We start from the raw sequence: 205551 nt of genomic DNA, 5'->3' as shown, positions 1-205551 counted from the left end.
CCTGCGTTGACAGTAGACCTGGTTTCAGCTGGCGAGCTTTTAGCGCACCTTCGGCGAAGCCTTTTGGCACGAAACTGTCACTGCGCCAAGCTGGATCTGTCGACACCTCCCCCTGCTGCGCCACCACACCCATCTCAGCGCACCTCGGTCTGCCAAACTACCAACCTGAGCGCGCCTCGGGTTGCGCTGCTCGAAACTAGCTCTGCGTGGGGTTCGCCACCCTGCGCCACCTGCGCTGCGCCGGGAAACTAGAGCCCATTCACACACTGGTGGCCGAGGCTACCTTACATGGTTCCACCTGCTACTCAGTAACCATTCACATGCTGTCACACAGCCATCAGGAGCAATTTGGGGTTCAGTATCTGGTCAAGGGATGCTTTGACATGTGGACTAGAGGAGCCAGGGAACGCACTGCAGATCTTCTGATTGGTGGACGACAAGTTCTACCTCTGAGCCACTGCTGCCCGACACCTGCAAGATCGTCAGACACCAGCCATCCGGACAGCTGATCCAACAGTTGGTTTGCACAAACCGTCAAAAACTGTTTCAGGTAAGCTCATCTAAGTGGCTGGTCTCAGACGATCTAGCAGGTAAAGAGGCTGGATATGGATGTCGTGGCTCACCTGCTAGACCAGTTTAATGAACTGCTACATTCATGGAAATGACACTGGAGACGTTGTATGGTAGGAAAATAAACATTCAGGTCACGGGCAACTGCTCTGGTGGACATTCCTGCAGTCAGCACGCTCCCTCAAAACTTGCATCTGTGGCAGTATGTTGTGTGATAAAACTAAACATTTTAAAGCAACGTTTTATTGTGACCAGCTGAAGGCACACCTGTGTAGTAATGATGCTGTTTAATCAGCATCTTGAGTACGCCACACCTGTCAGGTGGATGGATTATCTTGGAACAGGAGAAGTGCTCACTAACACACATTTTAACACATTTGTGAGCAAAGAGAGAACTAGGCCTTTTGTTTGTGGGGAAAAAGTAAATCTTTTCTTTCAATGAAAAATGGGAGCGAAAACAAATGTTGCATTTCTATTTTTCTTCAGCATATTTATATATTATATATTATATATTTTCTCTACTTGTTCATGGTCACACTGGAGATAGCTTAGCATACTCTTATCTAGCCCTTACTGTTTGTTATTATTTATTATTTATATCACTATGGTATAGTGCAGCTACGCTATTATTTATGTATTATTTATACCACTATACACAGGTACATTAATTCAATAATAATAATATATTTATTTATATAACAATTATCAGAATAAAGTTACAAAGTCCTTCACATAGCAAGCAGTGGACACATGAAACAGAAACAAAACACGGTAGTAACAGAAAAAATTTACTAAACGAACCACAATTAAAAACAGATTAAATGATGGCAGACCCCATAAACAGAATAAGAACTAATATTAGATGAAATCAGGGAAGGCGGTGAGATTAAGGTATGCTTTAGGCTTAGATTTAAAAGAAGCCATGGACTCAGCCTACCGTATTTCTCCTCGGGTGGGGTGTAACACAGCCTCGGGGCTTTTATTTCAAAAGCTCTGTCCCCTTAGTGTTCAGCCGAGAGTCTGGAAGAGATAAAAGGCCCCTGCCAGAGGATCTCAAGGTGCAAGCAGGGTCATACAGGGATAAAAGATCTGAGATATACAGAGGAGTCCGGCCATTTAGTACCTTGTAAGTAATTAAAAGAAACCTTAAATGTGTATTATGCAGGAATTGTTGGTTACTGTTTGTGAGCAGTCCTCCTTATCTTCCTCCCTACTCTGCTTATACATTCACTGCAAGTTGCAGAGCATTACATTTGTTATAATGGAAAAGCCAGTAGCAAGCTAACTGAGCTAACCTCCAGCGCCCACCTGTCTAACAGAACACAGGCCAACTCTGTGTCACTCTTCATCCTCTCCTTCAGTGCTCACCAGAGAAAATGAAAGGCAACACCAGATTCACTCTCGTTATTTTTTCATTTTTTTGTAGCTTCCTCTTTGATGATAGCAGCCTTTTTATGAAGTCCTGATTTCAGCTGTGTTACTGGCTGGAAGCTACACACCCCTGCCTAAAACTTGCAGCCCACAAATGTCCCAAACAGCAAAATAAGACAAAAATACAGGCAGGGGCAGAGTGTCTTTAGATAATTACACTGCCACATATTTCTAGTGAGTCCTAACTGATTATTTAGAGGGATTACTATGATATGAGTATATACATAGTCTTTTCAGAGTGTCCTGCATAGTACACCTTTAAAATGTATTCTAAAACATACAGGAAGTCAGTGTAAAGAGGCTAAACCAAGGAGATGTGTTCAAATCTGTTTACTCTGGTTAAAAGCCTGGCAGCTGGGTTCTATATTCTCTGTAGCCCCTCTGTTTTCCCATCGAGGCATGTAAAAAGGCTAAGTATTGTACTGTCATGCTCAAAGCTTAACTGACAGCCAAACAAGACGCAAAGATTTCTAGCAACAGGGTGAATGTATTTGGTTAGAGGTAACCAGTGGATGGCAGTATTTGAATGTTTGAAAAATTGTTGTTTGTCTGTTTTAGTTTACTTTAATTGAAAAACCAAATTCTTAGACATCCAGTTTCCTACTAGGCACTGTCCGGTTCTGTTTTCCAGCTGTTGCTGCTTGTTCTCGCGAGATTTCAGGCACGGTATGAGATCGCTGCTTGTTCTCGCGAGATATATTTCGGCCATGCTTTGGAAAGCAGAGCTAAATGGTAAACAAACATGGCAGCACACCGGTAAGGTAAGACAACACGTTTACATGTCGTTTTCTATATGTTCTCTGACATTTACCCTAACGATATGAGGCGGTCTTTGTGGAAAAAAGCTCGTTTAGTGGACTAACTTTGCACTTGAAGTATGCCCTTCCACTTACGTTTTAACATGTCGATGCTACTATGCGCCCCAGCTGTATCTAGGCTAACAGCTAACATGCTAACTATTATTTCTATGTCACTAGTCACTTGAAACAAATTTAGGACGATAGGAGACAGGTTGAAATAAACCGAAATTTCCCTTTAAAGAACTCAGCATACTAAGGTCAGTGAGCTTAACAGGGACATACAACTGTGAGTCATCAGCAAATTAGTTACAGGAAACACCATGTCTATGGATAATATTACATGATGGGACCATACAAAAGGAGAATGAAACTGACCCCAAAATTGATCCTTGAGGTATCCCATGACAGTACAACTTACAGTATGTTTGTTCAGCATGAACGTTCAGCTCAAACATTTGAGCCATAGAAAAAAAATGAATGATTTGTGCTTGACTTGCTACTGTGTGTGTGTCCTGCGAGTAGGCTACTTGCTTCTCGATTCTCTGCTTGTCCCCTACTGGTTCGTCTGCTTGGACTGTTTACTTACCAAGTTCTGGATCTTGTGCTTCTGTGACTACATCTCCTCCCTGCTCCTTTAAGGTACTGTTGTCTGTTGTTGAACTGAACAGTGTTTGTGGTTTTGTAATGTCACCACTCACCGGTTCAGGCCTGCCAAACCAGCCGGGCTGCCAAGGACTTTGTGGAGGACTTTGCTGGAGTGTTGAAATATATGATTGTGCTGATAACCTCCCCTGTCCTGTACCTGCTGTGTTGTGATGTTAAAGAGCATTCCCAACTGTTCCAGGTATCCTGTGTGCTGCATTTGGGTCCAAACACAACACGTTACACGGGCAATGAATTCAGCAGGCAGAATTTGTAAAAATTAAACTCGAATATATTAGTATTAAAAGTATTGACTATTGCTATTTACTAACAACAAACCCAGGGTGGGAGAACCCTTCTGTGCAGAGTTTGGATGCTCTCCCCGTGTCAGTGTGGGTTTTCTCTGGGTGCTCCAGCTTCCTCCCACAGTCCAAAGACATGCAGGTTAATTGGTGACTCTAAATTGCTGGCTCTAGCCCCCCTGCGTCCCTCAAGAGGATAAGGGGTTACAAAAATGGATGGATGGATGGACCTGTGAACAAATTCGCCTTTGTCTTTAACAAATTCAGGGAAGAGGCATTTTTAACTTTTTTGTATTATATATTTTTTTAAAGGGTCAGCGTGTAATATTTGGCATGGTTTATTGTCAAATCTGAATCTGAATCTGAATATTCTTCCCATTAATATGTTTATATAAGTGTATAATCGCTATAAAATAAAATTCGTTTGGTTTTCGTAGCCTTATAATTATGCTTTTATATATATATATAGCAAGGGCCTTGCTTTAGAGAGGTCGCCATCTTGTGCCCCCATGTATGTAAGGCAGCCTGAGTGGACAATCCAGCCAGCCAGAGAACGCGTTTCGCGTGTATAAATAAACCAACGAAGACAGTGGAAGGAAGGAAGAAGGAGGAGGAAACAGCAGAGAGTGTTAGTAGTTCGTCGATTGAGAGTAGTGAAAAGTTTTTTTTTATTATAAAGTTTGGGAATGGACCACACTTACCACGCAACAGGAGAGAATGAACCCGAACCTCATCTGCGAGGAAAAGAAGACGCAGCTTCACTTCTTGTGATGCACTCTCTGCGGCGCTTTTCCTCCTGATGATATATCTCCCCAACGATGGNCCCAACGGGAGGGGTGAGCGAGTGAGCCCTGCAATCTAGAATTTGACCACTGATGTCACTGTTTTCAACCCATTTTACACACTGGCCCTTTAACTTTGTATCACATGTACATTATCAATTTGATCATTTTGTTTTACAAAGTAGTTTAACCAGTGGTTCCCAACTGGTTGTGGTTCAAAGGTGGGTGATGGGTCTATTCTGAGTGGACCTCAAGTGACTCACAAATGTGTCAAGTAGGCAAAAAAGACACTGAATTTTAATTACAGTGAATTTCTGATGTATAGCTTTTATTTTGAAGTGCCATTTCCTGCTGTAGAGTGAATGATTAACGGACAGCTACTTGACAGAGACAGCAAATTGTCTTGAGAACATGGCCAAATGCAAGTATGATGCTAAATATATGAAACTGTGTGGACCTTGAACTAATGACTGAGGATAAATCTGGCCCCTGTGGCTGAACCAGTTGGGAACCACTGATTTAAACTACTTGCTCTAAGTAGCTTCAGTTATCCAAACTAGATTTCTCCCCATGACAGGTTTTCTGTTGCTCAACTTTTTCCAGTGTGAAGTAATTGGTAGCTTGCAGAGCTTTGCTTTCAGAGTCGCATCCCTGGCACTGTAAACTGACTAGCTCTATTATTAGCTATGAGTATTCAAACTGCTATTGTCTAATCTATACAGTGTGCTTCTAAGAGCACATGTAATTTCAAAGACTATATTTAGGCTGTTGCATAGACTGTGTAACTTCAGTATCTTGAACAGACAGAGAGGATCCAGACACCAGAATAAACTCCTGTAAAATCGAGTTAACAAATGAGGAAGAGGCCCCCAGGCAAACAATGGGAATCAGTAATCGGTCTTTAACACAGGTGCACACACTCACAGCTGATTGATGTTCCTGTTTGGATACTGATTGGTCGACTGAATGTGCTCTCGCCCACTCACTGAACACAGTCGATCCAAAAACCTGCAGACACAAAACTGCACATGTTGCATCTTGATGCAAAAGCAGCTAATAATGTACGAGACATTTCTGGGTGGCGTCTCAGGTGGTCCATCACATTGTCTCGAATCTGCAAATCTAACGGACGTGAGAAGACATGAAAAGCCAGAAGATTTATCCTCTGACGACCCTGAACGCCTGAACCAAATTTCATGACGATCCATCCAACAGTTGCAAACACATCTCACTCTGAACCAAAGTGTTCGGAACCACGCAGCTAAAAATAAAACAGGAAATATAAAGTCCTGTTTCCATGAATTCAGCCACAGCTGCTCAGCGCTGCAGTAACTCTGAGCTGCAGGTGGAATCACTCTTTCGTATCTGTGAAACTGCGGGGCAGAAGCACCAATAACACACCACACAGTGATGTATGACGCTATTACACTGCAGACAGAAGATCAGTCAGCATCCTGCTTCAGTCTGTGCTGCACCAAGCTCTTTTTAAACAAATACAGCTCACAATTATTTCCACCATTAACACTTTTCTTTAATGGAATCGTTCATACATGTCTAATAATCCTCCGGTTATGTCGTTGGTGTTGAAAGATGAGCTCAAGATACAAGTTTAATTTCCACTGAGGGAAGGAACTGAGAGGAAGTGATTGAAAGGCAGGAAAATTATAAAGATTGAATTGATAAACTGACTCACACAGGACTTTTGTGAGACTGGTGGAAGTGGTCTTATGTAGCGGTTAAAAAGGAATCCACTGGGTGAAGAGCAGTGGTGGAATATAACTTACACATGTACTCAACTACTCTACAGTTTTAGGTATTTGTAATTTACACGTCCATTTCTTTTCCATTTTATGCTGCTTTACATTTTACTTCACTTCATAAGTGCATTTATTTTAAGGCGTTAGTTATTAGTTAAGTTGCAGATTAATATTATTAGTACAAAACATATAATCATCAATAAATTATGATATGTTTTAACTGATTAAAACACCCAGCAGTGTATAAAGTAATTAGAATCAGCTCCACATTTACCAGCTGCAACATTAAAGTGATGAACACATGAATGTATCAGCAATTATAATCTAGTAATATATATGATTCTGAAATGAGCCATTCTGCATAATGAATTAATTAAATTTAAATTTAATAATAATTATATATTATTATAATTAGTATTTTCACAAAGTAGTATTGCTACTGCCTGTCAAAAAGACATTTTGGGAAATTTTCAAGTGGCCACTCTCCTTTGCCTCTGTGTGTTTGTGTGTGTATTCATGTGTGTGCGTCTGAGCTCCTGCTGCCACTGAAGCCACGAACAGATGGAGAGGTGACTTTTTTGCCCTGAACCGTGTCTCTCAGGACACTCTCCCTCCAGGCTCTGGAACGCCTCCAGCAACTAAATAAATGCTTCAGACAGTTGAGGTTATGGATCAGGGGCCCCATTCACAGCTCATCATTTAGCTAAAAGTAGCTCCTAACAGGTCACGTCCGCAGAAACTCTTCGTGGCAGTGTCAGTCCCAGGTAACGCCCAGGGATCTGCCAACCTGGGTCTTATTGTCATTGTTCTAACTAAGGGTCACGCTAACTTTACACTCACCATCTTAAAAAAATTCATCATTAAACCAGTGATTCATTAACTTTCAAAGTATTAAATAATCACAAACTAAAGTCAACACTGTACCCTGCTGCCCTCTGGGAGTCATGAGCCATCAAGCTACCTAAATTCATGTTTACTGGCGTCCCTGTATTTCCTGTTTTATTTTGGTGACCATTGGCTCGTCTTGTTTCAGATCCAACTTCCTGTCAAGTTTCCCTCCTTTGTGATCACTTGCCCCGCCCTAATGTGTTTCACCTGTGTCTCAATGTGTTTCACCTGTCTCTTTGTCTCCCTTGTCTTAGTTTCTTTGAGTCCCTGTCTTCCCCTTGTTTGTTACCAGATCGTCTTCACCATTGAGTAAGAGTTCCTGCATTTCTCTAGTGTTCCTCATGAGTGTGTTTTTGACCCTTTTAGCCTATTGAATTGGACACTTTTTCCTGTGTGACTGACCTGAGCCTGATTAAAGACCCTGAACTTCTATCTGAGTGTGCGAGTCTCCTTTACGAGTCCTTCACCAGTTTGTGCTTGACACTGAGCACAGGTACGGAGCACTGAGGTGCAGAAGGGCTCGCTGATCCCTGAAGCAATAGTTGCCTTTAAAAGTAGGCCTGGCTGAACAGGCCTGAATGTGCACTGTTGTCTGTCATTGTATGCTGGTATTGTGTGCTGTTGTATGTATTGCTGTGTGATGTGTACAATACTCTGGTGAGGAATTTCCCCTTGGAGACAATAAAGTTGAATGTGGAAGCCCGTTTCCACCAGTGTGATGGAAAAACATAAGACCCTGTAGATTATTACAATAAGAGACTTTATTAAAAATAATGACCTAGTTATGTTTCTCATTCTGAAATATTAGTCATTATTTTGAGATAAGCAAGTCATTGTTTTCAAAAAGTTTCTTATTTTTTTGATATGCTAACACATTATTTTGAAATACTAAGTCATTTTAAGATAAAAAAAAAAGTCAGTTTCTTATTATTTTCAGCTACTAACACATTATTTGCAGGTATTAGCTCATTATTTTGAAATAGTAAGTCATTTTAAGGTAAAATAAGCCACAAAGTTGCTAATTATCTTTTAGATACTAACATATTATTTCCTGAAACTAACTCATTATTTTGAGATGACAAGTCTTTATTTCAGTTTTTTTTTTTTTTTTTTGAGATACTAACACATTATTTTGAAATACTAAGCTATTGTGGGATAAATAAGTCAGAAAGCTTCTCATTATATTCAGCTATTAACTCATTATTTTGAGATACTAAGTAATTATTTTGAGATAAGTACGTGTTTATTTTCATAGTTTTTCATTGTTTTGAAATACTGACACAGATACCTGATAGTAACTCATTATTTTGAGATGATAAGTCATTATTTTGAACTACTACTACTACTCATTATATTTAGAAAGTTTCTCATTACAATGACGTAAAGGATCTTTTTTTCCATCACACTGGTGGGAATGGGCTTCCATAGTCTAAAGCCTGTAGTCTGAAAGTCTCAAGTGAATAAATGAAGAAATAAAACTTTATGACCATCGCTGTATTATCTGGCATATTTGATGCTTTAGATGTAACATGAAAAAATTCCTCTTTATATTTTGTCTCCTACAGTTTATTTTAAGTCCGGTGACGCCCCTCAGCTTCTGTCTCCTGCTCGTCCTCACAGACGTCCCTTTACGTGAAATGTTTGGCTCCTCTCCAGCCTTTCGTGCCTCGGACACACTCTGCAGGATGCATATTGACAATAGATACACAGGTGTGTTGTGACAACAGTGTGTTCAGGAGGGGAGGTGAAGGACTGCAGCGAATCAGGTAGGTGAGTCCTGACATGGCACATTCCTCTGATCTGATCCACAGCAGGGGGGTGGAGGGTCTAAATGTTACATGAAGGTAATGATCAGGGATGGAGGAAGTATTCAGATCCTTTATCCTTTAAGCACCAACACCACATTGTAAAAATACTCCATGACAAGTACATTCCTGCTTTGAAAATGTTACTTAGGTAAAATAATATAGTATACCCAGGAAATTGTACTGAAAGTATTAAAAGTACTCAATTAAAAAAAATGTCTCCTGTGACTGTCATACTATTATATATTATTTCATATGATTATTATTATTATTATTATGATAATGATTATATTGTCTAATCATTAGTCAAGATCTCACTCCAATTAGTAAAACAAAAGCAGTAAACCTTCACGACTGAGATGCTGGAACCATGAAATATTTTTGCATGAAAAATGCCTTAAACAATCATCAAAATAACTGCAAATTAATTTTTGTTGCATCAAATAACCGACCAATCATTTCAGCTGTGCCTTTATGTTTTGTATCTTTTGAAACAAACCCTTTCAAGAACAAAGTAAAACAAAAACAATAGATATGAACAGAATTCAGGCTTAAATTAAATTCCTTCCAAAATACATAAAAACCTTGAGTCCTATAGAAACATAATTTCTGACAGAATGGCTGAGCAGTGAAGTGTGTCGATATTTTGTACACTAACCACAGAAACAGTATATGATGAAGATGAGTGTACAGATCTGGGGCACAGCACTGACACACAGTCAGGATGAGCAGCTGTGGTCGGCGGTGACTGACAGTGACTTTGGGAACAGTTAAGAGAATCAGCAGCTCTCCTTCTGCAGTCAGCGTGTGCTGAAAGTGAGGCAGTGTACTGTGCTGTTAAATGGCAGTTTTAACCACCTCTCTGCCTCTCTGTCATTAGCATAGCGTAGGAGGCAGAGCTGATTGAGTGGCCAGTTGGCAGTCGGAGAGAAATTTCTTTTCTGATTCTTTGTTCATGTTCTGCATTTGGACAAGAAAAAAAAAAATCACCACACATGAGCACAGTCTCGTCAAGGTACATCTTCATTTCTCAGGGAAAACGGTGTGATCTCTGCTTTTCGTAACTATTAAAGGCTTTAATCATCAGAGATTTTCACCAAAACGGCAGCTAAAAAAACAGCTTCCACTGAAAATGTTCAACACACCCATCAGTCTCCATCACACCTGTGAAAGGGTTAAATACAACCTACATGATCCATAAAAAATTCAATACACTGCTATTCAAAGAAGACTCTTTGTTATTATGCCTCCACATTAGTGCTAGCAATGGCCGCAGGCATTATGTTGTCGGGTTGTCCATCAATACATATGTATATCTGTCAGTCATACGTCAGTCCTCATCTTGTGAACGCAATATCCAAAGAACACCTCAAGAATATTTCATGAAATTTGCCACAAATGTCTACTTTGACTCAACAATTAACTAATTACATTTTGGCAGTCATAGGTCAAAGGTCAAGGTCACTGTGACCTCGTCTCTCTCATTCTTGTGAATGCAATATCACAAGAACATGTCAAGGTTCAGTGTTTCTCTATTAGTACCAAGGGTAAATTTGTTGTGCAGATGGGAAACTAAGCTTTCCAAAACAAGGCATCAGCAATACAGATTTAAAGAATATTAAAATAAATATATTAAAACAAGTATCACTCCATACCAAAACAGTATAAAAATATGATAAATTGCTTCTATATAAACACATACACTCACCCCTTTACTCCAAAAGGACATCAAGACAACCCACTGCTGGTTGCCCTGAGCGATTTTTTTTAAAAATTTGGCACAAACGTGACCTTGCAGCCTTCTCATTTTTGCGAATGTGATATTCCAAAAACATCTTGAGGGAATTTCTTCAAATTTGGCATAAACGTTCATTTATGTCTCAGGTTTTTTTTTGTTTTTTTTTAAATGTGTAACTGATGTTGTTTCTAACTGTTTGTCTGTTTTTAAATTTGTTTCTGTTTTTTTTTTTTTTTTGTATTTTGTATCTGTTCTTATATTTTGGTATTTATCATTCTATTTATGTGGTATTGTAATTTTCACAGTGTTCTTGTAAAGCACTTTGGTGACTTCTGTCTTTTTAAATGTGCTATAGAAATAGAAAATAAATGTGACCTATTTAAACTTAACAATTAACTGATTAGACTTTGGTGGTCAAACATCAAGGTCACTGGGACGTTACATCCATCTTATTCTTCTGAAAAGGAAACTGAGAATTCCAAAACAAGACAGAACATTAAAACAAAATACATTAAAACAAATATCAGTCCATATCAAAACAGTATCAAAGTATAAGAACACCTACGAACGTCACCCTTTCACTCCAAAAGGATGTTGAAATAACCCACTGCTGGTTACCCCATGGACATGTGCCCTTTGGGATTTTTTTTTTTTTTTTTTTTCAAATTTGGCACAAACATTCACTTGGACTCAACAATGAACTGATTAAACCTTTAAGGATAAGGGTCAAAGATTACGGTCAATGTGACCTTGCATCCTTCTCATTCTTGTGAAAACAACATCTCACAAACACCTTCAGGGAATTTCGTCAAATGTGGCACAAATGTTCACTTAAACTTAATAATTAACAGATTAAAATTTGGTGCTCAAACATTAAAGTCACTGTGGCGTTGCATCTGTCTTATTCTCCTGAAAGATATATCTCAATAATGCCTTCAGATAGTTTTGTAAAATTTGGCACAAATGTCCACTTGGACTCAAGGATGAACTGATTAGAATTTTGTGGTTAAAGGTCAAGGTCACATTGACCTCACAAAACATGTTTTCAGCCATAACTCAAGACTTCATATGCTAATTATGACAAAATTTCACATAAATGTCTAATAGGATAAAATGTTGAAGTGATGACATTTTATTTCCACAAGGTCAAAGTTCAACTTCACTGTGACATCATAATGTTCTGTAAAAACATTTTCCTGGCCATCATCAGCAGCATAACTCAGGAACAGAAGGGGAGACATGTGGTCAGGTACTGAATTGGTGACACTAATCGTTGGTGTCCACCTTGAAACTGTTGCTTGTACAGATTTTCTGTGCTGCTGCGGGGAAGACGTGAAGCATCCATGTATTCACAGACATGGATGTAAACTATAGGTGCAACTTAACTGGTGCACGGAGGCATACAACCATGAGGCAGTAATTCTAGTTTCACTCAGCTGAGATTCAATTTGACATTTTTTATTGTATAGTTGGATTCAGGTGTTTGAGTCTTAACTGGCTGTAACATTTTCCATTCATGTCAAGTGTTAGATACAAAATGGTGACCAAAATTATGTCTGTGACACCACTAACAGTTCTAACTGGCAGTGTGAAGGTAAAAGCATCCACAGGCAACACAACCCTATTTCTATGAATCTCTTTTTTACAAATCTGCATTTGTTTTACATATCATTACATATTCAAAATACATATTCAAACATGCACACAGGAACATATTTCCATTGAGGGTTGCTATACAGAATACATATGTGCACATTACTATGTATGTGTACACACTTACGAGAGCTACTGCTCATACCTACTTACATCGGGGTTTAATCAGCTCTTAGTCCAAAGAATACGTGCTCCCTCGCTACAGACACAATTTCTGTCTGAACTGCTTGTGCCAAAATGTATAATATTTCATTTTCTGTGGTGTCTGACATCCAGTTGACTCCTCGCCTGAGCCCCTCACGTCCCCCGGGTAAATCATTGGCTGGCATAACACTATAAAATATTTTATGGAGCTAAAACGCAGCTCCAAAACTACTGTCTCACTGATTTTCTGGTCTTTCTCAGCCTGTCTGCGCTATTAGATTAGCTCCCACTACCACAAATCTCTCTCCAAGTTTAGCATTGACCTGACGTGATGACATTGTCACGTCAGATCGGAGGGACTATTTACATACACTCATTTTAAACATCTTTTTTCATGTTTTCTGACAGGCACCTCATCATATGCTGTTCAAAATGTATAACAAATGTTCAGATAGCCCATCAGTAATGGTAAAACACATAACTAGAGTTCTCCAGGGATGATGTTTTCCTGTAGGCTGATTCAGAGGTCAGCGTCACCCTGGTTCCCTCGACACAAAGCCTCTGGGATGTTTCCATTGAGATTATTGCAGAAAATAAGCTCTGTAGCAAACAAAAGTTTATGATGCCTAACAGGTTTTGTTGAGCAAGATAATCTTCACAAATAAACACCACATTGATGATTTCTTGAAGCCTAAATGAGATCACCAGAAGTAAAAAGCCAATGAGGGTCCAAAGGACACAGGAATGTCATATGCTGTAGAGCCTTTTGAGGCAAATTGTGATTTGTGATATTGGGCTTTATAAATAAAATTGAAAATGAAATGAATGCTAGGCTATGGGGGAACTGACCACGATCACATGATTAAAGTTCCCTACATCAACAAGGGTGTAAAGCAGTGTTTGTTGTGATGACATTCTGTAGTCACTGCCTTTTGACAGACACATAATATATGTCTTATTATATTATATGTCTTAGAGCAAAACCTGAAATTCTCTTAAGATTGTGGCAATCACAGACCTTATTTCAGGCACCAAACCAAAAACCCATTCACTATGAGATGAAAGAACAATGAGTGCAAAAATGCTAACTCATTTCCAGGGTTTAGGACTTGTTCCTGAGGCACTCTGTTTGCAGACTTTGTTGTTACATCCTTTGTCAACAGGGTGTGCTGCAGCACTCTCAGCACCCAACTTCCCGTGCCCATGTATTCAAAATTGTGACTTTGTCAAAAGTATTAGATGCTGAGTCACATCCATGAGAAACTATCTTATTGTTTTGATTTGTAAGAAGTGTGTGGAATTTGATCGATGTCAGTATTTTCCACAGTCCAACTTTCCATCTGTTAATTTATTTTTCTGGCATGATTAGGCATCCATACGCTGGTCCAGAGGACACCCTGAAGTATCACATTAAGTAGAATTTACCGTGTTTCTGTATCCCAGTATGACATTCAAAGTTGGGCAGCACGGTGGGGTGGTGGTTAGCACTGTCGGGAGGGGTTCCTGGTTCGATCCCAGAAGGGAGCCCTTCTGTGCAGAGTTTGCATGTTCTCCCCGTGTCAGCCTGGGTTTTCTCCGGGTACTCCAGCTTCCTCCCACAGTCCAAAGACATGCAGGTTAATCCTCCCTCTCAGTAACTTATCTTAAAAAATGGCTTTTTTATTAATAGAATATTAAAAATGAAAAATATTATTTGCATTTTAAAATATTACATTATTTCCAAAATATTTTGCCTTTAATCTTAAAATATTTCTACTCAGTTTTAAAATATAGCAACTGAATAAAGTAACTAAACTAACTAAACAGTAGCCTACAACTTTTCTTTTTGTCAAAATATTACAACACCAGCTTCACAATATTACAACTTTTTAATATGTAGACTTAATCTAGAAATGTTATCACTTTTTTCTCATAATGCTGGAAATAATTCAACTTTAGTCATGACATATCACTACTTGATTTTTAAGTATGACTTTCCCCTGGTGGCACGGTGGGGTGGTGGTTAGCACTGTCGCCTCACAGCAAGAGGGTTCCCGGTTCGATCCCGGATGTGGGAGGCCTTCTGTGCTCTCCCCGTGTCAGCGTGGGTTCTCTCCAGGCACTCCAGCTTCCTCCCACAGTCCAAAAACTGGGGATTAGGTTAATTGATAACTCTAAATTGTCCATAGGTGCATGGTTATCTGTCGTGAATGGTTGTCTGTCTCTATGTGTCAGCCCTGCAATAGTCTGGCGACCTGTCCAGGGTGTACCCTGCCTCTCGCCCAATGTCAGCTGGGATAGGCTCCAGCCCCCCTGCGACCCTCAAGAGGATGAAGTGGTTAGAAGATGGATGGATGGACTTTTCCCCCAATACATGCTGAGTTCATTCACAAAATCTGCATAACCCCGACCCTTTCTCCCCCTTTTTCTTAGTTGCAATCCTTACCTTAGATACAACTTTTTTTATTGTTAAAATATTACCTTATTCTCGAAATTTTCTTCAAGTCTTGACATATTACAAATTTGTTCCCCAAATATTAGAATTTCACTATTGCAAAATAAAATACTGTCAAATGACATGGACAAGAGATTGTCTTCTTTGTCAAAATATTAAACTTTTTCGACTTTATCCTAAAATATTGTTTTGACATTTTTGCTCTTTAAATACAATGACTTCATTCTTTAAATATTAAACTAATCTTTAAATATTATCTTAGACTCTTTATTTATTTATTTATTTTGACTGTATTCTCCAGAGTATTGCCCCCTATCCGTGGCACCTCTCCCTCTTATATCCTAAAAAAAAAAAAGAGTTAAAATGAGAACATAAAATATGATTTGATTCTCTGCAGTGGGCGGAAATGAGCCTCCATACATCGGTCCAGATGTGGATCTCCTCTCCTCCTCAGATAATTCCTCCTTTATGAAGTTTCCAGGGCTGTATCCTGGATGTTCACCCCGGGGCTGATGTTCTCGATAGCCAGGGCTCTGTTTCTGCCTGATTACCTAATTAATTCATAGATCCACCTTAAAAACAGGGTAATCCCGGGCTGGTCCCTCCCTCTCTCGCGGTCTGCAGCACCAGTTCACTTCCCTCTCTTCAGTTTCCCCAGCTAGCCAGGAAAAGACGCTGACCCGGACTTTGGGTCTTTTCTCTGGTCCCCGTTTGAATGTGTCGGACCCCTCCAGTCCCACCCACCGCTCTGCAACACAAACACACCACCAGTCCGCACTTATTGGATGTGCTCTTTGTTACCAGAGCCTTTACCCTCCTCTGCTTTTATTCCAGGAGAAAGAAAGGGGAGTTTATTTCTTCCTTTTACCGGATTGATCTCTGACTGAATCTGGATTGTTTTCCTTCCTCTGGGGTGGCTGCCGCTGCAGGACCACAGCTGATGCTCCCACCGATGTAATTACTGTCAAAGAAACTGGTTTAAACGTCGGAACAAAGGGACGCTGAAGATCTTTTCCCCCCACCCGGTCTGTCAATCATTTTTCACCACTGCAGTTGTCAAGTTGGATCCCTGCTGGGAAATGGACAAACCCCTCTAAACTGAAGACGCTGCTCTGCCTCACCAACACAACCACAGGACGTGATTTGGACGAGGATCCCCGAGTGGAGGAGGTAACGTCTATTTTCTGTGTGCTTTCTGCAACTTTATCCGCCACAAGTCCGATTTCTTTTCCAATCACTTGTGGCTGAAAGACGAGAAACACAGCGTCGTTTGTCCGCTAAAGTGATTTTTAAACGTGTTTTTAATGAGTCTGTCGTGTCCCCAGTTGTCCGCACTGCTTAGCATCCGGGTAACGTTCAACAACCGCTGTTTCTTTACCTTGACACCCACTTATTAGCAAAACTACACGCGAATTTAGGGTTTTCCACAGGTGTGAACGCACCACAGTCCACTTCAGGGACATTTTAACCTCCATTTTTACCAAATTAACCGCAGGATTCATATCAACAGTGTCTCATAAACCCCCCGGGCACGTTTTCTAACCCGTTCCTTCTGCCCAAACGTCCCGACAGTTAGCTAGGTTACAGCCCCGATACGTGCCTCTCGCTCGTCTGCAGTCATCGCTGTCAAGTCTCCATTCAAAAATGTGGACGTTAAAACGGCAACTTAACATCGTTTTTCGACACATCAAAACACCACTTAAAACACAAACGGTGCCATTGCACGATTGTTTAGAAATTAATACACATATAATACATCGAACAGCAGTCATATTTGATAAAATATCAACTTTTAGGCATGTTACGCAGTGCTCGCGAGCCTCTGTCGCCCAGCGCTGTGTGTTTTCCAGCCAGGAGACCGTTGTGTGCTTATCAGTTGGTAAAGTTATCATTTTAGTGAAATAACATGTTTGTACGTGCGCTGGGGGTATGCCGAATTGAAAGCCGTTTCCAGTTATCCCTACTGGGGAGGTTAAAATCTATAAAACCCTCACGTCCACTCTTTAACGAGGACATGTTGGTTAAATAGGCAGATTCTGAATGGCGCTGTTGTTACGGGTCTCCCCGGGCGACAGAACGGCACGTATCGACTGTTGCAGTGGTTGCGAGGCAGGAATCAGACCGCCTGCGGATGTCTCCGAGTGTCTGGAAACAGTTTGCTCATAGTCCCTGCCTACAATGTTTTGTTTTCCGAGTGATATTTCCCCTTGGTTACCAAAAGAACCCCTTTGTCATCAGTAAATTACACGGTCTCTGGTAACTTCATTAAAAAAGGAGGCTCTGTGTTTTTTCTCAGCGAACACTGGTTGCTGCGGTTGTTGCTCCTGTTGTGATGTTAAAATGTGTGTGTTTCTGGTGTGACTCCGGTGTCCTCACACTGTCGTCATGAATGCGGCGCCTTCAGGATGAGCTTGTTCAGCTTGTTGGAGTGGTTTGCCCACATTTAGCGCACACATTGTAAATAGTACTTCTGCTTTTCGGACTGTCGTATTGAACGAGGGGTGGAGGGAGAACAAAATCGTTACCGAGCTCGTTTTATTTTAATTAACCGGTGTTCTAGCTCGCGAAGAACCGTCCTTACGTCATCTGCAAAGATGGGCGGATGAGCACCAGTAGCTGCTCTGCTCCTTTTTCCTCCTCTCCTCATTTCATCCATCTCCTTCTCCTTCACCCCCCCGTCCTCCTCCTCCTCCTCCTCCTCCTCCATCTCCTCCCCTCTCTATCTGGGTGTGTCCTGCCTTATTGCGTTAGGAAGGAGGGGGGATCCCGCATCTTGGCTCATGGTGACTCCTCCTCAGCTTGTGACCTCCAAACGAGGGCATTGCTCCTTCTGTTTTCCTCTGCTGCTAATTCACCAAACAGAGAAGCTCTTTGCAAAGAAAATTAGTCGCAGGGGAAACTTTGATGTCTGGGTTTTTGAAATAAGTTGAATTTGAGGAGATTTTGAGGGGAGCGATGGCAAAGTGACGCTGCTGTTTACTGGATGCCAAAGGCAAAATGGCTTGTTTTGATCAAATGTTCTCGTCTTCACTGATGGATTCATGGTATTTCACCAGGTGTGAGCCTAGGTCTGTCATTTACCAGCGAAGCAAGATAATTAGTGCTGCACTGGTGTGATGTACTGGATCAGTGTGGGTGCTGAGACCTGACACATCCACATAACAACGTAATATAACTATGACAGAGTCTGTGTGCACCAGAGAGTCGTTTTGACAGGTGTATTGGATCATAAAACTCACTCAGGCTAATTAACAAGCTTTTTAGTCCTCGGATTTTAATAAAGTCAGCATAAGAGATTAACAACTATACATCAAAATGTGCATCTGCTCTGATGACGACTGCTCAGGGTTTCCCCCATGAAGTGGTTCAGCTGAGGTGGTCTGCACACAGATCCCGATGCATCTCGTCTCGTGATGTTATTAGTTAATAGAGGGCGGCCTTAACAGCAGTTACAGTGCGTATAATGGCATTCACTGTGAGAAACTGCACCTCTGCTCCTTAGCAGTTAGCAGAGGTGGTCTTTGCTTCAGGCAAGGCGGCCTACATCCGCCATAACCAGAGGTGAAACGATTAGTCAATAAATTGATTGACAGAAAGACAGGAGATAAAAACATGAGGTTTTTCAATGTGAGGATTTGCTGCTTTTCTCTGGTTTTATATTTCTGTTAACCTCTCTTGGTTTTGGTCCGTTGGTCGGACATTTCACACCTAAATGTATAATTTGTATAAAGAAGAAATTAATCTATTAATTGAGGAAAAAACAAATTATTTGCTCATAAGATAATTGCTTATTGCGGTCACAGTCATAAAGTTGGAATTATGTTTCTGCTGAGATACTAAGCTGAAGCACACACATCTGAAATCTCAGCGATGTGAAATGCAGACCTACGTGTCAAGCAAGCAGATTGGTTGATCTTGTCTTTTTTTCTGTCAGTGTTTGGCCGTAGTTTCATTTCAGCACCGTACTGCCGAAAATGATCTTCTAGAGGAGCATAGGAAACTAAATTCTTCTTCAAGGCACTGACCATTGTTGCTTATCTCGTCATTGTCCCGTCTAATAAATCCAAATTCTTTCACTGTCGATTCACAGATATGGTGGTTCATTTCCTGATTTCTATGCTGCGTTCTTAACATTGTGGTTTGCTAAACGTGACATTGCTTCCCACTGGACACAAACCCTCAACTCATATAGGTATAAAAGAAACAATACACCTGAACAAATCCAAACGACACCCATGTATGTTTGCTTGAATGGGTGTGGTGTCCTTTTCATTCTTTCAGCTGTAATTAGTCGGCTTTCAATTTGAAAAATCTAGAGTAAGTGTGAAGTTTCATAGGTATTAAAGCTACAGGTAATTCCAATGGAGCTCTGAGGAACAGTGCTGGGCTTTGAAGCCATTTTTACAAAGTGGCCAAACGTGGAATTACAACCTCTGAGTCTGTCTCGTGATGCCATGGGTCCCCAAAAAGTATTTTTCCCATAGAACTACATTGTATATCAGTGGATATGTTTTCTTTAACATCACAACCCTCGCAAAATCACTTGTTTCACTGTTTTTGATCCACTCGGTCTTATTTCTAAAGCCTAGAGGAGCCACATGATTAAATAATTTTATTCCCGGGGTGCTCAGTGGTTCACTGGCTGGAGCGGGCATCCCATGTACAAAGGTATGTCCTTGCTGCAGTTGCCGTGGGTCCAATTCCAGCCTGTGGCCGTTTGTCGCGTGTTCTCTCTGTCTCCTCCTTTCGTGCTTGAACTGTCCCATCTAGGAAAGGCAACAAGCCATAAAAATAACATGTAAAATAATAAAAATAATTTTTATTCCCATTCATGTAAGGGGAGAGCTAACATGGAAGTTAACATGGAACTGCTTGGCTGCTGTACGTCTCTAGTGAGCTTGCTCCGTGGGCCCCATGATGCAGAAGATCTGGGTAATTTCATGACATGGAAATCAGCTTTTTTGGCTTCATGCATTACCGAACAACTTTAATAGGAATGAACTGTCTCTAACGCTTTATACATCCACAATTCTAACCCCTCACTGTTTATATCATGAGACATTTATTAGCAACAAGTTTTTATTAGTTTGTACTGTTATTTGAACCCGACATTATTTGACAAGTGGCTTTTATATCATCATTTATAATACAAAAATCAGCCCTGTGATAGACTGGCAACCTGTCCAAGAGTACCCACTGTGTCCTGGAAATGGGTGCAGCCTGTGACACCCTGCACAGGATGATGGATAGGTATAGATAATAGATGGATGGGGCCACATTTCCTATCACGCTGCTGAAATTATCCTAATAAATAAATCTTAAAAATAATGCAGCTTCCGCTTGGATGACTTTTATCTCTCCAAGCTCCCAGCAGAGGACAGCCAGGTTTATCTGCAGACAGATGAGTGCTCTGTTTGTGTCTGGAGCTGCTGCTGAGGTCCTGACGGCCACAGGAAGAGACGGCTGCTGACTCAGTGTGTCCGTCCTCTTAACATCCTGCAGGAGGCTCAGGGTCCCCTCAGCAAAAGCAGGAAGAGGACATTTAATGTTTCACTTTGATTTATTTACAGTCAGTCAGATTCTGTACCGACGAAGGCTCTGTGTAATCCCAGGTGTCAGTCTCACCTCTGTTACCTGTTGCCAAGTCTCCAGGTGGTTTTACTTGTGGGACTGCAGAGTGTTGAGACAGGTAAACGGCTTGGTCTGTATTGTTGTTGTATAAGAATTGGAAGATTAAAGTTATAGTGCCATCACAGCTGACCAGGCAAAGTGACATCTTCTGATTTTTTATTTTACCTCAGTCTCCAGCATGAGGACTGTGTCTGTCTGTGACACCTGCTCTGCTGTCTGTTCAGAATAGATGAAAAAAAGTATATATGCATTTGCTTATTTTTCCGCTCTCCTGAACTCTCACTGAACTGTGACTCCCATACTGGAGTATGAACTGAACCGTGACCTCTGTGGACCGTCACACCCCTAAGTGCAGATATGATGTATTGCTGCAGTGAATTGACTGAGGCTGTTGTCTTTCAAGAATCTTGTCGTCATGTTTCGTCTTTGCTGATGGATTTCTCCCTGTGTGATCATCTAATGTTGGTTTCAAAATGGCTGCTCTATAAAAAGCCCACACTCTGCAATTCTAAATCTGCTGCTCTGGAGTCATTAAAGTATACGTACAGGTTACTTATTGTGCTGTTGGATCAGATATACCTAAACATTAACACAGCTTTCTTTATGCATACGTGGTTTTTGGTGGGAGTGGGCTCAAAGTGTCGAAACCTCAGACCGACCTGCTACACTGACGGTGAGGCTGTAAACAAGAGTGTTTCTGTGACTTCAGCGTTTCAGACCTTCAGACCCCAGATGGGGTCTAAACCACTGGGGACGTGACTTACAGATGGAAGTGATCTGAGGCAGAACAGTTTCCTTTTTCAGTGCTCAACCCTGAAACATTGGAGCTTGAGTCTGATGTTAGTTTCTGATTTGTTCAACTGTTAAATCATACTGTTCACACTTGGAAACACACACACAACATATCATAGTAACATATCTTGTTCTGTGGTATCGTTGTGCTATATGCACAAAAAAAGTCAGATCTTTTTTTATCGCACTCAGATTTTTATTTTCAGCCTGACATTTTGTCAGTTTTTATATTTGACCTGACAGAAAATCGTTACCTTTTTATTAAAAGTATTTTTACATTTAAATGACAAACTTAAACTTGATAATTGCACTGACTGTAGCCCCTTTACACTGCCTATCGAAGGTGGAAATTTCGCGCCATTTTGCCGCCTCACCGTTCTGTATAAAAGGTACGATTGCAGAATGGGGGAACAGAGTTGTCTCACCTCTGATGCAGGTACAGAGGTAATAACAGCACCGAATCAATCTCTGTGTACATGGGACAGCCAGCAGGATGGGATCATGGGCGGCATGGGTGTGACATGTGACAATGTGCTATACATGCAACCCACCATGAGAGAGTTAAAAGTAGCTGCTAGCAGCTAACTTCAAGAAAAGGAACTGTTTGCAAATTGGGGAAACCATAAAGTCCTCTATACCCTCCGAGCATAGAACGAGATCAGCCACCATGTAACAGAGACAGTAAAAGGTCGTAATTACCGTGTTGTGCCATTTTTATTGTTTATAAACTAGCGCTGCCTATGTGTATGTTATATGTCATACTAGAGGCCGAAGCTGTTGTGTTACACGTCACACCCATCACGTGTCTTTGAGTTCACGATGCCAGCATGCTGTTTAAAATCACGCACAGGAGTGGCATGATGCCACCGTTGTTTTGTTCTGTGTAAAAATGCAAAGGCAGCATGAGGAAGGGACTTGGTAGCGGCCCCATAGCGTGATTGCCGTGTAAAAAGAGATTCTCATTGAGTCGTGTGTTTTGAGAAGTAAATGATGAATGACCAGAATCAGGTTTATTGCCGAAGTAGGTTTGCACATTCAAGGAATTTGCCTTCAGTTTTGGTGCATAACAATAACCTTAGTACAGAAAGAAGAAAAACAAAAAGAAAACAAAAAATAAGTACTAAAAAAGTGAAGAACCGTAAATGGAGAACTGAAAATTTTACGTTAAAAAAAAATTGGAAAAAAATTCAAAGTCAAATATATTTGTAATACAGATAACTACCTTTTAATATTTAGATAAATGTGTGCTGTATTACGGTTTGGCAATTTGATAAATTCACATATATCAATATAACATGCATCGCATACGTGTATCTGTAATTTTACAAAATAATATCAATGCACGTTGAAACACACTCTGGATTGAAACTGGGATGGACACTTTTTCTCCTGGACCAAACAATTAATCGATTTAAACAAGAAAATAACTGGCTGATTATTTATAATCATTAGCACCAGCCCTAATGTTCAGATATATGGTGATATGGCACATTTTCTGAAAACTCGACTGAGAAACCATTTAAAGACAAAATAAGCAGAGAGGAATGGCCACTGCTGGTTATTCCAGTGAGTTTAATACCTGTGAAATCAAAGCACTTCGTCACATTGATGCAAACATTAAATAAATCCAATATCATCACTGATACGGCGGTGTAGGGATATTGGATCATATTAATATTTTATAGATAGAGATATGGCCAAATCTTTGATGGCTGACCAATTGACATAGTCTTGCATTATATATCATGCCGTATCCTAATCTGTTGATGATACTTTGGGAACATATTGTGAGTCCAACACTAACCATTGAGTCCTATAGTCTAGAGCAGTGGTTCCCAGCAGTGGGTCGCAATCCAAAAGTGTGTCCCGGGTCCGATCTGAATGGGCTGCAAGTGTTTCGCAAACATGTCAAGTTTGTAAAAAACACACTTTATTTTGAAGTACAGTGAATTTCCAGCACAGAGCTTTTATTTTGAAGTGCAGTTTCCTGCTGTACAGTGAGTGACTAATGGACAGTATGATGCTGAATGTATTAAACTGTGTGGACTTTGAGCTATTGATTAAGGAGAGATCTGAATCAGTGGGGACCACTGGTTTAGAGACTTTCCCCTGATCAGAATGGAGTTTATGTGTGTAAATGATAACCTCCATCATTGTGTCAGCATCATACAGTCCTACACCTACAGAGACTTGAGCTTGCGTCGCAGCCAGATTACGGTATCGTTCACAGCTGAACGGACCGACCAGGCACACTGGACTTTACACTTGCTCAGACTGGGGTTTTTAAAATTCAGTGAAATGTGGAAACCCCTCTGCAGACGGAATCCCTGCCTGTGAACCAGATCCAGCAGCGCACACTTTGTCTCTTATGTAAGTCCACATCAATTATTAAAGGCTCAGTCCTATATTTAAGATATGGAAGCTCTCTGCTCAGTGGAGCCTCAGTGTTTGTGTATAATAGAGCTGTTGACCTTTATCATTATTTTATAACCCTGCTGGCAGAGAAGGGTTCACCCCAATTCAGTAAGAACTACTGAAACATGACCCAGTGTAATGTTTTATTTATTCATCCATTTGTAAACGGTAACCTTAATTGGTTAATTTTTGAAAGAGCCATTGAGTGTAAAAACCTCTTTTTTAAGTGTCCTGTCAGCAATGAAGAGTTACAGATGGACAACAAGACAGATAACACAAAATTTACAAGTCAGAATTAAAGGGTAGGTTCATTAATGTCCAACCTGTTTCCCATGTTGTTGTGTCAACGTGACTTATGGGAACAACATTTGTCCAATACTGAGTGAGACCACTGCAGCCGGCAGCAGTAGAATAGACTGCAGTGTAACCACTCTTGGCTTATGTTACAGTCAGTTTATGTCCACTAAAAGATGCTTGTTTTTGTCACTGACATGCTCAGATTATTATTATCAGTGTCTGACAGTTTATGGTAAGCAACCCTTCAGAGACAGACCTTTTTGTTGATGAGTAAGATCCTTTTTGTTTTACCAGAAATGGCCACGAAATCACCATCGCCTATTCCACCAGAGTCCATTTAAATAAACAGTAATTTAAGCATGTATAGAGCCAGCATATTCTCACATCTAATTGGCTAAATTCTGGGTTTATTTCAACCAAACCAGAGTTGGTGATTGATTAGAACGGTGGAAAGATGAAGCAAGGCGGTTGTTGTGAGTTTTATTCTGTTTCTGTCGACTTTGAATTAAGTGTGTTTTATGATAATTAAATTGCTGTTTTTTCAAATGGAGTCTGGTGGGATTGGTGATAGCGACTTTGGGGCTGCTTCTGGTTAAATAAAAGGGATCCTACTTTTACTTTTAAGTATATTTAGAACCACCTGCAGCGGTCGGAGGAATTCCAAAGATTGTTGTTTCCATTAGTCACTTAGACACGAAAACATGGGAAGTAGGGTCCAGGTTGAAAACACTGAACTTACCTTTAACTTGAGACGTTGTTTGAATACAAACTTTTGTTGGGGACAGTAAGTTTAAATGGCATTTTTAATAAGTGCTCAAACTGTCTGCAGAGGTCTACAACGTAACCATTTTTACAAGTTGAGCTGAAGTTTGGACACAATTTCATGCTTACTACAGCTTCATATCTAGTTTTTCTTAAATGTAAGTATTACTTTTAAAGATTGAATCTTAATGTGAGAATTTGATTTTAATATTTAATTTAAAATACCCTGATTTCAATGATACTGATAATTTTATCGCACCGTCTCACATGCACCAGCAGAATGTGCAAGGCATGCACATTTAAGACCTGTTCAGTGTTGCACAACATTTGTTAAAGTGCAAGTAACCATAGCAACAGTACTGATGCTTCAGGCTCCCTGACTGGTGAAACTAACCTAAGCTTGGATTAAACTGACTACAAACACACTACAAAACATGGATGAGCATTTAAACATGCAGTGTGTGATGGTTCTTCCTCTGGTCAGCGGACATGATAGAAGTGACGATAATGGATCCCTCCTCATAAATGTCTCACATGGAGACCCCTCGTTGCCGTGGGTTCACTCTGCACCTGCTTTTTTGGAAATATCCACACAGATGACGTGGAGGCGTCAGCAGGATTGATTATTGTAACTGGACCATCTGAGAGTGTCTTCCTGACACACACTTACATAACGCCTGTGTATGTGTGTGTGTGTGTGTGTGGTTGGCAGGTGTTAAGTGGGTGGGAACGTAGGAGTTTGTGTGTGTGTGTGTGACAGACAGGAAGGTTGGAGCAGCAGGATGAACGTTCAACAACAACATTTTCCTCAACGCTGTTTAAAAAAACATGAAGTGATTCAAAAGGTGCTTTTCATTATGCTAACTTATGCTTCCTCTCATCCTCTGTCCTCACGTGTCCTGGAAATCATTATCGTGGAGAATCTTTCAGTCCCTTAAATGCACATCAAGGAGACAAAGAGTGAGGAGGGCTCTGGAGGAGCTTAGAGCAAGGAAACACAGATGTGTCCTGCACTGAGGTCTTTTATCAAGTGGTGTGAAGTACTGTATAAGTAACTGACATCGCTGAGGACTGACCCTTTGGAGGATTTCTCACTTGGCAGCTTTGGCTTCTCCGTCCTCGCATTGCTTCCTCACATCTCTCCCTCCCATCCTTGTTAGGAGGAGCTAAAATGGGAGGAGACGCGAGTGAGGGGAGCGAGCAGCCATATTAGCATAATGAAAGGCACCCAAAGAGTGATGTCTCTCTAACTACACCTGTGGCCATTTTACTAAATCCGTTTATCAGATCTAATTAGCGCCAGCTTGCATCAAGTAACTAAAATAGAAATAACTTAAACTCAAAGAATCAGTTAAGATCTGTAAACACCTTTGCTAGCTGAGAGAGCAGACACATTTGTTTTTTATCTGTGGCGTAATTAATGGCAACAACCTATGGCTCCAACCAGGAATTGAGTTGAGCAGCAGAAGAACATTGAGAACATTGAATTAACATGTGTCAAATCCTCCTGAAAATCATGTGATAGCCATAGAGAGGTGTTTCTTTTCGAGTACAGAGTACAGAGCACAGAGCACAGAGCACGTCAACTGGACTATTTGAATAGCTATGGAATTAATATCTACAGCTGATATATTGATGATGGGGAAAGTGACAATCAGCACTGGCTAAAAATGAGAAGCTGTATTGTACGTAGCTCTCTGCTAATAAAAACAGTGAGGCTTTGGTAAGAGATTAGCGCCAGCGCCTGACAAATTCAGATATTTTGGGAGCTAGAATCTGAATCCAAAATGAAACTATCCCAACCAAACCTCTTGTGAGATGTATTTCCAGTAGCTGCCACCAATACTACGACCTGTCACTCACATAAACAGGGTGTCTACAGGTCCTTAAAAAGTCTTAAAATATCTTAAATTCAATGTAACAACAATAAAAGTCATTAAATAGTCTTACATTTGAATTTGTAAGGTCTTAACTACTACAAACATTTTTAATTAATTTCATTTATCATTTTTTAAATTTCTTTTTGTGAAAATAAAAGAAGCCTTTTTTATATAAAAGTCCACATTTCTTATATTGCACATCTTTAAAAAACTATAATACTGTCATTTTACTTCATGCTTGCTTTTACCTGTTGGCAAAATGTAGATGTCTGCAATGCTTACCTGCCATGCTTAAATAAGATAAACATGATTTGTCTAAAAATCTGTCCTAAAATTGGTTAAAAGGTGTCTTGAACGGGTCTTAAAAGCATTAAAATTAACTGTCAGATACCTGTAGACAGCCTGATAAATAGATGAGAGAGTGGAGCTCAGATGTTTTATTTGATTTTCACATTAAGTGCAACAAAGTCGGAACAACCATAAATACACTGAAGTTACAGTAAAACAAGAATCAAACACATTCATGATGTTAACCATCCTTTAAACCAGGAAGCCAGGGTGCGGTTAATAAACAAACATGAATAGTATATATCAGTATATGTAACTGATGAATTGCATGTTTTCAACCCTTCAACATTTTGCTGTCCACTCATCTTTGCCAAGAGGCACATCCAGTTGAAGCAGCCTTGTGCTGGTCAGGTGTACGCAAAGGTGTGTCTAGGATCTGAGGAAATTTGGGGCTCAGCCCAGACCTCTGCTGGGGGTCCAGGGGATCCACCCCAGTCACTTTTTTCTGATAAACAAGCTCTATTTTGATGCTTTTTTGTGCACTTTGGCATCTTATTTACATTCAAATTACAAAGGTTTCTCACTGTGAATCAGTGTGTTAGGAAAATGGACTGTGGGGACACCCAGCATCCTATAGCGGGCCAGATTTGGCCCACAGGCGATAAATCGAGTATCAGTGCTTTAGACCCACATGGTTTTTTTTTAACATCTATGTAGGTCGACAGAAGCAGCCTGTGCTGTTTTGTATACTACAGTCAAAGAAGTGGAAACTACATGCATCTGACATTAACTGGTCTTTGTGTGAGGTGTGAATGTGAACATGAAGCCTGAACAGATATTATTCTTAAATTAAAAGCCAAAAATGATAATAATGTGATGTTGCTGTGTGATCACAGATGTAATGAGGGCGCTGCTGCTCCCTGGCTTCATGTGTTTCTCCATCTGCAATATGTACATACTGAGATCATAAGAATAAAGTAAACTAAATCATGAAAACAACAAGATGTAAAGAAAAAACTGGAATAAAAGAAGGAATGTACTGATGATCTGAAGGAGGATTAATGGGCTTTGTCGGCTCATTTTATTCCCTCCCGGTGCTCTAACTTTAACTTTTCTCACCTCCTGAAGGTGAAGGTGCTGCTGTGACACATTCAAGTTTGTGTGTGTGTGTGTGTGTGTGTGTGTGTGTCTGTGTGTGTGTCTTAATCCTGATGAAGCCGTTGGTGCAGAGAGGTGTTGAAGCTTGTTGTGAATGTGATGAGCTGCAGTGAGCTAAGCTGTGTGTGTGTGTGTGTGTGTGTGTGACGTTGTGTACGAACAGACATTGATGTGTGTGTGTGTGTGTGTGTGTGTGTGTGTGTGAGAATGTTACACGTGAGTCTATTTGCAGCTCTGTGGGTTGTAACAGTGTTGATTTGCTTCAACAGTTGCTATGAGGATCAATAATTATCAGTTTGCTGAGTTTTATTAGCTGCTGATGGGACCCAGTAATTCTTAAGGGTGTGTGTGTTCTAAAAATGTGTTCTTATTTGATAGGACATCAAATTCTATGGGTATTTTAATATATGATATAGTACATTTTCTGGATATTCAATTCATCATCCAGTCTAATGTTTCAGACAGCTAGCTGCTAAAGCTGGGTTTATACTTCTGTGTTCAGGGCTTTCATGATGTAGCTTTGGAGCCATCGCATGTAGCATTAAGTACATGCTGGATCTACACAGATGCCACATGGCGACGTAAAGAACTGTAAATTAAGAAGATAAACTTTATTATTCCCTGAAGGGACATTTAGTGTTTTCACACTGTTGTCATATACACACAGGCTGTAAATACACACACACATGCACAGACAGGACCTATACATGCATTAAATGGAGAGACGTCAGAGGGAGGGGGCTGCCCATAGATAGGCACCCTGGGCAGTTGGGGGTGTGGTCCAGGAGGCAAAGTGGCACCGCTCCGGCTACCAGTCCGCAGTCCATATTTGGTCCAGAAAGGGACTTGAACCGATGACCCCCCGGCTTCCAACCCAAGTCCCTATGGAGTGAGCTACTGGCTGCTTGTGTGTTCCAGAGATAGATCAGAGCGAAAACAACGTGAAGCAGGTTGAAAAAGTCTCGATCACAGTCAGTGACACAACGTTAATACAGCGACTACATGGAAAAGGTTCATTTTTGGAAATAAAACAAGGCGAACCCAAGGACGATGTGACCTGCTTCGTGTTGTGGTGGTGAAATCTGTCACTAAACTTGAAATTACATCGGCCGAATGCTGTGTTCACATGGAATCAGGGACATGTTAGAGGACGGTAAAATTAGGTGAGGCCGGCAGAGAATACCTGCAACAGTAACGATAGATGGCATTGCTGCTCATTATTAAAATGTTTTAACTTTTTGCTGTCCTCCATGATGGAACTTACAACCAGGTGTTGTGAAGCTCCCTCACACAAGGAGAAAACATGGGTGATCTGGATGCCACTAGAATAAACATGCAAAATAATTTTATTTTATTCCATTCTTTGTGAGCAAAGCAGCCTAAAACTCCTCGGGCAGGGCGATGTGTCCTGAAAATTATATCACAATATTTTTAGGCTATATCCCAATACAGGATATGTATCGCAATATTTTTAACTCATCAATGCTCAGACTGGGGGACAAAATAGAGCATAATATTCCTGACCAAATACCCTTTCTGATGGGACAAAGTTGTGAGGATGCGTATTATTTTTCTTTCCCCAGAAAATATTAACGCTGAGATTTTTGATCAATAATAATCAGTAACGTGGATATAGCTAATAAGTGGATAAGATAAGATAAGATAAAGTTTATTAATCCCACACTTGGGAAATATGTGAATATATATATATGTATATGTGTGTGTGTGTGTGTGTGTACATACCTTTCTAGGATACAAAATAGATAAAAAAAATATATAAAAAAGTAAGGCACTAAAGTGGGTTAACTGTACACACAAGACTATTTACAATATATACACNACAAAATAGATAAAAAAAAATATATAAAAAAGTAAGGCACTAAAGTGGGTTAACTGTACACAAAAAAAATATATAAAAAAGTAAGGCACTAAAGTGGGTTAACTGTACACACAAGACTATTTACAATATATACACAATATATTTGTAGATTAATTAATTTAACTGATAAATTTACATTACTTTACTGTAATTCAACCTTTAAAATGAGGGGCAAAAACACCATTTATGCCACATCACGATACAACGATATCCAAAATCTAAGTCGATTATATATAGTCTCATATCTCTGTAACAATATTATACCTTCATATTGCCCAGCCCCAGGGACTCCCTTGCACCACGTAAAAATCCATCTTAACACTGCATCACCTGACGATGTCAATATCCTGTTTTTAATTGAGCGATAGTAACTCGTAACTCTCTGTGGCTTCTGACTTCCTCAGCACCTGCAAACGACTTGGGCCACTCACCGCTGATTTTCACCCACTGTAATCTCACCACATCGCCACAAAGTGCAGGCTGTAGGTTAAACTGGAGGTAAAGGTCATGCGACACAACTAATATTCAGGTCCAGGTGGTACACTAAAACCTAGAATCTGATCTTTATGTTGATGGATCTGTTGGTTTAACTCAGTAATTCAGAGAGCGTAGACATCAGCAAAATCAGCTGCTGCATTGTTCTCCATCCTCTGTGTGGTTTCTGTTGTTGCAATGGTCACGTGATAAAAATTAAACCTTTGTCACCTCAGACGGTGGCGGCAAACAGGTGCACATTCACAGAAGCGGCAGCAGCAAGAAGCAAGAGGGCGTGTGCTACCTCGCTGACATGACTGCTGTCATGTTTGCGTCAGAAGAAATGCAGGCAGGGACACCAACCGCTTGCTCTCTGAAAGTTCCTTAATGTTCTACTTTATATATTATCTATTAAACAGACTGCAGTAAACTGACTCAGCTCCAGGACTGAGCAGCTGTGTAATTCAGACCGGTGTTTGTGCAGATTCTCCAGTTCACCGCGTGTGTCTGTGCGCGTGTGTATTTAAAGCTGGCAGCTTACTTGGCATCCCTCTGTAGCATGTTAACAACTGATAAAGATGAGAGAATAAAGAGAGCGATGCTGCAGGAGAGAGAAAGAGAGCGTATCAGAGAGCAGAGAGGTTTTTACCCACAGGCCTGCAGAACTGAAACACGCTTCATTATTTCATCAACGTCTAAACTTACACTTTAATAAACCCAACATCCTAAATATGTTCTTTCAGATCTAAATCCACTTATGTGTTTGTGTGGTTGTATTTAATGTTCTTCAATGATGTGGGTGACTGAAGACTGAGCAGATTGTCCTCAGTTTTTTATTGGGAGCTGATGGCGCAAAACTGTATATGAAGGTTTGCTCACACTAAACCTGTTAAACCTTATTTCATGTATCCACACCAGCGACAGACGTGGCATTATCTCAGGAACACCTCGAAGGAATGTCCTCAAATTTTGTACAAACTTTGACTCATATTCATATCCATGCCTAACAGGATAAAATGATGGAGTGCTGACATTTTATATGCGAAAGGTCAAAGGTCAACTTCACTGTGACATCATAATGTTCTGCAGTAACACTTCTCTGGCCATTACTCAGCGTCATATCTCGGGAACAGAAGGAGAGACATTTGGTCTGACACTGAATTGGTGACTCTAGTCTTGGGTGTTCACCTTGACACTGTGGTGACTGTACAGATCTTGACGGGATGAAGATGTGTGTGAAGCAACCATGTCTTAGAATTTGTAGCTTCATTGCAGCAACATTCATATTTGAGGGATTGTCTACTGTCATGGCTACGTATGAGGCCTAAGGGCTTTTGGACACATTCAGGACACACCAGTAAGCTGTGTTTGGGTTCAACAGGAGGACTAGGTTCCACTCATACTCAGAAGTCCTTCAGACAATAGGCTGGAGGTGTGCGTGTGTTTGTGTATGTGTGAGCGCGTGTGTGTGTGAGGGAGTGAGAGTGTATCCTCTCAGAGATATTCAGAAAAAGGCGTCGGTCAGAGGAGGAAGTGAGCAGATGGAGGGCGGATGGAGAGCCAACAGGAAGTGGAGGCTCGATGGTTTCCTCATGTTGTGTTGGCAACAGTCAGGATTTCACTTCCCTGTACTAAAAACAGCCAACAGGTGCTGTGTGTGTGTGCATGTGTGTGCGTGTGTGTGTGTGTGTGTGTGAGAGTACGTTTCAGCCCAGTTCTGGTCTCCTTTTCACCTCTTCAAAACCTTTTAGAACGTGTTTAAAGTAGAAGTTTGGTAGTTTGTGGTTGAGCTGAGCACTATGGTCAAAATCATTATCACAAATTAATAAAAAACTATTTTCCCTACATATAACAGAGTTTTCCACAATGTGTGACGCAATCGTTTAACCCATCATCCACAAGATGAGGTGAGTCAGGGTCTGTCTGATTCAGCTGAGCTGGTGATTTATTGATCGATGACATCACGCGTCCACCTCCCAGTCATTAATCAGAGCAGCATGTTGCAGTGTCAGGAGAAGGTAGGCGGTGAAGAGACTAACTGACGCGTTTTGGGAAACTGATACAAGAGTCAGTGTTTCAACAACACTGATACATAACAACAGATCTGACCTGAATTCTGAGCCAAATTCAGGGCAGGGTGTTATAAAATCTACTGGTGGCACCACAAACCTCACTTCTGACTATCATGTGTACTGATGATACTGAAGTTGCAGTGCGTGCGAGTGTGTGCGAATGTTACATGCACAAATCTGGGATCCACCATTATTTTGTGGGGATGCACTGATTTTGAGATTTTGGGCAGATATCAATTCCAAACAAATATTTAAGTTTTTTGTTATATATGTCCGAGCCAGTCAGGAAGATTTAGAAGCAACAGCAAACTCCACAGTGATGAAACAGATCTACCTGGTTGTAAAGACAGTGATGGACAGAAAGAACAGGCTGCATTACAGATGAGACAGACACTGCAGTAGTGTTAGTGTCAGATGAGGGAGAGACCACCATGCACCTCACGGCTTCACTGTCAGGGGAGGGAGAGCCAGGGATCGCGACCCCTGACAGCTTCAGCGTCAGGTGCATCTCACAGCTTCATCGTCGTGTCAGGTGAGGAAGAGCCTGTTATGCCTTCGACAGCTTGACAGCGGTCAGAGCGTTTGTGGGGCTAAAGAGCTTCAGCAGTCACTCAGTGCAAGAATCTGTGTCCAGTGTTCTGAAGTGGCCTGTTAGATTTTGTTGTGCGTTTGAAATTAAGTGTCCTCACTATGAAAGATGTTAAAATGCGGCTCCTCCGTGCTGCAGGAAAGGGCCTCACTCAGGCCATGTTTACATGAAAACAATCCACTGAAAACAGAATCGTTTCTCATTTTCGTTTTGAAAAAATTTCTGCGTTTAGACAATAATGTTTTGATAACAATCGCCGTGCACACGGATCTGCAAAAATGACCAAAAATGCTGCAGTATACATGCCAGGCCAGTAGTTGGCGGTGTGATGCTTAGGCTTCCTTCTACAGAGCGGCGATGTATAAACAAACAAAATGGCAACCGCATGAACGTTTGTCTGGACGGACAACGAGGTGGAGTTGCTACAGTAAATCTACACTATGATGGGGAAGCGTTGATAAATTCAACAGGGTGAGCAGCACAAGCAGAGCTCGGGAGTCCGCCATTGTTGTGATGGTCGACTTTCTCGTGCATGCCTAGTGACTGGAAGCGTTATGCACATGTGCGAAAAGTCTCCGTTTTCAAAGGAACTGCATATTGCTAGTTTACATGACAACGGAGACGGTGCTGTTTCCAAAAAATTGCACTCTGGAACCCGTTTTCAAAACGTTGCATTTTCAGGCACCCAAAACGCCGCTGTCCTGTAAACGATCGGCCAAAAAGCAACTAAAGTTCACCGTTTTCAGTTGAAATCGTTGTCGTATAAACAGGACCTCAATCTCTATTGATTGAGACTTCACTAAAACAACATTTACTTTTGATTTTTTTGTATAATTATTAATATGAAATTGGATAAAACACCCCTGACTGTGTTGTGCTCATTGACAATTGTCATATAAACGGGACCTCGGGGTCAGTTGCAGCGAAGGGGCCGCTAAAATGGTTTGACTCAGTTATTGGGTGTCATGATATACCGAGAGAGCGCACAGCTCTACAATGAAATGAGATTGTACTCTTCTTAAATTGTCAAATTGGCGTTAAAATTGCAGTGATTTGACAAAAATTGCAAGGTTTGGGGTTGGCTGAAATTGCATCAACTGTTGCTGTTGCAACATCACAAAATCTTGGAGGGACTGTCATGTGTCTGTTTTTGTAATCCATTGTTGACCATGTATCTAGATATCAAAAGCCCCTTTTACACTGCCTGTTCAAGGCGGGACTGCTACGCAATTATTTTTCGTTCTGTAAAGCCTAAAAGGTACGGACACAAAATGGCGAGACAGAATTGTCCCGTTGCCAGGCAGGTAGTGGAGGTAGTAACAGAGCTGAATCGTCATCTGTAAAAAAAAAAAAAAAAAAAAGACAGCGGCAGTGACAGGACTACACACACACACACACACACACACACACTAGACTAAACATCATGTCGGCAAAAAAGCAAAGACGGTGTAGTGGTGAATCTTCTTTACAGCAGTATTGTAGAATATCTGTTAAAAATAGGCTAAAGAAACAGGAAATTACACACCCTTAATATGAAGCCATTTTCAACACCGGTTTTTCTTTCTTTCTTTTTTTTTTTTTTTTTTACAATTTAATGAATTATTCAGGGAGCCTCACAAGTGCATTTCAAATATTTAGAATCTTTTAAAAAAAACATACCATATATGGTATTTCTATGATTATTGTTTGGGCAGTGCAGCCATGGTTTCCTGCATGTTTTTAAAAGGTTGCCAAAGCTGGTCAAGACATGAGATGAGTCAGTTTTGTGGGGAAACCCTGCTGACAGTCAGTCGTGGTTCCTGTTCAGACTGCAGACGCTGCAGAGCCCCTGCTGCGGTTTGTTTTCTGCCCTCCTGTCAGTGTGATGTCGAGCTGACCGGGAGCTCTGCCAACAGGGAACTCTGCAGCACACACATCACCTCTGTCCACCAGGTCTGAGTCCTGCTCAAACCTCAGTCCTGGTCCTGGTTACTGGTCTGTGAGTGTGTGTGAGGAGTGGGCTCGGTGGAATGCAGTGTTTGTGTTGGAGAGCTGGGCGTGGTTCTCTTGTTGGCCATGGTGACTGCACACAATCAGCACGCAGCCATTCATCACAGCCTGTGCACACAGACACACACAGCTCAGATCTGAACACACACTCTGCTGTCACAGCCAAGACGCTCCAAACTGGGACAAGATGAAATCTGTTAAAACATAAAACACATCAAGAAGGAACAGGGACCTGCTCGCTCCTCTGCTGTTTGGGAAAGGGGAAAAAAAACTTTTTGTACAAAAGCTGAGTTTATTCTCAGCTGTACTACTTCAGCTTCCTGAATCCTAAATATCCTTCTAACTCTGTGACATCTGACATCAGATCATCTGGAGGTTTGTTCCGTCTGACCTGTGATTGTGTTTTTCACAGTTCGGCTCCCTCAGCGAGCCTTTAGCCTCAGCGCTGCGAGATCATGTGCTCAATGAAACTGAAGTGGCTTTTCATTTCAAAGTTCACTAGGAGAAAAAAAACGAGGGAGAAGCATGTGAGAGCTATGTGTGTGGTTGTACACTCAGCACAGTTTCACATACAGCACGTTGTCATGTGACCCTGAATGTTCCATACCATTGTGTTCTGCTTTCAACAGCATGAGAAAGTGTCCAAACAAAAAAACACCCCATTTTCTTAAGAGAATGGCATCTGTAGCTCAGGTGGTAGAGCAGGTCATCAATATACTGCAGGGCTGGTGGTTTGATCCTCAGCTCCTGTGTCTCAACCAAAAAGTTGCACTGAGCACACCACAAACAGCCAGTGGACAACCAGCACACACCGTCAGCGCCTGAGTGACAGGAAGTAACTCTCCATACCAGCATGTAGCAGTAGTCTGTATTCATCATTCAAAGTTTGTTTCGTTTGTTTCCTCACCTCTGTCTCTCTTTTTGTGCACTACATTGACCTGCCAATCAGATTTCATTCATCGATGGGCTCCACTGACCCCGATACCAATTCAACATGCTGAATTGATCAAAAAAAAAAAAAAAAGTGCCAATGTTACCGGACCACCAAAACCAGAGCAACAGATGCTCATCAATGGCCCGACATTGACCAGTGGCTGACCGTCGGCTTCGTGTGTCAGAGCCCTAAGTTTCCTTGAACAAGACACTGAGCCTCTAGTTGCACCTGATGTGTGTTGAAAGTGAACAAAATGGTCGCTATGGATGAGTCTTTGGCTTTAAAAAGTTATCTCTGTGGTAGTAAAAGCTGAATTTGAAGTACTGAAAGAAGCTGAAGTGGCAGGTGAGGTCAAAGCGCTGAAAAGAGTTTAGTTGCAAGTGGTGCTGAAACTACAAATCACTCAGATCTATTAGCACGGAGTGCACTGATATGATACCAGTGCTTTTACCCAACATATCAAACTTTTAAACCTCTTTGTGTCAAAGTGATTAAGATAAGTGAAAGCTAATGTGAATATCAGATCACTTCTTAACTTTAAGTGGAGATGTTTACGCACTGACATTGTTTATGGGCTTGTGCAAATTTTGTCTTTATTGTTTAGAGGGATTATGAAAGTGTGACAATGTAATATACTGTAAGACACATAGTTGTGCTGTAGGATTGCAGTAACGTCACTGATCTCCTGTGATAATCTGTGATCAGAGCAGATGCTGCATTCGATGTCCTCTGTGTGTCCCTGCAGAAAAAGCTTCTCTGAGCATAATTATATGTTTCTACACCTCACAAAACAAAACACGCTGTGCACAACTCTTTTTTCCTCAGACATAATCCAACCTGCTAAACAACAACATATCTCCTCTGGTGCTGTTTTCAACCTCAGTTTCTTAAAGTTGTTAATGCGATGTAACGTCAATCCTCATCTCCTGAGCCGTTCTCCGTCATCGAGCTAAGCTTTATTGCTTAATCATGCAATAAAATGTGTTCTGTCCATGCAAAGTTTCAAAATGACCTCCTGAAAAAAAGTGTAGAAAATTCCTAAATCAACTGTAAAGCCTCTCACCAGTGGACAAAACCCCACTAACGCCTTGTTTCCACTTACATATGTGTACGAAGACGAGTCAATGGGAAATCCATTCATTCCTATGGGAATCTTCATAATATCCGATATTCCTGTTAAACTTCTCCCATCGGTAATATTTCAGTCCGGAATTTTCCTTGAGTACGTTCAAAAAAATGTAATATATCGCAGTGCTTTTGGGAGAGACCGTATGATGATGTGCTAGCTGAACTAATAGGCTGCTAACTAGCTAACAGGCTATGCTTCAATTTTATTGATCATCAAGTTAGTGTGTTTGATTAAAAATAACTTGTTTATCTTGTTTTAACACATTGTGAATCTGAGTAATGTTACTCTGCTAAAATACGGTTATACATTATATACAGTCAGATTGTCATTATGACTCGTTCATACGTCTTTAATTCAAGATTTCACAAAACATGCTACGTACCTGGCAGGTCAACAACTTAATTTATTTGTTGCTATGCAATATTGGTCCTGTTTTTGTCCCGGTTATGTTCCAAGCGCATATTACAAACTACTGGATAGTGAAAAACAGACAAAACAAGCCTCTCCCCCATGGCTACAGGTAGTTTCTATCAGGTTTCTGTCCATCCGTAAAGAATTGCACTTCCTTGTGTTGGACACTAGAGGCATCATCCGTATATTTATGGATCTACAGACACCAGTCACATACGTAAGTGAAAACGAGCCATAACACCCACTAACATCTGGCTTTTGTATTTTACGGGAAAGGCGACAATCGGCATTCACTCCCGGGACAAATGACTCTGCAGTAGTCATGGGAAATTTGCATCATGTCTGATTGACTTCTGATTGCAGGGATGTAAACACTTCCATCCACCTCCGTCGAAACAGCATTCAAACATTGTTCAAAATTTAGCCTGCACCAAGTTTGAATGAGAGACTAAATAAGTAAGAGTTATAAAAAAGTGTGTAATTTCTACTGTTTACTAACCTGTTTTCTGACCGTGACTAACGTGACACACCACAAACAAAACAATTATGCATACTACTTAAAAAAACCTGCATGCACACAAATTTAGGTGGAGAAAGTATATGTGTGCTTGTCCTATTTATGTACGACCCACCTTATGTAATTGATTTTTAGCTATTAATCAGGCATTTGAATGGCCACCGCTGTTGGATACCTGCAGGACTCTGGTTGAGACACTCCAGCACGTCCTGTCTCTATGTCGTATGTTCAGTAGATCGTCACACTGTCCACTGAGACAGAAAAATGTTTCCTGTGTCCCATCTTCACATCACATTCCTGCTCTGAATACGACCCTGTCACGCTCCGCTGCTCCCTGATTGGACTGTAAGATAAACCTCTTCCCATCCGTCGGCATGAATGGCAGCTTGTGTTTCCTACTCCGCTCTCTGACAGCCCGAACAGTTATTTTTCATAAAAACCCAGGAATGTTTGGTGTCACATTGTCCAACTTGGTTTTCAGCCCAACAAACAGCAGACTGTGAGGCTTTTTTTCCACTCTGCTCGCAGTCACAAGATGCTCCACCAACAGTCATTTGAGGCTGAGTAATGCTGTCTCACTGCTGAGGGCTGGAAGAGGCTGATGGGTGGCGGGGTATTTCACTGCACCGAAAAGCGTGTTGGTTTTATAAAGCAACATATACTCTAGTCCAATTTTGTTGTATCAAGCATACAATGACAATAAAGGTTTCTACTCATTCTATTCTATTCTAGTCCTTTTCTGCTGCAGAAACCTGCAACCTTTCTAAAAACATGTGAGCCTTTGGTGTAAGGTTCTACTGTATATTACACATGAACATCATTAAAGAGGAGAGTGGAACAGTGGGGGATAACAGCAGAACCAGAGACAGTAGATGCATGCTGTCAAAGCATTTAAAGGGATGACTAGAGGGAGAGGTATGAGGCAAAGATACCGCAGGAGGTGAAAGGGACAGGTACATGATGGGGTTATGACAACAACAGGAAGTTATGTATTGTGTAGTTTGACCTGCTTATCAACACGGGCAACAACTGCAGCAGCAGTGACACATAGAGGAATTGAAAGTACTTTAAAAACACTTGGCGCCTGATTAACGCTATTTACGTCAAAAAATGTCAAAGCTCAGTGAAGTCTGACACACACAGACATGATATACATATTTATAGATTCAGCGTGACTGACACTTTCCGAGGAAGTCAATTTCACTGATGTCAATAGGGAATAAAAGTCCATAAATTTGCTTAGGAATCATTAAAAAAACATTAGTTGTAACTCCAGAACTTGCTAAAGAAACATCTCATTTTTCAGTTTCCCTCAGCATCAAAGTAACCCAGTGATAGTTGCGAATTCAGCATTTTCAGTGGTGCCAATTTGCCAAAATGTAAACACAGGCTGATGTGTGTTTGGTGCCTGCAGTGATTGAAACAAGGAGTTCCAATGATGAAGTTCCTCCTGACAGCTCCAGAGGTGTGTTTGCTGTCTCAGTCTCCTAGCTTGACTCCTGGTCTGTACGGACAGTCGACTAAAAGATGTTTCAGTCTGCAGCTTAAGGCTGTTGTAAAATCAATCAGTTAGACAGGTGGAGTCTCCAGAGACCGAGCTGGACAGTCCGTCACTGTACAGATAAATAATGGTGCTCATAATGAGCCCTGCACTCTGATGTAGACCCGACCTCTTCAGCTGATGGTCACATTGATTTTTTTTTGACTGGCTCTTTCACTTATTTCTTTGATTGTCAGGAAAAAAATAATGCTTTTAATATATTTTTACAGCCTGTGCTGCATTTGTGCAACTTTCCCTCTGACTCTGTGTTTGTGTTGTGTCCGGAGGACCGCAGGGCCGACTTCACAAAAAAATTGACTTATCTTAGATTCACATCAGATGTGAGATCAGATGTTGGCAGGGTGTAAGCTCTACTGATGTGTATCTGACCTTCAAGTACCATCAGATATTTGCAGGTCAAAAATAGTTGTACGGTTAGCTCCATGAGGAGGTACAGGAAGGACACTACACTGTTTTATTGATTGATTCATTGATTTTATTTCCCTGTCCACTGCAGCACTGTGTCCACAGTGAAACTGAAGGCCTTGATCCATCATTGTAGTTAATAATACAGCAGGAGTGAGGTTTGAACAGCTACTTGTGGAGATGACGCTGATTACACTAGTTACACATTTGAGGATCAGTCAGCAGACACAAAGGTTAAAGATAATTGAAAGTTGTAGTGCGAACATTTTAACTGGTATGACATCATTTCACCTCCGTTGTTCTGTAGAAGATGTAGACTGTCTCCTCTGGTACACATGGACTCAGTATCTTTAAATATTAATATAGATGTCTGATGTAGCATGTAAATCCTTAAAATCTGAAAAATGACTCGCTCCAAAACTAGTCAGTATCTTAACACATTTCCAGCTGACTGTGACTGACTGGGCCGTTTGTCGTGAATTTTCCCAAACTGTGCAAACCCTGAAGGTTTTCTTTTTTCCTGACATTGCAATCATTCATTCACACGCTCATTAGATGAATTAGAAAATGAGATAAGTAGCCTTTGCTGTGAGATGAAGCGCCTCGTCCTGTTTTAATTTCTATTAATGTTTCTGGGGAAGTTCTTTATTTCCAGCGAGGCAGCAGCGTTCCCTTCCTTTATTACGATGTGGGAAACCCTGTACGTGCAGCTGCTTTTATAAGGTCGGTGGTGTTGAGTGCAGCGTGACAGAAATCACAATGACACAGTTCAGACTCTGAAAAGTGAAAACTGGTGACCAGTGGTCACAGACACTCGCCACCAACAACAATGCCTCGTATTCACTGCATGATTCGGCTCAGCTCGACTCTGCTTGACTCAATTTTGGAACTAGGTACTTTTCTCTTTTTTTTTTTTCCACTGCCAAGAGGAACACATCGTTTAAGGAGGGATTTTTTTGTTGATTGCCAAAGCAATGCTGTGTGAAACTGCAGTGACGTCATCTTAAAGTCAACACAAACACTTGTTGCGCGTTGCTTTATCATCCTCATCAGCAAACAAACAGCTGATGATAACGTAGTTTTGCAGGCTGCCACGTCTTTAAACTCTGGGTTGAGTAAATAAGAAAAATGCAGTTGTATTGACTGTAGTTTGACTATTTAAAAATGCCAGGTTTGTGCAGGATGTCCCGTGTCATGCAAGTGACTAGGAACCTCAACTGAGGTGAAACGAAAAAAAGTACCAGGTACTATCCACAACCTTTGCCAAAGGAAAACCAAAAAGAACGGTTCCAAGTGAGTCGGGCCAGACAGTACCGTATCCTGCAGGGGAAATGAAGCTCAAATGACAGACAGCAGTGAAGACATCATGTTGTTTGGTAACAGCAGGCTGCTGATGAATGTTTTGTGTCAATAAAGTTTAGCGAAGAGGAGAGGTCGTCGTGTCTGTTGGCATTTGGAGTGATCTTTTCCATAGGTGAACTCTGAAGTGAGACAGTGCTCGAGAACAGACAAGAACACAGCCTGTTGTTTCCATGAAAATGTCTTTATGCCAACAGTGTATGTTATGTTAACAGCTTGGGCTTTAAGAACATTACAAAGTAGGTTTACAGAAGTGTGTGAGTGCTGCGTGCGCGACATGGAGAGTGTCTCCAACACGTTAGATAACAGCGGGTGTCTGCAGCTCGTTGATAAGCAGGGCACACCGAGTGGGACACGGCAGCATTTTCCTCATGAGGTAAATGTAGAAGAAGAATCAGAAGCTAAAAATATGACAGCGCAGGGCTGCAAACATCCTGACAAGACGACACAAAGAGAGACCATGTCCTCAACACGTCTTGGGTATCAGAGAAGTCAGGATCGTGAGAAGGGCAAAACAACATGTGTCAACTTCTTGTTTCACTTTGTCTCTAAAGTTCAGATATCAGTGTTTCCACGTGTCAGGTGACCTCTGGCTGTAAAAGCCACACACTGAGACACAGTTTGTGACATTAAAGTACAACACGTATCAGGTGTCACTAGGAGAGGCTTCATTTTCTTATCTGACTGGTCAGTTTGGAACAAATCCAGATTCACTCTACAGCTGCACTTCTACAGGTAACCTCTGAACACCTGCTGTCTCAATATCTCTATTAGCATTTTGTTTTTGTCATTTTCCTAAATGGGTCATTATCAAAGATGGAGTCTGGTTCAGTCTAATGAGGGGTACGATCGATATCCTGATAATCAGACTGGATGTCCTTTTAATTCTCCTTCAGTTTTCATTATTCAGGATGACATCATGTTTATGTCTCTGTTTGGGAGGTGGGAAAATTTCCAAACCTTTAATGAAAGCTGCAGAAGAAAGCCAGTAAGACGACCTTGAGTTGAGATTCATTTTAGTTAAAATGCATAATAATGTAATGGTGTCAGCTGCCCTTAAAGATCTAATATATAACTTTTACACATTAAAATGTCAACAACTAGACCAATGTTATATATTTTGTTGAGATATGTTCTTACTTTATCACAAATGTTTCCACAAATGTTCAAACCCAGAGAAATCTGTAATCTTTTTCAAGGACATGGTTCATATTATTTGGTCTCCATAGCCTGTCAGAGGCGTTAAATCCTCTTTGCGCATTCGTCAGGGTTGTAGTTGTCTGCAAGAAGCTGTCATAAATTGACTTTAAAAGATCCAGAGTGTAGGATTTTGTGGCATCTAGCAGGAAGGTTACAAAACTGAAACTTCTCCTGTGTGCCAAGTGCGTAGGAGAACCACTGAGGCCAACGCAAGAATGCCAATGGCCCCATCTATAGATTTGTCAGTTCTGGACTACTGTAGAAACAACGTGGCAGACTCTGCTTCAAACATATATGAATGGCTCATTCTAAGGTACGCCTAATGAAAACACAACCGTTTTTAATGTCAGGCAATTACACACTAATAAAAACATAGTTATGAATAATAAATCCTTTCTCATAATGGTGCAACAAAATCCTAAACACTGGACCTTTAAGACACATATTTGCAAAACACTTTTTTTAGATTTTGGTCATTTTCACCTATATATTTAACCAGATGAAGGATTTTACTTGTAGGATGTCGGGATCTTAAATTATCAGAGAAACAAGCTGAGCAAACATCAGTGGCAGCTTGGCTCCAGCCACTGCCGTGCCAAATGGCATTGGAGAAACACCGATTTTTATCGTGAAACTGCCTTTTTATTTGTATTTCCCGGTGTTAATCACCTGGTCCGTTTGTTTTGGAGAGGAAGAAACCTCTGTGGATGATTTGGCTCCTGGTAAAAACCTCCTGAACGTCTGGACCTTAAGTTATCAGAGAAGAAAGGTGAGCACACATTAGTAGGAGCTGGGCTATAGTAGCTCTTCCCTGAACCAAACAACATTGGGGAAACACTGATTTTTGTTGTGAAACAGCTTTATTCATTGTTTTTACCAGTTTTAATCACCTAGTTTGTTTTTTGGAGAGGAGGAGACCTTTGTGGATAATTAGGCTATTAAATGGTGAACGCTGAAGGAATCCTAACCGCAGTAAACTGACCGCAATGAAGGCACTTTACGTTTAACAATTAAGTTTTAGTGCTGTTTAAGAGGCTCTGTCCCGTGAGCTCTAAAGATTAAGTATTGGGCGACTATGTAAATAAAACTGTTTCAGTTCAACTAGTTTAAAATGGCGAAAATTTAAATACAGTGAATAGAAGCAGCTTGAATCTAAACAAGGCCATGCAGCACCTGAAGTAATGAATAAATGAATATGTAAGTTAACTCCTGTCTGATTTCATGGAGCTGCTTTACATGTGAATGCGCAGCTCTGGTCTGAACAACAGTGCATGTCAAACTGTAGTGATTCACAAACAGCTATAGGAAGCAGCTTATCTCAATCTCTGAAGAGCAACCCTGTATTAGGCTGACCACATCCCCCAAAACATATTCAAAGACCAGGAGCCTTCAGACCCATTGTGTTCTGGGAGCAGTCAGCAGTTTCCGTCTCTAAATTAGCTGAGTGCTTCAGCAGTCACTGTGGGAAATGTCGAGCTGTTAGGGCGGCAGTCAGATTCTTTTCCTTCCTCCTTTAGCCTTGTTTCATGTTCCACAACCTGCCTTTGCTTTCACGTTCAGTCCCTCCCTTTATAATTTATTACACAGCCTACTGTTTGTACACACAGAAAACAGTCCTGAAACCTGAGTCATCAGAGTCTTCTCTCTGCTAGCAGTCATCATCACCACCGACTACAGCAAACGGATGAATGGTTAGACATGTAACCGCGGCAGTGTCCTACATTCAGTTCCAAAAAGAAATTTACGGTTGATGTGGGTCATAAATAGGGCCGTCACTTTTTATTTACTGTGCCATGTGGGGGAAAATCTTCAGATTGTTAGGTTCTGTTTTAAATCAAAATCCTTAGTGTGTAATTGTGACAGGTAATGGCTGGAACTCTAGCTGGGGGTCATCCTAAGACTACATCCACACTCATATATTTTCATTTTAAAACACACAACATTTTGCTATGGTTATGCATTTCGTCCACACTATTCCAAAGATTCAAAACCCCTAAGTGGAGACTCTTGAAAATACTGCTTTTAGTTTGAAAACTCTTGGGTCATGTCTTCGTGTGGATGAGCCGAAACTTTTGACAACGATGGTACAGACAAACACGTTAGCTTCCTGATTGGGTCTTTTCTGTCATAAAATGTGAAGCCAGAACATTATAGCTAGGTCTACAAATCTTCTGTGATTTAATCCTTCTTACGTTGGTGCTCCTCTCCCATTGCTATGGTTTCCGTGATGGATAATACTCCTGGTACCAATCTAGTATGTCACCATATATGCTTTAACCAGCTCCTAATCTATGTTGTCCACCACCTCAACTGCCTTAGGGTGGGGACACATGCCGCTTCTGTAACCACCTGGAAAATGCGAGGTAGGGCACTGGGTTCAAGAGCGCAGAGGCAGGTTGCATCTGAGGTTGCTAAGCGACCATAACCACCACTGTATCATAGCCTACTTCGAAATCCGGAGTGTGGAGCTGATCTTCTGTCAGGCGTTGTTTTGTTGTGTGTATGAGGCCTAAGATATTGTCCATGTGACAGAGTAGCCCTGCACTAAAATGATAAAGTTACCACAGGCTGATATTTGTGGAAGTAGGGAAAGATATCTACCAGTTGTGATTGGTTGTTCCTTGTCGCGTGTCATGTTGAACTCTGTTTATCTCAAGACACAGATGTTGCGCTCTGAAAAAATAGAGGTTCCTGGTTTGAGTTTGCATGTTCTCCCTGTGTCAGTGTGGGTTTTCTCCCCGGGTACTCCAGCTTCCTCCCACAGTCCAAAGACATGCAGGTTAATTGGTGACTCTAAATTGTCCGTAGGTGTGAATGTGAGTGTGAATGGTTGTCTGTCTCTATGTGTCAGCCCTGTAATAGTCTGGTGACCTGTCCAGGGTGTACCCTGCCTCTCACCCAATGTCAGCTGGGATAGGCTCCAGCAAAGTTTTAACATGACAGTGTATTAGTGTGGATGTAAATTGCCTGTCAGTCTGTTCTTTGATTTTGTTGATCTGGCCTGCCTACATTAACGTTAGCTTGTCACTCAGTGAGACAGTGGAAGCACTGCTAATGAACAGAGAAGGGTTAGACTGGATTACTCCTGCTGAAATACCATTGGTCAGGTTGTTAACATGTACTGTGAGAGCTAGCACGTCCATCAGACTAACAACAGCAGCAGTTCATAAAGTTATATCAGACACTTTGTCATTAAGTGCTTGTCACTTACAGTCACTGCAGCCAAACATCCGTCCTCTGCTGCTTCTATTATTTCAGTAACAGCTCAGCCCTCATTTGGTTGTTTCATTTCCTCTTTAAGCTCTTTGCTAACAGCATATGGAAAACAAAAAGATGAGCCAATGGAAAACCGGACTTTGATGATCAGTGTCAGAGCGGCAGCAGCAGTGTTTGATTGAAGCCTCGGAGGGTTTTTGGTTGGGGTCGCTCCACCTGTCAGTGCGCAGCCCAGAGGAGGTCAGCTGGCTCCGACCCCAGCTGCAGGTACTTTCACCTGGGCTTTATCAAAGCCGGGGACGCCCCGCCCTCGCAGCCCTGCGGAGCTCGTTAGCTGTAATTGGGAGGATCCTCGCTGCACAGATGCTGACGCACTTCAAAGGAGTTCCCCTTCAAAGAGCACGCGGGTCAGAGTGGGAATAGGAGGAGGAACATGAATATATGCATAAACTCATCTAAACAGTTTGACTCCAAGGGTTCCTGTATAGAACAAAGGGAAGGACGGATGAACGTGGAGAGAAATGGCCCATCACTTCTACCTTTTTGTCAACCCTGATAGTTTGCATCATTTCAGTTGAGCTGATTAAATTCACATCACACACTTCATATCTAAACTAGGAGGACATGTGATTATTGCAGCCGTAAATGGACATGTGATTCCAAGCATCGATCTGCTGCTGTAACAGCCTCCACTCTTCTGGGAACAGCCTCCGCTAGATTTTGGCCTCATTCAGCCACAAGAGCATTAGTGAGGTCCAACACTGATGTCTGGTGATAAGGTCTGACTCACAAACAGGAAAAGGCCAAACACAAACTGTAGCTGGAAGGTGGAAGCACATTTCATTTCCCGCTGCAGTATTAAAGTCACATTGAAACAACAGTAGGAGCAACTTTATCTTTAATGTGACGTTTATCTGAGTCAAACAGAACCTGTGGGTGGTGTGTAGCTGCGAGAGGGATTTGATTGGGCCACTTAAAACAGGGCGTTAATGTTGTCGAGAGATTAGGAGCTGCAGACAGCTCTTGGCCTCCATGTACACCTCCATCGCCATGTTTTTACATCTGTGGGAGGACGGGGGGGTCGAGGGAGAAATTGATAAATTAGACTTCAACCACACCGTTATAGAAAAGTTTTTGCCGATTTGACATCCGAACACCTCCAGCTATGATATCACTCTGTCAGTTTCTATGGCAACATGATGGGTAGTTAGGGCCCAAATTACATTTATTGAATGCCTGCTTTGAAAATGACATGGGAAAAGTATTTAACAAGGCTGCCCACATACTTTTGGCCACACAGTGCACCAGTGATATTTAGACCCTGCATGTCTCTCAGCCTGTATGGCTTCCAGCAGTGTTTATTGCTGAACATGAACACAAACATTCACACGGACATGCAGATTTAATACACGCTGTCTGTCAGAGATCACGTGGAGGATTTCATCTTCCAAATCCAGCTGAACTAAACATTTTACCAGCTTTCACAGGAAAATACCCTCATTAAAAAAAAGAGTCAGGGGGTCAGGGTTGCAGTGAATGGGTCTACTGTTCCCAGGTATCAGAAAGTTGATGTGTTTGTTGCTGCAAAGTTGAGCAGCGTTTACAGTAAACAGGGTCCTCTGGTGGTGAGGTTGGACTTGAAAACACCTGAGACCTGCTGACTCATCAGTCACAGGCCTTAAAAACAACCTGTCAAACTACAGACTGCTCGAGATGGCATTTTAACAATCAAGTTTTTATTCACATTCTTACTTGAAAATGTCCATTTCTTCTTCCTTCATTCTTTAGTCTGTCATGGTGTTCATGTTGGCAGTGATGTATCTGTCCATTTAAAGTCATTTTCAGTCCACACAGGAGCTGTGGTGGTGGCTGCTTGGAGTGGTTTACTTTTGTTGTCAGTCAAAGATATATGTTGATTTAATAGTTTAAGATGTCTGCAACAAGCTGCAAAAATCTCATCCATGTTTTGAAGATATTTTTGAGGTCATTTTTCTGTCTCTCTGCCTTCAAAGCTCTGATTGGCCTGTTAATTTCTTCAGCTGTCAATAAGCACAACACATTCAGGGGTGATTTATCTAATTTGATATTAATAACAAATACTAAAAGTGAAAAGCAAATGATGTTGGCATTTTTTAATTGACTGCTTCCATTTACATGATGGGTATCAAATGAATTAGAAAAATAGGTAATAAATGCAGTATTATAGTGGAATGAGTATCACTTTAAGGGTTCTGGTGTCAGGAGTTTTTAAATAATACGAAGCCTTAATCATGAGGTCCACTTACTTGTCTTTTTCTACAGCTTTCAGCCACATCTCATGGCTTTCATTAGTGGATAGAGTTTGCTAAGTTGTCATGGATGATGATGATTCACTTGGTGTCCCTTGACCTAATTATGGAGCTTTGGTCATGTGATAACAGGTTGCTGTATATACAAGCAGCTAAACAATCAGTAGTTCTAATCTATCTGTTGATGAAGGTCAGGAAAAAACAAGCAAGTGGACCTTTTGTTTGTGGTTTGGAGTTTAGTTTCACTCCTGTGTTGCTATTTGTACTCACAGACATCTGTTTACTCATTGCTTTCAGCCATGTCACAGCTTTGATAAGCTCTTGCTGCTGCTGCTTCACATTTAAAGCTTTCCACAGTTGAACTGTTGGGATGCTTTTATTGTGAAGGAATTACAGAAAATTCAGTGTGTTAGCCACCAAGTTAGCCATGCTATTATTTAACAGTAACAGGTATAATAAGCCAGATATGGACATATTCTGTGGACTTTCGATCAGTGGATGAGTTATAAATATTGCAACAGAGGACAGAACAAACAGTATCAGCCACGGTGAGATTAAAAAAATGGCTTCAGGCAACAAGCTTCATCATGTCATCGAGACATGCAACTTAGCTGGACTGCAGCGTGACTGCCTCCCCTACTATAGAAAAACCCTAATGGACGATGTTGTTTCATGAAAAGCACAAACATTAAAGGGACAGTGCTCTAAATGTTTGAGCCCTGCTGTTTTCCTTCATCTGCTGCAACAATGGAGGCTTTTATCTGACTGCTCCTCATGCACATTCACACCTGGGGACTGACCAGCACCACCAGTGTCTGATGTGTCTTCCCCTACACACACACACACACACACACACACACACACACACACACAAACACACAAAGAGGCTGCTGCGGGTCTATTTGAGTGTATTTGGGGTACGATCAGTGTGGATCGGGACTCTGCAGTGAAGAACAGGCTGAGCTTCAGGCTGTAAACAGGATTATTAAATCTCTGGACACTCTCCAGATGTTGCTGCTTTGTTTGGTTCAGATCTGTCTTCCCCCTGGTGCCGTTCCTTGGTTTAAGAAGGACACGAAGGACACACACGTCCTCTGTGCTGCCGTCTCCTTTGTCCTTCTGAGTTTATCAGCAGTGTCTCTCCCTCCACCTCTAAAGCCTCTTTCCCAACGGACAAAAAAACCACTAACACCCAGAAACATCTGGCTTTTGTATTTTGTGGGAAAGGTTATAATCGGCATTCATTCCCAGGACTAATCACTCCGCAGTAGTCACGGGTATTTATCTGCTCCAGCTTCGATCAGCTCTGATCGGCAGTGATAGAAATACAACACACGGATGGATAAGCCAATTTTTGCGACTTTTCTGGCATGATGCAATGATGCACCGCTACAAAATACTGTCCATCTCCATCCGAGAAGCGCTTAATCTTTGTTCCAAATGATTTGGCACTGAGTTTGAAACAGAACTATACACATGTGCTAACTTAAGAAGAAAAGGGTGTAATAGAAGACAGAGAAACAAACACACACTTCTCGTTTAGAAGCTGCAACCAGTGAAATTCTAGCATGTGTACTTTAAAAAATACTCACAATGACTTTAAAGATTAAGTGATGATCAAAATAGTTGCTAAAATGTTTAAACCTGGCTTCGTATATTAAAATTGTGCTCGATTTAACATATTAATGCCTTCAAAACTAGGAGCAATCCCTTTTCTCATGATTTAGGGGGAGCACAGACCACTGCTTCTCCCTCAAGTCTACTGCTACTAGCCCTATTATTAATTATAAATGTGATAAGAGGCAGCAAATTCCTACAGAAGGTTCAGGAGGAATTCAGGATTCAACAAGCTTCAGTTAATGGCCAATGACTGAGTTGATCCTTTTAAAACGGGACTCCCTTAAAAAACTGCTAATTCACCTGGATGGGCGGGGCTTTGCAGAACGCAGCAGTGCACACTCAAGCGAGCTTTGTGTAAGTCTCAGCCCGTAATCTGAGTGCATGTTCATTTGAAAATCTGCAGGGAACTCTCATTGTAGTTCAATCAGTAGCCCAATATCACATATCACAATTTGCCTCACAGGGCTTTGCAGCATACGTCATCCCTCTGTCCTTATGACCCTCGCATAAGGACCCTCTGCTCGTAGTTGTGGCAGTTGTACATGAGCAAGTGTGAAGTTAAGTTACAATGTGGCACAAGGTCTCCTGTCGGTCTAATTTTGGGACTGAGGCAAAGATTTGGTAAATAAACAACTCGTGTGACGCAGGACGTAAGCCACTGCCAAGTTTTTAGGGAATCCCCTTTGAAAAGGCTGACAGGAGGAAGTGAATTGTAGAGTTTTGAGTCAGCTATTGAAAGCGTCTCCATAGCGCTCAGTCAAAACAGGGTGGGCCCAGTAGTGCCAGCCAATGGCATGGATACAGACAGGACTGGATATAATCCCTGCTACAGGAATTTGGCCAATGAGCTTGCTGTAGTTTGAAGCTCTGCTGCAGAGCGGGAAGGATGAAAGACAGAGGGCATCATTAATTTCTACTGAAACAGTCAAGTAATCAGATGCACACACACATACTCACACAGGTGGGGCCTCAGTTTGTCTTTGTCCGCTCATCCAGCCAGTCCATCAGGAATCCCAGGACTGAGCTTTCGACATGAAACAAAAGACTCTGTGAACCGTGTGCGTGTGTTTTCACACATCTATGAATATCATTGCACACTGAGTTCATTTCTAGAGTGTTTTAGATGTCTGTCACTCCCCTGTCAACTCTGTATCTACAGTTTTATCGGTCAACACCGACTCCGCCTGTTTTATTAAGAGAGCTGATAACGTGCTAGTGGCAGTCCTGCTATTAGTGTGCAAAGCTGACGCCTTTCCTGTAGCTCAAATCGCTGCGTTAATGTTCCTCCGAACTTGATGTTTGTTCTTGTTATATTAAACTGTTCCTCTGATTGGACAGCAAATGGCTGCGGTGATCAAGAGCTTGAAGAGTTTGAACTGTCAGAGTTCATACTATGAGCTAATCATGTCTGAATGAAATGTCAGACCTTGTATTTATACATGTAAATACACACGAACAAATCTCTGCTCATATTTGTACATCTGAAAACACGGAGACGAGTCTTTGTATGTATTTACAACCTTCAGTGTGTGTTTGCAGACGTCAGGTGAAGTGTGGTTTTATTTTCATACAGCTGCATGTGAGCTCACCTCCACAACCCTAACACAATACAGTCGGTATTAAGCATCCCAGTGAGAGTGTTTGATGAAACGCTGATCTTTAAGACACCAGTTGAACGTTGAACAAACACTGACTGCAGCCCAACAGCGTTCAGCCAGTCTGACTCTTCCAGCTTTTAACCAATCAGGATGGAAAGAGGAGCTGCTGTCATTGATTTATCACCAAGATGACCTCATGCCTCCTCCGTGTGTGCTGAAGCAAAGTTAAACTCACTCCCACCCATTTCTCCAGTCCATTTTTCATTCATGTAACATGTCCAAGATCAGTCCCATTAAATCTAACACAGACTGTTAACCTACATGTCATAACACTCAGAATTGATTGCTGCAGTGTACCTTTCTCTGACCTACCCATGACAGTGACAAAAGGTCTTGATTTGATTTAAAACTTCCTCACAAGACCTGAGGAGTTCGGTCGTATTTCACCTGTTCTGACATTTTCACATTGACTCTTACTAGGGATGGGCATCTTAAGTAACTTCCATGTTCGAGTACTCACATTAGCTTATTATAGAGTATTCAAGTTTGAAATTTGAAAATAATTTATTGAACCATCAGGCCTCAATTTGTCTGTTAAACCAACTCAAAGTTAACAAAAAACAAAATAAAAATATCAGCCATCTTTCTGTTGCTGCCATTACATTAGTTAGACATAGCACTGAAGGACCATCTGTAAGTCGTTCTCCCCAGAGTCAGTTCACCGTCTGGCTGGTAGCACGAGCTAACACAGCAGCAAGCTAACTTTCAACACCAAGGAGTTTAACGGTCCCAACGACATCGACACCGAAACAGCTCGACTCTGTCGTTTTGCATATGTGTGTGCAGGTGGACTCCCACCAACTGTTCCCTGGCGTTGAGGTCACACTCCCGCAGCAGTCTAATGACAGTGGGGCAAGGAGGCACTGAATGAAGCAATACACTGCACGCAGCCCTACAACAGAAAGAGGTTTTACCCATTTTGAATAGTAAAAAAAAGAAAATGGTACTCCAGTACTCTACCCATCCCTAGCTCTTACTATATTTACTTAATAAACACTCTTTAGATGGTTGAGATTTTGCTCACCAAGCTCCGCTTAACTGCAAATCTAGGATATTGAGAAGTCCAAGACTAAAACCCATTGTTTTTCCTCTATGCTGTCATCTTCTGGTTTCACTGGCTCAGTAAAGTGATTTATGTATCTGCATCATTTCCTCCTAAATTCAGACCAACATATTTGGTATCTTTGTGATCTCCATTTTAGTTTTAACTGAAGCTCTGTGGGTTGGCACGTATCATGAGTTTCCACTGACTGCCCAGTGAGGTTTGAGGGGTTAAGAGAATAGGTTAAAGTTAATAAAGACACAAACAGGAAACTGGCAGCAGGTCCACACCTGTACTGTTTCCTGTGATGAGTCATTCAACAAGTAGTGTGTGTTAGTGTGTGTGTGCAGAATTGTGAGATGATTCTCGGTAATTGTCCATACAATGAACATCATTGACAGAGACTGAGCTGAGACAAACAGCATTGTGTGTGTTAGTGTGAGTGTGGAAATGCTCTTGACAGGGCAGGAATTTCCTCAGTGATGGCCATCGTTGCTCCTCTTTTTAGCCTTGATGCTTTTCTGAAAATCGTGTGCTCATCAGCCACTGTGGTCTTGGTGCCCCGTTTTTTTTTTTTTTGTCGTCTTTCCCCGCTCTGCTGCTCTGCCCTCTCCTTTCAAAGCTGCCCCGGCAAAGGAATGTTAGTACTTGACTGGACAATAGTTGCGGGCTTTCGTAAATAGTCACTCTGAGTGCCGGAGTGAACTTGAATTCACAGCTCTGTTTAAATATACTGTATGGTTATTCAGAGCACCACACTCTTAGAGCAGCAGAGCCTACTCTACAGAATGCTCTATTTCTTCGCACAGCGCTCTTATTTATGTGTGGATTGTCAGATTGGATTTTAACCCAATGTGATAAAGCGATTGCGATAAAGTTTCTGACAGGCCGAATAGTACTGCCCATGTGCAACTCTCAACAGAGATGAGAAGGAGACGAGATGGCTCATTCGTTCGCTAATTCCATCATAAGCTCTGCAAAAAAATTGTCTTTAATATGATGATGATGTCTTTCCATAGGGAACATTATCTACAGACAGTGTATGTATCTGTCCCACACATACTATATGCTTACAGATGTGATGTAAATACAGTTTATATATGATACACACTACTTAAAAAAAATTAAGGGAACAATTAACGGTCACGGCTTAACGCCAATTCAGTTAAACTTCAGGGATAAATCTGTTCATTTAGGAAGCACAAGTGATTGTGGATCAGTTTCAGCTGCTTTGGTGCAAATCAAAGTGACAACAGGTGCAATGGAGAGGCAAAAGCAAGACAATCCCCCACAAAGGGAATGGTTTTACATCTGGTTTCCACAGGCAGTTGCTCTCTCCTTATCCTTCCTGTGTCCTTGTCACTACTGGTAGCATGAGGTGGTACCTGCAGCCCAATCAGGTTGCACAGGTAGTCCAGCTCCTCTAGCATGGCACATCCATACGTGCGGTCGCAAGATGGTTTTCTGTGTCTCCCAGCACAGTCTCAAGAGCATGGAGGAGATACCAAGAGACTGGCCATTACACGAGGAGAGCTGGACGGGGCCGTAATTTGTTCATCAAGATCTGATGTGGGATTTAAGTGTCCTCTAATTTTTTTGAGCAGTGTATATCAAGTCATACATCATGTCAGACAGAAGATGTTTAAACTTGTGTTTATTTGTCGAGAATTGTTACACTGTTTTACAAAAAGGCTTCAATGCTTTTAAAAATGGATTCTTGTACTTAAATTAAATCAAAGTTGTGTTTATTAAGTTATGCCATTGACGCATGTGGTCTTGTGCCCTCAAAAAAATGTCCTGCTGCAGGCCAAGTTGCCTTGCCCCTAATATTACGAAATTCCAAGCTTGGTCCCGGAGATGAGTTGTGGATTGACGTGGATTTGAGTTTCATGTGTTTGCATGCATGTGTGTGTGAATGTGTTTATGTGATTGTGCGTGTGATGCTTCAGTCCACTGTGAGTCCAGACCTCTGCCTCTCCATCTCTCTGCAGTGTGGGGATTTCCTTTTTCCACCCTGGTCACATGACTGCAGATATGGGTGTGGTCTCCTGCATTCCTGGCCTCTCTCGCTCTCTTGTTACTCTGTCTGGCATGCTGCGACACTCTCTCACTCTCTCTCTCACACACACACACACACACACACACACACACACACACACACCGTCGTCTAGACCAAACACACACACACTGGCTCAGTGTCGGCTGTTTGACGTGCCCTGCATATAGAAATGTCTCTGTGAAGCCACTGTGACATGATTCAATGGGATTGTGTGAGTGTGTGTGTGTGTGTGTGTGATCTGTTGCTTGGTGCAACAAGAAAAAAAGTTCCTCTCTGTATGGAGGGTGTGGCCAGCAGCGAGTTTGCATAGTGGGATTGTGTGTGCGTGTGTGTGTGTGTGTGTGTGTGTGTGAGGAGGAGGGAGGTGCAGGCTGCTGCTTTAGTATGCAGAGCAGGTGTGTCTGCAGAGGCAGAGAGCAGAGAGGAGGAAGAGGAGGGAGGATAACAGCAGCTGAACAGAGGGGACGGTCTGATGGAAGATAATGAAGAATCAAACCTTTTTCATGAACTGAAGCTGCTCCATGTTTTCACAGTCAATAATTTTTGTATATTTATGCTGTTTGAACAGAAACATGTCAGTGGCTGCAGCTGGGCTGTGATTTTTGTGTTTAGAAAAGTGTTGGTGATCAAATATTCTGAAGTTGGTGCATAGGACTAGAGAAGTACTGTTGAATGTGAACCGTCCTGAAGCTGCAGCTCATTCAGAGTGAATGAAGTGGTGACGGCTTCAGTGTCCTGCCAGTTTGAGGGAGGAGGTGGGACTGACCTCTCATTCAGGGAATGTTGTTTGTTCATATTCATGTTTTGTAACAGCATGACGAAACAATACGAGCAGCTGTCGGAGGAGGGGCGCTGAGTGTGAAGACAGTGACAGAAATCAGTGACAGTGAAGTGTTTGATAAGTGCCTGTATAATTTACAACTTTGTAGAACGCTGCTGTTAGCCACACAGTTTATATTTACAACTATACCCACACAGTTTCCTGCCCCCACCTCCAGTTTATGGCCGCACCACATGGGTAGATTCCCCCAGACAACCTGAGGCCTGACTGTAGCTTAACTCAAACTAGCTAAACACTGTTACGCATATTCCTTTCAAAAAAATATACACTATATTGAGTTATTGATCACTATTTTGGTCTACAAGTTCAAGTTCAGGCATGAATACTAGAATTCTGGATTTGGATGTCAGTATGAATTCAGCGTATAGTGTGCATGGTTCCTAAAGATCCTTAAAAAGTCCTAAAAAGCATTCAATTAATCTAAAACTAAGGCTATATAGTCTCAAATCAGTCTTTAAAAAAAAAATCTATTTTTTCTACATTGCACTGTAAAGTGATGTCGCTATGAACGCTTGGCTGCCACAAGCCAGTTATCTCTGTGGTAACTTTTCTGACACCTCCTGTTTAAAACCCAAAAGGTCAGAGGGATCGTGAGGCCCTGCTTTCACGGTCTGTATATACTGAAAATCCAAATCATGCAAGCTTCTGCCCTTCTACTCCATGGGGCAAACAACACTTATTATTTGTGTCAGACTGGGATGCTTAGTGTAGATGATGCACTGTCTGCTAGCTAGCTGTCATTGTACCCTGGAAGACATGGCTGCATAGATGCTCCCTCTAGACAAGTGCAAATTCAGTGAAAACTAGCTGTTTATCCAAGAAATGCATACAAGGCAATGTGTACATGGCATGGCGTTTTTTTTATACAAAAAGCTTTTCAAATTTAGTATGTTGGTCGTTAAGGCAGTGGAATCCCACATGCAGAGTGAAAAACCGAAAATAGCCAAGAAACTCGCCAACAGTCGCCTGATGTTTCCCAGTTCTGTTCTACCCTCGTCTTCACCACGAGACAAAAAGTTATGTTTTACTGTCACCATAAACATTTGGGTAACATTTTCCTTTCACCTAAATTTCAGTGTTTTGTTGTGTCATTCTGAGTGACATTAAAAAAGCCTTTAAAAGTCTGAAATCTAACTTGTCTTTTGCTGTAGGAACCCTTAAGTTATAACTCTGTTATAGCTCTGTAAAAAAAAAAAATCCATATAACAAAAATGATGGATCTCTGCAGCCACAGATAACATTCAACATTTTCAGTCTGACATCCCTCGAGGTAAAGTTACAGGCAGAATGGTGACCAGGCATGAGAGTGATATTTGCAAGTATTTCTACAAAATTAGCAAACTGAATGTGCAGTGCAAGCTATGTAATGTTAAACTTGTGTAGCATAGCTAAACTCTACAGTCTGGGCAGTGCAGAATGATAAGCTAACTACTGCCCGCAATTTCGCTTGGGTGTTTGTTTCAGACCCTATTCTTATGTTAGAAATTTTTGTGAGTAATCAAATATGGAAATTACTTCAAATGCCCATCTCTAACAAGTTCACTGAAAAAACGATAAAATCTGCAAACAGTAAGCTTCCGAAGTGCTCACACCTCCATAAAATAATGACTCCATGTCAAAAGAGTTTATAACAATGACTGAAAAGCTGTAGGCTGAAGTCAGCGGTTAACTCGACCATCGTCCATCACAGCTTTTTCCCGAGCCTTTCACTACATCCTACAGCCTTTATCAGCCAATGGAACTGGGCTCAGTTTTTATCAAGCCTGATGGGAACCCCTGTCTCTGCAGAAGGATGTTCCCTGGTGTCGGAACTGAATGTCCTCCTTAATCTTTCTCCGGTGGTTCACTGACTCCTGATCCATGCATGACCTTTGACGTCTCAGCAGTCGATGTTCTGACTGGTGTCAGTCTTGTGTTCACAGCTGATGTTTCGGGTGTTCATTCAGTCTCTCATTAAGCGTCCTTGCTTTTTAACTGGTGTAATGTTACCGACAGCTGTCACATGTAATGTCATCAGAGCTGAAACGATGAGCTGATTGACTGATTAGAAGTAATCTGCAACTAATTTAATAATCTATCTATGTTATGTCACTGTGAACTGAATTTCTTTGGGTCAGACAGACTTCTGGACTGTTGGTTGGACAAAATAAGATGTCACATTTGTCTCTGGGAAACTGATGGACATTACGTGCTTTTTTTGGATGTTTTACAGATCAAACGATAACACTCCTACTGCAGCATATTCTTAAAGGTTCAATGTGTAGGATTTAGGAGGATATATTGGCAGTAATGGAATATAATATAAGAAGTAAGTATGTTTTTATTAGTGTAGAATCACCTGAAAACAAGAATAGTTGTGTTTTCCTTACCTTAGCCTAACCCTTACCTTGTTACCTTAGAATGAGCCGTTTGTATCTACGTAGGGAGCGGGTCCTCATTTAGGGAGTCCGCCATGTTGCACCACCATGTTTCTACAGTAGCCCAGAACAGACAAACCAAACACTAAATCTAGAAAGGGCCATTCACGTTTTTGCGTCGGCCATCAAAGTTAGCAGCCCCTCTGCGTTGTTTCAGAGAGGAAGAGACCTCTGTGGATCATTCAGCTCCCTGTTAAAACCTCCAAAACAAGAACACTGAAGGAATTATAACTGGGAGAAGTTTCAGCTGGTTGCAATCTGTAATCCTCACTGCTAGACGCCATTAAATCTGACTTAATCTTACACACAGGACCTTTAACTCTTACTGTCTTCTGCATAAAACTAACACATCACATTTCAAATATTTCAGAATGTAGTATATTAAAGTTAGTATCATCACGAACAGCTGACTGACACTGTCCTCATGACACTTTAAATGAGAGTTTTGGCCCCTTTAACAAAAGCAAAAAGCCTTTCAAAATATTTAAATGAAATGTCTTCCATGTAAACAACTCTGCTCAGTGTGCTGTGTTAATATACATCTGATTCCCTGATAATAACAACATATTGGATGTGATGTTAGTCAGTGTGAGTCATTCTGCTTCTTGGTTTTGTTTAGTTTAACCAAATGTAATCCTGACAAGTGCGCCGCGCGCTCTGCCAAAACACACATCATGTCCTCACTGAGGCGGATTATTTTTGAAAACTGTTTACATGTGAAACAATGTGCGCACATTTCTATGTTTTCAGGTGTTTTTATCAAAAGGTCTCTATCCAAACGGAAACAATAAAACAATAGAAATAAATCTCTTCTTCCTCCTTCGACCTTTTCCACCAGCCTCTGCTTCTCATTTATAGCAGAGTATGGAAGGAAAATCCAATGACAATAAACATCCACAAGTCATAAACATGGGAATCTTTCCATCTCTGCATGAGATGAGCGCGGCATGGGACAGGATGCCTGTGGCTTTTGTTGTATAACAACACATACAAATGATTTCGAATCATTTCAGCATAAATTAAAAATCCTCTGAAGAAAGAAAAAGTGCACAGACAGACCCAGACACTCACAGTCCAAGGTTACACTCTGTCCCCTCTGCCAGTTCACCCCCACACACATAAATCAGTTTGTTCCGCTTGGCCTTTTTAGTAATAAAACACACACACACACACACACACACACACACACACGCTCACAGGCTTATTGTATCTCTCACTCACATATAAGCTGAGTGGCTGGCATCATGGTGGCTGCAGCATAATTTCATCTGGAGTCAATAACAAACAGATAAGATGGACAAAGAACAGACACACTGTCTCTCACGCGCACACACACACACACACATACACACACACAGTGGCTGCCCTTATGGCTGCATAGATGCTCCCTCTATATATAGAGACCGCTGAAGTCCTGACATCACTTCCTGTCTAGCTTCTGTAACTCAATACAGTCTTTTATTGAGACTTTCTTTCTGTGGTCTTTGCGGAAAAGTGAAACTTGTGCTCATCATGTGGCATCAACTTACTCTGCAGTGTTGTTCCTCTTCACTAGTCAGAAATGTCTCAGCTATGACAGACTTTCATATGTGTAAATTGGTTGCTTCAGTAGGAAACATGTGTAGCACACTCCAATCAAACGCAATCAGCCGAGTAAACAGGAACTCACTGTGTCATGAGCTGTAACATAACGTCCGAAGATGACAGCTATGGGTGAAACAAAATGTTAAACTCACCCTACAGGTCTGTCGGAATGTATGCATGAGTTTGTTTTATTCCCCTGCGTAGATGCACAGATATAAATGTATTTCAGCTGCACATTTTTAACAGTATGATAGTATAGCAACAGTATGATACACTACTCTGCGGCGCTCAGTTTGAAACGCTGTAGGGCGGGCAGGAGGAATGGTGGATGTGGCTTCTGGTACGAATGTTGAGCCAAACCATGATGTTTTTTCTAAACCTAACAATGTGTGTTTGTTGCACAAGGAAATAAACATGAATACGAGATGTTTTACCAGCCTTAGAAGTTTATTTTGAAGAGACAAAGTGCGTGTAACAGGTGCAAACATGGCATCCCAGAACATTAAGGCAAACAGGATACCTAGTGCGTCATATGTAGACTTCAAAAGTCCGCGATATGTGATGATATGAGAATATGTTGGTGTCAGTATAAGCAGTGCTCATGTAGGTAGTTTAGAGTCAGATGGAATTATTAAAAAACTGCACCCGACTGAAGTAATTTCATCATATAGTCCATTTTCCCCATAATAATGTAATATTTACACGTCTATGTGATTACCAGACAGAATTTCCGGTCAGGTTTATTGACCTTGATGAACACTGCTACTCTTTCAATCTAAACCAGCCATGTACATAAAGCTAGTTCTGTTCTCTGCAGTCAGCATTTTCACCGGTCAGTCGGTAGCTGTAAAAATTTGGTAATCAATAATCTCTCAGTGAGAACTACTTTGTGTAGTGCAACCTGTTAAATTTAGTGACGTGTAAACAGCTTAGTATACTCAGTGAGGGATGGCTGCGGTCCAATCAGACCTGCATTCACTGGTTTTTATGGAGAGACGACTTGTTTGAAGTTGTAATTAGTGTGGTGAACGTCCAATCATCACCATCAATCACCTCCACCTGCACCTGCCCTGTCACCTGTCTCTGCTTCACCTCATCTTTCTTTCTGGTTAGCACTGTCGCCTCACAGCAATCCACTGGCATGTCTTGCTTCCTTCGATTTATAATGAAAGAGTGTTGATATAATTCTGATTTTATTCATTATGATCTGTTCTAATTATAACAACAAATTTTGACCTATACTACTTCAAAAGTTTTGGACCCAAATGCCAAATAATTAAATTAATGAAACTTCTATTTAGTCAGTGTCTCCACAGTGTTGCATGCCAGGGGAGAATACTGTTGGAACCTTGATTTTGAGTTTGTTTTCCAGTCCAAAAATGCTGAAGTGACCCTTGATCATTATTGACCCACAACGGTGAAACTGGGCTTTAAATATTTATCTTGTCTGGGTTTTTTTTATTGGGCGCTCTGCAGTCTGATTGAACAGGTTTAAACTGTAGTTTGTCAGTCCATAGTATGTACAGCTGATTTTTTTTGTCCATAGGTATGTACAGTTCCAGTAATGCTAACCCTAGACTAACCGCTATTTCTGTTGTAGAGTTAACTACTAACTACTAGCTTGTAATAGACATTATTGTGCACTTGACACTGAAACTAGTACTTACTCTTTTTTAAATCTGTACACATCGTGATGCTGAGCTTCTAGTTTATTTTACCAGTGTTTGATGATTTCTTTTACTATTACTGAACTGTTGCTCAGTGTGATCTTTGTCTCTTTCTGCTCTTTTAATTGTCAGTTGAACCTTTGCACAGCGTTTTGGTCTCCATGTACAAAACAATCCTTCATGCAAAATAATCTATCTAATCATCTATTTGTAAAAAGGATTTTGTATAACCTAAAAACATCAAAGACCATTCAAACATATAGAGCAGATCCACCGAACTGACTTCAGAGGACTACAAAGGCCCCCTGCTGCCTCGCCTGACTTTGCCATGTCTCGGTCAAAAAGTTGTGTATGACCACACCGCAAAGACTACAGCCGACGGCCAACCAGTACGTATGTTCTGCTCCTGCGTGAGAGGAAGTAACTCTCCACATCAGCAGACGGCAGAAGTCTGGAATCGTCATTCAAAAAGGGAAACCAGATGACCGTCCTGACGCTAGTTAGCCAGTTGGCATATTAGCAACATGAACCAATGTTGAAAGAACAAAGTATATTTAGTGTGCGCCAGTGAACAATAACACAAACCGTCACTAAACGTTTCTGCTAAAGAGCTCAGTGGCTTAAAAAGAATAATCTTAGCTTATGTAACTATTTGTTTTGATCTCACTCCCTCTTGACTTTAGCTTTTTGTTTACTTACCTCACTTTTGTTTCTCTTCTCATGCACTGAGCTGAACTGCCAATTGGAGTGACTTTATTTACAGAGCGGCTCTGCCGTTGCCCAGGCCAATTCAACATGCTGAAACAGCCAAAAAAACAAGTTAATGGGAATCGACGAAGGGCAACGGTGCAGGAAAACACTGCACTGACGGCCCAACATTGACCAATGGCTTGGTGTTTCAGGGCCTTTGGACATCTGGGTGGACCCAATCAAGCTTTAGTGGCAGGAGATTCTAATTTTTTTAACAGTAGTATATTTGATAAAATATACAACAAAATGTAGTTTGATTCCCATCTCATCTACCTGATGTAACTGCAGTCACATGATCAGCACCTGGCCAATAACATGAATGCTAATCATAGTTTCAACATGTACTCACTCTGCCTTTATTTTAAGATAAGAGTTTACTGTAATTCAAGATAGCTTCATCCAGGATTAACAATAGAGCATAAACAGGAATGTTTCAGCCTGACAGCAGCGTGTTGGCCTCAATTGAAAAACAGAGCCCTTATCTGTGTGACTGTATTGCCCCTCGATAATATCACCATCATCTGTGGTGTTTACAGGATTAGAAACGCTTTTTACTCTGACAGGTAGAGAGCTGAAGGATTCAAAATGAAAAACAATTAAAACAGGAAGCAGCGTCTTCAGTCTGAGATGAAGATAAGTTGTGTCTCTGCCCGTATTGTGTCATGCCTGTACAAATCATTTCCCTTCTCTCCCTCATGAACACACATTATATCTTATATCTAATGCTACGTGTCAGGCAGAGTGCTAATTGACAGTGTGGCAGAGCTGGTGGAGCCTGTGTGTGTGTGTGTGTGTGTGTGTGTGTGTGTGTGTGTGTGTGTGTGTTATCAGTGTGTGTACGTATTAGTCTGCGTTAATCAAACACTTGCTCGTTAAAGCCTAACAGCCCTTTACACATTGGGCCACATGACAGACAAGGGAAAGGTGAGTGTGTGTGTGTGTGTGTGTGTGTGTGTGTGTGTGTGTGTGTGTGTGTGTGTGTGTGTGTGTGTGTATTATCTGTGTGTGTGTCAGTAGGTGTGTCATTAAGGTCTAAAGATAGGAATGCTCACCTTTGGACACAGGTGGGTGTGGTGGTGTAGTCAACAAACTATAAAGGCGTGTGTGTGTCTTACACTTGTGTAACTTCACCTAAAATCTGCTAATTGCGTCAGTCTTTCTTTCATAATTTTTTCCAACTGCTTCTGCTGCTGCTCGCCTCACAGCTCGTGGTCAGGATCAAAATTTCATGCTGTGATTACTGTGGCCAAAAATGTCATGATAAACTATATTATCGCAATGAAATACTACTAAAATATAGTGACAACCTTTGCTTCTCAGAGGACAAGAAGTGGTTCTGAACACTGTCAATCTTTATTGGCATGCAACAGAGTCAAAAACTCAGTGTGAAAATACAGCTGGGGTCATGAAGTGTAATAGCCAATGACAATAAGTCACCATGTTCTGACCAAACACATCATAGACAGTAACAAAAAAGTGACATTTGCGTAATGGAACATAAAAAAGCAAACTACGAACTACTCTGTCCAACATGATGGAAAATGTGGGCGTCGCTACAATATAGTGAGTTGTGTTTTGAAACTTTGTTGGCTGTCGTCACATGTCACGTGATTTGTCACAGTGGAAAGTGTTGCATTTTTTCCATTATAGTCACTCTGGCAATAAAATGACAGTGAAGAGACACTGAGATATGAACTAACATCAAATACACTGTAAAGCTACTAAAGCAGACTGGTTATTCAAAAGTGACCTATCATGGTCTTCCTTTTTTTTTTTGTCGCATATATTGTCATAGTTTCGGATATTCACATTTAACGTGGCCAAAGTTTCATATAATGAGATAGCCTTCAGACCGTTCTGAATGCTCTGTTTTCCACCCTTTTTCTACTTTTGAGACAAGCTGACATCAGATCGTGACGATTTCTATATGCGTCATCTACTCCAGGCACGCTACTGCAAGTGTTAACATTACATAGCATACACTGCTACATGTAGCTACATGCTTTCAAACAGAGCTGCATAATATTAAAAACAAATCATAATACAAATGTTTTGACAGATATTGTAATTGTAACATGTGTCACATTTCTATGGAAATTGTAGTTTTTGTATTTATTTTTCACAAAACAAAATCAAACAAAATAAAATAATGATGACCTTGTGATTTTCGCTGGGGTTACTACCAAACAAGCATGCTCCCTTATGTCTGGATGTGATTTGTAAGCATGATCAGGCTATCTCTGCAGCTCCACCTTTCATTTATAATGGTATACTCTGACACGTTTTATTGATAGAAGAAATTGCAGCTCCAGTGATTTGGATATTGCATTTGCCATATTGCAATTTTGATAATATTTTATTTAATTGTGCAGCCCAAGTTTCAGACCATATTCCTCCTGGAGCGTGTCCAGTTGTGTTTAGAGTGTTTTATTGGTGATCTTTTACAGTGGAAGGTGCTGCTTTTTTCCATGAGTCATCCTGGCAATAAAATGACAGTAAGGAGACACTTAGATATGGAAGACATGGAAACGCTGACCAGTCGGAGCAGACTGGGCTTTGTCAGGAGGGGCACTAAGAGAGCCTTATCAGACAGAGGGTAAATACAGATAGTAAGAGGAAAATAAAGTGTTTTTGAACATTCAAGCTGTAAACATGTTCTTGTAGAAACCCAAAATACAAATGTGAACCTGAGAATTTGCGTAATAGGTCCTCTTTGAGACAGTAATGACTTAAAATGCAGTTTTAAATCTGATTCTCTTAAATTCTAAGTGACTCTGTCTATTCTGATTTCTTTTGAGTGTTAATTGCTGTTAAAGAACCAGAAAATCCCGCACACATGATCTCATCAGATAAAGTTAATGAATTGCATTTCAGTGTGCAGGATTTGTTGCTTCTGTCACGGTCAGTTTACAATCTGATCCACTCATCTATAAGACTGTTTGTCTATAAGAACATTGTAGTAAGTGTTTCCTGCCTGGTATTAATAAGTTAAAAGGCCCGACATTAAAACATACCAGCAATGGACCGCAGCACAGTAACACTCTGCTCTTACAAGCCACCAGCACCACTCACTCGTCTCCACACCATCTCTGCATTACTACTAACAAGTACCACAGCCTGAGACTAATGCTGACCCCTGAGGAGTGATGTAATGTCATGTCATGTCACTGTCAGTCACGTAAAATGCATGTCCTCTCTATTAAAGTTACACCTCAGCACCCATAAACTAGCCGCGCTTCAGTAGGTCGACTAGCTCCTTCAGCTTATTACTGCACTATAACTGCACTGCAACTCTATTCCTGGTCCTTTTTATTTGTATTTTAATTTGTTTAATTGTTTAAAAAATACTATTGTATTCTGTCTTAATTGATTATTGATTGTCTTTATACTACAACAGCCAAAATGCCGAACTCAAGGCTTCAAAACAGCAGTCCACATACCAGTGGGTGATGTTATGGAGGCTATGTCCGTTATTTATACAGTCCATGGTCTCACTTCATAGCTCACCCCTCAGGAGTCTGGTTCCCTGGTCCTGCAGTGACCGCTGTGTCTTTGTTTGAATGGTGAAAAGGCGCTCTGCTGTGGCTGATTGGAAAACAACGGCTAATGAAGGCAGGAGCGCTGTGTTGTGTTCAAGGTACCCTCCGGCGATAATGATGGTAACAGAAATTGTTGGTGGTACTGTTTCCATCAGTAACAGTAAAACTGGTATACCGCCACATTTCTAATTCATAGTGCCCTCCCTGCCTTTTACAAGCACTTTCTTCCACTGCTGACGAACAGACAAATATATACAGCAACCGACATTTTTTTTTTCAAATGACAATAAGCCAGTTCAGTCAGACAACTCCGGTTTAAATGTTTATTTCAACAGCAGAACATAGTTAGAGTTTGGCGTCTAGACTCCGGCCTCATCACTTCCCGCAGAGATATTAGGAAGTGATGATTAAATCTTTTCCCCCCTTAACCGGAGCCTGCAAGTGGATGCTGGAGTGGAGGTGGGGCTGAAAGAGCGAGCAGCAGTACTGATGCAGGGCAGCAGCCGCATAGACAATGCAAAGGGAGAGCTGGGAAGATTTTGCAGCTTAAGCTCCAAATTCGGAGGGTGTGTTTTGTAGATGACACATGGGGAGTGATGCATGACGTGTATGTATGAATCAGTGCAGCTCGAGTTGACTGCCTGAACTAGCTCGCAGGCATTGCTCCATTTGTGGAAGAAGTATTCAGATCTTTTACTTATGTAAAAGTAGCGATACTGAAGCAAAAAAATATTGCTACAAAGTCCTGCATTCAAAATCTTACTGAAGTACATATGCTAAAGTATTAGCATCAAAAAAATACTCAAATGACCAAAAGTAAAAGTACTGATTTTGCAGAATGACTCATTTCAATTCAATCATATATATTCTACTGGATAATAATTATCAATGCATTAATTTGTTCATCACTTTAATGTTGCAGCTGGCAAAGGTTTGTAAAAGCTGGTGTGTTACTTACTGTAACTATAATATACCAAAGCCTTCAAAAAAAAAGAAAGTACAATATTTGCCTCCAAAATGCAGTGCAGCAGAAGTATGAAGTAGCATGAAATGAAAATACTCAAGTACAAGTACAGTGACCATGAGTAAAAATATATAGATGTATCACACCACTGACAATAAGCCAGTGTTTTCTTTACAAACACTCGCTGGGTCACTTCTTTATGCAGTCAACAATGTGATAGTTTTGTTTATATGGTGACATTTGGAACAGTGGGTTTTTCTCAGTTTATGACTCCGTGTTTCATAAAGTGAGAAAAAGAAAAAATAAAGAGCGAGAGAGTTTTCATCCAAAAAAGGGGAGACAAATCACAGTTCGAAAACCAGCCAGAAAACTGTTTTATTTTTCTTTTAATTCATACGACAAGAGATGAAACGGCTGTTTAGCTTCATGTATAATTATTATCATTAACACAATACTTTTATTATTTTTATTAATGATAAGCAAACTGATTATGCTGCTTTAATGTGAATCGTATCATTCATGTAGAATTATGTACCTGTTTGGTCTGTTTTAATGAAATACTCGTACACTCCCTCTTCTTAGTGCCTGTATAATTAGGCAATCTCATTATCTATAATTAACACGTTCCATCACAATGACATCACCAGCTATTTGTGTAATAATGTACAACAAACATTAATGTGCTGAGGTCTGTGGGCAGCTTATTTCATTTTATTTCTCTGTTGTCTCATTGTAATAATGACTCAGCTTCTGGTAGATGAACAGACGGATCATTAATGAACACAGGGAGAGGGCACACAGACACACACACACACACACACACACACACACACACACACACACACACTGATAGAGTACTTCTTTTAAACCTGATATGGGGAACATTAAAAAATAGACAGTTTGAAATAGAAAGTAACAGAGGAGGTTAGAGGTTAACAGGCTGAGAGACAAATTAGACATTTGGTTCCTTGTTGTGTTTTAATAGCTCTGACAGGAAACAACAGTAAATAAAGAACAACACGATAACTGTTGTCGTCTTGTGGCCTCTTAAAGCTGCCTAAATCAAAACTGACACTATTAATCCTCTATCAGTCTAATATACCAGATTTTCACTGGAAACACAAACATGGATGTGCTAAATGCGACGTTCAGCCCCTGAGTTAATGTCTTGTTTATTGTGTCTGTTTAATGAAGAGTTAATGAGTCCTGACTCCAGTTCCTGATTTAGTTCCGGGGTTTAGTTCCTGAGGGACCGATAGAGAACCCTCGCGCAGACACCACAGCGGCTCTGAGGTTCAAACGGATACAGTGGAACAAACCAACAGAACCCTGTAGCGTTCACAGTGACAGTCCCGGATGTTTTGACGCCCTTGGCGAAGTCTTACTCCGTGCCCCCGCTGAATTAATTAGGCTGCTCAGATATGCAGTAAATGTGCATTTACATCTTCTTTGACATGTTTTGCGAAAATTAGTTTTATACTATTAAAAACAGTTTGAAGTCGTTAATGCATATCTTCTTTGTATGAATGAATAATGAATGGAGTATCAGTGTTACAAGGTAATGTGACGTTCTACAAATTGAAGTTAAGCTGTGCTTAACTGTTTCAGCGGCCCAGTGAAGCTGTAAAGCATCAACCAATTATATGTTTTTGTTTCTAGCTGTGGTACTGTGTTATTTAGCTAGGTTAGCTAAAGTTATTATAGCTTTCTGTGTATTGTGGTGCACACAGGGATGCAATGGGGCGGCAAAATGTAATGTTAAAGTGGGGCTCAAACAGTGATGGCAAAACAACTACATCTATGAGTGCTTAAGCAACACTTGAGCGCTGACTCGGCAAAAATTAAGCTGACCACTAGGCTTGGGCGATGTCTATTTTTTCATACCTTCATACCTGCCTGAAATATCACGATATATGATGGTACGTGTGTGCGGCTCAACCCTTCATTCAATCCCCACAGAAACAAAATAAAAATCACTGTAACTGTCTTGGTTAGACTTGTTAGTTGTTTAGTTACTTAGTCCACTGTTGCAACTCTGGTTTGGTTGAAAAAACTTTTAATTCACCCAGTTAGATGTGGAAATATGCTGTTTTCTCTTGCAGTCTCTCATTGCTGTTGCAGGCCTGCTGTTTACAGTCCTGTAACATTATCCCCACCCCTCCTCATTACAGCCTATCCAGTATGAGTTTAATAGAAAGATGAGTATCTGTATTTTTGACGTTATTGAGAATCACATCCTCAGGATTACTGTAATTCTATGATACTGCCCAAGCCTCCTGGCCATGCTGTTGCTTTGTCACCAGAAGTGTGAATAGGTGACTGACAGTTGGAGCTCTTCAAGGCTTTGATGGACATTAAAGTGTCCTGGTTGAAACATTAGTACAAAAGATAGTGATGCATATGTTGTGAGTGTCGTAGTATTTAAAGCTGTGGGAAAATAATCAGCTAAAACTGAAAATTATGAGCTTCATAGACACGAGTAGTTACGGCAGAGCTGTTGTATTGGACTGCCTTAGGTTGCACAGGTGCATCTCATGAAGGGGCCACTGAGTTTAAGCTCAGAATTCCATCATCCTACTTCACATCATTAAACTTTTCATCTCAGTGATATTGCAGCGATGTCGCTCCCTCTGTGGACGTCCAGGTGCCAAATATTACACAAACAGCTTTTGGCTTCCGGAAATATCCTGTCACGTCTGAATAACAAAAAGCCATTACTTTAACCGCTTATAGAGAATTCAGCCATGTTACGTATTTAGTGTTTCCACTTTATGTGCCCTGGATGGCTCTGTGCCCCCCCACCACCACCACCAATATGAGAACCACTGACCCAGTGCAATTGCCTTTGTCACCAGTACCACAAACCACCACTCAGAAGAACCCAGCACCGACTACAGTGTTTTCTAATAGGCTGTGATGCTGTGCGTGTGTGTGTGTGTGTGTGTGTGTGTTTGTAAATGTGTGTGTGTGTCCATGACGGAACACTAAACAGTGAAAAATGGAGGACAGTCTTTGATGTGCACTTACATAATCTGTGGTGATGGGTTGGAATGCCACACTTTGGCCACACACACACACATTCACACACACACACACACACAAGCTCACGCTCACACGCTCACACACTGACCCAGTGGAATTCTCCCTTTCATTGGTAAATTGTCCTCTCCTTGATGCTGATTGGCTCTCAGAGCTGCAGTGTGCTACTCATTTATTTTTTACAGCACCTTAGCTCTCGATAACGGTGTCTTCTTGTCTTTTTCTGACTTCTTATCATCATAATTGACTTTCTTCTTTCCAGTAATCAATTCAAAGCCCAGCTCCTGCCTTCAGTCTTTATTTGAAGTGTATTTTGTTCACTGTACAGCAAAAACAAATACTGGATCGATAGTTTTACCCAGTTGTATCAGAGATGATAAACTGTCTGAGGTGTATTTTAGAGTACATGAGATTCTGCATGTTTATGTTTCAATGATTTCTCATGTCCATGTCACAATCAAAGAAATCCTCTCTACGTCAGAGTCATAACCTCGGAGCAGACGGCTCAGGGAGAGCAGATATTTACCAACCAATCATGGGTCTCCGAGGAGCCGCGCAAACCGATAATCAGTTTATATCCTAACGACCTCGGTGGTTCAGCGGACTCCTTTAATAATCCGAGATGAGAAACTCTCCTCTAATTGGTCCAATTAGTCTCTGTGCTATTAATTAGTAAAAATCAAACAGAGTCTTGAACTGATCTGCCCGCTGATGATGATGCTCCGACTGTTTCCTGTCTGGATCCTGTTTATAAAAAAACCTGCCTTCCTGTTTCTGTTTCCCCTGCAGCAACAAGAACATGTTTACTCCCCTGTTTCCATGGTAAGAGGGAAGAGCATGCAGGTCCGGGTCAGGAGTTAACCTCAGCATTCATCTCCTCCGCCTGCCTCCTGTGAGAACTACACTACCCACGATTCCTGTGAACTGACGACCCAGCGCGACGTGTTGGTCAGTTTGAGAAAAGATACTCAAAGGAACAAAAACTACAACAACACAACGACAACACTGCTGTGAAGAGGACCAACATGGCCAACAACACGGCGGACCACCCTCCGGGGAATTCGGTTGCAGAGGGCAACCATGACGGGGACTTTGGGATAACCATGACGGATCTGAGGAGTGTGATGGAGCTGCGGAGCTCGGAGGCCGTCAACAAGATACAAGACACCTACGGAGACGTCCAGGGCATCTGCCGCCGCCTGAAAACATCTCCTATAGAAGGTGAGTCACGTCCAACGCACCACACAAGGCAAAAACATGTTCATGTCCTGATTTAAAAAGATTTGTTTTTCTCCAAAAACACCAGAAGGTCAAACATTTGGATATTTAGGAACATTAGGCCTTTAATCCACGATCAAAGCTCTGTCAAACTCTACCTGAGTTGAAGAGCAGTATGTTGCTCTTGTGAATGTGTGTCAGGGAGCAGTGAGGAAAGGCACAGACAGTTCAAGGTTATCACCTCACACAGAGCCAATAATAGCCTTATAACTCATCATATTGTTCTTGTGTCTGTAGCAAATGGTCCGTGGTCTGGTACAGGTCCACGTCCCAGCGTTTGGCAATCGCTGTCTTATTTCATACTTCATTTAATCAAGAAATTAATCAATATTAAAGTCAATGGTTTGAATCGTCTGTTTGGGTGGCGCCAAGTTGAATCCCACCCAGTCAGATCAGGGTAGGTCGGTCAAGGTTGATTTACCAACCAGGCGATGACGGCAGCCGCCCCGCTGGGACCTCAAAAGCCAGAAGTTCATTCTGTGTCAGCCGGTTCATTAAATGTAAATTTGTTTGACGATTGGCACTCAACTCGTCGACTGTCAACAAACGCAGTTTCTGCACTGTTAGTTTGTGACCCTGTCTTACCTCTGAGAACAATCCAGTTTAGCTGCTTAACAAGGGCCCGACAACAATTTCTTTGCCCTGGGGGCCCCTAATACTGTAGATACATACTTAAGCTACAAAGCAAGTCTTTTCTAACTGCAGTGTCATGTAAAAGGAGAGCAGAGCAGCTTGATTAGCGTCTTGTTGATTTACTTTGTCTCTATACACTCTGAAAATCTTGTACTCAAAGACATACTGAAGCATGAGTCGCAATATCACAGTGTAGAGAAACTGTTGCATGTATGGAACCTGGGCGGTATGTTAATCTGGGACAGGAGTAGGCAACCTATGTCTCAGGAGCCATATGCCATATAGGGCTCTTTTTTTCATTTTCATTTACCATTATTGTAGGCCTAAAGCAATTCTTAGTTTCTCCAGTTGTAAAAATGTCTATCCTACGACTGAATTTAAAAAAAGGTTTAACATTTCGTCAACTAAAATGTGCATCATACATCTACGGCCTGGCACCTTTTCCTCTAACCTTTTCAGGTAATTCCTCTAGCCTTTTCCAAACCTCAGAAGTGGTGGCCAGTCTTTAGCGTCCCTAGCAAGACTAGCAATGGATTCCAAATCCATAAAAGTAAAAGTCTCAGAGGAAAACACAGAATTTAATAGTGCCTAGACAGATATGTTTGCTTTCACCACCAACGCTGTAATGTTAAACTACCAAATAGTCATAAATACCCCACTGCAGAGGAGCCATCTTGTGGTAAAACATATTTTTGAATGCTCTTTTAGACCTATTTTAAATGTTGACAGGCTAATTTAGACTTAATACACAGTGTTACCGTGGGGCTCGAATATGTTTTGAGGCTTCAGGCTGATTTTTCAAATGATTTCTGGTCAAAAATGTCTCTCTTGATAGTTAATGTCACTGACCCCTGATCTGGAAGAAGAAAAGCAGATCTGTCTAATGTGTCGTCCAGTCGATATAGAACAAGAGTTCCATTTTGTTTTCTACTGTCCTCTTTGTCATGAACTGAGAGACTGAGGTGGCTGTTCACATATGGCACGTATAGATTGGCCATTATCTGGAGAAGGCTTGGGAGAAGAGGATGAACGCACTTTTTCGAGATGATCTGTAGGTAGTTCCTTCTATGATAAGTGATTCGGGATGTTGTTTTCGTTTTTAGTTTTTGCATGTCATGTTGTTTTTTCTCCATGTTTTGAACATGCTTTGCAGATGCAAGACGTGAATACGTATGTCAGATAATATGTCTTGTAATCTCATATGGTGTGGGCCAAGTATTGGCAGACCCAGAAATACAAAATGGAATGAATAATGAATATTAAAGTATTTGCGTCAAGATGTACTTAAAGTACAGAAATTAAAAGTACTCATCATGCAGAATGGCTCACTTCCGGGTAGCTCATGAGTTTCCCTCGGGGATCACTAAAATCTTATCTTAGCTTATCTTAGCTTTTCGTATCTTATCTTCTCGTATCTTATCTTCTCGTGTCTTATCTTCTCGTATCTTATCTTTTCGTATCTTATCTTTTCGTATCTTATCTTTACGTATCTTTTCGTATCTTATCTTCTCGTGTCTTATCTTCTCGTATCCTATCTTTTCGTATCTTATCTTTTCGTATCTTATCTTTACGTATCTTTCCGTATCTTATCTTTTCGTATCTTATCTTTACGTATCTTTTCGTATCTCATCTTTTCGTATCTTATCTTCTCGCATCTTATCTTCTTGTATCTCATCTTTACGTATCTTTTCGTATCTCATCTTTTCGTATCTTATCTTCTCGCATCTTATCTTCTTGTATCTCATCTTTACGTATCTTTTCGTATCTTATCTTCTCGTATCTTTTCGTATCTTATCTCATATTTTCGTATCTTACCATATCTTTTCGTATCTTATCTTAAGCCTCCAAACAGTACTTGCGTGCAGCACATGAGTCAATGCATGTAATTACATTCCACCACTGAAAATGCATCAGTAATGATGCTGATTATTTTAGCGCCACTCACACATATCAGGAGGTGACAGTGTGTGCACCATTAAACACTAACACTAATACAAACACACTTCAGATGAACACACTGCTTGTTTTGTGGTGATAGATGATCAGTTTGGATTTCAGTCAGAGCTTCATGTGAGGCCAGAAAATGGCCGACTACTGCTGTTTGTTATTCGCTCCCCCACTCTCATCTTTTGATCCCTCAGTGTGTGTGTGTGTGCGTGTGTGTGTTGCAGCCATCGGTCCATTCCAGGATTGAAATTAGTTCCAGCCCGTTCCCCTAATGGCTCCATAGATCATTGCTCTGTTCCATTTAGTAATCAGAGGACAGCTGTAGTCGCGTCCTCCACGCAAGAAATTACTCACTTTAATGAAGAAACTGTAATTATATTTTCACTGCAGAGAGGGGGGAGGGCAGGGGAGAAAACCAGGGGGACACCTAAATGTAGGGTTGAGGGTAAACACACACATTGATCGACTGTTACAGTTAACTAAAGTGATCCTTGATAAGTTTCAATCCAGGTATTTTCTTCTCACTCCATCAAGTGATTCAGTATTTCACTTTGTTGTTGGACTTGTTAGGGATGGATAAAAGCTCTAAAAACATTGGATCCTGCATTTCCCACAATGCAGCTGGACATTGCCTTTCATTACACCCTTCTACCTCTTTCACACTCCACACCTCCAGTTTGTAAAGCAGGCTTTCTGTTTAAAATATGTAGCCTCAAAGCACAAGCTGATGATGACACCACTGTGACATCATCTGGGTTATTTTTCACCCCAGAGCCACAGAAGACATCATATTTTTTTTTTTCAAGGGCTAACCATACATTGACTTTGGTGTGTAAAATATCAGGGGAGTGGCCCTTTAAATCTGTATTTATGATAGTGTGTCACGCTGTACTGAAATTAATTTATAGTTTAGTGTTGGATTTATGCTAATGATGTTAATGGCACCACTGCTACACCGGCTGGATGTGTCGCAGATTATCACACTGCGTCCTCTTTAATGAAGAGCTCCTAAGTAATTGTTTGATTCACTTTGTGACACAGAGCATGGAGATGAAGGTTTGCAGGAGGAGTGGGTTGTATCAGTTACAGTGTATGGACATTTACACTGAGATATTATATACCATTGTATTACAGCCAGATTTGTAGGCTGGAGGCCAATATTATCAGACAGTTTTATCTTTTCACACTCATCAGTTCCGGCATATATGTTGGCTGATATTGTGGCTCTGATCTGATGGAACTATCCCAATGATTTTTTAGAGGTTTCAACTATATTATTTGCTGTTTAGTATACAGTATGTGAGATTTTTTTTATTGTACATCTGAAACCTTAATATGAAACTAATAGTACATTGATTGCATTCTGTTTCTGGTGAAATATCACAGCATGCAAACACTGGACACTGTGCCAGAATAAATATTTTACAATGCAACATGGTAGTGACAACACATTTCAGCAAACCAAGGCAGCTCTGTAATGTCAGTAAGTAATAATTACTTTAGTGGTAAAGACTTTGGTCATTAGTCTGCAGCCTGATGTGCAGTTTAGCAAACAGAATTATAAGTATTGTGACAGAGATACCATTACTGATGTATGACACATTACCTTTTTATTGAGCTTTGTTATGAGTACAACATGGTTTGGGTTTTTGGTAGCCATGATAGTGGCGTGGCTACCAGAGATGTTGGTGGTCAGTCAATCTACCACTCTGAAATCTCTAAAAAAATGTTTGGATGATGTGCCATGAGTGTGCTAGCATGCTGATGTTAGAATTTAGCTAATTTAAGCATTATCTGGCCAGGAAGATGTCTGTGATGTAACGTTACACAGTGAGTTTGCATTTTCTAACAGCTGAAGTACCATTACTCCTACAGACGTGATTAAAAACAAAAATGTAAGAAGTTCGTCAGCTGAAGTTGGCTTGGGTAACCATGGTTATGCATCTCCAACCTCCCAAAAAGTGACATAGTAATTACAGCTCAGTGCATCTGAAACGATGATTCAATTGTTTATGTGCACAAAAGTATGATAAACGATAATAAGCACATTGGGTGTGTAGTGCGTAGTATACGACAGTCTCCATCAGTGGATGAAGTATCTCAGTTGTCATGGAGATGGCTCTCAGAAGTTGTTATGATTGCACACATAGCACTATTAAGACTTCTTGTTGGTGTTCAATTAAAAGCTACAGCTACTGAGCATCACAACCAATCCATCTCCATGACAACTGACGAAGACTGTGATTCAGCATAAAGCTCTGGAAAAAATGTCAAACATGTATCAACCACTGGGGGCAGCAAACGCACCATGAGCAGCTACTGTCAGAAACGCAGCAGAGGAAGAAGAGCTGGTGTATCTGTTTACAGTGCAGCCAAACAAACTGTGACGAGAGGACTTATAGCCTCTTGTTGTTTTAATTTAAAAAAAGAAAGTCATTAATTGGCCTTTAGTCTATAATTGGCCTGATTTCATGTGGTGCACAGCACGGTAAAATGAGCTGTTTATCCTGATGATGTGTTGGAGGTGTGCTCGTCATCAAACAGCTACTCTCAGCAGATCATTAAAATGATCTACTGACACAAATTGCAGAACATGACTGTTGTCTTGTTTTGTCTGTGCTTTTTTGGTGATCAGTGGCAGTCAGCAAAAATCTCAGTGATGAGTACTTTGTATTTCCTTTGGCTGCTTCACAGTAAAAGCCACCTCATGGTTTCACAGTTCAACACTTTTAGTGTGAAGCAACATCAGCAAGTTATTAGCAGTGCTTCAAAGTCTGTGGTGTGGGATTTAGAGGGATACATCGGGAGATATGGAATACAATATAATACGTTTTCTTATAATCACCTAAAAAATAAGTATAGTTGTGTTTTTGTTACCTTAGAATGAGCTGTTTATATCTACATAGCAAGCAGGTCTTCGTCTGTGGAGTCCGCCATGTTTCTACAGTTGCCCAGAACAGATAATTCAAACACTGACTCAAGATGGGACAACTCAAGTTTTCAGAGCCGCTCTGAGACAAGCACTGTTGTAAAAACACTTCCTTTTTTTTTTTAACATGAAATTGCTTTATTCAGTGTTTTAACCGATGTAAATGACTGCATCCATTTGCTTTGGAGAGGAGGAGACCTCTGCTGTGTCCTGAATATAACCTCCTGAACATTTGGATCCTAAAAAAAGGTGAGCACACATAGCAGGCGCTGGGCAAGCAGCTCCTCTGCGACGTGCCAAACAGCTCTGGGGAAACACTGATTTGTAACATGTTTTTACCTGTGTTAATCACCTGGTCCATTTGATTTGGAGAGGAGGAGAGCTCTGCGGATAATTTGACTCAGAGTAAAGACCTCTGGAACAATGAACACTAAAGGAAGTTTCAGCTAGTTAAAATTTTGATGCTGCTAAATCCTCCTAAATCTTCCTTTAGCATTGCTTTGTTTCCTGTGGATCTGTGTTACATCTAAAGGTAATTTGAATCTGGTGCAGAAAAGGCGGACCCCGCCACTAACAAAGAAAACTTGTACATGGAGAGGTAATTCAAAAATGTAAATACAATAAATGGCTATTGAGCATTTTAAGTATCAAAAATGGGGAACTGAAATGCCAAATAAAAATCATCAGGATTATCAGCGTTATTGTTTGCATGATAAAGAGCCAGTGTGTAGTCAGCACTGTGTGTATGTGACAGAAGTGAAATCGGCATGAAACCTGAGTGTCACACAGCTTTTATGTGTTTCTCACCTGATTCCTCACATTGATCTGTTTTCTTGTGGTCATGTAATCACAGTCAGTGTCCGTCCTGAAGTGACGCCGGGATGAATCATGTTTCTCACATCCTCAGATAACTTCGTCTGATAGCCAGTCGACTGTTAGTAAACCTGATTAGCTCAGTAACAGAAGCATTATGTTAGCTGTTAGCGACTTCACACAGTTATATTTAACTGTGTTTCCGTATCGGCTCACGGTTCTCACTGTGATAATGAGAAGTTTCTTCTTCAGCTGCTTTTACTTTCAGTCTTTAAAATCAGCTGCTGATTGGAAGCTGAGCTGACTGTGATTGTTCAACCTGACCGCACACACACACACACACACACACAAACACTCACACACACACCCTAAAACACAAACACGAGGCTCAGCTGCAGCCGTGTATCCTGCTGGTTAATGTGTATTGATGAATCAGTCTGCTGCCTCTTTGGAGGTCATTGATCGTCCTTCTCATCATTTTACAAAATCTGTGTATTTCATGTTGAGAGGACACGCAGCCTCTGAGCAGGAGACACGCAGCCAGATGTAAACTTTATTTAAACAGGGCTCAGGTTACAAAGAGCATCAAAAGACACATACGGACCTAAAAATAAGAGACTATTTTAGGAAAATGCTAATGAGCAGCAGCGTGTTCTGTCACTGCTCAGGTGAGAAGACAGGAGATGATTTCTTTTTGTCACTTTTATCACTTTTATTTCTTCATGTAAAGGAGTTTGTGTCTTTAGATCCAGGACTGAGAGCTGAAACTGGCAGATAAAAATGGATTTTAAACAGTCACTGACATCAGCTGATGATCAGATGTTCAGTTTTATGCTGATTTAAAGCTCAGACAGTGTGGACGTTGCAGAGATTAAACGTGTTACTCTCATGTGGGCCACAGATATTTTTACGTTAGATTGGAGCTACAGAGTTCATCTGACCAGATGAAACTCATTGTACAAATACTAGTTCTTGTATTACAGGAGGTCTTTCTTACTGTAAGTCACCAGGTGGTGCGTGAAATCGTTGTAGAGTCGTTAAGCAAATTTGAAAAAGCAGAAACATGGACCATTAGAGTTAGTATGCAATAATCCTTGTGAAGGTGTAGAAAAAACAGACAGGGACATGGTGTGGTTGAGTGATAGCTTCTCAAGCTTAGTCATTGTCATGATTTATTTGTGTGCTATCTAATTATATAGGCTACCTTTAGATGACTAACATTTGTACGTCATGGATGTAAATCACTGAGGCAGAGTGGGAGGCATTGTAGCATACAGTCAAGTTCTAGTTTGCCAAATATTTACCTAACTGACAGGCCATATCATTAAATCCAGCCAGAATAATAATCGGAGCTATTAAGAAGTGGTTATACCTGCAGCCTGGTCAGTGAAAGCACGTTGAACCTTCCTTGTTTGGTCATGTATCATGATGGAGCTTGGACCCAACAGGGTCTTGGGACAAAGCCATGATCTGTTTGGAGACCAATAATGAAAAATGAAGATGCACATTCAGATAAAAAACGTCACTCCACATCTCGCTTCTCTTTTGATTTGGTGGAGGGATTTTTCAGTTAAAGGTGAGTCAACAAAGATATGATGGGTTATAGTGTGATTTGCAGTGCCCGCCAATCTGACTCCAATAGAACTGACACCAAAGTCGGGCTCCTCGAACGCTGTCACTGACATCATGCTGTGTCCTTCTTTTATACTGTTTTGTCAGCTACGACATTGAAAACATTCCAACAGGAAATATAGCTGGACGAACTTAGAATATTTATGTACTCAAGTTTGAAACAGTCTCTGCTGATATTGCTCAGCAGGGTTGGGCACAGGACGTGGTACTTTCAAGGGTACCGACCGAATTACATCAGTACTACAGAGAATCGCTTATTGTTAAATCCATCAATGCCAAATTTTGGTACGTGAGAGTGCACCCTGAAGCCTGGGAGTCAGTCACAGAGCTCAGAGGCCGGCAACGGAGCTCTGTGCAACCAGCAGCTTCAAAGAAAGGAGGTGTAAATGCCCCAAAACCGGTGTTTTATCGAAATGTGTTCCCCTTGTCGAATAGTGTTTCCCTCCTAATGCCTAGTGGCCCCCTTAGTGGTCAGGGTTAAGGGCCAAGGGGAAGCACATGTTAATGGGGAAACAGACTTCGACAAAACACCAGTAACCCTAACCACAGAGCTCTGTTGCTGCTCTGTTGCCACTCTGTCACCTTCCCAAATCTATCGCTGCAGTGCCGATGTGCTGCGACTGTTTCAGCATCTGGTCTGTTTTCTTTTCTGTATTATTTTAGTATTAGACAGAATATTAACTCTATGTGTGATTAGAAAAGAGCAGAGGAGCAGATTGCATTTATTATGCTTGTTAAATTTCATTTTTGATATTGCAGATAAAGTAAAGGTATTGCGGGTACTGATATTGGTTCAAATGTGAATGGTACCCAACCCTTTTGTGCTGATATCCTTTATTCTTGGACACAACTGTGGAAAAATCATGTAAGCTTCACGCCTGTTGATCGTTTCCATGGCAGCTGCTGACTGACATTTGAGAGTCAGCGTTGCTAAGAGACGCACAGTCAACATCTGTGGTGACCACTGTAAATCCTCCCAACATTGGTACATGACATTCAAGACCTCAGCAAACCCATATAGTCCTGGATATGTACCGTTAGCAACTTCTGATCCATTTACAGTAAGCACTGGTTACCTTTTGTTCACTTGATATCAACATTCGCTGAGTCATCAGCAGCTCCTGCACCCTCCTGCTGTGTTCATACTTCATTATAATCAGAAGAGGGTCATTTTAGGCTTTTTTTTAGATTATTCATGGATTAATTAACCTGTTGTTTCATCACAAACTGTAACTACACAGAGACGAAGAAGTCTTTTCATCAACAACTGACCATATGAGGACTTTGTTACATAGCAAGATTGTACTCATCTCAACCAATGCTGGATCTGTGGGATCAATACCAACATTGGTATTTGGGAGCTTGAATAAATCTAACAATGATAAACAATATCCAGTTTTTCAAGTGTTAAAGATCCCTTAAAGCATAGTGAGCAAGATATGTAGTGAGCATGAGTGAGCATCAAACAGGGTTAAATCTGAGCTATGAACCAGTTCGCACACACACAGGCACACACACATACACACACACACACACACATACCCACACACAAACACACACGCATAATAGCAGTGTAAGTAGGTTCAGAGGTTTCTCGGCCTGCTGGCGTGTCGGATCTTTTCGAGCTCCGTGGTGTGAGAAGTCAGCAACCAATCTGAGATTCAGCTTGAGCTGCGTGAGCTGAGTATCATTCACTGTAACTAACACACATACATACACACACACACACACACACACACACACACACACACACACACACACAGCCTCAGGTCATCCATGTCTCTCTGCCAGTTGAAGTAGAAAGCTCCTCTAAGCGATCAGCAAGAGGGAGGAAGATGCCAAGACATGCAACGCTTTTCATGTCTGTCTTTTCTTTTTTTTCCCCCTCCGTCACATCTCTTAAAGTAAACTAATATAAACTGTTATCTGTAGTCGATCTCACTCTGTGAAACTCTCCAGACTTTACAAAAACCTGAAAATAGCTGAGAGATAAAAATCTGTCCTTTCATTAGCTATACCCGCTTATCCTTGAGAATCGAGGGATCGGGGGAGTGATGGGGGAGCGATCCCGGCTGACATTGGGGCGAGAAGCGAGCACACCAGTCAATCACACGACTCGAGAAATACCAATCTAAAATATATGCAAATTAGTTGTGTAAATGGTTTCTGTTTTGTTTGCCTGAGGATTTATGGAGATCAGATGTTGCATCATTCTGCAGCAGAGGAAGTGCGTGTTTGTATTAAAGGCAGGTTTATCTCCTGTAGACACTCTGTGGATACTGAAGACAGAATAACCATCATCACTCTCCACCCGCTGTGTTTGCTCGTAAATTAAAGTCTTCCGTCAAATCTGATGTTCTTTTATCAATCGAGACGCTTATGTCTCATTGAAAAAGAAAAATATCAAACTGCATTTATTAATATTAAAGGAATACTTTAACTGCAAAATGGTCATTTGTATATCAGTTACTCACCCTGGGTTACTGTGAATATGTGACGATAACTTTGTTTTTCTCACACGCCTCCATGGTGAACAGAGAACCCAAAAAAGGCAAACATTCTGTAAGAATTGAAGTCATTTAAACTATATCGAAACATCTGTTCACAAACTCTCACAGTAAAATCCGAGTCTTAGGGTGCTTTCAGACCTAGAGTTGTTTTGCTTTGGTCTAAATCAGAGACTCATGTTGTTCCAAAGTTGTACAATTGCCTAGAGTTGGTTCGTGTTCTCACGGCAGCATTTACAAACAGACAAGATAAAATCCCTTGCATGAGAAAGCTGCTCTTGATTGGTCAGAATTTCCATGTGGGAAAAATCCAGGAAGTAAACCAAACGTTGAAGAAGAGTACACTTGCAAGATAAATGTGACACTTTCTAATGTCACAATGGAGGGACAACTACGCAGGTTGATTTTAGCGCTGCTCATCGTGGACTATATTGCTGTCATTGTTCATTTTAGTCAAACCATACAGTTTGAAAACGAGGCGCGGCTCCAACTAGAAAACAATGTTTTGATGCATTGGATGTGCTGAATGAGGAGGAGGTGCACATTAATAATCCTCCAGGACTGTAACATGCTCATGTTTAACCCAAACAATGTGTCATGTGACTGCAGTTGGTTCAGATCCAGGTCGGAACACGTTCTCACCACAAACGAACCACACCAGAGTTTGTTTGTAACCGGACCGAGACCACCTCTTCAAGAAGGTTTCGGTCCGGTTGTTTTGGTGCGCAGCCGAGTGCGAATGCTGTGTTCACACCTGCCCAAATGAACCGCATTTAGGGGGCAAATGAACTTGAGTTCAACAGGGCAGATGTGAAAGCACCCTGAAATAGTAATGTTCTAGCTAAAATCCCCGTGTTTGGGTAGTACCATTTTGGATAATTGAGACTTGGATTATACTGCACAAGATGTGTGAGAGCTTGTAAACAGACGTTCTTGTATGGTTTTGCTGTTGTTAAACGTGGTCCCCATTAACTTAATTTAATGATGAATGATTCTCCCTTCACCGTGGAGACATGCCAGAAAAACAAAATTTTCCTCACAAAATCAATGTAACACACGCTAAGTAACTGATACACAAATTATCATTTTGGAGTTAAAAGTATTCCTTTAAAAAATTAGGTTTATCACAAGTATTGCCAACAGCAGCAGGTGAAGTCGGGCCGATCTTCAACATTGGCTGATCATGTCAGTTTGCTTTCAATAACAGACGATGTTAACTTGACATTTGAAGAGATTCCAGTCAGTGTGTACATTTTAGAAACAGATTTGTGCAGTGACGGCGATGTATACACATACAAAACATGTTTCCATCATAGTGTCTGTGACTGTATGTATTGTCTGGGTACGTCCATTCCATTACTGCACAGATGATCCTGTGAGACACAGTCTGACTGCAGATGAGGCTACAGACACTGAGGACTGGCTGTAATAATCCTGCCGCCGACACAGAATTCATTTTGATAATCCACAGGAAATGGGGTTTGGTGATTTCCTTAAAAATGCCCCGAGATCTCTGATGGACTTCAGGACTCGTCCTGAGGACAACTGCTGTAATTCAAATAAACTCATATTATACGTTTATAATCTGGAACATGTGTGTATCCATCTATTTCCTTTTGGCTGTTAGTGTGTGTTAGCTCCAGTTTGTGCCTCTCATGTATTAATGTTATATTTGAGTCACAGACGGACGCTAAGCTCAGACCATAACAGCACTTATCGCTGTTCTGAAGGTATTTCCAGAATCCTTAAAATCTCTTCTAACCATCTGGATGAAGAAATATTTTGTCTGCTGCACATTAAACAAGATTTTTAACCAGTTTCCCAAGATACACCTCTTATTCTTAATCCAAACAAAGACTGTACATCCTCGCTCAATTTGTACAATATGAACCCAAATTAAAATGTTACTATCAGTAGCCTATATATTGATGTTTCTTTGAAATATGTGATACTTTGAGACTAAATAATGAGTCATATTTGGCTTGTGATTTACAGGAAGGACCAGCATATATGTCTTTTTAACTGCATGGAGAGAAAATACAGTCACAACTTGGGAAACTGGTTTAAAAAAGACAAACTTTTTTTATGGTGCAGAGAACAGAACATTTTTAAATCCAGATGGTTAAAAGAGTCTTTATGGATTCTGGAAATATCTTTGGTACAGCTCTTAGTTTTGTGAAATGACCATCTGGGCTTTATAAAGAATGCCATGAATAGCTCTGTAGCACAAAGATATCTCTGTGTGTGAATGTGTGTGTGTGTGTGTGTGTGTGTGTGTATGTGAGTATGTGTGCCTGTGTGCGTACATACATGTGCGTGACCTGTGTGTCGCCACATACCATTGCATGCTATTGCGCCGCATATCTTCATGCATTTTTAAGCAGAGAGAAAAGAGCTTTTGATTCCAGAAGGTCCAAAGGACACATCAGAGGAAATCATGTGACATTAACATACAGAACATTTCTATAGAAAGAGTTGTCTAATGGCTGCTTGCCATTAGACAACATTTAACACTTAGCTCACTGAAAAATATGGTTTTGTAGAAATTATTTATATTTCTCAAAGTAAGGTAGTGAAAAAGTATGGTATTGGTTTAATACCAATAGTGAACTGAAACAGACACAGGATATGCTTGCATTTTTATTTGATGAAAACGGTCTGTCCTGTCTGTCATTTCAGTTTCAACTCAGATTTTAACCTTTGTCACCGGCTGTCTGTATATGAGCTGATCTTTGAACCTCTATTCATGAGTTAGTTTCAATCAAATTGTTGTTTAAACCAAACATGAAACAAACATGGTTATTTTCTGACTGATTTAAAGTCAGTTCAAACCATGCCAATGAGCAGTAAGGTCTCAACTTTTAAATCCAGCAGAGACTTTAAGCAGCCAAATTTTAGGATCACTGCAGCCGATTAAATTTAATTTGATAAGTCTGATTTTGAACCTCACAAATCCAAATTGTACATCAAGTTTTAAAATAAATTCAATAAATAAATACATTTTTCCGATGAGGGCGGCACGGTGGTGTGGTGGTTAGCACTGTCGCCTCACAGCAAGAGGGTTTCCGGTTCGATCCCGGGTGTGGGAGCCCTTCTGTGTGGAGTTTGCATGTTCTCCCCGTGTCAGCGTGGGTTCTCTCCGGGCACTCCGGGTTCCTCCCACAGTCCAAAGACATGCAGATTGGGAATGGTTGTTTGTCTCTATATGTCAGCCCTGTGATAGTCTGGCGACCTGTCCAGGGAGTACCCTGCCTCTCGCCCGATGTCAGCTGGGATAGGCTCCAGCCCCCCCGCGACCCTCAAGAGGATGAAGCGGTTAGAAGATGAATGAATGAATGAATGAATGAATTTTTCCGATGACTTTAAAATGATCCCGGAACACTTTTTTTTTTTTTTATGAAGGTGAACCATTAGGCCTCACAGCAAGTGCAGGTTTTTTCCAACTGTAAGGCTACATCTTCACCTTAAAGGGATAGTTCAGATCTTTTGAAGTAGGGTTGTATGAGGCACTTATCCATAGTCAGTGTATCACATACAGTAGGTGGCGGTTGACGTGCCCCCAGTTTGGAGAAACAGGCAGGAGTGGCGCCACAAAAGCGGGGCAATGTGCTGCTTTGGACAGAGGCAGGAACAAAACATATTTTAGCTGCTTAAAAAAAGTTCCACCTAAAAAAATCAAAATCAGTTTAAGTGTACGTTATATTGAGAATATTTTCACTGCTTTACCTTGTCGCAGACAGCCCATTGCTTTTGTCAAAGCCACCAGACTCCATTGAGAAAATTGGTGATTTAAGCTCGCTGAACATGGGAGCTGCTGCCTTCATCAGTTAATTAGTTTGTGTTATTGTTTGACTTTAGTGAATACAAACTAACCTTTCTATTCACCAAAGTCACAAAATAACACAAACTAACTAACTGATTGAGGCAGCAGTAGACCAGCAGCTCCTGTGTTCAGTTCAAGTCAAATTTATATTTTTGTCAGTGGAGTCTGGCTCTCAAGAGAGAAATATAACTGCTTCAGTTCTCAGTCAGAAATCGCTCTGTGAAGGCAAGGTAAAGCATTTAAAATACTGTAAATATAGTATACAATTACACGGATGTTGATTTTTTTTTTTTTAGGTGGCTAAAATACATTTTGCTGCTGCCCTCCTGTCCACAGCAGTACATTGCTTATCTTTAGTGTTGGTACTCCAGTCTGCTTCTCCAAACTGGGGGTGTGCCAACTGAAATCTACAGTATGTAAGACACTGACCATAGATAAGTACCTCATACAACCCCACTTCAAAAGATCAGAATTATTGCTTAATACACGTGACCCTGGGCAAACTTGAAACTCTTCGCGTCCACTCGCATGTTTTCATCGATTTTAGAAGCAGTTGTGTTGCCTCTGAAATCTGCTTTGTGTCCTGTCTAAACACATCTCATTACTAGATACTCTTGTTTTTGGTACTTGATATTCATCAGATTCAGCTGAAGATGAAGTGTGACATTAGCATCACTTGTTCCTGTATGTGTCGCTGACTGTTGGTCCACCTGTCGGACAGCAGAGAAAGAATAAAGCACTGCAGGATGATGCTAGAAACGATGGAGGCAAAGACAGAATTGGCGGATGAACCGCAGAGATGATAGAGGAAATAGGAAGCAGTCCTGACAACATGGAGGAGGCAGAAGGAGAAAATTGTCCTCTGTCTTTGTAGTGGACATCAAACATTCAAAACAATGAGACTGGACATTAATCCCTGCTGCTGTAGATTCATCTGTCAGAGGGAGAATGAATGGAAGTGAAAACTGCGTGTGGTAAAAGATGAAGCTGCATGTTGGCTGATAAAGCTGTGAATTGGAAGAGACCTCGATTTGGACCAATGAAGTCCATTTCTGTTACAAGCTGAAATGCATAAACATCTGTGACAGCTGAGTGTGCAGCCGACTGCTCTGCTGTTGCTGGAACGTTATTTCAGAGCTTTAATCTGCATCTCCACAGGGACGTTCACCAAAACAACGAGCCGACGGCAGATGAAACCCGCCGCCACAATCACAACATTAAACCAGAAAAAACAGCCTTGAATCGTTCAAACAGCAGGTTGAGGTGCGCTGTGGTCCTGTTTTTCTTTATTTTAGTGCGACAGGCGCTTTCAGCATCAATCACTGGCTTCAAAATGATCAAACCAAACTTTGAACAAAACCACAGTGTGATGAAAGATCGCTGATGATGACTTTGACAAGCGGTGTATTTTTAAAATCTGTGTTTGTGCATCGGCTCTAAACCACAGAGAAGCTCCTCAGACATGTTCGAAGCCGTACTGTTGCTCAGATAGACCGCTCCTTTTGGTCTGTAGTAGAGTACTGTGTTAACACTGTAGCGCTTTATTTTGAAAGGCTTTTTATTAAAGCTTATTATCTCATCTAATGTCATCTCACCACTGATCGCTTCACCTCTTTTAATTTAGCCCATCTTGCCTCCTCCAACCTCATCTCATCTAATCTCCTTTTATCACACCTCATTTCATAACACCACACCTCATATCATATCATATATCACCTCGCCTCCTCATATGTAAAATCGCTTCAAGTGATCTCACCTCGTTTCTTCTTGTTGCTTCACAACTCACACTAACTCTCCGCACTTCGTCTCATCTCACCTCACTTTTTCTTCCTCATCGTCTTCTCTCATTTCATCCCGGGTGATCTCATCTCGTCCCACAACAACTCATTTTTAACTCGACACACCTAATTTACAGTTTTTTCTCGATGGCTTTGACACCATTCCTGGAGCAACTCACGATTTTCTCAAATCTTCACACACAATTTTAAAAACTCACACCTAATGGTACAAACATTTCACTTCTGGGTCCAATTTCAAACACACACACACACACAAGCCATCAAAATCACAGACCACATGACTGTTTGTAACACACTTGAGGGATCAATTCCAAACACACTGCAACCAAATGTTTAGTAGTGGAAGGATGCTCAGAGAAATAATTGTAAAATAAGAGCAATGTCTGTCCAGATAATCCCCCAGGAACAGCCTGGCAAGCCACTCAGTCGTTGAATGGGTGTTGAACATTTTTTCAGACCACCGATACATTACATTTCCACCTTATTATGTAGCAGATACATGGAAACTTTCAGCAATGCTGTAGTTAATGTGTAGTTAGGTTCAGACAAAAAAAAACACTTGGTTATGGGTAGGAAAGAGCTTAAAGTGCTCTGTTGGGGCACAGTCTCTGCTGGAAAAGCCGCAATGTCTTTGTAAAAAACAATAGTGGCATGAGTGGCGCTATCCTGCCGACGGTCACTACAAAACACCCATGATTGGAGCCTAAAAAGACGTTGGAAACACAGCAATGACTCACTGAAACACAACTTGTTGTTTTTTGCTCTTGAACAGTTGCCTGCAGTGGTCTATGGCTCGGCAGCCTTCTCGCCAACATGACACACCATCCATGGTCCTCTCTGCTCCCGTAATAACTACTACGGCCAATAGAAGGCACAGCTTACAACAAACATAAGTCTAGGACATAATAAACTGTTTAAACAATCGACCTATCTGGATGTTTTTTTTCCGTGAGAGTTGTCTGACTATCCGGGTTAGAATTTTTCTCAAACAGATGCCATTACTGACACACACCATATTCACCATAAACCAAAGTGGTACAAAGTTAATCTGAGATTACCTGTCTTTGTTGTTGTCGTCTTCCTCTTCTTCTCCTATGTTTTGCAAACCCGGCATTGTAAGGATCCATTGTTACAAAGCACATGGTCTTGCCTAGAGGCATTGTGATTGATGTGTTAACAATCCAGAGGCTTAGTGTTTGAACCTGGAGAAAGGTGTAGTGTTTGAGTTTAGGTTGTGATGACTTAATTATGTTGAGAGCATGTGTTTGCTGAATGAACACACCATGCAGTGAATGAATGATATGGCTACTTCTGTGTAAGGCTTTGCAGACAGTTTTGAATATTGAGACAGGTGAACAGCGTTTATAGTTTGGGGAAATGGGTCTGTCCTTTGGTAAATGGCGTTATGGTTTGGGATGTTTAATAATCGGCCCATTTACGGTGTGTAAGCGCTTGATTAAAACTGTAAGGTTAAATGACATAAGTGAGACATAAGAAAAACGGGTATCTCTCTGTTCGATGCAATTGTGTACTCTAAAATTACATAAAACCTCAAACCAGCGTAAACTAGTATCTGGTACCTGATGACTGCATCCAAAGAAAAGAGGGACAGATCATGAGGAAGAGGAGGAGGAGGAGGGGAACTTTTCATGCAGTCGCTCTGGAGCGAATCATCAAAGAAGGGATGAGAGGCCATTACTTAAACACATGAAGGCAGGAACATGTTCATGCTGACTTACAGAGTCCTCCTTCATGAGGAATCCTGGCAGTGCGATCTGTTGACATTCAGATCACGTTCCACTGCACATCTCCCGATTTCCAACAAGAATCCACAGCAGCCATGTTGCTGCCCACACAGCCATGCAGAGCAAGTCACAGATTTTCAGGTTTTACTAAAAAACACCCAGATTTCTTTAAAAAAAAAAAAAAAAAGAGAGAGCACATCAGTTCAACTCGTTCTCATGCAGCAGCCTCGTCCCTGTGCACCCAGAAGTTGCTGCAAATAAACACTGTTTACTGAATTTAAAGTTAACGAGGTCCTGTGGTGACGAGCTGAGCTCAGAAAATCCTCCCTTAATAGAGAGTGAAGATAAACACGAGCTGCTCATTATTCATTAATTGATGATAAATAAACTGTTAATGTTGTTTTAAAGATCTGATTTTCACTCAGTGCTAATAAAAGACTCAGAAGCTCTGACGACCTCCTGCTCTGCTCCCTTTGTCAGCATCCGGGTCGACTGAGAGATCATTGTGTTTTTATTGTCTTTATATGGAGAATGAATGAGCAGTTAGATATGAGTCACTGCTGGAAAATGACAGTCACAAGTCTGGAATCAATAACTCACAGATATTGTTTGGTCTTCAAAGAGCAGAGGATTATATCATCTTTCTGCAGAGGGGCAGGAAGAGAAGCATCAGCCAGGTTTTTAAATTACCTGGACTAATCAATTAGTTTGTGATATTTAAAGCTCAAGTGTGCAACTTTTGTCTCCCCCCTCTGGCAGTGAGAGTAATTATATAGACAGCGTCGATGCGTGCTTATAACACATGCCTGTGGGTGAGCTCGCTGCATCTTCGTTGCACCCAGGAGCGCTCTTTTTAAGTCTCTTTTTTTTTTAACTTTAATCCTTTCTCTGAACGAGTTTCTTTTTATCTGGAGCATCCACTCGAGAAACTTTTCTTGGATGATTCTTAGGATTTCATCGCTATTGTTTCTCCCTTCTTACTTGTCAACCAGAGGTCACAATGACCAAATATTTCCCGTCATTGACTGAATTTAAAACACTGAGGAAGATCTACTGTCTGTTCATCTTTTCTCTCCACGGCGTACACTGCTGCCAGAGCACACCAGAACGACGCTCCGCAACCACATTTGGGAAATTATTCCACCTTAAAAGTTGCCGGTAGTTGCCGGCGGTAGTCTTTTAGCAGAACAGTGAATTAAATTATGTTTCCCTCAATCTATAGTTAGCTAGAAAGGAGGAAAAAACATCCTTTTATTTTATAGTTATCGTTGACTAATGTAGGTAAACCTGCCACTGTAGGAACAGTAGTTACATAAGCTTTGAAACGGCCACACTTTCACCATCCCTGAATGAAAATTAAATGCTTTTTAGTATGTCTTGTTAAAAAATTAAATTAAAATGACTGGTATTAAAAGATTATGATGGAATTTTCACGACACCGTTAGTCAGAATGTCGAGAAAGAGTCTAAAGCGACCTAAAAGCATTGAGAAAACTCAAGGAAAAGTAGTGCCAAACAGAAAACAGAAAGAAAAATCTGAACAAAAAATAAATTAATGAATCCCCCCTCCCCTTTAGCTCTGGCTGGTTGATGTAAAATGCATGACTTTGGGTGCACCTGCTGTGAAAGCTGCCACAGACACTTGACACCAAAACTAGACTAATAGAGAGCTTTCCCTGGCGGCAAAAGTCTTAATGAGTAACTTTAAGCCTTAATAGAATTAATTAGAAATGGTGGAGTTATATAAAAATTCACCCCCATACAGTTGTCATGAAGGGGGAAATAAGCTATGGAGACTGAAATATTTTTTGTACTAGGCTTTAAACATGTTTATTTCTGCTGTAAAGTTGAGCGATTTAACATCTAAAGGGACTGACTGGCTTCTGGAGCCAGCCTCAAGTGGACGATTGAGGAAGTGCAGTTTTTGGGCACTTTGCTTTGGCTTCATTTTTCAGCCCTGGAGGTTGCCGTTTGGTTTCAACTCAGTCCAGCTTACAGTGTGAGGGGTGTGGCCCTTCCGAAATTAAATTTTTGGGCCTTAATTACTACACCATCAGTGCCCCCTGATTGGGATCTTATTTCAGCGTTTGCACACAGCCCACCCTACCTTTTAAAAAGGCGAGGATAGTGCTGCACTACAGTATATATTCCATGTTATTCATTCAAACCTTCTTAATCTGCTTTTATTGTTGTTTGATTGACAGTTTTATTTATTTATTTATTTATTTAGTTGTTTATTCTTTAATCTTGATTTTCAATTGAGTGTTTAATGGTCTGCAGTATCTTCCCATGAGTCAGCTGATCAGAGCGGGTAGGCCTGATCAGGTGGTGTTGTGTTGACGTGGAGTATTTTGGCTCTGGTGGAGCAGCAGATTGTGCGTGCAGCAGGAGGGGAAGGTGGTTCGGGTCAGCTCAGGCTGCCATGGACGCATCACTGCCACAGACAACACACACCAGTGGTTCCCAGCCTGGGGGTTGAGACCCACTCAATGGGCCACTGGATAAACACAAAGGGTCGCTGGTTGATTGACAGGAAGAAGAACCCACAGAATACTTAGCCCTATAAAGTTATATCTATATTTTCAGATGTTCCTCTACTTTTTCTTGTGATTTCTTGTATGATTTTAACTCTAAAGTGTGTCAAAATAAAACAGAAATCTTTTCTCGTAAAAATAAAACTGGTGCAGATGGGTAGTTTTAAGGGGAAACCGCTGCTGGGTGCAACACACAGGGGTCAGTGAAACCTGGGAAAAAACTGCTCATAGAAACTATATTTCCCATCTGTGTGTCTGCACCTGAACGCACCATTTGTCTGACCTTTTAGTCCGTTTTTTTTTTTTTTTTAAACTCGATCTCCAGACAGAAAGGAGGAAATAATGAATACAAAGATACATAATTTCTGTGGGTGGAACAAATCTGTGCTGGTGATTCGCCCAAATAAATACTGTATATGGAAATACTGCAGTCTTTCATGGCAACAAAAGTAGGTCATGTTGCAAAACTCCTGTTTATAGAATTCTGTAAAATCTTTCATAACTATAGTGCATCTTCAGGCCTCGCTGCGTGTAGGTGCACAGCCACAGTATGCAGCAGAAGAATCACGCTTCCAGTGAAGGTTTAAGAGGTTTTACTGGAAGCAATGGTGAAACTGTGAGAACAGTATTGAACCAAAAATGTTATGATAGTGATTACACTTTAGAAATGACCATAAGAAGAAACACACACAGAGCCTAATGAATCCAGTGACTGTACTTTTTATCTGCACACCAGTAGGTTTGAGCCTGCCATTTTTCTCTGTAATGTAAAATTAATTTTGAATGTATTTATTCGTCTTTTTGAGTAGTTATGACATGATCTATACAATGTACATAAACACACTGTGCTTTCCTTTTGGCTTCTATCCACACACCTGAAACCCATTTGTATCGTGTTTTGTTTTGTGTTTGACTTCAGCACCCTGAGGACGGTTTCTGGCCAAATCAGGGTGGTGTCAGCTGTGCAGAATTATTTATGTTACTCAGAGGACCTTGGATTTTTCTTTCATGACTCCAAAGAGCATTAAGTGTAAATGTGTGCTTATAAAGCAAAGACGCACTCAGGTTATTCCCTTTCTTTGTGTAAAGAAAAGTTTTCTTCATTGATGTGAATATTAATGTCTTGTGTTTGCGTCTGCAGGTCTGTCTGGTAACCCCGTCGATTTGGAGAAACGTCACACGGCATTCGGCAAGAACTTCATCCCCCCCAAGAAGCCCAAGACGTTCCTGCAGCTGGTGTGGGAGGCTCTGCAGGATGTTACACTCATTATCCTGGAAATCGCTGCCATCATCTCACTGGGCCTTTCCTTCTACCATCCACCAGGGGGCGACAGTGAAGGTCGGTACAGTCAGAGTCAGAGGTGAAAAACAGGGCCGTAGATAACGCCGTGGACACTAAGATCATGTCCCCCATATCTTCTCCGTATTTTATTTTATCTTATTTTATGTTATATTTTTTTGTATGTAGATTTGTAGGTTTTAGGAACCTCAGGGGAGTTAACATTAAAACAATAAAATACATGAGGGATATTTATTTTAAGCTGATCTTAGCTTTTTTAGACTTTGTATATTTAAATTTGATCACTATTGGGCCAACAACATAATAGAAAATAAAGGTTTCAGTATTTCTTCAACAGAATTTAATTCCTGGAAACACCACGTAGACCTGCATGTAGGAAAATTTACAATATAATTAGCAATTATCTGAATAAAAAAAATGTAATCTGTAAATTCTTTTCATGTAATTTCTATATTTAATTATCTTATATATGATTTTGTTTCAACAGTTAATTTTGGGGAAAGCTCAGCATTATTATTTTCTGTTAATGCATTTATTTAAATTTAATTGTCTAATAAACAGTATATTTTAATTAAGTTTATATAATTATTGACTTTAAATTTATTTTCATGATTTTTATTTTATTTTATTTATTTTAATTATATGTTTGTTTTGTTATTGTTACTTTTATATCTCAAAATTATTTTATTTATTTATTTATTTATATATTTATCTTATTTTACTCAATATTTGTTCATAATTCATTTATTCATTTATCCACCATATTTACCTATCAACCATATAATTTGAAGTCAGTATTTATAAAATCCTGGCTACAAGATGCTCAAAAAGAAAATGATAAATTAAATATGTTTTTGCTCCTTAAATGGTAGTTATTAGCCTACGATTTAATATACAGACAATAAAATAAATAAGTAAATAAACAAGTCCACACTGAAACATTTGTCTTGTTAACATTGTTGCTGAAACTAGAGTTAAAATTAAAACTTTCTGAAGCTGTACAGTTTTAGTTTGACAGAGCTGTTCCACCTGTTTCCACCTGACACATTTATTTGGTAAATGTGATTCAAATGTAAAATATCCCTGTCCTCCCGCAGCATGTGGCGAGACTGCAAGCGGTGTGGAGGACGAGGGCGAGGCTCAGGCTGGCTGGATCGAGGGCGCCGCCATCCTTTTCTCGGTCATCATCGTTGTCCTGGTGACGGCCTTCAACGATTGGTCGAAGGAGAAGCAGTTCCGCGGGCTGCAGAGTCGCATCGAGCAGGAGCAAAAGTTCACCGTCATCCGCAAAGGCCAGGTCATCCAGATCCCTGTGGCCGAGATCGTGGTGGGAGACATCGCTCAGATCAAATACGGTATGACACCACAGCCACCAGACTAAGATATCAAACCAGTGACGTCAGTGAGTCGAGTTTAAAGACATGACTGGATTGTCATTTTCTGTCTATTCATTCTGATCGTTTCCACAGTGATGCACTTTTATGAAAGATATTATGAACAAAGCTGTATATGACATTCAGAGCCTGTCAGTGATTCAGAGTCAGGGCCAGGCTTAACTACACATGGCTCTCATCATGGAGGTGCCTAACTAGCAGCTAATGATGCTAACAGTGCAAACAGTGCTAACATGGCAACAATGCTGACAGAGCATATAACTGTTTGCTGCTGTGTTAGAGTTCTGAATGTTGTATTTAGCTCCTTTAAATCTTAAGAGTTTTATAAATACCTCTCATTCACTCTGGATCAGGCATGAAAAATTCACATACTATTTCTTTGTGAACCTTGCTTTGGAAACAGGAAAGGTCCTTCCCCAAACCGTTGGCACAAAGCTGGAAGCACTATTGTTTAAAATAACATTAAGATTTCCCTTTTGCCCTACAGTGGGCAGATTGAGTTAAAATTCCAGTTCTTTCATCTGTTTTGCAAAAGTCTGGTTTTAGCGTTAATAGGAAAGCTAAACAGTTTGGTTGAAATGTTTAATGTAATGTGTTGGTGCTCAGCCTTCAGTATGAGAGGACTGATGCAAAGAGCAAAAATCTGTTTACACTGAAGCTGCTCTGAGAAATAAACAACATGCACGCTCTGACCTCTGCGCCTGCAGGAGACCTGCTGCCTGCTGACGGGATCTTGATCCAAGGCAATGACCTGAAGATTGATGAGAGCTCTCTGACCGGAGAGTCTGATCAGGTCCGAAAGTCTTTGGAGAAGGACCCCATGCTACTGTCCGGTGAGTGCCGGATCACATTCTCCTGACACTGCTGATTCTTCTTTGAAGTGATTCTGCTGATATTCCTTAAACAAACACATTCACTGTTTCTGTTTGTTTGTTGTCTGTAAGATGAATCCTCTGAAGCAGGATGTGGAATTAGATCTCTTAATTAATCAATGTTCATTGTATGTATATCATGAGAATGACTTGAATAGCACTTTTCGTACAAATTAATACAACTCAGAGAGCTCTACTGCTAACTGACAAGCTTATAATGAGACAATACAAATAAAAAAAAACAAGTGAAGACTAATGCATATGGGGTAGGCATGTCAGTTTCGGTTATTTTTGCTTTTGATAGATCAACACCCATTAACGGGTAACTCAGGAAAAAAAAACACATATTGATGTGAAATACAAAAGGCCTTTCCTTTTAGTCTGGCGCTCCATTGACCCAGTGAGCTTTAGTGCCACATTTCAAAGTGCTGTCCATTTAAATGTGATGAAATTTTAATGTTTTGGGATCCTTTTATTTTATTTTCTGTTGGCTTTGCTGACAGACTGCCGGTTAGGCGTGTTAATATGCAGAAAAATGTTGCCCACTGCCCACCCTCAGTCTCCATTGGTTAGCTATTGATAGCTGCTCTGCACTAAACACCACCCAGATCGGATGGCAGGAAGCAATTACAGCGGGTAATGCCATCTCAGTTGCAGCACACTTTGCTGCAGAAACATGGTGGCCACTCTCCAGTCTCTCAAGTAGCCCTGGACAGTATGCAATTTCATTTCGAGCCGCAAAACCCCTTTGACATTGTTTACTATGTTAGCACCACTAGTTGTGCTGACATTAATAGCAGAACTAACAGATCTCAGAGCACTTAACATAGTTAACGATGCTAAAGGGGGTTTGCAGCTCAAAACTGAGCCAGATATTCACTGGGGCAGCCTGGAGGGAGACCAAAGGGTGGGCCCAATGTTTCTGCAGCAATGCTGTCGGGTTGGGGCAGCGCTACTAGCGGTCATCACTGAATGAGCAGCATCGCTAGCTAGCTTCCACCAGACCCAGGATGTGCGTGGTACAGTAAAGTGAGGAGTAGTAAAATTAACTTAGAGATTGACATATAGCTCACCAGTAAATGGATTAATGGTTAACTGTTGACACACCTTTTATGGGGATAAAGTAGATATGAAATTGCTTAAAAATGTCAACACAGTTTTATCTTTAATCAAGGAGTGGCTACCAATTAATTGTTGTGTAATTTCTTTGGACAGCCAGAGACTGAATCTGAGTGTCTCAAGCCAAAAAACATGAAAGCTGACAACCCACAACAAACTGTAAGATTAAAATGTAGTGGCCCTAAGATTGATACTTGGGGAACTCCATAAGTTGATAATATCACTTAGCAGTAAAACCGAGGTGCAAAGAAATAAAGATCAAGTTCCACTTGTGACTCCTGTTATTTGAATCTTTCCTCAGGGACCCACGTAATGGAGGGATCAGGCAGGATGGTGGTGTCAGCCGTCGGCCTAAACTCTCAGACTGGCATCATCTTTACTCTGCTGGGCGCTGGCGAGAACGACGAAGAGAAGAAGGTCAAGAAAAGTAAGACATGAGACAGAGCCTGTCGCACACGTCTCAAAAAACACAACTCATGTTGAAGTGTTGAAGGTCATACGAGGACACAAAGTGTGTGAAGTGTTGGGAGGAAAGAAAGTCAACAATCATCGTGTCAGCTTCTGAATATTTCTACTCTACTGTTTGAACAGTGCAGATTGGAAATATTTGCACGTTTTTATCAGCTGGTGTTGATTTGAAGTTTCTGCTGTCGTACTAGCCGACTCTGTCAGCAGGTAGAGTTCATTCAGTCTGAGCTGATAATAGCAGAGCTGTTTGAAGGGTCTAACTATAATATTTTAACATTACTGAGCTTCGATCTCATCACAAAAGCATCATCAGTGAATAAATGAGACCACGGATGAGTTTACTTCATATCTGCTGAACAGCAATGAAACACAACTGACATGAGATTTAATTATCTGACCAAGAGGGATGTGTACAACTGCAAGTTTACTATTTATTGACTTTTCACTTAACCCCTCCACTAACAGTGATTGTCAAGTTATACCTTAGCAACCATAACAAGGCACAGCAGGTCTGTCAGTTTGGTTTTCTCCACATGTTGAAGCAATGTACAGCAAATGGGTGGTAGTAAGAGATACACTCTGCATCCAAAACGATTGTGAGGTGGCGCCATATGTAGACAACGTAAGCTGCTCACGTTAGCATGTCTGGCTTGCTAGCTTATTGTGTACAGTTGTAATCAAGGCTGTGCCTGAAAGAAAAATATACCTGATTATGTGTTTTTTCTTGTTAAACTGAAATATAACAATAGAGATTAATAGCTCTTCCCTTTGATACTAGAAAACCATTGCTCCTCAACTGATTAGGATGCTGAATTTTTATTACATGGGAACTGTTAGCTTTAGCCTCAGTCTGTTTTGCATCATCACATGATGCAAAGTTATCACAATATACGTGACCATTACCGTCAGTAGCGTAGTGGATAGTGCTGGCGCCCCATGTACAGAGGCAGTCTTAACGTTTAAAAGAAACAGACGTCCAGCAGGCGGCTGCAGGAGGTCGTTGTCTGCGTGATCCTCTTTTAAAAGAATCTAAAATAAAAAACTAATTGCTGGAGCATTCATTCTTTTTGCAGCAGAAAGCTCAGCCTTTTGTCAACAACATCATTACGTTACCTTACTTCACCTTACGTGTAGTGCAAACATGGTGACAACGCCTTTGCACTCTGCTCATCAAAATGAGCATATCTAAAAAACTAAATAAGATAGAAAGTTTAAATAACTTATGAAGTGTTTATGAGTATTTTGTTCATGCTATTACATTTAGAAATAATTTGGCTCAATAAGTTTTGTGAGTTTTTTTGTAAAATTTGATGAAAAATCATGTCTGATTGATTTTTTTTTTTTAATTACACAATTTTAATAGTTTTTTTCAATTATTATGGTTTATTGACCAACATAAAGTTTTAGCTTAGGTTGTACAGATTTTATGGATATGAAGCATTTGAAGATACTCCACAAGATGACATCACAATAAGCAAAAATACCAATGTAGGCACTGGCGGACCATTTTTATTGCAGAGTTCAAAAGGGCTAAATCAAGGACTTATTGTTTTAAATTCCCCAAATTTTAATATTAATTTGCTGTTGTTATTGTAAACAGAATAAGTGCATGACAGGAAGCTAGACAGGTGTAGCAGCAGTAATGATTTCAGTTTTGTTGTACACTTGCAAACAAATGCATCATTGGTAACATTTCAGTCATTTGACACTTTGAAATGTGTGACCACACAGACCTTTAAAAAAGACAAATAATACATCAAAATGTGAATAATATGTTTGGTTGGTCACCTGAAAAAGAAAAAAAAAAAAAGAAAAAAACACTGTCGTGGTCTCATTTATTCAGGGTAGTTTCTGGCCATATACTGAGGTATTGATTTGACAGTGATGTAATGTTGGTTAAAAATGCGAAACGTACCTTCCTCTGTTTACATACAGTTGCTTTTTGAAGTGGAACCCTTCAAAAAGTCCAGACGATCCTCGTACTATCACAGAGCAGTTTGATGTAAACCAACAGGCTTCTGCAGTCGGTCTCTATTGCTTTTGATTTGCTTGTGATCATGCTAACCCCCTTTTACTCATGTCTTTTTCTTTAGTTTGGTTTTGTCTGATCATTTGTTTTATTGGCTAAAGTTTGAGTTTGTCAGGCATTCATTGTGAACTGGCTGAATGAACCAGCTCAGCGGAGAGAGACGCTAAGGTTCACATTTTGGCCTCCAGTCACTGATTTTAAAATCCAAACCAGTAATGAATTCCTAATGAGGAGAACCACGAGACGAGTTTTCAGATTTAACTAAAATTAAACTGAAACTGAGCAGAAGAAGAAAGCTTTCATGAAACCATCTCACACGCATGTCTGTACTTCTACACTTGTGAGGGCCCTCATTGACATAATAAGTTCCCAAGCCCCTAACGTTAACCTTAATCTATAATCTAATTCAAACCATAATCCTAAAACCAAACCTGAACCCTCAAAAAGCCCTTTGAAGAAGTGAGGACTGAACTAAATGCCCTTACTTTCCAAAATTGACCTCATTTTCCAAAAACGTCCTCACTTTTAAAACTACCTGCCCGCTGAGTCTGAAACTTTAATCGGTCCCCACAAAGATAGAAGTACAAAAGGCACACACACACACACACACACACAAGCACTGTTGTGTGTCTCTTGAGTTTTGGTAACAGCAGACACACAGCAGACTTTACTGTCACACATGGCTGCATCAACCCACTAAACACACACAAATACACTTTAAAACACACACACACATTCATGCATTCATGTAAAGTCACACCCATTGGTTATCTTACAGCGGTAAGAGCCTCTACTATGTGCAAACACACAGGCACACACACAGAAACACACACAGAGACACAAAGCAGTTCAGTCTTTGTCATCAATCACAAACCACGAGCTGAATAACAAAGAGCTGCGTGTCTGTGTGTGTGTGTGTGTTCATGTTGGCTTTGACCTTGCCAAACCTCCTTTCACAATAAAAGCAGAGAGCTCCATATTAGGGCAACAGGAAGTGAATTTCCCTGAGGAGGAAAATAACACCAGACCTGCACCTGTCACATCCTGTCACGTATTTGATCAATACACAACAGCTGACAAGGATCAATAACAGATGTTAACACCCACATGTACATATGCAAACAGCCGTGACGATCAAAGTTCAGACATGTGCAGTGAAGGAAGGAGCCGCTCCAACAGCTAAACACAACCCGAACCAGTCCACACACTGTTAAAGAGAACTTGATTTGAACTGGTTTTGACAAGTATTTTTGTAATTAAGTGCCTCAGTTAGAAGAATAATTGTCGACCAATCAGCAACCTTTTCACATAAGACAATTCAGTCAACAAATCATTTACATTTGCTGCGTTTATTAGAAAGTTCACAGTAAAGAGACGGCAGGAAATGAAATGAGAGAGAGATGGGAAATGACATGGCAGCTATTCCTGCCATCCTGCCAGCCTGGATTCAGGGACGTTATGATTTATTGTCAGCACCATAAAGGAATGGTTCACCCAAACACAAGATAAATTGTACACAGTACTCACTTCCCTAAGTTCTCCATTGTCCCAGAAAAAGTTTTCTATCCAATGGTGGACTTTTTTTTTTTTTTTTAAATAAAGTATCTGTATTCAAATGTAGATATCTGTTTATAGAGATAAGTCAAAATAACCACCTCACAGAGGAGGAAGTCTTGGTCTGGACAGCTGCTTGCTACATCAGCTCTCCTGAAATACTGACTTGTGCACCCAGAGAATTCTGATTGTCAGACAATGGACCCCAGAGTAGTCGTTACTATGGTAACAACTAATGGGACTAAAGGGATTGCTGCAAACAGACTTTGACAAAGGCCAACAAAGAAACTGTTTGGCAATAGTTAAGCAAAAATCGTTGTGTTTGGATTTTTGTGAGTCCACGAATGCATCCAAGTTACTTGGATAGTGCTGTACAGGATTTTTTTTTTTTTTTTTAAGTTTTTTGTGCGTTTTGACCTTTATCACTGTCTTTTGTTTGGCCCCCGTCAAAGCTTGTTTGCAGTGATGTGTTTTCATTTTTTGACTGCTCCACTCTCCTAAATGCCAATCGATAGAAAACTTTTTCAGGTACCATACAGAGCCTACGGGGGTGAGAACTATATACAATTTATATTGGTTCTAGGTGAACTATTCCTTTGACCTTTGGCCACAAGGATGAGTTATAGACTAAGACTGTTAACCCCTCAGACAAACCATCTGCCCAAACTTCCAACTAATGGCTGTTTATAATGTCATTATTGCTTCAGGATGCATTATTGGTCATAAACCAAAGTACTGGACACATAAAAATGTTCCAAAAAGTTATTACAGTTCATTCTCTGAGCACTGGGGCCCTTAAAGTCATAACAATAACAATAAAGTACTTCATTTGATACCTTTTTTCTACTTTATTTGATACACATGATATAAATGCACTCAGTAAAGTAAAACACCAGACACCACAGGAGTGTTGTATCATCATACCTTCCAACATTGTGGTGGCATCTCGACACTTTGAACTGCCTAACTCCATAAATGCGCCGCGCTCGACTTCACAACACCACAGACTGTATGGGTTGTAATTGCTTCACTACCCAGCCCTCACAAGCACCATAAATGTCTGTTAAAAATTGTATCCAATAGTTGTTGAGATATTTCAGTTTAAACCAAACTGGCCGACATACATTTCCAGAAAACTACAAAAATCATTTTGGGCTGCAACAAACACAATAAAACTGGTGTAGAAATATATTAGTATGTGAAATGGGTTGATTGGTCAATTAAATAAACATAAAGCATAAGATGGGAGACAGCACACCTCTCTGCCCTTCCACGTACAAATGAGGAAAGCCTGAGGCAGAGAGGCAAACCTCCCTGCCCTTCCATGCGCCCACATGGAAAGCCTAAGGCAAAAAGAGCAGCAGCAAAGACCCCTGGGGAACAGAACAGAGCAGCATCAATGACAAACAGAAATGACATTGATAAGTCAGACACAGCATGAAAAGGAGGAGCTGGGGTGGAGGTGGGTTGCAAAGCGGCTTGCAGAGAAAGCAGCAACAGTAGGCAGGTCGGAGCAGTTTGAATAGGACGCCCTGAATGAGATTCACCAATTGGTTGCATAGAAACCAACCAGAGTGTATGAACAGTAGTACATACATGGATGATGTAGCTATATGTACAACATGAACACAAACTATGTACTTTATGAACGATAAGGTGGTGTGTATAGAACTGATCTACATGTACACAGAGCGTTGTGGTGACTCAAACCAATTAAATGTATTTATTTAATTTGTTATTATTTAACATTCAACTGAATTTCTGAATCAGACTCTACATTTTGATTTATTTTGAGATATTGATAAATTGATAAGCTCTACTGTGAAACACTGTTGGTTCTCCGCAGCAGGAAGTAACGTGTCTCTCTCCTCTGATTGGTCCATTCCTGCCCACAACACACACACGACACACACACACCTGTGGGTTTCTATCAGTTTGAACTTTGTGTTCTCCCTCAGTTTGATTTGATCTTATTTTTCTTTTGAGCCATCTTATCAGCATTCCGCCCTCTCTCTCTGTCCGAACAGGTAAAAAACAAGGACCCCCCGAAAATCGCAACAAAGGTAACCCCTCCATTCATCCATCTGTCCCTCTCTGTCCCTCCATCCTTCCCTGTTACTCACCCCCTCCTCACCCTCCACCCAGCGGCAGGAGGGGAGTGTCCAGTCCATCTCGCTCCCTCTCTCTCTCTCTCTCTCTCTCTCTCTCTCTCTCTCTCTCCTCTCTCTCTCTCTCTCTCTCTCTCTCTCTCTCTCTCTCTCTCTCTCTCTGCTGTATAAAGGGGGACGTTCTCTCGCCTTGCTTTACCTGTGAAAGGGTGCAACTCTCAACCTTTTAAGTCTTTGACAGCCAATCACAGCTTCCACTGTTGTCATGGTAACTGTCGCAGTGGTGATTATATTTGTGCCTTAAATTCTGAGAGCGTGTCCGGACATTTTGAGCACGAGAGAAAAGTTTTGCAACCAATAAAATTATATTTTGTTGAGAAATTAACACTCAGAGAAGGATTACATTAAGAAAACAAAATTTATGTTTTACTCAATCAATGTATGCTTAATATTATCCACGAAAATAACCCCTCTCTTGTAGTTTTAGTTATTTTATTGCTAGCTACACAGTCAAAGGAGAAACAACATTAATGTAGTTCATGTTTAAAAACAGGAACTTTCACTGAACCTCTGAATTTAGAATAAAACTAAATCTAAGAAATGATTCTACTGCACTGCATTTAATTTTAAAAGCCAGCTGTGAGGTGATGTAGAGATGAAACGATTTCTCAATCATCAGTCAGTTTATTAAATATTAATCTGAAACTTTTTGTTATAAAATGCAGTATTTATTGAAACAAGTAAAAGTCTCATTATGATAAAAAAAAATCTCTTTTACAAGACCGACCTGACCAAGACGGCAACATTGATGTCCTTACACCAATTAACGCGAACAGATAAATGCAACGTCACACCACAAACAAGTGAGGAAATCCAGTCAAAATGCAAAAAAATAAAATAAAAAAACAAACAAAACAGTTATAACAACAATGTGTAACAATTTCAGTGCAAATTTTAGGAACAATTACAAGAGTGCTAATTTCTTTATCCTTGTAAATTGACCATAATTCCCCCATAGTCATCAGCTTGGACAGTTCCAGGTCCTTCTGCATGTTAGTTCTGTTTGAACCTTGGGGACCAACATCTGTGGAGTAATATGGGAGTGCAGGCCGTATTCATTTATGTTTTAACACAGATAATAGTGATAATGATTTAATTGTATAATTTTCAAGTGCATATGCCAAACCTATTGGCTTACTTTACTTAAAAGTTGGGTTTTGGGGAACCAACATGTGTCTTAATTTTCTGACATTTTGTTGACTGTATTACCCAGGAAATAATTGCAGATAAATTGATACTGAAATAATTGTTAGTTGCAGCCCTTGTAATTCAGCCAATAATTTTACTTCTTTAAAGGGACACTTCAGCCCTAAATCAAAAAAGACTTATTTCTAATCTTACCTGTCATGCTGTTTATCACTCTAGATTGTTTTGATGTGAGTTGCAGAGTGTTGAAGATATCAGCCGTAGGGATGTCTGCCTTCTCTCCAATATAATGCAACTAGATTATATTGTGGTGCTCAAAGTGCTGAAAAAGTACATTTGAAAAACTCTTGTGCCACACCCACCAACCGTATCACTGCGCAAAAGGAAGCGTGCATCTACTGCTAGCTCACCTGATACCACTGAGCTAGCTAACGTTACAGCTCAGCCACAGAAGACACCATTAATGTTTACATCCCGCACTGTAATAAGCACGAGCCTCTCGTCCATGAGTAGATGTATGCTTCCTTCTGCAGGAAAAGATGTGTATTTTTAATTTCAGCGTGGACTCTTTCTTAAACATAGCTACTTAAATCATTATAATTCTTTGGCTGTGTAATTTGCAAGTTAGCCAGATAGCTTAATTACCTACTAAGACAACCATCTCATAAGTGAGTTTGCTACTTATCAACATAATTAGCTCACAAGCTAATAAAATTCACATTAAACCTCCAGAACAAAATGTAATAAAGGTTTGAAGAAGATATGCAAATTAAACTGTATAACACACTTTGTTTGTGGGAGCGTGCAGAGAAAAAATGAGCACAACTGAGTATAAGAGGTTATTGTTGTGCACTTATGTTGATAATATCTAACACAAAGCAGGTTTATTGAGTACAGAATAAAATCTTGTTTGCTCAAATAAAATTTTTCTCTGAGTTGTAATGATTTCTCGACAAAATATAATTTCTGTGCTTGCAAAAGCTCACATGTTCCATCACGCTCTCAGAGCTGAGACACAGATATAACTCCACTCTAACATACTCATCTGTCTGACCTCTAAGGTGTCCTTCATGGGTGAAGCTTTGTTGAAATCAAGCGCTCCCTCGGTGCTTCCCTCAGTTTTTAATATTCGAGGGATTTTATGGCTGTGTGCTTGTGCTGATGACGTCATCGCCGCAACCTCCAAACTCGACCAGCCAACCGTCCTCACTGTCCCGTGTGATCCAACACATGTCCAACTTCCCCCTGCAAGCTGTCTCAACACACACACATACACACAAACACACACACACAGCTCCCCTCCTCCCGACCTCCCATGGTTTGAGCATCTGCTGTGGACAGAATGCTTCTTGATGTACACAGAAACACACACACACTTGCTCTTGGATGCTCATCACACTTTTGCACACAGAAATAATTCACAGAGCTGCAGTCACGGATGACCTCCACTAAAAACACTTAGGGAACAAAATCCGCAGAAACACCTTTAGTCACATGGTCAACTTTGTAGCTTTCAGTGGTGGAAGAAGTATTCCGATCCTTAACTTTAAGGATAACTTCGTTTTTTTTTTTTGTTTTTTTTTAACCTGGACTCTATACTTCCATGTTTTTGTGTCTAAGTGACTAATGGACACAACAATTTTTGAAATTGGTCCAGTACTGAGTGTGAGGGCTGCAGCTAGAAGCTACAAAACGGGCTGCGATGAAATCACTCGGGACTGTTGCACAGTCAGAAGTGCTTGTTTTTGCCACTGACAGACTCCCGTTGTCATTAGAAGTGTCTGACACACACTAAAACGTTTTTCTTTACCATCTATCAGCTCGGTCTGTTATTGTGTCAGACAAAGTCTTGCTCATGTAGAAGTCTATAGGGGGTCAGTAGCCTACGGTAAAAGTGGACAAATAAACGTTACAGAAACCCTAAAGCTGGCATTTCTGCACATGCATTTAAAATAAATGTGTCTAAACATTAATTCGAAAAACATTTTAGAAGAAGTTTGATACACGGAACTATAGTGTGTTTGCGATAAAATGCTGTATCGATTTTTTCCCCCACCCTGAGTACTTAGTTATCTTCCACCACTGATAGTTTCAGAGTTCTGACGGAGAATTCTCAGCAACTGCAGCTCTACTGAACTCATTAGCCTCTTTTAGCTCCTAGTTTCGGTTTCACAGCACATTTATGGTACAGTTTGAGTCCCGGCACTCTCATTGACACGTTTTCACAAGCGGCTGTTTTTATACAACACCAATGGGATGATGATGCTTCTTTGTGTCCGCTGGATGTAGAAGTAGGAAGTTGTTTGTACATAATAATGTGTCAGGATTGTGTGTCTGTCAGCTTATGGTGGAGTTTTGCTGCCCACTTGTGGCCAAAAAACTGAAATGCTTACCGCTGGTTTTAATACCTTCAAATGCTTTTACTTTGCTGTTTTTTTTTTTTTATCACTGTAAAGCTTCTATCACTTCCTGCAGATCTTTCAAAGTAAAAGTCTAGGAAAAGGGAAGAAAAAGAGCTGTAACTACGGAGTATTTTCACTGATGCCCTCAGTAAGCCCAGTTCAACATATCAGAGCTTCTTAGTTCCCAGGCCAACAATCTAAAACTTAAGCAACAAATCCTCACAAATGGGTAGCTGGAACTAGGCAAGTTTGGCATTTTAGCTTGAAATATGACTTAAGGCCCTGACACACCAAGCCAACAGTCAGCTTGTTGGACAATGCAGGATTGGTGAGTGTCTGTCGCCCTCTTGGCCGTCGTCAGCCCTTGTCAGCTTTTTTTCAGCCAATTCAGCACGTTGATTCGACGTTAGAGATGACGGAGCCCGTTGGTGAATGAAATCACTCTGACTGGCAGTTCAGCTCAGCGCACGAGAAGAGAAACAGAAGTGAGGAAAGTAAACAAATAGTTAAAGTCAGGAGGGAGTGAGACCAAAACTAACTTTTTACATAAGGTAAGATTTATTTTTCTTTAGTCATTAAGCCCTTCAGCAGAAATGTTTCCTGATGGTTTGTGTTATTGTTCACTGACACACAGTAATATGCTTTGTTTTTTCAACATTGGATTGTGTTGGTAATGTGCTAACCAGCTAACTAGTGTCAAGATGGTCTTCCGGTTTCCCTTTTTGAATGATGGTTATATACTACCACCCTACTGCTGGTGTAGAGAGTTATTTGTGGTCAGCCATTGGCTGTAGTATTTACAATGTGTTCATGTGCAACTCTTTGGCCGAGACACAGGAAACGTGACAACAGTCAGCTTTCGTCGATGCCGGTTTGGTGTGTCTGGGCCTTTAAAATATCAGTTATCAAAATAGTTGCCAGTTAATCTTCTGTAGAGGCTAGGTGATTAATTAGCTAATCATGTAAGCTCAGGGGCAGAGGCACCTCCAAGGAGAAGCCTTGGCCCCCTGAAACAATTGCTGCCCCCCTGCAATTGCCCCTCCTGGCAAAAATAATTCAAGGCCGATATTAGTGTCCTTAAGGGGCTGTGGCGTGCTCAATTCTTAAGCTAGGGCAAAGGTAATGGTGTCATCTGAAACTAGACAACCTAAGGTATCCATTGTCTGGAATGGGGTTAGCAACACCTTTAACACTTAAGCACACAACACTTTCCCTTGAACTCTCACCTCAAGATAGCTGAATGAAATTGGTTTAATGCCTACCAATGAGTCTCCCTTAAACCTGGGGTTAAGGTTTTTTTTCCCCAGTAAATGTTTTGTTTCTTACAATCAACTGTATTCCTTCAGATTAAAGCTTTTATTTGTCTTTTTAAGGAAAGGACATCCAGCCTATCTGAAGAATATTGAGTCACCTAACATGTATAGACACCAGACACATTAACCCAGGTTAAGTGTTAAGTTTACCTGTATTAATGTATGCACATCAGATAATTGGTAATATTAACTGTAAAATAAGAAATCAAAGTATTTAACTGTGCAATTCCTTATCCCTACATATTGGCATAGTTTAAACTAGCCTTTATATTGGTTTTGGTGTGCCACCTCAATTTCCAGTGGCCCAATCTGGCCACCACTACGAAAAATTCCTGGAGGCGCCACTGCTCGAGGGGAAATTCTGCCTTTTGAGCTGTTGTTTAGCTCTTATCTGTGCAGGAAGTAACTCCACGGTGATTAAAAAAACAGCAAAGTAGAAGCAACTGGAAATAATGAGGGAACAAAAATAGTGTTCGTGTTAAAAGGAGAAAGTGGGAGCAGCAGAGTGGTGAAATGAGTCTGGTGTTGTACTGATGGAATTCCTGCTGTGGAAATGTACATTATACTGAATGTATCAAGACAACGGGCTCTCTTTTTAACACCGATGTTGTTTTCATTCACTCAGTCACCTCTGCTTTGCCTTGTTGTTTTTTCGATTACTGTTAAATTAGCGCAAATGGAACTTCCTGCAGATGTTTCAAATTAAAAGCCCACCAGGAAAGGGGGGAATTTGTCCTTTGAGCTGCTGGAAGGCTTTTAATGTGAAACATCTGTGCGGGAGGTGTTGAGTTTCGCCGACAGCAACAACAAAAAATTAGTGGAGCATTTGAAATGTTCGGTTTTCCCACCACACATTTTCACGCGTTTATTATATTCAGATAAATGTGACTCTCTGTTGACACTGTTGAGGAAAACAAACTGATCCACACAGTGCCGTGATATTTTTTGGCTGAAGCGAGCTGTCAGTGTGTGTGGGAGTTGCACCCTTGCAGTATTAGTGGGCTGTGGGCTGTCGTCTGTTCTGTTTGTGTATCCTCAGTTTCTTTTCTTTTCGCCTTTGATTCCTCTCATTTCTCTCACTGTTGCCTCCTTGCAGGGTGTTGCTCAGGACTTCATGTTGTCTTGTAATCACTGTTTGACTCTCTCCCTCTTCTCTGTTATTTTTCTGTCTTGCTGAAGTCTCCTGCAGCCTCCACAGCTCTGCAGCCTCCTCTACCTCCTCCTGTCTATCTCTGTCGTGGTTCTGCATCGCTGTCGTTTTTCGTTTTCTGGGGTGATCCTTTGAGTTCGTCTTCTGTTTGTTGACTTGCTTTCTTTTTGATTGTCAGACACCCTCCTCCCCCCTCTGCCCGCCGTGCGCTCTCCCATGGTTCAGTGCTGCGCCTGTTTACAGTTCTGTGGTTGGTCAGTGGGTCTCAGTCCTGTTCATGTGAAGCTGTGTCAGTTAGTTCTATGTTGTGGCTTGTCTTCAGAGTGGACCATGTGCATAAAGCTCTGCAGCTTCCTGGTTTGACACCGACTCATTCCCACGTTCAGAGTGTCTACGTGTCATGTTGAGGTCATGCTGTTGTGAAATGACTTCCCTTTTAGCAAAATTCTGTGTGGGGACTTCTGATGAAACTCAGAGTGAGGCAGTGACGATGACAGTGAAGGCGTTTTGGGATTGAAGTGTCGAAAAAACATACGACTACATGGTTTTAATCCAACATCCCCAAATCTTTGAAGTTCCTCAAGCTCACTGTGGATGTTTTCTACAAAATATGAAGAGTGAGCTGGGAGGAAATGTTGGTCATCTTAGCAGATTTATTTTTTATGTTGTGTTCACATGGAATCAGGCAGACAACACCTTCTGGATGGCACGGGAAAACAAACAAACAGTCGGGCGGAGTGGCAGGATGGTAAAATGAAACATACATGACGATATGTTGCAATGGTGATGACATACAAATCGTCCAGTAATCATCCAGATCGCTCATGTTTCTCTACATGTGAGGAAGCTACGTAACATACGGTTGTAGATTCCGTCACAGAGGACAGCAAAAAGTTAAAATAGTTCAACTGTGAATGTCAGTGTCGTCTACCATTTCCTTAACAGGTATTCTCTGCCAGCTTTACCCTTACAGTCCTGCTCTTGTCAACTGAAATAATATCCGGCTTGACGTCTGCTGTCTGTCTGATTCCATGAGAGCTCATCATTCGAGACATTGAGCCCCATGCAAGAACATGTTCTTATCCTTAACCTCTCCTACATTTGTCATTCGAGTTTGCTTGTACAAGTGCTCATACGAGTGTACAAACATCTCTCATTGTAAATCCTTCATTTTAATGGAAATGACTTGCTCTTAAGGACGTGTACGTTTGTGAGATTTACCACTGCTGTCAAAACTTCAAATTCAGCATCTGGGTCAAATTAATGTGCGACTCATTTTACAATCAATTATCAGGTCAGAAATCACTAGATTGATTGTCACATCTCGTAACTGGGAGTTTCGTTTTAAAAGGCAAATAAGTTTATAATCCATTTTCTAAGATTACATCAAGCTTAGACTTAAATCACTCTCATTGTAAACAATGACATACACTTAGCGGCCACAACACCTTCACAGTCTAACGCAATCTAACACAACTGCTCTGCCATAAAGTCTGCTTTTATGATGCCAATCTATTCTTTGTGTCACAGAGATGTTAATTAAATTGTATGTTTTAGCACTGAGGTGATAGTTAGTGATGGTGTTGTGATGGAGTCCATTATATTGAGAGGTGTTTTTAATATTCTGTTACCCTCATGTAAATGGAAAGGTAAAAAAAAAAATAGAAACACCTCTCAATATGATGTAGTCCAATACAGCACCACCTTAATTGTTCTATTATTCAGTTTTATTATCTAAACTTTATGGCACAACAGTATTGGATTGCATTAGATTGTGTAGGTAAACCATGGTTTAACAACAACAAGGCGATTCAAAGAGCTTTACACGAGACGTAAATGAATGAAGAAGAAGAAAATAAACATAAGCCAATATAATTTGACACAAATAAATAGGATTTAAAGGGTTTAAAACATAAAAAGTGGCCACTGAGTGAAGGTTTCTAAATCTACATTAGTACCTTAGCTACACCCCCTTAAAGGTATACTGTGCAGGAACTATTGGTTACTGTTTGTAACTACCACATTCAGACTTGGCCCCTCCTCCCTACACTGCTCATGCAGACCAGGACCCCAGGAAGTGAGCTGGGCTTTGAAGTACATTTTCAGAGTGATACTCAAAAAGACTTTTTTCCCATTGTCCCTTAAATTGAGAAAGAGATGTCTGTATATCAGTGGCTAAATATTTTTGAGCATCACAACTCGTTCCGCTATCACGATTTAATCCATTTGGTCTGATAACATTTGGAAAGTCTAGAAAAGCTGCAAAATTTAATTCATTTTATCTCCATTCAAGTTAGCAGAGTGCTAAAGCGGAAGTAGCCGGCTGCAGAAAAATACATTTTTTTGTTGAGCAACTTTTATAGGAATTAATGGGGTCCTGTCTCCAACGCTGTATCCAGGTCTCTCAATACATCCATCATATGTACACTGCAAGCTACTGTTTTGGGTAGGTTACATCTGTTGTAAGCTAACTAAGCTAACCGTCAGCGTCTCCTTCAGTGCTCGCTAGTGAAAGTGAAAGCCAACCTCAGATTGACTCTCATTTAGGAGCGAGCTTTGTCTCGCTATATTTGCATTTCTTTCAGTGCTGTGTCTGTGATTTTGTAGCTTCCTCTTAGATGTGTGTGCTGCTTCCACCTGATCCCTGCCTTTTTATAAAGCCCCAGCCTCACCTGCGAGCTGTTCCTGGCCGGGGGTTAATGCCCCAAAATGTCCTAAACACAGCAAAATAAGTAGAAAATAAGATAATACAGGCAGAGGTGTCTGCAGATAAATACACTGCACCACACTTCTGGCGGGTCATAAATGATGATGTAGAGGAATTACCTTTTTACAAGTCCATTGTTTTTTAGGAACATCCTGCATAGTGTACCTTAAACATATTAAGAAAGGAATGAAAACATCTACAGTACAGAAAGCTTTTTTCCACATTTATTCCAATAACCCTTCTTCCCCCAACTAATTTATCATGCACTGTATTTTTTGTGCCACCCCAGCCTAAGTGCACCTAAACCCCTGTAATACTCCCGGCAGCGGTGCCTCGCATTATGTTTTATCACGGCTGCGTACTATTGTGTGTTCCTCCCCTGTGGAGAAAAGCAGCCAGTCGATACACAAATCATACGCCAAATCCTCAAATGCAACAAGTTCTTTTGTGTTTGTTCTTGCATGAGGTTCAATCAATCAATTAGTATTAATACATTTAATTTCCTGCTGAAAACTCACTGAAGAAAGAGCACAAAAGAGGACTGCACTGGTTTCCACTCCCACGCAGCCCAGATTTTAATCCTTGATATTAATATTATTGACTTATTTTGCTTTTGGCTGCTTCCAGTGAAAGTTTCTCAAGCAGAAAACAAAAAAAAGGAACAGATCTGATCTCAGCAGTCGATGATCCAACAGGCTCCATTACGTAACACCTCAGTAGTAGAGCAGACATTTGCCTCGTCACTTTTGAATTTTATTTGAATTTCATTAAAATTCCCTGGTTATGTTTGAGATAACCTGTGCAGAGTTTTGCAGCAAACACCTGAAGTTTCTTCTTGTTATTTAGAAACTTCTCACTGGTCATCCAGGAATCTAAACCTGCTTTATGTCCATGATCTGTTGGTATTGTTGGTTCCAGAAGTGATGTTGACGTTGTTACCAGCAGCGACTCTCTTGACTATAAGACAATACAGTTAGCTGATGGATCAGAACATGTCCAGGATTTATTGTTAATAAATCCTCCCAGCTTCAGTCAGTGTTGTCAGCTCAGTTGTTCAGGAGGACAAACAGCACATCAAACCTCAGCCTGTCAGATCAGTGTAGATCTGCTCTGTTTACATTCATCACCAGCTCACATTTCTTTGGTATGGAAATATGACAAACAGCAGTGGATGGAGGGAGTGCAGCTGGATGCAGTGTAAGCTCTTCAGCAGAGATCAAACAGATCAAAAAGCTCCATGTTACAGTACTACAGTCCAAACAGGATCCAGCTGACGAAGGGAAATGCAAATACACAGTTTGTTTATGCAAATGAGGAGCAAAGCCGGCGAGCAGGACGTGAAACCAGACACCATACCAGACTTCATAACTCAGCCTCGTTCCAAACTCAGAGCTCTGATGTGAAACAAACACAGTGTGTGTGTGATTGACGGCCCCCGGTTAAATCCTCTCTGTTGTATCTGCTGTTCTCTGTTCTGTCTGCTGCTCTTCATTATGAACTGCTGCTCCCGACTCGTCTCTCTGAAAGCTACCTGGACCTTTTTCATGAATGTTCTGTGATCATAAATTGATGAAATGCTACTCTCTGCATTCAGCCAAAGGGTCACCATGTTAATAAAGATGTTAAAGTTGATAAAGAGTCAGAGGTCTTTTCTGATCTCTGAGAAAAACTCGTCCGGTCGTTTTCATCTTTCCCCTCCGACTGAATCTGTAACGTTTTCTCTGCCTCTCTGCCCTTCATCCCCAAACCACTCCTGAACCCTGCTCCTTCCTTCTTTTGGTTTTGTTTTGTGATTTGTTATTATTTATTGATTTAAATCATTCACCTTTTGTCAACCCGTCCTGTCTACCTTCATCCTCTGCTGCTGAAAACTTTCCTCTCTTCCATCTTCATTCTCTAAAAAATCCACCCCTCTGCCTCTTTCACAATCTTTCATCACTCTGTCTCATACCTCCCTCTCCCCCTCCTTCTCCTCCTCATTCATCTTCACCTCTTCTTCATCACAAACCCTCTCCTGACCTCTCCTAAACCTCCTCCTCCTCATCTCTCTTTACTCTCCACCCCGGTCCCACCTTCCCTCCTCCTCTTCCTTTTACCCCTCAACCACCACCTTATCCCCCCCTCCTTCCCCCTCCCAGCCAAAACCCAGGACGGCATCGCCCTGGAGATCCAGCCGCTGAAGAGCGAGGAGGCCGCCGAGTCGGAGGAGAAGGAGGAGAAAGAGGAGGCCAAACCGGTGAAGAAGGTCAACGTGACCAAGAAGGAGAAGTCGGTGCTGCAGGGCAAACTGACCAGACTGGCTGTACAGATCGGGAAAGCTGGTGAGGAACACACACACACACACACACACACCATATTAGCTTCATGTCCGTGTGTCCAGGATATGAGTTTTTTTTCTAGGATGGCAAAGGCATGACCTGCCCTACTTTGCCTTAATCTGCCTAACCCACCTCATTCCTCTTGCCTAAACTTAACCAACCCAACCAATGAAGGCAACGAACACTAGCCAATTAGAGGGAGAATTGGGTGGTTCGTGCCTTCATCATGTAAGACAAAAAAAAAAGATGTCCAGGACAGGTTTAGCTTAGCACAATGGCGCACATTGAAAGCAACAAAGTGTTTTACAAAAATAAATAGGTAGCCATGTTGTCGTTGTGTGATTAAAGCTTTAGTTGGTAACTTTATAAAAAAAAAAAACTTTTCATATTTATTAAACTGTCACTACATACACACTGAAGTACCTGAGACAGATAGGAGCCGAGGAGTCTGAGAAAGTTTGCTCCAGCTGACGGGTGGTGCATGGTTGTTGGCTCGACTGTCTCCAACATGGCGGCCGGGTCACCAACTTTTTCATTTTAGCCAAGGCAGCTTTATTTGTATAGCTCATTTCATGCGCCAAGGTAATTTAAAGTGCTTTACAGAGCAATAAAATATAAAACATAATAAAGGATACAGATGTACAATAAAAAGTAAAGAGAAAAAAAAGATGTAAAAGGTAAAATTAATTACCAAATGATTTACAATTAAACAGAAAAATCATTATTAAAAATGGCAAAAGTGTAGACGAGAGGTGCAAAGATAATAAGATTATCTAAAATGATTTAAATTTGAGTTTAAAGATAAGTTTGCAGTCATAACAGGGTGGAGTAGGCAGTGTAAAAAGGATTGTGTTTAGTTTAGTTTATTTTATTTTGCACAGTTTAAAAATACACAAGAATAACAGATAAATAGTACATGGCGCAGGAAGAGGCGAAAAACCCAGTAGGCTCATTTGAAGCCTCCACCTAAATTTTAAAATTTCACAATGTTATGTAGAGCACAAAATTAACACACAAAAAATGATGATGGCAAACTAAATATACAAAATATATATAGTCATAAAAATAATAAAAATCTAAATAAATACATATGAATGTGAATGTGTGATGTGTGTGTATATGAGTGTTTGGAATGGACTCATGAGTAAACAATAATGGTACATGTGAGTGACACAAAAACAAACAAATGAAATAAATAAAGTAAAATAAGACCCAGATACATGAACAATAATACATTAGGGAAAATAGTTACAATACAGCAGTTAAATGGTCTTTTAAACGTCTTTTGTAACATTTTAAAGAGGAAGATTTTTTTACCAGGTGGAAAAAACCATTCCATAATTCAGTGCCCCTAAATCTTATCGAAAATTGACCTCTACGAGTGAGAAATTTAGGAGGATGAAGATCTGAGGAGTGGCGGGTTGAGTAAGAGTGAATCTGTGAATTTGATTTAAAGTAAGTCTTAAACTGCTCAGGAATATTCCCTTCCCTTAACTGAATTTTATAAACAAAAACACATATTTGAAAAATATTAATATCATAAATAGTAAGAATCTGGAGTTTATGAAACAGAGGAGCAGGAGCAGTTTAACTTTGACTTGAAAGTGGTCAGGCTCTCTAACATGATCTGGGAGGTTATTCCAGGTTTGTGCTGCGTGATAACAAAATGCTGCTTCACCATGTTTTATTCTAACTCTTGGGACGGTCAGTAGGCCGCCCCCAGATGTCCTAAGGGCCCCAGAAGGTTCATATGCCACAAGCATGTCAGAGATATATTTGGGCGCTGAACCACAGAGTGATTTATACGCAGCTTAACAGTACACTATAATATGTTTATGAAAACATCTGAGTCAAGAAATAGGCAATGCAGTAACAGAATCTGGATTCATATTTGAAGCCATTTTATGCTCTCATCGTAAAGTCGGTCTCATCGTTGCATGGAATGTAGTTGCTAGCATGTAGCATCTAATCTGACATGCAGCCTGGGCTCGACTGGAAATTAACTTAACTGCAGTTTTGGGAACTCTTATTAGCAGTTGCCCTTATGTGATCAACCTATGATCTAACTTGCAAACAAGAACTACTGATTTGCCAAACCTTCAGATTTTATTTTGTAGTAACGAAGTAACAAAAATGATGAGGACATTAAAATACTTTTACTCCAATACATTGAAATGTATTGGAGTAAAAGTATTCATTTTATTTAGGAAATGTTGTGAAGTAAAAGTGGAAGTTGGCAGAAATATAAAAAGTGCTTTAGTATTCCTGCTTCATTACATTACACCACTGCTAAACACAAAGCACAGCTGAGGCTGATGGGACTGCTATTAACTTTGCATTTACTTGCAGTGAAATGTTGACCTAGTGAATGCTACAAATATAAGGGGTCACCAAAGTCATTATGATTCATCCTGAGGGGAGATATAATGACTGAACCAACCTGTTCATTTGGTTGTGACCTCTTAGCTGCCTATTGTGTGAGTATGTGGAGGGTGTGGGGACAGACGGGACAATGACTCTGAACGCAGCACATTTATCTCAGGTTGATGCGTTTTGTTTACTGCCACATAAGAGAATCAACAATCTGACCATGTCTGATGGCGTCTCTTTGCTGGCGTCTGTCAAGGCTTGTTAATGATCGGTATATTACAGCCACGAGGCTGAATTTGCAGAAACAGGGAGTCTCCAGCCACAATTCAGAGACACAGTTCTTAAAAATGTACAATATCAAAGCCTCGTAAAACTGATGAATGATTAATGGAGAGTGTGTTGGGTGTTGTTGGGGGAAACCTGATCCTGCAGAGTCACTGGTCACACTTTAATCTGCTTTACACTGAGCTGCTGCTCGTTTCATCCTTTAGGTCGAACATTTAACCTGAAGAAAGTACTTAAACTTCTAAATATGCTGAAGAACTGTTAACAAGTCATTGTTTGGTGTCCAGGTTTGAGCTCTGTCTTAACTGAAGCCAGTCAGATAGCTAACATGACAACATCAAACATCTTTAGAGTCTTTTGATGAAGCTAGATATCAGTTTTCCTCTGCTTCCAGTCTTTTTGCTAAGCTAGGCTAACACATCCTTGATCTGATAACCATCTTCTCATCTGACTCTGAGGAAGACAAAGAACAAGAGGATTTCCAAAAAAATGTTGGACTGTTCCTTTAATAGCACACAGAGCGATCAGGCAGTGAAGAGGCTGAGGGTCAGAATGCACTCAGTTTTATTGGGAACATGATTCATCCCAGAATTGAAGGTACTTTCTGTGTCATTTCAATTGACCTTAATACACTGAGGGGCTTTCAGGACAGGGTGGAGGGTGGAGGGTGGAGGGGTGGGGCAGCAGTCACGACCAGCTCCAGTTATAAACCATAAAAATAGAATTTGGGCCAAAACCCTTTGACAGGAGGTGACGGACAGGAGAGGTGAACCGAAAAACACAAGCAGCAGACCTCTCTGTTTCACCTGTTTATGATGTTACCCTCAGGGTGTTATCTGACTTACAGGCAAATATTTATTGGCTGAATATTACAGGCACATTTTTCAACTGCCTCGTTAAGTGCCAGGGTTTCCTGTTATCATTTTTACTTTTGTTTTGCATCCAGACCTCACCGCCTTGCTCACATATAAGCCAATAATACTTTTTTGGCTTTGGCTTAACCAGAATTCTTCTGTGATTTTAGTGTGCTTTAAAAGCCTGATATGTTTAAATGTGCATTCAGTCATCAGTAAAGTCAAAAACTGAAGATTTAATGCTTTCCCAAACACAAAGGTCTGCAACTTTTTGCAGCTTTTTTATGCTATTTTTGCCTTTATTTGATCATTGGTATTCAAGACAGACAGAAATCATGGAGAGAGAGCAAAGGAGATAACATGCAACAAAGTCTGAAATCAAACCAAAGACACTGTGTTTTCACAATATGTCTCTTAGAGCCTGTTAACACCTGATAGCAGTTATGTCGGAACAACTGAAGACATTGCTGTCACCAGAGTTTAGCAGGTCTCCTTTAATAGAGCAAAACAATGGACAGTCATGCAGCAGTTTGTCTAACATGCTGTAAAATGGGCAATTTATAGAGCGTTGGTGCGCTGACGCTAACACGACCACCACGACCTGTGCTTGTGTTTAACCTCTGCTTGTTCCAACCAGGTCTGATCATGTCGGCTGTGACCGTCATCATCCTCATCCTCTACTTTGTGATCGACACCTTTGGGATCCAGGGCCGCGCCTGGGTGGCCGAGTGCACCCCCATCTACATCCAGTACTTTGTCAAGTTCTTCATTATCGGTGTGACCGTGCTGGTGGTGGCTGTTCCTGAGGGGCTGCCGCTCGCTGTCACCATCTCTCTGGCTTATTCTGTTAAGGTAAGCAGGGCGGGAAGCAAATAAGTGATGTTCGTTAAGAGTGAGTGTAGAGGAACTACACATACTCATTTCTTTAAGTCGTGTAGTTTTCATAACTATGTTTAAACACAAACCTAAGCCTCCAACCTCGCTCTCTATATTCTAGAAAATGATGAAGGACAACAACCTGGTGCGTCACTTGGATGCCTGTGAGACCATGGGCAACGCCACGGCAATCTGCTCAGACAAGACAGGAACGTTGACAATGAACCGCATGACAGTGGTGCAGGCGTACATCGGCGACACGCACTACAAAACAGTCCCTGAACCTGATGTCATCAAACCAGAGACTCTGGAAGTTATGGTCAACAGCATCTCCATCAACTCAGCGTACACCACCAAGATCCTGGTGAGACCTTCATCGTCACAGCTCCGCAAAACCACAACTCTAACATCAGCCTAAATTTAATCTAAACATTAATCATGAAACCCAGACTAATAAGAGCTCAAACCTACACGCTTGCCCAATTGCGCTACTCCTTAATGCATGAAGTGAACCACCACATCACTGCTGATCGCCACAGAAGACAATGAATATAAAGGGGTGGCATCGTAGTGTGTGCAGATGAACGGTGTTTGGCTTCACCCCCGTGCTGCTGCCAGCACTCAGACCTCCGCCACAGGACTGGCAGGGATCTCTGGGGAAAGTCAAACGACATNACCTCCAACCTCTCCAGGTAACGAGTATCATTAATACACGACGAGCACAACATTTAGCACCAAATCCACAAAACCAGCCTGAAAATGAAGGAAATCTGAAACGATTGCATTAGAGTCAATGGAGCACAGCTGTGTTGTTGTGGGACCCTGGTCTGAGCCGGCCCAATGCTACGTTATGATTTGCCAGTCTGCGTCCAGAGGCGGCACTTAGTGAAGGGTCAGTTGATATACAAATGGTCATTTTTGGGGTGAAGCATTCCTTTAACGCTGCCTCTTGTCTCAGACGAGCTGCCCTGGTGACAGATGCAGCTCACAGGACAATTTCATAAGGATCTTTTTTTTCCTAACTCAGCATGCAAACACATCTTTTAATTTGATCCCTTTTAGATTTCCTCCCAGTCTTTTATTTTACAGTCACCATTTATTTTGCACTTTAGCAGCGCTTAAATTGGCAACTTGTCAGCTGATTAGCTGCTCAGCTACAATTGCTGTTCAAGGGAGAGTTTGAGTGAACAGCCCATTAATGTGAAATAGCTACAGCTGATATAATCTGCTCTCTGCAAAATGTATTCATCAGAAAAAGCAACACAAAAGCAGCCAAAGAACAGAGATTGGCCTCTGAGCTTGCTGTATTTGGATATTGTAGATAATTGAATCACCAGCTGCCACAGTCTAACTGCAGGTTAGCTTCTGTTCTCCTCTGATTCATTACTTATTGTGTGAGGGATCTGACATTCATTAAAATCAAACACATGCAGAGGTGGTCCTGGTGCTCCCTCTTGCCTGTGATGACACAAAACTAATTTTAAACTCTGAACATCACATCACACCCAAACCTTTTGTCCCTCATCAGCCACCGGAGAAAGAAGGCGGCCTGCCCCGCCACGTGGGCAACAAGACCGAGTGCGCTCTGCTGGGCCTGGTGCTGGAGCTGAAGAGGGACTACCAGCCAATCAGAGAGGAGATCCCCGAAGAGAAACTCTACAAGGTTTACACCTTCAACTCCTCCCGCAAGTCCATGAGCACGGTGCTGAAGAATGCTGACGGAGGTTATCGCATGTACAGTAAAGGAGCGTCAGAGATCGTCCTGAGGAAGTAAGACAACATCAAATAAAACTGAAAATGTCTGAGAACAGTGGATGAATATCATTTCTAATAATCTCCCTCTATCTTTCCCTCCTCTCCCAGATGTTCTCGTATCTTGGATGCCCAGGGTCAGCCCCGCATCTTCAAGCCAAAGGACCGTGACGAGATGGTGCGTAAGGTGATTGAGCCGATGGCGTGCGATGGGCTCAGGACCATCTGTGTGGCTTTCAGGGACTTCCCCGCTGAAGCTGGAGAGCCGAACTGGGACAACGAGAATGAAATCCTGAACGACCTCACCTGCATCGTCGTGGTCGGCATCGAGGACCCCGTCAGACCTGAGGTACAGAAAACTCTCCTGTAACTAAAATTTAAGTAAATTTAAGTCTGGAAAGTAGGGGTGTTATTACAGGAGCGTATCATGCATCATAGGTTTGAACTTGCAGGAGTGTCAGCGGCCAGACTTCTGCTTAATTTGCGTCAAACTGGACGTCAGAGTCGGGTGCCTTTAATTAGCACGACTGAGTATCAAAACTGATCTGCCACAACTTATTGATACTTGAGTCCCTTCAGCCTGAGGGTGGCGCTAGGGCTGGGCAACGTGTCGATCTTAAATCAATATCATGATATGTGACTAGATATCTATTAAATTTTGAAAATCCTTAATGTCATAAGTGTTGTCTTTTCCTGGTTTTAAAGGCTGCATCACAGTAAAGTGAATGGTACTCAAAGACACTTTACGTAGGTTAAAACGATCATTAAAATAAAGTACACTAAAAATGTATAACACACATTATTCATACATTAAAGGCAGTTTTGAAAAGGTGAGTTTTGATCAGTGATTTGAACTGGGACAGGTCATTGTAGTCCTGAATGTTATTGGGGAGAGTTCCAGAGGGAGGGGGAGACTCTGGAGGAGGCTCTGTCCCCCCGAGTCTGGCGCTTGGTCCTGAGTGATGGAGACAGGAAGTTGGCAACAGAGGAGTGGAGCCTGTGGGAAGGAGAGTGGCAGTGGAGGTCAGTCGGTGAGGTAGGAGGGGGTCTGGTTACGCAGGGCTTTGTGACTGAGGAGGACTTTGAATTGGATCCAATGTAGGTCAGAGAGTGGAGGTACTGTAGGACAGAGGTGATGTGATCACAGGAGCGGGAATGGGTGAGCAGACGAGCAGCTCAGCCCCATGTGCTCCCTAAAAATAAGTTCTAAGTGGGGAGTAGTTTACATGGGTAAAAACAGGGTTCACCTGTCCACTGTGTAGTCGTATTTTTATTGTTTTACAAAGGAGAGCCATAAAAAAGTAGTTACAGTGAATGGCTTTGTGTTTGTTGTCTCATGAATTATAATGCATGATAGTATATTTTTTCACGTGCACACACAGTACCTTCCCACCATCTAACCCTGAATCATAGGGCTCCCCTTAAAGCCACAGTGTATTTCAAACCCTGAGTAAAAATCTGCAGTATATTTAAGGCTGATGATCAGTGTTTGTAGTCTGCAGCTGTTTGCAGTGACACATAAATGAATTTGGCTGATTTCGAAATGTCCTGCATGCTCTGTAGGCATGAAGCAGAGTCACTGACGTTCATTTTATTGCTCAAAGAACATAAGAGAACAGAGAGAACATGGAGCTGAGGAGTGTAACTGAACTGCTGTGACAGGGCTGCTCATAATTATATTAAAGTGTGTGTGTGTTGTGTGAGGGAAAATGTTGGGATGAAAACATTCAATAGTCCATGACAGAGCTGAGATAAACGAACATAATTTCCCAAACAGGAGCTCTGAAGTGAGTCGTGGTCAGGTGTGCAGGTGCTCTCAAGTGTTAAATGAAGCCTGTAATGAAGCTCAGACGGCGTCAGTGTTGCTGCCTGCTGCTTTAATGTCAGAGCACAGAGATCACAGACAGGATGGAAATAACCGGAGAGCAGCAGGATTCAGTTTATCTCTACATGACCTGTGATGTGACGGACACAAAATCTCCTCACAGTGTTTCAGCTTTTAGGCTCATAATTCATATTCCTATTCTAAAACATGAAGCATGTATGTGGCTGTGACCTGACGGCTTCAGTCTGCACTCTCACTGCACGAATACTTAAACTGTTTAAGGGACGTCTTCAAAAGGCAGAGACCTTGTTCAGCAGTTAAAGGGTAACTTCTGTATTTTTCAACCCGGACCCTGTTTTATCATGTTTTTGTGTCAAAGTGAGAAATGGGAACACCACGTTTTCAACTTGGTCCAGTATTGAGCAGTGAAACAGGCTGCAATGTAACCACTTGGGGCATTTGTGCACAACGCGCGTCTACTCAGAGTGCTTGTTTCTGCCACTGACAGGCTCTGATTATTTTTATATGTGTCTGATAACATTATGGAAAGGATCCCTGCAGAGAGAGACCTTTTTGTTAAAGAATAAGATCCTTTTTGTTCAACCAGAAACAACTCAAAAATCTCCTTCGCTAAACCACCAGACTCCATTTATGTAAGCAGTAATTTAAGTATGTATAGCGCCAGCATATTTTCACATCTAACTGGGTGAATTCAGGGTTTCTTACAACCAAAGCAGAGTTGACGATTGTTGAAACAGTGGAAAGATGAACCAAGACCTTTTTTGTGAGTTTTATTTTATTCCTGTCAGCTTTGAATGAATTATACTTTATGATCATAAAATTACTGTAAATTTAAATGGAGCCAGGTGGGTTTGGTGAAAAGCTTTTTGGGGGCTGTTTCTGGTGGGGGAAAGGATCTTACTCCCTTACTCCTTAACCAAAAGGCCCTCCTCTGTAGGGATCCTTTCCATAATGTTGTCAGACACTCTGAGCATGTCAGTGATGAAAATATCACTTTGAATGAACATATATTAAGGGTGCATATACCCTGAGTAGTTACATTGCTGCTTGTTTCACTCGATACTGGACCGGTTTCAAAAAATATTTTTCCTATTAGTCACTTAGATACAAAACAAGGGCAAATAGAGCTCAGGTTGAATTATACCAAAGCTACCCTTTAATGGCCATGGATCATCATTATCAGGGGCGTAGCACCGAAATCTTGGCCCTATTCATAAGCAGTCTCCCTGTCTCCCTCCCCCTTCCCTCCTTTTCTTGCAGAGTGTCTTGTATGAAGTCAGTTTGCTTTCTTGCCCTTTATTTTCTGTCTCTTTTTTTAAGAACCCTGATTCCCTTTTCATGGGACAAGACATAACAGTGGAGTTGTTGCTCCAGCTGCTTGAGCACTCACTCACTTGGCTCTAGGTGTGTTTAGAGATGAATCCTAGAGCGGCGGCGGACTAACCCATTTTGTGCCTTGAAGGGTTGAGAGGAGCCTCAGAGAGCTTCCACTATTTTTTTAATTATACAAAGTTCAGTCTTTTAACTGGATTATTCAGCCAGTTTTAATTTAGTTATGGCACTAATTATTACAAATAAATCAACCTTTTCATTCCAGGCTTAAAGGGCCCCTTTTTCCAATGGGGCCTTGGATAATCAGTCCCACTTTTCCCCCCACTACAACGCCCCTGATCATCATCATGCCAGGATACACAGCTGAACAATGTCCAGCAATGACACACAGCACAGCAGCCTGAATCAGCCTCGACTGCTCCCTCTGTCTGTATGGTGCACCTGGTGTGCTCCAGGTGTGTCAAATGACCCGTTCTGAAGCTGCACCCCCCTCAGTTACTGCTGCTACGCCTGGCTGCTTCTTTCTTGTGCAGCAAATGTTCAGTTTACAGTGACAACATGACAGCATCAGAATTCATGGTCATTTTTGAAACAGTTGGTCCTTGACTGAGCTTAAGTATGTTCCTGTATTCTCCAACCATCTCACTCACAGGGAAAATGTTTATCATACTGACAGTCCCTCTCCTTCGCTCCTTCTCTCAGTCCAGGCTCCCCTCTGTGTGAATCAAAGATGTGATGCGTGTTTGTATTTGTCAGCAACACAGAACTCCTGTTGGTCTCTTGGTCAAATGCCAGCCGAGCCACCCGTTGAGCAGACGAAGTAGCCAACAGCTTTCTGATTGTCCACTGACCGTTATGTCACCATGGACTCCTCGCAGATGTCTGTCTGTATCTCTGTTTGTCCACTCTATTATCTGAGATGAATGAGGTCCCAGTCAGGACGGGATAAAGGCAGCATGAGTGGGATCTCAGGTAATATCTGCTGCAGCTGTTGCAGGATGAGTCCCACATGTTGGCATCTGGAGACGTGATTCTGAATCTGTTTTATCATGCATCACTTCAGGAAAGTTAATCCATCTGAAAGACTCGACATCAGACAGTCTCACTAGGTTTGAAGCTGATTGAGCTTCTTTTAAATTATCTGTAAACCGAAGTATAAATCATGACGAGAAGCTGGCGAGTTTCTCCTCAACATCTGTGCTCATCTTTCAGGTCTCATGATGTTTCTGTTTTTTCCTGACACTCTTCCAGGTACCTGAGGCTATTTCTAAGTGCCAGCGCGCAGGCATCACTGTACGCATGGTCACCGGAGACAACATCAACACCGCCCGTGCCATCGCAACCAAGTGTGGCATCCTGCTGCCTGGGGAGGACTTCCTGTGTCTGGAGGGCAAAGAGTTCAACCAGCAGATCAGAAACGACCAGGGAGAGGTGAGACCAGGGCAGAAATGTTTTACTCAAGTTTACTGCAGACTACAAATTAAAATATTATCTAAAGCTACGTGGTGTTTTTTTTAGACGACTCCAGAATTCACATTCTTGAATTTCTTTTCAGTTATCGCTCAATAAATCAGTGACGGAATAAATCTGCAGTAAGCCGATATCTGCTGATTTATCAGTCCTGCTCTCGTTTAGCTGCTGCATCAGGGTTCTGTTTTTCACTTCCTGTCCAACGTCAGTCCAGTATGCTGCGGTGTTTTAATCCTGGTCTGATCAGTGTCTGGTTTCTGAGAGTCATAAGTTTAAATTTGTAATTTGTAAATTAATTATTGTTTTGTGCCCAAAACTAAAAGTTTCTCTATTATACTAGAGAATGATACTTAGAGGTGGATGACAGGAGGGTTTTATGCTCTCATGCTTTAATTACACAGGCAGGGATTGTGATTTGGCACACAATGGGCCTCATGCAGCAACTTTCTCTTAAATTTCTGTCATATTTTTTCTTAATTTTCTGGTAAGAGAAAAAAGTCAACTTCAGATGCACCAAATGTTTTTAACCATCGAGATCTGTTCTTACCCAGGTGTGCTGAATATTGAATCCTTCTTGACCATAAGTCACCTATTAGCATAGGTAACGCCCCCTGAACATTATATAAGGGCAGGTGTTGTGCCATATGCAAAGACTCTGTCACATGCCCAAGAATTGGAGAGATGTCACCAACAAAAAGGCTGTAAGAAGAAGAAGAACTTCAGCAGTAGTAAAACTGACATACTGTTCAATAAACTTAAACAAAGTAAATATCATTTTCCAGAGTGTCGGCACTGGTGTTACAAGAAAACCAAAAACCCAGCAATGACAAAACATCAGCTGTGTCAGTAGCGGTGGTGGAGAAAGTGTTCAGATCCTTTCCTTGAGTGAAGTACTAATACCACACTGTAAAAAGACTTTGCTACAAGTAAAAACATTAAAAATGTTACATAAGTAAAAGTATGTAAGTACGATCAGGAAAATGTATAAAAAGTAAAATTACAAGTTTAAATAAATGTATTAAATCTATATCATTAAAAGGAAAAGCAGCAAGTGCTCACACATATGAGAATCTGGAAACATGACTCAGAAGTGTAGTGGAGGAGAAGGAGAAAGTGGCATGAGATTAAAATACTCAAGTAAAAAGTAAAAGTACCTCAAATTTGTACTTTAGTGCAATACTTGAGTAAATGTACTTAATTACATTCCAGCACAGCTCAACAAAGGGATGCACAGTAACTGAAACTACATTAATTTGGATCCGTAGGCCAAGTATGGTAATTTTTTTAGCCCTGAAATGTAATTATCAAATCATTATACTTACTCTAATCTAGATTCAGTTTTATGATATTTATGCATTTTTTAAAAATGTTCCAAAAATCTTATTTTTCCTTGTACTGGTAAAACAATGTATGAACTGTGAAATCAAGAAGTTTTTCTTTTATCTTGGGAAGAAGTCTCAACCACTCATAAAATTATCTCGTGCCTAGTGAAGAGCAAAAATAAAAAAAATACTGGTGAATCCCAAACATTAATGGGTACTAACAAAACATGAACAAATTGTGGAAACACACAAAAATAAGAGAAAAAATGTTTGTATGTAGTTTCTTGAATATAATGTTTACTTTTTTAACTACCAATGTAACTATTTTTCTTGTTCTGCATTTCTAGGTGGAACAAGAGCGTCTGGACAAAGTTTGGCCCAAACTGCGCGTTCTGGCTCGTTCCTCGCCGACAGACAAACACACTCTGGTCAAAGGTGGGTTCAGTTTAATATGATGTGTACTGTTTAGCATGTGTAAAGGCTGCTTACATGTTTATTTGTTCTTGTGTACAAGGTGAGATAACTGGAGTTTTAAAGGGACAGTGCAACACAAAATCAAATATATATGCACAGTAAGTTTGGCAGAAAGAAAATAGTTCCAACATGAAACTGCTCACAACAAGGTCTGTGGATTATCTTGAGTAACCTGGTCATGATTTCTAGAAACAGACATTGCTGTTGAGTTTTTTAAATATGTTTTTGGGCGCTTTGAGCACCACAAGCTGAGTGCCATCTAGCTCCATTATATTGGAGAGAAGGCCGACATCTCTACAGCTGATATCTCCAACACTCACACCAAAACATTCTATGGTTAGTGGAATAATATGTATTTTTGATTTGAGGTGAACTGTCCCTTTAAAGAAACTCTCATATTGTTAAACTCTAATTGAACAACAGTCAACAGTCGTGACCTGTTTGTGTTTTAAAAATTAATTTGTTCTTGTTTCTGTGATGTTCACACACTCATTGAAATGGAGAATTGTTGTTGTTGATCAGGAATCATCGACAGCACGGTGGGTGAGACCCGACAGGTGGTGGCAGTGACAGGAGACGGTACCAACGACGGCCCCGCCCTCAAGAAAGCTGATGTTGGCTTTGCCATGGTAACCACATCTTCATATTTTCACCTTGTTATTCCACAGCTCGTCACTGCTTCACTCACCTGCTGCTCCAGTCTGCTCTACATCCTTACCAAAACAGAAAAACAGTTAATTACATTTTTAATGCAGTCACTAAAAACAGGGTATTTTCTCTGAGCGTCATCCACAATACCTCCTGAGTTTAATGCCATGGATTCATTAAGATAGCTGTGAAATGGAAAAATCAATCAATTAATGTTGAGTCTGGATGCTCATCAATGGGGTCCCACTCTGCTGCTATGTTACTGATGTTATTCTCCAAACACCAACACACACACAGAGGGACCGGCTCTGTCTTTATATTTTATTTTATGTCTTATCTACAGTCAATAATATCAGTCTTACATCATGGTCACAGAAAGTTAATGATAAATCAGCTAACAAACCTGATCCCTGTTCTCAGTCCTCTAAAGGACCAAGCCGTGCTCGTATGTTTCAGACTTTTAGATGTATTTTTTCCTCCACTTTCAGGAATCTATCTGTTTCTATTCATTTCTGTACAATAAGAGTTTTTGTTTTTCATAATATCTGCCATAGAACATGTACAGCAGCAGGGCTGGACCAAATGCTGGTTTTTTTACTTTTAAAGCTACTGTTGAGGGTCTCAAAGCTTTGAATATCTGTCATTATATTTAATGACATCGTCACCCTAAAAAAACAAAAGAAATCCAGGAACAAAATCCTTAATTTGAATAAAGTGGTTCATCAGATTTAAATAAGTTTGTCTTTTTTTAATTAAATCAACTCTTTTAATAAATAAATGTAACATCAGGGTGTCTGCAGGTCCTTAAAAAGTCTTAAACAGTCTTAAATTTGAATTTGTGAAGTCTTAACTACTACAAACATTTAATCTAATTTCAATGAGCCATATTTTAATTTCTTTTTTTGAAAATAAGTGAAGACGTTCTATGTGAAAGTCACATTTCTAATGTTACAAATCTTTAAAAACTAGAATACTGTCATTTTACTTCATACCTGCACTCACCTGTTGGCAAAATATAGATTGACTTAACTCACTCTATATTCCTACATAACACTTACCTCTGCACAAAACCACATGTATGCTACTTACCTGCAATGCTGCGGTGCTTGAATAAATAAAACATAATTTGTCCAAAAATCTGTCCTAAATGTGAATAAAAGGTGTCTTGAATGGGTCTTAAAAAGCATTAAATTTAACTGTCTGATAGCTGTAGACACCCTGATTATATGGTGAAGTTAGACTGCTGCTAGACCGCCTCTTTAATACAGGTGCGTGTCTCCCTCTGTGTGGAAATTATATTTTTGAAAGGCTAAGCGCAAACAAATATGAATTGAATCAGAATATTTTGTTTAAAACATGTTGTTACATTTGGAAATGTTATTGGAAATGTTTGGATCACACAAGTTGGAAACAATCCTACACAGCCACCACTGGAACCCAATCCTATAATTAAATTAATACTAATAACATTAGTGTGGCCTCTTTGTGTGCAACTGTGCAGCAATACTGGGTTTAAACAGAATAAATAGACATGGGGGAAAAAAACGCTGAGCAGCTTTCGAGTGTTAATTTGGAATTCAAATGTCGATGTTGTGAATGAAGCGTCAAAGCTTTGAAATATTTGGTACAGCCCTATAAAAGCACTTAGCAGCCAAATTCTTCCATTACTGAGAGCCCAACATAGTCTGGAAATAATAATATGACATGCCTGTCTGAAACATGTAGTGACTGTGATCAAAATGAGGAGTTTGTGGGCTCTGGTGAATCAAAGGGTTAAACACAGTTGTGAACTAGCAGCAGCAGCACATTGGTTCCCCTGAGAAACACCTCTGAAATACAGACAAAGGCACTGATTGAAGCGGCTCTGCCTCCCGTCAGTGTTTATGATGAATGAATGTTTTACCTGCTGCTGATCAGAAAATATTCAAAGTGTCGTCTCCCCCAGCTGATGCCAGAGCACAAAGATTTACACTGAGCTGATCAGCTGATATTAAAGCCGACGCTGATAAACTAAAAGCGCAGCGCAGGGCCTGTGGATGAGCCGAGTAACATCAGCTGCCTCCTCTGAATGTTGTTGTGACCTTTGTTTACTGAGCAAAGTCATCTGAACACCAGAGCCTCCTGCAGGCTGCTGAGCAGCTGCTCTGCTGTCAAACAACAATCTGACAACAGTTACTGTTCCCAAACACATCACAGGCTGGGGATTTAAACCAGTGACCTTTCAGTCCTAATGTGTCCCATTTGGAATATTTTCAGTTTGCACCCATGTGTCCCAGTTCAATTATCACCTGTTCAGCTGGAAAACAGAGAGCGATCCACCTCCGTCTGTCTGGGAGAGGCTGCCTCTGCAGAGAGACACAGCGACTCACATCACAGCTTTTGCTAACACGACACTCCTTCTCCAGTTTTAATTTGTGTCAGATAATTGGGTTTAAAATATTGTCACTTAAAGCTTTGTACACTCAAGCTGCATTATCCTTTAAACAAGAGGCCACTGGCCGGGTTGTTCTCATTGTTCTCTCCAAAAAAGAACCTCCAGTATTTTTTAACAGTAAATGTCAACTGTATCCACTCTGAAACTGAGCAGCTGGTTTTCCCCTCTCCTCTCCTTCATTCCTGTAAAACTGCTTTGCAGGTACAGAAGAAAAATACTGCTGAGAACAGCAGCTCTGTCCTGCAGATGACACAGGAAACAGAACACATTAAAGCTCCAAGAATAACAATCATAAACTCATTAAAATGTGCCTTTTTAGCTTGTGACCCATCTGTCTGAAACCCTAACCCAGGATCTGCTCCTTCTTATCAGGGAATCGCCGGCACAGATGTGGCAAAGGAGGCTTCTGACATCATCCTGACTGACGACAACTTCACCAGCATCGTCAAGGCTGTCATGTGGGGAAGAAACGTCTACGACAGCATCTCGAAGTTCCTGCAGTTCCAGCTGACTGTCAACGTGGTGGCCGTGATCGTGGCTTTCACCGGCGCTTGCATCACACAGGTAGGCTGAAGGCCTGAAGGCTGCACGTTAATGTGGGATCGCTGTTTATGCTATCATCACAGCTGCTTAAACACCAAGATGCCAAACTCACCAGACTCCATTTAAATAAACAGTAATTTAAGTGTGTATGAAGCCAGAATATTTTCACATCTAACTGGGTGAATTCAGGGTTTATTTCAGCCAAACCAGAGCTGGTGATGAGACGGACCAGGGTGGTTTTTGTGAGTTTTAGTTTGTTTCTGCTGACTTTAGGTTACGTATGTTTTGTGATGATAAAATGACTGTTTATTTAAATTAAGTCTGGTGAGGTTGGTGATGGCAATTTCAGGGCTGTTTCTGGTTAAACAAAGTGGATCTTAAACCCACCAAACTCTTTCAGTATGGTACCTTTGGAACCAAAAGTAACCCTTCAGACATGGTACCTAGACCTTAGTATTTCCACTGCGAACAGTACTCTTAAATGTGGGTGGGGTTGATGTTACTCACTGTATTTCCTGGCTCTTCACCAGTGGCACAGATGGAAGTCTGCACAGAACGAGACTGTACGCTGACATTTTCAGAACAAAATAAAACAGGCTGCAGTGAGTCTTTTTGTTTTATAGTTACAGTCTACTAATAAAACTCTCCACAGTATGAACAGTGGTTACATGAGCCTCAAAACCAGCCACAGCTCATCCCTGAGCAGAGTGACCGTCCTCTACTGACCAATCAGACTGCAGTGTTCACAGCTCCACCTTTTAGTACCAGATCTGTGTGCTAGGTACCCCAACAGAGGGGGGACCAAAAATGGGGACGGTATTGAACGGTTCCATTGGTACCATCCACAACTTTTCACAGTGGAAACAGAAAAGCGCACTGAACTGAATTGCTCGGTGGAAACGGGGCTTTAATTATTAACCAATAGGTCTGTCTCTGTAGGGATCCTTTCCATGAATTGTCAGACACTTAGAAAAATAATCTGAACACGTAAGTGGATAAAACAAGCACTTTTATTGGATGTAAATTGACGATGCACACATGCCCTGAGCGATTACACTGCAGCCTTTTTGTGGCTGCTTTCTGTGGTGCACTCTCTCAATACTGGACCAGTTTAAAAAGTTGTTGCTTCTTTTAGTCACTTAGACACAAAAACAATGGAAAATAGAGTCCAGTGTGAAAAAATACAGACGTTACCCTTTAATATCACCAGGATGAAACGTCTCCTGTCCCGTACATCAGTCAGCTGATTGAACCTGATTCAGGATGCACACGTTTGGATGAGAACAAATGAAGAGAGCACACACTGTGTTGTGCAACATGTTGGCTGCACTCAGCTGTTAGTAAATCAGTGTTTCTACCTTCTCTGTGGATTTTGATGATTGAACATGAACGGCAGCTTGTGTCTTGATGGTTATATTAAATTTTGAGGCTCGCTGTTGTGTTGATGCATTTGCTCTTCTGTGATTTTCGTTCTGATCAAATCTCCACAGAAACAAGAAAATGAGTCATTTTTTGATGTGACCGTCGCAGCGCTGTGAGGAGGCGAGGCGGCCATGTCACATTTTTTTGTTTCATAATGTGTCTCTAATCAGGAAACTGAACTCCTGACACAATAAAAAAAAGTAACTTGCGGCTGTGTATTAATTGAAAGGCTCACAGCTGGCAGGACAGATAACTACCTCGGCTGCAGAGTAGAGAGCTCAAAGTAGGCTAAGATACAGCCTGAAACCATGGCAACACGTCACCATCATAATCCTGAAATATAACAGGGCCTCAGCAGGTCTGTGGTCTCCGTGTTTATACTCACTGATCATCCAGCGCTTGGTCTCTGTTAGGCCACTGACATGTTGGCACAGATCATTAAAACATGGTAAACTGATTCATGTCTTTATTGTATGTACACAGGAATGTTTCAGGGGCGGAGGTTTGGGTTCACAAGTGGAGGGGGTCAAGTGAAATGTGCGTGTGTAAATGCTTGTTCCTGCATTTATGTGCATTTGAATCAGTCCAGCAGACAACACACTGGGATATAATTGGTTATTATTACAGTGCTGTGGAATGAAAAAAAACTTACTTAAAGGAATACTTCACCCCAAATGATCATTTGTGTATCAGTTACTGTACGTGCACACCAAGAGCTGCAAAAGCTGCAAAGGCGACCAATTCAATTCATTTTCAATGGGCACCAGCGACCACGGCTGCAAAAGTTGCAAAGCTGTAAAGCGTCCACGTTTTGGTGACCAGAGCATCAGATGAAAGTTGGGGAGTCATAAACTTTATGCAAATTAGCCGACACATTTCGGCTGCAAATGACCAGCCACCAATCGAAAGTAGATGTCCATCGCTTGTGTGGAACCCAGAGAACATCCTCGGAAACTTTAGTTCACAGAGTTCTTTATGATTCGAGCCTGTTTATATGTAGGGACCGAAATCAAAAGGAGCAGGCGTGGGAAACCGCGTCCGGAGTAGTTGGTTTGCCTGGTGAGTTGATATTGAGAAAGAATTTTTTAAAACTAGGGGCAAATACATCCATGCTAATATAACGCCGAGCTTGCTAATCTCCCTTGTTTCATGTGAATGTGACGATTTCTTTACTCATGTAGCCTAGCTGCTGGGGCTGGGCAGCCAACAAAGGTGCTGTGCTCCAGCCAGTAACCTGCTTTGCGGCTCCTTTAAATTGACAAGTACGATCGAACATTCGAATGTATGACGTCTTGAGCGACTTGAGCTGCCAACAATATTTTGGATAGCAGCTTTGCAGCTTTTGCAGCTCTTGGTGATATTGAATTTGTGAAGAAATGTTTTGTCTAGCAGCCTCCACGCTGAACGAAGAATCCAAAAACAGAGGAAATTCTTGGTTAATTGAAGTAAAGGTCGTATCCGGTCGTTTGCTCAGTCGTTCCCAAACAGACATATCTTTCTGTCAGGGAACTGAACTGAAACTGAAACTTATTTTTGTCCTCTTCAGAGCCAGACTCCACTGACAACAGCAATTTGACCTCACTGGACACTCACTGGGCTACAACTGCTTCAGTCAGTTTATTTGTTAGTGTTAATATGTGACTTTAGTGTTTTAGGGGATAAGTTTGAAGTCACACAGTAACATGCATGCACACACTGCTCAAGTAATATACAAATAATAATACATTTTATTCATGTAGCGCTTTTTATGGCACTCAGAGAAGCTAAAACAATCATCAAATAGAATACACTAAAAATGTATAACACACAAAATAATTCACACACTCACTCACTTTGAAACCTGTGCAGATTGGTTTGATTTCTTTTTAAAACATGGGAAGAAGTCAATGAAACAACAGAAGAAATGACCCCAAAAAATAGCAAGACATTTGTAAAAAGAGAAAATGAAAAACAACAAAATTTGTAAAAACAAAAAGAAAAACGCTGGAAAATGTGCTGAAAAATTACAAAAACTCTGTAACATAATTTTAAAATAAATAAAATAATTATTAATATAGTTTTCCCAGGCTTTATTTTTTCCCTAGTTTTTTTTAAATAATTTAAAAAATCTTTAAATTTTTTTGCAATTTGTGGGACATTTCTTATGAAGTTGCTTTTTGCCTTTTTCATGTTTTTTTAAAGAAACTGCATCAATTTGCTCAGGTTGTCAACGGTTTAAATATTTGCAAAAGGCGTCTGAAAGCCACGCAAGAAAAGTGATGTCGCTCCAGGCAGCTTCAAGCTGTTTTGAAAGGCTGAGTTTTGACGAGTGATTTGATTTGGGAGCGGTCGGTGCAGTCCTGAAAGTGTTTGGGGAGAAAGTTCCAGAGGGAGGGGGCGGTGTTGGAGGAGGCTCTGTCGCTCCAGGTCCCGTGCTTAGTCCTGACTGATGGAGACAGGAGGTTGGCATCAGAGGAGCAGAGGCTGAGCGAAGGAGAGTGGCAGTGGGGCAGGTCAGTGAGGCAGGAGGGGGCCTGGTCATGCAAGGCTTTGTGAATGAGGACGAGGACTTTGAATTGGGTCTGGAGGACAGCGGTGGTGTGATCACGGGAGCACGAGCAGCAGGATTCTGAATGCACTGGATTTTGTGTGGGACTTTGGATGCTGTACCATAAAGAATGCTGTCTGGATGTGATGACGGCATGGATCAGAGCTTTTGCAGCACAGAGGGAGTGATGGACGGAGACGAGCTGTGTTTTTTAGGTGGTAAAAGGCAGTTCTGGTGATTTGATTGATGTGGTGTTCGAAGACGAGGTTGCTGTCGAAAATAACTGAGGTTTCGGATGTGTGCGGAGGAATGCAGAGTGGAGTTATCAGTGGTTAGGCAGATGTTGTGACTGTGAGTGGCTTCAGATTTGGGGCCGATGATGCTCATTTGGCAGATGAAGTATTTCTTAAAAGGAAAACTCTGCTGATTTTACACACCCAAGTGTGTTTACAAGTGTTTTGGGATTACTAGTGCATATGTGAAAGAAGCTTTATGTCTCCACAGGGAGCTGTGAAAAGTCTGGTAACTCACCTCAAGTGATGTCACTTGAGTCAGTGTTAGATAGGGCTGAAGACTCCACCAGGAAAAAGAATGTTTGGAATAAAACAGATGAAATCTCTGGTTCTGCTGCAGTGATGTCAGTCTCCTTTTTTTGTGAAACTGTATCATGGAGCTCCTTGGCAGTGGAACATTAAGAACACAAGCCATGTGACCGAGATGTCTCTGGTTTGCTTCCAGCTGTGGGACCTTTGTTGCCTGTCATAATCTCTTTCCGTCTCTCCAGTTCCAGTTTGACTCTGCACTTTAATCTGTCCAGTAAAGGTGAAAAGCAGCCAATAGAAAAATATTAAAACATGTGTTAAAGGAGTGTTAAATCTGTGCAGCAGTCTTTTAAAATTATGTTTAGTTTCCCTGATAGAGACCTGATACTGTATGACTGATAATGTTGCATTTGCATTTTTACTACAAAGACTGTCCTGTACTGTCATATCTTCAACTGATGTTCAATTCAACATCTTTAAGGAGAACAGAAATATGACTTCATTTTTTTTTCTCCTGGAAAACAAGCAGAGAACATTGTTCTTTTTCAGTACTGTCTAGTTTCTGCATATGGCCTCAATAACGTCCACCAATACATGTCCCAGTGGAAATACTCTCTTGGACGGACCCAGCAGCCAGAATATGCAGTAACATTGTGTTTCATTCAGCTCACATGTGCAGACATGTTTTTGAATCTCTCTGTCGAACTGGCTGGGGTCCAAAGGCGGACTCCACCAGTGGCTGCAGACACGTCATCATGAGGTGACAAACTCAAGAGAATTGAGAGTGAATGTGAAGTGGATTTTGGAGGTTTGCATGTAAAGTCAAGCCGCTGGTAAAGAACTGAGGTGAAGGAGCATTTGTTCAAGTTTAAAAGTATTTAATTTGAGAAGCAAAATCTGCACTTATCTTAAAGCTGTACTTTTCACAATGTGCTGAGATGGAGACGCGTTATTGGTCGTTGCTTATGTTTTCCTATTGTCTGTTTACTCACAGATTTTCACTTCTTCCTGTAAGTTAAACTCCTGACCTCTCCTCCTCTTCCTCCTCTTCCTCCTGCAGGACTCCCCTCTGAAGGCCGTGCAGATGCTCTGGGTCAACCTCATCATGGACACTCTGGCTTCTCTCGCTCTGGCCACTGAGCCGCCCACCGAGTCTCTGCTGCTACGCAAACCATACGGCCGTGACAAGCCTCTCATCTCCAGGACCATGATGAAGAACATCCTGGGTCATGCCGTGTACCAGCTCGTCATCATCTTCACCCTACTCTTCGCTGGTGAGTTAAACCAAGTTTTAGAATTATTTTTCAGTTTGGAAAAAAATCAGTATGTGGATCCATTTTTTTAGTCCATGGATAAAATATCTATTATTTTTTTGTTTCTCAGGCGAGACATTTTTCGACATCGATAGCGGACGCAACGCCCCCCTGCACTCGCCACCATCGGAGCACTACACCATCGTGTTCAACGTGTTCGTCATGATGCAGCTTTTCAACGAAATCAACGCCAGGAAGATCCACGGAGAGAGGAACGTGTTCGAGGGCGTCTACAGGAACCCCATCTTCTGCAGCGTCGTACTGGGCACCTTCGCCCTGCAGGTAACTACACCACCGCCATCATCATCATCATCACCTAATGCAGTGATTCCAAAACCTTTTCTCACTTGTTCTTTTTTGAGATACTTAGATTAAAATATAGGTGTAAAAAAGATTAAATTGAATTTCTAATACGAAGGGAGGAAGGGGGTTTTCATATTCTGAGCTGCATGCTGACAAAAAAGCAACCAGCCTCGACCTTAAAGGCCCGCCTGCACAAAAGTCAAGGGCAGCGTGGCTTTTCTGAATCACTGCCCACAATGAACTTTAAAAGTCTTTCACATCAGGGCTTCTTGCAACCCATCAAAGCAACACCTTGCCTAATATAAAGGCTGCCCCCACTAATGCCAGAAGAAATAATTGTTATTTAGCAGACATTAACCTTCAAGGAGAAACAACAAATGCTACACAGCAAATGCCACGCATTTAATGAGGTAATTGTTAAGATAGTAATCTATCAGCTAAATTAAAGCTAATTAGCTGATATGCTGCACTGCATCCACTCTCTGTATTGTCTGATGTGATTTGTAGCGTTTGTTATTTGGATTTGTTGTTTGCTTAAATGTTATTTTGCATTATGTGTATTTATGTGAAACAGTTTATGGCCTCGGACATGACAAATTTCATAATTTTTCAAATCAAATCAAATTAATCACAAGATCCGTTTTACAAGTCGTTAAGACTAAGTTATTGCAACTTTTACCAGCTGAAGTTAGCTTCGTAATTTTCGGGCTGAAGTTAATTTGATGATTCATTCATTCATTCATCTTCTAACCGCTTCATCCTCTTGAGGGTCGTGGGGGGGCTGGAGCCTATCCCAGCTGACATTGGGTGAGAGGCAGGGTACACCCTGGAGAGGTCGCCAGACTATCACAGGGCTGACACACAAAGACAGACAACCATTCACGCTCACGTTCACACCTACGGACAATTTAGAGTTATCAATTAACCTGCATGTCTTTGGACTGCTGGAGTACCCGGAGAGAACCCGCTGACACGGGGAGAACATGCAAATTTTGTAATTTGTGTATTTGCAGATCATTTTATTAATAAATTTTTTGCATTTACAAATCTCTTTTTGTATATTTGGGAGGTGTTTTATTCGGTTGTCGATCTGTTCACTCAGACAATATTAGGACAAATCTATCTCTGTATTCCTCTTGTGCCGGGAGAGTAGCTTCTTTAATATATGAGCTAAAAAGTCCCTCAAAGCTGTGTTCTAAGAACTACAATCTTTTTTAGTTCTTGTGGTGTGAACACAAAATAAAGGGGGATTCACTCAGAACTATGAAAAAGTTCCTTTGATACCAGAACGCCTCATGTCTCTGTGCCATGACATGTGGTGCAGTCAGTTTTTACACAAACTTCTTCACAAGCTTTTCAAACATAAATCTTTAAAATAAGCAACTCACAAATATTAAATTTGTTTTTTAAGGGCTCGCTAATTTCCTAAAACAGCTGGTCACTGTAGATTTAGCAAACATTACTTTAACAGGGACTATTTTCAGCGGCGTATTCATCCACATTAGGTGCCCTAATGAGTATCTGGGGCAGCAGGACCATGTGCGTGACACTGAGTCAAAATTAACTACACAGTAATGAAGGAACAAGTCACCCAGTGCAACAGTGTGGCTCACCGAAGCTATGTCAGGCTTTTAATTCACAGATAATACTAAGAAGATCAAGTCATTGTTGGTCAGCATCTACACATGGGACCTGTCAGCTAACGCGTCCCGTATGTTTCTTTTTCTCCCTCAGATCATCATCGTTCAGTTCGGAGGAAAGCCATTCTCCTGCACGGCTCTGACCATCGACCAGTGGCTGTGGTGCGTGTTCATCGGCGTGGGAGAGCTGCTGTGGGGACAGGTGAGAACCAGAACCAGAGCCTCAGGTGTTCAGCTCTGCATCAGAGCCAAACATTAAACACGAGCTCGAGCTCTGAGAACAAACAACATGTACTGAGGAGGAGATGAAGAGGTGGATACATGAGGTCTGTGGCAGCAAACTGTTGCCTGTCACACTTGCGCTGCTGCAGCGTTGCCATCACAACCATCGCCATGGTAATGAGCTCCGCACATGAAAGCAGCGCAACTCCTGTTTACGAGCGGCGAGGGAAAACAAACCCAGCGTGTCAGTCCCTTTGTGGATACACACAAACACACCATCACATGCATGATCCTGTTAACATGTACACACACACACACACACACACACACACACACAGGCGCAGAAGGCACAGATTATATAGAGGAAAAAAGTTCAGTCATAAGAAGCCTGGTGGGTTCAGTGGGAGGGCAGAGACTGAGAACAGAGACGCAGAAAGATGCTGACAGAAACAGGCTGATCTGAGCTCTTTTGTTTCGAACAGAGAGAGAAGGTGACAGAAATATAAAAAGCTGAAGTGCAGCTGCAGCAGGAGGCTGGGTGTGTCTCTCTACTCTTTTTAAACTGAGCAATGAACAAACAATACAAAAAAATAGTACAGGTAATATTGTTTGATGTACAGTAAAGTCAATACGACATTACGTAAGATGTCTGTTTGATGAAGATGTGTGAACATAGTAATAAGCTCGCTTCACTCTAAGCCATAAGGAACATTTGTTTCATGATAAAGAATTTTGCAGAAAGTATTTAAAACATGAGTTGATTTGTCAGGTTTTCTATGAGGAAAAAACACTTGCGCTTTCATGAATTTTTATCAAAAACTAAGTTCAAACTTTCCCTTGAATTCTGTAAAAACTTAAAGAGACGCTAAAGAGAATTTATGATGAAAAAAGGACAGAGGCAGGAGAGGAAGAGATTTCCTTCAAGCTCAGAAAACACTGGATCCTACATTTCCCATAATGCATCCTTATGTCAAACAATGACGTGGTAAACCAGGGGCAGACTGGCAACAAAAACAGCCCAGGAATTTGTTTTGTTTAAACTCAGAACTAAATTAGAACCAACAGGCTCTACCCACAGGAGCACACTAAATTCACATGACATCAGGGGGTCAAGTCATTTCAGTTCAGGGACACATAAAGTCCAATTTGATCTCAGTTGGGCCAGACCAGTAAAATCACTGCATAATAACTTATAAAAATGTATTCGGTCCATTTTTTCCAGTGTTATCTGATTGATCAAGTCGCAGTCTTAAAAGAAAGGTGATTTTCTCCATACAGCGACTTTCGTTAAAACTTGCACTCCAGTCGTCCTTTGAAGGGGGCTCGCTTGTAGCCACCTCCGTGTGATGCTTTCTTGCCTGCGGCCAAAAGTACTTAGTAAAGATAATTGTCCTGGGTCATGAGATTGTCTGAGGTTTTACCTAAGTACCATATGAGAAAAGATCAACTTCTATTCCAAAGATGTTCCTCATTGCTTTGGCAATCTCTTGCCAATATGGAGAAGCCAGAGATTTCTTAAGAAAAATAAGTACACTTTAAATAATATCTGATACAGATTCTTTTGTACTGAAGCTGCTCTTGACAATATTTTGCACAGTGTTAAATATCTTTAGATATTAAATGACCTCTAGCTCATTAGGTAGAGTGTGCGCCCGCAGCCTGGGTTTGAGTCCAGACTATAGCCCTGCCCCATTCTCTCGCCCCCCTTTCCTGTCACTCTCTTGCTGTTCTGAAATAAAGACAAAAACTAATCTTACAAAAAAATCTTTAAATATGACAACATAAGTATTTATTGTTTTTTCAGAGACCTGTACTCTGGTCAGGGTGGAAAAGCCTCTGAAGCAGCATCTAACATGAACTAGGCCACTTAGTGTTTACCTTGCTCCTGAAATTAGACACCTCTTAGACTTCACAAGTGCATCAGTATTAGTTGTGCAAAGTCATCCAGTGGGCCAGATTAGACCCTTTGGTGGGCCGGATCTGGCTGTGAGATTTAAGTCTGACACCCCTGGTCTTTATATTAGCACAAAACACATCACATTCACACTGAGTAAGTATTTTAAATCAGTGGTTCCCAGCTGGGTGGTCGTGATCAAGTGTCTTGGCAACATGTCAAGTTTCTAAAAAACAGACTTAATTTTAAAGTACAGTGAACTTCCATCTTAGAGATTATATTTTAAAGTGCTGTTTCCTGGTGTGGAGTGAGTGACTAACGGACAGCTGCTTGACAGAGGCAGCAAACTAGCTTGACGACATGGCCAAACGCAAGTATGACGCTGAATATATTAAACTGTGTCGACCTTGAACTGATGACTGAGGCCAATGACCCGTAGCTGGACCATTTGGGAAGGAGGTTAAAACTGTAGTGCACCCATGTAGTGACACTCACAGGACACGGTGACGCACGTGGCGAAGAAAGCAGAAGCATACATGAGTGACTACGTCCACATTTTTTAAAATAAGATGTTAACAAAGTATACAGTGGCTGGGGGGAAAATGGGCGGCCCTCGCAAGACTGGCCCAGGCCAAAAGCTTCTTTCACAGGCTGAGTGGGATTAATGATGACCAGTACACTCACCTTTATGAGTAAAATCAGCAGAATGACCTTTTAATAAAATATCTGTATTTTTTCCGTCAATCTCAGCTGATCTCGGCCATCCCTACTCACCACCTGAAGTTCCTGAAGGAGGCCGGTCATGGCATCACAAAGGAGGAGATCCACGAGGAGGAGCTGACGGAGGGCGCTGACGAGATCGACCACGCCGAGATGGAGCTGAGGAGAGGCCAGATCCTCTGGTTCAGAGGTCTGAACCGCATCCAGACACAGGTACGACCGCCGCATCAGGGCCACGACACCCGCCACAACGCCACGTCTAACTTTAACCATAACCTTACTTTTCATTTTAAGGTTTTTATGATATCAGGTTTTGAAGGTGGTGACTCAGATATCTGTTCTGTCCTGAGAGCTGCAGAAAATACCAGTTTCCATGGTGATGGAGGAGGCTCTGCAAGAAAAAATATGACTTTTTGGACTTTTTTCATATGATTTCTTGTTTGTTTGTTGTCAGTTGTCTCACTGGTGAATTGTTATTTGAACCTGGGAAGCTGTTCAGGTAAATTTCTGATTGCTGTCAACTGCAAAGTAAACTTTAAATCAAATTCAACTGCACCCTCCTCGTCCTCGCCTTCATCTTCCCAAAATCAAAGGAACATTCACTGAACCAGAGGGAGGTAGAAAAAAAAGTATTTCATCGAGACAGTGAGGAGCGACTTCACTCACTTCAAACATCTCTTACAGTTTTTAAGAGCTGCACATTCAAGCACCAGTTAGCAGTGAGAAGCTAGTTTAGATAATTAGCTTGAATCAAGGCAGAAACACAGTGTCTTGGCAAAATTATACTGAAGCGGCACTTTTTTTTCTCTTGTTATTGCACACTGAAAAAGTGGCAGATATTATGGTTTCTGCAGATTTCAGTTACTACCAACTCTACTGTTCTAGAAAAACTCATGAGGTTAAAGTAACAACTAATCTGTGATCCTCAGATGTAATTCAGAGATTTAAAAGGTGCAAATCACTAAAATGAAGTTCATTACTTTCTCATGGGGTAACTACTGAGTCCTGAGATATCGTTTTTAATTTAGGAAAAGATGTGATGTACTGAGGCAGCACGAGGAGACATTTAAATAAAAAAAAAAAGAAGAAGTTTTCTTATTGCTGCTAGTGAGGACCTGCATATTTTCTCATAAAGCACACAGTGATAAGGGAAATATTTATCTTTATTAATGAAGTTAGTTTGAAAGCAATATTATCCAAGAATTAGTATTTTTTGCAATTTGGCACACCAACAGTTTCAGAGTGATACACCACTGTTGTAAATACAGGGTTACAAACTGTGTGTTCTGTCCTGGCGTAAAGGGAAAACAACAAACCTGCCAGCCTCAAGTGGCCATTGGAGGAACTGCAGTTTTTGGAACTTCAATGCTGGCTTCAGTTCCAGCCGCGAAGGTTGCCACATGCTTATTTATGCAGGGTTGCACATGTGCATTTGTTGACAAGCTAAAGGATTTTGAAATCAGTAAATACAACGTCAGAAGCTGAAGAACCATGTCAACTGACAGGGTCGAGTAATGTTACAGGATTTTATCTAAATATGAGTCTGCATAGTTTTATTTATCGTGACTTGGGAGATGAAAACTAATGTAACAAAAAAAAAGAATGTCAAAAAGTTTTAGTTTTGCTGAAACACTGTTAGCATTTTCAGCTCATATACATAGTTTGCTAAGAGTTTAAATGGAAGTTTTGACATCCAGAAAAGTGACAGTGAAGACATGCAATCTTTCATATATAACATTCGTAGGGATGTACACTCTGCTGTTGGAGTGTTGTTTTCCTGTTAGCCGTGAGACAGGTCACTACAGCTTACATAAGGACAGAATTAACAGTTTGCACCCTGCATTAGTTTGAGCAGTTACAGAGTATAATTCATGCATCGCTAACAGTGTATGAGGTTTGCATTTTTACTTTTGTCAATGTCCTCTTTGGTCACATCACGAGCTAACTCAGCTAACGTTAGCTTCTTCTTCCAACTTTATTCGGACAATTATACAACAAGTTTACATCACTTTGTGTGTTCAACTTCAGTCTACAGTTACAAACACACCAGGCGGACTAAAGGTTGTAATAAAAAAGATAAAACCAAGCTAGCTTCCTGTAGCTAGCTGCTAGTTTGTGTCGTAAAGTGAGATTTATACATCTTCGTTTAAGCGTCACCAAGCTCTATAGACGCGTACCCTGAACTGTACCCTGGGGTGCCTCTCCCAAGAATTATAACTACACCTTGTGGCGACACAGATCTTCTGTTTATTCTCGTGAACTGAAAACCAATTATGTCAGTGGAAACAAATCTTTTATTTACCTTTATTTCACAGATTAGAAACAATAAATTGTGAAGACATTAAAGCCCCCACAGAATAGCATTTTAAGTCCTGTGTGATTTATCCTGGCTTAATATTAGCAGAGAAAGTTAGCTAACCACAATGCTAATTTATACAATGTAAAATGTCATAGGTTTGAGCTAATAACGTTAGCATGTTGTATGTGTAGGGCAAACATGGCTAGGAAAGGCAAGTGTTTTGTCTGTGAACCTTGCAAGTTGCAGTGGAGCAGAAACTTGTACTTGTGTTTATTAAGCCATGTTTTATGGGTGTTTTGAATCAAACTTTACAGCAAAACCCATCAGCAACTAGTGCTTTGGTAGTGTAAACATATAGCAACACAGGCACACAACTGCTTAAGTATAAATGCTCATAGCCGCCAAGGCCACTTGCGTAGGCTATGGCGCAGGCTCTACATAGAGCCTACGCACAACTATAAATCAGCCTGAAAGTGTTAATCCCTGGAGATCCGACCTGCTCACCCGTGTTACATTGTGCAAGAACAGGCATTCAGGGTGCAAAGTGGGAATGAATGAGCCACCATTTTCCACATCACAGGTCACTATACCATCTAAATAATGTCAAAGCTGCTATTTTAAGGTTTATAAAAAAGTTGCATAATGTTGCGTAAGGTATAAAGAGCAGCATGACAGTACAGGATGTTTCCATAGTCAAGCAGAGACATGAAGGTTGATTGCACAATAGTTTTCCTGTCCGCAAGAGGAAAAAAACATACATAAATCTCTATACATAAACCACACTGAGCAGCTGATAAAATGTCTCCACTCAGAGTTTATGTAACCCGAAACCAGAGGCTGAGGGAGAATGAAAACTTGATGCATCTTAAATGTATTTTTATTAGAGGTTAATACTTGAATGTGGATTCATTTAGCTGAACTCCAAAGGAAACGCTGTATGTTCACCTTGTATATTTGTTGCTCAGATCAGACTCTGAAATGGAGCCTATAAATTCTTTCATCATATTTAAAATCCGGTTCAGACGAGCAGTTTGCATCGCCTCTCTCCTCCACATATAACATGTTCAGCCAAGTGTTTGTGTTATATTAAAGCACAGTGCAGTGTGTGGAGGTTAAACTGGAGATATTTCACACACACACACACTCACACTCACACTGCACTTGTTGTCCAGTTAATTTCACACTCTGCTGCAGAGCTTCAGTACAGAAATTAAAGACGGCATCCAGCGTGGGACAAAAAGCTTACTGGATATTTTTATTCTCAGTCAGTCGGTGTTGGAGGTAAACAGCAGCACCTTCACAGCGCCGTCTTCCCCTGTGACTCATCTCACAGTCTGGGACTCTGCTCTGTGTGTGTGTGTGTTAAATCCTCCTCCTACAGGATACATCTACACTCACTGAGTGTTAGCATGTCCACAGGCGGTCCTATTCAGTCCCTATGGGGTTCATTAGCCTCGATGCTAACACCCACCTACAGTAGCAGCAGCCAACGCTCTGCTCCCACACACACACACACACACACACACACATACAGACACACAGTCAGTCAGTCAGGGAGGTCAGGTGTTTTCTAACTTAGAGTAAATGTCACCGCAGGATAAACACATCTGAAATAATAACTGATCTCTTTTCTGCTTTGTTCTCTTTGAGTTTTTCTGTTTGACCTCTGAAAAAGTCTCAGAGACTCAAACTCACAGACTTTTTTCTGTTCTAAATGTCTCTTCTCCAGGAAGAACCAACCGTATCTTAACAGTAAACATATCTGTCTGCAATCGTGTTCATATATTTCATAAAGAGACTTTAATCAATATTTTTTTAACACCTAGAAAGAGGTCGCTCGTAGGGATAAACCTACAGAGAATTATCACCTGAATCTGCAGCTCCCCTTGACTTTACAGAGCTTTATAGTGAGTTTTAGCTCATTGTTGCCCATAAATTTAGTTTCGTTCACTCTCGCCAACTTACAGAAATTGAATGAATGACCGCGACCTCTGAACACTACATGACATCATCGGCACCAAAACTACTTGGTTAGGGTTAGAAAAAGATTGTGTTTTCCATTAAAATAACTACTCTTGTTACATAAGGAATAAAAGTACATCGTAAAGTGACATATGCAACATGACGCAAGTGTGTAAATGATGCAAGTACGAAAAGTTGAGAGAAGTCCATGTTGACTTTAAGTGTCACACGGGACATGAACAGCGGTCTCAGGGGTGAAAGTCCGCTTTTGTTAAACCTTTGTCATCCCAATCCCTGCCAACACAGAATTTTGCACTCTTTATATTATCTTTGGGGTCGTAAAATTAACCAATGTCCATTGCGTTACATTGTTGAACCAGAGGATTTGTGTGCCCACCATGATAAAGGAACTAAATTGACTTTCCATTGGCACTATTTCTGTGGTGCTGGTATTTCAACACAATATCTGCCACCACGTACTGTGATGTTCAGAGGATGTGGACATTTTACATATTTCTGTGAAGCCAGGTTGCTCTCACTGCTCTCATAGCGTTGTTTTTTGTGAAAACGCTCTAAAAACCCACTAAACACTATCTGTTCAGCACATAACAGCAGACAGACGCAGTTAGAGACTAGCTGGTGAACAGAATGGAGCATTTAGCAGCTAATTAGACAGATATAGAGCCCAAAAACAAGCTAAAGGAGAGTAAATACTGGACTAGCATTCATCAGGTGGACACTAACACGACTGCAAATGAATGATCATGTTGTTCTGTAACGGCTGGATGTCTAAAATAAGCAACTGTTTGCTAACAAGTTCGTAATATCAACTTAAAAGGTGACTTGTTTCCGGTGTCCATGTGGATGAAAAACATCAGTTATTGCAGGTTTGACAGCTGAGGTTCAAAGTTCATTCTTGGCCTGGAAACAGAAGTTGAGAGAACAATGTGGCTGTCCAGAAAGGGCTCAGAAAAACATGGAAATTTAAACATCTGCAGTTCAGTGACGACTTGGCAACGCCACCTGCTGATTGTGATCATGTGATATGATCAGACGCTCCCAAATGGACGGAAAGGTGCAGAGTCGCAGGTGGAAACACTGATTCTGACGTGCAGTGTCAAAAAATAACTCTCACCTGGCCTTCGTGAAGCCGCAGGGCGTCGTGACAGAAGGAGGTGATACGAGGAGGAACGGAAATACAGCTCCTCTGTCCCTTTACCATCAGACACACTGTAAAGGAAAGAGGAAGCTCTCTACTTGTCTGTGTATCTGTAATATCAGTCTGTCATCCTCCTGGGATGGGAGGATGGGAGGATGAGGGGATGGAGGGGGAGGCAACGAAAGGCTGCAAGCTAATTAGGTTCTTATCTCTCCACGCTCCTCTTCCTGTCCTCCTCCTCTCTAATCCTGGTGGGCAGCGTTGTGCCGCTCAACGCCTCGACAGTCAAACACAGTGGGGGAATAATTGGTACAAGCAGCACCTCGCTGCCGAAACTTTATCAGTCATCCAGAGTGACACATTTTCTCCTCTTTTTCTCCTCTCAAAGTGCTTTCAGCCTGATTCAAAAGCTCTTTATTCATTGTTGCATTTCTTCCTTCATCCCTTCGGTCTAACGGAGCTTCTTCTGGATTTCACATTTTGTCTTTCACTAACTAAATGACAGCTCTTTCTCTCTTTATGCCCCTCTCACTCCTGATCTCCCCCTTGTCCACTTCTTCTTGTCTTTGTCTCGTTTCCTTCTGTCTCTGTGCCCACTTAATGAGAGTATCTTTCTGCTGCAGAACAGATGTGTGTACTGTAGTTATCCCACGGGAAGATCGGTTACTACCTCTTCCGTCTGTCCGGTTTGTGCTGCATTGTAAACAGGAAATATGATAACCAAAACCCAAACTGTCTAACTGCTCCTTTTAAACCTCTCTGTAACCTCTCCAGAAGTCTTTCCTTCCCACTTGTTTCCTCTCTTCCTGTCTCCTCTGCCCTGTCTCCTTGCTATCTAACACTGTGTTGTGGCTGTCCTTCCTTCAGATGGATGTGGTCTATACCTTCCAGACGGGCCAGGCGGCGGTGCCCGGTGCCCTGCGCCGCCAGCCGTCTGTCGTCAGCCAGCACAATGACGCCACTGCCGCCAAAACTCTCTCTAGCCCCACCCACGTAGGGCTTAGCGCCTCCTCCTCTCTCACCAACTCAGCCGGGGCTCCGCCCCCTGCTGCTGCTGCTTCCTCCTCCACTGCAGGCAGTGAGTCTGTGCCCGGAGGCCAGCTAACACCACGCTTCACCCTGCTGGACTCTCTGTTTTTTCTCTGTTTGAACTGCATGAATGCTGCATGACTCACCAACACTAAAACAGTTTCTGTCAGTCTGTCAGGCGTCTGCATGTCCCGAACTAATCTGAAATATCTGAATTATTTTTATAAGTAACTGACTGGTTGTTTAGAGTAAATATTTAAGCAGGAAGTGTAGTTAGCATGTGATAACCGCCATAAGTGAACAAAATAACTAAAAGAAATTGAGCTGGTTGTTTTGTAATAACTGTTGACTACAGTTTGACTTTGGGGAGTGATGAAACAACCACTGAGCCATAAAGATATTGAATCAGGTTTAGTATTTCATCACTCCATAGCTTCGTCTTAAAGGTCAAGTGGATTTAGTGCCATCTAGTGGTGAGGTTGCATATTTCAACCAACTGAACCCACGCACTAAGCTTGTAGAAGACCTACAGTGGCCGACTTAAAAACGAGAATGGCCCTACTAGAGCCAGCGTTTGGTTTGTCCATTTTGGGCTAGAACAACATGGCGGACTCCGTGGAAGAGGACCTGCTTCATATGTAGATATAAATGGCTCATTCTGAGGTAGCCAAACAAAACGATTCTTATTTTCAGGTGATTATAAACTAACAAAAACATAATACATCCAATTTTTTATTCAATATATCCTGTAAATCTTAAACTCTGGAGCTAGGGAAACTAGGGATGCATGATCATAGCAGCCCGTATTGGCTTAAAATTAACTATCGGGTTCGGCCAACATGCTTTCTCTTATTTTCCGCAATAGATGAATATCACATACATTGAGAAGTATTCTATTTAATGCCTCCATCTGCTGGTGGGACATCACGATAAGAGTATGCATGCATAATATGATGTTAATGCCACTACAGAAGAGACTTGATGATCACTAAAATTAGGTAGGGAAAAATGTGGATATATCAATATCGGTTTCGGTTGTTAGCCAAAGTTGTTATATATCGGCATATCAGATATTGGCAAAAAATCCAATATTGTGCATCCCTATTCCAAACCATATTTTTTGTTATTCTTTTAATTAAGTAATTTGAAGGTCAAAAGACATTTATTAGTATTTTTCTGTAATGGGAGCACACTCACACTGAGCCAAGACGATATTTAAAACTCATCCGCTGACAAAATAGCAACAAATATATCACTACTTTTTCATTAAATAGTGGATGGTACCCCTAACAAAGCTCCACTAATCTCAGTGTCCACTAAATTGTATTGTCTACAATAAAAGCCTCCCAAAGTTTTCCCGTGGACAGATTTTAATGTGAAGCAGCAACAGCGTGAAAATGCTCAGTTTGCATCCGCAGTAATTTAAACAGAAAATAAATCTCTGAAACAGCTGCAGAAAGCAATAACAGAGCAGTAAGACCCAAAGAGAGTCAGTCGGAAGATACAAAAGTACTTAGAGCTGAAAAGAGCAAAATATTTAAAGGAATAGTTCCACATTTTGAGAGAAACACTTTGCGTAAGTGAGATGAAACGATGGATATCAGTAAAAGAAATTATGTATTTGCAAGCCGTTTTTAAAGATTCACATCTTCAGTAGGAGTCAGTGAGCCTCAGCTGAGAGCCACAGTCAGAGTAGGGAGGTACTGAGAGACACACTAACACATTGGTTTTCCTCTTTGGTCTGAAAACCATCTATAAGCTTTAAAAGTTAACCTGATCACCTGATCTGTGTTTCCATTTCCACACTGTGCTTCCTACTTCACCTCCTTCTGCTGTAGCTTTTCTTCCATCCTAATCTCCTTCTCCTCCTTTTTTTAAATACCTTTCATCATTTCCCTCTCAGCCTGCTGCCGCTCCTCCTCCTGCATGTTATGGAGATTTAGACTCTTGAACATGCGTCTATTAACCCTGACGTGGCTTGCTGGCTGACGAGTCGATGACAGATCACAACTGTTGGCCGACGAGAAGGGAAAGAAGCTGTGAATCGCTCTGATTCGTGACGGGGGGGGGGGGGAAATCCTGCTCTATTTTCTTTGTTGTTTTTCTTCCTCTTCTCTGAGGCGACAGCCTGGGCACCAAGATAATTTTATGGGTTAATCCTGAGCAGGGTTAAATCTGTCAGGCTCAGCAAGTCTCTCATGGTTTAACAGCCAAGAGCTTTTTAACTTGTGAGCTTTGTGTGTGTGTGTGATGGTGTGATGGTGTGTGTGTGATGGTTGCATGTATGCTCTAAGCTGCAGTGCTCAGCCTGCAGCTCTCCCGTGGTTCAGTAATAGAGAGCTTTGAACTGCAGGGTTATTAATTATGATGAAGAGTGTCTGCTGGTGCGTATAAATCAGTGTGATCAGCTGCAGCCTCTGTGGATTCATGACAGAGGAAACGACTTAAGGCAGAGAGAAGAGAGCAGCTGGAGGACAAAATGATTCTGGCTCTGAATGTGATTATAAATACTTAACAGTGTGCATGTGTTTGTTGTTTTTCCCAAGTGTGTGTGTTGTTTACTGGGCCCGGGTATCGTTTGGAATTTTTCTGTACGAGTGCTGACACCATCAGGGCTGAATTACTGGTTGCCAAAGTGGGCCTCAGACCTCCAGGGGCTGCAGAAGTTTTCCTGCATGTCAGTTGGTTTTTGGTATTTATACATATTTATTTATGCATCAAAATTTGATTAATTGCAAATGTGTGAGTGAATTTCCATAGCAGCTGCACACTGAAGTTTAATTATTGTACAGTAGTATTCAAACTTGTGGCCCAGCTGTACGAGAACCTTGTCTGAATTAGGGTTTCATGCCAGGGAACGAGATTCCTGGGAACACATGTCCAAAATATTTCCCATCTCCTGTGGAATAGTTTAACGGGAATCCATGAAAAGTAGTTGTGTTCTAGGCGTAAACCAAATAGGCTAATAGGTACAAAATATACATATCACTACAGAAATAAGTAAGTCCTTTATGTTCTTATGTGTGGATGCGATTATTAACACAATGTCTGCCACTAGCTTTGCGTGGAAATCTTTCAAAAGATTGGATAATGAAGAGCTGAATAGAGTGCTGCAGGAAGGAGTATTACAGTAAAACCCAGAAAATAGTTAGCATTTTTGCACTTTTGGTTACCCCGTCTCGAAGTCAGAGGGTTTTTGGTTAAAGGCCTGAAATACGGCTGGCGGTTAACACAAGTTAGAGACTTTTACATTTTGTTCTGTGACATAAAATACGTCAGTAAATACCCCACTCATGAATTTTAAAGGAGCTATATGTAAGAAATCTAAAGCAAATAGTTGTAAAATCATCCTAATATGTCACAGAGACTAAGGAATAATGTTCATATAACATACTGATCTCACCGACAAAATGAGACTACAGAGGTTGTTGGAGAAATTAAACGTCATCACACTGAACAATAGGGCTGCGCAATTAATGAAAATATTAAAAAAGTCACAATATGGCCAGGAAATCACAGGGGCCACAATTTTTTGAGTGTGTCACAACATATGAATAATAACAAATGAAGCATTGTGGTGCTACAGGGATGTCCCCAACCCACAAATCATGTTCCAGACGTAAGGGAACATGTTTGTTTGGTACAGACCCCAGCAAAAATCACAGCATTATCATTTTAGGATTTTTTTTTTCCAGTGAAAGTGAAATTCAAAAATTAGCATTCCAATAAAATTACAAATTATATTGCAATCACACCATCTGTCAATGTAATTGCATTTTTTTTTAATGTGCAGCAAATGTAACTTTGTGGCACTTTAAGCACCACAGCCATTAATTTGGAGAGAAGGCAGACATCTCTACGGCCGATATCTCCAGCACCCTGTGACTCACACCAAAACAACCTAGACTGATAAATAGCACTACAGGTGACAGGAAAAATATGTGTTTTTGATTTGGGGGCTGAACTGTCCCTTTAATCAGGAACTCTGTGATCAGAGAAAAGTTTTTACCTGTACCAAAAAAAAGTGCTGCACCTCAGGGTCTGGCCTTTGTGTTTGTCACTGCATTAGGAGGACCTGGTTCTATAGTCACAGTGTGAGGACTCATGTCCCCTGTGAGGACAGAGGAGTTCATCCTCACATACTGAACTTTTATTGGAACAGGTTCAGGAAAGACAAATGTAAGGTCACACATGTTCTCACAAGAATGTGTCAATAGGCATTCTGGGTAATATGGATTCACTAAGTGGTGGGGGAAGGCTGAGAGACAGTGTCCAAACTGTCCACCCTCTAAAAACAGGATGGACAGGATGGACACATCCTTTAGTCGGGGTGTGTATTTCCTGGTTTGGGTCCCTTGTGTCTGATGAAGATAAATCTCAGTCCTCTGCAGCTCCCATAAACAATCAACATCAAACTTTGTGTTAACAGTCTGGGGAAAGTCTTTTCCTGTTGCAACATCAGAATATCTAGTGTGCACAAAACTGGCTCTGTAAAGAAATGGTGTTCCCAGTTTGGTCTGCTCAGAGCTCTGACCTCAACCCCATCCAAAACCTTTAGGATGAACTGGAATGCCGACTGTGAGCCAGACCTGATCAGCAGACATCAGTGTTGAACCTCAGTAATGCTCGTGTGGCTGAATGGAAGAAAATTCCTGCAGCCAGGTTCAAAATCTTGTTTAAATCCTCAAACCAGAAGAACAGAGACAGCCTGAGATTATCAGATCATGGTTTTGGAATAACATCTCAGATTCTGACTTTAACGGTGTTAAATATTTTGGGATATAAAAGTTGGTCAGTGTATCTCACTCCTGTGTGTGTGTGTGTGTGTGGTCCACACTTCTGTCGGTCTGTTTGAGGGTTATGACCTGAGCCCTTTTTACAGAGATCTTGCTACAGGGCCGCTACAAAGTCCTCTCTTCATGCCGCCCTTGCATTTTTTCACAGAACCAAATGGCGGCTATGTCATGCTGCTCCTGTATGTGATTTTAGATAGCATGCCAGCATTGTGGAATCAAAAGAGACATGACGGGCATGACATGTAAGACATGTCACTCTGCTCGGAGGGTAAGGAGCTTGCAGACCTCAGTGTTGTCCCGATTTGCAGACATTTTCGGTTGCTGTTCTTCTTCTTTGAGTTAGCCACTAGCTGCTACCAGGTACTTTTTAAATCTCCCGCGGTAGGTTGCATGCATAACATGTCATCATAATATCACACCCGAGCTGTCCATGATTCCATCCTCGTTTTGGCGCTGTTAATACTTTTGTTCCCAGCTCAGAGGTGATACAACTCTGTCTCCCCATTCTGCGATTGTACTGTACCTCCATACAGAATGGTGCAGCGGCATAACCGCATAATATTCCTGCCTTGACCAGGCAGTATAATAGCGGCTCTGGTTTTAAGATTCAGGTTAGATTTAGATTTAGGTTAGAGACAACTGGCATCCAAAGAGGGTCAGATAATGCGCTGGCAACAAGTTTATCATAGATTAAGTCATGATGGAATCAGTGACGGCCTTAAAGGTACAGAAGATCATGAAAATAAAAATAAAAACGGTAGTTTAGTAAACTATGAAGAGGATAGAGATATCTTGCTCATCTAAATACTGATGTAAATCATTAAGTCAGAGGCCAGTTATGAAAAATGATCTGTTGGGGTTAGGCATTTAGTTGTGATGGTTAACATTAGGGTAAGGGGTTTGGGAATGCATCATGTCAACGAGAGTGTGTGTGGTTGTGTGTTTTTGTTTTGCACCCGTTGTGATTTGATGCTTTTCCACATTCGGCCGCCTGTTGAATTTTTTTGTTGCGGTTTGTCTTTCTGCACTCAGCTGGGGTTTTTTTTACCTTTTGTGTTGATGTTTTGTAAAATTTAGTTTTTAGTTCTCCCACCATGTTCTCCTCCAGCCGACCTCTGTTTCATTTGTTAATGTTGTGTTGTGTGGTTTTGCATCCCCCTGCCCAGATTCAGAACACGACCACCATGTGTCCCATTGCTGCCTGCGTCACATCATACCTCATAACAATTTTTCTCTGTTGATATGCTCTGACATTTGTTTCCTTTCTTTGTTTCAGATTAAGGTGGTGAACGCGTTCCGTAGCTCCCTGTACGCGGGGCTGGAGAGCCCAGAGTCCCGTAGCTCCATCCACAGCTTCATGGCCCATCCTGAGTTCGTCCCCCAGTCCGAGGAGGAGGCTCGCATCCCCACCATCGAGGAGAATGGAGACGAGATCGACCCCCTCCCCAGCGCCTCCTCTGGGGCGGGGGGAGGAGGAGAGCCACCCAGCGCCTTCCCCCAGAGCTGCGAGTCATCCATCTGAGCTCCTCCTCCCTCCTCCTCCTCCTCCTCCTCCTCCCTCCTCTTTATCAGCATCATCTGTCATCCCACCAACTGAACTGTCGCACTGAGGAGGGAAGTCACTCTGCATCCCCTCATCCTGCACACACACATGCTTCACATCGTCGTCACCCCCCTCAGTCATTCCTGCCACGTTGTGTTTTTCATACTGACTGTGGCGTCGTTCTGCCTGTAAGTTTGTCCCTCCACCACCACCACCACACACGTGTATCAGTAGAGGGTGGAGTCCAGAGTCTCCACTGTGGAAGGCCTGTCTTTGTCCATTCATGTATATTTTTTACTTGATGCTCCTTTTTTTTTTAAAAGCTTTTAAACTATGTTGGGTTCAATCTTTGCGGGACTCGCAGCAGCATGTCGTGTTCTGTACTTGCTTCATTCCTGCGTAACGCTCTCTCAAAAACGGCACAGAACTTTTCAAAGAGTGCAGTGATTCTCATGTACATACGCTTCCCGCTCCTCTACACAGCTAACAGCCGGGTTTGGTGATCAGAAGATTTTTAGGCAAATGCAAAAATGTAACCTTTTATTTTGTTTGTTTGTTTGTTTTTAAAACCTCTAAAGAATGTTAATTGAAAGCTGATTCAAACTCCTGAGAATGTCTTGTGACTGCGACACGACAGTCGTCAAGGTTCAGCTGTTAAAACAAATGTTCTTCCCTTTATCGTGTCTGTATGCGTTGGTTTTTCTTTAGCAGCTGTGTTGCATGTGGAAGGACAGAATGTTTACTCTTCAACAAATAATCCAACATGGCGGCGTCCAGAGAGAGCTCGCTCTCTGCTCAGTGGGGGTCCAACCTCATCTCATCCAGTCAGGGTTCTGGTTCTCTCTGCCCCCCTAAAGTACGTCCACATCGTCGATAGGAAACAGGAGTGTGGTTCATGTTTCCCCTCCAGTAGGATGCATGTTATGTTTCCTTCGTGTTGTCGCATGATAATTTAGGAATGAATATTTGAGATTCTGTTTAGACAACCACATATGTGTTAGTCTGCAGCAGCGTCTGTTCACGGTTCCACTAACTTCCTGTCTGTAGGACTGAACTTCCTGTTACCACAACAGACTCATCAGTAATCATGTAAAGGAAACAGCATCAGTGCAGTTCAGGCCCTGAGATACCCCTCTGAACTACAGTGGGTGTCTTAATAATCTGCGTACAGGCCGTGTGGCCCTAAATCTTGTTCCTTGTGAATGTGATCTACCCGCACACACTCGTGCGGGGTTGCAAAGGGCTGGAACACATCCCAGCTCACATTGGGCAAAAGGCGGGTACTCCCCAGTTGGCCAGTGGTGCCTTTCTTGCTGTTTTCACAGCAGAGGTAGCGCTGATAAAATTAGCCACAGCATACACCGAAGGGCTTGATTGCCAACAACAAGAAAGGACACAGCCTTGCCTGAAACCTTGAATCTTTGTGCTGCCCCTGCACTCGTCCTCTGCAGCGTCACTGACTCACCGTGTGGTCAGGGCCAGTCCACTCCGGCTCTCCTTTCATTTTAACAACACGTGCACAGAGCTCAATGTTGGTTTCGGCTCATTTATGTGAACAGTAAACAGAAACGAGAACACTATCATTCATTCCCCTTCATGCTATCAAATGTCAACTTTTCTTGCGTTCTTATCTCCTTCCTGCCCCTTGAAAGACTCATGTTAGATAAGACCCGCCCTCTTGATGTATTGCGACCAATCAGAAATGACAGCCTGTGACCATGACACTGTGAGGAGACCCCTGCTAGACACTGCCCCACTGTGCCGTCCTCGCAGATGACCAAATGTATGTCAGGTGGACTGTCGACAGCCAACCTGAAAGTGTAAATTGGGTTAGAAATGACCAAACATTAAGCTCACATCTTTCAGGTTTGGACTTTCCAAACTGGACACTACTGCCACAGGAAGTATTCATGTCTACGTCCATTTTTTTAAATTTAGATCTGGGTTGCAGTGGCACCAGACTAAAGCTCCTTTTACAATGCCTGTTCAACGCAGGAATGTAATGCCATTTTTCGTCTCCCTGATCTGCATGATACGCACAACAGCAGAATGGGGTGGCAGCAGAGGTTGTAACAGCATAGAATCTACATCTGTGGAAAAGGGAGAGCCAGCAGAGCGGGACAGGTGTGACATTTTGCCAACATGTTATGTGTGCAACCCACTGCCGGGAGATTAAAGCAGCTTGCAGCAGTTAGCAGCTAACTCAAAAAAGAAGAATAGCGACCAAAAATGTCCACAAACAGGGCAGACAATGAGGTCAAGGAGCTCCTTACCTTCAAGAGGATGAGATCAGCAAATGAGCGGCAAATGATTATTAATTCCTATGTTATTGTTTATTGAGTGCTGAATCTGCCATGTTACGCCGATGCTGTTGTGTTACATGTCATGCCCATCACGTCTCTTTTGCTTCTGGAACGCCAACATACTATCTCAAATGACACACTGGGATGGCATTATACCTGCCTCATTTTGTTCTGATAAAAAAATTCAAACTGTTGTAATGGGGGGTCTTTGTTGCGGTCGTACCGCCGAATCTCTGTGGAAAAAGGGCTTAAGAAAGGTCGCCCCAGCTTATCTCGTCTTCTCCCCAGACACATCCTCAAGCTCTTCCTGGTGGCTGCCCAGGTGTTCCCAGGGCCGATCCGATGTATAATCCCTGCAGTGTGTTCTGGGTCTGTCAGTAGGCATTCTGATAGGATGGTAAACCATCTCAGCCGATGTCTTTTAAGCCAGAGCTCATGACCACAGACGAGGGTTTGAACGCCGATTGAAAGCCTTTCTCTCGGTTCGCAGAACGACTCTAGTATCAATGAGTCTGCTTTGGGTTACAGTGCAGGAAGTTCAGTTCCAGCAGACAGGAAGTTGATGGATCTCTGAACGGGGTCTGGACCGTCTGTCTGTGTTTAAGACAAATCTTAGTACCACTTCTGATGTTTTCATTCCCTCGTTTGAAACTAAATCAGCCGTCAGTGACATCACACGACCGGCAGCAGAGAAGGTGTTTGATTTTCATCACCTCTCTCCGCTCTGCTGTGTTTCGATTGACAGGCGTCAGTGTGGCGGCCACGCTGAGGTTCACAGGAGACTAATGATGTCACCAGTCAACCTGTAGACTTAAATCCACTGTGTGTCCCTGCTGCCGCTCAGTACTTCCTGCCCACCGTTGTCCGCAGATTACTGTCTTAAAAGAAGAAGGAATCATCTTCCAATCAGAAGCAGCGATGCGTGTAATCCCCTCTTAGTCTGACTAGCAGCCATCAACCTATCTATGAACTAGGACACGTTATTGAAGTAATGTGCTACTACTGCCATATTTCCAAGTTTTTGTCATGACTAGGTTCTTCCTCTCCCCACTGATGAGCTTTTTCTATGTAACTCAGAGCCATATTTTATAGGTTGTCTGTATTGTTTTTTATCTCATTGTTATCGAGGTTTCCTTTGGACTTTCTCACCCCTTGACCCCAGCCCCAACCCCGACCCCGACCCCCATCCTCCCCCCTCCTCCCCTGGCCCTTTACTCCAAACACGACCAAAAAGCAAGGAGAAAATCTTCAGTCGTCACTGCCGAACCAAGTTTAAAGGACCTCTACAATGTTTACATGAAAAGCAAGTGGGTGGCAGTTCGCCTGCGCTTCTCTCATCCGACCACTTCCCTTTCATTCCCTTGCTTTCCTGAATCTTAGAGTTACTATTTAACTAAATGGGGAATCTTTCTTGCATGGTTTTCATATAAAATTCAATGTTTTGCTCATTTTTTACAATTCTTCTGTATTTTTATATTAAGTACTTTTTAATATTTTGGAGATATATGAATATATATGTATAGGCTGAAGAGTTTGGTGACAGTACAGTACATGAATGAGATGAATCTAACGTGGACTCTGTCTTTTTACAGCTCTCTAAATATTTATGCCACGTGTGTCGTCTTGGTCACCTGATGTTAGGGCTCAGAAACCTGCAGTGACTTGTTTACTTCCTGTCGGCCGTTCAATTGGAATCTTAACAGTCGAGTCTCATCAGCCCCCCTTTTACATGAGTATATTCACTTTATCTAAGATGTTGTGACACACTACACGCTATGTGATTTCGCAGTTATCCAACTCCATTAGAGTTCAGCCAATGCAACGTGAATACAGCTAACTGTATCAAACATTAAATGGGAGTGTATAATTATTTATCCAACCTCTGGGTTTCTTTGTTTCTGTACTTTGAAGCTACTATGACTGATTTCTTTGAATGAGTGGACTGATGCTGTTTTCCAACTGACTGGTGTCGGAGCTGACGACTTTAAAGAGGATCACAGCTGTGTCCCGCTTCAGGTTTCGCCTCCTTTGAAGGGGGCGTGGCCTATGACGGCGTGTCTCATCCAAAACTAGCTGCAACCCCCTAATACAGACCAAAACTTGAGAACGTATCCTAAGGACCAAAACAGAGCCGACCCGAATTATAGAACAAACCAATGAGTCGCTTTGAGCCCCCGTGCCCCGAGGTCTTTGAAGTGGACCCATGGGTCTAAACCCAACATGCATCTTTTTTTCTTTTATTTTTTTACTTAAAATATCTTGGTCCCATAGGAAGTCTATGGCCTCTGATCCAAAAGGGGACTCAAGGTCAGTTAGACCGCCCAAAGATGAACTGACCCGCTCCAAAACGTGATCTGAGACCTGGATAATACACTAAGACCCTACACGACCCAATTAGACTAAATATGATTTGAACCAGCTTGACATTGTGTCAGGTCCCAGTTGCCAGAAACCGATTGGACCCATTAAAACCAAAGGTTCCCAAACAAATCTGTCTTTCAGTTTCTCTGTTAATGTCATTTCAGTATTGAAGAATATGTCCACCCATTGTTACCAGTCATTTAGAGCAGTGGTTGTCAAACTAACTTCTTTAAAGTTTCGGGTTTCCATGACAAAATCATGGAGTGTTTTCAAATTTGATATTTGCACGTACTGCAAAAACTTTTTGTACTTTTAAAATTTTTCTTTCATTGATTTGATCGTCATAAATTGTAGTTGCTGTACATGTTTGCGTACTGGGGGGTGAGGGGACCGTTTAATAACGACTAAGGCCCCAAAAAGGCTTGGGCCGGCCCTGGACCACATGTGTCGTCTAAATTCAGGCCAAAGAAGGACAGGACGCCACATTTTTTTTATTTGGTTGTGAAATTCACACATTTAAGGAGGCATAGCCTGTGACGGGACACAGCTGCACCTGTAGATGTCATCGCCATTTTATACAACTGACAAACTTCAGAAACATTTCCCGGGAAGAGAGCAGGACTGTTAAAGCGCTCGTGACATCACTTCCTCTTCCTGCCGTGCGTCCGTTGGCTATGAACGAGACGCACCTTTCCAAACGATGACGTGTTTTCCTCTTTGTTTTTGTTCAACTGCTGAATCTGACAGAACACCTGTACAATGTAAATATTGTCATATAAGTGAATGAAGCATACCTGCTGTCTGTGTCGGTGACAGGAAATGGGAGAGGGGGCAATCAGCCAATCATCACCCAGCAAAGCTTTAAGGATGCTCTGCCAAAGTCGTTTTCTCTGTTTCTTTTCGTCTTCTGCACAAGTTTGTTTTTAGAAAGTTTGCAGTCACATGACCCCCATCCCTCCTCCCACCCCCGTCCCTCCCTGCTGCCTGGATAAGATTGTCCCTCTGCTTTTGCCACGGCCTCTCTGTGGCTGTGGCGGTCGTCTGTTGGACTGGTTGGACTGGTTGCCCTCACATCTCATGCCAGGTGCACCGTGCAGCCCCGCCATCAGAGACGCTCCAGACCTGTTTGTGCTTCTGGTTTTTCCGAGACTCAGCAGCAGACTGAAAATATTCACCTGATTTTAGTTCTCTGAAGGTTCTTCTTTTTTTTTTGTTTTCGGAGTTCAGAAGATCTCAGTTTTCCAATAGGACTTCTGTATGGAAAAGGAACTCGCTTCTTAATCCAGTCATTGTTGCATTTTGACTGCTTCCTCTTCAGAGCACTGCCTTTTCTCAGAACAGCTTCCTGTTGTCGGATCTTAAGGAATTCTTTGGAGAACCTTCACGTCCACTTCAGCATTCACAAACAAAAAAATGGTTCAAACGAACTGGAATATCACAGTTGGAAAAGTCATAACCACTCAACATATATACCTATATATTTATATATTATCTCTATATATTTATATCTAGTACATATATGTGTGTGTATATATATATATATTAGATATAAGTACGTAGAAATATATATATGTATATGGTTTCTCAGTTGAACTTTATTGCAAAAAAGACTGAAAAAGATTTGTTTTCTGTAATTACTATGATACACAGTAATAGGCGTTGGTGTTATTTTTGTATAAACATAATATCATCTATGTGGCATGCATGACATATATACAAAATTTGGTGGTTTAAAGCAATATGTCCAACCTGGTGCGATTGGTTCTGTCGTGTTCTGTGTAGCCTAAAGCCACTCTGTGCAAAAAGAGATAAAAAAAAAAAATCAACAAAAAAAACAAAAAGAGAAACTGCATTTGGATAAAAGTAACTGTTCAGTATATGTGTTCAATGTTCTGTGTTCTGCATGTTTTAGTATGGAATGAAACATCCCAAAATGTTGACTTGTTTTTACCAAATGAATCTCGAATACACGCCCCAAACACATGCAGCATTACACAGAGACAAACACACACACACACTCATGTATTTGCACTGTGAGGTGAAACACACTGAGGAAATTAAAACTGTGTGACTTCTGATGGATGGATTGATGAAAGATTAAGATTCTTCTTTTCTTTTTCTTTTTTTGTTCCCATCGTCTCATTTTTATCCAGAAACAAAATAACTTAGCAGATCTGTCCGACCGCCCACCTCTCACCTGTTTCATCCTCCCGTCCCAACACACGCATACACATGCACACACACATATACACTCACTGAGACTCACAGATTCTCCTGAACTCATCACCCACTCATCTGTGCAGTGAGAGGAGGAGGGAGACGGTGACAGTTAACAGGCCTGAAACTTTCAGGTAGGCTTCTGCTCTGCAGGCGTCATCATCTCACCAATCACATCCATTGATCTCTGTGATCCATTATCCTCCTGCTTCTCTCCGCTGCTTCACACTGGAGAGAAAAAAGTGAGGATAATAGAGTTTGTTGCTCACCTGTAAAAATGTCTGTGTTCATGTTAGAGTCCGACCGATAGAGCAGCTGATTTTATTCACCAGGGCAGAAGTGATTATTTAGAAATGTATCCACTGGAGCATACTAACGATTTTATGTACGGCTGCATCTGAGGATGAGTTTTATTATCAATCAGCTGTTTTTTATTTGTTTTTGATTGATCAGTAATGTCAGAAAATAGTGGAAACTTCCGTCACGTGTCCCAAACCCAAACCCATTCAGTTCACCTTCATATGTGGCGAAGAAAAGCAGCAAATCATCACATCTGAGAAGCTGAAATCTGAGAATGATTGACGTTAATTGATTATCACAATATTAATTGATTGACAGAAAATGCTTTTTTGTTGGCTAATTATTTTAGCTCTAGTAAAATGTCTCGCTCGTCACAATTTAATCATCAAATGTAACGGATCTTTATTAAAATGTTTCATCAGTATCTATCGGAATCTAACTCCCTGATCACTGACAGTCTGGTGGCTGTGATGTGATGACAGATTTGTAGTTTTAAAAAAAGATCCTTCACTGATAGTTACTTGGATTTGCATTTTAATCTGCCATAAAAAAAATATGTATTTTATTCTTGTCTGGATGTTAACGTCTAAAACACCATGAAAACCTCAAGACACAACAAAACTGCTGAAGTTACAACATGTTCCTCTTAAGATTTCTATTATTCAACATAAAACTCAGTCAGCTTTAGATTTGTAGGACATTATTTTCTCTTTGGAAGGAGGTAGGCTAGCAGTTTCCCTTCGCTTCCAGTCTTTGTGCTAAGCTAGGCTAAAACATGAACTATGTCATATTTCTGTACTGAACACAGAGATGAAACTGATCGAAAAATCTGACTCTGGTAAAGAGCGAAAACGAGTATTACGGAAAAATGTATTAACAGACAGCAGCAGGATTCAAAGACAAGCGAGCGATTATCTACCAGAGTTAATACTTTATATATCTGCTCAGACTGACTTTTCTCATCAGGCCACTTTACCTGTTGTTGTGTTTGGTTTTTATCAGGATGTGGAAGTGGTCGTTGTGGTGACAGTGTTGACGGCATTTAAAGCTTTGTGTCAATGTCGGAGTGAATGTTGGACTTTGTGGTCACGTTGAGATGTTGTTGAGACGGTAGTTTGGCAAATCTGGCAGCCAGGATTCAAGAAATACTGAGGTCGTGAATCCAAGTCAGTCTCAGTGCAACCAAACATAAATTCTCGGGTTTTGATTATTTGGATTTTTTCCTTTTTATTTAATCACCTGTTCAATTACTGTTTATATTTTATGTATAGTTTATTCCCCCAATATTGTTTAAAAGCTTTCTATTTGGCGTAGATGGAGTCAAATTATTTCTTCAGTCCAGATTGTAAATATCTTAACAGCTATTTAATACATTTACGTTCAATTTTGTACAAATGTTCCCCGGAGGATAAATCTTTACGACTCAAGTGATCCTCCGACTTTACATCTGTTTCCATCACCAGGTTCACATTTGTAGTTTTGAGTGAAATGTTTCAACATCTGTTGGATGGATTGTCATGAAATTTGCCACAAGCATTAATTTCCCCTGAATAATTGATCATAATCACTTCGGTGATCGGTGGCTGCCATCATAAGGTCATTTTTTGTGTATTTTATGCAGAAATATCTGCAAAACTAACTGTGTTCCATCAGCCTCAGCTGTACTTTGTGTTTAGTGCTAATTAGCAAATGTTATGTAACTAAGATGGTGAACATGATGAATATTAATACCTGCTAAACGTCAGCATTTTAGCATTGTGGTAATGTTAACATACTGGTGTTAGCGTTTAGCTCAGAGCTCTGGTACATGACTGTAGACTCTCAGTGGTGTTTAAATGTAGAGAGGACACGACCTCAGTGTCTTCTGTCGTCCTGTCTGACAGATTCTGAGCCTCAGCAGTGATTTGTTTGTGAGCCAAAATAAAACTTCCTGTGCTTCCCTGTGTGTGTGTGTGTGTGTGTGTGTGTGTGTGTGTGTCAGGTGGGCTGTTGGCTGTCGATGAAAGTGCGTTTCCTCAGTGTGTCTACGTGTGTGTGCGTCGCTCTCATCCTGTCTGTTTCTATCAAACATCCTCCTCCTGTTTGCTTCAATCTATGCAACAGAATCCTCCAGTTCGGCTCCAAGTAATTCATCTGGTTTCTCACTTTCTCTCCCTCACACTCTCACTCTGTCTGCTCGTCTCTCGTCTCTTAACCTGCTTTTTATTTTTCAGTTCTTTCTACAAACAGAACCACGACACCTGTACATTGATGTATGTATGTGTGTGTGTGTGTGTGTGTGTGTGCGTGTGTGTGTGCGCGCGACAGGTGCACACACACTCATGTTGTTTTCTTTACTCTTTTGTAAGATATGATCATGTGGAATGCCTTGGTCTTAGTGTCATGTCGTTTGAACTTAAGCTGAACAAAAGATGATAATCAAGCAACTTAGTAAAAGTTGTTACATAAGTATATATATATAATATATAAATATATATAAATATATACAAATCTATATACATAAAATAAAGCCATTGGAATTTGAAATAATTCAGTGTCCATTTGTGATTCTTTTTTAAAGATTTTATATATATGTATATATCATCACTCTGTTCGGGTTCATTTCAATGACCTGCTCACTGTACACTGTCCCACTTATTACACAGCTACTCCCCCCCCCCACCCCCCAAAAAAATGTACTTAAATTTATTTTAATTCATTTTATTGACTTTCACTAAGTGTCTATGATCAGAGCTGTGTCCACAGCCTGTTTTTCAGAAATAATCCTAACAAAGCCATGTGACACACACAGACACAGACACAGACACACACACACACACACACACACACACACAATCCGCAGATAGGGGAAGTGACTGACATCAAGAAATCCCAGCAGTGGCTAGAAAAAGCCGGCCTGAAGGACAGCACAGAGGCCTTGATCATGGCAGCACAAGAACAGACCCTGAGCAGCAGATCCATAGAGACAAGAGTCTACCACACCAGCAGGACCCCTGGTGCAGGCTCTGCAAAGAGGCTCCTGAGACAGTCCAGCACATAGTAGCAGGAAGATGCAAGCTGGGACAGCGTACACCGAGAGGCACAACCAAGAGGCTGGGATAGTGTACAGAAAGATCTGTGCCGAGTATGGACAAGAACTCCCAAAGTCCCAAAGGGACACACACCTGAAGCTGGTTGAGGACAACAGGGCTAAGATCCTGAGGGACTTCAAGTTCCAGACTGACATAGTGGTGGTTGACACAGAGCAGTAGAGGGCAGTTGTGGTAGATGTGGCGATACCAGCTGAGAGTAATATCAGGAAGAAAGAGCGTGAAAAGACTGAGCAGTAACAGGGACTGAAGGAATATCTGGAATACATGTGGAAGGCGAGGTCCAAGTCCAAGTACAGATGAAAGCATTAGGGCCTGTGACCCCCAAACTGGGAGAGTAGCTGCAGCAAATCCCAGGTGCAACATCTGAGGTCTCTGTCCAGATGAGTGCCGTCCTAGGAACAGCTAAGATACTGCGCAGAACCCTCAAACTCCCAGGGCTCCAGAGGACCTGAGCTTCAAGAAGACGCACACCATCCCCACCAAGTGGGGTGAGAGGGAGATTATATATATTAGAGCTGTCAATCAGTAAGAAAATAATCTAATTAATTACATGCTCTGTGATAAATTAATCTAAATTGATTGCGTACATTATTTTTTTCTGTGAAAGTACTTTTTAAAAAATCAGGTCAAATGAATTTTGGCAGATGTGTTGTAGTAAAGCTGTTGGATGGACACTATCCTCTACCACCCAAACTGGTTTGCAGTCCATTTTGCAAGAGGATAAGTTAGTCAGCCACAGGTAGACTTACCCAGTTTGTGTCTGAACACCTGGTCGAATGTGGTTCGAGGAGGCTGGATGCTAGCGCTATAGCATCGGAGGCTTTGCTAGCTTGGACCTCCGGGTTCACTAATAAATGCTTGCACTGAGGTGATATTTCAGGCATGAAGTACTCCAATGGTACGAAAATTCCTTGCTGCAGAAATTGCAGGGAACTATGCTCTTATCAACAGTTCATCCTGTGACAAAGCCACGGTGGCCTTCAATGATGTCTCCACTGAGCTGTAACGTTAGCTAGCTTAGTGGTGCCAGGTGAGCTAGCAGTAGATGCACGCTTCCTTCGGCACAGTGATACATTTGGTGGCTGTAGTTCAGTAGAAAGAAAATAGTTCCTACATGAAACTGCTCGCAACAAGGTCTGTGGATTATCTTCAGTAACTGGGTCATGACTTCTGGAAAGAGACATTGCTGTGGAGTTTTTCAAATGTATTTTTTTGGTGCTTTGAGCACCACAAGCTGAGTGACATCTAGTTCCATTATATTGGAGAGAAGGCAGACATCTCTACAGCTGATATCTCCAACACTCAGCAGCTCACACCAAAACAATCTATAATGATAGACAGTAAGAGGTAAAATTCATATTTTTGATTTGGGGGTGAACTTTCCCTTTAATTTAGATTTACTTTTATCTCCTATAACTACACTGCAAACTGTTGATGCAGCTACACTTATTGATGCTCGTCGTTCAGACACCTCCAAGCTGGTAAATCTCTTCCTGTTCAGGATGTTTTAAGTTGTAACACAAAAGCTGTGATTTATCTCATAACTTGGCCATATGCCATTTGCAGATAAAACCAGTAGGGAGCTTCGTTGTTACTTCAGATGTAAAAATATGAATTTCCCTCGTGTTTAAAATAATCATCCTATTTCATCTGTAGATACACGGACATTGAAAAGGTTTCTCTCCTAAGAAGAGGCTGTAATTTAGTCTGCTACTTAGACGCAAATCATACTGGACTTACTGGTTAAACACTTAACACATTATGGTCTCAATACCAAATTTGATCTCAAATATTTTTTGTTAAATTAACACATTTACTGTGTTATTATTTTTTATTCATTTGGACTGACTCACAGCAATGGTTAATCTGAACTCCTTTCAAAGTCCTAAAAAAACTGTGACTGTAATAAACACTCCCGCCTCGAGAGGGCGCTATTCAACAGTTGTCATACATCAGACAAATCAAGTGTTTTAAGTCTCCTTCTCGTTTCCCAGTTTGTACATTCCCAATTCCTTTCCTAGCCTCCTCTCCTTGCATCTTCGTCCTTTCCACCTGAGATGCCATTGGAGGAAGCAAGGAAGTGACACCTGGAAAGTTAGCAAAATAAGGCATTCATACTTTAGAGTCATCATTTTAAAGCAAGGTGAATTAAGTATGATGTGTAGCAAAGCTGCCATGATTTGTATATCCTTGCTGTGTGTCACGCATCATTCATACACCATGGGTGCCAAAAGACCTCTGCAAAGGGTGCACCTGTGCATCATCTCTCCTCTAAAGTCTCTCCTCAAGATGCATTTTAGGAACTGAAACATCCCTCAAAATGGCGTGCTGAGATTGCTTTCCGGGTCGGAGGCAGGAGGAGAGAGGAGACAAGGAAGCACTAAATCGACAATTGAGAAAAGCCCCCCTGTCGAAATCTGCAGCTGCAGATGTGATGAAACTCTTCCTCTTCCTTAGAAGCCTTCAGCTGCTCAGTGCAACACTGCCACCATGTGGTCACCAGACTGCCTTACACCAGAGGGACCTCCTCCTGCTGCAGGACAGCAACAAATCAGAGCTGTGTCTGCATGATGTGGCATAGTAATAACATTTTAATCTTTAAATAAACGAAGCAGATGACAGTAAATATTGACTTTATACACATTGAGCTCAGTAATCATGCAAAGTAAGCATTTCTGTCATTGAAGTTTCAACACACTGAAATAAAAGTTTTTTTAATTTCATTTTTTTTTATCTTCACCTGAATATTTTCTTTAAAAAAGATGCTGCAGATGACTGGAATGCAGAACTGGAAGGTATAAACTGTAAAACACAATGGGGCCCAACACATTTTCAGTCTGACCTCGTCACATATTGACGTTTGGTCATGGACTTTCCACATCAAGATATGGCGTGCAAGGTACCCTGGGTGTGTTGGTTGTTGACATTCTGGGACGCTGTGTCAAGATCTGCCTGTTACATGCATTGTCTTCTTTCAAAATACACCTCCTAACACGTGGTTAGGTTTACGAAAAAAAAGAACAGGGTTTGGCTTTAGAATCTTAGAGGACGCAAACACCGCTCTCTCGGGTGAAGGTCAGTGTTTGTTGGACCCATCCACCACCACTCCCACCTGCCCCATGTGGACATTCGCCATCTTAACTTTCGTCCTTGTCCTGTCGTGTTTCCAACCAACGGTGCTGTTTAACTATAATGGCAGCCGGCTCCGTATCATGCCTACGTTAAAGGACACCTTTTTTTGTTGGTTTCTGATGCCTCAAGTCACTGCCCAAGTGCCAGATTTCGACGACTTCAGAGTGAGACCGGGCTCTGGGGGCATATCATGAAGCCTCACCCAGTCAGAAGGAAGGAACTTACTGTATATAAAAATACTTCTATAAAACCTAAATTGATAAGAAATGCTGATTTTTCATAAGACAACATAGGAGCAATGTGTTTATCATTTCTTTACATTCATAACAGTTTGTCATTGATTACAAGAGCATGTTAGTGTTCCCTGTTTCCCCTTCCTACTGTCTCGTGTTTGTTTTCAGTCTGTCTCTGTGTGTTTGCTGGGTGTAGCCTTCTGGTTCCCTCCTCCTGCCAGTCCTCCTGAGTGCCAGCAGCTGCTGAACCTGCACACCTGAACCTCATCTACAGTCAAGCCACTGCAGTATAAAACCTCGGCTCAGATATCAAGGGCAACGTCTGAGTTTTTCGACACTTAGTCTTTTTGTACTTTTTGGACCCCAAGTCACACTCGGTTTTGTGTCTCAGGTTCACCACGCCAGCCTCAACTATAACCAGCCATGTCCAGCCTCGTTCTCGGCTTCTGCCTCTGAATTTGAACTGCTCTGTCGTCAGCCCCTCTGCCTGATCTGCTTCACCATTCCCAGCACACCTCAGCCATCATTCCACTCAAGCCTTCAGCCTCCCATCTTCATATTGTAATAAACTGCATTGTGGACCACTTAAATGGCTTTAATACCAAGGAAAATATAAAAGAAGGAACAGTGACACTGACAGCGTTTAAGGAGCCAGACTTTGGTGTCAGTTCCATTGAAGTCAATGGGGTGAGCACGGCAAATCACACTATAACCTATCATATTTCAACTTTGACTGAAAAATCCTTCCACCAGATTAAAAACACACCACGTGATGTTGACTGATGTTTGTTTTTTTTAATCTAAATATGGGTGTTAGTTTGCCTTCTCATTGGTACAGAGACACAATTAGATCAGAAGTCCGTAATACCAACGCAGACTTCAACTTAGGACTTATACATACCATTTTCTGAGCCAACTCATTGGTTTTTCGCTCAGCCCAACTCACCACCAAACCTACCTGCCAGCCTGTCACCTGTAGATCATTGTCTCCTGCCACTATAAAGACTCACATCTTCACAGACTCTCCTTGCCAGATTGTTTTTCACCATTGCTATGCAAGACTTTCTAGCTTTTTTTTCCCGGACTGCTTCCTCATTGCAAACCTCGCCTGCCTCTGACTTTCTGGTTTCATCTGCTCCCCAGTAAACCACTCAGCCTTCTGCCTCCGACCAAGAGCTCTGCTTCTGCCTTCCTGGTTTCTGTTTGCCTGTTCCCCGTGGTGGTTTGGAGAGACAGTCACCCAGCTCTCCATAGTGGGTTTACCTGTTCATCCACCATGGATTTCTGTACTGTGGATTGCTTCGCCATGTGGCTGTACATTCCGCCTTTGAGTGTGCGCCGCGGTTTCCACTCTTCAGCTTCATCATCACCGCTGGCAAGACCCTCTCTGTTTACATTTGGATTTGCACGGCTGTGTCGGCTTCTCTTGAGAGTACTCCTGGTTCTGGATTCCCTGCTTGTCTGACATTGCTTACTGCCTGGTCCCTCATGGTACCATTGCACACAATTGAACTGCTTGCTGTGTGTGTGCGTCCGGTTGATGCCGGCTACTCCCCTGTTTTGGGATCCCTCCTAATTGCTCCTCCTGAGGTTTCTACCGTTTTTGTTTTTCTTGGGGAGTTTTTCCTTATCCGCTGTGAGGGTCCAAGGACAGAGGGATGTCGTACGTTGTAAAGCCCTCTGCAAATTGTGATTTGTGATATAAGGCTTTATAAATAAAATTGAATTGAAGTACATTATTGGTCTCATTCTCCACAGCTGGAAAGGTGATGCAAACAGTGTTCTCCAAGAGCTGAAATGAAACCTTCACCTTGTTGTCTGTCTCTAAATTAATGTTACAAATTGGTTCCCACAAACCGGCCCCTTTAGTATGTCAGCTAACTAATGGCAAATCTCTAATTCCAACTGTAGGAAAGTCAGCTGCTCCAGTGTGCAGTGGTGGTCACAGTTAAATGAATACAGCAACATCATCTGCAAAAAAGCGAGAATATAAAACTGACGTCAACAAACAGCAGTGATTTAAGTTGTTTTTTGTGAAGTCCTGTCTGAATTAAAGGTCTTAGGACAGAAGGTGCTGTGAAATGATTTTTTTTTTCATACAACAAACAAGTGGTTGGATTTAGGAAAAAAAAAAAAAAACAGGGTTTGACTCAAGAAACATACGAGATGCAAATGCCACTCTCTTGGGTGAAAGTCAGCATTTGTTGGACCCATCCACCACCCCTCCTGCCTGCCCCTGTCGGACTTTTGCCACCTTAACTTTCGTCCTTGTCCTACTGTGTTTCCCCCTGACACTGCCGGGCACCATTAAACTTTAACAGCAATCCGGCGCCTATCAAGCTGACGTTAGACACTTTTTTTCGTTGGTTTCTGATGCTGCAGTTTCCTGACCTCCATAACTTAACGTTAATTATGTAACGTACATTAAGGACGTAATGTCATTCGTGGAGCACAAATTCGTAAGATATCATACGACCCGTTCTATGAGAGTACGTTGGGTTAATCACATGTTGCTCTGAGCAGGAAGTGCAAAAAATGCAGCTTTGTTCATGTTGTTTATATCCTTAATAAAGAAAAAGTCAAGAACGTCTGACGTCTTGTCATATGTTCAGCTAACAAATTATTGATCATGGCCAGTAATGAAAACCATCTTGAATCGACTCTGAACCCGCTCCTGGGACCTCTGGAGCTGTCTTATGGTTAAGTATTTTTGATGAATACCTGTCATTCCTAAATTTGCCAGTAGAATTTAAATTTGTATAAATACAGGTCCTGATCGGCTCCTGTTCTTCCTGCTGTGATACATTTTTCTTCCATCTGCTGATTAGTTTCTTCTCTTTTTCTTCTCAGGCTCACCACATCTCTCTTTCTTCTCTGTCCATCTCTATTTGTCTTTGACTTTCTTCACACCGCCGTCATTTACTCTCTAATGGGCTAAATCACTTGTCCTCTCTCCGTCTCTCCACCCACGAGCCTTTGACTTCAGCCTACATTTCTCACTGAGGGAAACTCGTCCTGGAAGGTGTTGTCAAGACGACTGCGTCTTTAACGGTGACTGTGTTGACACCGCGGCAACCAGGGACTCCAGTTTATTTGGGGTTCATTAGTGCTTGAGGTGGTGGTTGTAATGTCAAGGAGCCTCAGAGGAGCTCCAGGCGACAAGCATCTTAACTACAGACAGAGTGTGTTTAGAAAAATTTAAACCTGAGCCGACAGACGGTTTGCTGACGTTCAGTTGTTTATCCTCACTGACTCATCTCTGTGTGTCTGCACCCTCAAACATCAATAACACCATTCGGCCCCATTTTTATAAATTCCTCTTTGTCAGACGCCTGAATCTCTCCAAGAGAAGCAGGGCGGATTAGACCAGAAAATAGAAAAATGATAATCCCTCAATTGAATTTCATCCTTCTTTTCAAAACACCTGATTATGTAAAGAGTATCTGTGAATGTTTAAACCTCTTCCTCTGTCACACTGAGGTGCAGGAGGCTGTTTGGGATTGTGTTCACACAAATAACCCGGACAGTGTTTGATATTTTTCACTCTACACACAAACATGACATGTCAGAGAGACGACGGATGCTGACGTTTGTTTCATTAACAAATCAAACGCCCCACTTTGAATTTGTTGTGATGATAAGCATGTGGGAGGTCTTAAATATTGTGTGTGTTTGTGTGTGTGTGTCAGGGGGCTTTTATAAAAAGGTCTGGAGGTTGACCCTGAAGCCAGTTTAGTGTCTGATCATTAAACGAGCAGCTGTCACCAACAGGGACGATCAATGTAAGTACCTTTAAGGGACTGTCATCACTTAACGAAGCTCAGAGTGTGACTTTGTGTGTTTGTGTGTGCGAGTTCTTCTAGCTTTGTTTTTTAGTTACACTTCTGTAATCTCTGTATCCTGCTCTTCTGTCAAAGGTTGCCTCTGTAAATATGATGATTTATGTTCAACTTGTTTGTCTGTTTTGGGACAAACTGCTTTGTGATTTTTTTAGGCAACACATTTTCCTGTCAAAGTTAAAAAAGTATGACTTTATAGGTCTTTGTGATGTATTTAAAAAGTCAGTAACAGATAACGTTTTTTGTCAGATTAACATGAAAAACTGAGGAGTTGAATATCAGAGTTGTTCTTTTTCCATTTGTGTATTTCATTAATTAACTTAAAGCTGGACAAAATAGAGGTAATTTTGAGTTGAGTTTAGTTTAGTTTAGTTAAGAAGGAATGATGCAAATTAATATTTGAATGCCAGAATTTGCCAAAAGGTAATTTCTTCAGCCAAGATGTTACACAAGGCTACCTAAAATACAACAAAGCACAAAAAAGACTTCTTTGAACACAACAAGAAACGATTTTAACTTGATTGTTTAGTCACAAGAATGTGAAGATCATCAAATGTGTGATTCAGTGCTCAAACCTGAGGTTGATGCAATATAAGAAGACATACAATTTTTAAAAGCACTAGAGGCAGTAGTGACATATTTCCATATATAACAAAATTGTGACACTAGCAGGATTTATTATTATTAGGCTATTAGCAGCAGAAAAGACTTCCATTGTTTTAATTGGTTACTGAAAGATCTATAAGTGTTTAGTTCTGTGATATGAATTGGATTTACATTCCACTCTCGAACCTCTTACAGACCAGGCTGACTGGCTAAAAGCACTTTTCCTCTCCTCTGAGACGTTTGTCTTTGTTTGAATGTTTATATGTTTTTCTTTTCTGCTTCGATCCAGCATCCCAACCGGAGTTGGGTTACATTTGTACGTTGTTATATAGCGGTGGATATGCTGAAGTGTCACAATGAAACTTAACATTTCAGCAATGCTGTGGTTAAATTGAAGTCAGGTTTAGGCACAAAAAACACTTATGGTGAAGAGAAGATCACATTTTGGTCAAATACTCACTTTTCGTGGCCGTACCCCAGCTGAAAATGCAGCGATGTCTTGGTTAAAAGAAAAAACACTTTTTGAGGCAGCATCTGCAGTGGAAATACAGCGACAGCTCAGTAAAACACAACCTGTATTGTTTTTTGGTCACACATAATGGTCTGCAGCTTGGCAGGCATCTTGCTTTGGTGTCTCACCATCCACAACCACCTTCTCCTGATGACAAACTTGGCTCCTCTACATGAAATCAGAAATACATTGCTTTAGAAACGTTGATATGACATGTATGATGCCAACATTTTCTTCTATTGACGGGGCTGTTGGATCAATCGATCAGCTTGACGCTCAGTCCTACAAACCTACAGTTGCAACCCATCTGAAATGAAAGAATGAAATTCAATGCTTGGGCAGTGACTTTCAGCATCAGACACTACTGAAAAAAGGCGTCCTTTAACGTCGGCATGATATGCGGCCGGTTGCTGTTATAGTTTAATGGTGGCATCAGGAGGAAATGCAATGGGACAAGAACGAAAGTTAAGGCGCGAAACTCGGAGTAGAGTGGGTGCGAGTGGTGATGAAACCCTGTTCTCTTTTCCCAAACCCAACCATGTGCTTTTGTTGCCTAAACCCAACCACGTGCGTTAGTCGTCAATTAGCATTGTTGTACTGATGTAGTGCATTTATTTTGAAAGAGACTGTATGTAAATATTACGTTTCCTGTGAAAACAGAAGGGTAATTTGAATGAAGACAATGCATGTAACAGGCAGAACTTGACACGATGTCCCAGAACGTCAACAACCAATACACCCATACCAGGGTACCTTTCACGCTGTATCTGGATGTAAAAAGTCCATGAGCAAACATCGATATATGACGAGGCAGGAGCGAGAATGAGTTGATAGTTACCAATAACGCTTTCGTCTGCATAGACCCACAGAGACGCTTACATGTGTCTTCAGAAAAACATAAGTCAAGTCAGAGAGGGGAGGTACCTGAGCTCTGATTGGTCGCTCATCTTACCCATCATCGCATCTGCTTTCAAGAATTGCGACCTTTTTAACATTTAACATGAATTTCCATTTTTTTTGTCCAGTTAAAATGTATAAAATTGAAAAATAAGAGCCCAAAATCTTTATTTGGTCTTGACTTACAGTGATCCTCAAATCAAAATGTATCTCTGGAGATCAAACACTTGGCAACGTGACAAAAAAACGTCACTGTTTTCAGCTGTGTTCACTTTGGTCTGTACAGAAAAACAACACAGCGTCAATGCAGCTGTGTGCACAGCTCATCTTACGTCATGTGTGCGCTAAATTCAAGAAGGAGAAGATTAGTATCTAAACACTGGCTTGACTGCGTCAGATGATTGAGGGCAAAGATGTAAATCAGACATGTGATTGGCAAAGGACAAAAAGCAGGGAAATAAACAGGATTTATTTCTATCTATATTCTGAAGGTTTTTACAGAGGGTATTCAGATGTCTTTCAGAGCCTGATGTATGGAACATTTTAATCCTACAAACATGGTGACAATGGATTTTTCATGGCAGTTGAGATTAATTGTTTGATTTACAGAGTGATGAAAAGAGATATCCAAAATCCTCTCTGTCTCTTATGTGTCAGCAAAATGACACAAGAATTTTGAGCGTGGCTGTCTCTAATGTTCAGATTTCCGTTATGGAAATCTATGCAAATCAGCATATATTTAAAGGGGAACAACACTTAAATTAAGAATCCCAATATGTTTTTTCCATGATTAAGGAAAGGTTAATCAATATTTGTGAACATGAGCTGCTCCCTCTCAAAGCCAGAAACCAGAGAAGTAAAGGCCCGAACATACTCGGGCATACTATTAGTGGAACGGACTCCGCAAGGAATGTCCGCAGTCATTCGGGCTTTCACAGTCGAGCGCACTTCCGCGTTGTAGTTTCCTGTAAAAATGTCCGTGAAAAATCCCTGCAATGTGAAAAATACATGCCCAGCAGTCACTGGTGCGCGGAGCGGAGTCCACGTGGTCGTAAAATCTGAGCTTTGCGCGCACAGGGCTTGCGGACGTCCGCTTTGAGTCCGCGCGGACCTCCGCGGAGTCCGTTCCGCGTACGTTCCGCCCCAGTATGTTCGGGCCTTAAGTCTCAAACTTGTGATGTCATAGGGTATAAAGTCTGGAGCTGCTCCACAGACAATCACAGTCCATCTGATGCTCGTTTTGTTTCAGTTTTTGCCGTTTCATCACTCCTATATATGCAGCTGTAGCCAGTATCTCACTATCACTATCCTCATTCATATTTTAAGAAGCTACAAATTATATTCAGCCACAAAGTAAGCCTGAAAAGCTGCAAATCAGAACAAAAGTACAGAGAGTTGTTGCATAGAGATGATACACCATCTCATATAGTTGCATTGGTGTGAACTGGCAGGTTTTTAGAACGTTGCAGAGCAGCGGATTGAAAGTAGTTGCCTGTTTCAACTCATCTCATCATGAATCTTTAGTCTGAACTGGAATTAAAGAGCAACTCCAGACTTTATACCCTATGACATCACAAATTTGTGTTTAGCATTTTAGTTTTTGGATTTGGGAGAGAGTTGTTAATGTGAACTAATATTTTTGGACTGTCTTCGACCACAGGAATAACATGTATGAATTCTGACAATGGGTGTAGTTCCCCTTTGATTAGATAATGGCTCATTTGTATATTTAAACACAAATTTTCTAAAATCTTTAAATACAAAAAGTTTTTGTCTTAATGTAAGTCATCAACTGGGGAAGTTTCATGGTGATATCTTTTTGTTAAAAATTCTACTGTATTCACCTGTACTGTAGGCACATTGTATTTCGTGTACCTCAGACATACAACATTTATTTTTCTGACTTTTCACAAATCTTTGCTCTTTTCTAATGAGTGATTTCACTTCTTTTGAACTCAAGAAGTTATTAAAGTATAACAACAGCAATGAAAATCAGTTTCTCTCTGAACTTGTCATGACTGATGGAGACAACCAGTGGTGTAGTGGAGGGTAGAAACAGGTATGCAGGATATACTCACCTCTTTTTCTGCTGTTTATAGCATATGCACTGATCAGCCAAAAAGCCACTGGTGGATATAGGAGAGTAAACTTATTTTTTCCCAGGTAACCTACCCATCTACCCAGAAGTATAACTGCCTCTACACCACTGGATCCAACCAGTGACAAGTGGTTAAAAATAGATATTGCTTCAGGGGTCACAAACCAAAAAGGTTGGGAAAGCTGATCCAACTAGCTAGATGTTTTTTGATGCTCCCTGATCTTTTGTCTTTGACAGGAAGTGTTTGTTGCTGTTTTGTTTCAGAAGATGCAGATTTCCCACAGGCCTGTGCAGTGGCTCGCTGTCATGCTTCTTGTCAACTTTACAACCGCCCAGTGTCAACAGAACGAGAGGTGAGACACCTGTTCCCGCCCAATGTCAGCGTGTTTACATGCTAACTGTAAATGGTTGTTAACTGCTTTGACACAGAAGTAGAGTAGGTTCATGAATGTGGCAGTAGGGAAATGTTTAGTGTCATCAGCTGTAGCAGAGGAGCACTTTTGAATATATGCAGACCCAGAATCACAGCAAAACATCAAAATGTCCACACAAACACATCAGCTTCCTATACTCCCAAAAAGGACAAAAACATCACAGATTCAACATAAAAGAGAAACCTGAGTCAAATTTAAAGTCAGTGGTATATACATTTCAGCATTCAGTTGTATTATCAGTATTATCTTTCTTTCTTCAGTGTATTTTGACTCTGTGTTTGGATAAACTGTCTGATTTCTCTCTCCCTGCAGTCGCCGAGCTGTGACCGAACACCAGCTGATGCACGACCGCAGCCGAAACATCCAGAGTCTCAAGAGACTCATCTGGCTGTCCAGCGCCATCGAGGGTCTCCACACCGCCCAGACTCGGTCTGCTGCGTACAGCCCCACAAAGGTCCTGAACCTGTCTCTGAATCCAGCGCTGGTCCCTGCTGCTGTGAGCCCCGAGCCCACCCGGGTGCAGAGCCTCCTGAGAGACTTCTTTAATCCCTACCTGACTCAACAGCCAGACAGAGAGGCATAACGTCACTTTGATACACAAACATAAAGTGAACATGTATATAAGAAATAATCATTATCATTTGTATCATTTGTCTTTGGTGCTAAGACACTAAGACACTTATTCAGGTGCAGACATGTCCAAATGTCTTCAAGACTTTAAAAGCAGATTAAATGTTTTGTTCCATAGGGGGTTTCATTCCTGTTCCTAGGGTCCTGCATTCCCCACATGTATATGGCACATAATGGGAACCTGAAAAAGCTGTTAGCTGTTTTGACCAAAAGTTTATTTTGGAGAGGAAGAGACATCTGCAGATAATTCACCTGATGGTAAAAACCTCCTGAACAGTGAACACAGAGGGAATTCTAAACAGGAGAAGTTTCCGCTGGTTGTAATCTACAATCCTTACCGCTAGACACAACTAAATCCCCCTAAATCGTACATACTGTTCCTTTAATATGACATGAGTTTGGTTAGGGGTCTATCATCATGATCCTGAGAGTCCTGAAATTTCACTGGCACAGGTCTCAGTCTAGATAATAGTAACTCTTTCTGCCTGAACAGTAAGTCCCAAACTCATCTCAGCCCTAAATTCAAAATAATAACAATTAGTCATCCAATTAATTCACCAATTAAAAGAGAGGAAAATGGAAAACAAAAGATAAAAAAGGAGAAAAATAATTATTTAACCTTTTGGGGTTAGGAAATCGATAGTAGATAATTACTGCCATGTCCATACAGGTTTAGATAAGGAGAGAGGTCCAGTGTCAGGTTAGAGTCAGAGAGCTCTAACAATCAACTACTGCTTTCACCAAAGGTCAGGGTTAACTGGATTTTTTAAAAATATATTTATGATATATTTTAACTTGAAATGGGTCAAATTCGATCCAGACAAAACAGGAGTGTTAATGTGCTAACAGAATATTAAACTGGGGAACATAGTACCCTGGGAACACAGATAAGGTCCTGTGATGAAGCATTGGTCAAGGTGAACTTCATTACACTTATATCAAGAGCTGGATGATATGACCAAAAGATAAAAATGTTTTCAAGTGTGGGGATGATTCATAGTTTTAATCATTTTTATTCCTGTAAGAAAAAAAAACAAGACTAAGAAACAACTGAAACGTCATATTTTCTGGTCTGTGTGTGCAAAAAACTGAGAATATGTGGCTCGTTGGTCTCGGGGTCTAATTTTCAGTTACAGTGTGAAAGGTCTGTGGTTCAAATCCCGGCCCAGCCCTGTATTAACTGCATTTCATGTCTCAGTACGTGTACTTTGTGCAATGACAATAAATAGATGACCAAAGACTTACGCCTGTTGCATTTACATGTTGTACAACACTGACTGACCATATATGAGGAAGTGAATGCTGATTAAAGCAGTGGTGGAAAGGAACATAAGTACATTCACACAAGTGCTTTACATTAATACAGTTGTGAGGTAGTTTACATTTTATGTTGCTTTCTACTTCATTTCAGAGGGATATACTGTACTTTTTAATCACTACAGTTATTTGATATCTTCTATTACTTTACAGATTCACATTATTAATACAAAATATAATCAATGAATAATATATTATGTATTGTTATAGGTTAAGCCACCCAGCAGCCTCAGCCCACCACTTTGTCAGTGATTTTAGTGTCAGCCACCGACACAAAAAGGCACCTTTTGCGGCAGTATGATATGCTGCTTGAAAGGCGTCAGTTTATAATACCAACCCTAACCTATAGGGCAGGCAGGTGGGGCAGTGAATGTGTCCAACAAACACAGGACTTTCACCCAGGAGCTTGCTGTTCATTTCCTGTGTAAATGTTGAGCCTGACAATAATATTTTTTATAAACCTAACCTAGTACTTTTGTTGCCAAAACCTATACATGTGTGTTTGTTGGAGTAAATAAATATTAAAACAAGAGGTTTTACGCATCTATAGAGCAGAAACTACACATTTCCTGTTAAATTGGCATTGTAATTTGAAAGACAGTACATGTAACACAGCATTCCAGGACTTCAACAACAGACGCAGGAGGGTGCATAGTGCGACATATGTAGACGTGAAAGTCCACGGACAAAACTGGGGTGAAAACATGTGGCAGCCAGCTTGGCAGCCTATATTATTAATATAACCTTTATTTAAACAGGGAAGGCCATTGAAAGCTTCTCTTGTACGAGAACACCCTGATTACAGTACATAGAAAACAATAAAAGCACACAAAAATCACATCAACAAGTTATAAAACAATATAAGATAAAGTATTTAAAATCATCTCCACCTTTACCAGCTTTAACACTTAATAAACAACACATTGATGTGTCATTTTTACTTTGTACACTCTTACGTCAGTAAATTATCTGAGTACTTTTAAATATACTGTATAATATAATAGTGTAAAAGTCTGTGTCCTGTGGAAGGCAGAAACTGAATGAGCATCTCTGCCTGGGAGACCCGACTGAGGGCACAAACTGAGATAGCCTCGCGAGACTTTCTTGACGGCTAACGTTAACTAACGCGAACTAGCTTGCTGTGACAACCACCACAGTGACACCGGTCGTGGTGATCCACCTCCAGCTGCTAAACGCCCCTCCGGTGGTCTAAGTGATAGAGAGACACTCTAAAACTAACCACCCACAGAGGAGACCTGTCTGTCGGCTTGAAGCGCCCTCACAGCCCCCCAGAGTGTCCGCGGCTCTCGTCCTTTAATCGGCCAGGTCAGTCGGTGTTACATCCGTCAGTTCAGCAGCACGCTAGCTGTCTTCAGGGCTAGCTAGTCGAGCTAACTTATGCTAGCCGCAGTCATCACGGGAGGTGTCAGTAGTACTCTCTGATTTCATTAACATCTTTAATAGGTGATGGTATTTCAGCAGTGTCAATATAAAGAAGTGATAACAAGCCAACAGCAGGCGAGTAACTTAAAATTTCCAAACTGTCACACGTCTTCCGTAGCTACCAGCCCGGCTAATGCTAACCTTCAGCACCAGCAGTACTGATGTTGAGTTAGCTAGCAGCAGGTATGCTAGGCAGCATTAGCGAACTGCTGAAGCAGGTTGTTTTGCTATCGTCAGTAGCTCATGTGTTGCTGACAGTCACAAGAAATAGTTTAGCAACACAGAGCAACACGGGCCATCAAGTGGGTCTTTCACCATGTCTTTGATTTGTACAATTAGCAACAGTTAACTGATTAAATCCTGGTAATGTCTGCAGATAATGGTGACTTTGATGTTTGTGTCACAGATGTCAAGTGGATGAGACAAAACTGTATTTATTCAGAGGGGAAGTGCTCTGCAGCAGTTGCAATACAGAGAATGTAAATATACAAAAGACTAAAACAACAGTGAGGTGCAAATATATTTATGTAAAATAGATAACAGCAAAGTGTAACAAGGCCTGAGCATAAAGATGGATACAAATCCAAATATACAATATCTACAATGCCATATTTAGGTTGCCAGTATGCATAATAAATATGGTAGGGTTGTATGTTAATATGTGTGTGTACAGCGTCAAATTTAATGTAGTTAGTATAAGAGACCAAGAGTGTTGTAACGTGGTGGTAGTTGTACACTCCTGATGTAATCAGTAGTAGTTATACCTTCATGATGTCATCAGTGGTACTAGCAATATCACATGTGTGACCGTTCAGAGGAGTTTCTGACCATTTTGATGGTGGTGAAAAGTAACTAAGTACATTACTCAAGGACTGTACATAAGTACAGTTTTGATGCACTTGTACTTTACTTGAGTATTTTCACTCTCTGCTACTTAATACGTATACTTCACTACATTTTAGAGGCAAATATTGGACTTTTCACTCCACTACTTTCAATTAATAACTACAATGCAATAAAATTGCTTCTCTTACTTAAGTAAAAGATATGAACACTTATTTCTCCCCTTCTTTTCTCCCCTGATATTAATAAAGTGTTTAACTTTTTACGATAATTTATACCAGTGACAATAATCCAAACCTAAAAGATAATCTCTCTTTATTGAATTATGTCCAACTCAGAATATCTAAAGTACAAGATGAACCACTAGAAGAACCACAAGTAATTGATGATCCCCTTTGAAGTATGTGAACACCACAAGATTAATTAGTAGCATTTCTGATCGCAATGTCAGTAATTTTTCAAGTTAAATGTGAGGGTTTGCTGCTTTTCTGTTTTACATCATTGTTAAGTGTATATCTTTGGGTTTTGGACTGTTGGCCGTACAAAACAAGACATTTGAAGGCATCACCTTTGACAAAGAAACTGAGAAAGAAATCATCAGCTTGATAAGTTTAGTAAAATGATTCATGGGTTTTGTGAATCTGTATTTACACAATATGTTGTGATATTTTCACTGGACAGTACTGTGATATTGTGTTTTGTCTTCTTAGGTACTGTCCAGCCTCATCCAGCCCCACTGTGGATCTTTAGCCCCTCCGGCAGGACAGTGGCAGAGGCAGAGCCAGAGGCATCGGGGACCAGATCAGCAGGCAGCAGGGCTCCATGAGCGTGACGGGGCAGCAGCAGCAAGGGGGGGGCCTGCGTTCTCGCCGAGGCCTTGGCCGGGACAAGGACCCTGGGCAGGGCATGGGCATGGAGGCGGCCTGCTGGCTGGCCCCCGGAGTGCTGCGCAGGTTGATCGAGCTGCCCTCGCCCCCCCTGTCCCGGCACCAGCTCAAGAGACTGGAGGAGCACAGGTAACGCTGAGTCCTGCTCTGCTGACCGAGACAACCTTAAACTGAGTTATTTCATGTTGTGTGCAGTGAGTTCATCTTGTTCTGTGGTTTAGCAATGATATGTATGGGAGAGTGATGCCCAGAGGTTAAGCCATCTGATATGGATGGGTTAGTGTGTGGTGAGTCAATGGCGTCATGTGTGCTCTCTTGAATGAAAGGGGTGTTTGTCAGTTTGGACACTTCAGACTCAGTTGCTGTTGAGGATGATTTGTGGAAAGTACCTACACAGTTTGAAGATATGATTGTATCGAGAATTTCATTTCAACTTGGATAACATCAAGTAAAATAATGCAGTAGTTTCTGGTTTCTTTCCTGCCAGAGTTAGTCAGTGAACCTGAGTTGATATTGCATTAAGGGTGTGAACATAACTTTACTTGATAATATTTATATAACATTCTAAAGTGGCATTACATGTATTCATAACAGCTGCACAGTCCAGCTGTGGTCAAGATGGAAAAAGTGCTAGTGTGTCAAATCTTACAGCTATTTCATAGAGGACAAAGTGATGATGGCTCTGCTGTGTAGCTGCTTAAGCTAACATCAGCCTTACAGTTCTGAAGCCTGGAGGTCCCAGTTCAGAGCTTCTAAAGGGTAACTTTTGTGTTTTACAGCCTGGAACCTGTTTTCCCATGGGTTTTGTGTCGAATGGAGACAAGTTTTTTTTAATTTGTTCCAGCACTGAGCAAGGCTGCAAGCCACAGCAGCAACACTGTCATCAGTGTAACTGCTCAGGGCATGTTTGCAACGTCAGTTTGTGCCTGCTAAAAGTACTTTTGCCACTGACAGGCTCAGATTGTTATTTTACGTGTCTGACAATGTTATATAAACGACCCCTAAAAAGAAAGACTTTTTTGTTTAAGAGTAAGATCCTTTTTGTTTGACCAGAAACAGCCCCAAAATTACTATTGCCAATAAACAGTCATTTTATCATGGTAAAACACACTTAAGTCAAAGTCGACAAAAAAGGAAATGAAACTAACAAAAGCCGTCTTGGTTTGTCTTGTCTTTCCACTCTGGTTTAGTTGAAGAAAAAAACTCTTAATTCAAATCACTGTTTATTTAAATGAAGTCTGGTAAGGTTGGCAAGGGCAATTCCAGGGCTGTTTCTGGCTAAACAAAAAGGATCATATTCTAAATTGACGGTGCACAAATGCTCCAAGTGGTTATGTTTTTGGCTGCAGCCCTTTCGTTCAGTACTGGGCCAGTTTAAAAGAAAAAGTTGTTTCTATCAGTCATTTAGTCACAAAAACATGAGAGCATAGGGTTCAGGCTGTCTGCAGAGCTGCTGCCTGTCTGAAATTGATGTGAGGGGATGACCTCTGACTCTCTTGATCTTTGTGAACAGCAAAAAGACAAAGCCCACTCCTTATTTATTCCAACGGTAAAATTATTATTTTTAGTTTTGTTAATTATGCATCTTTGACGAAACTGTCTTTAGCCGATTGGCAAAGCTTTACTTCTTGTTTTTATGCAAACAGTAACAGAATTAACCTTGAGTATCTACAGCTGAGCTGAGTTTATTTTTTAGCTGATGAAATCAGTGGTTTCCACCTTGAACTGTCACTGGCAGCTTCTGAAGACAGGCTTGATTATGTAAGTTATAATTACAGTTGTAGCTGCTATGATTTTAAAACTCTTTCACATCAGAATTTCAGTATAAAAATAAGCAAGTGATCAGTCCCAATTAAAGTCAATAGCAGTCATAAAGATTATTATTCAGAGCTCACCTTGACTCCCATGTGTTTCCCTGCAGGTACAGCAGTGCGGGACGCTCCCTGCTGGAGCCTCTCATGCAGCGTTACTGGGAATGGCTGGTGGGACGAGTTCCTGCCTGGATTGCCCCCAACCTTATCACCATCATCGGCCTGGCCACCAACGTCTTCACCACCCTTGTGCTCATCTACTATTGTCCAACTGCCACTGAGCAGGTTAGTCATCGCTCTGAAAGGATGCTATACTGGACAGACTTTATATGAAAACATATCAAACACCAGAATTGTTTTAATTCACTCATGAACTCAGTTGCTTTTACGTTGCTGGTCTTTACATATGTATTGAAGGTGACCTAATACACTCATTTTCAAGTTCATATTTGTATTTAAGGTTTCCACTAGAACATGTTTACACGGTTCAATGTTCAGAAAAACACTTAATTTTCCTCTTATTGTCTGTGCTGGAACACTTGTATTCACCCTCTGTCTGAGATTCTCTGTTTTAGCGCCTGTCCCTTTAAGCCCCCTCCCGAAAAAGCCCTGTCTGCTCTGATTGGTCAGTGTTGTTGGGTCTGTCTTATATCAGTGTCTCTGCACCTTCTTTGCAGCCACAGGTTGACTGTGACAGGTAATAGCTGCACTTCCTACTGTGAGAAATCACCAACAAAAGCTTCTGAACTTGTAAACTCACAATAAGATGCGTTTCAGCAGAAATATGCTCTAAAATTGGGGAGAAACTAAAAACCCCTGCAACTAAAATTACATGTTTCCCTGACATTAGCATGTAGCTTCATGTAGCATTGTAGGCTCTGTCATCTGAACGCTTGCCGTAGCGCATATAAAGAAATCTGGCACACTGTGATGTCATATTGTAGCCAGAGTAGAAGAAAGGTTTTTGCTCACAGGCTTTACTTCTACATACCTCGTTACCTGCAAGGAGATTTTGTGAGGTTTTTTTTAGCTACAAAGGAAAAGATATAAGAATTAATTCATTAATAAAAACTGTTCTCTGTTAAAGACACAGCAAGAGTAGTGGCAGAGTAGTGAGAATATGAGTTTGCATTTACAGCAAATTAAAACAGAAGCAGATCTTAAAACAGGGATGCTTCTAATACAGTATGATCTGATATTGGGAAATTAAAAGTAATGGCCTGGTTCAAAGCTTAACAAACAAATGCAAAATGGAGTTTGGAGATTTCCCTCTGGTACAAAAAAAAAGTTGGCTGCTAGTGATTCACTTTAAATGAAATCTTTTGGTGCAGCTCATGTGTGTGTAATACCAGGTCAGTGAATGAATCTTTGAAATACAAAATGCACAGGATCTTTGAGAGGTCTGAGTGTGATCCTCTGCAGGTGCACATGCACATGAAGGTGTTTGTGCATTCAGTCTGCGAGCATCACAGAGCTGTGAGTTATTACAGTGTTTTTATCATAAGCTGTTTTCCCCGGTTGCTGTGGGACGTGAGCTTCAGCCTGTGCTGCTCAGCAGTATCAGGACGTATCTGATTACAGGGACGTCTTATGTTAATGGAGCAGTTCTGGTAAACAGATCTCGGACACAGCAACAACAAGAGACCCCTGATTCTATTCTGTTCTGTTTGTCACAGGGTATCTCACACACACTGTATATGAAATGTGACTTCATGTATGGATCTGTACAGCTGGAGGCCTGCCTGGGTCACATGATCTGATGGTTAAGCTGTCATGTTTGTGGGCTTTGAGGCAGAATGGCTTTTGTTTTATATGCATATATGTGTATGTGTGTGTTTCAGGCTCCTCTCTGGGCGTACCTGCTGTGTGCTGTGGGTCTGTTTGTCTACCAGTCATTGGATGCCATCGACGGGAAGCAGGCCAGACGCACCAATAGCAGTTCTCCGCTGGGCGAGCTGTTTGACCACGGCTGTGACTCCCTCTCCACTGGTCAGTTTCCTCCTGTTTGACTTCGTTTCACTTTGTTTCTGTTAATCTAAAGACTCTTTTTTAACGCTGCCTGTGTTCATGTGTTTGTCTCTGCAGTGTTTGTGGTGTTGGGAACCAGTATAGCAGTGCAGATGGGCACCAACCCGGACTGGATGTTCTTCTGCTGCTTCGCTGGGATGTTTATGTTCTACTGCGCCCACTGGCAAACATACGTGTCAGGAACGCTGCGCTTCGGCATGTGAGTCATCCAACGCTGCTTGGTTTGGGGGTTTTTGTTTGTTTGTTGTTTTTAATCAAAGAAAAAATATAATTTCTAGCCATTTATCTATAAATTTCACTGATTTCAGGAGTTAAAGATCAGTTCTTGCTATTTCTTAGTGTCAGTGCTGCCACCAACACCTGAGCTGACTCCAAAACACTTTTTTTTTTTTTTCTACAAAAGCCTTTTTTAATTTAACAAAATAATCCAAATACATATAAAATCAGTATTCAGTGTTATCTTGAAATTGTACAATTTTTATTTTTTTTTAGTCCTAAACACGTGTAGGCTGAAGCTGCAGCTTATTATGCCATAAGATATGTACAGTTTATATGTTTTATAATTAAAGAGTTGTGGGGCATCGGTGGCTTAGTGGTAGAGCAGACGCCCCATGTACAAGGCTGTTGCTAGAATTCATCCTCATATCTAAACCAGTATTATTATATGCAATGATTCATTCACTCTACATTCAAAAAGTCAAAAGATTACATTTCCACAGTCAGTGACACCTGTTACAGACGAGACAGATACTGAAACACTGAGTGAACTTCCTGTTTACTACTTCCACACACAGACCTGCAGCATAAAGTCTGCAACACGTCCGGTGGATATGATCAGGTTTTAGAGGTGTTCAGGTGCATTTATCAAATCTGAAAACATGTTTTCCTTAACTATTAAAAAATGGACCAATTTGTTATACTTTAAGCGTTAGTGGTTTCATTAGAGTTCCATGTGCAGTCTGGCCGGAGTAAACGTGTGTATATTCTGTGTGTAGATTTGATGTAACAGAGGCGCAGCTCTGTCTAGCAGGATTACAGCTGCTCACAGCCGCTGTGGGTCCCAGTCTGTGGAACATGATGGTAAACCTCCTGGCTGTTGCTGCATGGCTCGCTGCCGTCTCCTTCCACAACGACCTCTGGCCTCCACTGTCTCCACAGTCATGTGTCTGTTCTGCTTAAAGGTGTAATCAGTAAAATATAGCTACTCAGTATCTGAAGGAAACTAAACTGTTGGCAAACTGTGTGATCTTAAAACTAAATTAGGATTAGCGCCGCACGATATGAGTAGAATATATGATATGCGACAACACTGATGAATATCGCGATAATTAAATAGATATTTCTGCTGCTTTCAGTGTACTAAAATTCAACAAATGGCTTGTTGAATATAAAAAAATGGAAGGGAATCATTTCCAGCATTCTTTTACTTAAATTAAAAATTGAACTGAACACAAAAGGCACCATTAAAAACAAATAACATTTTAAAGTGCAGTTTTCTACTGATATTCCCTTTTTACAAACTCAAAAAATCCCAGACTGGGTCCGACAGTCTTTCTCAATGATGATTAAAAAAAAAAAAAAAAAAAAAGATTGTGTAGTCCTAATTGGGATTTGATTTTACTTAACATCACTAAGTTAGCCAAATATCCTCGTCACAGAGTTCAGACTTCAGGCGACTTGATCCAGCAGGGCACGCTCAAGTAGGAATACTAATATTTAGATTCCTCTCACTTAGTAGGATTAAGAACACATTCTACCTGTGAAATGTTACTATGATTATACCAAATTTTATATTCCTAAACTTAACTTTCTAACCAGATTCTCTGCTCTGATTAGTAAAATAAAATCCTATGTTTCCCTTGTTGCTCACAGTGTGAGCAGAGAAGCTGCAGACAATGGCGTCACTGTCATTCGCTGTTTTAATTAAATCTGTGCCTCTCTGGTAAGATTCATGTCAGCTGCCCCAGGATCTGTTTAATCTCCGTTGTTTGTCTGCATCACACCTCCTTTCCACTAACGTATGAGGGAATCTCCATGATATCCGATATGCCTGCGAAACTCTTCCCCTCCATAATATTTTGGTCCGGAATTTGAACAGACAGTGACAGTGTGCTAGGTTAGCTAACAAGCTGCTAACTGGCTTTTCTTCAATTCAGTTGCCTGTGTTGTTCGTCAACTGAGTTTATGTGATTAAACAAAACTTGTTTATCTAGTTTTAACACACTGTGAATCTGAGTAATGTTATTCTGATAAAATATGGTTATACATTATATACAGTCAGATTGTCATTATGACTGATTCAGCCGTTCATACATCTTTTGAATTAAATATTTCACAGAACATGCTGCGTACCTGACAGGTCCTGTTTCTATCTGTTCCAAGTTCTGTAATGTTCCAAGTGAATATTCCAAACTACTGGATGGCGAAAAATGGACAAAATTAGCCCCTCCCCCGATGGCTACAGGTAGTTTCTATCAGGTTTCTATCCGTCCGTAAAGAAATGCACTTCCTTGCATTGGACACTAGAGGCATCATCCGTATATTTACAGATCTGTGGACACCAGGCACATACGTAAGTGGAAACGAGGCATAAGTGTAAGCGTTATCTTTGTATTTAATCCCGAACACCAAGTTACATTTAGACACCTGCTGAATTTAAAATGTTAAAAGTGAATAAGACACTATGTTACGTCGCCTAGATCAGCCCCCTTTAGAGCAGGGATGGTTTGCTACTTTTCTCAGTTGTGTAGCAGTGTAAACTGAATATATTTGGGTTTTGGACTGTTGGTTGAACAGTTTCCCCTTTTAGTCTGGCCCACCCAAAGTTCAGAACTACACCAACTAACACCTCTGATGGCCCACCCAAAGTTCAGAACTACACCAACTAACACCTCTGAAGCTCAATAATTAACACGCTGTATCCCGTTTGTTTAATCTGTACACAAACAGAAATGATAAAAATGACAGCGACTTCCTGAAGTCTCCTCACAGTGACGACAAGAAAATATATCAGCTGTCACTGAGGGAGCAGAAGAGCTGCAACACTTCTTTTTTAAGAGCCAGTGAGATTACTGATTGCATCTTTAATGCAGCTACTTTCCTGTTGAATCCTCTTAATTGAACCTGTGTGGTGCAATAAGAACACGACGGCGTCCCATCAGCTGCAGATCCAGCAGTGTGTTGTGGAAGAAGGCCGCAGGATGATGACTATGTGCTGGTAGACGTCACTAATCCTCACTGTCAACTCTCTGCTTTCTCCTCCCACTCAGCATTGATGTGACTGAGGTGCAAATCTTCATAATAATCATGTATTTGCTGGCCGCCGTGGGAGGATCTGCTTTTTGGCAGTCACTGGTAATTCTGATCGTTTCTACTTCCTACAGATTCAGATTAATGACACTTAATTTTGTTGCTTTAAAATTCTTGTTGTGATTGTTGTGATTGTTTTACTGTAATCGTTATCAGAAATACAAAGAATGTCACTGATTGGCTCAATCATCCTCTAACATTACTCATGATGCTTTCATTGTGGACGTTAAGGTGTTTGTACTCACAAACTACAGAAGTAGCTGGAAAAATACAGTTTGATCAACACATCTTGATGTAAATGTCTTTGTTGTATCATCGTCCTTAATGTTGATGTTCTCATGATTTAATTCCCAGATTCCGATCCTAAATATCCAGATGAAAATGGTTCCGGCCATCTGCACTTTTTTAGGAGCCATCTTCTCCTGCACCAACTACTTCAGAGTTATTTTTACAGGAGGCGTGGGCAAAAACGGATCCACAATAGCAGTAAGTCTGGAAACTTCTACACTTCTTCTCATACATTAGTGATCAAAGAACAGATCAGTGTTCATTCTGTCAGAGCCCGACATGTCAGAGAATATTGTTTTATCACAGATTGAATTATAAATCAGAATATAAATACTTGCAAGTAACACCAGTGGCTATGTTGACATGCACACTAATATTCCATCAAGACTCCTAATGTGACAATATTCCAGACTTGATCTCTTGCCTATTTATGGCCAGCTCTGGGCGTTGTCATGGATACATTGTACGCAAACCAAACACCTACTTTTTAGGTGGGCAGGACCAGGTGTTTAGCAAGGTAGTAACAAACTCAATCACAGAGACGCCCTCTGTATCCTCTGTATACCGCAAATCCTTAAATTGTTTCTCCTAGACCTGCTCTCTTAGGGCTGTTTCATAGTCAACGCACGCAACGCGAGCAAGCAATGCGAGCAAGCAACGCGAGCAAGCAACGCACTTCCTTTCATAGTCAACACATTGAACGCAAGCGACACGGGCGACACTTGAAATGCAATACATCGCTCACACAATAGGGGGTAGTAGAGTCACTGGTACATTCCGGCTAGCTAGTATTGCTATTTTATGAGTGCAAGGCACTAGAACTGTCATATAAATGGGGGTGTGCCCATACGAGTTCGCAAAGTTTTTCCTCCTCGCCCGCCATATTTCATACCTGCTTCTTCTGTGAATAACAAAAAAGTGGTTAATTTCAAGTACGTCGCTTGCATTATCACCCCCGCTGTCAACACATGGTATTACAAGCGTCGCGTATCAAAAAAATGGACAACACATTTTGAGATGCAAGCACACATCATGGTGGCCAATGCATTCGCATCTGTGTGCCTTTGCGTCGACTATGAAACGGCCCTTAGTCTGTCAGTTTTTTATGTGGCTTATGTTGTTTCAGAAGGTGCTGAAGAGTATCTTTAGTCACTGAGCTGCAGACTTAGAGTTCCTGTATACACTCCTCTCCCTCCATAATAGCTTGGCCTTGAGCTTGCAGTGTTGTAGCGGTCTGTGTTAGCTTCTTGCTAATATCTTGTTTAAGTGCATTTAAATCTTCCCGTATATCTCTTCTAAGATCAACTTAAAAGTCCAAGAAGACCTTGAAGACCTTGTGCATGTCTGGTTTGAATTCCCTCAGTTCCTTTGCAGTTGATGAGAGTTCCTCACAGGCCTGGTGTTTCTCTTTATTGTCTGTTTGTGGTAGTGTTAGCTTGTCACCATTGTCATTGTCTTCAGAGGCCTCTTTGTGATGTTCGTCCAGCAGCCATTTGTTCTCCGGTTTTGTAGCGGCCTTAAGTCCTCTTTGTGATTTTGCCCCTCTCATTTTTGTGAAACACAGACACTGAATTGTCAATAACTCAAGAAAAGAGTAGTTTTAAAACTGACTGGAGTCACACCAATTGAAGGAATGAAAGAGGGAGACTGTGTTCTCACGGTGGGAAACTTCCACTGTTCCAAATTTTGACTTGATAAACGACACTTTAGGGCTCGTTAATCGGATTATGCACAGCTGCATGTAAGCAGGAATATTAGTGGATTTTCATTTTCATTAGCCACGTAAACAGATGAGTAGGGATATTGTCTTTTTCAGAATAAGGACAAAAACTGGAATATTTTGTGCATGTAAACATAGTCAGTGTGAGGGGTAGAAGACAAACTGAGCTTAGAGATGGAGTTGTATTTGTGTCATTATCTGCACAAATCTTTAAAGTAATGGCTTAAAATTTTGGCAATATTCCACATCCCAAGGGAAAAACCTCCATGTAGCTCAGAGTGCAAATGTGGAAGAATATGATGTTTTTGTCTGTCTGTTTAACAAATATAGCAGAAGTTTGTCAGGCTGTGCCTTTAATCCATGGTTTAAACACAGTGTAATCTCAGGTTGCATCATCACTGTTATCAGCTGATTCTCGCTGGAATTTCATGTATCATGTCTGCTCACTAGATCCAACAGATATTTTTTCAATGTGTAATTTGACTGGTACTTGTTTTTTTTGTTTGTTTGTTTGTTTGTTTTTTTCATAAACTGAAATGTCTATTTATATTATTATACTAATTTTATATTACTTATTTGGCCCAAAATTACAAATTTGCCTCAAAGAGCTTGTGACAATAAGATTTTGAACCCTTGATGCTCGTATCGTTGATTATTTGTAAGCGAGAAAGCTGCATCTAATAGTTTAGTTGATACAGTTTGATCCAGAGCGAGTCATTTCAGCCTTCAGTGTCCCGTCACAGACACCGTTTACACTTATTATTGATATACATTGACCACATTTTGGTTTACATTCTGTTTATATTCATTTTATTTATTTGCAACACTGTCTACACACATTTATATTAGTTAATTTTATATTTTAGTTGATTATATCTCTGCCCTATAATTTAACTTGATGTCGAAGATTCATATTTTGCTTTTACTTGCCCAATTTTCTTTTTTGTTTTAAATATAGTAGTAGGAGTACTGTTAGAGGGAGCCTGAGGCCAAAGACTGTTTCTCTGTAATCGTTGTGCAAATGATGAGAATAAAGACCTTCAGTTTGAACTTTAAACTCCCTTATTCACTGTAGTTACTTAACATTAATGCAGTTATTTAGAGCCAGACTATAAATTTAAACTGTCAGCTTCAGTCTGGTTAAACATTCATCACAAGCCAGTGTCTGTGTGCAGCACCACTCTGCTGCCTTTGATATCAGGCAGCTATGTAGCAGTGATTGCTAAATACTATGGTACTTCTGAATGTGATTCACGTGGTCCATTTGACCTCCTCCCAGGCAGCAAGACACTTATCTGTATAAATATAATGTGTTCATTTATCAGTTGTGTCACATTTTCTATGATGTGTTTGGCACAAACACCAGCTCTTCTGTCTGTTTCTACTGACATTAACCATCTGTGGGGTTTTTTTTTCTGTGTGTGTTTTTGTGTGTCTCTGTCCTCAGGGAACCAGCGTCCTCTCTCCAGTCTTACATATTGGTTCAGTTATAATTTTGGCGATGATGATATACAAGAAGTCTGCTGTCCAGCTCTTCGAGAAACATCCGTGTCTTTATATCCTGGCATTTGGCTTCGTCTCGGCCAAAATCACCAATAAATTAGTTGTAAGTCAAACCTGCTTTTTACTAATTAAGATAGAGATTAAAGACAGTGTTGTGGTTACAGAAAGAATCATCTAAAAATGAAGTAGTCCAAAGTGACTGAATTAACATGATCATTTTTGTGGTGTACTGTTTTATCCTGGAGAAGGACAGATGTTCATGTCAGAAGAGGTCATGATCACATCCTTCTCCTTAGTGCTCAGACTGAGAAAGTAAAATATTTAAAGGTCCAGGAAGTGTTTAGTGTACATCAGTAGAAATACTGGAAGCAGGGGATACTGTGATCTGACTGTAGCTCCATCAAAAGAGAAAAACATCCCAAACTGACTGGTCTGTTTAGCTTTACTTGACTAATATACTTCAAATGTTGCAAAAACTTGTAAATGAGTCTAAGCTGTGATTAAGCAAATGGAGGCCACATGTCAAATATACCAAATATTGAGGAATTTTAATACCAGCTAAACTAATAAACTTTTCTTACTTTATGAAACAAGAATTACTCTTGGACGGCTTTTGTCAAATTGTTGTTCAAATCATAGAAAATATGAGACTGTTGACAAAGTTAGCGACTAGCTGGTGGAGAAAGTGAAACATCTGGTTAAAAAAAAATGAGACTGTTCGTATCTTTAATTTTACATGTGACCTTTTGAACTGGTTTGCGTCTTTATTTCCAGTTTGCGGTTGTAACTCATTTTGTTTTGTTTCGTTTTGACCACGTTAGTTATCATGACTTTAAGTTAACCTAATCGTCATCACCGAGCCTTTGTGAGCTCATAGTGCAGACAGAACAACATTCAACACACCAATGCTGATAAAACCATCACATAAAAACCAACATTAAAATGGAAATAGACAAGTTTATTGCATTAACTCATTATGAAGTTAATGTTGACTGCACAGTGTAGTGGTTATAGGATATTGACACCATCAGTGTTTAGATTGGTTCACTATAAGCCTCGCTTTTACAGTGCACTTCTGTCTGCTGTTGGGTACGTTCCCCCCGGATAGTAATGGCTTGTTTTACAGCACAGAGGATGTGCATTAACAATTGTGCAAAACAGGATGAGGACAGCGCTTTTCTTTTCCCCAGTAGTTATATCGGTGGCTATCCCCAGTTACCAGAAAGTGTCAGTGTAAGTTCTTTGTGGTTTTTATGCCTCAGAGATGGCAATAAGTGTGACCTGAAGCGTTAAGCTTTTGGGTTGTCCGTCCGTCCTTCTGTTCGTCCTTCCGTCCCGTTCTCGTGAACACAATATCTCAAGAACTCCTCCAGAAATGTTTTCAAATTTGGCATAAATGTTCCCTCTGACTCAAGGATGAACTGATTAGATATTGGTGGTCAAAGGTCACTGTGACCTTACGTCCGTCTCATTTTATGAACACGGTATCTCAAGAAGGCCTCGAGGGAATATCTTCAAATTTGGCACAAACATCAACTTGGACTCAACGATGAACTGATTAGAATTTAGTGGTCAAAGGTTATGGTCACTGTGACCTGAAGAAATATGTTTTTTGCCATAACTCAAGAATTTATATGCTAAATATGACAAAATTTCACACAAATGTCTAATATGATAAAATGATAACGGTCAACTTAACTGTTAAATCATAATGTTCTGCAGAAACACTTCTTTGGACACTGCGCAACCTCATATCTCAGGAACAGAAGGGGAGACATTTGGGCAGTTATTGAATCGGTGACACTGTTCTTGGGTGTCCATCTTGGAGCGGTGCTGATTGCACAGATATTCTGAACTATTGGGGAGGATGTGTGTGAGGCATCCATGTTTTCACAGACATGGATGTAAACTGTAACTGAAACTTAACTAGTTTGTGGATTCATACAACTGCAGAGCGTTGATTCTAGTTTCTGTCTGTCCACAGGTAGCACATATGACAAAAAGTGAGATGCATCTCCACGATTTAGCCTTCCTGGGACCAGGACTACTGTTCCTGGATCAGTATTTCAATAGTTTTATTGATGAGTACCTGGTGCTGTGGATTGCATTGGTAAGTACCCACACGATGCTAGCTTTGGATAAGAATATGTAAGGGTATATATGTATGTATTGAGAAAAGGTTAATTAGTGATTGTTGTGTGGTATTGAAGCACATTTGTGCCTGTAAAGTGTGACGGTGTTTCTTTCTCTCCTGCAGATCATTTCCTTCTTTGACTTGGTGCGTTACTGTGTCAGTGTTTGCAACCAGATTGCCTGCCATCTTCACATTTTTGTTTTCAAAATCAAGCCTTGTTCAGTGCTCAGTTCAGCTCCTCACTGAGGACACGCCCGCCATGACTGACTCTGTCCCTTCCTGTTAGTCGCACTCATCTTTTCTTCCCTCTGTTTTCCACGTAGAGATGCAGGGGATGACGTGGTGTAAAAGTATGTGCTTCTGCCAACTGAATGTGAGGACAAATAATATATATTAAGATACTGGAGTATTACTGTCATTGTTTCTTTTTCACCAGTGCAGAATTTGTACCAGTTTCATCTTCTGCCCCAGTAATAAAAAAAAATCTCCTTCTGACAAACTCATGAGCAAATATTTCAGGAGAGTATAGGTGCTACTCGGTATGTTCAAGGAGAGAAACTTCAGTGTGTTTTAACTGTTCATTTGCAAAGAAAAATGTATAGGACATGAATCAAATAATTCTTTGCTTTTCATGATTATAATTTTTGTAATATTTGCATAACTTTACCTTTTTGCTATTGTAAATACCAAATAGTGTCTGTGCTTTTCTTTTAAGTTAAAAAATCCTGCTTTGGCACATTTATAAACCTTCATGTATATGATTTTTAAACAACATTATCTCCTGCACATCACACACAAACTGTGCATCTGATCAGCAGAAATGTGGTTTTGGAGGAAACGTAATGCCGACATCAGAATGTTGTTACTGAACAAAGCTGCAGAAAATTCACTGCCAATGTTTTTCGTTTAGTTTGTCAACTGAAATCACGTTGTTTAACCACGCTGGGATTTTTTGGGGCGATATTCAAGTTGTGGTGGGAATGTTGTGTGTATTTATTGTCATATATAACGTTGTTTTCTAATATAGTCATCATAAAGTTGATAGTTTGGTTAATGTGTCACAGGGTTAGGCTTCCTCTACACTTTATACTCTATTGTAAATATATAAGGACACGCCATGCACATGAGGGAAAGTCACGACAGCCACGGGCAGATTCTTTTTTAGACATACAATAAAATATCTAAACTCAAATGTCTTCTTACGAGCAGTCAGAGATATGTAGATGTGGATGAAAGGTCAAAAAGCTCTTAAGAAGGCCTTTGAGTTCAAGAATGAAATGTGCGTTTTGCAGTTGATACGAACAAAGTTCAAGATGTTACACTTTTGTTTTCACTCCACCAGCCGTCACTCTGCTTTCTGTCCCTACTCGTCCTGTTAGTCTACATTTTTCTTACAGTCCACAAATCACATGAAAAGACCAAAATCAGCAACGTGTCTGTCTCTTAATACTTTCTGACTTCCTGTCTGTGGCACTCAGCTCCAAATCCATCACTTACTGCTGTAGATGTCAGAAAATAAATAGTTTCATGTTTAAGAAAAAAGGCTCAGTAGTTTTTAAAACAGCTGGTCACTGTAGTTTTTATCAAACGTTACTCAAACGGGAGGGAATAGTGCATTTGTTGGGGACTATTTTCAGTGGCGGATTAATCCACATTTAGTGCTCGAATGAGTATTTTGGGCTGCAGGAGAGGAAATGTGGGGCTGAATCAAAATGAACTACAGCATGTGTGTTCATGGTAGAGCTGCAACTAACTTATTTTCAATGTTGATCATTTTTTTGATTATCTAGTTGTTTGGTCTATAAATTGTAAGAAAATGGTGAAAAATGTCGATCTGGTGTTCCCCAAAGCCTCAGAGAACATCCTCAGGTGTCTTATTTTGTCCACAACCCAAATATATTCAGTTTACTGTCATATAGGCGGAAAGAAACCAGACTATTTTCACATTTAAGAAGCTGGATTTAGAGAATTTTGAGTCTTGTCATGAAAAATCTCTCAAACAAATTAATCGATAATCAAAATTAGCTGCCGATTAATGTAATAGTTGCAGAAACGTGTCTCCCAGTGCAACAGTGTGGCTCACTGGTGTGTCTTTAATAGTTTTTGGACAACAGTAGAGCTTTATGGCACTGAGGAATGAGGTATATCAGAGTTAAGATACACAGTTAAATCGTGTCAGCTGATATCGTTGGTTTTGGTCTTTTCATGTCGTGTTGACAATAAGACAAATATCACCAGACTTATAATTTAAAATGAAGACTAACCACCGCCTTAACGGTTATTTACATGAGCGTCACACTCCTTTCTGTGTTGTCAGTGGATGCAGCTAAACTTGTTCATTAATAATATAATCTGACTGACATTATGTTTCCCCCTAAACGATGTACTGTACCTGCTGATGCAGAACAGGTGGACTCAGTGTGCAGGAGATGAGGTCACATGATGACATCACAGTTTTTAAGGTGGTGACTGACGAGATTCAGATCAAACTTTTGTCGCTGAGAGTTAATAAAAACCTGTTTTATTTGAAGTGGCTGCAGCTCACTCCGCCTCCACGTCTACCAACATCTGATCATCTGGTCCTGTTACAGCACCTCACGCTGAGTGGGTGTTCAATGTTGCTGCTTCTGGAGAGAACCTGTAGTGATGTATTAATGTGGAGAACATGTTGGTCCTTAACCACCGAGAGCAGTTTGTTGCTTTTACATTTTGTGCCTGTTTTATTTTTTTATTTATGTTTCATGGAACAGCTCCGTCTGCAGATGCTGTACTGAGCCTCTACAGCTTGTCTGAAATGTTAAAAACTGATATAAGATGCCAAGTGTTGACTGTAGTGAGTCAGTGATTACAGCAGCTCCAGAACAGTGTTACTGTGTGAACTGGGGGTCAGGTTCAGGGTGGTTCGGTCAGTCATCTGAACGCTTTTGAGAAAACAAAGCCTTCCATACAAAAGCATCAAAGGTTCACTTCACTCAAATCTCAAAAACATATGTTCTTGAATGCCTTGTGGTGTCTTTAGATGGAGTTATTGAGAAATATGTGGAATGTTATGAGATTTATACAATAAAAATGTAATATTCTGAGAATTAAAGTTGTATATCATTAAAATAGAGTTGTAGTTTTGCGTAAAAAAAAAAAAGTCTAAACATCACATTGGACTTTATGGAAAAATGGTTGTTAATGAGAATTAAGTGATTACGAGAATAAGGTTTAAATATTATGAGAATAACGTAATTTAGTCCCAATTGTTTCTCTAAAGGCTCGCCAAGAAGAAGAAAAAATGTTTCCACAATAATAAAATATTTAAGAAAAGAGGAAAAACGTCATAATTTTCTTTTAAAAGTTGCAACATTTAAAGAAAGTACCTTAAGAAAAGAGTCATCATGAGAGACGGTTCTTATTTTGAGGAAACAGTCAAATATTATGACAGTAAAGTTTTGATTTCTGAAGAAAAATTCCTAACAGTATAAATAAAATGGGGTAATTTAACAAGAAGAGAGGACATAGGGAGTCAAAATTTAATGTGGAAAAAGTCCTGGTTGTCTCTAAAAATGCACACTGCCAATGGAGGGGAAAAAGAAATTGTTTTGATAAAATATTTAGAAAAAATGAGTCAATTTCTGAGAATAAAATTGAAGTTTTACAAACAAAAAAAAATTTGGAAAATAAAAAAAAGTCATGAACTTTTTTGGGGGAAAGTAAATATGAAGTAAAAAAAAATAAAAATATGAGGAGAGTTTGCAAAACTTTAAGAATATTCATCATATATAGAGGAAATGTCTTGAGAATAAAATTGTAAATTTACCATAAAGAAACAATATTTAAAGAATGACGTCACAGTGTTTAAAGAAATAATGTTATCTAAAAAAGTTGTTGTCTAATGAGAGAAATTGTTCCTGAAAATCCCATTCACCTTCATTGTGTTTGGCTTGAGGGCAGAAACATCAGTAGTGTAGTTAAAGGTACAGTTCGGGTTTTTTTCTCAGAGGTTGTATGGAATACTTACTTAGTCAGACCGCTCCCAGTTTGGAGAAGCAAAGTTCTGCTGTGAATGGCCACCCGAAATAGTCCCACCTAAAACAATTATCAGTTTAAATGTATGCTATATTGAGAGTATTTTCACTGTTTTACTTTTTCATCAGACTGCCCGTCACAACTGGGAACCCGTAAACGGCTTCAGTTCCCATCGGAGCTCTCGTCAAAACCACCAGACTCCATTGACAAAAACAGTAGTTTAAGCTCACTGAACATGTGAGCTGCTGGTCTACTGCTGCCTCAGTCAGTTCGTTTTTGTGTTATTGTGTGGTTTTTGGTGAATCTTAACACTTCAAAATGCAAAAGTCACACAATGGAACAAACTAATGGAGGCAGCAGTAGAGCAGTATCTTCTGTGTTCAGCTATGTTAAATCACTGTTTTTGTCAATGGACTCTGGCTGTGATGAGAGCGATGAAACAGCTTAATTTTCCCACTGGAAATCACTGTCTGCCATTGAGGTAAACCAGTGAAAATATTCTAAATATAGTGTTCACTTAAACTGATACTGATTTTTTTCCATGGGATTTTTTATGGTGGTTAAAATCTGTTTTGTTGCTGACCCCTCCACAGCAGTAGGTTGTTTAGCTTACATGTCTGCTTCTCCAAACTGGGACATACCGCCTGACATCTGCTGTTTGTAAGAAACTGTCTGTGTTTAAGTTCCACATACAACCCCACTTCAAATCATCTGAACTATCCCTTTAAGATTTTTGTGATTTGTGTGAACTGACCCTTTAAGGAACTCAGTGTCGACATAACTTCAGGTCCATTTCTCTTAAAGTAAAGGTCACATATAAACAACCAGGTATATTATGCATTAAAGAACAGTATTGACGACCTTGAATGTCACATGTAGATGTTTTGATCCTTTATTTTCTACAGTAGAAGTCTCAGTACAGTCATGTCTGTTCAGTTGGTTGTTTTCAGAGAAAATGGAAGATGACGTGATGATCTGCATGTGAACTACACTGCTGTACAGTTTGTACAATAACTGGAGATTCTGAACAGCTTTTCTTAATAACTGTGAGATAACAGCATCAACAGCTCATGTGCATATAGGCTAGTTATCGATGTCAGGTTAACTCTCATTGTAACTAGTAAAAGTTTACCTTTTAAACACATTTGTTTTCTATTGTTTTGTACAGAGCTGTCGTCACTGTGTGTGTCTACTCTCGAAAGCTTGTGTAGAAGTTTGTCATGTGTTGGCTGGACTGCCAAACTCAGGCACGGTATATCATCACCAGCGTGCAGGACAGTGTGTTCTTAGAGGAATGATACAGTAACCAGGATCACCTGACAATCTCTCCTTCAGCTAACAATGCAAATAAAATTCATACGCACACCTGGAGCCAGGTTTCTACTTGTGTACTGGAAAGGGTCAAACTGGTGGAGTCACATCCTCATTCCTGCTCCTTTGTGTGGTCTGATGATTAAAACAACAGTCAGTACAGAGCTCCATACGATGGCATGTTTCAATCTTGTATGAACAGGATAAGACTTGAAGGAAAAGTACAACAGTTTTAGAAATATGCTTATTTGCTATATGGTAGAAGAAGCGTTCAGATCTGCAGGCATGTCCAAAGTCTGGCTCAGGCACTGATTTTAAATGGCCCACGGCTTGTCTCTCAAAATATACTGACCGACCACGTAATATTGGTTCATCGAGTGAGTTCACATATTTTCCCATCCACCTCATGACAGGACTATTGCAGTTTGTAGATATGCACCACGTTGTTAAAAGTTATAACCCTGATATATAACCAAAAGTTATGAGAATACTAACCACTGAGTATCGTGAAATGATCAACAGTCCCATGTTCATCCATCCATCCATTTTCAATTGCTTATCCAAAGTTGGGTCGTGGGGGCCAAGCAAAGCATTCCAGACGTCCCTCTCCCCAGCATCGCTTTCCAGCTTTTGGGGGACCCCAAGGTGTTCCCAGGCCAGACAAGATACGTAATCCCTCCAGCTTGTTCTGGGTCTGCCCCGGGGCCTCCTACCAGTTGGACGTGCCCAGAACACGTCTAACAGGAGGCGTCCAGGAGGATCCTGATCAGATGCCTGAACCACCTCAACTGATCCCTTTTGACGCAAAGGAGCAGTGGCTCTACTCCGAGCTCCCTCTGGATGTCTGAGCTCCTTACCCTAGCCCTATAGATACTTTAATTTCTCACCTGCAGTTTAAAGGTCCAGTGTGTAGTTGGATTTAGCGGCATCTAATGGTGAGGTCGCAGAACTGAAACTTCTTCTTGTGCCAGGCTTTTAGGAGAACTATAGTGGCTGACAGACGCAAGCAGCCCTATCTATGGAGTGCCCCAGGGTTGATGTTTTTCTGAAGACTGTGAAAGATGTGAAATGTGAAAGAAATGTATTTCCAGAGGAGCTTATCTGTGAGTCCCAGGTGAGCTTCTCTGGAAATACAGATATGGATATAAACAGCTCATTCTGAGATAATAAAAACACAACAATTCTTAGTTTCTGGTGATTATACACCAATGAAATAGTTGAAATAGTGAAAGTGGGCTTGTAGCTATGGGGTACTTACCTATAGATTGTATATTACAAATTTTACCAGTTTGGAGAACCAGGCTGGAGTTTGACATGGATGCTAAGCAAACTACTGCTGTGGAGGGGTTCAGCAACAAAATGTATTTTAGCCACCTAAAAAATTCCCATCTAAAGTGATGACTGATTTCCAACAGGAAAATAAGGCTGTTATATCACTCTCTTCAAAGCCAGACTCCATTGACAAAAACAGTGATTTAACATTGCAGAACACAGGAGCTGCTGGTGTATCATGGCCTGGAGCAGTCAGTTAGTGTTAGTGTTACTGTGTGACTTTGGCTCTCAAAAGGGTTAGTCTGGATTCACCAAAGTCACACAATGACACAAACAAACGAACCAATCAGAGCAGCGGTAGATCAGCAGCTCCCGTGTTCAGCGAGCTGTTATTCTCAATGGAGCCTGGTGGCTTTGACCAGAGCATAGATGAGGCCATTAATGGCTTCATCAAAATGGGCTGTCTGACAGGAAGGTAAACTGATCATGATATTTCAGGTTGGACTTTTTTAGGTGGCTAAAATAGGCCTACGTTTTGTTGCTGACCCCTATCCACAGCAGTAGATTGCTTCGCGTCTGTGTTGGATTCCTGACTGTTTCTCCAAACTAGGGGTGTACTAACTGACTATATTATTATTCTATTCTATTTTATGTACAGAAATATACTATGGATAAGTGGACCATACAGCACCACTTCAAAAAAATATGAGCTATCCCTTTAAGCATCTGCTCGTGTTGTCTCAGGCTCGCCTGTGAGGCAGAGTTCAGGACTAAAAGGCCACCAACATTTGTTTGTGGTTGCACTGCGCATGCGTGCTTCAATCAGAGCCAAACTACAGCGACGCAGTTTCAACTTTTGAACTTTATTTCTTAAATGAAAGTGTCGCACACAACTTCTGAAGTTCACCGAGGACTGTTAACGTTTAACGGGGACCTGAACACCAGAGTCGGGTCAGGAAATAAGGGATTAAAGGACTTTTGTTGAAGCAGGAAGATAATGGTCGCTGGCGGACTCGAATAACGTGAGTGTCATTATGTTGAGTTATAAACCGAGTTTATGTCGATGTGACTGTTCACATGATGTGTCCTCCGTATAACAGCTGTGTGGTTCAAACCGTAAAACCGTTAACGTTAATACTGGTGTGTGAATGCTAATGTTAGCTAACGTTAGCTAGTTAACCGTTAGCTTTAATCTTATAAACGTATTTACCCATAGTCGATAACCAATTAGCTTCATGTTACGGTTTGTTTACTGTATAACTGTGCATGTATATAAGATGTAGGCCGTTATGTGTGTCGTTTAGTGTCTGATATTCTCTCAAGTTGTTAATAATTATTGTGCGAGACTTGTTAATTTGGGTTTTGAAAAAGCCTAAGTTGTAGTATCTGTCAGTGGAGTTTGGTGTGTGTGTCACTTTGTTTCCTCTCACCGACAGTTACTATGATACAGCTAATTTTATCACCCTTTTTCTGACGTTCTCTGTTTCGCTTCCTCAGTGAGAGCACTGGCACTTCTCTAAACTGGTTTTTACTGTACCATGGTATTTTTATCACTTCAAGTTAATGTGTAAAAGTCCCAGGTGGAGCTGCAGGTTAATTTAGTCTCTCAGAGTCACATGACCTGATCTCAGAGGAATTAATTGCTTTTATTAGGTGAGGGAGGAAATGGATACAGCTTAGTTTGTGTTGCAATATCATAACCTCACACAGTGCCAAATATCGATTTTTTTAATTATTATTTAAATTGTTAATCTGCCAAATGCAGATTAAAATTTTGATAGCCAACTAGAATACTCAAATCAATCTTCAGTTCACTAGATGTATTTAATAGGGGTGTAAGGATACATCGATCCACATCGATACATCGATTCATTGATTAACGATCCGATTATATCGATGCAAAATAAAAACATCGATCCATATTGTCATCTTAAAGATACACATTTATTTTGAAATTCACATAGCACGTCTGTGTCACCATTTCTGGGCAAGCGCGCCTCCGCTCAAACAACAAACAGAGCTCAGAAATAAAATGGTCAAATCATATTCTAGTTGTTTTTGTGAGTTGATGTAAATGATTGTGTTAGATGGGCATATGATATCGCGTCATATCGATCGCAGGCTCCTGAATCGAATCGAATCAAAATCGTATCGTGACAGACTTTGTGATATCGGCAAACATCGTATCGTCATCCAAACAAATTGATATAATATCGTATCGTGATGAAGCTGGTGATTTACACCCCTAGTATTTAAATGGAGAAAAACAGATGAGATGAACAGACTGAAAACTTAATCTGATAATATAAAAACAGATGCTGACAAAGTTTTCCTTTGGGGACATAATTTACTGTTGTAAAAAGGTAATAAACTGCAGTATATTGCAACATATTTAAAATTGCAATAACGTTGTATAGTGATAATATCATATAATGGAGCCTCTGGTGATTCCCACCCCTGCTGCTATTTATTAGTCTAACCCAAGGGTTCTCAAATGGTGTGCTGTGATGCCAATCCAGATGTGCCGTGGGATTTTGTGATAACCACACATTATTAGACAGTATCAGGAAAGCCTCCTGTCTTATTTTTTATTGTCTCATGTCGTGATAAGAGTGATAACACACGTTATAGAAGCTACTGTGCACAGATATAATACAGGTGTGCCTTGAGAGCTGGGCTTGCCCTTTGGTGTGCCTTGGGCACAAACAGTGTGAAATCACTGGTTTATTGTGTATAGGTTTTACTCATTTTCCAAAACCTGTTTTTTTTTTTACTGATGTTCTGTGACAGATCAGGATATCAAACTGCCCTAAAGTCACCATAATGCCTCCCCAACCTTTGTATTCTTTAAATTATAGGCCCTTAATTGACAAATTGACTTATTTGTCAAATTTGTTTTCTCTATCAGTCAACTAACTACTGCAATTAACACACTGCATTTGTCTATTAAAGCCAGAAAATAGTAAAACATGTCCATCAAAGTTCCCTAGAGTTTAAGATAATATCCTGAAATGTGTCAATTAATAGTTGAAAACTCAAAGACATTAACTCTACAAAAACATATAAAAACATTAAGCCAGCATTTGCCAATCAACTAATAAATTAAATATCAACTGTGTCAATGCATTAATGTTTGTATTACTGTTTGTGTGTTTTCTACAGGACAGAGTAAACCAGCAACACACACACACACACACACACACACTCATACACACACAGTGAGGAGACCATGTGGTGGTTCCAGCAGGGTCTGTGTTTCCTGCCTGCAGCGCTGGTCATCTGGACGACAGCGTCCTTCGTCTTCGCTTACATCACAGCAGTGGTGCTGAGACATGTGGATCCTCTGGTGCCTTACATCAGGTCTGAGTCTGGACACACACACACACACACACACACACACACTGTCAGACACAGTGATAATGATTGCAGATGTATTAACAGAAACAAGACAAATGTAGCTTCTAATTTTTGTGAATCTTTTTGAATTTAATTGGATACTGATGCTGAGATATGGTACATGATTATCAGCACCAACACCAGAATTAGTATTTTCCATGTTCAATAACACTGGCCCATTCCCCTGGTCTCACTCTTAAAGTGGAGAAGGTAGAGGTTGGATACCTTGACATTATGCCAGACAGTAACCTCACCTTCAGTCAGCATATCATGGACATTTACAAACATTGTCAGCCATCATCATCACTTACAGCCATCTGTACATTAACCACTTGTCAGTACAACCACATCATCTTCTTCTCCTGTTCCGCAGCATTATCGAGCCAGTTCTTCTGTATGGTGTCATCTGTTTTTTTCCATATGCTCACAGTCACCAATTAGAAGACAACTCACTTAGCCAGCAAACTCATAGGTATTCCTACCACTAAACTATCTGATTGTGTCACCTCACCCCTGATCTGCAAAGCACTCACAGTCACTCACATCCCAGATCATCCACTGCACCAGTTCCTTATCCCCCTTCACTCTGGACTCAAGCAAGAGCATTGTTCCCACAGCCATATGTGTCTGTTTGACTAAATAGGTCAAACTTCTGTTTAATGACCTTTGTTGTGTGTTGCAGTGACACAGGAGCGATGGCACCTGAGAGGTGTATATTCGGCATCATGCTGGATGTGTCAGCCTTTTTAGGTAACACACACACACACACACACACACAAACACACACAGACTCTATGTGGAACTACATTGTGTAAAACAGTGTAATGATGACACGGTTTAACTCCTTGTCTTTATTTACTGAATTCAAAGGTTATAGACAAAACGTTTGAGTTTGTTTATTTTGATTGATTGTGTGTGTATGTTGTGTTTGCAGGTATGGCCACAGTGTACGTGCGTTACAAACAGGTGGAGGCTCTGACAGATGAAGGCGAGCTCAAACTGAACAGACTGAACTGCTTCGGGCTGGTGCTTGGCTTGATCAGCTCCTTTGGGATGTGTGTGGTCGCCAACTTCCAGGTGAGTGCTGCCGGTCCTGGATCAGTTCACACCTGCACAGTGTGTGAAGTGTTGATCATGTCAGCAGTAAACCTGTGTGTGTGTGTGTGTGTGTGTGTGTCTGTGTCTGTGTCTGTGTCTGTGAGAGCAGAAGACCACGCTGTTCTCGATGCACCTGGTGGGCGCGGTGCTGACCTTCGGGGTTGGGGCTCTCCACATCCTGGTTCAGACGCTGCTCTCGCTCCTCATGCAGCCTCACATCCACAGTAAGACCATCTTCCTTGTCCGCCTCGGCATCGGAGTCTGGACCCTGAGCAGCATCATCAGCAGTATCCTTTAACACAGTTTTTCTCTATTATCATGGAAGTCAAACTGGTCCTGAAGGTTTGTTATTTACTGAGTGTGTACGAAGTCAGTGTGAAGATGCACCTGGACTCCCAACTGTCCTTATATGTGAACAGTAATTTCTACAGTCCCATTGTTTTTGCACAGTGGGAACTTAATAGCACTGTTGGAACTAATTTTGGGGGTCAAATATAAATTGAATAATAAAAAATACTAACTGTCAGCAATCAGCATTTATGCACAGGCGTCAACTTTAGCACTTGCCCAGGGGAACTAAACTCTGTGTTTGGGGAAGTGGAGTGCCTCATGAAGTTGTCCAATTTGGAAAATGAAGATTAAATGTGATGTTTCATAACATTATCTGAAAATTAACTGTGTACTGTATCGCTGAAGTGTAGCTTTTCCAGCTGAGCTGTGTGCGTGAGTTAACTGATGTCATATAAGACATAAAGTTACTATCTCTGGGATGCTGCATGTGAGAGACTTTATTTTGCCCAGAAGCTAACGTTCATTGTGCCGTTCCAATGAAGGCTCTGGTGCGATCATATCCCTTTCAGGAGCTTTGTAGTCCAGCTTTAAACTTTGCTGTCGTTTTGGAGACTTTGTAAAATGAATCTATAACAGTACCTTCAACACCGATTGTCTTCTGTGATTATTTTTTCATTTTCCAATGTTGAAAACAGTTGTCGTAAGCCGTCAACTTGATTTTCTTGTATATAAGATAAGGTAGAACTTAATTTATACTGACGGAAATTGTTGAAAATAGAGAGCTAACAGTTGCTGGCTGCTGCTCGTGTGGTGCTGAAACTGGTAATATAATCATGTTAATAAGAAATTTAAGAGATTTAAGAATATTAAATGTTGTGAAATAGATAATATGGCAGCAAATCATGCATGTTGGATATTTTGACTCACAACATCATCTGCATATTGAAACACTTTCCTGTTGTATTTATGTCACGTATTCAAACAGTGATCTGTGATCCTTAACAGCGTCCTGTCAGTGTTCATATCATCAGTCATTATGTACAGCAGCCTTCCAGGAGTGGACGTACCTAAAAAACTGCACTGGATCCCTGGAGAGACGGTCAGTTTTGCAGCATTAGAGCTGCAATTCTTTTTTTTTTAATACCTGTGTTGATATGATCCAAGTTTCAGTACCGACACTAAAATGAATGTTTCTAGCTGCTCAGATGTTAAAATGTTTTCTAAACACAAACAGCTATACAACAACTTTGTCTGAACAAAGTTATGTCACATTTTCATTAGTAACGCAGCTCTTTGCAGCATCTCATTGATGTTTGTGTCTTTTTCAGGGTTACACGGCTCACATTATCAGCACTGTGTCTGAGTGGTCTCTTGCTCTCTCCTTCATCAGCTTCTTCCTCACCTACATCAGAGACTTTCAGGTAGTCCGTCTCATCTTTTCACCCACACAGCTGCTGCTGAAGGTTGAGTCCATTCTGTTCTGTTCATATTAGGGATGCACCGAAATGAAAATTTGTGGCCGAAGCCGACGCCAAATAATATTAAACGCTTGGCTGAATACAGAGTACCGAATACCGAATATCGTTGTTTAGTTTTTCATTAGTTTTTGCAGATGAACCCCCTCCAGATTAGTGTTGTCACGGTACCAATATTGGATCCCACTGTACGATACCAGTGAAAATATCATGGTTCTGAGTAGTATCAC

The 205551-nt window shown here is 41.0% G+C and overlaps 4 protein-coding genes across 7 annotated transcripts in view; all 4 read left to right on the top strand.

Annotated features, from left to right (window-relative positions):
• Positions 1-15486: 15486 nt before the first annotated feature.
• On the top strand, positions 15487-159279 carry LOC126386578 (plasma membrane calcium-transporting ATPase 1-like). Of its 3 annotated transcripts, XM_050038992.1 has the most exons (22): positions 15487-16116; positions 70162-70593; positions 92153-92350; positions 93409-93666; positions 94413-94538; positions 95998-96123; positions 101775-101810; positions 112772-112954; positions 117098-117312; positions 117458-117700; positions 118865-119106; positions 119200-119437; positions 123518-123697; positions 125406-125493; positions 126055-126161; positions 128987-129178; positions 134709-134922; positions 135032-135243; positions 136999-137106; positions 139771-139953; positions 146028-146238; positions 152262-152393. In XM_050038992.1, exons 2-22 carry the CDS (start codon positions 70398-70400, stop codon positions 152264-152266), a joined length of 3561 nt encoding a protein of 1186 aa, XP_049894949.1. In that variant the 5' UTR covers positions 15487-16116; positions 70162-70397; the 3' UTR covers positions 152267-152393. The 3 variants fall into 3 exon arrangements, with proteins under 3 accessions (XP_049894949.1, XP_049894947.1, XP_049894948.1); XM_050038990.1 differs by lacking the exon at positions 146028-146238 and having other exon boundaries at positions 15505-16116; positions 152262-159279; XM_050038991.1 differs by lacking the exons at positions 15487-16116; positions 146028-146238 and adding an exon at positions 42022-42223 and having other exon boundaries at positions 152262-159279.
• Positions 159280-169850: 10571 nt separating this feature from the next.
• pth4 (parathyroid hormone 4) lies at positions 169851-176411 on the top strand. The gene is made up of 3 exons (XM_050038338.1): positions 169851-169948; positions 174382-174470; positions 174864-176411. Exons 2-3 carry the CDS (start codon positions 174385-174387, stop codon positions 175132-175134), a joined length of 357 nt encoding a protein of 118 aa, XP_049894295.1. The 5' UTR covers positions 169851-169948; positions 174382-174384; the 3' UTR covers positions 175135-176411.
• A 1214-nt stretch (positions 176412-177625) lies between these two features.
• On the top strand, positions 177626-195572 carry cept1b (choline/ethanolamine phosphotransferase 1b). 2 transcript variants are annotated; one of them, XM_050037950.1, is made up of 10 exons: positions 177626-177824; positions 179495-179800; positions 181593-181767; positions 183324-183471; positions 183568-183709; positions 184506-184590; positions 187174-187305; positions 190275-190433; positions 192315-192440; positions 192588-195572. In XM_050037950.1, the coding sequence occupies exons 2-10, from the start codon at positions 179607-179609 to the stop codon at positions 192708-192710; spliced, it is 1284 nt and encodes a 427-aa protein (XP_049893907.1). In that variant the 5' UTR covers positions 177626-177824; positions 179495-179606; the 3' UTR covers positions 192711-195572. The 2 variants fall into 2 exon arrangements, with proteins under 2 accessions (XP_049893907.1, XP_049893906.1); XM_050037949.1 differs by lacking the exon at positions 184506-184590 and adding an exon at positions 186780-186864 and having other exon boundaries at positions 177627-177824.
• Positions 195573-199867: 4295 nt separating this feature from the next.
• The window catches only part of dram2b (DNA-damage regulated autophagy modulator 2b), an 8386-nt gene continuing 2702 nt past the window's right edge, over positions 199868-205551 (top strand). The window contains exons 1-7 of the mRNA XM_050037933.1: positions 199868-200083; positions 202224-202421; positions 203140-203207; positions 203392-203534; positions 203665-203842; positions 204863-204945; positions 205175-205267. Of these exons, the coding sequence (XP_049893890.1) occupies positions 202291-202421; positions 203140-203207; positions 203392-203534; positions 203665-203842; positions 204863-204945; positions 205175-205267 (696 nt within the window). The 5' untranslated portion in view covers positions 199868-200083; positions 202224-202290. The remainder of the gene's footprint in view (positions 200084-202223; positions 202422-203139; positions 203208-203391; positions 203535-203664; positions 203843-204862; positions 204946-205174; positions 205268-205551) is intronic.

The sequence above is a fragment of the Epinephelus moara genome, chromosome 24 (genome assembly GCF_006386435.1).
Source record: "Epinephelus moara isolate mb chromosome 24, YSFRI_EMoa_1.0, whole genome shotgun sequence".
Lineage (NCBI taxonomy): Eukaryota > Metazoa > Chordata > Actinopteri > Perciformes > Serranidae > Epinephelus > Epinephelus moara.
The sequence above is the reverse complement of the archived record's forward strand: the minus strand, read 5'-3'. Positions and strand labels throughout refer to the sequence as shown.

Bases quoted from the DNA above. Each gene is read 5' to 3' on its own strand.
- LOC126386578 (XM_050038990.1), top strand. From the start codon at position 70,398: ATGGCCAACAACACGGCGGACCACCCTCCGGGGAATTCGGTTGCAGAG. The intron at 119,438-123,517 runs GTACAGAAAACT...ACACTCTTCCAG, and splicing joins AGGACCCCGTCAGACCTGAG to GTACCTGAGGCTATTTCTAA. The intron at 129,179-134,708 runs GTAGGCTGAAGG...TTCCTCCTGCAG, and splicing joins CCGGCGCTTGCATCACACAG to GACTCCCCTCTGAAGGCCGT.
- pth4 (XM_050038338.1), top strand. From the start codon at position 174,385: ATGCAGATTTCCCACAGGCCTGTGCAGTGGCTCGCTGTCATGCTTCTT. The intron at 174,471-174,863 runs GTGAGACACCTG...CTCTCCCTGCAG, and splicing joins CAGTGTCAACAGAACGAGAG to TCGCCGAGCTGTGACCGAAC.
- cept1b (XM_050037950.1), top strand. From the start codon at position 179,607: ATGAGCGTGACGGGGCAGCAGCAGCAAGGGGGGGGCCTGCGTTCTCGC. The intron at 179,801-181,592 runs GTAACGCTGAGT...GTTTCCCTGCAG, and splicing joins AAGAGACTGGAGGAGCACAG to GTACAGCAGTGCGGGACGCT. The intron at 183,710-184,505 runs GTGAGTCATCCA...TTCTGTGTGTAG, and splicing joins GGAACGCTGCGCTTCGGCAT to ATTTGATGTAACAGAGGCGC.